General features: G+C 39.1%; 3 protein-coding genes across 5 annotated transcripts in view; 1 reads left to right on the top strand and 2 right to left on the bottom strand.

The window, feature by feature from the left end:
- Positions 1-1,433: 1,433 nt before the first annotated feature.
- chst8 (carbohydrate (N-acetylgalactosamine 4-0) sulfotransferase 8) lies at positions 1,434-151,794 on the bottom strand. Of its 3 annotated transcripts, none has more exons than XM_086072009.1 (5): positions 151,116-151,794; positions 117,541-117,701; positions 15,332-15,369; positions 10,805-11,203; positions 1,434-8,933 (listed from the first exon to the last, which is right to left on the bottom strand). In XM_086072009.1, exons 2-5 carry the CDS (start codon positions 117,695-117,697, stop codon positions 8,247-8,249), a joined length of 1,281 nt encoding a protein of 426 aa, XP_085928135.1. In that variant the 5' UTR covers positions 117,698-117,701; positions 151,116-151,794; the 3' UTR covers positions 1,434-8,246. The 3 variants fall into 3 exon arrangements, with proteins under 3 accessions (XP_085928135.1, XP_085928136.1, XP_085928137.1); XM_086072010.1 differs by lacking the exon at positions 151,116-151,794 and adding an exon at positions 124,525-124,659; XM_086072011.1 differs by lacking the exon at positions 151,116-151,794 and adding an exon at positions 117,797-117,844.
- Positions 151,795-195,601: 43,807 nt separating this feature from the next.
- Positions 195,602-208,663, top strand: pepd (peptidase D). Its single transcript, XM_086071609.1, has 15 exons — positions 195,602-195,672; positions 197,707-197,890; positions 199,104-199,231; positions 199,323-199,386; positions 201,333-201,380; positions 202,568-202,629; positions 202,888-202,932; positions 204,663-204,738; positions 204,817-204,863; positions 206,107-206,175; positions 206,843-206,920; positions 207,088-207,236; positions 207,794-207,978; positions 208,053-208,244; positions 208,324-208,663. The coding sequence occupies exons 1-15, from the start codon at positions 195,656-195,658 to the stop codon at positions 208,465-208,467; spliced, it is 1,488 nt and encodes a 495-aa protein (XP_085927735.1). The 5' UTR covers positions 195,602-195,655; the 3' UTR covers positions 208,468-208,663.
- Positions 208,460-243,793, bottom strand: part of thsd4 (thrombospondin type 1 domain containing 4) — a 39,698-nt gene continuing 4,364 nt past the window's right edge. Inside the window, exons 5-18 of the mRNA XM_086071608.1 lie at positions 243,177-243,492; positions 241,777-241,879; positions 240,818-240,954; positions 233,786-233,990; positions 231,481-231,656; positions 231,352-231,418; positions 231,079-231,255; positions 230,779-230,908; positions 229,660-229,864; positions 229,410-229,583; positions 227,336-227,509; positions 227,087-227,266; positions 210,289-210,433; positions 208,460-210,230 (exon numbers count right to left, since the gene is read on the bottom strand). Coding sequence (XP_085927734.1) covers positions 210,085-210,230; positions 210,289-210,433; positions 227,087-227,266; positions 227,336-227,509; positions 229,410-229,583; positions 229,660-229,864; positions 230,779-230,908; positions 231,079-231,255; positions 231,352-231,418; positions 231,481-231,656; positions 233,786-233,990; positions 240,818-240,954; positions 241,777-241,879; positions 243,177-243,492 — 2,335 coding nt within the window. The 3' untranslated portion in view covers positions 208,460-210,084. The remainder of the gene's footprint in view (positions 210,231-210,288; positions 210,434-227,086; positions 227,267-227,335; positions 227,510-229,409; positions 229,584-229,659; positions 229,865-230,778; positions 230,909-231,078; positions 231,256-231,351; positions 231,419-231,480; positions 231,657-233,785; positions 233,991-240,817; positions 240,955-241,776; positions 241,880-243,176; positions 243,493-243,793) is intronic.

The following is a 243,793-nucleotide window of genomic DNA, read 5'->3' as shown; positions in this document are numbered from 1 at the left end:
CATAATTTCTCCTGAGGTGGCTGTTGTGCAAGTTTTGACTGACTTTATGTCTCTTAAGAAGCAATTAGTGGATGTCAGCATGTAGAACACTAGAGAGACAATTAACAAGTTTGCATTTAAAATACATTCTGTGTTATGTTGACTTTGAGATTCAGTTTAAATGGCATAGAAAGGAAAATGGGAGAATTTCTCTGCCGAGCTGACTGCTTGACAAAATGCAGAGAGCTCAAGGTGAAAAAAGCACTTAGCTCGTGGCAGCTTGTGAGACTTCATTACAGGTCGTTTTTGTTTATACATACAGCTGCTGCATAACTCATGTCAATGGGCCATTGTATTCTTATTACTGTATAACAAGAAACATCTGGTTTTACTTAGGAAAACAATCAACATTTTTGCCTATTTTCTGACATTCCTTCTTCATCCACTCACCTGCCTCGAATCTGCTCAGCGACTGACCCAAACTCAGCAAATGGATCATAAAAAAAATGAAGTGAAAGAATTTTGCCTTCCCAAACAAAAGGCGAGGTTGTTTATCACTTTATCGTTGATCGTTGGTCATTCCCTGAGGCTGATTTAACATTTTCCAAGCAGGACAAGACTCTAGCCACACAATGAGGTAAATTGACAATTTTGCTTCCCCCCGCCCTCTTGACTTCTCTCCCCAAAGTGTTCTCATGACTTGAACAAGAAAGAAGAAAATGAGCCTTGAGCATGTAATCACATTTCAAACTGTGCGCTGTGATCAATATTCATCTGCCGTGCTGACACGCGCAGAGCAACAAAGGAAACAAGGCTGCTATTTGTTTGGGAGGTTCATGAAGTGGCTTGGGCATCTTGTTAGGATACTTGATGAGGTGTTCCGGGGACGTGAAGGAGGCCATGGGGACTGCCCAGTACACACTAGAGAGACAATGTATCCTGAATGGCGGGGGAATGGATCCTCTTGGAAGAGGTGAACGAAGTGGCTGGGGGGGGGGGGGGGGGGGGGGGGAGTCTGGGCTTTCCTGCTAAAGATGCTGCCGCTGCAACTCGACCCCAGATGAGCAGAAGAAGACGATGGATAGATACTCATGTTCGGCATGGTCTTTTTTGGATGCGGAAAATAACAAAAAAATATTTTTAGAATACTACGCGCTCAGTGACTGTTGTGATACGTCATGTGATTTCTTAATTATTTGAATACCTTCATACTATGTCGAGCAAAGAAAGTTGTCGTATGTGCAATATGAATTCCCATGTAAAACGGAAGGTATGGCGTTCCACAGGGTTCAATTCTGGAGCCTCTGCTGTTTTCATTGTATTTGCTGCCTCTATACCGATGTCTTGAATTTGAAAATAAAAAATATATTTTTCAATAAAGCAGTGTTCGGTGAATTATATACACATTAATCTAAACACAAGTCATTAAAAAAATGACAAGAGACCGCTTTAAAATGCTAAAGACCAATTTATTAGTAGACACACTCATTTGCCGGAAAAAAGAGCCACCTGAAAAAGGTCTTCCTGAAAAGTCACCATTTGATTGGCAGTGTAAAATAAGACAAAGGGCTTGAGATCTTTTTTTTTTTTACACTTTTTTTTCTCACACAATTGCACAATGATTAACAATGATACATTCACTTGTTACTTCAGTTACTGAATGCTTTCAGTCCACACGCGCACGCACACACACACACAGATCAATCATGTTTAGCGGAGGGGCACTAAAAGCAGTAATTATGACGCAGGATTATTATTTTTATTTTTTGGCAAGGAGTGGGGTTATAACCAACACTGAATCAGACAAAGACCTAATTAAAGATTAGATATTGGAACTTTGCAAAAGCTGTCACAGTATAGTGAGAAGAAAGAAATACCAAGTCACCATAATGGGTCGCACCACCGAATTTGATTATAGGTAGAAGGTGTAAATAACGTGAATTTCCACTCACTCACAAAAAAACACGTCGTTACAGAGCATTTTGTCACGTAAAACACAAAAGCATGTAGCCAACCCATACAAAGTACCTCGTAAATTGCGACGTACCTTTAAAACATGTGCCTTGGCTCTAGACTTTCTAATAGTGCACATTATAAGGCGAATACACAAGTTTAGTGCCATTTGTGTTGGAGTTTGGCATACACAATTGTCCTTTGTTTGGGAGCTCATTTTAGCATTAGCCAAAACGACTGCATGGTTGTCCAAGGTTGCGCTACACAACGATAGAAAGACAAGAATGCATGTCACATTTAAAATCAGGATTAATAATGAACCTCTGTGCTATTTTTTTGTTGGACTGGACTAATCAGCAACCACCACGTGAACCAATCTACTTTGGATCCAAACCAGAGGGGAAAACCTCCAGCCTACTTCCTGCTAAGCAACCACTTCCAAATATGGGCACGTTTGCTTTGGAGAGCCGTAGCACATAGACAATAAAATGCTAGTGGAGGTTAGCTGTATTATAGTTTACTTCCGTGTTGTCACTGCCATATTGGATGTGTTACTTGAAGTATACGTGGAAATGAACATCGGAATATAGGCGTTAAATTGGAATTGGGCATTTGGACCTCACAAATACAAGAACAGTTATTTGGTGGTTTGGTCACTAGGCGGGATGTAACGTCCGTCATCCTAAGGAGGGAACAAATGTATAATTGTGTTTGAAAATTGTGCAACCACGCACACCAAACACAAAACTCAATAGGAGTCCAAGCTCATCTTGTGGCGACACGTTGGCGTCACAATCAATGACATCAAAACAAAACAAAACTTCACATTAAGCACTGATTATATTATATACTATATGTGTGTAGATAGAGATATATTAGAAATAGATAGAAAAATATAGAGTCATCTGAATGCCCATTATACAATTGTACACAATAAAGAGTGGAAAAAAGCTTATACAATGCTGCAGACTGGGTGTGATAGGTACGGTGTGTGTATGAGTGTAGTGTTGGGTACAGTGTTACTGACTGAGCAGTCAACATGGAACATTTTGTCACGAGAATTTAGTAGGAAATTGAACAAAAAAAACAAAAAAAAAACTTAAAAACTTTATTAGTGGTAAACTGAAACATGTTCAAAATGTTACATTATTCCCAGTGGCAAAATATGGTTTTATTTATAACATATATTCAATGTAGAGCTCAAATTCAGTTGTAAAACTATAAGGCATCAATAAATTTTATAATTACCGTAATACAGAGCAGTAATGCAGTTGCAAAATCCACATGCATCATTTGTTGTGTATCATGATCCATATCAGCTGCAATTGGGCCCGGGGAAAGGAGGGACTACCGTTGCAACATGAATTTTATATTTAATACAGAGAATTTAAAAGGTTTAATTTGCTTGAATAAACTTATCACATAGTTAATTGTTGGATACTTTGAACTGATACTTGTCAGTCAATAGGAGAAGGCCTTAACCGAGTAGCAGATGAAATGAACGGGTTGAGGAGAAAAGTTGAGAAATAATCAAGTTGTATTATTTTAATCCATTTCAGTTTGAATTGAATTTTTCATCATCCGATTACGAAGATTTTGGGTGTCCAGGCAAGTTGGTATCCTGAGATATGTTTTTGGCCAATTGGGCTATTGTTTACTATGAATTATGCCTAGCAACAAGACCAAACTAAATGATGTGGCTTGAAAAAATAAATAAACAAGAAATAAAAATTACAATCATAAAAACATTATTTAAAAACAAATACAATTATTGGAATACAAACTTATAAGTCAGTGTAGAACTTCTAGACAAAATTCTACTAAATTCTCGCAACTTTGCTCACTATTTATTTTTAGATTGTCTAAGAACCAAATCTGTTTTGTTATGTTATATGCAAAATGATTTGCATTGCTACTATCAACACTCTTATTAAAGTCTATACCACGAACAGGCAGCAGCAACACGGTGTACCCTGTAAATACCTGGACGCCCAAGTAAATACCTCCAAGTGACGATTAGTATTTCAAAGCACAAACATAACAGAGCATAAAAGTACAAAAATGCTACCATAAGTGCGCACAGCTGCAGAGTGGACATCACGGGACACGTTTGAGAGGGGGTGGGTTGTTATATAGTCAATTTTGTGACTGTTTATGTTTAGCAAAAACCATGTACATCAAATATGTGTATTAGTACGAACGGATACATAGAGGTATACCAATGCTGGAGCTGCTTTAAAGAGGAAGTCAACCCCAAAAACAATTTCTTGACTTTAATATGTTCTATGCAGCCCCTCTCGCCTAAATACGATATTCTGATTCACATAGCGTTCGTGGAATATGAGTTAGGCAGCAAATTCCAGCAGTTTTTAATCATTATCAAAAGGCGGCCATTTTGCCACTTACATGTCATCAAAGTTGCTCAGGTGTCAGCCAATCACAGCTCAGCTTTAGAAAACAGGTGAGCTGGGATTGGTCATTGCCTGAGCCCTGAGCAACTGTGATGTAATTTTAAGTCAACAGCAAGTGGCAAAATGGCCGCCCCCCTGAGATGGATAAAAATGGCTGGATTTTGCCGCATAATAAAACAAATGTAATATAAATCAGAATGTCATGTTTAGACTAGTGAGGTCACATAGAACATATTAATGTCAAGAAATGTTAAAGGTTGACTTCCTCTTTAAGTTAAGTCAATGCATTTGGTGGAAAGGCATTTGCTTTTACTATTTGACTTACAGCAAGACATAATTGAAAGTCACTTTTATAAACATGTTTTCCTCTAAAAGAAGCATAAACATCTATAATTTCAAAAGTCTTCATTGCCGTGTATTTGTAGTCAATAATATATAGTTTGCATTGAAAGACGGTTGATAGGTTTTAACAACGTCACACAAACAGGCACCATTTTACAATAAGGGGCTACCCATTTAAAAGGCATATGAATAACGCTTATAGCTTCATTTGTTTTGTAAATTCATAAGAACCGACTTGTGTCTACTTACTAGAGCTGTTATTCTCCAAGCCTGACTTATCTTGAAGAAAACAGATTTTGAATTGCTGTGGTAGGATTTTGCAATGCATCAAAAACCGTATTGGAATTTGTTCAGATATAGTGTTCCCTTCACTTTTCACAGGTGATGCGATCAATAATATCTACAAATCTGTGGTAGGTGAATTTTTGCGAAGTAGAGTTGGATTTGTTTTCGGTGCTAAGTAGTGAAGGAACACTGTATGCCAATGCTTGCCTAATTGAATTTAAAGCTACATTAAGGAGTTTGCCATTTTGTTTTTTACTCACGACTGCCACCTCTGGACTAAAGCGTAAATGCAGCCTCCATGATGCTCGTGCATGACCCGCGCAGGGCTGTACGAGCATGAGTGAATAGAAACTCCTCTGGAAGTTAATACTGTCATATCAAACATTCTCAATACAAATTCAATTATGTTGTGTTGTTTGGTTCACGCTTGCAACGGTAGTAATATTTTAGGCGATTATAACTGTAGTTCAAATACACAATAAAGCTCAAATTCATTTGTTTCTTATAATCCCTCAAATCAAGCCACTAAAAATAAAGTCTTTATTTTAAACATATTTTTGAAGGCATTGGGAACGTGTGTCTGTGCTCGTCATATAAATTGTTGACTGGTAACACGCTGAAGTTGCGAATAATATTGATGCATCAGCTATACACGGATCACGTCATGTCGATCACATTTACAACGCTCATAAGCAATATTAGCGTTTAATTTCCTCCTTCATTTGTTATCATATCTTACCTTCTCAGGAGAAACTTAGAAAGGATGCCAACAATGGGTCTTTATACCCAGAGAGTCCTCTGTCTGCACCTATCAGACCCAATTTTGCCGCGCTGGATAAAACTTGGCGTTTTTTTTTTTTTTTTGGGTGGGTCTGTGCCGGAGTTCCAGCTGTCCTCGAAAGCGTTTTTTTTTCTTACTCCCGGCAGACTCCATACTCAACAATGGAAAAGTTTTCAGTCGTGTTGTTTATCTCGCTTGTCTCAGCGTGAGCACTTTTTCTACGCTTTATGGTAGTGATGGCAAAATGAAGCTTCATGAAGCACTTGCGATACTTTTTGACTCCTCAAGATGGCACTCATGATTCAAAGATGCAATGCAAATGTAATCCATTTTCATTGCACTTGCCTTTATCTTTAAACCAAGAGCACCATCTAGAGGAGTCAAAAAGTATCGCAAATGCTTCATGAAGCTTCATTTTGCCATCACTACTTTATGGTGCAGAAGTGGAAACTTTTATTTGTATTAGATTAGATTCTTTTGAGCATTCCAGCAATAAACTCAAATCGCGTAAAACAAGAAATTAAAACAACAAAGCAGAAGTGAAAAAATTAAATAATTGGAAACTCTACCTGGACACAGAGCGCGCATTACGTCACATCCTCTGAAGAAATTTGCGCGAAATTAGAGTATAGTTAAGACTTACAGGCTTATCGACGCAGTTGTTGTCAACACATTAGGGCTTGCTCTACACATCAGGGCTTTACTTCTGCATATAGATGTGTAAAAATCTGTAATTTTAACATTTCAACGTCCTTGATGCAGCTTTAAAACAAATTTATTTCTTGTCAACTTCCACACTTATGATTTTACAGCAACTTTGGCTTTTCAAAGCATTAACAAACATACTCATAACCAATCTGAAAAATCCTTTATAAAGCCAAGGGTATGCTTATTGTCAAGTGGTAGCCGTAAAAACTGAATGCAGCATTATGCACATTTTTGCATCTTGTAATCTGTACAAAGGTTTTAAAAACAAGGGAAGCGTGGAACTGCCAATGCGGAGTCAAGTTTTGACTTGGCCATGTCGTTCCAACATATTTGTAAAGTCATTCGAACACAATGGTAAAGTTGTTCGTTCATATTGGGAAAACATAAGCCATAAGTGACTTATTTGTGCACGTTTTTTTTTTTTAAAGCATTTGGCCCGCATTCTACCAATACGTTCGAACGACTTTGCAGTATGTTGTAAGATATCCCAGTCAAAATCGTTTAGTACACATTTGCAGTTCCACCCTTCTGTAAAATACAAACAAAATTCTTGTAATATGTTCTATGCAGCCCCACTCGTCTAAATGCGGTATTCTGGTTATTATTATTATTAGTGGAATACGAGTTAAGCAGCAAAATCCGGCAGTTTTTATTAATATCAGAAGGTGGCCATTTTGTCACTTGCAGTTGAGTGAAAATTACATCCCAGTTGCGCAGGTCTCAGGTAACAGCCAATCACAGCTCAGCTTCACACTGCAAAACGGACAGTAGAAATTTTAAGAAAAAAATAAAGTGAAATAAGAAAATGATTACTTCAAATAAGCAAAATTATCTGCCAACAGAACAAGAACATTTTACTTAAAATTACCTGTAAGATAAAAAAAATAAAAATAAAATAATACTAGGCTCATATCAACCACAGCGCTCTTGAAAACAGTATTTTTAGACTAAAAACAAGTAATGTTATATTAATAAATATAATTATTTTCTTAAAATACATAAATATATATATATTTTTTTACACTTGAATAACTTAACCCAAATGTCAAGCAGGGAGGTAACAGGCCCCATTTTTATTGTCTTTGGTATGATCCAGCCAGGGATTGAACCGAGAACCACCAAGTCTGAGGGTAGGCACTCTACCACTAGACCACTGAGCTGGTACTGTGACAAGGAAAAGTTAGCTTAGTAAATATAACAAAACAAAAAACAAAATAATTAAAAATTAATTCAGGCTTTTGATGTTGGTTAGTTGTTATCTTAAAATGTGGAAAATGCTTGTTTTAACCCTCACAGTACTTAAAACTAACATAACACTCAATTCCAAGACTGCTTGATCAAATAAGATAATTAAGTAATCTACAAACTAGCACAATGATATTGTCTGACAATTTAATTTGAAGTAAAAATAACTTGTTAAAGCAAAATAAGCAAATTTAGCTTAGATTTAAGAAATTATATTTTACTTAAAATTTCAGTTTTTGCAGTGCAGAAACCAGGTGTGCTGTGATTGGCCGTTGCCTGAGCCCTGAGCAACTCTGATGTCATCTTCAGTCGACATCAAGTGGCAAAATGGCCGCCCCCTGAGATGGATAAAAACTGCAGAATTTTGCTGCATAACTCATATTCCACAAATGTAATATTAATAAGAATGTCATGTTTAAACTAGCGAGGTCACATTTAACATATTAGTGTCAAGAAATGTTTAAGGTTGACTTCCTCTTCAATTCAACGACAGATGTGGAATAGCTGCAGGAGTGGCGGCAAGAAGTATCGACGGGAGTCTGTCAGTATAGAATTTGCAAAGGTTTGGAGTAATTAAACATGAGATAATCCATGTAGTAATGGTCGTACACCCGCTGCCTCTCCAACACGCCAAGCTGCGCAAAATACTTCTGCGTGATCTTCAATGACGTCCTCTCGTCGGCCACGTTGCGGTCCTTGAAGTTGGGCAGCGTGAGGTTGCGCGGTGCTCCGGACAAGCGCAACAGCAGGTCGGACTCCTCCGCCATGTTCTCGAACTTGCCGATGAAGTCGTAGTCAATGAGGCACGGGTTGCACAGCTGGTTGGCCGCCTCCCAATGGATGTCAATGCCCATGGGCCGGTGCACGTCGATGAGGTACTGTACAAATTCCTGGAAGGTGACGCCGCTGCCCGACTCCAAGGCTGACCTCGAGGCGTTGGGCCTGTACTTGGAGATGATGGGCTTCCCGAACAACGTGTGGTAGTAGTCGTTGGGGTTCTCGAATTTGTCTCTGTAGGCCGACACTAACCTTTCAAGAGGTTCTCGCACGAATATGACTTTGGTATAGCTGCCCAGGCGGCGTATGATGCCCTGCCGGTCGAAGCTGTTCAGGGTCTTCAGGGTGCTTCCGAAGTGGGCGGTATCGTGGCTGATGTTCTGAGGGTCCGACGCTACACCCGTCAGCACCATCAGAGTCCGCTTCCAGTTGGAGCAGCCTGTCTTGGGCACCTATGTAGTAGAAAAGTTTACGTATGTTATAGTCCATCTTGTACAGAGGTAGGTAGAGTAGCCAAAAACTGTACTCAAGTAAGAGTAGTGTTACTTCCAAATAATATTACTCAAGTAAAAGTAAAAAGTAGACAAGTAAAAAAGTATTCGCTGAAAAGAATACTCAAGTACTGAGTAACTGCTTGAACATGAAGTCTGATTTACAAAAAACTCATCAGATAGACAAAAAAATAAAATGATGTGCAAATGCCGGCATCTTCGAATCTTAACTCATTCACTGCCATAAATTCATAAAAAAAAAAGAAAAGATTATTAAAAATTAGGGGCGACAATCGTAATTAATCGCATGACTTCACTAGTTAACTCACGATTAATCACAAATTTTATACTCTTGTTAACAAAAGTGGATTTTTTTTTAAACTAATAGAAATAGTTGAAATGAATTTTTGACGTTTATAGCCGTCAATGGCTGTTAACTCACGATTAATCACAAATTTTATATCTGTTCTAAATGTACATTAAACAATTGTAGGTTTTCATACTCTTGTTAACAAAAGTGGAAAAAAAAGTTAAACTAATAGAAATAGTTCAAATTAATTTTTGACGTCGAAAAGTTTAAATACATTTTTGACGTTTATAACCGTCAATGGCAGTGAATGAATTAAAAAAAGAAAACATTATTAAAAATTTGGGGCGTCAGGCGATTCAAATTTTTAATCATAATTAATCGCATGACTTCACTAGTTAACTCACGATTAATCACAAATTGTATATCTGTTCTAAATGTACAATAAAAAAAATTCAAGGTTTTCATACTCTTGTTAACAAAAGTGGAAAAAACTGTTAATCTAATAGAAATAGATAAAATGAATTTTTGACGACTATAGCCGCCAATGGCAGTGAATGAGTTCAAATAAAACAAACAAACAAACTTTTTGAGCTTGTTGTGTTCTAACTTCTGCCTTGGTGCTAAAGCAGGCCCAATGAGCAGTGTCCTCTTTTTTCTTTTTTTTTGCTTGTTACATAGTTTAACGACCCACTTACAAGTTAATAGTTTGATTGACGCTAATTATGCGAAGATGACGCTCCCTCTAAAAGCGAATTGCGCTGGTGAGGGGTGTTAAAATAGTCTCTATAATCATCATTGTCACATATGCAAAGAATGGGCCAATAAAAAATGCACCTCTGGCAACTCTGTTTACATATCCCAGAATTGCCCTTCAGATGATGAGTCTCAAGAGTGAGGAAATTACTTTTGTTTCATTGTTTAAAAATTGATTTTCCGGTTGTCGTTGGAACTATAGTATGCCCACATGTCAGGATTGGTTTAAGTTTTATGAAGGAACATCCATCAATCCATTGACTGAAATGCTTTTTTTTTTTTTTCAATTTAATCTCAAATTTCCAGTTTAAGGGAAGCAAAACAGGCATTTGAGGCTGAGAGCTATGACCTACAGTACATGCCAGCAGTTCCTAAGGATTTTAATCTATTTCATAATATTTTCTGTTAAAGTTTGCTCAGTGACTGGTACATTTTCAAGATAAATGACAAACAATTTCCCTGGCTGTAAAAGCAAACAAAGAAAAAAACAAAACAAAACAGGAGAAAATGGGTCATTTTGTCCTTGCTTTATTAGTTGCAAAATCCAGTGTGACATCTTACCCCATATAGTGTGACAACTTACCCATTGGTGGGGCAACATGTCACATGTTTACTGTATGAAAATGACATGAATACAAAAAAAAAAGACTTTGGTCTTTTATCTGGTATACATTTTGTTTACGATGTATTGATTCCAAGAAATATATAAAAAGTGAAACAACTAGCCCCGGTCTCCCTACTTTATATCAGAACCCCCGCCCCACATTACCTGGCAGTAGAGGAGCTTGTGCTTGTCCTCAACAAAGATGTTCCTCACGTGTTGCTGAGTGATGGTCTTGGAGACTTTGCTCTTGTACTTGGCGCACATCTTCTTGATGAGCTGCTGACGCTGCTGCATAAGGCTGGAGAGCTTCCGCCAGCGCTGGAGGGAAAACAATCCTGACAACACAGAAGAGGAGGACGGGGAGGAGGAGGACGGAGGGCGGTTGGTGCGCTGGTTGGGAGGACTTGTTTTCAGGAGCTTGCGGTGCTTCTTTGAGATGCGCTGCGAGCCCAAGTCTTGTTCCTGGGATCCACCTATGATCAGCTCTTCTCTCTTCCAAAACTGTGGGAACTGTATGGGGGAGATCGGACTCGGCATGACGTTAGATTTTCCTTGGTCTTTGTCCTGAGGAGAAAGAGATTGGGAGTGGGGAAGTGGGGGTGGGGGGGAAATAAATATATGTTATTAAACTGTAAACCGTCACCCAAGTGGAAAAAGAAAAACCTCAATGAATGAACTGTAAGGATATGACTGGTGATATTCAAGTTTGACTGTGTACTTGCTAGTATGTGAAATATTCTTCCTACTGTTACAGTTAATTTAATATATGAATGAATTGAACAAACACGGTGGGAAATTTCTCAGATTCCTAATTTTACCATTTTCATTCACAACATCCATTCATCCATCCACGGTCACGGGATTCACAATATCATACCAAAAAAATTTGTCAACATGATTTTCCAAACAAAAACTAAATAAACGAAATAATTTGTTGCAATTTTTTATGGCATGCGTAACTGGCACACAGACATGAGAGCATAATTCCCATTAGAAATATTGTATTGAAACATTTCCTAGTAAATCATCTGCTTGTGAGAAATGAGAGGGCAATGATAGCATCAATTATTATTATTATATATATATTTTTTGACAGAGTAAATGGCTTTTATCCAATAGAATGCCATTCTGTATTCAAATAGGTCTTGGATAACAATAATGTTTTCAATTTCAGGCCCCATACTTATAATCAGTATACTGGGCACCTCTTTCGATTTTCTTCAGGGTTTTCATTCCAAAGATCATTTTGCTCATATAGCTTTTAAGACTGTGGTGGAAATATGAAAAATAAAAAATACAAAATACAACATTAAATATTTAATACTATGTATGTAATAACTTTAACTGTAACTTTATAACAAATAATTCCTTATATTCCATCAAACCAATAAAAATATATAATAAAATACATAGTAATTATGATTATATAAAAAATTGAATACCAATTATTGCAAAAACAAAAGAACATACAAATACAACAACATACATAAAATAAATCAATAAAAATAGCTGATGCTAACCAGTGCTTTACAATACATCAGCAAAATGTCCTGTCAATCAATAGCTGGCAACTTCAGCACTGTCGCCACGGAGGACGTGAAGCAACAATCCACAGGACACAATCAATACACAATCTCCAACCTGATCAACTCGACTGCAAGGAGACAAGCACTATTCTGGGAGGTATAAACTATGTATAAAGCACATTTGTGAAATACAAAAACATTTTCTTAATACACGTGCAGTCATACATATTTGAATGAATCCAAAGAAAACAGTGAGGCAATTCCAGCATAGGTGAGCTGCTTACAACACACTGCAACACGCAGTTGTTATATATGCCACTAGATGGTGCTGTTGCACCGTAAGAACACGTCTCATGTTGCCGATACACAGAGGCCAAATCCATCCTGGGCCTATGATGAGATGCTGCTATCATATAGGTGTCCCATAAACACTTAATGGTGTGTTTCAATTAGAATCTCCTACTGCCTGATGGCCACCAGGCCCACGGCCACTGCGCATGCTGACATTTGATTTCAATTAAACGATCTGATGGTGTCATCAAGTTACTGGACTCATTTTACGAGTACGATGCGACATTGATGTCATCCTGGATGTGGGATCGTCCCTGCAGATGAATAAAAGGGCAATGAGCTCTGGTAGGTTCACGAGTCCGGATAAAGATCCTGTTGTAAATCAGGTTTGCTACAGTCAAGCTTTTAAAATGACTTTTGGTCAAAATACATGCTCTGAATAAATTCCAGCAAAAAAAGGATTCAAAGTAAACAAACAAGAAGAAAAAAAAACGTGATATTTTTTCCAGTGCAAAATGCTTCCTTGCATAAAAAGTACCATTCAAGGACAGCACGTAACTGTTGAACAAGAAACCAACATTAAGTGCAAGAACTAATTTTGTACCAATTTTCCACAAAAAACATCATCACTCAAAATGTTTATATTATTGAGGTACTACGTTTATTACGTTATATCATTCCAAAGCCGCGCAAAATGACTAAGACTACTCAAGTTATTGGGACAGTATACAAATAAGCAAATAAGACCTGTCTGCCATCTAGAGGTGACTGGTATTACTACAACTTAAAACTACAGTTGACCCCCTGCAGAGTTGCAGTTCGCCCCCCAACCCCCCACCCCCAGATTCTCCAATAAGGTTCTTAAATTTAAGTATAAGTGAAGCATGCGAATGTTTTGATTCTCTCTCTCACGCAACTACACAATTTATGTGAAGTTTGAGTGGCGAGATGGTGACGCTAACCCTTTGTGACAGAATGTGTGTGTGGTCTTGTTTTTGTCACATAGTGGGGCCAACATTTCGGGATTTCACAGAGTTGTGGGGCCCACCCGTCCATGTGGGGCCATTTTGCTGTGGGGCAAGTTTGGACCTCTTTTTGAGGGTCAAGACTTGGTTTTAGAGTTTAGGTTTGAATTGGGTTATGGTTGAGGTTAGGGTAAGGAATAGGGGTAGGCAATCATTTTTGATTGTTGGGGTTAAGGGGAGGGGCTAGGAAATGCATTATGTCAATGAGATGGCCCCGGAAAGATAGTAAAACAAACCTGTGTGTCAGCCTACAACAAACAAGCTCCCCATGTGGAAGCGTTTGACAAACATGCGGGATGTGTTATTTTTCTAACAGCCCAAATTACCCATTTAGTGCATAGGATAGAATAAAAAAACAAAAAACAAATCAACATTTTACATAGAGTGTGAGTAAAGAGTATTAGACGCTAATTGTCATATCAGCGTTAATTCTGAACAAATGACGGGATTGCAATTTCTAAGCGTCATGAGCTGTATAGTTCGTAATTGGTTTTGTTGCTTACCACTTCTCGTTTGGCATATTGATTGAAAAAAAAATCCATATAAGTAGGTAAACAACATATAATTATTATGAATTAACAAATGCATAGAAATTATCATTTAACAATAACAATAAAAGGAATAAATTTATATAATACAACAAAATAACAAAAGTAAACCATTAAATACTCAGCATGAACCTTTTGTACTATCGATGACTTTTTTTTAAATAGATTTTTGGGGAATATATTTAAAAAGAATATAGAATTAAAAAATATTTAATTAATTGAAAAATTAAGAATTTAAATAGTATTCTTATTAATACTAAAACACATTTCATAGTGTTTCAAGGTGTTTTAGTGAGTACATTACCTCATTGAAAAAATATTAACAAAACAAAATGATAGTTCATATTTGTGTTGCATTGATTGTGTTATAGTTATATAGTTTATAGGATATTTTTTTTAGAAAGACATAATTAAAAATATATTTTATAATAAATATATATTTGTATTTGATTTTGACATTTCATAAGAAAAATATATCATACAATTAAATAGCAAGTAAATAGAACATATTTGCGTTGTATTAAATATTTTTTTATTTACAGAATAGATAAAAAAAGTGTATTTTTTAACTTATTTAACTTAAATATTAGTTCTAGCATATTTTAACTCATTCACTGCCATTGACGGCTATAAACGTCAAAAATTCATTTGAACTATTTCTATTAGTTTAACTTTTTTTCCACTTTTGTTAACACGAGTATGAAAACCTAGATTTTTTTAATTGTACATTTAGAACCGACATAAAATGTGTGATTAATCGTGAGTTAACTAGTTAAGTCATGCGATAAATTATGATTACAATTTTTAACCACCTGTTACCCCTAATTTTTTAATAATCTTTTTTAAAATAAATGTATGGAAGTGAATGAGTTAAAATGTATTTATGTACATTATAAAAATACAATCATTTTTTTTATTGTATTAAATATATATATATATATATATATATATATATATATATATATATATATAATTATTTTGTTTTTTATTGTAGGTAACCACCCCTACCCAAATAATCTTTGACACAATAACACAAATCTCTTAGCGTGGACACAATGAAAAACAACGGGAGTTGTGAACCAACCCTGGAAGTAGTCAAGTCCGACTAAGACACAAGCGGTGCTGGATACTGCCCGAGGTCAGATCCTCTTACACTGATGCCATCGGACACGCTGAGAGATACAAGGCCGACATTCGCTCCCATTGCAATAGATAACAGGTGAGCATGTGCCTGACTGTGTGTGTGTGTGTGTGTGTGTGTGTGTGTGTGTGTGTGTATTTGTGTGCATGGAGTAAACATACCTCCCTGGATTGCAGCGCAGTTCCATCGAGCTTCATACCTGTGGGGAGAAAGTAGAACAAAATAAGTCAATTAGTCCATCGAGGACTATGGAGACATTTTTATGGTCACCATAGTGACAGGCGGGAGATTCATTGGCAGATTTAAAGAAGCGGAACCCAGGACGTTTATTACTCTGGACATATTTTTCGGATATAACCTGCAACATATCCTAAAACCAGCTGCCATTTAATCAGGCTGACAGGTCTAAGTGGGCCTACGTGGCTGCTGATGGGTGGCAGTCGAAGGAAAGCAGTGGAGGGCTGGGGGTTGTTGCTAGGCGTAGACACCTTTGCGTAAGTGGCTTGTCACTTCCAATTTGGGGGATGGAAGTGATGGATAAGGGAGAGTGAGAAAGTGGGATGGCAACCGAAACCCTAGCTTAGTGATGCGTTCACCAGCGGCCACGTAGGATTCGGGCAAGGGTGCTAGAATAATATGAACTCTAAAGCTACGGTGTTGGATTCATTGCTTGAGTTTTCTGCATGTCTGCCATTTCCTACGCTTTGAGCGGTCATTGAATGCACCTCGAGTCTCATGCCAAAACGCAAGTGAAGTAGTTGTGTTTTCCTTTGCTTTTCTTTAGCAGCTAGCATTCACTCGTGCCATTACACTTGACAGTCACATATTGCCTGTATTCCCACACATTTCTTATTATGTGGAGGTTACAAAAGTTGAATTGAATCACTTAGAATGCCTGTGTAAAGTGTTCATTGTACACTATAGCATAGGTGTATGATTGTGTGTGTGATGTCACACCAGTTTATGCTAGTCACGAGTGTCGCCTCGTATGCTAACTTGTTTTAGCCATTGGTGTGAGAATGTGTGTGTGAATGGGTGAAGGTGAGGCATTGCAAATATTTTACATTTTAGTTTCTTGTGAATGTGAATTGTGTGGGTGGGATTTAGAAAAAAATCAGCTAAGGAAACAAAATCGTAATTGAGCTGCATTGTGAACATAGCTTAATTACGCTTCAGTAAACATTTGAACTTCAGAATGCTGTGCTTTTTTTTGACATGTCATTGAACCCTGCACGGACATGACACAAACGTGCCAGATGCACCAAAGTAGAACATAACCAAGCCTCCTCCTGTGTATTAATTCAGGTTTCACTAACTTATGTGACAGTAGCTACATTGTTCTTTTTGTTGTGCCAAAAAGCCCCAGAATACGTTGATATTCTTGAAATTTCATTTTTCGCCCACACACACTCTTTTACCCAATTTTGGATTACAACCCAGAAACCTGGGTCAAGTTGACCCAAGCAGCGTGTCGGTCCAATTTGTGACCAAAAATTGGTTATTTTTGACCCAGTAGTATTCAAGAGTGTGCAGAATGCGGCAAAACATCCCCACACTCCTCATTTCACAGTAAAGTGTACATTTCATTGTGTGCTTGATTTTTGTCCCCCTTAACAATACATGGAGCTGATGTGACTTGCCAAGAAAAAAACTCCCAAACCTCCCTTAATAGTCTTGAGATTTAGTTGTACCCTGCACAGATTTAAGATCAACGTTCCGGCTGCAACAAAGAACATATCCGAGACCAACATTTCTGACGCTGGGCCGCTCCAGATTGATATTCTTGAGATTTTATTGTACCCTGCAAAAAACAAGATGAGAAAATAACTTCATTTGCCCGTGCTATTTTTCCCATTTGGGGGGGGGGGTCATGCGATATTTCCCAATCTTGTTTTGGTTCAGCTGTACTATTTGATCTCCTCACTCCTAATGATCGCTCATGTAGGCTGCGCGGATCCATCACATGATGTTGCCGTTTATGAAACGCATGAATATTTAGCACCGCAAACACACGCACACAACAATAAGAGGGGGAGGAGGAGGGGGTGCGTCCACAAAAGCGTCTGCTAACGCGATGAGCCCCTCAGACAACCATCACGTCGACATACAAGGCTGCTTATTGATCTTGAAAGGCCCATCGAGGTGGTAATTGAAATCTCCCAAGGTCTAATTGCGTCTCTCTGGAGGAGGTTTTTTTTTTCCTTCCCCGCTCTTTCGTTTCCATCCGCCGTGTTTTTACACGTTTTGTCTGGGCTGTTGCTTTTGCCGATGTTTTGCTTCACCTTTTGCTGTGTTTAACACTGAAGCAACAAATGAACCTAAGTTATATTTACATTAAGTCCGCAATTTATTTTTCAATCTTTTTCCAATGTGATGTGGTGGAGCGCCGTAAATGCACAAAAAGAAAAACAAAATATTAGGGTCATGGTTTACAGTAAAGTGAATCCTGTTGATTTTATTCGACAAATTTGTTGCAAAAAGAGGCTTCAAATCCTTCGCGAACGCAATATTCTTTCAAGTCGGGATGCCCGAAAGAAGCATTTTCCCTCCTTTAATGTATCATAAGTAAAACATGTAATATCATTTCAAAGGGGGGAGGGATTTGAAAACATCATTTATCTCTGTAGTGTCTATTTGGTTACGGGTAATAGCGCCTGTTTGATTGCAATTTCACAGGCAGTCAATTGCACTCTGCGTAACTACGCTATCGATTTTCACCATGGCGCCTGGCAAAACGGTTAATAAATTGTGAAAACTGACATGTGTAGCACAGGTGGGGGATGTGAGTCACGTTTTAATATGCGTCAAAACTTTGAAAGACTCAACATTGACTTAGATTTGAACTACATGAGTTGACTCGTCCTGCTTTTTTATTTGATTTTATTTTTTAACTTTTGCAGTTTTAAGTTCAAGTGTGCCATTTTTTGGGGGGTGCACACAAACAGGATCCACCCGGAAGCTTTGATGCAGAGTGCACCTGAAGCAAGTATATTATAGAGGGGAGATTATTCCATCGGGATTTAAGGATTATATTTATGATAAAATTGTCAAAAAGAGAATGACAACATGCAAGATTCACAACTCGAAGAAAAGAGATACAAGTACATTATTTAATTTCCACTGTCACTATAAAATCCACAATACAGGTAAGTATAGTATGTTAGCGTCAGGGATTAGCTAACCATTAGCTCAGTTGCCACTAATCTTTTTGAGCTATGTCTTGGGTAGTGATTATGAAGGGCTACCAGTTCTGATCAAGATTATTTTAGTTAACGGAAATTCTAATTCAAATATATATTTTTTTTAACAAAGTTAACGAAATAAAATAAAAATGAAAATGCTTTAAAAAAACGAAAACTAACTGAAACTACATTTGTTTACAAAACTAACTGTAACTGTAGCGAAAATGCCCTTCGTTTTAGTCTTTGGTAATTAATTTAATATATGAACTTTTGGGGATGATTTAAAATGTGATTTGAAGTAGATTTATTTTGATATTAACCGGAATAAGGACGTTTGCAGCAGCCAATAGAAAAGCACATTCAGATGTCGTTGCTCTTAGGCGACAATTTTGCGTGCTTGATTTTTGGCTCCAAGGGCTCAGCTCGCCTCCTTTTTCATTTAACTCAGCCCAAATGCAACACTAGGTAAGAAATGTGTTACCTTTTTCATTTTACAATGGTGTTAATTAAATATTGCGCACAAGTAATACACATCTAAAAAAACACAAAACACAAAACTAAAATTATATACTATATATACTATATAATATATAATACTGAAACTAACTAAAACTAAGCATTTTTTAAATAACTAAAACTAATAAAAACTAACAGAACCACCATGAAAACTAATTAAAACGGACTAAATTTAAACAACTAAACTCAAAACGAAATCAAAACTAACTCAATTTAAAATTCCTAAACTATAATAACCCTGGTTTTGATACACACCATAGACTGCGTTTATACACATTATATATACGTCTATACTTGAGCACACTACATTTATTTTACTGACAGAAGCTTCTGTGACAATCCTAATCACCTCCTAGCTTTGTCCTTTCTTGCCCTCTACATCAAACCTTGAGCGCCTCACCTCTCTGCAGGGCGCCGGGAAAAAAAAATAATTTGAATATTCATGCGGGCGGTGCGACACACAAGTGAGGTCCACATCATTAGCGTTATCATCCTTCCCCCCACTTGAAGCCCTCCGACAGCGATGCACATCATCCAGCATCTATCTCGAGGAGGGACGGACAAAAAGGACAAAAGCAACGTAGAAATAATGAGCTTGTTAAACCAAACAGGGAAAGAGAGTTTTAACTAGCAACAGCGCAGACGGTGAGTGTTCTCCTTTAGCAATCAAGTTGCATCCAAAAAACACGTTATTCAACAACAACAAAGAAAACTAAAATTCAAAAAAACTATTTTGTTAACAAACTAAATAAAGAAAGCTTTTTTTCAAAACGAAAATAATTGAAACTACATTTTATGTTTACAAAACTAACTAAAACTCAAACGCAAAAATGTCCTTCGTTTTAGTTTTTGGTAATTAATGTAATGCATTAGCCTTTGGGGAAGATTTTAAATGTGATTTTAAGTAGATTTATTTAACTTGAATAAGGACGTTTGAAAGTGTCACACAGAAGTGACGTCATCTAGCAGCAGCCAATAGAAATGCACCTTCAGATGACGAAATGCTACGCTAGGTAAGAAATTAGTTTTACCATGGTTTTTATTAAATATTGCACACAAGCAGAGGTGGCAAATCCAGGTCCAGAAAGTAAAAACCCTATCGCAGTTTAGCTTTAAACCCCAGGTGTTAGCTAGCTAGCTCCCTGGCTAGCTCTCATGGTACTCGTTTACCTGCTAAAGCCAAACTGTGGCAGGGTTTTTACTTTCTGGACCTGGATTTGCCACCTCTGCACACAAGTAATACACATTAAAAAAACAAAAACTAAACAAAACGAAAACTAATACTGAAACTAAGCATTTAAAAAAAAAATAACATAAATAATAAAAACTAACAGAACTACTCTGAAAACTAATTAAAACTAACAAAATTTAAAAAAACAAAAACTCAAAACTAAATAAAAACGAACTCAAATGAAAATTCCCAAACTGATGATGAAAATGAAAAGCTGCAGTAAAAGCTTTTGTGACTTTTTGGGAGATCTCTTGACTCCATGGCATTTAAAGTGTTGAGAGATTCTTGTCACTACTACTCACAGAAATGATCACATACAAATGCAAGACTACTGCGGCGTACTTCAACCAAGATTAAGATAACACGTCAGTTGCTGACAGCGTTGGCTCCAATTAGTTACTGATGCCTTGCAAAGAATAACTCATGCGACGACCCGGAAGAGAATACATAAATGAGAACTTTTTCATGATGTCATCCTGCCTTCGTGCACTCCCTTCCTTCAAGCACCTACCAGAATCCATTATTCTTCAGTACACTTTGAGTTCTCCTTGACAAGAACAGAGCGACACCATCACCACCGTTCTGCATTTTTTTTCACCATTTTGTTCACAACTTCTCAAGCCTGGAATTTTTTTTTTTACCACCGCCTCGTGGGGTCTGAGGTATGAGATGACATCTCTTGCACCAAAATAACCTGAATAAAATGATGGAAATAATGAGCCTGGATCAGGGTTATTATAATTTGAGAAATTTCATTATATTCGAGTTTTGTTTTTTAAATTGAGTTAGTTTTAATTCGTTTTCTGGGCGGCTCAGTTTTAGTTATTTCAAAAATGCTTAGTTTTAGTTTAGTTTAGGTTAGTTTTAGTATTAGTTTTTGTTTTTAAAGGTGCATTGTGCCTTTTAAAAAGGTCATGTTAAAGCTTTTTCTACATCATGCATGCTTCACCAGAGCCCTGACTGTTTTGCACCGATCAGCTTTTATCTTCCCTATATAGTATGTATGCGAACCCTGCACACTCCACAGTTTCTTTAGGGAGGGGCGGAGTTTTTCTTACTTCATTTGAAGTCATGTCTTCGTTTGTCAATTGTGGCTGTCGCTTTAAGATCGTGCACGTTGAACGAGCCTGACACAGATGTTGCAGTTACGCTTTGGTCCAGAGGTGGCAGTCGCAAGTAAAAAAGTGACAAACTGCACAAAGATCCTTTAAAAAAAAAGTGTATTACTTGTGCGCAATATTTAATAGACAACATGGTGAAATGACACACTCTTCTTACCTAGCGTTGAGTTTCGGCTAAATTAAACGAAAGGTGAGCCATTGGAGTCAAAAGTTAAACACGCAAAAGGAGCGAGGTCATCCGAAGGTGCTTTTCTATTGGCTGTTGGTAGATGACGTCACTTCCTCGTGACACATTTTCAAACATCCTTATTCCGGTTAAAATACTGTATATTCAAAATCAACCAAAGATGAAAACTGAGGACATTTTCACTGTAATTATAGTTTTGTAAATGTAGTTTCAGTTAGTTTTAGTTTTTTTTTTAAAAGCATTTTTATTTTATTTCTAAAATAAAAACATAATTATTTAATAATTTTATTTAATGATGCTTTTTTGAATTTTGATGATGCAATGCAACCGTTCTGACCTTCCTCAGACCACCACCATTCTTTTTTTTTATTTTTTTTAATGTTTTTAATAATAGCATCTCAGAGGACGTGGTAAATAGAGAAATCCATAAAACGTTCTATGCTTCCAAACGTCACGTACGAGCTAAGCCTTTGAACTCTGACCCGAGTGCAAGGCAACGTGCATAAATCTTTGAGAAGGCGCTTCCATGCACACACACACACACACACACAATTCAAATGAGTCCCTTCATTATTTCTCTTTCAATGCCGTACTTCATGGCCATTTCAGTAGTAAAAGAGGTAATATGTTATACTTATTATACTAGTGGGAACACGCTCCTGTTTAATTTGAATGCATCAGGTGGAACATAAAATCATTCAAATTCAAAAATTAAGTATAGTCATGTTGATATTAAGATATTGTACTGCCAAATTTAACATCTGGCACAAAACCCTGAAGCATAACTTCATTTTAGCTACTAAGAAGGTCAAAGAAATTGCAGTGAAAAAGGCATAACCATAATGTAATGTACTGTAAATAAAAGAAGTAACGCAAAAATTGCAGTCTCACAGGAAGTAATAAAAGGAAATAAAAGTCATGCAGAAAACAACACAAAGGAAGTGAAACAGCTACACTGGAAGTAAGAGTAACAGTCATACAAGGAAGTAACAAATTCAGACAGAAAGGAATGTAGTCGCACAAGTATTAACACAGACCCTCGGGAAACGAGGTGTACAGAAATAACACAATCGCATGGAAAGTAACACAGTCACAAAGAAACGGAATGAACTCTTTCACTCACAGCCATTTGACAGAAGCAATCCCCTTCACTCGCGGCTGTTTTACAGGATTTTGACTGATTTTGCAAGGCCCACAGAACATTGTGTTCTATTGCTATAAAAACATGGACGCTACCAAAAGAAAGATTAAAGTCTATTCTTTCATCAGGAAAAAAAGTATATTTCTATCTGTTTCCGTTTTGCAGCAATTAGCATTAGAATATAGCTAAGCGTCATCATTATTCACAAATCTTTTAGAATTGTGATTAATTGAGGGTTTTTTTTCAACATGGCTCTGGTTCATTTCCTATACTCTGCTGCCACCTGCTGACCGTTTGTGTAATAACTACCATTCCTTCAAACGTTCTTTACGTCTTTGGAACACTTAAAACATATTTATACGTTTTTGTGAGCAAATGAATTGAGTTCACAACTGGTGTGCCCCAAAGGTCTGTGCTTGGCCCTAAAGCGTTTTCCTACTTACTCGTTAATGGTTCAGACTCTGTATTGCAATTTCTTTGTGTTAAGACCTTTGCGGATGATGCTAAATGTTATGGTTATGATGTTAGAGACTTAATCCAATTTGATTTGGACGCAGTTGATCAGTTGCCGGTAACAAGCAGCTGGAAATAGCTGCGGAAAAATAATTGGTTGTGTATTATGGCTACGCTAGTCCAAAATGAGATTAGCAGATAAGCGGCATTACAATCACTGGTAATAATATAGTTTGTGACTTAGGGATAGACCTTTTTGATAGTTTTTTTTTGTGTGTGTGAAAGTTTTGTCACCATTGATCAACTATAGCAATTAAGCAATAAGAGGCTTTTTGAAGGGTAATCTTATTTTTCCTCATTTTCACAATTGTAACGATCTTTTAGTGAAATTATATGAAGTTTTTGTTAAACCTGGATTAGAATATGCAACGGAGTTTTGCTCCCCTTATTTAAAGCGAGACATTGGGTGGGTTTGCATCCACCTATTTTTATTCGAATTTTCAAGAATTGCGAAAAAGAAACTGAATGGAAACGCCAGAAATTCAAAAAAAGGCCCAAAATTTGCAAAAAAAATGTTTACGCTTGGAGGGGGGTGGTTTTTGAAGCGTATCGAAAAAAGGAAATAGGGCATTTTGGCGATGGAAACAGGTTTTGTGAATAAGCGACTACAAGACCGGATATATACGTCGCACGTTTGTAGCCACAATAAATTGCGGATGATAAATTAAGATATGTTTGGGGAAACGAAGAAACACGATTCTTTTTATAATTAATTAAAGAAAAAAAAACATGAATGCAATTTTAGATGGCTTTATTAACATCAGCTCTCAATGTAACGACACACTTCACTTACATGCGGGAGGGAAGCCAACAAGACAAACTACTTCCGTTCAGTCCGTCAAAAGCAACATTCCCACCCGGAACTCCCCATTGTCCCAAAGTTCCGTCACTACGTCATCTCGCGGCGCATATTTGCAAAAGAAGAGTGGATGGAAACGGGCATAAGACACATGTCCGTTTTGCGCATTTTCACAAAATTCGCATAAAAATTTCGAAACATGTGGATGGAAACCTGATTGTTGACAATGTGCCAATTTAGCAACTTTCTCGCTAATCTGGCAACTCTCCAAAGCCTCTTGGCAATTTGTTTTTGTTAAAAGTGACTGGCGACAAATCTACGGACATTTTGTGGTGTTCTTTAGGATGTTTTTAACTAACTTTTTGTCTCTCCCACAACGTTATTCCTCTCTTCTGCAGTGTCCATTACTATTACATGCAAGTTTCCAACAATGACATCATTTAGCGACTTTTAGGATAGCCAATAGCTACTTTCCTTACTGGGGAGTTGGCAACACTGGATATTTAATTAATTGAGAAAGTAAAAAAGAACGGAACACCTCAGTCTCTGCAGGTCAATTTACTTTTGATTTTGTTTGTAACAATCTGTTGACTGGTTAACAAAAAAAAGAAGAAGAAGAAGAAGTAGCGCAACGCCATCGATTCTTTTGAATGACACACAATACAAGCGTATTGAAGTAGGTGGGCTCATATCTGGTAACGCTCAATTCCATCTATTTCACAATGATATCTAAGATGACATGCTACACTTGAAGACTGCTGCTGTGAAGAAGTAACATCAAAAACAGTTTCTATCTTATTTGGCTACCTTGTTCTTTTTCCCAAATGTGTTTTTCATTGCGCTACATATTTATTCAAACATGAGCACAGCAGGAGTAGAAACAACAAACTACACGGCTGGCCAGTGACTTGAAACGCATCAGCGGTCGCCGATTCATTTCGACGGATCCTTCTCCGGGTGCGTTCAAGGATATCGAGGATGCAAACAGTCGTAGGGCGTGTTGCCATGGCAACTAGAAAGTCTTCTGGGATGGGGCGGGGATGCGTAAACAAACCGACTGTCAGCTGCGGGATCGGGGGTTAAGTGAATTTGCTGAGCCTGGGCGAGACACACTGGGCTCTTAATTGGCAGTAATCTTATTCGGACACTGCACGGCTCATGACCTTGTTCGAGCGCACACACACACACGCGGGAAGTAATGCGGTTGCACTGGAAGTAACATAAAGCAACGCAGGAAATAACATTCAGGAAATAACACATTTGTAGAGGAACGTTACGCGTTTAAGAGTCAGTAAGTGTGAATTAGTCACACGTGTGGACAAATACAACAGCAGCCGCACTTGGAGCACCCCAAGGTGCCATGATGGGATGCGGATGTCTTAGTTAAGCCTCCGTGCCCTTCCTGCTCACCTCGATTTGCGGCGCGGGGAGAAGCGGAATTGCCGCCGTCACTCCTTCGCCCAACCTTTGCTCTCATGCACAGCAGCTCTCTATCTATCCAGCCTTCTATCCACCCTCCCATACATCCCAACATCCACCTGCTTGCCTTCATTTGAGTCACACCAGCACACCGATCAACTAAAATCCTCCAATATACCATGATGTTCATTGGGACACTTCATTAGGTACAATCGAATATCTCTCACTACTGTAATGCATCCATTGATCTGTATCCAAAATGGTAATAATGCTCACTTTGGACTAAAACTGTCACTAAGTGAAAACATTCAAATTGAGAACCATGGGAACCATGCTCTGTGGTCTGATGAGACCAAGATAAACGTATTTGGTTAAGATGGTGTCGAGCCTGTGTGGTCGCAACCAGGCGAGGGTGTAATCACTTTTGTTGCCAGGGGGATTTAGCTATCAATGACTATATAAGCTGATGAATTTTCATTGTGTCAAAGTGTTAATTTTTCTTTGTTGTCCCATGAAGATATAATTAAATTTGCAGACACGAGAGGGGTGCTCTCACTTTTGTGAGATACTGCACACAAGGTGATTGTATGAGGTGAACTGGGTTCGACTTGACAAAGATGTTCTAAGCTTGGATTTTAAATTACTTAGTGAGTTTGAATGAGCTTAGATTCCAATATATTTGTTCCATAGTTTTTTTTTTTTTGAAAACTGACAGAGCTTCATCGTCATCATAGTGACTGCATGTCTGTTTTTGTGCATGGAAGAATGTTACACTTGCAAGTTGAGAGGTTGTTTATGTCAATGTCCCCACAAAGGCAACAAAGGCCAGCGTCTTTGGGCTTTTTAAGCAACCGCAATTAGACCATAGAGAGAAAAAACCTGGTTGTTTTCTGCAGGCAACCACGCGTCTCCATTGCCAGCCTTCATCGTCAACATGCCCGCCAGCAAGAAACCATTGCACACATCCATAGCAACTCCTGATTAGCCTCCAGCATGCCCCCCTAAACTGGTCTCAGCCATTACGTCCATTCTCACTCATTATCATTCTTTATCAACAACCTCTTCTCTCTTTTTTTTTTTTTTACACCCTGTGGCCTCATCCAAATGTGTTATCTCGGCCAAAATAAAAGTTTTCTCTCATACTGTGTGTGCTCTTTGCTCTGCCCTCAGGCAATAGTCCCAGAGATAAAATAAACAACACGAACAGCCAGTGGCCAGTTTATAGGGGGGAAAATGGTTGGGTATATAAAACACTTACAATCCCTAGACTGTCCATAGAATGCTATGCTTTGATAATGTATCCCTTTTGGATTATTTTCATTTATTTGATTATCACTATAGTTTCACGTTCAAATTCAATTTAAATATCAAGTTTTGCCCTTATTTTCTTATAATGACCTGTTTACCTATTTATTTTTTATAATAACAACAACAATATATATATAATTTCCACCAAAAAGTGCAATATTTTGGGCATTTTTAAAAACGATCTCAAACCTTTCATTATACAACAATTCTGAACATCTAAATTTTAACGACTAATCTAGATTACCGGTAAAATAATTCAAACATTCATCAGGCACAAACCCCAAATGCTTCATGACAACACAACTAACACACAGACAAAAAAAACACATTACTTCAAAAAGAGCTACAGTATTTTTTTTAAACACACAACAATTCCTAAGTGAACTGCTGCTTGGTATTAAATATAAAATCTGAAAGAACATAAACAGAATCGCTGCCTAGTATGAAAAGTTCTTTCAGTGAAGCATGTCAAGGCTTATCCGAAGCCTGTGTACTAATGAACGTGTGTATGTGTGTGTTCAAAAAGAAAAAAGAAGGTTGTCACGTTGACTGACACTCCCCCTCGAACCCAAAATAAGCGCCACACACATCAGGCGTCGCTGCCCCCGGGGTCCCCAGAGCGCAGGTATCGTTTAAGAACAAGGCTTGTTTGGACTGCAGTTTACACGCCTGCTGTCACGCCGGTGTAAGTGTGTGTATATGTGTGTGTGTGTGTGTGTCAAAAATGTCAAACTTGTGCCAAGAAAAAGTACTAGCAGATAAGGCAAACAACAGCAACAAAAACCTGCAAAACTTTCACACTTAGTATTCGTCATTGTGTTGTTTTTGTCATATGCACTTGCGCTGATCATAAAGTCTGCTTGAATTTGTCTTATTGTCCAAGCAGACACTATAGTATATTTTCTGTCATATAACTGTTAATGGAGGGCATTTATTGATTTTGCTGATTTATTACAATTACGGCTAGACTTCCATATTTTGTAATTGGCTGTGCTACTGATTACATTTTTGGTCAAATATTTCCACATGCTTGCACTGCTGCTAGTTTGCTGTGACGAATGTTTTTAATACCAAAACTTCAAGCTATGACCATTGGAGGGTGGTAGTCAGTGCATCGACTAGTCAGTTTTACCACTGGTAGATAGTTAAACAGAGAGCTGGACGGATAGTTTGATAGATGGACAGATGATTGGAGAGATTTGTTTATGGAGGGACAGATGGATGGACAGAGAGACAAGCAGAAAGATTGGCTGACCAACTAACTTACAAACTGAGAGTCGATCCGACCAACCGACCGATTGAGATTCCACATTAAACCACTTCTGTATTTTGTCCTCTCTGTCTACCTACCTGTCTCTTCCAACATCCAACCAATCATCCAAACATCCATCTATCCATCCATCGTATCCATCTGTCTTGTCCTGTCCCTTTGTTGATCTATCTTGTCCTTGCCATTCCCATTCCCAGTCTTGTAGGGTGGAATAGACAGTATTTGTCAAGCAATAATGAATAATAAAAATAAAATAAAATAATAATAATAATAATTATTGACTGGTTAGCACGTCCGCCTCCCAGTGCTGAGGATGTGAGATCGAGTCCGGGCTTCGGGCTTCGGCCTTCCTGGGTGGAGTTTGCATGTTCTCTCCGTGCTTGCGTGGGTTTCCTCCGGGTGCTCCGGTTTCCTCCCACATTCCAAAGACATGCATGGCAGGCTAATTGAACTCTCGAAATTGTCCATAGGTGTGATTGTGAGTGTGTAAAAGTTGTTCGCCCTGCGATTGGCTGGCAACCAATTCAGGGTGTACCCTTGCCTACTGCCCGAAGCCAGCTGGGATAGGCTCCAGCGCCCCCCCCCCCCCCGCGACCCTTGTGAGGACAAGCGGTTAAGAAAATGGATGGATGGATGTATATATATATCCAAGTTGCGTATTCTGAGATCCACACCTTAGTGCCTGATGTTACATACTCCATTGCCTCGTCAAAATCACTCACTGTTGATTCGGCCAACAACTGACCTGGAATGCACTCTGCGACATTGCCCGTCTGCTGCATGTCAGTTGTAATAGCTAAGCCTCAATTTGCAGACGTTTCCTTACATTTTCTCCGCTCTTGTGCCCATAAAGTAGTCTTGCTTAAAGAATTGAATGGCAAATTTTCCGAGGCAAAGAGCCCGGTGTCAGCGTCTGTCTGATGTACCGGCTTCTGCATTTAAAGTGATCGCAGAGGCCGAGTTTTCCCTGCTTCCGTCGTGTCAGGCTCCCGTTTGCCCGCCTGTCAGGGAGAACGCTGGAAAGGTGAGCAGAGAGGCGCGCTCGCCTCGGATATGCTGCTAATTTGACAGTGCTCGGAGAGGCCGCAAAATAATTGGAGTAGCATTTACGTGCCGGCAGATAGAGCCTACCAATCAAAGCACACCGCTTTTCGCAGACAAGTCGGGATTTTGCAGACGAGACACGTTTGTTTACCTAAAGAGGGAGTAGATTAATTTGACAAACTAGACATGTGGCCTTTTGTCTGGGTTGTTTGTGTCTGAGGACCACCGAAGGGGAGCAGGCGGGCGCATACAAATGATGCCTTTGGGATAAACAGTGAAGAACAAGCCAGTGCTGGCCAATGCTCATGCTTACGGATGTGTCTAATAGGGCAGCCTCTTCCAAGTCAGGAGAAAAAAAGCTAAAAGTTTGTGTGCCTGTCCAACATACAAAGATGAGTGTCAGGCTTGAGCCATCGCCAGTAAACGATTCCGAGCGTCAAGTCAGAGGCAGGAGGATCTTCCATTAGCAAAATGTCTGTCCATAGCTTCAGGAAGGAATTACCTGCACATTTCAAACCAAAACATCACTTACAATACAGCAGCTCAGACTGAAACATCCCACGAAGACAAGTGCAATGGAATATCAATGAAAGTTGGAGTTTCTGACAAAAGAAAGTGCAAAGAATACCAATGAAAGGAAGTTTCGAACTAGGAAAAGTACAAATGACTACCAGCAAAAAATGGACTTTCAGGCTGGAAAAAGTAAAGTAGAAAACCAATGGAAATTTGGTGACTAGTAAAAGTGCAATGGAATACTAATGAAAGTTGCAGTTTATGACTACGAGAAGTGCGACAGGAACACAAAAGAAAGTTGGAGTTCCTGCCTAGGAAAAGTGTAAAGGAATATTAATGAAAATTGGACTTTCTGGCTAAGAGAATTGTAATGGAATACCAACCAAAGTTGGAGTTTCTGATTAGGAGTGCAACAGAATACAGTAACAATGAAAGTAGAGTTTCAAACTGAAATGGAATACCAATGGCAGAGGTGGGCAAAACCGTCATTGACGGATGACCGCCTTTCAGCAAGTGCGTCCGTATTTTCGGTGAGTGTTTTATGACGCAAAGCCTTGAAAAATATACGGATAGAGCACCGACTGAAGGAGGTTCGATCGGGGTCAGTACAGACGATCCTTCTCATGGTCCTAGACTGCAATATTGTTGAATATTATTCCAAAAGCGCATTTATACCATGCAGTGAAAAAGTGGATTCTAAGATGTCAGGGGCATCCGATTCGGAAGTTCCACTACAGATGACAGCATCAAGACACTTTTGAGAACTTCTTCACCGAAAGAAGCCATCAACGTCAGCGGTGGCCGAATGAGGGTTGCGTCTTCCAGATGGCCAGTGAAGATTTGGCCCGCGGTGGTTGACAGAAGGCTTCAAACTCTTTTCGAAACTCTTTGACTGGATCTCATTTGCACACTTTTCTTCTCCCTCGTATCAATCACATCACCCTGCTTCTCCTCTATCCAGCTCCCTCCGTCTTCCCTGGCTGACAGGATATGCATTCTCGCCCTCCCACCACCTAATCTGGATCTCTGGATGTCGCTTTCTGCCCTATCGCCTGTCATCCTTTTGTGAAGAAGAGTGACGCTAACGGAGCCTCGAAGCAACAAAAGGTCTTTTACTAACAACTTTTAATTCATAGAAGCAGCATTTCTTATTTGATAGGTGGGGGCAGAACTCAAAATGTAAATCATTTGTTTTCCATACTATGTCCAATTCAGACAACATGCACTAAACAGTGTGGGGCACGCACATCCGATCAATCATAAAAGCAAGATGTCTAGTAGTAGAAGTCGCGAGATATTACTAATGGAGAATGACAGACTACGACAGGGAGAGAGTGAGCTGAGTCACTGTGGGCGTGCGAGTGATGAATAAAAGAATAGGCCAGCTGTCTGGATATCTCGCGCCGTCTTGCCTCTCCTTTGATACCAACACCATTCCCGCCGCTCTCCCTTGGTATTCCTGCTCATTACGCTGTGCTGTCCCTCTGTTCCTAGGCCACGGCCAAGAAGATGGAGAGGAACAGGAAGGAAGGGAATGTGCCGACAAGGTGTAGGATTGCTTCCATTTCCTGTGGATTCCACGTTCATTTGATGCAGCGTGTGCCAGAGAACGCAAACAGTAGGAAACATCCGACTTGGATCTTAAATATAAGGGTCCAACTTCAATACCATGGAAGGAGGACGTAAACAAATTAGGGGTGTCATGTGATTATTATTTTTTAAATCGTAATTAATCACGTGACTTCAATAATTAACTCGCGATTAATTGCAATTTTTACATCTGTTCTAAATGTACAATAAAATATTTTTCATACTCTTTTCATACTCTCGGTAACATAAAAGTGGAACAAAATTTAACTAATAGAAATATGGCTGCATCTTTTAGTCATTGATACAGTAATTTCAGAATCATTCATAAAATTCCTGTACTGTAAAAAACAACAACACAAAAACGCTTTTTTCAGCCTATTTCTTTAAAAATAAAAACGGATTATTAAAACCTTGTCCTTTTATCTTGTATTCTTTTAACATCATTTTGCTGTGGTCTAATAGTCCTTTTAATAACGCAAAAATTATTCTTCATTCTACTTTATAGAAGTGAACATCTTGTGCCTGTGCAACTATCCCCCTTTCCTTCACTACACACGCAGCTGCTTTTCGTTTGCCTTTATAAAAAATAAAATTATTTTCCTACCTCAAATCTTGAATAGATAGAATTATTTTTTCATGCTTCCACTATTGAAGACTGGTATGAATAAGAGTTGACTTAAAGCGGTTGACGTGGAGGTGAATGGCAGAACATTCCGAGCTCATTCTCGAATGTACGTTTCAACTCCACAGCCAGTCGTTTCAGGTTAAAGCTACGGATTCTCCAACAGTGTTTGTTATTATTATGCTGCTGCTGGCTGTTTGCTGCTGCTGACCTAAAACTTTAAGCTTATTTTATCAGCCTTTTCAACACAGCCAGTTTGGACAGTTTGGAGCGAATGTTCCCTGCCTTGTCGGAATGGATCGTTTGGACTTTAAAGTTACAAAAGAAGCAGCAATTTCAAGAACTAGACTAGTTAAAAAATTGACTTTTTTTCATGAGAAGTTCATTTTAAGTGACCAATAAAATGCTTCCTGCTAGTATTTTAAATAATCACTGATTTTTCTCACTTACAGTAGTCGGCTTGCATTACTTCTCGCTCTGTGATTTGGGTTTCTGTCTAAACCTGGTCTTAGGTCCGACTGAACTTTAATTGTCTGGCATAGACAAAACACAAGTCAGTCATTACAACAGAACCTTAAATTAGAATTCCGCTTTTATTTTGGTGAAAGTAGGTCAAATTGCAGACATTAATATTGTGGCATACTACGACTCTGACTTAAAAGACAGTGATTAGTTCTATATAACATATTACACACATTTTGGAGGTAACTTGCCCATCAATGGCAACCGCTGCAGCAATTCTTCAAGTTGCACAGCTTGACAGCATGTTGGGATGCGCAGAAAAAAAAAGACAAGAATAAAAAGAAGTGCAGACAGTGATGACATGACACCGAGAGACAGAGCTGGAGCAACATGGATCAAAAAGAGATACAAGAAAGTTATCCCAAAATAAAAAAATGTGGGGGTGGAGGTGGGGAGGGGGGGGGTTGAGTAGCAGCGGAGTGTAACAATACGTGACCCAAATACGACAAGGGAGTCAAAGAGAAGGGGAAGATGTGGGTATGGTTGACAGTGTGCTCTCTGCTGCCTCTCACTCGATCATCATCCCTCCATTCAGGTCACTCATTCACATTCTGTCACTCCCAAACCACATTTCTTCTCTGCTTTACTTTTTTCTACTGTGTGCGCCATACCTCAAATACGTTATTTTGCATTTCAATTGAGGTTTTATAGCAATTATTTTCCAATAATCAATATTGACAGAATGACTACCTCTGATCTGACACAAAACAAAATCGTGTCTAAAGGAAGCACAAACGGATCCCACATACTGCACGTCCTGAGCGTCTACAGACGAGGCCTTTATGATTGACAGTCAGATGATTGCCATCATGGGACAAGATTTCAAAGCAAACAGTCAAAGAGTTAGAGTCGGGCTGTCCGGCTGTGGCGCCTGCTAATGACGGCGGCCCACAAACCCACATAGCATGATGGATCAACGTCGTGCATCATGTCAGCGGCAGCGTATGAGGCATTATTAATGACAAACACTTAAAAGGTTATTAAAGCTTCAGCTCCAGGCCAGGGGCTGACAGCCAAGAGCGTCGGCCAGCTGGGGATTGGTCAGATAATGAATAAATAAATGACCCGCTTAGCCGGAAATAATACTGCGCTACGTTAAAAGAGTGGGGAAGTAAAGCAGGATGCGTTATAAAAGTAGACATGTGGCTGCTGGGGATGGCTTTAAATGAGAGGAGACTGAGGGCTAAAGTTAGCAAGTTAGCATGTTTGTTTGTGTCATTTCCAGCCGTGTATCCAAAAGTATTACAATGATGTATACATTTTATTCAAGGGGACAGTTAGGGCAATACAATTCAATGCTGTATTAAGTGGAGACTGTGGAGTATAATACTGTAGAGTCCAGAGCTGACATATAGCAGCATGGTATCCTAGCGCTAAGGAACAACAACGGGGTATGCTAACATTATAGCATGTGCGATTATTAGGGGTTTACCAAAAAAGACAGACAGCCTCACCATTTCCCACATATCCTACAACACTATTGCAGTTGTCAAGGAGACAAGTAGCGTTAAAGCTCATGAGTGCTAGGTCACACTAGCCATGGCGCCTGCTGTGTGGCATTTTTACCACTACCTCTTCCACCCTTTGGAAAATGCCACAACGCTGGGCCTGCTCGGTTTTGAAACTCTAAATGACGTGCAGCGACTCAGAAGGGTGGCCCTCTGGTGTGCACGTGGACCTTATTAAACTAATTAAAAAAACATTTAGCAGGAACGCTGTGGAGAGAGCATGCTAATTGAACCGCAGGGAACAAAAATGCTTGGTGAATAATTTGGACTTTTAATGCTCGGGAGCAGAGTTTGCTTTTCATTTGAATGAGATTAAAGTCACTTACAATATGTGCAATTTACAGGTCCGAAAATGCTGCAGTGATACATTTGCGTAATGATTATTTATTTTGCCACCCCTTAACAAAGCTCAAAGCTAAAATATATTTTTGAAACCCTAAACCTGACTTAACCCTGGTTTGAAGCTCAAAACTATGAGGCCCAAATTCGAATTTGAAACTTGAAAACACTAACCTTGTTTCATAACACTAATTTGAAAATGTTAACCTAGTTGGAAAACCCAACTTCTAATGCTTAACCCTGTCTTAGAACCCTAACCCAGCTATCTTCAATTACAAATTTGAAGGGTCATGTTGCAAGAGATTTCTCGGGGCAAAGGTCCACATATCAAAATGTTTCAATTGGTGTAGCTGACCCATCTGTGTTGGGTATGATGTATTTTATTTATCTATTTTTCAGCTCGTGTGTTGTTCCTTTTAGATTGTGTTATCACTTAGTATTGATGACTTCTATAAATGCGACGTGATAGTGCTGACATGCGATGGATGAAGTCCAACAAGTCCCATGAAAGGCCCTGGTACCAAATTAAAAATCGGCCGCCTACAAAAAGCATGCTGCAACCAAATACGAACGACAACTAATGAAAAAAATGGCGGATATGATAATTCTGCTTAGTCATATGGCAACAGATGGCATCTTCAGTGTGAGCGTGTGCATATTAAACAGCATCCACACTTAGGACCTGCCAAGAAATGCTGAAAAAAAAAATTATAGAAAGAAGCGCCCACACGCGGTGAAGTTGGCTGCCCGGTCACGATGCCTCGCTCTCACTCGCACAAGTTGCTTTTGGAATCCATCCAGGCGGAGGACCATGAACGCCTCGCCTCATATAACCTTGCTGGCTTTTATTATTTATTTTCCTTTTCTTTCTTTTTTGTTTTTTTGCTTCACCTGGGTGATCAAAGGCCTCATCCACATTTGTGAGATATAACAATGACCACAAAAAAAAATAAAAAAATAAATAAAATGCTGCAGGAACAGAAAGAACCTTCTCACTCCCAATAGCAACACATTTTTTCCTCCCACACTGCTTCTGACGTCTCTTCAAACTTTATTGCAGCGTATACACACAGACCACCCTAATGAAAAGTTAACAATGGACCATTTACTAACTCAAAACAGGGTTTTCACTCTGTAGCCTAACTAAGCTAAACAAACCTCTTAAATTGCCCGACTTAAAAATCCCCAGTCGAGTAGTTGAGAGACTGCTATGAGTCCCCCGTTCCTCACTTATAACATTTCCACCATTATCACTATCAGTACACAAAACATTGTTTCATGTAGCTAACATGAAGCTCAAATGTCATATGGCGAGCCAAAGGCTGAATGACGTGCCTTGCTGTGTTAATAAACGGTTAACTTTCCCTGAATTGTTTTGTGGACCTACACCGATATAACACCAAGTGAGGAATGCCTGTCCATGGCATCAGGTCTTTGTGATTGTTAGCTCGCAAGCTAGCTGATGGCTAGCGCTAGCATAAAACGCTCCGCAATGACTCAGTTAAGTATATTTTAGCCACATAAGTCATATATATTTTCGCAGCTGAAACATGTAGGGATGCGTTGGGTACGAAGAAAGATTTTAGACTTGAATGTGACACATTCACAGACATCCTGTATTTTTAAGCTCTTTTAACATTAGCTTGTGATGTTACTACATCAGATTAGATTGGGGGGGAGAAAGGGGGTGGGGGGTTGATCCAAATGCTAACAGGTTATGAGTGATGATCATATCCACAATGTGAGCAGCAGATGGTGCACTGCACTCACACACACACTTGAGATCTGAGATGACGTACACTAGATGATGCCATTCTCGACACACGCTGTCATGGCTAAATATTGAACTTGTGTGTGTCAGTATGTCTTTGTTTATGCTTTTATGCATGAAAGCAATATGTTTGTGTGTGTGTGTGTGGGGGGGGGGGGGTGTGGGTGTGTGTGTGTGTGTGTGTGTGTGTGTGTGTGTGAGCCAGTCCTGCAGAGACACAGCATGAAAGTGAGCGTGTTTGTTCTCATTTGAGAGGTAAAGCCCTGTTATTGGCCGGCTGCCCTCCACCCCACCAGTGTGTGTGCGCATGTATAGTGCGGTGGGACAGGCCAAGATTGCCACCACCTGCGGCTCAGCCGTGGGTTTGCAGCAGAATGAGAACCGGGGGAGAGGAGCCAAGATATTGGAGGGGAGGCAATAGAGGAGTACATAATTACATGGCAGAGCAGAAGCTCATCTCCAGGTACTCCAACCGCACACGCACTCACAAACACGCACACACACACACACATGCACGGCCAGGGACCTTCCTCCATCACCTTTTCCGCCTCCCTCATGTCTTCATTTGGGAGAAAACAATCCATCAGGTAAAGGTCAGTGTACGGTGTGTACCTCCATTCAGCATAGCAGGTACACACACACATTCTTGCGCACACACACGCAAATGGCACACCTATAAATACACGCGCAAATGACAAGAATAAGCAAATCTTCAGGAGTAAAAAATAATAATTCACAGTGCACAACAGGGTAAACATGTTTAAAAACCACCATGGCCGCTCACGTTGCATCACGCTGAACAGAAATTTCCCCGCCGCGGCAGCCGGCCATTGGTCTTGTATGTGAACTTCGTTTATGCTTTTTTAGATTTTCAACACATTTTAATTTCTTTCTTTCGGTTTTTAATCTTGGTTTCTTCATTTTCGGTTTTCGGACAGGATTGTTCATTTCCGTGTATCACTCGTTATAATAAGAATAAGCAATATTTTTGAGGACATTTTTTTGTTTGTTTTTCAGGAAATATCTCAGCCTAAAAAAGTACAAAATAAATGAAATAAAGTCAAAAAATAAAATAAAATTCAAGAAAAAAAGCTGTTTATTTTAGGGGAAAAATTAAAGAAAAAGTTGTAAATAATAAAAAAATAAGTTCTAGTTTTAGTTGTGTATGTCAGAAAAAATATTTTTTAGTCAATCTTATGGGAATACAAGTCATACTGTTTGGAGAAAAAATGTAAGAAAAAAGTTATTTTAAAGAAAAAATAATAGTTTAGAGACAAAAAAGTTGTATAAATTAATGGAAAAAAATAGTTTCAGAGAATAATGTTCAAAAAGCAATGTCATAGTCAACTATGTTACCTGCTGCTGAAACAAAAATAAAAATACAGTAAGAATTCTAAAAACAATAAAAACTAAAATATGAAACAAAAATAACAGCAATGAATCGAAATGCGTTTTTAGGCGGCTTTTAAACATTGACAATGGAGGAGACTTGTCTACAGTAATGTGCACCACTATTTCATTTGAGATACAAAGCCATAATATTCTGATAATTAAACCGATATTTTAAGAATTTAGTGGGCTTATTAAAAGTAGTCTAAATCTGTTTTCTGGCCCTGATGACAGTTTCCATGCGGACCAGTTCTGGACTAATGTTCCCTGTGGAAATTGATGAGGGATTTCCCGAGGTGTTGACTTTATACTCGCTGGTGTACAAAAGGACAAAGTTGAGTTGGCAGTTGCCGCAAACGGCCTAAATGAATTCAAAGGACACACAGTAAGTATCTTTAAGCTGCGTAAAGGGCTTTAACCGTGCATAAAAAGACTTTAAGGGGAGAAGAAGGTGCATTAAAGGGGCATAAAAGTACTTACAGAACACATTGTGCAGACCTCAATTCTGTGAACGTTGAAAGGATTAACTCGGGTGTTTTGCTTTACTTTGGTCTTTTTTTTTTCCAAGTGGGAAGAAGGGCTTACACTGGAAGTCATGTGACATAACGGGGACAATCGCAGTTTTATTGTTACGTTTTAAAAAGCGGTTTATCACGTAGGACTGACTGATGATTAATGGAGATGAACTTTGTCAATTAGGACAGCCCGCCATTGTTTATTTTTGGAAAATGTCTTTTCATTGAGCCAAACTGGGCTTCATGAAGCAATAAACAATCCCCACATATTTTTTTATTATTATGATGAACAGCAAGAGCAATGCTGCATTGTTATTAAAATTCTCCACTTTATAGCCTCCTGTCCCCCAAAGGAGACGTTTTTTAATATCCTTACATTTCAATATCCTCAGTGGGATTCTTCTTTTTCTTTGTCCATTTTTGAAAGGGCTCGTTGCAAAAGGTCCTTTCATTGACAGCAAATGAAGACGTAGCACAGCGTCATTTTTTTCCCCTCACTACAAGAATGGCTCATGATTGCAATCCATTTTTAAATCCCTTTAAGATTTCACTTCATGCATAATTTTGAGCAGAGCAAAAGTCAACAAGCTACCTGATGAAATGAAACCGAAATGAAAATAATTATATGCTCCACTCGCTTTTCAGGAGAAGTTTACATGTCATTGGAGTGGAGATGTTAAATGGGACGATTGGGGGTGGGTTTGGCACAAAATTAACATAAAAAAATAATAATCTTGAGACAAAAAAGAAAATAAGTCATGATCTAATAAGGGGCAAAAAATGAGGGGGAAAAAAGGGCCATCATCTAATGGGAATGACATTTGTATTTTGGTTTTAGAATTAAGTGTAGATTTGTGCATATTTTTGAAGGAAATAGACTAGTATTTTTGAGAACAAAAGTTATATAAAAAAATATATATATATTTAAATATTTTTCAGGCAAAAGTTGTACATTTTTAAGAAAATAAAAGTCACAATCTCGTGAGAATAAGATTACATAGCTAGCAAGACAAAAGGTTACATGTTTACTCAAATTCAACTCTTGAGTAGTCACCAACATTCATACTTCCCAAGTACCACGAGTACTATTGATACATAAAAATTTCCACCAAAAAACCTGACTGATAATTTAAAGACCGATACAGTATATCCAAATATAGCATTTTCCTTAAAATTGCATGAAATTAATGGCAATTTCGTGTTCTTCTAATTTCTAGTTCCTGATCAAAACACGGCCACAAGAGGGCGATCGATACTGGAACGGGCCTCCATCGCGAGCACCGATACCTTGAAATATAGCCTGGTATCGGCCAGATGCAGATCCTAGTATCCGCCTCGCCCAACCATAATGTTAAGCTAAATTAATTTATGTTGTTTTATATTTTAGAACAAATTTGCTAACTTATGATAATTAAGTCTTAGTTGTACTTGTTGGGATAAAAGCTTTATTTTATTTTTGAAAAAACAAGTCAAGTTCAAGAATAGAATACTTTTGCAATAAATAAAGCAAATATTTCTGACCCCTGTGGCTGAATTGGTATAGTATATATATATATATATATATATATATATAACAACAACATATTTGTGTGATTGTTTCAATATATTCAGATTTGTTTTCATTGTAGCAATAATACTCAAAATGAGAGCGAAATGTGGGCGGGATTTTTGATCTGTTGCGCTGCCAGCTTCCAGCAGGTGACAGTGATGGTGCCATTTATCTTTAGAAACAGTTATCTGTGCAATGAACGCCAGCACAGACCTTCTTTCCTTTTTTTTTTTAGTGATCTGACTGCACTCACCTTCATGCTCAGACTTCCCGTGCGTGTGTGTTTGTAGATGTGTCTGTATGATCTACCTATATACAAGGTGCACCAGATTACAAAATTCCCCCATCTACTGTATCTACATTAGGCCTACTTGTGCATCCACCAACCTGTTTATCATCATCAATCCATGAGTCTATCAACCAACCATCATTCATTTACTCTTTATTCATTCATCTGTCCATATATACACTTTAGTCGAATGGTTTCTATCCAAGTGGAACGGCAACATTACAATATAATAGAGTATATATAGTAATAATAAAGATCCACATGGCCAGAGGAAAGAACACTAAACGCTTCTGTAAAGGGGACCATTGTCGTCATGGTTACAACCACAAACGGTTACGTAACACAGCGAGTGCCTCGTAAAATGCTCTATAAATCTCACCGAAACTGCTGTCACTCAAGCAGGCGACGCCACAGCGTTCTGCGAGCATTTATTGCCTCAGCGAGTCAAACAAGAGGAACGAACAAATCTCAAACTGAGCTTTTCCAGCAATGAGGTGTCTCATTATGACTTTTTAGTTTTTTTGTTTTTGCTGCAACTCACCAAGATGGGCTGACGGAGACAAGGCAGCATCCCTCCTTACTATTATCACGTCAGCCACGCTGATACTAAGGAGCCATTAAGGTGCCAAGTCGGGCGAAGTCATTCAAGTCTCATTCTGGACGGCGTCAGTCCATTAAGAGACAGACAGCGGTCTGTAATGTTGATTGACAGCCTGTGTGCTGGTGTGTGACGGTAAGTGGTGCACACAGCCATGCTCTGTGCATGTACGATGAACGTGGTCGTAAATTGTTGTAAATAGTGGAAATATGCTCACACATAAAACACATGATAAGCAAATTACTAAAGCATTAAATGTAGCACAGACCTCAGATAAGGTCAAATAAGGATGTTGACAGCAGATTTGTTCTTCCTCGTTTAGCTGCTAGGCAAGTTGTTGTTGATGTGACTGCAAACTCTAATTTTAAACTCTAAACCAGATTTGAAACTGGATTAAAACAAAAAAAATGTGAATCCCTAAATCCTGTTTTGAAATCTCAATTTCAAACTCTTAATTTGAAAACTTCCCCCAAGGTCAATACCCTCCTTTGAAACTGTTAGAAAACGATCCTTAAGTTTTCCGCGTGTTCGTAATGTTGATTTTCTGAATACAGACTGAAGATCGGTGAACAGGTCCTTCGAAGGATTTATTTTACAGAAATTTCTGGACACAGACACGTTACAGACAAAACTCTTGTCAGTGTGTCGATCCCTCCCACTTGTAGTCGTTCTTATACTTTCAGCATAGCGGATCCCCCAAAACCCCTCCCCTCTCCCCTTCCTCCTCAGTGCTGCCCTTAAGTCCCAAGATAGACAGTACTCAATACACCTTGACAGATGGCCGATTGATGTGGAAATATAGTAGGTCTCAGACAACCTGGCACCTTTGCAGCAAATACAACTTTACAAAGGAATCCTTTTTAACACATTTTCTCCCCCAAAACAGATGGCTAATTACTTTTGAAAAGGAAGGAAGAATCTTCAAACGTCCCGTCACATTATTACACTCATCAAGTTTGACTCAGGAGGTTAAAGGAGTTATGACTAAATCTAAACAGTTATAACTAAAATCAAAACAGTTATAATTAAATCAGAGCAGAAGACTGTCAACAAAACCCAAACTTAAAACTGCATTTAAAACCCCTAACTCTTGTTCAAAACTCTAGTCCAGTTTTGGTACCCTCAACTGGCATCAAAACTTCCTGTAAACTCTTCTACTCTTAACACAGATGGTCTGCTCGAGTGGAAAGCAACTTGACAAGCGCGTAAGCAGAGAGTCCAAATAGAAAGATAATTGTGGCTTTAATGTAATTCCCCCTACTGGCCTTTTCTTTTGAGCCAATTATCATCCCTGCCAACAAGCATGACGACGACCTCCCCCGCCTGTCACTGCAATGCACTCGACTATGTTACTTTATCTAATATTATCATAGAAGAACCCTTAAAGCCGACAGAAAGCACTGACATGCTAAATATAGTGGCGGAGAAAACTGGGCCTCACGCGAGAAGCATAATATTAGCGTGCTGGTTAACAAGATAACAGCAGCAGAACAATATTTGACAGATAATACAAGTAAAAAATCCATCCACTCATCCAATCCATCAGTTACTCATTTCATCCAAACAGCTGGGTCCGACATAAAATTCCCCAAGTTGGGTTGTTTTGTGGCTTATGCATTTGTCCCGACATTTTGGGTTCAATACATAACCCAAATAGTTGGGTTGCTCCCTTTTTGACCCAATTTGGATGAATTTTTGCACTAATGTTTTCAGAGTGCATTATGTCATCAAACCAGCCATCAATCATCCACTAACCATATCCATTTAACACAGCCATTCATCTGTCATCCATCCATCCATTCTTTTAACACACCGAATAATTATTTTTGGTCACCTAATATAACTACATGCACTTCCCAAATGATGGAACATTTGCAGTAAATAAACAAAAGCGAATAATGGATTAGATCAACTTTTTCTACATTCAAGTCAACATATGCACTCTTGTTATATTTATGAACCTAACTAAGGCTTTAAAAATGATTTTCCGGCGATGAGTTAGCTTGTTTGGGTTTATTATTTGCTTATCTTTATTTCCTTCTGTGTAGGTCAACCATTAAATTATATTTTTGTGACAAATTTACTCAGCCTGACCAACAAATCTGCAAGCATACTGCAGGTTTACTGCACATTTTATGGCGATATACAAATATATTCATTTTTTATGACCGTAGCTCTCTTTATGATCATTCCTGCAGTGAATTTGGGGCCTTCTCTCATTATCCGCATGACCCGCTCAACTCTGTGCACTGCGGCAGGCTATAAATAGAACGACTACTCTTCAAGAAGCTCGCACCAAAGAACTGAAGCTTCTTTAAGTCATTGAACGCAACACGGAATTCACACGTTCTCCCCAAAATCGTCCCAGCTGACCTCGTTTCCACGACAAGGGCTTGATGTTGTGGTTCGATTGCACCTCAAGGTTGTGTAGTGGCAGTCAAACTTTACATTATCACCCCTCCTTGTGTTCAACTTTGACCTTTGTATGTCTTAGAAAACTTACATGACTTCATTCTCATAAAGTTGAAAGTTTTCATACAGACAACATACATCTTAGTTGTACTAAAACCATAATTGTTCGATTCTTCTGGCATTTAAAAGTATAGAATAGCCAGTAGTTGTGTTTAACTCATTCACTGCCATTGACGGCTATAAACGTCAAAAATTAATTTGAACTATTTCTATTAGTTTAACATTTTTTTCCCATTTTTGTTAACAAGAGTATGAATTATTTTTTTTTGAAATACAGATATAAAATGTGTGATTAATCGTGAGTTAACTATTGATGTCATGCAATTAATTATAATTAAAGTTTTAATCGCCTGACGCGACTTAAAGATTATTAAAAATTCGGGGCGTCAGGCGATTACATTTTTTAATCGTAATTAATCGCATGACTTCACTAGTTAACACAATTAATCACAAATTTTATATCTGTTCTAAATGTACAATAAAAAAAAAAGGTTTTCATACTCTTGTTAACAAAAGTAGAAAAAATGTTAAACTAATAGAAAAAGTTCAAATGCATTTTTGACGTCTATAGCCGTCAATGGCAGTGAATGAGTTAATTGGCATTTGGATTATGAGTGGGTGCTTAGAAAAATATTTTCCTGTGTCATAGACCCAAAACGTTTGGGATTCCCATACTTGATAAGCGTCCTCCAGCTCACTCAATGACAACAAGTTCTACTGAAAATAACAGTTATCATCATTTTCTTCTTCATTGGTTTGGTCTTTGGCGTGAGACCGTGTGCACTCACTTAACTCTTTTGTCTCGCTAATTAGCCACCCGTTTGTATGCGTTTCCTCCTCTAGAAAAGCATGCAAACATCAGATAATATAGCAGATGTCCGTTCCCCCGTTTTTGTGCGTTCATCGCCATAGATTTGATATTCTCGGTCTGATGCCGTCCAGCCCTTCGAGCCCTCCGCCTCTCCGAGGTCCTGCCTTCTGTTCGCCGCTTCTGTTAGCCTCCCACTCCAGGGCTCAACTGCCAACTGCTCACCCATCCCCGTAACCCGCACTCCCCCCCACCTCCCCCAGCCAACAGTAGCTTTCCTGTGCCTAAATAATGCACATTTCTGCCTTGCATCCTTGCTTCCTGAAAGGGGAGCAAGACTCCTCACCTGGAGACCAAAGAGTTCGCTCTCCTGCTGCTGGCTTGGCTCGCAAGCCATGCAGCTTTCCATCTGCTCTTTTATTCCTGCCTACCTGAATTATTCAACCACAATTTAGTTGCACTTCAGTCAGGCGCAGGCGAGCTATACGATAAGCGCCGATGCACTCACAAAGCACAATGAATTATACAGCGTGAGAGGAATTCATCTCCTTACGCAAACACTCGCGGGATTCATTTGCTGGACGCTGGAATGTTTGGACGCAGAGATTGCGTAGCGAGCGACTTGACCAATTTTGGCTTAATTAACGCAAACTAACCTGTCCTTAATTGCCAGGGGAGGCGGCTCATAATAGCTCACGGTCACCTGTTCGAATGTTCTGAACGTTCAATATTTTGTGTGAAAATGTGTGCCTCAAACAGGCAACAGTTGGCAAGGGCTAACAGGGATGTGAATGTTACAACCAAGCATTTCCGCATCCTTATATAGGTAAGGGGGGGGGGGGGAGTACAGAATATTTCAATTTCCCATCTGGGATGGAAGATGCTGAAGAGGCGGAGCTCCCCATCTGTCAGTAGGCAGCACTTATGAATATGTCATCAGACGTCCATCCCCGCCTCGCCTGCCATTCAATCGACTCGCCTTGTAATTCATTGCCCGCTCTTCCGCACCACGTGAGTTACAAATGTGACAATCCCGTGTTTCACTTTCAATCAAATGTGGCCCGGAAAGAATAGGAGCCAATGCCATTTCCTCACGTTTGCAAATGGAGTTCTGCACCTCTCTCATACCCAGGGAGAGTCTAGTCTGTGCAGAACCTTAGCTACAGTGTAAAGTACGTTCGCTTTCTCACGACGATGCATTAATTTGGCACTTTTGGAGCACTGCTGAGCAATATAGAAGAGATCCAAACAAATGTGTTGAATTTATTTCCATTATTTCCTATGACGACAATTTGAATGTGATGCAGATCACTTCTATTGACTGTATGTTATTTCCCATGGTGAGTGTTTGACACTATAAGATTTTTTTAATTTCCATTTCCTATGGCGGCAGTTTGACCTTGCAAATAATTATTTCTATTATTTCCTATGGTGACAGTTTGGCCTAGGTATTGATTATTTTCCTTAGTTCCTTGGGTGACAGTTTTATTACAGCATGATATTGTTTCCATTGTCATCATTTCTTTCCAGTTTTATTTGGATTATTCCTTTTTCCATGACTTCCTATGGCGGAAATGTGAGCCTGAAGTAAGACTTTTGGTGTGCTGAAAACTCAGCACTGGCATCCCATTATCCGGTAATGCTAACACCCACATCCTCACAATCACACAGGCAGGCTATAAATAGAGCTCTCGTCACTCCCGGTGCTTTGTGAATCAATGACCATCAACCATTGATCTCTGAGAATTACAACGAATGATAATATTTAAAAACAACAAAAGAGCCACAGACGACAGCGAGTACCTGGTGACCTTAAAACAAAAGCACGCAGATGGAACAACAGTGTCATATTTCTTGATTTAAAAGCCTCCTCTTGGTTTGATTTATTCTGCACTAAAAGCATATTCTCCCACCGGCGCTACCCTTCGGCGAGTTCCCGCGAGAGATGACAGCGACCGGCGTCGGCTGAGACAAAATAAAGGCTCAGGGCGGTGAGTTAAGTTGACCTTGACAATATGACCGTGAATAACCATACTGAAAAAGTGATATAAAGTGCTGAGCCGGTGAGAAGCGCAGAACATTGGATGTGTCTGGATCGGTTGCACCGCATCTATCAACGTAATCAGAGTGTGCAGGGAAATACGAGTGATGCAATCCATCTGCAGGCCGGGAGAAAGGCTCAAAAATAGGAGGACGAAGAGGAGGCCCCAGGAGATTTTTGGAAACCACACGGCCTCAAACGCATCACTCGGTCTGACAAAAATAACAACAATGAAGCAGAGTGAGGGCCTTCGTTGTTTACTCCGAGGCCACTGGAAAATACCGCAGCGCCCATAGCTTGCAGACTCCGCTAACATGAGCATATTCCCTGATTTATGTCATTTATTAACTCAAATGCAAGAATGGTGATGCATTTTATTCATTTATTTTTTGAGAAGAGAAAAGGGTCGCTGAATCCAAGTGGATGATTTTGCAATGTCCAGAGCAGGGTTATAATAGTTTTGGTCTGGTATTTGTATTATTTTTTACTTTAGATTTACTGTATACAGATTTTAGTTGTATTTATTTTTTCATTCAGTTTGTTTTAATTATTTTTTAGAGCAGGTTTTATAAGTTTTTACAAACAAAAAGGCTTTTTTATTTGACCATTTATGGCTGAAACCTCTTCAATTAGTAGATTAACACCTTATCTGTTCACAATGGGTACTCACGCAAGCCACTGGCTAATAGTTATCAGACTCGGGTTCGAATTTCCCGCCCTCTGTCTGCGGATGTGATGTCACATGTGCATTGTGTACGTGAAGAAAGGTGTGTGTGCGGTTTCATTTTTCGCCAAGGTGGTTGTAGCTATTCGAAATTGAATATTCTACGTTCAGTAGCTTTAATATTTAGTTTTTAAGAAAATGCTTTATTTTAGTATAGTTTTATTTATTTATTTATTTTTTACATTTTTTGTATTTCTTGTGTGTAAGATTTAGAAAAACAACACGTAAAGAAAATAAAACATGGGATAAAATAAAATAAAATACAGGGAGCCCTCGAGTATGCGACCTACGTCGTTTCGACTTTACGTCGCCCGTGCCTCGTCCGTAGCACCTCCTTTTTTGTTAATTTCCCACAGTAATCACGCCATTTTAAAGTTATCTGAAGTTGTGTTGTTGTAACCTCCAGCAACGGACGTCCATCCGGCGCGTCACATTTCCGTGTTTATAACTCCGCCCTGCCGTCCGTCAGCAATGAATGTCCGTGCGGAAATACAAAATATTGGTTCCGGCTCTCCCGGGTCGTGCAAATATGTTTTTTTTTTAAATTACTGTACAAAGTATTTTGATGTAAATATCAATTTAAACGGGGAAATCCGACTTAAGTCGAAATTCGGGTCACATCGCCAACGTAGGAACGGAACTCCGCCGAAACGGAACTCCGCCGAAACTTCGTGTATACAAAGCCACCTGTGTGAAAAAGCACTTGACCCCCTTGACCTGACCACACCCAAGCCTGATTACCTCCAGACCTGTTCAATCAAGAAATAACTTAAATAGAACCTCTCTGATGGATTTAGTTCCGTTTCCAGAATTTCCCAAGGGAAAAGGGCTTGAAAGTTGGCACAAATTGGAGATTGAACAGCAATCCCTGAACAATAATCTCAAAAAGCCTCTAGGAGATTGGTTGAAAAATGTTACCGAACAACATGTCCTGCTTTGACCTTGGATATCACATTTTGGATAGCTTGAAAAATAAATAGGGAGTGAGATTGGTTGGAAACTGTGGAAGGGCATTTTCAAGAAAACATTTCTGCTTTGTATCCTTGAGGAACGTAACTGGGCTTTTGTCCAGAATGAAATAAGATCATTTATTCCTTCGTTTTTGTAGCAAAACAATTACATAATATTTAGCATGAGACGGTTGGATGTGCCGATTACAAAGCACAAATGAAGAGCCAGCAGCTCTTCAACATTGGCAGCTGCCGTGACTCTTGGCAACAACACAGTTCCATAGCGGGGGCCATTGTTCCCTAATGAGGGATTATTAGCCATAATAGCGGCTCAGCATTTGCAGTGCCTTAAAGGTCGTGAGCCATTTAAAGGCGGGCTGGCTCTCGGGCTGTTTGGGTTAAGCGGCGAGGCGGGGATGTCGATGGAAAACAGAGAGGCGGCGGCTGATGGCGATGAAGAGTAATGCTCCGCACTTGTTCACACTTCACCTTTGAGGGAGAAAATTGAGCCGAAAGCACTACACGGACTCCGGCAGTGGTAAAGAAGGGATGTTATTTTCTTCTTGATTTGTGATAATGATAAAAAATACATTGAAATTGTAATGGTTCACTTTACAGTGACTTTTGAGTGGGAAAAAAAATCCCTTACAGTTGTGTTTATTTTGCTTCCACTGTTATACAAGACTAATTATTCCAACTTTTACACACTGCAAGTAGTGCAGTTCTTGTTTTCATTCTAGCCACAACAATGGCTGCACCTGCCTGCCCTCCTGCCAGCATTTTGCTGAAAGAGCAGGAACACAACTCCCCCAACTGGTCCTTTAGACCCAGAATGGAAATGAGCCTTCCAAGCAAGACGTGCGGCGGCGAGCGGCGCGACACGGGGGAATTGGGAGGAGATTATGAGGGCCGCTCGCCTTATCATTTTATGTTTACAAGGAGTCATTTTCCATGCCGTGGATTGAAGGGCACGTCGAGTGACGGGAGCGAGATATAGACAAGCCGGCAACGAGAGCACCTTGATTTACCAGAAAAGCTTTTCTGCTGCAGACACTTGAATGTTTAAACCTGATAAACTCGCTTCAATAGCGGCTGGAAGTTTCTCATATTCAAGTGCACATATGTAAGAATAAAAACCACAACATTTTTTTTTTTTGCACTGAAGACAGTGGTACCATTCATCTTGCCCCATATGCTCCAGTTTTTCTGTTATGCATGTGCCTTTTGGGGGGGGGGGGGGGGGCTACTAGGAAGCGCACTGGCCCATAATGCAACTTAAAGGGAACACTGCGCAGTACTAACTTTTACTAACTGCCAAGGGATTCATACCATACAACTCTATCTATTAGACCAGTGGTTCTCAACCCCGGTCCTCAAATACTCCTATCCAAACCTGTTTTCCATGTCTCCTTCAGCCAACACAGCTGAGTATTGTTATCAGGCTTCATGCAGAGCCAACACCTGCGTTGGCCTTTGGAGACTTGGAAAACAGGCTGGATAGGGAAACCATAGTACAGTATTAGACCACTTAACAATATTTAACCTCACTTTGCTGCAATTATCACATTTTTAGTTGTTTTTTTTTGTGTGTGTGTGTGTGGGGGGGGGGGGGGGGGTACTTTTAGCTTTTTTTTTTTTTTTACTGTTTCCTGGGTTTGGTCATGTGACGTTCACAAGCTGAGCCGTGATTGGTTGTTATCTGAGCTCTGAACATGTGATGTCATTGTCAGTTGACAGCATGTGGCAAAATGCATTTTTAAAGGTATTAATTGTACATTTAAAATAATGTTAGCTATCAAATTAATTCTAGACAAAATATTAACTTTTTACTGCTGAAAATGGTTAAGTAAGTGATGTACTGTATGTATTTTAGGCATATTTTAGAGTTCAAACATTCTTGGTTTAAATTGCGGCTACTGGGATGTGAACATTTTTTCACCTTTGTATTGACAAAGCAACAATCAGGTATTATATGATTACTTCATTCGTATGTCACAGTAATAATCTCAAATTCGGCTCACACACGAGCAAGTCTCTCTTTCCAGATCGGTTTATGAGGGACCCGCGTACGGTGGCCACTCAGATGATTTTTTTTAATTATTGGGAACAATCACCACGTGTCATGGGTGTAACGAGTTGGCATTCAGTGATTTCCATTCGCAGTTTTTCGTTTCAATGAGAATTTTTATTCGCAAACTGCTATGCGAAACCGTTCATGACAATTCAATTGTGGGTGCGCTTTTGTGGGTGCGCTGCATTACCAGTGGCTAACCAAGCAGGCGACCGGCCGGCCCTGATGTGAGCCGGGAATGGACCAGCTGTTGGAGATTCTCCCGAAATTCCCGATGGCCAGCGCGCCCGTTTTGGAGACGATCAACAGTCGATTGCTGTGCGTTCCACGTTAACATAATCATGGCAGTGAAAAGGGCAGTTTGTGCCTCAGGCTACGTTGGCCTCAAAATAACTCCATTAGATGTGTTTCTAATGGCAGGAAGTCGTACACAATTCTAAAAAGACGAATCAATTCCCATAAGGGACGGGAATAACCATAGAGGGATGTTCAATATTTTAGCTCAGTTCCCTTTGGAGTTTGAAGGGAAAATTTGACTGCTGAATACCCTTCATTTTCATAATAACTAACAGCAAAGTACACGCACGCACGCACGCACTGGCACACACGCACACTGAGGAGAATGCGAATAAGGAGGAAATATCCGACTCACTGCTCAAGAACCTGCAGAGGTGACGCTCGGAAGACATTTCTGCGCTGTATGGCTACAAATTGGCCTCTGAGATGGATAGAGGAAGGAATTTTGCATTTTCAACTGTTGAACGGGGGAATTTGCAATATTTAAAAAAAAAAAAAGTTTTATTTGTCAAAACTGTCTCTATGATCTGACAGTAGAAATGTTTTAAATTATCTTATTACCACTAAGGCCACAATGTATGTCTCTAGTTTTATTTTAATTAATTTAAAACACACCTCGCCTCAATAAGAGTAGAATTTTGGATTTTTACTTTTTACTAGCATGTAAGGTTTTGAAGCACTCCGCCATGAATAAGTCACGCTAGCAGTGTAGCAGCCGTGGCTAAGATTGATTTTTTATTTTTTTTTTACCGTGTATGTCCAAACAACGCGTGCCTCATGCATGATCACTTCAGTGAGGGTCGTGGCGTTGGTAAGAGACTCGAGGGGCAGAGTGAGGAATGGAATGAGGCTACATTCAAATCTTGCTTGCTTACTGCAAACTTCCCTTTTAAGTGGCGAGCTCTTCTACTGTTATTGCATCAGGCTGCCTCATATTACCCGAATACCCACAATTCCAAGCTGCATTCATCAGAGATGGGTTACGGCAGCTGGCCTTGTATTCAACTGCTTTACATCAGCTGTAATATTAGACAGTTTTGGGTTGCTATGATATCTGCACATGTTGCTTAATACGACTGCAAATAAATGGGTAAATGTCACATAACATGAAAAAAAAAGTATGTTCACAAATTATTATGGAGTCACCCATGTGTCACCGGAATGTTAATCATCACACAAAAAAAACGAGCTAAACTTTAACTCATTCACTGCCATTGACGGCTATAAACATAAAAAAATCATTTGAACTATTTCTATTAGTTCAACATTTTTTTCCCACTTTTTTTTAACAAAAGTTTAAAAACCTAATTTGTTTTCTTTTAATGTACATTTAGAACAGATAGAAAAATTTGTGATTAATCGTGAGTTAAGTAGTGAAGTAGTGAGTTAAGTCATGCGATTAATTTTGATTAAATTTTTTTTATAATGAATTTATGGCAGTGAATGAGTTAATATTGTGCAGTATCTTGAAGGTAGGTGCTGCCATTTTGGTTAGCAAATTAATCTCAGACAATGTTGTCAAGCGGCCACACGTCGAAGTCTACCAGAATGCTAATCCACGTAACGTTAGATTGTCAAAAAATATGAACACTTGAATTCATCCTCGAGACTGATTTCAGTGCATCTGTAGGTGCTGCTGTTTTGGTTAGGAACATGAACATGGATCCACAAGATTAAACACATGGAGGTAAGTTTCCACACTTTACTTCATCTTGGCTCATCAGCGACTGTGACTCTTCTTTCACACTTGCAGGGCACTTCAGAAAAAAACTGTAGCTGTAAAATCCCTTAAAAAAACATGATTGCGACAAGCCACACGTTTCCACAGTCTAGCAGGAATATATGTTCAGATGATCCAAAAAAAAAGTGATATACAGTAGATGGCAATTATCACTTACAATAAGGTCTCCTTGCCTGCTTTAGGGTTGCCATGGCGATCCAGCTGGATGATATGACCTCCGTTTGCCACGTGCAGCATCTCCGACGCATTTTTGACTCCGGGGTCTAGATTCTCATCTCCTTCCTCTTCAATAATTCGTTAGCGTCTCATCCTCGGCGGGGGTGGCGAGCGGTATCGGGCCTGGGCGGCCATTTTGCAAAGTCCGCTTCGGCGACCCGTGACTCCCCGCTGAGTCACACGACACGAGCTGTAAAGGCTCATTCAATGGTTCCCGGGCGCCTTTCTCTTCATTAGCACGCGCTGTGCAGGCGAGCGGGAAAACTGACTTTTTTTCTAACATCGGGAGGTCACGTCCGAGAGGTTGCCGTGCGTGGGAGTTGTTTACTTTTTCTTAGGGAAGAAGAAGAAACAACAAAAAAAAAATTGCAGTTGAGCGGCGGCAGGGCTGTAATGATGCAGGTGCAAAAGCATGTCAGCGCTGTCTCCCGGTGGCTAAATATTGACTGTGCTTGCGAGCGGCAGATGGGCTTTGGAAGGAGCGAGCCGGCGAGCTGGCGACATCTGGTGCTCTCCGTGCCCGGTGGACCTCATGGGCTACATGGAGCTGCCTCATTAGGAATATATACAATACGTGCGCTTCTGGAACGTTCCAGCCGCTGCCCCAAGGCTTTCGCCATCCATCCCCTCATTTGCTGTCGGACCAAAACGCAACAAGGCAAAGTTCCCAGGTGTCTTAATAAAAGGTCTCGGAAATGCATCCAGCCATACATTTTTTTATAGCCTATACGGTCGACTTACACCAGAAAATTGCAGGAAACATATAGAACAGGGATGGGCAACTGTTGGGCCACGAGTGGCCCTTTGATTAATTTTCTTCTGCCACCTGCACCAATTTAAAAAAAGAAAAAAAAAAAATTTTTAATTAAAATTTTTTTTTTTTACAAACCCAAACAATTATTCAAAAACACTACCAAACATTCAACACACGTTTTCCAGAAAACATGGGGAAAAGAATCCAGGAAAAAACTGGAAAAATCCAAAATATGAAAAAATATTGGGGGGAAAAATATGCGATTATGCAAATCTGCAGGTGCAAATCTGCAAATATGCAGTGGTGACTGTAGTTTTGAGGTGTGGTATCACTTATCACCACTAGATGGCAGATATTTTTTTGTTACACTGGATCTTACACTGCTCTATACTACAATGTGAATAGGTTTAATAATTTGTTGCGGATTTGGAATGATATGCAAGTCAAACATAGCACCCAAATACCATTAAATGGTAAATCTTTTTTTTTGGGGGGGGGGGACACCCACCATATGTTGTTAATTTGTTGTTGGGTTAGTATAGTGGATCCATTAAAATTAAATATATTAAGAGCACGTACTTAAAATGTATGCACATATTTTGTCCCAATTTTTATTTTTTTTGTCATTCATCTGGTTCAGAAGTGTGTGCTCCTATGTGGCCCCTAATAGCAGTGATGGAAAAAATTGTAGCCTCTTTCAGCATTACCTGTCCCTGATATAGACACAAGCTTTCACACTCACATGCTCACACTATGGACAAATTGGTCTTCAAGGAATGTGGAAGGAAGCAATTTAAACAGGAAGGCTTGACCCTGGATTCGAACCCCTAATTTTGGAAGTGTGAGGCGGATGTCCTAACTAGTGAATAAGTCTTCATCCCACTTGTCGCGTTAATCCCAAAACCCACACAGGATGCATGCTGTGCTACTTTTTCGCATTTACTCTCTTTTGTATTGATGTGACCCTTTGCCAAGTCGGCTTCAGATTGCTTCTCAATTTTTGTGATAAAAGCGTCTTGTCAAGCGAATGCCTGCAAATGGGCGACTCATCCACAGTATACAATTGAAGGTAGTGCCCATTTGCTGTTTACTGCACCATGTAGCTCGCTCAGTGATCACACCAAAGTGACAAGGGCTCGCTGTGTGCTGGGCTTCAATGAGCATTATGGAGACAAAATCACCCCCCCCCCCCCCACACATGCACAAAATGAATTACAACAAACCTGAAATAGAATATTATTACAGAATATTACTTTTAACGATAAAAAATTAAATCACCGTGAGGATTAAAAAGAGAAATTAATGTTGTTTCCAATCAGATTATTATTTTTTTTGACAAAACCCTCTTTGATGCAGGAATTAACAGTATTAACAATATTTTTTAATAACAAAAAAGACAGAACAACTGTTTTTTTTTTTTTATTAATCAGGGGGCCACGCAGGTGTTGGTGTGAGTCACATACCGACAGTTGACCATCCATGCGTATTTGATTCCCAATGTCAATCAAACAGACACGTGACAGTCTGCAAGAGCATGTGAAATTAATTTAAAAATATATATATATATATATGAAAGAGTGAGTTTCTGAGCCTGCTGGCTAAGCCACATTATTGTGCGTTTGTGTGTGTGGGGGCACTTCTTAAATGCATCTCTATTAATAAGGAAAAGGAAAATTGATTATTATTATTATTTTTTTGCCTTTGAGAGTTGACAACACACTGCACTAACTCCTGGAGCACACTTGGGGCGCAACACAGAGTCAATAAGGGGCTTTATTTTTTTATTTTTTTCTATTTGGGAGAATGAAGTACGCTCTGCGGGAGGTCGTCCAGTCAAGCACACAGTCACGGTAAACAGGCCTCTGCTTCACCAGAGCGTGACGTTCTTAAACTGCCAGTCGCAAAGAACCTCACAGTAAAAACAGCACAACAAAAAAGCTTCCGACAAAAAAAAAGGTTGTCCTTCTACCTAAATATAAGTAATACTTATAAATTTATGCAAATAAAGTTATATTATTCCAGGATAATCTGACATTAAAGCCATTACATTGGACTGGGGGGGCGGGGGGGGGGGGGGGGGGGGGTTTGTAGTTTACAATTTTTAAACAAATAACGTCAATTTTATGGGGCTCAGGGAAGTAATATAAAAAACAATACTACTATCAAAAGGGGAAAAAAGTTGCAGATTTACAAAAAACAAAACAAAAAAGGTGGTAATTTTTCACATATATCAATAATACAGCCAGAATTTTACAACAACATCATATCGCAGGAATAAAGTTGCTATTTTGCAAATACAGTCAAAATGTTACAATAATACATAATAAATAATACAACTACTAAAATAGCCTACTTGTCATTTTCTGAAAATAAAGTTTTAACATTGTAAGAGTAAAGTCCTGGTAATATAATGCAGAAGACTGATTTTAAAGGAAAGGTTGTGATTTTATGAAAATAAATACCATATCATAAAAACTCACAATTTTAGCCCCAAAAAAGAAGAAGCCATTTTTTACGGAAATAAATGTGTAATGGTGCAAGGTAGAAAATAGTCATTATTTAACATAAACAAAATTGAAATATTCTGAGACTATTAAGTCAGGACATTAGCAGTTAAATGTGTGGTTTGTTTTGATGCAAAGAACTATCACTCTACAGGACTAGAATACAGGTATTAAAAAAGTAAAGTCGGGTCATAGTAAATAAATAAAAAAATAAATCCATGACATGATACAATTACAATAACACAAGTCATGACAACTACTGCATCAAACTAATTCACTTGTTTTTTTTTAGGTTCATGTTTTTTGTGTGCATCCCAGCCTTGAAAGAGACAGGTGGGCCAAGCGTGCAGGCTTCTGTCAGGTGGAAGCCGTTGTGCCAAGATTTGTTGTATCATTGCATCAACTCACTCTCGCTCTTTAGTTCCCCATCATCAATTATGAAGTACGCCTTGAAATCTTAACTGCGGCGTTTGCACACTTTTTAAGATGTCAGCCGACGCTTGTTATTTCGATATGAAGCAGAAGAACAGAAGGTTTGATGAAACTGAAAAGGGATCTCTGGGGTGTTGCTTTGCATTATTAATGTTGTTGTGGGCTTGGCTAAATGGGCAGGTGTGCAGGTGTTCATTAGTTGTTGTTAAAAAACAAAAAACAAAAAAAAAGCGCTTAAATTATTCAATTATTTTAAGTTGTTTCCAGGGATAAAACTTACTATGTACTCTACATATTTACAAGCAGCAGTGTATGTGGCAAATGCACATGAATAATACAAAGTGAGGAACAGCAGTATCTGTTATAAAATATTATAAAATATTACAGTGGTGGGAAAGTACAAACAATGCATTACTGTACTTATTAAGTAGCTGTTTTAGGTATAGAGTACGTAGAGCGAACATTGTGACCTTGAACGAACCCCTGGTAGAAATTGGGGTTATGGTTGAAATTAATATCCGCTACCTTCGTAAACACTCCCAAACGTTCGTCCCCTCAGTGGGATAAGCTACAAGCCAACAGGATAATTTTGGAAAAACAAATGAGTCACTTGTTCTCATGAACTAATGTAGCATTATTTTCTGAACCGCTTTTTTGTCACTGATTTATGTGGTAATAAACAACAAGTCCTTTTCCTTTTGCTAATAACTGGGCGCTACATTAGCAAAAAAAGAAGCAGAGCAAGGCACTTCAGGAATTAGGAACGTTTCAGCTCGACAGGTAAGCAAGTTGCCTCTTTTTTTAAATTGTAAATTCAAATAAAATAAATTATTAAATAAAAATATTATATTTGGTGCTATAATGTTACACATGGACTTGTTCACAGCGCTAATGTTAGCTTAGTACTGCTAGTTGAACAATGTTCCCTGTGTTAATATAAAAGTCCCTATTTGTGACCTTTAAGTACATTTCAGAGTTCTACTTAAAAGAAAAAGTTACTTTTTTTGTCCAGAATGAATTTGATAACAGCATTAGTTTCATGTACAATGAATACCTTTAAAAACAAATGTTTCCACATGCTGTCAACTGAAGATGACATCACATGTGCTGAGGAAGTAGGGAACTACCAATCATGGCTCATTTTGCTGACCAAGCCCAGAAAACAGGTGAGCCATGATTGGTCAAAATAGTAACTTTTTATTGCTGAAAATGGCTCAATGAGTCACGTATCCCTTTAAGTATAAGTATTCAATCTGTACTGTGTTTACCAGAATCTTGTTTACACAACTACTTGTACTTCTAATTAAGTAACAGAGTAAGTCATTTTGCCATCTATGAAATAGTTCTACAGTGTATATGAGTGGATTATCACTTTACACGAATAAATAACCGATGAACCGAACACCTTACAGTAAAATGCCGATTAGATGTGGACATCAACGGCAGCAGGGGGCTGACGCACGAGAGCGCATATATGTGATGTAATGTTTGAGTACAGCGATCCAGCAACAGCAGCGGAGGATATTGTGGCGCTGATGTGTTTATTTATAAAGCACAAGGAAAGTAATTGGCAAACGGGTGTTGTGATTGATCCGCCATCGAGTGGCGTCTAGACGCCGGCCACGCTGAGCGATGCCGAACGGCAGTGGAGGCGACAGCGGAAGGGGAAGGAAGTCGATCCCTACAGTGCGACGCTTCTCGCATTAAATGAGAGCAATTAAGACGTATTGAGGCCGAAGGGTCAATGGAAGCTTTGTAAGGTGGACGGCCTCCTCTTTCAACACAAACAGGAATTGTTCGTTCATCGATTTAATGTGGACGATTTCAAGTTATTCATAATTTGTTGGAATTTAAGCACATTGTCATTTAATAAACCAAAAATATAGCTTCTTCGAATTGGACCAAGGTTATTATCGTAAACGAAAGCTAACAAAATAATTAAAACTAAAACAAAAAGTTAAAAGAAATAAAATTAAAAAGAGTGCTCAAACATTTTCTTTACAATATCTTCTATGCGTCTCCAATAGTGGACTATTCACATAAAAGTGCCTTGTTTTTTTTAAAATCCACAAATATTCCATTGACATAAATAAAACAAACAAAAAAAACAACTAAAATGAAGCATTCACAAAAATAACAAACTTGCTCTAACAAGTAATTAACTAATTGACCAAACAAAAACAATTAAAATTAAATAAAAAGTAACGATATTATGAAAAATCCAAACCTAGTATAACCCTGAACTGCACTAATGCTTAATAATATCCTATCTTGGATAAATACAAAGCTTTTAAACGTCTCATAAAATATTAAAACAACCTCCTGTTTCTGTCTTCATTGCAAATAGGCAATTTGAAAACTATTATTGACAAGTTTATTATTATTATTATTACTATTATTTTATTCCTTTACAACATGTGCTGCGTGTTTGTCATATGGACCTGAATTCTGATCAATAAATTTAAATTGCATTAAAAAAAACTTTAAAAACACTAACACATTAGTTAAATAATATGTTAAAAATAGATACATGATAGTCAATACAATAATACAATTAGATTAGATAAAATAAATAAAGTTCTCATTCATTAAAAAATTGAGTTTAAACTTATTATGGCTATAAAAAAAAATATTTACGAGAGGTGAATATATAAACAATTATCTAAGTTGTTTCAACTTAAAAATATTTTTTTATATGAAATAAATGGTTTAGAGTAAGTACAACAAAGATCCTGTTTCCCCGTAAAACAGTGACCTTTCCACACCTCGTGGCGCAGGTGGTCTCCAGCAGAATGGAAAGATGCACATAAATCCTGCTGGTCTTGGTGACAGTATTCTTGCTAACATACGGAAAGACGACTGGGCTGAAGCGGTGAGGACGTGCCTTCTGGGCTCAGGTTTGAAATTCAATTAGTCATGGCCTGGGGTAAACTGCTTGCTGGAAGCAGCGCACGGACGGGGTGAGGTGTGCGCTTTAATGGATCTGAAATATGATTTTAGGCCTGGCTGGGCTCCTCGGAGACGGGTCACTGTTACCTCTAACCGCATTAGATGAGGTAATCAGCGCAGAATGTGTTACCTCGCTCTGCAAGTGCATCCCAAAAAAAAAAATGAGTCTCTCTCGCAGGCATAAATCAGACACAAGATGTCACTTTCTGTGCTTCCTTTCTACAAAGCAAAAGCATCATGCAGGGTCACGCCTAGGACCATGAACATTTTCTTAATCAAGCGAATAAATGTCAAAGGAAGATCTCGATTTATTTACAGCGCTGTCCGACTGACTAACCCGTGCTTCACGTAGCTGGGGTCCAAAGTCAAATCTTCGCACAGTCCTTTTACGCATCTTCACATTTTCAAGGTTTAAAGCTCCAGAATGTAATTTTGAAAGGCTATCTGATCCAAGATGCTGCAATTGCCTGGGGAGCAAGGTTCAAGGGTTTGAACACAGGTTTTTTTTTTTACATATAGTTTTTCTTTTTTTATTTCCTTAGCACAGTATTCATGTTCAAAATGTCCATAATGTCACGTTGGCTTAAAATAATGTTAAATACTGTACAGGTATAAAATGTATTTTTTTATGTTGAGTACTAAAATGGAATTAAACTGTGAGGCTTTAATGTATTTTTATCCTCTGTGATGCTTGACTGTTTGATGTTTTAATAAAAATAAATACATAAAAAAAAAGTAGTAGTAGTAGTAGTGCTTGTTGTAGTTTAAGGAGTAGTACTAGTGGCAGTAGTAGTAGGAGGAGGAGTGCTTGTAGCGGTAGTAGTAGGCATACTAGTAATACTTGTAGTAGTAGTAGTAATTGTAGTAGTAGTGCTTGTAGTTTTAGGAGTAGTACTAGTGGTAGTAGAAGGAGGAAGAGTAGTGCTTGTAGTAGTAGTAGTAGTAGTAGTAGTAGTAGTAGTACTTTTAGTACTACTAGTAGTAGTAGCAATAGTAGTAGTTGTTATAGTAGTAGTAGTAGTAGTAGTAGAAATCAAGTCACTTCCTATTGAAATCTGGTCACTTCCTTTTGAAAATCTGGTCACTTCCTTTTGAAATCAGTAGAGATGCATCGAAAATAATTTTTGGGGCCGAAACCGAGAACCGAAAATGAGAAATGCTTGGCCGAAAACCGAAACGCGGGGAAAAAAATAGGCCAATTTTTTATTATCATTGCATTTATTATAATTAATACAAATTATAATATTATAAAATATTTAGGCCTTTTTAGCACGGGCATTTTAACAAAGCACAATATAAATTGAAATGACATCAGAGACATCTTGGCGAATGGTACATTAAACACCAAACGCGGGGTGAGCAACTGAGCATTTTCTGGCGGTACAATTGCACTTAATAGTCAATGTACAGTACTTTGCACCGGCAAACACGGACGCCTGCGGATGACGCATTTGTAGGCTATTTGGAGCGGGACACGGTGCGGCGCACTTAAAATCGGCACATTCACATATTCACCAACGTTTAAAAATATATTTCTTCGCACCAGCCAATCAGCTTTGGGAACGGACTGCAAAGTCACACACGGCGTCCTGTAAAGATGATCTGTAGTCACCCGGACATAGTGGTAAGTGTTTACTTGTTTAAAACTGTTGATAGCAATAGTGCTAACTTTAGCTAAAGTATTTAGCACGGCCACCAGAATGCAAGTGAAAAAGTGGAAGCGCTCGAGGGGTTCACATCAAAGAAAAAAAGGAAGGCGCTGCAGGACAAAGAGTGGCTCACCTGTAGTGCAGTAGGACTCGGCAGCGCTTTCTTTTTCGACATAGTTTACCAAGCGACCCTCTCCTTCTCCGGCGTGCACAATGAAGCTGCCGGTACTCACAAACGCCAGCGAGCAGCAAGGCGGACACTCACTCCCGTGTTTGGTGTTTAATTCAAACAGACACTTGCTTGTAGCGATTGTTTTTTTTTTTTTGCTTGCGTCACCACAGCATCCTCTTTCGCCCATATTCTTTCGGTTTGAATTTTATTCAGGCCGAATGCCGAAAATTCCCCCAAAAATTCGCTGGCCGAATATTCGCTGCATTACTAGAAATCAGGCCACTTCCTGTTGAAATCAGGTCACTTCTTTAATTAATTAATTAATTAATTAAAAATTAATTTAATCATGTTCTCGTATTTTTCAAGATTATGAGTCAAGCTTTTACATTTTGCTTAGCCCGGCGCTAATCTATTGCTATAGCTAACAGACCCACAAACCTGAACACAAAGAGCTCCAATAGTTTCTTTCTTATCATGTCGCATGAAAGTGTACAGTTTGGCCTCTCTCCCGCGGATACCTCTCCACCCTCCCCCGGCCGGCAAATCGTCAGACACCTGTTATTAATTCTCCTGTGTTTAATCAGAGATGCGGGCGGCAGCGGGCAGCGGCGAAGATGACGGATGCGTTGCCATGTGAGACAAATGGCCTGAAATTCATCCTCGACTACAAGAATTTGTGCTCACATCCACAAATTGTTCTCGTGTGGGGGATGGGATGCAGCGTGGAATTCTATGAGTTACGTTTCGCGAGGAGACATATTGCCATTGTGAGGCAGTGTGGCATTTTTTTCCCTTCAAAAAAATACTATCATGAGACTAATACACGTATCTCATTATGCAAAGGTGAAGTTCTTTTTTAGGACATTTAAAGCTTCCTTTTGCATATAAATTGGCTCCTTTATAATCCCCATTTTTTCCCACCGAAATGTCGCTGTCTCCCATATGAATACAGTAAGAGGTGCTAACATTTTTACACTCTGTACTGCACTGCGACATTTCCTCATACAGTTGTGATTGCGTGATTAGGGTTGATGTTAGATTAACAAAAACAAATGCAATCCACAGCAAAACAATTGAAACAACGAAGCCATTTTTCTGCGGCTGCGGAGCGCCATCCCCGTCTATTAGTTTGGTGATTGATAATAAAGCAAAAACAAGCATGTTACAGTAAAAACTGTTAATGTTGGGAGTTTAAGAAAATGCAACACAGATGTGAAACAGTCTAAAATGACAAAATATTAGTTGAGTGGTTCACAGCAAAAGCAAACTATTTTTCAGTTTATACGGTCTAAGTTAGTGTTTGGCAAGACAAATGCAACACAGATGTGAAGCCGGTCCCACAAACAGTGCTTCTGTGACTAAAGAGAACCAAGAAGCAAAACCTTCACTGCTATGATGCTGAACACAAACGTACTCGCCCGCCACAGGCGAGTTGGCGAAAAATTTAATAAATCATTTTCTAAGGTTGACATAGTGTTGCATCATGAAAAATAGAGAGGCAGTCATCTATTAAGTACTTCACACGACCCTTGTTGAGCATTTTCATCCTGCATGTCTCATGTGCCTTTTTAAAAAGGGATGCTGTGGTGGTCTAAAAAGCATGTCTGACTTGGGCTGATTTAGTGGAACATTTCATAAAACTCTTGACTGCTCCTTCAAGTCGTGCATATGCAAATTTTTCCTTTTTTAAACTCTGTAAAAATTAAAATAAAATAAAAATCAATCGAGACGTTCGTGAAAATTCCTGCATGGCGCTGTTGATGAAAAGGTTTCAGTGTGTCACTGCACCGCCAACCCCACACCCACACTCAGAGTCGACAAAAGGTTTTTTGGTGCATAATACTGACAAATATTGCCCTATTTTTCTTCTTCTTCATAGTTTTATTCCAGAATAACGTAGAGTAAATCCTGTATCCCACTCAGGGGCAAACATTTGCAACACTAGTGAATGTTGATTTCACGTCAGGTTCAAAATGTCCTTGCGACAAGAAAAGCTGTTAAAATATTAGGTGGACGTTTAGCTAATATTTTGACCTTGAACGAACACTGAAGTAAAATCAACGTTTGCTAGCCTTGCAAATGTTCGCCCCTCAGCGAGATACGGGCTTAATGTAGAGTTCCAGATAATCTGTACTATTCCAAAATTATTCTTGTAAAATATATATTTTTAAATTATATTACAACTTTATTCTGGTTGATTGTATTATTTGTTGCAATATTTAATTTTTTTTTTGTGTGTAAAATCATGACTCAAAATTGTAAGATTCTGACTTTTGCTTATAATTTAGCTTTCATGGGATATAGTCTTATTTTTTAATAAAAATAGCATTTTCTCAAAATGCTGACTTTATTTTCCTAAAATTCAAATTTTGTCAGGTATCATTTTCACTTTTTTTCTTATCGTACAATTTTGTTGTTCATTAACTTTATATGTATTTATATTAGTGCTGTCAAAGTTAAAACGATAACTAATTAATTCATCACAAAAAATGATCGCATTAATTATGTATTAACACAGATTAATCACACTATTAATTTTGACCGCAGATGATCCTTCAGCTGACAGCGGATGGTTACGTTAAAGGTAGCACAGGTTGTGTTTGAGTAATAAACGTAACTACATGCTTTTAAGTAAAGCATTTGCTTTCGTATGACATTCAGACATTTGTTCATGTCAAACTATTGGGGTCATTTTTTTCCCCCATTTTAAATTATGCAAGTAATTAACTGATTAGAAAAAGAGGAGGATGAGCGTGTGCAGTGGATCAAAAAATGTTGAACACGTCCTCATAACATTAAATGTCGAAACTCGAAAGAATTAACACATAAAAGGAGCTCTTTACATTTGGTGGACAAAACATGTTGATTAAAAATCCTTTTTAATTAAGTGATTAATCAAAATTCTAAGATGTGATTCATATGATTAAAAAATGTAATCGTTTGACAGCTCTAATTTATATTATTCATTTTAACAGTACGTAATATTAACTAATATTTAATGTTGTATGCTAGTGTATCAACAATATATACTTTTCTTTCATTGGATGTCATTGACTTCCTTGATTGGCTAAAATAAATCACATGTCTCTACTGCCTTATACTGAGGCCATTTGGACTTTAATTGAGGCCGTCAAATAGTGTCTACTGTCTTGTCATAGAAAGGAGCTTGACTTTTCTTTCACTTGACTGTTGGCTGGGGACGTTATTTCCAGCAATTCCATCAAAGTGCGTGTGTGCGTGTCTGCTCAAACACCGTAGGAGGAGAAGCCCGCAGCAGAGCAAAAGGAACAAATCAATGCCACCGGGCCATAAACAAATAATTAGTGTACAGAGAAGCGCTGTTGGGAGAGTCAATGGCCAATGACTCGCGTCAAGAATGGAAAACAGAAGCGGTGTGCTGTCGTAACCACGTCATGTGGAATGGTCAAGCAATCGAATGACATCCAATGTAAAATGTGGCAAAGATTGCAACTTTACAATGATAACATAATTCAAATCCTTTTTGTACGGAGATATTATTATAGTATTTTTTTTGCCATTTATAAAAGTTTCATTTCAATGAGGTAAGATGAGTTTTGGGTCACAAAGCAAACAACAAAACAAAAAAGACCATGAGACAGCTGAAAAAACTTGCATGATGTATTTCGTATATTCTTTAAATGTAATTCCATTTTCATACACTTTGGGGCGCCCTGTTATAAACCACAAATAACGATATAAGTCAATTAATGGATAAAACGTGAATTTTATCATATAATATTTGTAGATTTGATGATTGAACACAGGAACCGGAAGTCAGATGGGAGGAAACAAAGCAGACGGCAGAAGATGGAAGTGCAGACGGGTGACAAACAAGCCAAAAGTTGTGATGGCGCACATAACACACAGCAGCGGCTGATGTGTCATGTCGCCGCCCCATGAAAATCTCACATGGGGGCCAGGATGGAATAATCAAGCGACACGTGTCAGGAGAGGGGGTGAGGATGATGGGCGTCTTCCCATTGCACGAACATCCCGCAGCAACAAGAGTGTTTCGGCTCGCTTTCACATTCAACAATAGTGCACCGAATTACTTTTGAGGCCGCTTTGTGCGGGGTAAATAACATTTTCTAATCTCATTTTTTGTTGGTGTTAGATAAAAAAATGACAGCAGAAGCTGTTGAAAATCTGTCATTCATAAACTTCATTTGAAAGTTATTAGAATAATTTATTGGGTTTATATTCTATGCTCTAGCATAAAAAAACATAAAAACATTCTAAATATGTCTTTGGGACACTTAAAACATTTAAAATAGAACGTACTTATACGTTTTTGGGAACACATGAGTTGATACATTCACTTTGGATGAACTTAATTCAATCGTGTGTTACTGATTGAAGCAATTTTATTAAATTGGCAAACAATTCTCTGTTTAATCTTAAATTGGTTCAACAATTATTATTTTTTTAGAGTGTACCACACTTTGAGAATCACTGCCCTAGGACGAGTTCACAGCTTCTTCAAACCAAAATGTCTGACTTTCTGTTCAATTTCCGGCATGGTCCTTCAACCTTTCATGTGTGCTCTTACAACTGACCAATTAGTGTCGCTCAGCGAAACTGGCCTCGGAGGATGATTTTTTTTTTAATATATATATATAACTTTCCGAGGAGCACCTTGGTGAATTTGAAGCATTAGAGCACCCTAAAAATGCATCGACACTATTGCACACATTACTTCACCATTGAGGGTAATGTCACATCACGGCCATCTTACTCTTTTTGCAAAGATTGCTTCAAAGTAACTCAAGACGTTCATTACACCTCGACTGCATGCGAGCCAAATGAAAACAACACGAATCCCCACAAAATGTCCTCCAACGAGTCGAGTGTATCCTAAGGGAGGCAACAATAGCCTTGATCTAACAAACAGATGAAAGTAAAGCAAGCTCCCTCCTCAAATGTTCTCGTCGGCGCACGGGGACGCCTTTTTGCATATCTATCATGCAGTTCCTCGGCGAAACAAACCTTGTGGAACTCACCCGCAACCTGTTTTATCATTTTCTCTTGTTTTTCTTTTTATTTATCCCCCAAATCAGCATCTCATTGTCATTTCAAAGGCGCTTGCCGACAACAGCATGAAACAATCGTATATATATATATATATATATATATATATATATATAGCAACAATGTGGAAGTTTACCAATGCACGGTGGCCTACATCGCCGTGTTGGTGTAGGAACATTTCGAGCTGTGTGATTGCGTTAATGCTTAACCACGGGAGGACGTTGTTGTTAATGTACAAGAAAATACACTTACCTGTCGGGACATGATGGAGTGGCCGTGCGAGCAAAGAGAAAAGGGAGAGAGAGGAAATTAGGCATCATGATCACTCGCATACTTTGAACATTTATTCGTGCGCAAAAAGTAAAATATCGCTTCAAGGGCGACAAGTGTTTCATGATCAGGTGTACTATAGGTGAAAAACATTCATGTAATAAAGTGTCCAAATAAAAAATTGCACTACGCTCAAGTTAAATGTGGCTAATATGTAGTAAGAGGGGCAGGTTGTAAAATGTTTAAAGGGTTTAAAAATAGATAAATCAACAATTGGCCAATTTTAAATATTCTCTAGCCTTGTTTTTTTTCTTCTTCCCCTAGTTACACTTTAACCACCCCCCACTCCCCCCAGGCTTTTTTTTTTAAAGTGAAAATAACTACAATTTCTGTAATGTCCAATAGATTGTAGTCTTCATTTTATTAACATTTATTTTTGAAAGGATATCTAATGAGATATACACTGTAAAAATTTTAAATAAAAAGAAAGTAATTTTATGTTTTTTTTAAATGATTTTTTTGTTTTTTGTTTACAATTTAGTTTAGTTATTTCATTTGTTTTCAGGGCAATTTTTCAGTTAATTATAATTTCCTAACATACATAGCATGAAGATATATACATTTGTTGTGTTTAATGTAATGTGTATTTAGTTTTAAATATTGTCACCCTCTTAAAATAATTGCCTAAGTCTTTTTATTCTTTCTTTTTTTGTTGCAAAAATTATTATTTTTGCCTAAATTATCTCCCCATGATGCAAATGGATAAATTTTTTGTGTTTCCTGAAAAATCTGAAAAAAATACTTAGGCAACATTATTTTAAGAAGGCGTCGATATAATACTTTTTCACTTTTCATAATGCAATTTATGATTCTTCTCATTTTAATTAAACAACTTTTTCAATTTATTAACACATTTTCAACAATATAGCATTTCGACTATTCTGACTGAAATATATATAGATAATCTTTTTGGAGAAAAAAAACCCCAACAGGTCGTGCTCACTTAAAAATGAGAAAAAGCAAGCCAGCACAGCATAGTTATGCTCCACCACATGAAACAAACACCATACAACAATATTCTTACAGTATTGAAGCAACACTAAATTGTGAGAGGTCCAGTTTGAAGCCAGATATGATCATAATAAGTGAGTGTTTCTCTCAAATAATCGTAGAAATTGCACTGCAAGTCAGTGTTGCGCGAACAGCTAACCTAAAAATAAAATAATAAATGTATGGGGAAAAAATGTGTTGCTAAATATAAGGATGTGCCTTACAACGTATTCATTAGCATTAAAGTGAAGGTGAACTATAGACAGAGCGTGTGCGTGTTCGAGTGACGTGAGCATCGGCTTGTCTTGAGGAAGAGAACTTAACCTTGCGCTCGTTCAAAGAGATGAACCCCAAGGGCCGCCACCATCTCAAGACAAGCCTTCCTCCAAAAAGCACATTTCTCTGCTAATGAATGCAACCCGCTGCCCCTGTGTCAGTCTATGGGGGCCCGCCCTTAGCCCCTGGCCCCCTCTGAGGGGCCCGCCCACCCGTTTGCGTCTTTGGAGGTTGGGGGTCGCCTGGCCTCACCTTGCCTGGGGGCGAGACAGAGCCCAATCAATGCGGGAAGTGTGAGGGCGTGTTGGAAGCGGCGGGCCGAGGTGAGAGAGAAAACAAACAGTTGAAGAGTCAACGTTCATTTTGTCAGTTTGCTCACAGAAAAAAAAAAGAAGACAAAGAGATGAATGTAGGCCATTGTTTTGGCTTTCATCTAGCTGTCCTACTTTGTCTCTGCTGTCTTTGTGTTGCTGCCGTGCTTCGTTCTGCCGCCTTTTCAATTAATTATACGTCGAGCGCTAAATAAAACATCAGGGAATTATATTTGATTGAATTAAGCGTTAACCTCGCTAATTCATCTACGGCTAACATGGCCCGTGCTCCAAATGATGGAATGGGCGGACTCATAAGTCATTTGTATTGGATTATTTGTCATCCTATTGATTTCTATTGCACATTATAAATAAATGGCAATATGAGGCATTAATCTCTTTTTTTTTTTGGTTCGTCCACACTGGAATATTTCAGCTCAGTTGATTTCTATTGTGCAAGGTGACGGTTATCATAAGCAACTGGAGAAAGGATCGCATGGATCATCGGACATGAGTGACTTCTTCTAAACATTGTGACTTTTTTAAACTTTGTATTATTACACATTATCTGCAATCCTTCTCTCGATTTCTATTGTGCAAAGAGGCAGGTGTCATTAATAACCAGGGACATAAAGTGATCACGTTAATCAAATACATCTATCATCTACAGTAAGTGGATTATTCATGTGTTTTGTTAATTTCTATTGTGCAAATCGGATCATAAATCATACGATATGAACATTGAGTGTTCCATGGAATTGTTTTTAACTTAATATCAAGCCAGTCTGTTTATTTCTATTGTGCAATGTGACAGTTAAAATTAATAATAGGGATACAGTATTCTATTACAACATTTTTCAGACCGATACTGGTACAAGTGCTCGCTCAACTCTTGAGTAGTCAAAATATGATATCAAGTACTGATACAAGTAGTACTTTTGATGAATGAAAACTAAAAGAAGAAGAAAAAAAGATATACATCCCAAAATAGCATCTTTCTTTTTAATGGAAATTTTTTATTCTTCTGATTTGTAATTTCTTGTTCCTGATCGTAAAATGGCCACAAGTATTGTCAAAATTGGCTTTCCCGCATAGATTTAATAACTTTTGTAAGAAACGTATTGCATGTCTTTGCGATTTGCATATTGCATGGGCCAATATTGCAATATCAATATTATTTTTATATATATTGTGCAGCCCATGTGGCAACTATCATAAATAATAACCGGTGTGAGGAGCAATCCCAATTATACTGTATGGAGACAATATCGACACAATTATACAATAAACTGTTGTCCTATCACATGCATTCGTTTGATAATTACAAATGTTTTGCAGCTCATCAGGCTTCCCAGCTGGTCCTAATAAACAGGCTTCTCATTGCTGCACACATCCCCCGTGCATCACGCGGGACGCCATCGACCAAATCCATTCCCCCTTCCCCAGCCCTTAATAGAAAACAATTCCATTCAATCAAACTCCAAATATGTGACGCACGAAAACAATATGTCGAGTGTGGTGGCCTGCTGGCTGAGGGCGACTCAATTGATATCGGTGCTGGTTGAAGAAAACAAAATGCTTCGTCGCAGCCCACTTATTCTGTGATTGATAAAAAAGATAACAATTGTTTAACATGCAAGTTGAATATTTGTGTTTGTTGACGTGTCCATATGCCCCGCACACCAAGTCTAGAGTATGAAATGCTGCCGCCACAAGTTCTGGAGCTGCTGTGCTCCATCCGGCACAGGTTTCTTGTAATATATGCAGAGTACAATGAAATGCCAACATTTTCAAGTTCACAGGTCATGGATCTTTCCAACATGTCACTCAACATGCCAGGCTCCACCTTTTAAGGCTGCACACATTCAAAATCACAGATACTATAGTGTAGCATGTGAGGATGGTGACCTCAAGTGGACAAAATTAGGTATTAGGTATGTCCAATTTTTACCTGGGGGTATGAACCGTCGATCCCGTGTAAAATTTGGCGGATTGACACCTCCTCTATCTCCAGAATCATAAGTCCTACCGGGATAATACACACATCCCCGCATGGATCGATTGCCCTGACCGGGAGCTTTCCAACGGTGTATGGCCCGTTGCTGTACGATCTACCGCTCCAGAGATAGAGGGAGGAAAAGGGGACATTTGTACCCGGGGTAGGAACTGTCGATCACGGGTAAGATTTGGGGATTTCCCGGGGCCGTATCTCTGGAACCTTAAGTCCTACCGGGGAGATGCACACATTTGCGGACTCATCACGACGAGTCCTAACGGATTCATGGAGGATCTCGGCCCGGGGACTCTTTTTTAGGGTTGGCCAATCAATAGTGGTCCCGGAGCCACTCGAGACCAGGCCAGTCGCTGTACGACCTACCACTCCAGAAATAGAGGGGGGGGGCACATGCCAAATTTCATGCCCGGGAATGCTCCAGCGTCCCCCAACACCTCACATGTCATATTGTCGCTTCAATGTGAAAAACACTTACATACCATTTGTGTCTTTTTTTTTTTTAAACATTTTTATGTTTTGGGAATGTACATAAGTGTGTTTACATAGCATTACATAGCGTATTTTTGAAATGCTATCAAGTATAAAATATTAAAAACAGTGATCAGATAAATATAAGGTTGCTACTTTTCCGATTTTTGTTTGTCGTGCGGGGGTTCTGAAACGTAAACACCTATGACTTATATATAGCTCCTTTAAAAAGGTTTAGACGAAATAAGAAACGTGACTTCAATCAGCAGGACCGCTGCAGCTGCCAGTTACGGCAAATTATCCCTTCATGTGCTAATTAAAGTCAGCATCCATCCATCCATCTATAATTAACTTCAATTAACGGACGTTTACATTACGTATTTCATTTTTATACACGCTGTAATGGATTTTCCATGTTTACACAAATAGATCAGAGCGGACTGAGAATACTATTTGCACACGCTTATTAATGTTTGCTGGGTTTGGATGGTGTCGCATTGGAAAATACACAATGATCATAAGTGTGTGTACATTACATTATTATTAAGTTATGCCACGCAGCAAGTGTCCTCCTGCAGTGCGGACATTTGCATAATAGCCCCGGTTGTGATGTATTCATAACGGAAGGATGTGACTGGTGTTGATGTATGACACGATAAATGCATTAAGGCCCATGTTCCCTGTGATGCTCAGCTCCTCTGATAACATTACTCCACTGCAATATATTTATAATGCATACCGATATAGACATTTTATTATTATTATTTTTTTTACAACCGTACCTACATGACTCCTCACATAATATTCAAAGAAAATCCTCAAACACATTTCCTGGGGGTCAATATTAAGCAATATGAATGGTATTTGACATTACATTTCATGTGAATGTAAAGGCCTTAAACCAAATAACGAATCTATTCACAAATTCACATTTTGATCAGCACAAATTCTCCAGCCCTGAAAATCTCACATATTTGCAGGTTTTGAGCTATTACTTTTACGCATTAGGTTGCCACATACACCCTCTCTAAACAGGAAAGTAGTACAGTACTTACTGTACTAGGGAGAGTACGTAGAGTCAACTATTATGTATTTATTTATCAGATTTGAATCTCAAGATTTCTAATTTTTTGCCTGACGTTTTTTTCCCCTGCCCTATTGTGGTTCGATTAGGGGATGTCGTTGATATTTGTCAACTGAGGGCATGTGAAGCCCTTTGGGACTTTTGTATGATTAGGACTATATAAATAAACTTGACTTGACCATTTATTTATTTAATCAAATCATGTATAAATCAAAAAGATTAGCGTGAGCTAAAAACTTTAGCTACTAAAAGCAGCACTTTCTTGATTGCTCAAGGAAGTTGCCTTTGCGGTGGCGATGAGTCTGCTGAATATGCCACATGTACAGGTCTGCTACATTAATTAACACGAGTTGTTCTGGACTGCTTGGTGAAGAAGTGCGACCTTCCACCTATGAAAATACAATGGTAGTTTGTCTTTATGGGCAGGCAGCTCGCTTTGCTCTTCAAGCTCTGGGCTGCATGAGAACCAGTAGAGGCTTGCCTAGCAACGCGCTAGCTATACGTCCTAGCTAGGAAAGATGTACTCTGTATTAACACATTTGCGATAGACAGCATCCACCAAACGTAAAAAAACAAAAAAAAACGTTGACTATCGACTTTTCTCTTACTTAGAAGTAGTTGAATAAATAATACTAGAGTATCAAGGGGTAGGAGAAAATGTCCCCATAAAGGAATCAGGATACACGTGACACATGTTGAGTGCTTTCTCATGTATCCGCGATAACATGACTCATCTCTGACGCGGGTGCTTGGAGGTGCGAAAGAAAGAAAAAAAAAATCACCCTGGTACAAAGTTAGCCTCCACTGCTGTAAATAACTGAGCCCGCACGTCCTTGTGGGTGTTCAGACAGTTTAAAGGTAGAAGTGGGGCGGACAGTTTGGGAATTATGCCGGATGTTATAAATCATACAAAAACAATTGGAATTGACATTGTTGAATATCACACAGCCTGAGAAGAATCAGATTATTAGAGGAATCAGATTACTACAGCAGTATCATATTATTACTTAGGGTTATAATTACAATACCTCATAGGTAGATCGATCGACAATACCTCATAGATTAATAGATTGACATTACCTCATGGATCGCTAGCTAGCTAGATAGCTAGATAGAACAATCTTCCATATCATTGCTGACGCGTAGCACACCAGTATGCAAACATCATCAGGCGTTACATTAGTGGGGTGTCCATGTCTCGCTAAGAGACGGAACACCATCCGATCAGGATCAATTGCACTTAGAGAGAAAAGTAAGTATTAAACATAATTACGGGTTTTGCAGCTATTTGAATTAGCGGCCGTGCGATGCGAGCGCACACCCGAGCAGAACGTCCTCCCAATTAGCACAAAATCGCAGTCAGTTGCTTTCAATCTCTTTTAATAGGAAGAGCCGGAACATTGTCCTCCCGTGCCGCTGCTTTTGCTGTGCATCACCGAGCACCGACCATTCAACACTCCGTCTCGTGTCACACTCATTAAAATAGAAATTGCTTTCTGATTGCCACCTGCAATCGGACCGGCAGATAATGGGAAGGAAGGAAGGGGATGAGTTAGCTATGAACAACTGTGCTCGCTCAAGGATCATCTTAAATAATACATATTAACGGCGAGGAAACATTACATGTGTTCGTACTCGCACCTTGAACATATGGGGTAACACCCACATGCAACTACAGTGCTGATCAGCCTCTGGCTCGCGGAGGTCCTGGCTAGGGAGTGGGACATGCTTTTCAACTAGCGCTGGGCTAATTTTTGATCTTGCACCTTCCTAGAAAGAACATAAATAGACAGCCTTTTCCCCAACTGGAGAAAAAAAAAAGGTAGTAACCACAAGAACCTCAGATCACTTATTTGTTGCTAACCAAAACAGGGGCACCTACCACAGCAAGTATATAATATCTCCCAAAAAATTAAGTGTGAGGTTTCACCACATGTGGCTGCACAATTGACATGAACGGTTATATACATTCCCCAAAGTAGGAACTCCTGACTTTGAGCAGCATTCCAATCCAAATTTCCTGCTTCACAGTTTTTTGGAGTGCAATCATAAATCACAGTGTTTACATCAGTTGTAGGAGTCACTTTTGGAAACATTAGCTGTTGCCGTGTGAAAGGTTCATAACGCTCCCTGGTGGTGTTAACTATCGAGAAGATTCACAATGGGGCTGGGTAACCCACAACTGGTGTTGCTAAAAGTTTACAAGATGGATACCCCCCCCCCCCCCAGTCTGTTGCCAAAGGTGGATTTTTCAGCAACTCTTTTAATCCACTGATCATCTTGTAACTTTCTAAATTTGTAAATGTCATTATAATTGAATCCATACTGTTGAACTCAAGAATTGTATGAATGCCTTCAGTTGCAACTTTGAGTACCGGTATTGTGAGCACTGAGCAGAAAAAAAAAGTTTAGGAAAGGCTAAAAATGCTCGAGAAATATCACATCTCAACGCTTCAAACATGTACCCTGAGGTCTTGCTATTCTATGCTATTTGATGTCTTGCCTATCAATAACTAAGCAATAAAACTAATATGTGTGAAGCTAGTCTTGATTTTTCAAAATATTTGTAACAGCTCGGCACAAGACATCATCTCAGCTGTTTGCCACCGTGTCACTTTGCATTGGACTTGACAAAACGTTTAAATATTCATATTAGCCACAACAGCCAAGACCGATCCGGTTATCCGGTGATGATTCAGTGCTCTTAAGACTGTTTGTCAATGCTACGCTTTGTCACACACACACACACACACACACACACATGCAAACAAGATTCCTTCGTCGAGGGAGCATACACACGCTGAGAGATTCCGCAGCCCTACCCAACCCTCTTTCCCACCTCCCACACAGCCATGGCGGATTCTGTTATATTAAAGACTGATTGATTTCAATATCCCACCAGGCTGAGAGGTTGACATTTATATAGAATTAAACAGAAGCGAGACTTTCAATTAATTCACAGACAAGCTCGACTTCATCACATACACGTCAATGAGAAAAGACGATTTGGATCATACAAAGGGAACAATACATCTTCCCAATAACCTCAAATGAGAGTGATCGTACATTATGATCCTGACGGGAACTTCATCGGATATAAGGCATATTATGCATCAAGAGTTTTAAACAATCACAGGTGTTTTGCCTTTGACATTTTTTTGGGATGTGTGTGGAGTGTGGGGGATTGGAAGGGGGGGGGGGGGGGGTATTTTGTATCAAAAGTACTAGTAGCATCATTGACTACTCAAGAGTTGAGCACTTAAAAAAAAAAGAAGTGGTATTTATTTAACATCCTGTTGATGATTCTTGCATTTTTATTTGTATTGCTATCTGATAAACAGTAGGCTAAGCTAGCATGTTCGCGAGCTAATGCGCCAATAATCGCTGATCGTATGTCAACATATTTCTAGCGTCTTTCTAACACACATTTACAATTACCAGTCCGACTAATATATAATCACTACATTTCAACACAGAGAATTTACAATACACACGCGTACAAGCTGTGCTTGGCTCAGGACAAAGAGCTGCAGTTGTCATACTTGCTAGCTTCCTCGTAGGACACTAAACAGGAAGTACCTAACGCAAAAAACATCAGTTTTACTTTCATAATAACACGTAACAAAAATGCTATTAATGCCTTACATTACTGCTTTTTAGTTCAAAAACAAACAAAAAAACACTTCTCAAACTTTTCTGGATAAACTGGAGCAAGAACACTCAAGACTTTAACTTTCTTGAGCTCGGTAACTTTCAAAGGTTCTCATACTTGAGCTTAGCTAGGATGACAGTCCTTATTTATTACACGCAACACCCCGAAATACCAACAGCTGGTGAAGAGCATGGGAAAAGCGAGAATTGGAACCGTCGGCAGTTTTCATTGCAATTCAGCAATGGCATAACGGTCAAGATGGCTCTCTATTGACGCGCCCATTAACTCTTTGTTGACACCAGCTATAGCAGGGAAAGTGCTAGAAGAAAAACGCAGTATAAAAATAACTAGGACAAGCAGCTGGTACACCATCTGTTTTCACTTGGGAAGCTTTCAGGCACCCTGCGCATACAGTGAGGGAAGCCATGAAACAACCACTACAATCAGCCATAAATTGTGTTTGTATTATCTAGATATACTGTACATGGTAAAGTAATTTCAATGGCTTATAGAGATGGGTCTTTGGAGTGCCCACCTCACCCATCAACAACCAAGTACATTTTTGTGAGCTGCTATTTCCTCAAATGTGTGAGTATTCCGTGCAAACTTCTAGCCCCACTGTGACATCACAATGAGGCTAATTTGCATAATCCAGTTCCCTCTCTGTCTATGACATGGCAGCTAGGATAGAAAAAAAAAATATATATATATATATATTTAAAAAAAAAAGAAAAAAAAAAAGAGCAATGATGATGACATTACCGAATGAACAATACTGAGCTCTTATAAAAAAGAAGAAAAAAGAAAAAAAGAAAAAAAACAAAAACATATATTCTCCATTCTCATTTCTCTTGAAGAATGGATTTTAAGCACAACTGTAGGACTGTTGGATGTATGTTCATCTTCTGATAACCGGCATATAAGCACCCTATAAAAAAAAATTACAGGGTACAAAATATGCCTTTAAAGTCGCACCAGGATTTACACAGTGCACCTCACTACACCTCAGTTCAGTGAGCATCCACTGATTAACTGTCTTTGTTATTATTTGGATTTTTGTGACAGTAGACTAGTGGTGAGTGACATCCGTCTCATATCTGATTCGACCAAATCTGAGGGGTTTGAGTTTGGGCTCCGGCGTGCCTTTGTGGAGTGTGTGTGTGTGTGTGTGTGTGTGTCGTCCCCCAAACTGCATGCAGGCGTGTGTAGGTAAGTTGATTAAGTGCCTCCGTTGAATTTTAAATTGAATTTGCGTCCCATAATTGAACCTGCTAATAAACTGTGCTATATAATGGCGCGCCGTTGTTCTGTGAGCTGTGTTGGATATTAAGTCTTAATTCAATGTTATCTTATTAGCTACAAAAATAGATTTAATTCATTCGAGGTAGCCTTCTGCCGCATGAGGCCCTTTCATGTAGGTGGTGTATTTAGATAAAGTAAAAAAAATATATATAATAATAATAATAATTTAATAATAATTGAGAACTTATAACGCAATTGTAGTACAAATTAATATCTCATTTGAGAGACTTCAATCAGTGACTCATAAGTTATTTTACTAACAAACTCACAAAAAGTACAACTTGCACATTCACTGAACTAGTAGCCAGTAACTGGATTTTTGTCATGTGTATAATATTCTATACATTTAATCAAAATAGCTAAACAACTTGGCATATCCATCCCTAGCTACCTTTCTATAACTCACTCACTCTGCTCGGCTAAGTAACTAGCTTGCTAGCTGGTTGTCTCGCTCTGATGATGTTCTGTAACATAAACTAGCTAACTAACTTCCTTGCTAATTAGCTATATAACTAAACAGAGGGAATTAAAACACATGCCCATGTCCACAATCCTGATGGCCGAGCCATCTTTCTTGAGGGCTCAGGCTCCATAAAAAAAAAAAAGAAGTCATGGTGTAAACGGGTCCCTAAAGCTAAGCAAGTTCAGGGACGCTTTAGGGAAGTTTGCGGTCACATCAAATTAGTAATGGGGACCCATAAAAGGCAGCACCAACAACATGCCATTGAAGAAGAAGTGACCTCAACAAAAACACGACAACATTTCACAGCCATGCTGTGAAATTTATGACCTCGGCTTGTTTTTTCTTTCCGCACTGTTGCTACTCCTCTGTGTGTTTTATTTTTATTTTGAGAGGTTGGTCGTAGACGGCATAAGCGGGACCTCTGGCCGGGGGCCTCATAAACCCCCCCTGCGGTGACGATGCGGCTTTTGACAGAAAGGCCCAATCAACATCGCAATGGGTCAGCGGCAATGTTGCAGGGATGTGAGTTACTGCTGGCTTCGGAGTGTTATTTTAATGGGGCTCCAAGCGGCGACAGTAAAAATGTTTGCCGGCTCTGCAGGCTGCTCGTGTGCATGCGCGTAAGCCAGGGGCGCAGGTGCTGCCTCTGAATGGGCAAGTCCTTGTTCAGGGGAATTTCTTCTTAACTTGAATTAATTTTTGACTGCAGTTGAACGACCATGAAAGTCTCGGTGCAGCCAAATGAGGCGACATCACTATTGGCCACAACGGATGATAAAGCGTAAAGGCACCATGCTGTCGCTACCTGGTTATTAATGCGCCGCATTCGACTGTGAAGCATTACCGCACTCAAGCCCGGGAAAGAATCACAGGACCTGTGGCAAAGCCTAACAATTACACACATGGCTATGTGACTCTGAAGTCATTGCGTTGTTGTTTGAACGGAAGATGCCCATTTCTTACTCTTTTTATACCAACTCCCCTTTAACTGGACACAATTCTCAATTGGGATCTCACAAAGCTTGTTTATCGCAGCGGTCACAAACTATGATATGGAAATCTACTTCACACTGTTAACTATTTTCCTTCTCTTGTGCTTTCAAAACTCTCAAACGTACCCCATGGCCAACCTCGCAGCAGGCGTACAGTGGTTGTTCTATTCAAACCATTTTGGTACAGTGTTTGTAACTAAAACTCGTCTACCCTCAGCAGTGAACAAAACCCCTTTAGAAAAACAGTAGATTACATCAACTCAATTCAGGGCAATCCAGGGCAAACTCACCTAACAATTGTTTTCTGGAACCCAAAAGTATTCTTCATTTTTTCTGGCAGCGGAAGCATTTTTTGTCCCTTTAATTCACCGCCCGTGAATGGATGAGGAAGTTTACCAGAAAATAATTTATTAATTTAATAATCACAAGAGATGTTGAAAGCACGTCATGGACCTGGTGTCCATTGACCGCATGCTTCCCAAAAGTGACCTTATGCTTAGATTTGCACTAATAATAAAAATGCCTCCCTCCCTCTCTGTGATGCTCCCCATGATGGATTCCGACCTGATGCCTCAGACATGAGACATGGCCAGCATCTTAATAAGACTTACCTAATGTACTTCTTGTGGATGGCGTGGTGTGTGTGTATTTTTTTATCTTTTTTTTGTGAAAGACGTGGCTAATGAATTGCATAAGTGTGTTGGTGAATTCACTTGCCGTCATTAATCAATGACAATCGGAGACTCTATGAAATATGCTTTGATTGACAGGCTCATTTAGTGAGAGTAGCAGATTTCCTCGACAATGACGATACCTCCCAGTCCGGCAGCTAATTAACGATAGTGACTGTGCTTAAGGGAGATTTCGCTAATAGATTAGTGAACTTGTTTGGTATATCTAACCAAATATGTAGTAGTTACAAATTGGTAATGTACGCGCACAAGGCAACTCACTAGCTCCATAAAAAGTAGCTAAAATGTGACGATGTGGCTGAATCCAACTTGAATCATCGCAAAAAAAAAAAAAAAAAAAGACAACTATCTATCTACTAACTATCTCAAATCTCACATAATAATTACTAGTAGCTTGAATTTAATAATGTTGTGCATGCATAATCAAAGTAGCAAGCTAAGTTAGGAAGGCGGAAAGATTTTTCCATTAGCTTTGCGAGGAAGAATCCGCCTTGATCTCAACTTTGAGAGGGAAGTGTTTGTTGATGTGACAAATATCGACATTGTGGGAATTGTTTGGACAGGGCGGAATGACTTAAGCCTGGATTGTCTCCTCGACGGAGCTGCACGACATCAGACATGGTCACGACATCTCTCTCTTCCTCCCGTCCTTCCTTCCTAGGGCGTCGGTTCTTTCCTATTAGCGTCTCATCTGGCCTCACGCGTCGAATCTTCTCACTTTACATTCGTGTGCCAAGCGACGCTTCTGCTTGAGCGGCAGAATAATCTAATCAGTCGCCTTGCACCCTGGACATGTGACCTCTAACTACTGTCAAAGCGCCTCTTAATATCACATAATAGTAATCATTTTATGACTGTTCAGAAATGCTCATTCATGCTTTGCTTGTTGGACAGGATCTATTGAAAAGGTAGGCCTTGGGTACCGTTAAATACAAGTTACCGTAAATAACTAACCAACATAGCTAGCCAACAAATGTACCTAACACGGGTAACTAATTTATATAACTAAAGCAAACGAACTTGACTAATATACTTACTTGGCTAGCAAAAACACACGTGGCTTAATTTGTTGGCTAAGTTACCTTAGCTAACAACTTACTTAGATAACTCAACAAAATCAAACAAAATCACTAGCGTAACAAAGTTTTCTCTCAAATTAACTCAGCTAACTTGGCAAAACACTATGTTATCAATCCAAATTAGCTAACCAATAAGTTTAGTAAGTGAAATAAGATAAATCACTTATTTAATTTAGATTAAGTACAATAACTTAGTCAACAACCTAACTTAGATCACTAACTGATATAATAAGTTTACTTGGTTAATTTGACAAAGTAACTTACATTATTAATTTGGGTAACAAACTACATAGCTTAGTAACTTACATAACCATCCAATGCAGCTAGTTAGGTAGCTAGCTAGCTAGGTAACTAGCTAACAAACTAGCTATCTAACTTAATTAACTAAGGAACTACAGAGCTAACTGACAAACCAACCAACCAACCAACCAATGCCAACTAGAACAGCCACATGACATCAAGTACAGAAAGTTGATCTGCATCAACCGCTCTGGTACGGAAAAGGTATTTATCTATTCTTTAGTAAATACCGGTAGTTTGAACTTCCGTCACAAAGGAAAAGACTGTTTAATTTCGATGATTAAGCCTGATAGAACATAATGCAAGGGCAACATTCTCATGTTCGCATCCATTGACACACATCTTTAAACTGCATAGAAATAATGGCACATCATGATATCCAAGATTGTATGCACGTGAAGTTGACCACTGACCAGTGTCCTAAAGTGACAACCCCCACAATAAAAGTGTCAATTATTTGTAGGCTATTACGAGTCTAATCATTGTGCTTGTTGCAAATGAAAATATTTGCTGAACTGCCCTTTCTCTTAATGAAATTGAAACAATGGTGGGATATTTCAAGGAGGTGCGTTTTATGGCTGCTGTTAAGGCCCGTGGAGGACATAAAGGAAAATGGCTAATTAGAAGAACACGACAGGTTAGGGCGTTTCAGCCCCCACGGTGTTCCTGGTGTAATTCATGTTTACCAGGCTCCTCCACCGCTACGCCTGTCGTGCAACGGCGTGTTTAATCTGCTCTTGTGGCGCATGAAGCCACTCCCCCCCAACATACTTCGGGCCCCGCTGTGTCGAGACATACATGAAAATTGCCGGTTGGCCTCCTTGTGTGTCGTGTATGAAAACAACCGAGCAACCTGAATGGAGGGCCCAGCGTAAAACCTATACTAACTGTACGAGCTGTGTTTTAAATATTGTTTGTTGAGGTTTGATTTTCAGTGATTTTAAATTGGACCGGCAAATTGGTGTTGTTAAATCCAGATTTTTTTGTACCTTGGAAAAAAAAAAAAGTAAAGCCTTTCACGACATCCATGGCTTTGTTACATCTCAACTGGATTACTATAATGCACTTTATTTTAGAGTCATCCATTCCTCCTTTCCAATTGATCCATAATGCTGCTGCTCACCTCCTAACTGGTGCTCCTAGGAGGGAGCACATAACTCAAATTCTGGCCTCTCTTCATTAGCTCCCTGAATGTACACTTTAGAGTACATTTGTACTCTAATTTGTTTGTATATCTTTAAATGGTCTCACACCACCTTACCTCACTGAACTCTAACACCCATTCGCACCTGCCTGGTGCCTCAGATTAAGAGACCAGATGTTACCGGAGTTCCCGAGGACTAAGCGGATTTCAATCTCATCACGTAAGCAGCGAGTGCCAGTATTCCTTCCTCCAATTTAACAACATATTCGCTCACATAATAATAATAATAATAATAATAAAAAAAAAATATATATATATATATATATAATATCAATAATAATAATAATAATTTGTTATTATTATTATTAGTATCATTATTAATAATAATGTGTTATTATTATTCTTATTATTATCATTATTGTCGTGGGCAAGGGTCCAGCAGTCACTGAGCGCACAGCGTTCAGCAGCACCATTTTGCGTTAAAATGCATTTAAGGGCAGTGTCAATCTCTCCCCATCCGCGGGAGGAAAATAAAATCAGCTGCCATGAGCCTGGGCCATCATTGCAAATGAAACATGCTGCCGTGTTGATGTTGTGACTGAGATAACAAACAAAAGCATACAGTACAAACACAAATACAGTGACTGGGAATATAAATTTCCTTATCCATTATTCACGTGCCAGTGTTGAGTTATGTCGGGAATATGTTGATATGAAAGCCCACGCGGGTAAAAACACAACGGGATATGAATGAGGTACGGACAGGCTGACGCATCCCTCATATTACGCACAATAAATAAACCAGTGCAGTGAGGCCAATAAAGATTAAATAATAGGTATCTTTGCTTATTCTGCTATTTGATAATAATATGGAATTTTTTCATAGGTATTATTAAAAGTTATAAACCTTTTTGTTAGCATCGCCCTGTCCAATATAAAACTATTGCTTTGGTAACATCTTGTAGATATTTTTTTTTTTTGTGTGTGCCAAGGAACTAAGAATCCTCTATATTGAAGTAGTAATTTTGAAGATGAGTGACGACCAGCTGATATGCGAGGGAGCTGGCTGCAGCATTGTGGGAGTCGTCACAGTCGACTTCAATAATGGCTAATCAAGGCAGCTCACATTCTCTTTGTCATTCTCAAGGCAAACACGCTAGCGAGCCTTGCGGTGATATGAAATTAAGGATCTGTCGGCATTTGCACCACGGTGCAGATACGCTATCTGCAGAAATAGAGTCCTAAGTATTTTGTTTGCACATCTTATTAACATTGCTTAACTTGAATAATTGATTTAAATGTGTTATTGTGACATTTATTTTGATGATTTGATGTCACATTCTCTTATGAAAGTTACTCTGCAGATAGTTTTCAGTGGCTACTGTGGCTGTTGAACTTGAAAATGCAAAAAATAAAATAAAAATAAAAATAGTGGTTAAACTTATTTTTACATTCATAAGGAGAGATGTAAACATTGAAATGAGATAAAAAGTACATTAAAATTATTTAATTAAAATTTGAATCATTGATCAAGGTTTTATTGTTTTTTTTAGAATTGAGGGTGGTAAAAAAAGCCTAACCAGATACGCAAGGCACACTTTTTTGTTATGAACTCATTTGTTACCGATTTCAAATATTACCATGGTCCCAAAGACGTATTTATACATTTTCGTTTTGTTTGTTTTCTTGTTTTGTTTTTTTATGCTAGAGCATACATAAGGCTCTGAAGATAATGCTCGAAGCAATGGTAGGTATTACAAGAACGGCCAGCAAGTGGCAGCAGAGTATAAGAGATCAACCAGGGCCATGTTGCAAAAAGCTCTATCCCCCTTAGTTTTAAACAGATTTGTGAATATTGAAAATTAGCTATATACTAATGCTAATTGCTGCAAAACGGAAACAGATAGAAATGTATCAGGTAGGTTCCATGTTTTTATAGCAATAGAACACAATATTCTCTGGACTTTGCAAAATCAATCTAAATCCAGTAAAACAGCCGGGAGCAAAGGGGGTTGCTTCAGTTAAAATGGCTTTTGAAATGTTAGTAATACGTTTGCACTTGGATGAAAGATAAGAATGTTACAATCTTCAAACATTTTTCATTGCTTCTTTCACGTGTGCACAAATCCACTGAAGACAGGAGGAAATAGTCAAAGCAACATAATGGCATTAAAAAAAATATATATATATATATATATATATATATATATATATTTAGAGAGGAGATGGTCAGACAGATCAGCGTGACGCTTCAAAGTGGCGGTCATAAAAAGACAGTTTCCTCTTTAGAGATAAGAGAACGCTATCATAAAAAAGGCCCAGCGGTCCCAAAGCAATAACGCGAAAGGTTTACTGGACGTCAGCTTCAAGCAGCATAGTTGCATCAAAAGCCATTCCTTAAAACAACGGTGCGCATTGACATTTGCCAAATGTTTATGTACTGCGTGCACGTTGGCTAAGGTGCCTTCCCTCAATCAGAGTCTGCTGGCAAGAAAGCCTCGGAAATCGCTGATCCACGCGAGCGCCTCTAATTTAATACTCCTCCATACATTACGGCTCCATTTTCATACACTAAATCAAAAGCTACAGCTAACATTGACTTCAAGATCCGCTCGGGATGTTTCAGGAAGCGGCAGTCTATAATCCCTGTCATTATTGTTTTGCCACGATGCTCCCGATTCAGAAGTCTTTAGAAACAGAGCCTATTTATTTGCTAAAATAATGGATTTCATGTCAATTCAACGAGAAACGTCATTATTGTATGAGGTCAAACACAACAATGGAAAAGCTAGTGCTGTGTTGCATTGTGGGAATGATATGTTATTGTGATTCTTTATTCTTACTTATTATATTATTATAGCATTTTATTCTCTTTACTTTTTTGCCGAGAAACAACTCCTTCATAATACTTCCGATTTACACCGTTCAAAGTTCAACTTATTGGAATATATCGCCTGATTCCACATTACTTACAGTATTTGCACAATTTAATGTTAAATATCAACTTTTCTTCATTCATTTTCAATGGGACTGACATTTAACTTTTTATAAGTCCCACTTTCTACGCCCACTTCCATACCTACAACTTCTCATCATTACCAGCTCTCTGATACTGCTCAGTGGCGCAGTTCGTAAAGTGCATTGTCCAGTAACCCGGCGGTCACGGGTTCGAATCCCACCTCGGACTGTACATTGCAAATATATCCATGGCAATTATGCTAAGGGATATACATTTATACCAACTATCATATCAGGAAATGCATTATAATTTCACTGAAATAATTCAATGCATGTTGGCTTTCAGCATCAGATGACACTTTTCAAAAATAAATACACCATTAGCCATGATTTCAACAAGTCAAGTAGCTCAGTGCTTAGAGCAATTGCCTCCCACCATGTAGAACCTGGGTTCAAACCCTGCCTGGACCACATTTTAGTACATTCGATGGTTCGATACCAACTGACTATCATATCAGGAAATTGATGTTGTCTCCTACATTAGACAGATTGCGGTTCAAGCTTTCTTTTTATTCATTTGTCATTAAACTAGAATTAAAAATTTGCAATTTTCACATAATATATCTTTCAATTTCCTTAATTTGCATTTAGCTTAGCATTCAGCTATTAGCATTGTGCTTCCAGCATTCCCACGCACTTTCTGCAGAAATTGCACTTAGTCTAGTTTATTATAAAGGTGTAACAGTACATTTTTCAAATGCCCTTTAGCTTAATTTGAAACCCGTTAAAAATGCTTATCCTGTAAAGAATGTTTTACATGTCACAAATTCTGCCCGAGAAACCAAAGTGCATGAGCACAAATGTGTTTATTAAGTAAAGGTAGGGCTGCATTTCAAAATAAGAACAAGTAAATCAAAAGTGAAAACTATAAAATGTTAAAAAAGCGATAGGATTTCCCCTCAACAAAGTTTCTCCGATACAAAATCCAATTACACTATTTTATTATCACAGTCCATTTAGCGGATGAGCTGCGATTTAATCGGACGGCAGCAGCAATCCCACCAGCTCGTCATTATTCCAATGCATTGCGGACACATTAATGAATCATTTACATTGTTCAGGTGTCACCTGGGTCACCATCGCCGCGTTTCTCAGAGCTCCTCTCATTAAAATGCTAATGTAAAACCACTGACCCGCCCTGCAGCGGAAGAAGACCCTGCGGCTCAATTCTACGTGGCCCCCCCCGAAGACCTCTCGCGTGGGGCACGGTGCCCGAGTCTTTCCCACAGTCCACGAAGTACTTCATAGCTATTCATGTATTCCGCAGTACACACTAGTGGCACTGCAGGGCTCATTAAGCAACCACAATTGCCCCCCACCACCCCCTCTGTATAATAGCAATTTTCCTCATGCTTTGCCGACTTTACGCAATACAGGTGAGTGTCGTTCAGTGGAAGGAAAAGCGTCTGTCACGCAATGTTAACTTTGTATTTTTAAGAGGCTGATCCAGCCTTGGCCATGCTAAACGGGCTTGTTTTTGCCAGATGAAGGGGGGGGGGGGGGGGGGGGAATCAAGCCTCTCCCTTCTTGGATGACTTACTGCTACGTTGCACAAGTAAATGTCAGGATGTATCATATGTAACCATCATATGCACGCTTCAAACATCAGAAGGTAAAGGTAAACATGGCTGAGGTTTGTTGTTCCCTCTAGACATGCTCATTTTTCCAGTCAACAGATACACATAGGCTGAAAAATTCCAGTAAACGTGGCTATTTGTGGGGGACAGCCCTGACATAAATATCAAAAATGAAAAATGAATGAATATAAAAAAAATAAACATTAATGGCATATATTAATAGTTTTAAACAGTTACTATACAACACCATGAAACACACCCCAAATTTTTTTTTACTATAAATGTACGATGCGGCAAAGATTCCATAATTTACCACAAACAACCCAAACTAAATTTAGCTTCTTCAATTGTTGCAGGTGGGTCTCGAAAAGTAACTCCCGTGATGAACTGCAATCTATTTATAAGGGGAATTAGCACTAGCACTTCTTATTTAAAATGCCATTCAATGTGTTCCTGTTCACACAAAAGGACCGTACCCATACTATGAACCATACCGTCACGTTAAGTAAGATGTTTTTTCAGTTTAAAATCTTCATTTTCCTATTTTGAATAACATAGGTCTAGAATTAAAAGATACTAGAGCTGGGACTCGCACCCAAAATCCACATCCGTTTAAGCAAGCGAGTCCTTATCTCTAATGTGTTACTAATATTTAAAAAAACATAAAAAAATAAAGCAACCATCTACTGAACTCACAAAAAGTGAACTATGTAGTGATGGACGACCATATGGTGTAGTTAAAGCAGTCCATTTACCATTTGGGGTGACATGTGATGATGACCAACAAATGTATTACAAACTTTACGGGTGAATTTCAGTTGACCTTTTCTTGTGAATTTTGCTGCTCAGATCCATATGTGAAAATAGTATGTCGCACAAAAAAAATACTGAAACGCTGAACATGGACATGTGCATTCAAAAGATGAGAGAAGGTCAAATTAAGGGCACGTGATTTCACCAGAAAGCCAAATACTACTACTTTGCAATCAAATGTCACCCAAATTAATTCATTAATCTGACGCCCATCCTTATTAAATGCCCTGAAGTGTGTTGGCGCCCAGTAATGAGGATAGTCCGGCTGATGGATACATGAGAGCATTGCGATAATGGAATGGCCTGGGACTCACCGAGCATTGCCAGTAAACAGGCCACATAAGAGCACACGTGAACGGGTGAGTGCGCAGCAAACCAAGCCTGACGGCATCACAAGCCGGAGGAGGGCCCGCGCTGACTGGTGTGGACATAATAACTATATGGACTTCAAAGATGTGCTCACTTACTCACAGTCCAGCGCGCACAACAGTCATGGTCGAGGTGTGATTGGTTACAGGTCCAAAGCAACGTCCATCCATTAGTTGGTATGAATTTGTAAGATTATGTACTGATAAAATGTTCATAGTCATTAATGTATGAATTTTTCATCAATACAAAATTGTAGTATTATGAGAATAGAGTTGTAATTTTATGAGAGCAATGTAGTAATTATATTACATTTAAGTGTTAGCATTTCAGTATTTTATTTTGATATTTGCCTGTTAATAGTAGATCATTTTAAGTAAACATTTGTACTGAAAAAAAAAAAATACAACTATGAGCTCAAATGTATATATGTCCATTCACCACTACTACTACATACTATAACATGTATTTTACACAATCAGACTATAGTAATCTTTGCTGTACTATTTTCAGAAAAAAATGTGTTGAAGTCACATTTTTTTCCATTTTGCAAGTCACAATTCTGGGAAAATAGTCTCAATTTTATGAAAATAAATTGGAAATATTTTAAATGTAAAGTTGTCATTTTACAAGGAAAATGTTCTTATAAAGAAAAAATAATAATTTTACGGTAATAACATAATGTTATAAGCAAATAATTGTTACAGGAAAAATGTGTAGTGTAAAAGGAATGATGCCATAATAGTGCAATAAACATGCATTCATGTTGTTGGAAAGATTGCTTTACATCTGAACGTACAACAAGTGAACAGTAAAGAAGTAAATGAGCTGCTTTGTCGTGGCTGTCATTTTTTGTTATGTTATTGTAACAAATCCTTATGTCTTCAGCATTATGAATATTTCAACTTCACAGTAAATGTGGTGTATTTTGACCCTGCAAAGATGGTGCGAAAACACTTTCTTTCTTTAACATTGCCATCGTCCTACAGAGGTCACACTGTGCGAGACGAGCTTGTCGCACTACCAAAACATTACAAGTCTCAATTTTTAACTGCCACCTTGTGAATAACAAAGCCTTTACTTTTTCTCATTTTGAAGTTGCACAAAGCCAAAAACAATTGCCTTGTACGCAGCAGCATTATGTATAGTTGTGTTGGTGGACCCACTAAAAGTATTTTGAGGTCAATTGAAGAAAAAAAGATTATTGTTTTTAGCGGGCAGGCTCATATGAAGCATTTTGTCATTTAGACCAAGCGCCACCTTCAACAGTGCACTACCTTTTCCTGACTCATCCTCAAGGAAAATGGTTTTTTTTTACCTCAGGAAAATGCAATAATAAGCTTTTTTGTCTACACCAGGTTTTTTGGGGGGTACTTTTTAATCCACTCTCACCTTTCAACAGTGTGAATAGTTCAACTTAAATTCCTATAAAGCCAGTTAAGAAAAAAAAGAAAAGAGATTGCATTTTCATTGAGGAAGGCAGCACTTCAGGCATATCATCAAGACCTTCAATTTGGCTTTGAAAACAATATGTAATGTTATGTGTAGTCTGGCCGTCGCTTCAAAATGCCGGATCTTCATGCAGCCTATCTTCTAGTTCATGCACAGAGAAACGTTGTGTATAGGATTGAATAAAATGCACGTTCTAAAAGCAGATTTATGTGGTAGTAACAGACTAAATGCGGCACGCAAAAGATGGAAAGTAATAAGAATTTGCCGTTTAGAACAGCTTGTATTCACATATGTGTGCTATCAGAACATATGTACAGTAGCAGCAGCCAGAGAAACAAATTATGTGGATGTTTTATGAATGTGGGAAAAGATCGCCAACACAAGGAAAAGGCCTTTGGAATGCAAGCAAACTTCACATGAGAAGGCCAGGATTCAAACCCATGACTTCAGAACTGTGAAGCAGATGCTAAACACTAGTCCACCACACAGCTCAAAGCATCTAAAGAATCCTTTGTTTAAAGAAAAAGAAACAGCTAAGCCTAAAAACGATCCTCTTCAAATCTCATTGTCCTCCACAAAGTCCTGAATGAAGTTTAGTCTAAGCCGAACTTGGGTTAAAAATAGACTTTCATTACCACGGCCCATGAGGATATGAATCACGTCAGAACCTTCACCCGTGCGTCGCATTGGTAAAACGTATTTGGCCGCTCTGCAGCAAACAAATGTTCGCAATAACCGCAGGGCTTTGCTGCACGGCGGAATCAAATAAATGGAGCAAAGTGGCTGGAAGTAACATGTCACTATATGAGACACGCATGTGTGTGTGTGTGTGTGGTCCAACACTGTGGCCTCTGGGCTACATTTAGATGTAGTGATACTGATGGGGATAACCGGGCCTCACTGGAATGCTGACATATTGTTTGGTGAGACAACAACTTGCCGCTTGTCCTAGTGCCACCAATTATTTTCTACAGGGTGAGCGCATCAATCCAAATATCATCAAAGATCCTGCAAAGAAAAGACTGAGAACTATGTAGTACTAAGTAGTGGTGCAACGGATCATCATTGATCCGTGGTCGGTTCGGATTGCGCCCAATCCGCGGAAGCTGAAACATACTGAACGTAACACGCCAAGCCGAACTTCAAAATAAAGTTGACCAAATACAGTAATACATTGACGATAATGCAAATAGCCTTAGTACACTTTTACTTTGACGTTCGCCCACATCGTGGCGTGATGGCCAGCTTGACTTCCCTTTTAGAATCGTAGTTGATTGACATTGTAGTTGCGACCAACATCATCAACACGCTGCTATCCCGAACTCATGTTCAAACGCTAATTTAGGTTTAGGACGCTAAGAAACCACTAATTAATGGCACGGCCATTGTATGATATGGCAGAAGTCTCCGACGTAAGTTGCTAGCGGCTAGCTGTTAGCATGACCATCGAGTGTCTGGCTGCCGTCTGGTAAGTAAGTTTGACAGCTGGTACTTTAATTATTTTTCAATATTCTGGAGACAGGCTACTTTGTAATTCACATTCCATGTTTAAGGAAGGGAATGTGCCTTAAATTGCACGTTGAGGTCTTTTCATTATAAAAAAAAAGAAAAGAAAAAAAAAAGAACAAAGAAATAGAACTTTGTCTTTATTCATTTTATAAAACACTTTTGCTCAAAAAAGACAAACATTCAACTCTAAACTGAACACAACTTTAAGACATTAATACCTTGTTATTTTACACCAGAACCATGTAAAAATAAGAATCAGTCTGCCTCATATTGGACTTAAAATATGTATTCCTAAATCCTTAACGGCTATATTAGACATTTCAAGTTGATTTTTTTTTTTTTTTTATGGAAAAAGCGCTTTGCAAAATAAATGAAGACAAAGTACTATTTATCTTCTTTTTTTTTTTTTTGCTGATCCAAAAAAACTATCCGATCTGTGACTCAAATCCGTGATCCGATCCGCCCACAAACAGTTTGCTGAATACAAGCAGACTAAGGCCTAGGATTATTGGAACCATGTCATGTGGTCTGATGAGACCAAAAATAATTTTGGGTTCAGATGGTGTCATTTTTTCCCAATTTTTAATTAGCTCTGTTGCGCAACTGCATTTTAACGACCATACCAAAAGTGTTTGATTTGTATTTGCATTTGATGCTGGAATTTCTAACTAAACCTATCGATATTTTTGATTGTGGCGGATGCTAACAGCTGCAAGGAAAGTGTGGGAGTCCACTCTATCGATGCAGCCTGATGAGCTTGCACGGAGCAACGACGGAGTGAGTGAGAGGAGTCGTACGCGTTAATGAGGTGAGTAATTAAGGAGGCCGATATCGAGCCTGCTTGACCCCATGGAGAGCCGGAAAGACGCCGAAGCGGCTCATTAGATGAGCTTGACTACACGGGGACGACCCGGGCTCACTCGGCCCAACTGACCCGCACAGATTAAACACTTGTTTTTCCACATGCCTCGTTACATTTCCTGTTTTTATAGCATTTTTTTTAGCGTGAGAAAGTATCCTTGACTAAGATATAACCTTACAGTGTGGCTCCCATTGTGAATCACTTTGTTGAGGGAGGTGACATTGCCACATAAAGCACTTTGAGGAGGTACTGTGTTTCCCAACCTTTATTGAACCAAGGCTCTCATTTTACATGAGACAAATCTCACAGCACACCACCAAACAAAAAAATGCCACAAAAAAAGCATGAATACTGAAATAATAATGATGTCATCACAATTTACTCACAACTCTAACAAGCCATTTTCTGATGACATTCTGTTGTATGAATTATTATAGCTTTCGGCATATGGATGGACATTTAACTGTTCTGTTAAAAGAAACTGACAGATGAACAGAAAGCATGAAATAAAAGTATAACGTAAGTAAATGGTTTTTTTTCTCTCCAACAAATTAAGTGAGAGTGAGGTTATTTCCCTTGGCAAGTCTGATGATCTCAAACGGCACACTTTTGTGCCACGGAAGCTTAGTTGGTAATCACCGCTCCGTAAGTACTAAACAACATATTCATCTTGTCATCGAAATGTCAAATGTTTGAGAAAGTGGAGCACATTTCACTTTGTGACAAAGCTGCATTACCTGCACAGGTCGTGTTTTAAAGGGGAACTACTGTGGGAAAGTGTTTTGTTAATTGCTTGTCTAGCGGTAGTTGCAGGTCTCTGGAGTACCGACCTACACATCAGTGGTGAAATTACATAAATGAGCTGCCTAGTTCTCGTGAGCAATTACAATACAAAATAGGAATCTATAATATATATCAAGGATTACTTCATCTTTACTCAAAAGCAATATATATATATATATATATATTTATATATATATATAGCTTATCCGGGATCGGGTCGCGGAGGCAGCAGCTTTAGCAGGAAGCCCAGACTTCCCTCTCCCCAGCCACTTCAACCAGCTCCTCCGACGGGATCCCAAGGCGTTCCCAGGCCAGCCAAGAGACATAGTCTCTCCAGCGTGTCCTGGGTCGTCCCCGGGGCCTCCCACCGGTGGGACAAACCTCTCCAGGGAGGCGTCCATGAGGCATCTGAACCAGATGCCCGAGCCACCTCAATATATATATATATATATATATATATATATATATATATATATATATATATATATATATATATATATATATATATATATATATATATATATATATATATATATATATATATATACACACATACACACATGAAACAGGTCATTTGAAGATATATTTGCTACAATGTGTGTTTAAAACATAAAAAAAAAAAATAGTAACAACATGATTAATTCTCATTTTCGATGTATTAATAACAAGCAAATTCATTGTTTACACCAATACGTCTGATTGAGTTTCCCTGCCCATGACCTGCAGCTAGGCTGGGTGAACATCTGCCCTTTTCAAGTGAATTGGTGCTGAAGTGCTGCCACCACCATTAAAATTACAATTCAGCTCATGGGGACAGGGTGGGAAGGGATATGTTTGCTAGCAGCGGTGTTGCGGAGGCGCCATCCATTTAAAGTTTGGACGCGGAGGGGTCAAAATATCTCAACTCTTGGGAGTTTTCAATAGAAAATGAGAAGGGGGAGGGATGGTTCGGTTAAAACACCACAGGTCTGGCGGCCAATGGAGATTCACGTTATAAGCACGTCACTATAAAACAAACACCTTCTCATTGGTTACACAGGGTGACCGCTCATTATCTTAAGTTTTCAACATACAGCCACGATATGTTTGCATGCTTTTTTTTCTTGATCGTGCTACATCATTCTGGAATTGGCATCGACGATTTATCACTTGGCACCCATAGAGGTGGCAGACAAAGTGGGAAATTGCCGGTCGGACTTTGATGGGTGATACAAAGTGGAGGACTCACCGCCACTACGAGGGATTCTCCACTCGGATGGCTGAGTGGGGAAATAAATGCCGAGCTGCCGAACTATCGTCAGATAAGCGCACGGGCGAGACAAGGCGAACAACGAGATAGTGGGACTCAAACGGCAGTCTTTTGTGCTGAGGCGGGCTGATTCATCCGCAGAGGTAGCAGAAGATCGCTGTGTTCGTGTTACTAATTGACTAATTGCAATCCCTCGTAGGCGTCTTTGTAAATGCTGTGTAAATGATGCCAACACTCAAGTCTATATCATCGGATCTTGGCTGCATTTGAATGTTTAATAAATTCATATTACATAATAGTCAGTGACAAGATGGAATGCATGGTAATTAGTAGTCTAATTGACTATACAGTTGCAATTTCTGGAGAATGTGAAGGCTAAAAGGCTGATGGAAAAAAACATTGAATGATGTGGAATGATTTGGAATGAAATAAAATGAGCCGAATATGTTGAAGTTGGAATGGTTAGAATCAGTCAAGATATGGAAACTGGAGGTGAAACTGAATTTTGTGAATGGGAATAATGATTAAAAGATGGTTAGAATGATCTAAATAGGTTGAAGTTGGAATGGTTTGAATCGGTCAAGTAGTGTTGAGGGAGGGCTGAATAATGTGGAATATGGATGGAATGGTGTGAATATGGACAAATGCAATATGTCTTAACGTGGGAATTTTTGGGGGTGAAAATGTTTGAATCCTTGGTATGTGCAAAATGTTTGCATGTTGAAACACATCACCAATGTGAATTCAGTTAGCTTGATGAATTAAATTTCAAATGGGTACAATGTGAACATTTAATGTTAAATGCGCTATTGGGAATAACATGTTGCCTCATTGGGAATCAATGGTGACTGTTGAGGGAACTAAACTATAACCATTTAGAATGAGAAAAATACTAGCCCCCATGGCATGAAGATTTGGAATATGTTGAAATTGGAATTGTGTAAATCAAATGAGTCATGTGGAAGGAGATGCATGTCAAAAAGTGGGATAAATAAAAAAATAGGAACAGCATATGTTATTCCTTTAGCCTTCACACAATAAGAAGCTATTTAAATGTAATTGTAATTAATCACATTGTAATGGAATTCTTGTTTTTGTTAGAATTGAAATTAACATTTCATTTGACTGACACAAGCAAAAACTAGAGTTGCTTCTATTCCACTTAACAGCCTGAAGGTTGCTGCTTTAAGGCGTTTTCAAACTTGCCAACAGTCAAAACAACATGAAAAAGGCAAACTTGCCAACATGATCTTATTGCAACATGTTCGTATTAAAGGAAAGTATAGAATTTAAAAAGTGTGGTTATATGCATATAGGGCGGGACTGGCACAAAAACAAACAAACAAATCCCACATAGCTCTGCCACTGATGTTGATAGCTTAAGTTTGCCGTCTATATTGTATATTGATTAATGGGCTGCTCCATCTAAATGGCCCATCTCTTGGGGTAAAATGAAGGTAAATAATTAAATAGCATCGCATCTGCCCCAAAACACGCCAGCCCACCGGGCATCAGCCCTGAATTCCAGAAGGCCAGTCCAGCCTTGTATGTATTACTTCTAAAATTGAAAATACCATGTGAAAATTGACTAACACGAAGAACAATGGAGAAAAGTCCAAGGAACTCAGTGAATATCTAAAATGGAGCTCAACAATTGAGACATCACCGGCCAAAGTGGTGGCTTATGGCATCGCTTAAAAACACAGGCGACTGATTAATTCCCTGTCGAGCAGATAACCGCCTCCCCCAGTGGACAGTGACAAATAGGATGAGCGCAGGCTCAATAAAATGAAAGAAAAAAAAAAAGAAAATGGGTGCAGTGTAGGTGAGGGTGACGAGATGCATGTCCCTGGCTAATTTTTTCAACAACACATTCAGTACGCAACTTTTTGAAACATGGCAGTCGAGAACAAGGTCATTCTGGGTAATGTGACTCACACGCTTAGAAGATCCAAGCTTTATATGCCGCCCAAGCACATTTTTTTTTTTTTTGTGCGATGAGAGCTGCAACATGAATAGAAGTTCATGGCGGGAAAAAAAAAAAAAACCTAAGCAAGCCGTGTGCTGCAGTTAGATAAAAGATTTAACCTTCCTGTAATGTTTTCCCCGTACCTTGTAAATTATTATGAGAGCCAGCCATGCTAACCACAAGTCCACCATGCTGATTCTAACTTAATACTTTCTTCCCATTACAGTATATTATTTGTATTTATTCTGAGAATAAAGACTAATAAATAATCAAGGTCAGCCTCTTGAACACATTAACGTAGAGACGTTCTGCTACGTTCTTGCTGTTACGTTGCATTTCTCCATCGCGCAGCTTTAAATCACTTTCACGCAACATGAATAATAAAACACTGACATCGTTGTTTAATAACGCTCCAAAATTGTGCAAATGAAGGCCTCAAAAAGGCCTCCCTACTAATATACGACAACTTGAACATAATTTGTCCCATTTCCAACGAGGGGGGGAAAAAAAGAATTTTGATAGGCTTGGTGGTCAAAATGAAATAATTAGAAGCGACACGAAGGCAGCGTAGTGAGACAATGCGAACCAAAAATGGAGAGACAGCCAGACCCAAACCCTCCCACCACTTATTTCTATCTCATCCTCCAAAATGGGACCATAATTACCGAACAAGAACAGCAGCAATTAAAAGAAGCCTTTAAACACATGATTGAGACTATGGATTAATTAAGAAACTGTTGACTGGGGTAATCAATCAGATGGAAGAGAAAGTGATTTTCCCCACAGACCACATTTGCTTGTTTGTGTGGGACAAATGGAACGCTGTTTCCTATTTTCACACAATTGCAGTTTGATCTCAAAGCCGACACTCTTGGGGGCGCATGTGAGGAAACCCTGATATGCTCACATTACCCGTACTCATTTTCCATCCTGCGTTAATTGTTGATCAGCGTGTCATCAGCATAATCAATGTTGGCATCTAGTATAATTTGACCCCAAAGGAAGCAAATTGAGTTTGAAAAGAAGTGGACAAACAACTAATCCCTGGGGGACTCCACAATAATTAGCTCATTCTATTACTCTGGCCAATACACATCGGTGAGTTGCGTTTATCGACGTAAATCCAATTAAAAATGTCATTCGCACCCATGACAAACAAAAAAAAAGGTAAAACATTTATAAAATAAATACTTTGGCTTAACCTTACGATTGCACAAAGCTACTAATACGAACCAAGTTGACTCGCCTTGATGTTTAAAAAAAAATAGGAACCTAACAAAATATTTATTTGGTGGATAGACCGATATGGTTTTTTTCAGGGCTGATACTGATGCAGATTATTACTAGTCAAGGAGGCCGATAACCGATATTTGGAGCCGATATTCATTTTTTCAATTATTTGTTGTAATATCTTAAAAGCACGTTTATTGAACAAGTTTTCAGACATTTAAAAATGTATTTTATTTTTTTTTATATCTTAGATAATAGACATCCTTTTAAACTTTTAACAAAATGTTCAGGGTTGTGAGTACGCCTTCAAAAGTTAAATGACAACTTAAACAAGTACATACCATAGCTCTCTATAGTTTTCTACAGTCCAAATTTGTTTTTCCAAAATTTAAAAATACCTGAAATCTGAAACTTGAACACTTCTTTGTTTTAATGTCGAACAAAAACAAAAGGTTCAGAAGGTTCCCAGGTCAGGAACATCTCTTATAGTTAACTGAAAATTTAAATAAAGATTTCCCTGAGATTAAAAGGGTTTTAGATTTACCTTATATCGGCTGTCAGATTTTTTTTTTTAAAGGCCGATACCGATATTCGCCAAAATGCCCAATATCGGCACCGATAATCGGTCTGGACTATCCCTAATTCAGAGAGCCAACTATCTGTATCTAAATAGCCCCTTTGACCTTTAACTGCACCATTCTAAGGCCTTAGAAATACCACATTGTCATATTGGTTACATTTTATGAAGGAGTGGTCTAAAATTTGATCAGTGGTCATCAAAATTTGACTTCTGTCATCCTGCAGGTTTTCTGTACTAAATACAACAACAACAACAAAGACATTGTAATTAGGCGTTAGCTTGTGTGTTGTGATCTGAAGCATGACCAGAAGGATGTACCGTCAGTGATTATTTTTTTTTTTTTTTACCAAGCAAAACCTTTAATGCCTTATTTTATTGGAAAACGTTCCAGGGCATCATCTCAGCAATAGCACTATGACCACACGCCCTCTCGTCCCGCCTCATTTTTTCTGCATATTCGCCGTCACGCGTCTTAGCTAACGCCATTGAGCCGAGAGTAAATAGCGAGGAGGCCCTTCCTAATCTGCTGTTCAAATTTGGCCACCTGCGACGTGCTGATTGGCAGCAAGTCAGCACACAGTCGGCGAGAGAAAAAAAACAAAAACAGTTAATTCACGGCCGCCCATGAAAAGCCCGTCTCGTCATTGACAGATCGTCATTAAGTATCAGGAAATTCAAATGAGGACATTCTTTACGGCCTTCTGTGTCGGCGAGCCATACGATGCACATAATCATAAAATGGATTTCCGCAGCTGCGTACGTGCTCGCAATCCCCTAATCGGAGGTGATTTACTCTTCTGCTATCCAATTATGAGAGGAAAAAAAATCAACAAATTATGCAGTGTGAACCCCGTATCACTCCTGAATGATTATTTGATCATAAATGGATTCACACATTTGTGCTTCACAGCGCACGGATATCAAAGCACAAATTCAGCACTCGTATAATTAATGAGACTCACATAAAACAACACCCTAAAAGAGATGCCGCACCCAAACAGCCACCAGAAAAATATGAAGAACTTTTATTTCAGCAATTTGTTGCTCTTTTTGAAGTCACGCACCACATTTCAGCATCCCAATAACACGCTGAAGGTACAATTGAGCAATCATATACCGACAAGTGCGACTCCAGAGGCAGTTTCTTGCAAACGATATTGTGAAACACACTTAAAAACAAAACAACAACTTTTATCGCTCTAGGTTTTTATCAATCGGGGAAAGTCAACCCTCTCCTGTGAGTGCTTCCTATTGCTTTTGTTTTTACTTTGATTTTGTGTGTGTGTGAACATGGAGTAACAAGCAAGGACATGTCATGTTTTTAGACACTAGATACTGAATTTACACAACAATTTTAGGTGTAAGTAGCGCTTAAATATAAATAATTAAACGGAGGGAGGAAATGTGATGCACAGTGAATAAGGACTGGATATCGATTCAAATTTCCTCAATCGATTCGATTCCGATTCATAAGAGTTCAGTTCGATTTGATTTTTTTCCAATTCGATTAAATTCCCTTCAGTTCAATCCGATATTGATTAATCATGGAACATCAAGTCTTCTTAAATATCAAGGACATGAGAAAATAAAAAAAAACTCCACAAACATTACATTCCTAATTACATTTCGCATAAGCAGTAACTGCCTAAATGATTTATTTCTTAATGAAAATAACACGTGTTATAATCACTTAAGTGTTAGACAAACATTGACATCAGCATGGATGAGATGAAAATGTTTTCATAATTCAAATTCAATAATTGTAAATATAATTTTAAAAGATTCTGAAATGTTAAGTGCAATAAAAGTCAGGTCTTTCATAAGTTTAAGAAAATACTTAAAAATTCATGTGAATAGTAAATTCAAGAAAACAGTAAGATGAAAAAATAATTTCATTTGAATTTATAGCAACAAAAAAATATATTAAAATAATCGATTCATTGTTTTATGAATTGATATCGATTATTCAATTTTTTTAACCCAGCCCTACAGTAAATATTTTCTGGATGCAATATGTCACACAAAGGTCATGCAGGATGGGGGATCTGTATACATTTTTATGCCAGAGCCAGAGGTGTGCAAAGGTTGGGTTTGGGGCCTTTTCCAGGCCATGTAAATAATCACAACTGGACTGTTCTGGTCCAGGAAGGCTTCATCAATTCATGCAACCAGGCTTAGTTAGGACTGCACCAGTTTTTTCCACACCAATTAAAGATTGGTGTACTGAATTGCTCAGATGTTGCATTCGCCATCTCACTTGTCCAGATTTTTTGGGGGGCGGGGCATGGATGAAAAATGGCACTGTTATTCAACGGGACGTTGACCTCGCAGCTTCCCTCAGGACGATGGCGACCATCGAGGTAGAGCAGCTGGCGAGGTCGGAGAGTTCTGACCCCTTTGCGAGCGCTCCTGCATAATACCTCTCTATCATTAAAAAATAAACGCCCACGAGCCCCGCCCACCGGTCGCCGACATCAAGACAGGCCTGCGCCTCCTCATCCCCCGCCGACGTCGCCAAGATAAGAAGCTGAGCTAAGAAGCAGATTCCATGCACATCCCATGCAGAGATGCCCTAAAAGTGACACCGGCAACGGGAGCCTCATTAATCTTTATTGCCAGGCCCCAGTCAGACTCTCCGCCTGTCTGCACGCCGCCATATTCTGCGGAGAGCATTGCGGAGGTGTGTGCTTGTCAAAAGCAGACAAAACACAGCATTTAGGCATGTGATGTCACTGTCTGGATTATTACGCTGTGTATAAAATTGTTCTTTTCATTTTCAATTGGCAAACCTAAAAAGTAACTAATGTTTGGTAACAGCATTAGCATTAGCATAAGCTACTTTTGTCAACTGACACAATTTAGGTCACCATCTAAATAATTCTTGAGCCTTATTATATTGAGTTTTACCTTAAGATGAAATGAATGGCAAAGTTGACGCAACACTTCATGAGTGTGATTGCATATATTTGCCACAAGATGGCAGCAAACTTCCAATTCTGCCAAAATGAAGCTCCTCAACTCACTTAAAATGGTTTATTTTGCATCAAGATGGCAAAAACAGTAAATGGGTCAATTTCTTGACAAAAAAACAGAGGATAACATTTGCAAATGCAGACTGCGAATATGCTGGAACTCGCTGTAATAGAATAGTCTGTCACTTTTTTTTATATATTTGATAACCATTTAAAAATGGACAAAAAGCGCATGATACAAGTGTTGCAATCAAGCGTTGAATTCCTCTGCACGCACGGCCATGACTCCGCATACTGACGCCGAGCTTATTCTGCGGCGTCACATGGCAGCGGTGGCTTATTCTAACATATGCAAACAGCGTGCTTTATGCCTGGCAGCGCGGCGCTGCAAATGTATTAAACGTACACAAAAGAACATCGGAAAAAGATTCGATCAAAGCGATGCCCCCATTCTGTCAAAAAATACTTCTTCCATTTTTTTTTGTATTGTGGTGCTTTGTAGCTTTCTCTTCTGCAACAAATACATAAAGCAACTGTGTGATGGGCCGCGTTATAACCTGTGTGAGTTATTTTTGAGTTATTTGTATTATTACATTGATTGCTGTTGAAAACATTAAAAGGAATAACGACTCTCACGACAAGTTTGCTCTATATTATTTATTTGGTTGTTACTAACATAAGTATGAGATTCATTTTTCAAAAATTATTTCCAGTTGAATACATTTTGTAAAAACTTTATTTGGACGTACGCCGCCATTGTTATTTACGTCCCAACACATTTAAGTGTACTTATACAAGTAATCTACTACCACTACTACAAATAATAACAATAATACTAATGATGATGATAGTAAAGCATGAGAATAATAATTTTATAAGCATAATTTATTTAAATTTTTCATATTACTTCCCAAAATGTATGAGAATATTATCATTATTATTAATATTTTTATTATTATTATTATTATTATTAGTTATATAGCTATTTATTCTGGTATAAAAAGTTGCTTCTGACCTGAATTAAAACAAAATTCTATTTGGGTGGGCTATTATATTTCTAAACAAAAAAGGTATTCAGAGTTGTTACAACTACATTGCTACCACTACTACTAATCATAATGATAATAAATAAAAAATAATGACGTGACATTTACAACGAGTTTATTATGTGGTTGGCAACAGTTGCCAAGTAAGTTTAATTTAGCTTCATGGCGGGGAATATCGATATCAAATATACATGCACATATTTTGGATGCAGTACTTGTATGTACTGTACCTAATTAAGTGACTCATCTCCATATGTTAAGAATTTGACTCCCGCTTTATCGTGAATTAAAGCGATTTTGCTAAATTACTTTTCTCAGAGGTCGTTGGTGCACTTTTTCCGTTCAAGGATGTAGACGCGGTATTACTCCACAGACTAAAACAGCTGGGAGGGGGGGAGGCAGGGGGGGGGGGGTGTTGAAAAGGCCCAACATACTTCTTCCATAAGCGTGAGCAGAATTCTTATGCTTGGTTAGGGGTCAAGAGCTGAGACCCCGGCTCCAATGTGGATGGCGGATCCAAATGTCTCCAGCAGCAAAATGACAAAGATTAACTGTCCCTTGGAGCTTGAAGGTTCATAATGAATGCCTCCTCACTTCCCTCTGTGGTTCCACTGGAAGGGGAGGAATTGACACCGAATTGATGGACTTGCCATTTACGGCGGGCACGTATTTGGCGCGTTGAGAATCTTTTAGGAATTCTTAATGTTCAACGGGTAGACCTGCATTTATTTGCTTCTTTCTTTTCCTTTTTTCTTCCTATTTAATGATATGTTTACTCCTTTCCTTATTCAACTGAGAAAACATACGATGATAATGCAGGGTAAACTCTATGTTTCGAATGCTCCGATATTTTCTGCGCAAGCAAAAGCGTATGACTTGTGCTTACTGTGTGTCACTGTAAATACAAATACAGGAAATGTATTGAAATGGTTTTAAATATGTCTCCAAAAAGAGCTTTAGCGCAATGTGAGCTGGTTGTTTGAGAAAACAACACACGTGTGACAGAGGCAGTCATTGTGTGTGGTAAATAAACAGCCTTTAAAAAAAAATAAAAGGCCGGCTTTGAATGGCTCCCCTCCTACCTCTGAGTGGGATCTGTAAATCCCTCCATTGAAGTCAGCTTATTTCTTAGCAGAGCTTCTACCATTTTGTATGGATCTTCCGGAATCCTCTTTTCACATAAACACCCACAATGGATGAAAAAAAAATCTAAGATATGTTCCATCATGAAATTCAGTCTGATTCATAATCAATAGATGGGAGGCGTGGAGGCGGGGTTCTATTTATGACTGTCTGAAGCCAAGAGGGCCGAAGAGACGCTTCAACTAAAAGATGGAAGCCTGTATATAGCGAGGTTAAGTCCTTTAACATCTTCTGTCATAAAAGCTATGAGTGCTTTGCCGGCTTTACCAAAATGTCGGGAAATAAATAGAACGGGATCGGTGTCTAATTCTCTTTTGTGCCAAATTCTCCAGGAAGCGGAAACGGATGGCGAACGGCTCAATTTGTCTCAATGTAATTTAATGGCCCCGACCTGTTAAGGCTTCACTCTAAAAAAAAATGGACTTAAAGGACTAGTGACTGCAATCTTTTCAAGCGTCTACCCTGAGAGCTTTCCAATTGCCAGGGATTTTTTTTCTTGAAAAAACACATACAGTGTACAGAAGAAAATTATGCTGATTATCGGGCCAATTTGAATTTCAGGGTACTATGAGACACTTCAGGTTCGAGGGAGGAGATTCGCCTTTGTCATTGGAGGTATTGTTAAATCTGAGTACACACATAACACACACCAATAATGCGGCCGGTTTCGGTCCCAAAACCCGACTTTCCATCAAAGTCAGCAAAAGCCCGATTGCCGGCTGTCTTGAAAATATGATCTTGAGTGATTATGCTGCGGTGTTTGGGCGCATACCTTTTGCCACTATGCTACGTCTATTCCTTCTAGTTTAGGGGAGGAGACTGACGACGATCGAATTTTTCTTCCTCTTTGTATTTTCCAGCTGTTTGACTCTCCTGTGGCACCACGCTGCCTCTTACGGGTCAGTCTTGGTACTAAAACAGACATCTGGTCTCAGTGCGGAGAGTTGCGATGGCCGTTGTTGACAGTAAGAGCAATGAGCTCAAGTGGCAGTTTTTGAAAATTGGGTAAGCTGTCAAAAATTGGTAGGTGTGTACCCTGTGCTTAATATTTCACAATCTGGCAATAAGTAGTCATTTAACAGTGTCATCATCCATATTTTATACATTACATATAAATGCAAGGCCGCTTAAACATGTGCAACCTATTATGACAACTGGGGCAAAACATATCTGGTACTACATCTGTAATAATAACAGTTTTAAATTGCTTCATTTCTTTGCTGTTAAATAAATCAACATTTTAAGGCTTTCCCATTTTGGAAGGATAAAAAAGAGGAGGAGGTGAGAGGAGCCATTCATTAATTTGTGTTTAGTCTTTAATCATCTCTTTTTTCTTTTCTTTTTTTTTACTTAGCAAAGCATGTATTTTATTAGAAATACAGGCTTGCTAATGAGGGACATTGTTTTTTTTTTTATACCATAAGTGTCTTATCCTGACAGATGTTCATTAGCGACTATAGCGGCAGAGGTTGAGATAAATGTCTTCTCTGGAGTTGCTATTAGCAACAAGAGCTAGGACGGTCGGATGCAAACTGCGGTAAACAATCCTTTTCAAATTGGCCATTTACTCAAGATTCATCGTCAAGCGCAAACCGCACGCGAGGATCTGCGGACGTGACATTGACATGCTCAATAAAATTATGCATGCTCATGAACCGGCCTTTAATGCCAAGATGTACCAGGGGAGTGAGGTCACATAGTCAATGTCAGACATTTCCCCCCGTGGTCGCACATGAGAGGCTCTCAGGCGGCATTGCTGTATTTGGAATATGAATACAATAGAATTAGGCCAGTTTTAGCTACTGCAGTGAGACTTCTGGTATTTTGCTTTCTCTATGGCGTTCGTGATCGCTAGTGGTGGTAAAAACGGAAGAAAATGGAAGTAATCCTGAAATAAGGAAAGTCACGAGACTTTATCAGACAAGACATGGAAACACGACCGCAACAAATCTCATGAGACTTCACCTTAAAAAGCCATGAAATGATTAACTGTATTTTGCTTGGCTTTTTCTTTTGACTATACTGTATTATTGAGTATTATTATTAAACAGGGGGCTTAATAAGAAATCATTTTTTTTTCACAATTTAGATGTTTACAAGTACCTAGCAGCATCTTCATACGCAATATAACTCAGCACTTGAATCCGGTGCACATTTAATCAGGCCCACCTGCGCACCACTTAAGTGCATCCCTGATTATATTATTCCCATTATTTCCTTCTCATTTCATTATTTTCAATAGGGGAAAAATGCACTTTTCTTGTCCCCACTTTCCAACTTCTTTGTCTTTCCACGCCTGAGCAAGGTGTTGCACTAGACTACCTCTCCTATGTGATGTCAGGTAATCTCCATTTAAAAGAGGCTAATTTAACAAGAGACAGATGGGCGAGCTGTTAGTGCCAAATTACAAACCCTACGAGTATCACACTGGTCACAGTTAAAAGCAAATACTGCAGATTGATTGTTTGTTTGGAGGCAGATGATCCCGCAAAGGTGTGCGCTTTAGGTAAGCTCCGGGGGGGGGGGGGGGGGGGGGGGGGGGTTGCGGTAGATAATTAGATCTCACATTCCACCATTCCGTCATCAGATCAATCAGCTGCAGGAAGAATTGATTCCAACCCGCTTCAATTGTTCACAGGTACATTTGACCACAATCAATCACCTGACAGCAGACGCGATCAAACCTTGCGAGACCGCAAGCGATCCAGAATAGCATCGAGTCAAAGTCACGTCTTTTTCATTCGGCCCGTAATCACCCCAGTGACCCCACTTATCTGTTTCATATCGTGTGGCCGGCGTCCCGGGATCAATAGCGGCTCGGGACGCATGAGGGAAAGCCCAGAGCTATGGTCTTCTGAACTAAAGCTGAAAAAAAGCACAAAATAGCTCCAGTGTGACTAATTGCATCCCGGCGGGATATATTGGATTCATACACACTGGTTCATGACCACCACTGTGAGTTTTTGGCCCCCAAACAATTACATTACCTTTAGCTCTTACATATTTTTGACCAATTGTTTATCAAATGGTTGAAAATATTTGGAATTCAACTTCAAATTCAAAGTTTTAATTATTATACATCTACTTAAAATATGTCTCTAGATCCAGCTGATTTTTTTTTCAACAGTACAACTAGAAATAACTCGCAAAATGGCATTGCGCAATGTGCTTACATTCAAATCCCACAGATTCAATTTTTTGACGATTACCATTTAGCCAATATGATCAGGGCTGGTAGTTTATTCCTATAATCAAGCACCTGTCAGCTGTGGCTCTTCCTTAGTTTGTGTCCAGACAAAGTAGACAGCCGTAAGAGATAAGTTGACAGAGAGGAGCCTACCAACCCTTTTCAGTGATATCAAGGGGTAATACCTTATTACTCAGTCTATTGGCCCTCTATTCATGTCATTTTTAATTCCCCGCACCTCCTCCTTTGCGACTCACACCAGACAAGGAGATGAGCTCTCCAGGGGGATGTTTACGTGCATAAACGTGAAGATTTCCTCCCGTTCGGATTCCTTTACTCGCCCGACCTCTTTTGTTTGGTGGCTTTTGTGTATCTGCTCCCCACTCCGTCAAACTCAGTGCCTTTTTCTCAGCGATAAGCATTAGCCAGCGGTCCACTCCACCGACACCTCCGATTCCTCCCGGAGTCAGCAGATTACATTTTTAGAAGTTGACAGCTTGTTATCACTCTGAATAGCTGCCGGGGCTTTCGTCTTTTGTTCGGTTTTTGGCCAGGATTCAGCATCTTGGGGTCACTTATTCCTTGTGACTTGCACCGTGAATGGGTGCCCACTCTTCTCCCATCTTCCCTCTAAGAGTACCTGCACTTTGTGGAGGGATTACCGTGATGGAAGCCTCGGCCATGCACAATGATATCCATTCAGCGGGTGTCACCGGCAGACAAGGGAAGGAATCTGGTGTGATTTGATGATGACTCCGCTAGTCCTTCGGGAACGGCGCTGCGAAATCCCATTCGGAACTATCAAACTACGTGTCATCCCCATCGAATGGCTCATTGATCAATAGTGATCTAAAATGGTTTTACGCTGCTAAAACAATCAATCATTGGATATCCCTTTGCAACGGCATAAATACAAAGGCATGGTTGTCGATGACCAGCATGAACAAAGCAACGGTCTTTATACCAAACAACTTATTATTAGTATTGTAGCGATAGTGAAGCCATGCACTTCCCAGCATGCTTGTACGACGACAGTGTTACAATGAGTTTACATGCAAGCTAACCCTTTTAAAATCTAAATATTGGCAATAATTGGGTTTTGAAAGGCCATGCAAATGCACAAAAAACGCAAATGTGCTTTTTTTTTTTAAAAAAACCTATAAGACCCCTAGGTACGCAACGGATTGGCCATATAAACACATTTGGAATACATTCGGAATACCTCGATTGAACGGCATTGTTTTGTTTCCATTCACAAGGAATCTTGGGATTTGGAGTACTACACGAATGACGTCACTAAACGTGCCTCACATAAAACCATTGATTTCTCTTTTGTTAATGTGGCCAGTACTAACTATACTGTTGTCCTGTATGATTTGGTTATTTTTTTGTGTTGTAAAGGGAACATGGAAAAAACTGCCTATCAAAACTAGATAATTTCAGTGTTGTTCCAAAAAGAGTCTTATGTTTGTTGCTTTGGTCTTGTTTCTTAATTTAGCCATTTTTCCTAAAATTGGTTAAATTAAATGTACTTATTTTTTTCTTCATTTGTCTCATTTAAAAAATGGACAATTAATTTATTGTAATAATAATCTGAAAAAATGTACTGAGATTAAAAATTTCATTTACGCTTGTATTTGTTTTATTAAAATAATTGGTTGGTTAAGTATAATTAGAATTTTTACACAAAATACAATTTAAAATGCTATTGAATTAGTCTTCATTAAAATAAACTATTTTACACTTTTTAACAATTTTGTTTTACCTTATCGATTAATGATCCAGCTCAATTGTCCATTTAAAATAATAATGGTGGCCTTTTAGCTAAATAAGTATCTTTCGGGTATTCTTACAAAAAGTATGTGACTAACATTTCATGAAGCTAAGTGGGAACGGTTTTAAACTGTAAAACAAATCATCACACCTCCAAAAAACAAATTTTTACCTAGGCTTGAATAAACATTTCTTTGTTAAGGAGTACGTATTGAAAACTCAGCCTTGGCTGCTTTCATGAGAGAATAAAACAAGTATAATTATTGAACCATTTGATGATGATGAAACACAGTTTGCAGTGTGTGTCTGATCTTGCATAATCTGTCTTCGTGAGCAGGTGAAAATGCGAGCAAAACCTTGAACGCGGCGGTTTGCTTCTCCAGTGGCAAGATGTCTCCTTGGTGTGAGCTGTTGTTACGCAACTTTCTCTCTCCTTCTCCCACTCATCCTTCGCACGTCTCCCTGTCGACGCCACAAGGCCGGTTTGCCGGAAAAACATGACTGCAAACCTCAAAACTTCCCGAATCTATTTGAGAATTCTCCAGACTATCTAAAGTCTTCGTTTCACCCCGTCTCACAGCGCGGTCTGCTGCAGCTTCCTGACAGACAGTGAGAGCGACATTAGCAAGAGAATCAAACGCGCTTATGCAACACTCCGACGTTGTCTGATGAAATTAATTCTATGAACAAAGTTTTGTTTGCTAAGGGTGCCAACTTCCAAGAAAGCGGAAATCCCTTCTACCACTTTGCAATTGAAAGTGCTGCAATGTTTTGCCATTTTCTACTACCCAGTACCCGCTCGGTCCAATTCTACTTGCCTCAGTTTGACACAGACAACAAGCAACGGCAATCGAGGAAAATAAAGCGGTCCTGTCCCATCATGCTTCACTGTAGGATAGTATTGTTCAGGCGATGAGCAGTGCCTCGTATCCTCCGACGCTTGATATTCACGCCAAAGAGTTCAATCTTTGTCTCATCAGACCACAGAATTTTCTTTCTCTTGGTCTGAGAGTCCTTCAGGCAAACTCCAAGCAGGCGGACAAGTGCCTTACACTTTTTAGCCACTCTAACACAGTGTCGCAGGGATGGTTGTCCTACAGAAAGCTTCTCTTCTCTCCACAGAGGACTGCTGAAGCTCTGACAGAGTTACCACTGGTTTCTTGGTCACCTCCTTTTGAGGCAAATTTTTTAAAATAAATTATTTGATTTTGGAATGAAATCAAGTAACATAAAATGTGGAAAAAGTGAAGCGCCATGAATACTTTCCGGATGCAATGAAAAGTGCGCAGTGTCCATAGTGTAAGCTATAGGTAGCGTCTGTGCTTTTGTCTTTTTTAGTCATGTATCCCCAAATGTTACTATAACATTAGAATTTATTTAAGAGGTGAGCATTCCGCCAATATTGACGGAAAATCTGTCAATGAGGGACGCCCGTTTTGCTGACAATTGACAAATAACAGGGAACTAAACACTAAAAAACTAAAGCATTACTGGAAGTAGGTTTTCGTCCGTCAATGTAATCGCCAATGCCCATTTTACTGACGAATGGCGGCAACACTAACAGATGTCCACTTCAAATGACGGAAACATTGACGGACGCCCATTTCGCTGAGGAATGACTGACGATTACCATGCGATTCGGCTTAAAATGTTGACAGATTGACTATGACAGAAGAGTATCCGACTGTTGACGACTGACAAATCATTGACGCCCACCTCTGGAACTTATTCGTGTAAACTAAGTATAGACTATGGAGAATAATTCTTCAATGTTTTTAGCATCAGTAGAAAATCTACGTAAGCACAATAAGACCGGTGTTTGTTTGCTTTTGAATGGCAGGGTGAGTTATTAAAAAGCAAGTAGATAAGAAATGTATTTTAAATTATATACTTTAATCTATTTTGACTCTAAATGTCATTGTGGCCTTCATTTTTTTCCTTTATATTTATCTGGCGTGTTAGTCTGTTAGGATGAATGCTCGTCCTTGTGCGTGATGAGCCCACTGAGCCTCGTTGCCTAAAAAAAGACTGACTGGCGGCATTCATGATTACGGTCTTCAAAGACATTTTTCATTTAAAATAAAATCAGCCCCTTGCTGTTGGATCCTCCAGGTGGTACTGCATCACTATGTTTTATTTCCTTTTCATTTCAAATGTTACCCAGTGTGGCATCACGGAAAAGGGCAACATAAAAGCCCACCCCTCTTAATAAAAGCACAAGTGGGATAGTCAGGCTGCTTAGTGGGCTACCAATCCCATTTCGCAATCCTCTTGAACTCCAGTTTTGCTTAGTTCAAATTTTCAGTGTTCTGTTTGTGACATCAAGTGATTTGCTGCTGTCCCGGCGCCTCCCGTTCCCGCCGGACACCCTCCAACAACAATGACGACGGGCTCATTTGTAGAAAGTGTTATTCTTAAAATGGAGGAACAATGAATAAAAGATACAACAGCAATATATAATGTATTCCTTGTTTATCCCTTTTTACTTCCTTACAACTGCCATTCCCATCCCTTGACACCACAAGCTCATCAGTTCCAAGGCACAGTTTTAAACAGAGACTTATAAAACATGTACAACACTTTTAGACTGGTGGATGGCTGCCATGCACAGAACATCTATAGATTATTATATCACACCCTTAGGTAGTAAGAAAGGCTGAATACTTGTACCAAAAATGTGCATACTGAGGGATACAGTTTTACAGTAGAGAGTTGTAACCACACTTACTACGATGATAGCCATAATTACATCTATGCAATTTCATTGTAACAGAACCAAAATGTCTGGTTTTCCCCCCTCGATTGAGCACCGAGAGTCTCGGAAAAATTACAAATATAATTGTATGGCTGGCATATGGGAGTCATTGGTGAGCAGTATAAGATGGTAGCAAGGGAAAATGAGATTACGCCCCGCAAAGCTCCGGTGGCAGAGCTGCGGGCATTAGCGTTAATGGAAAAACCACGAGACCTGGCGGTTGCCTCGGTGCAGACTCCACATTCTAAATCCGATTGACATGACCCGGGTCTGCGAGACGCCGGAGAGACAGCGATGCAGGCACCTGATACCCACAGATGAAAAAAAATAATAGCCCGCTTTTCTTTTTTTCTACATTTCAGGCAATCCCAGAAGCTCTCGGGTTTCCTCTATATGAAGTAAAGGCTGCTGTAATCATTCCTGGCATGCATCCACATCCGCAGATGACGTGAGTGAAAGGCTGAGCAGGATGCTTTAACATACTTGGCGAGTAAGCTCGTAAACTCCTAAGAGACATGATCCCCCCCCCCCCCTCCAGTACCCCCAGTTCTTTGTTTTAGGAGGAAAATTGTATTTAGAGGTTTGTGATGGACTTGGCTGGCCCGGTATTGCTTTCCAATGATCTTCATGCTCAGGAGGGAATAGCGAGGATAGTGCCAGCAGAACACAAACAGGCCTTATTAAAGAAGCTTTGCGCATACTTGAAAGAGTGGGAATTTCTTTAACCTCCCACGAACACCCCCTGAGTGAAAATCCACAGTTGGAACACGTTCTAATACAAGCCAGCTCGGTTGTTCCAAGGGTCATCATCAGCACAATTTAATTACATTAAGAGACGGCTAAATTGGACTATGCAAACAGACCAAGCTTAAGGGATTAGCAGACCTTTGGCAAAGGGATCAAATTTTACCTCGGAGCGGTAAACAATATGCACATGCAGCTCAAGGTGGGCTCGCTGTGAACAGAGATAGATGAGTGCTTTATTGTCCGCCAGCTGCTTTATTATATTATGTTGTTGTTGTTTTTTTTTTACTTTAAATACAGTGGAACCTCCAATCTTGAACACGATCAGTATGCTGTGAAACTCTTTCTTTGGATTTGGAATCAATTTTCAGTGGCACGGTTCAGTTGGCAAAGTATCTAACCACTCAAATGTACAGTTGACGCTCGCTATAATGCGGTTCACTTATTGGAGGTTTATATCAGGATTTTGCTCTGATTATTTTCCCACCAGGATTGTTATTGCAGAATCACGCAGAGTGGTAAATACACAGGCAATGCCCAAAGTTTGGATCATTTCAAACTTGATAAAAAGAGATAATATGCAATGTGTATCTCACAAACCACAACTGAATTAAGATACATGTCGCTCAGGTGGCAAATCCTGTGCCGTTCCATTAAATTCCCCTCTGCACGTGGTCATGTGACCCAGTGCAGCCATTAAGATGCACATATAAAAGAAAGGGAAATTGAATCAGGCTTGTCAGAGAATCAGCTGCAGGTTTGTTCTCTTCTGTTCTACATTGTTTTGTCTTAGCCTTGCTTGGTATTCAATTCTAGCTTCATGTTACCTTGTAGGAGCCTCCATTGCGCCCAAACTGTCACACTATCTTGGTTTGGAGGAGATAAAGAGTGAAATCGGTGAGTGCAGTTTGCTACAATTTGTTTGGCCTCCGTTCATTTCTATGGAGTTAGGCCACACTTTATGTCTGTTTCTGCCTACATGCATGAATGTTAGCCAAAGCGCAGCGTGATGTTAAGTGTATTCATTACTGTACAGTTCATGCAAAGATTTACTTGTTTTGTATATTTTGATTGAATAAGAGTACAGCGACATGCTATTTATTCATGATGTAATTGTTCATTTGATAGATTTACACATATGGTACAGACAGTGCTATATGTATATGAATTGTGTGCGCACTTGAACACTTGAATATTTGATTTATTGAACAAATAAATACTTGAGCTAATGCTATTGCTGTAAATGTGTTAGCATTTGTCTCATTTGAGCTTGGGCCCTGTTCTACAGGGGGAGCTTTCGACTTCGATGGTGAGCTAAAGAACCAGGCCTTAGAGCCTAGCCCAGGGATAGGCAAGTTCGGTCCTAGAGAGCCGCAGCCCTGCATGTTTTTGATGTCTCCCTCCTCGAACACAGCTGAGAAGCTCCTGCAGAACGTAATGATGAGCTGATGATTGGAAACACCTGGGTTTGAAGGCAGGAGACACCGAAAACATGCAGGACTGCGGTTCTCTAGGACCGAACTTGCCTATCCCAGGCCTAGCCCAATGGATTGTGAGAGTCACATAATCGCACCTCCCTTGCTGGGCAGGTAGGAGGCTCCTTGCAGCCCGCAAAAGTTTTTCCTGTTTCCACACAGAGAGCCATTGCAACCCACTCAACACAACCCACGAACACCCTTGCACCACCCCACCTCTGGACAACTGGTCATAACTGGAGTGGTTTGTCAATGAACTGTGGCGGGTTGGTTGATGATCTCTCTCGCTGTACAAAGAATATTGAACAGTATTGAATGAGTATGAATAAGTGCTTTCTATTCTTGACTGTTTTTTTTCAATTTCACTTTTACTTAACTAAAACAACGTAGGTAATGACGCAAATATATAGTCATTTGGCTTTATAATTCTATAGATAATAAGAGATGAGCTGACATACAAATACATTTCCCTTTTGGGATGAATAAAGTGTTCTAGATCCAACTTAATCATAACATTCTTTATTAAATTCACCAAAGCAATGAATAAAATAATTTGAAAAAGTCACATTTTATATACAATTACTGTAACTAAAATTATCATTATACAAACAACAACAATGAAAAGTTCATCAAAAATGAAAATGTAACCTTTATTCAATCACCCTCATGCATATGAAGTGTTAGGAGAGGTTTCTGTATCATCTGAACACCGAGGGGGGCTGACGGTAGTTTTGTGTTAGAAAGATCCAGAAACCTCTCTGAACACTTCAACTACATGAGAGTGAATGGATAAAAGTTTCATTTTTGGCTAATTATGCTTTTAACTACAAAGTGAAACAGATACTAATCACGTGATTACCCATAACAAAAAAAAAAAAACAGTTTTGTGTGTTGTTGTTTTTTTTAAATATAATACAATCTGTGTCAACAATGGAAATTGTACAACCTTAGACACATTGAGATTACAATGGTTCACTGCAGCTGCTTCCTGCTTTGCGTGCATTTGGCTAATAGCATTGTGGTAATGGCTGATGTTAATTGGCTGTATTGCTTGATGTTTTGCAGTGCTAGGGGATTTTTTTTTTTTTATCATTGCAGTGTTTGTCTTTAGCGTCTCCAGCAATTAAGCCTTGCTTCCTCTCCAGAGCGACCTGCCATTAGATCCTGGCTACAGAGGTATGTGCACAATGGAAGTTCTGATTTTTGACTTCATACACCACCACAGTAGAGTTGAAAGAGACAAGATGAATAATGACTGTAAAATATGCTGACATATAAAGCACATAACAATGTAGGCTAGCTACTGTGTATCACAGAGGTTTTGTTGCATCCGGCACACGTTTTGAATCTGTGGCAGGTACGATGACATGCAAAGACTATCTAGCTACATTTTGCTCAATTGTTCAGAGGGTAAACAAACCTTCACTATGTTGTATTCGCTGCATAACAAACCTTCGCTACATTCTACTCACATGATGGGAACATTAACAATGTTAGCTTAGCTACATTTCACTTATTTGTTGGGAGGGTAAACAAACCTTTGCGATGTTAAAGACGTGATGTAACAAAGCTTAACTGTGTTTTACTTAGTTGTGAACAAACCTTAGCTTCAGTATGTTTTAATCACTGGTCAGGTACGTAAAGAAACCTTAGCTGTAACGTACCCACGTTGTGATTGGAAATAAAGTAAAATAGGTACATTTTAATGTCAAGGCATTCTGCAGTCAAAAGTAGTCCTCATTTGTAATTCAGGAGCTAAATGTATGAGGAAGTGCTGAACAGCTCCTCTTTTCTTAAACAACTACTCAAGGAATGGGCGGGTAGGTCTCAGGCAAGCGAGGCGTACAGTTAACCAGTGCTCTTTCGAGGCTCATCACAAGCTGCGGAGCACAGATGAAGAGGTGGACGATGATGATGAGGAGGAGGTTTGTGAGGGGCAGATAAAAGCCAAAACCCTATGTATAACTCGGCTTTATTAGACAGGCGTACAGTTAACCAGTGCTCTTTCGAGGCTCATCACAAGCTGCGGAGCACAGATGAAGAGGTGGACGATGATGATGAGGAGGAGGTTTGTGAGGGGCAGATAAAAGCCAAAACCCTATGTATAACTCGGCTTTATTAGACATGAGCTCCCGTCGGGCGCCGAGCGACATCATGATGGCTCCAGGCGAACGTTCGCTCGTCGCGCTTCAGAGAGAGTGCGGACTTCCTCTCTATACAGGCATACATGCGCTCATGAATCATTCAGACAACTATACCGGTACACTTATTTTCAATAGTCAAGCAAGAGCAGATGAAAGGATGTGCCAATGTTGCAAAAATGAGTCTGTGGTGAAAAAATTAAGAGTGATGCTAACTGGCCTTCATATGAAGACAAACTACCAACCTGACTCAATAAGATTGACACTTTACCCCCCCCTAAACCTTGAGTACTAATTTATAATTAATATGCTTAGCTAAGTTGTTGTTGTTTTTTAAAACTTGCCTAAATGATCGTACAAATGTGATGTTAAACTAAAAGATGAACAAAACAAAGATCATGACAACTTTAAATCAATTGCTGACAGCATAAACAAACCTTAGCTAGGTTTTGCTCACTTGTTGCTAATGTGACTTAACTTAGCTGAACCTAACTTTAACTTAGAACATAAACGAAACTTGGCTAATTATTACATAAACTGTCCATAGCAATGTTTTAATCACTTGTTGCGTGACCTAACCTGAACTGTTTCACTCGTTACCGGGGAAGATAAACACAGCTTAGCTACATTTTGTTTACTCGTTAAGAACATAAACATTTGCTACGTTTTATAGAATAATTTTTTACTCACTTTGTGCCCTGTTTAACTCACTATTCCAGAATGTAACTAAATCCTCGCCGTGTACAACTCACTTATTGCTGAGGCAAGCTAAGTTTCCTCGCTAGTTGGCAGCAACAAACCGTGGCTAAGTTTTACACGGTACACACTTTTGGGAACGTAAACTATCTGTTTACTCACTTAGTAATCAACCTGAACTACATTTTACTTTCTTGTTGGAAGCATAAACAAACCCAGGCTAAATTGTACTCACTTGAGAGTCCCATTAGCTACTGACACGGTTTAGGAGCTAGTCTCCCTGAGGTTACTGTTGTATTTTTTTTTTTTACCTTTACTTAGGAGGAGAACTAATGGAGATTTTAAAACAAGAAGTTACAAGTAAATAGCAGAGAAGTAATTTTTATGCTCTGGTGTCAGCAAAACAGAATGCGTGGAAACTCTTGGAGTCATCATTGTAAAAAAAAAAGTGCACCTGATATAGTGCATTATTTCTGTGAACAAGCTCTCTCGTTTGCCTGTAGTTGTTTGGGTTTTGCCAACACACCACACATACACACATCGCATCAGGCTCATGCATCAAAAAAACGCTGGAAGGGATGACCAAAAAAAAAAAAAGTTTGTCCCCTGCAGTAGGCGTGCAAAGAAAGCTGACTTTGCACTTTCCAGCATTGTCCAACAATCAAAAGTTGCATTCAAACATAAAATGACACACAGAACCTAAAATTGGCTATGTAGCACTTCTTTTTAAAGTCTTCCTCCAAAGGTAGTTTCACTTTGCAACATGAAATTTAGTATGTATGTCTGTTTTGGTCTAAATTTGCCCTTTTTAGGTGACCTTTAAAGACTAACTTGTCCTTCAAAATTATTTCCCATTGCTACCAATTTTGACCTAAAATATGGAAACAAAATGGGGAGTTTTGTTCATTGCATGTGGGTGGAGCTTGTTGGCATTTTTTTTTTTACTTAATATATTTAGGCTACATTTTATTTAGAAACATAACATTTGGCAGAAATGTCTATCATGAGTTGACCCACAGAAAAATCGCAAAAAGCCATGATTAATAACACACAGGAAGTCTGCCATTTTGCTTATAAGGGTTCAACAAAGAGGACCATATTTTGTCCAATTACTACCAATTTTGAAGCTCATATACCAGACAGATGGTGATCACTAATTGCAAATAGTTTGAATAAAAATGAAATGGAGGTGTATTTGTAAGCATGTCTGCCTCGTAGTCTGTGGTTCGAGGTTCAAATCTGGGCTCTGGCCTTTCTGGATGAAGTTTGCATGTTCTCCTCGTGATTGTGGACTTCCTCTGGGAATGCGGCTTCCTCACACATTCCAAAAACAAGCCTGTTAGGTTCACCTAAGGCTAGCCTGAATTACCAATAGGTGTGAATGTAAGTGTGAATGCTTGCTTATCTTAATGTGTGCTACGGTTGGCGTGCGCCCAGTACTGCATGTACTCCGCCTCTGGCCCAAAGTCACCCATAGAAAATGAATGGATGGCTGGAACTCTGTTGGCATGACAAGTGATTTCTCACAGCATCTACCTTGCGCAATTCTTCTACAGAGTCATTCTCTCACAAGCTCAAATGGGCTTCACATTTGCGAAGGTTGTCATATTTCTTACAAAACCTGTGTCTATCTGTGTCCTTGTATGTGTGAGTTTTGTAAAACAACAAGTGGGCTTTTATTGCTTTTTCTGAAACAGTGTGGCAATCAGAAACATATTAGTGGCATGGAGATTCCACTTGGGCTGAGTGGCTCTCATCCAGAGTGGGAGAGTATGACACCGCTCCGATATTCATAATGAGTCGGTGTGCTGTTGACACACGACTGAGCGCCGTTCGATGCAAAGCGACTCGCTGGGGAAGCAGATTTTTGGGGGGCGCTCGGGCATCCTGCCGCGCTACTTCATCAGAATTTTCTTTGCCGACAACAAACCAATCAATGGGAGATGGGAGGACGGATAAGAACGATCAGACAGTGTGTGCGGGCTACATGCAGTACGTCTCGAGGGAAACACATTGGAAAATGTGAACGTGTTCCAGTGAGCATGACTTCAAGCACCAGCTCAAAGGTCTAGTTTGAGAATTGACAGTTTCAAAGTCCTCATGCGAGGTGCACCTGGCATCCCTGCATGAGCACAAAAGCTTGACATGTATGAACTCCCTCCATTGCCATGGTTACTCTCACCTCAGAGACACCCGGATGGAACGTTAAAAAGCGACATATTTGGCAAGCAGGCCACATCACAGCTGAGTGCACCACATGTCGGGGGGGACTATGCAAACACGTGTTGCGTGTGTGTGCATGCATGTGCATGTGTACATCGTCTCACCTGCTAATTAATGCATGACTCCCTCTCAGTATTTATGATACAGTTATGTATCAACATGTATATGTTTGCTTGTCTGTGCCAAGTGGGTTTTTTTGTCTGTTTGCATTCATTTTTTTGAAAGCAACATTAAGGAACTTTCAGTTTATGTTAAATATGGCGGTACCATATGGACTAAAGCGGTATTGTTATGTATGAAGGAAGACCACATTTCCTATGAGAACAAGCGCATAGCGTAGTTTTTTAGCTAACGCCAGTGAGTGAAATCCGGGCCAATGTTGATTATTGACTGCCCTTTTATCCAGGGTAGCTTTTGATGTATGCCATAAAGCAGTCAGTACATATGTAGTTTTTTCTGTGACAAGTGTTCCTACCATGCTCCTCAAAGTTGCTTAGTGCCAGTAAAAATGATACAGACCCCCTAGTTTTAAGTCAATGTTTCATCAGAAGAGTTATGAAAATAAATGAAAATAATTTATTTAGGTTGAAAAGTTCCTTCGTGTTACTTAAAAGTAAGCCAGCTTTATTTCTATAGCACAGAATGTTCTTCAGACAAAAGGAAAACAATTAATAGCATTCACACACACACACACAAAAATAGATACAGTGGTACCTCGGAGTTTCTGTGAAGCGTTCAAAGTCTGAATTGTTCAACCTCCGAAACATTTTTTTCCATAGGAAATAATGTATGTAAAAAACATGTACACCCTGTACAATATGTAAACAATTAAAAATACCTTACCTTTTTTGTTGTGGTGTGATGGCCTCAGTGGATGAAAAATGCTATGTTAATGAATGCATGCTTTAGTTCAGTGCTGAGTTGGTGTATTTTACATTGGGCATATTGTTAGACTACCAAGGGGTCCCTGTGCGCTGTTAAGCGTCAGGCACGTTGTTGAACACCTAAGGGGGTTTCCTTGTGCCAGTATTTACGGAAGTAGTTACAATGGCGTGATGATCTCCTTCCTAAATCCATTATGGTTCGTAGCACTGTACGTTTTTCTTTTCTGCCAGCGGCACTGTTGTCTTTCTTTGGGCCCATGTCGAAGAAAATTGTCGTGGAAAAATCTAAATGCACTCGCGAATGTACGGCGCACCTCCGGGAGTGTTCACCCGCTCTGACTGGAAACGAGCAGCGCTTCCTCTCCACTACCGCAACGTGAGCATTCGGCATCACTCAACTTCACTCAGCTACCCAATCACGGTATGCTCGGCTTTGCTTAGTTTGCTTGGATGTTCAAACTCCGAGAATAAGGTCAAACTCCGAGGCATTTTTTACTCCGATTGTTTGGTCGAAGTCCGATTTGTACGAGTTCCGAGACGTTCGAACTCCGAGGTTCCACTGTACTCAAAAGCCAAGACAAGAAACAAAAAGTAGCTTTCTAACATTCTAACATTACTAAAAGAACGCACGTGAAGTTGATTTTAAAAATACCTTAATCATTAGTATAGGACGGGGCATTTTTACCATGTCGACCTCACTTACCACCACTCTTAGCTTATTCAATTTGAATGCAGCCTAGGAGCTGAATACTGCTTCACCAGGTTTGCTTTAAACTCTGGGCTCAACTAATTGACCTGAGTATGCTGACCTCAAGAGGCCTACTGGGTTTATGTTCAGTTAGCATTTTAATGTAGTTGGGAGCCAAAGCATTCAGTGATTTATAGATTTTTTTAAAATCTTTTTTTCTCTGCCCAAGAAAATGGTGAATGAAGCAGTGATTGGTCGTCATAGGCTTTTAATAGCAGAACTAACAATCCAAGACATTTGTCATCAAACAGCCTTCCACTCAGTTGTATTTATTTTGTATTTCTTTTTTTTGCATTAATTAGAGAAAACTTACCAGCGAGTTGGGGCACCTTCGCAGAGTGGTTCAGCTGCTGGAGGAAGAGAAGCAGTCCTCCGGCAGAGAAGAGCAGGAGGAACAAGAAGAACCAGTAAAGGTTCCCCCTTCGTCCGCACTGGGGGTCCAGTGTCATCCTCCATTTCATCCCCAGCATGATTCTGTAGAAAGGTTATACAGAATTAGAAAAACAGAGGGAGCTACTTTTTCACTTAAAAAATGAAAATACATTGGCCCGTCATTGACGGATGCCCACCTTTCAATGAGTGCTTCCGCATTTTCAGCAAGTGCTTTATGAAGCGAAGCCTCGTAAAATACACAGGCTGAGAAGGACCGTCTTTACTGACCTGAAAAGACGGACGTAAATCTGCTTAAGTTGGTGCTCTCGCCGAAAGGTGGGCATCCGTCGATGACGGGGCAATGTGACGACAGTTCTGCCCACCTCTGGACTTGCGCATATGCATACCACGTGGCATCGAATGTATTTACCAGTATGTTCAAACCTAGTTGCAAACACGTTTGAATATATTTAAATACATGTATGCGAATACGCTCAAACATATTTGTTAGTCATAAACGCTCCACAGTAGTAGTTCCACATCTTCCTATACTACGTGCTACAATGAACTATTTGTTGCTGTAGCTTAATATCTCCTGCAGGTGCGTCGCAATTTGAGCATTAAAAAACAACCAATTACGCTTGGGGAAAATATTTTGCTCCTCCAAGCTGAATTTGAGCTGCATCTCTTCGCTCCAACTGGCATACACTGTATTTGTCTAAACTGGCATAATAAAAACCTCTTAGTCTATTTAATTTGTGAGCAATAATCCATGAACTGGGACAAATTTGAGCTGCTTAAACCTCCCTTCCAAAAAAAAATCTAAAATCTCCCACACCCTCCAAAAATAAATTAAAGTCGAGGCGTTGAAATGTTATTCCAGCTGGACCGACATTAGTACACACACTGGCTGTCTTCCTGCTATGAATATGCAAATGAGCGTGACTACTCAAGCGCGACATCAAATGCACCGTTTCCGTGACGTGTAAAGAACACGACTGTCACGCAGCATCCTGTGCTAAAAAATAAACAAGAAAAAGGAAACGCTTTAAATATTCAATGAGTGTCCGATGACAGCTGTGACATTTTTCAGGCCTTAAATATGCAACGGTTTTCTCATCAAATGGTGTCTGTAAAGCCAACAAGTTCATATGGATGACATCATAAACATAATCATATAAACCGGAATTGGAACAGCTACCGTAGATGGACGGCATAGAAACAAATATGATAAGACCCAAAACATTTACTGTAACCCACAAAATCAAAAGTGCATGTTTGACATCTGATTTGATTTTCTAAGCCTCCCCCTCCGGCCAGTCCCGCTTTCAGCAATCACATTTAACCTATTTGTAAGTTCTTGACATGGAGTACATGGGAGGAAAATTGACAATGGCACAAGTTGGTTTAAGTAGGGATGTTCGATGCGACTTTCTTTCAGACCGATACCAATAATCAACTCTTGAGTAGTCACCGATACCGATACCAGATACTGATACCACTAGTACATACCCCCAAATGGCAGATAATTTTAAAGCAAGACCTATATATATCGCATTAGTGATGCTTGATTATGAAGAAAATATTGATCATGATTATTTTGGTAATAATTTAAATTACAATTAGGGCGATAATTATTATTTTTTTGTACAAATCAAGAAAATGTTTCAATGTAAAATATTAAGACAAATAAAATTATTTGAGACACTATAATATGAAAGTTCCTTTTTGATTAAGCAACATTTATTAAATTAGTTATTTTTACATTTAAATCAGGTGCAAATGTCTACATTTAAACAACTCAAAATTTAGTATTAATTACATTTTATGATTATGCTGATTTTGTATTTGTGGAGTGTCATAATTAAAATTGTAATTCGATTTCAATTAATTGCACAGCCCTAAATCGCAATATTTTTCCTTAAATTTTCATGGCATCAATGGCAATTTTCTATTCCACAAATTTGGAATTTCCAGTTCCTATTTGCAAAATAGCCACGAGAGAACGGCCGTTACTGGTATTAGCCACTGTTGTGAGTACCAATACCTTAAAATAAGGCTAGTATTGGTACCAATACCTGGTATCAGTACTCGCCCATAAATGATAAATTGCAGCTTTTTATTGTACTTTTGTTTGGGCAAAGTCTTGATTCGTGGAGATAAGTTAGTTGTAAGTTAATAGAAATTATATAGTAGCATTAGTCATAAATTAATTAATTTTCAAATAAAAAATATTTTCTTCCCATTTGCATTGTTAAATGATTCAAAACTCAGGACTAAATCTGGGCTAAATTTATGTTAATAGACAATGCTCCAAGTTTTGGGAAAAATCGAGCAGTAACAAAACAAGCTATTCCCCCATGCGTTGTCATCTCTGCATTCTATCGGTCTTGAGCCACCTGAGAAAAGCAAACTCAACATGTTGGGGCACTGCACCCCCCATGACGCAGCATGTCGCGATTATTTCCATTACCGCCCCATTCCCAGTGTCGGTGGAAGCAACGGCGCCAGGCTAATAAAAGAGATGAAAGCCACTTCAGGCATGATTTATTAATTAATGACGACATGCTGGTGAATAGGACAAGCGGGGCGCGGGCTCATGTTCAAAGCGCCGTTGATGTGTCTTGAACGGTGGCGGTGAGTCGCTTCTGCTGCTGCTGCCTTGATCAAAGGCCTAACCTGACAGTTTGGAACCTATAAAAAAAATGGAGCGTCATACTTTGGATGGTTCTAGAAATCTAATAAGTTTAGCCCCAAGGTATCTCAGATTGGACATCATTTGGTAGCACGTTTTTGTTGGACATCTGACTAGATGGTCATGATTGATGGAAGGATTTTCTCTGTCACTTTGGAGCTTATGTTGTTTAATTGCTGCGTTTCAAAACAAAGGCATAGTGGATTTCTCTAAAGAAAATCTGACAATAATTTATGCAGTTTGAATTATTTTTGCACATGCACAAGTAATGCAGCATCCTCTCGCCATTTCCTCATGTGGGCAACATACATCCATGTCAGTTGTTGGCATCCTTCAAACATTGCAAAAGTCTTTATTACAACGATTCAAATTAAGTCCAATGCGTTTCACGTGACTTTCTCTGAAAAGCAGCAGGAAATTATTGCCGCATCGTTAAACTTTCCGCTCAAGAACATTGACAGGCACTTTGATGAGAAGGACATGATATACATGCGCAAGGTGGACAGGTTGGATTGTTGATAAGTTGTCAGGAGTGCTTTTTTCACCTCGGCGACGCTGCTATGTGAAATTAGCTCCACTGTTGCCGGCGAGTGGTTTCAAATCTGATTATACGAAGGCTTGACAAGTTTGTACAATCCGGATTCATTTCCCTTTTATGTGTGGTCAAAATGCCATCGGAGTTGACAGTTTCATCCAAGTCTTAGCAGCTACTAAATCTGCCTTTTGAGTTCATGAATGTGGTAGCTAGCTTTAACGGCTCTCTCGTTGACCTTTGTGGTTTTTGTCATGAGAGTTTCCTTTTTCTCTGTTTGTTTACGCAGGTGAACAAACTAGTCTGCATTGTTTTGAAGCGAAGTGTGTTTTGTTTGGAGATGGCATTTAAGCTAACATGAGACCATAGCACTGGATAGCTAGCTTTTCACCACACACCAAGCACAGGATATCATTGCATCCCCGGTGACCTGAACTTGTACTTGGGCCTTCATTTGGATCCAAATTTTGTACAGGGTCCAGTTCGGACTTGGCATCTTTTCCTTTTCAAAAACTTCATCACAGTCTGTCACCGTAGTCTTGCTAGCCACCATGCCACAGTCACCCGTGTCTCTCGTTTAAAAGTGCAACGCAATTAGGCTATTTGCTAATTAGCTATCTGCTGCCGCCTACTTACTGATATGAAAGAACATTATCTGCTCATCACTAGAAGAAAGCACAGATACTCGTCAACAGCACACTGTTTGCGGATAATTTGTTGTCACCAATTAGGCGAAATTGGACAATATCTCACACACACACACACACAGTGTTTGAGAAACACTATTCGATTGGGATGATAGCATACCCCACAATTGCAGTTGACGCAATAAAAAGATAAACTGAATTCAGCATTTAGTGCTTCCCTCTTTGTAGTCCATGGTCACTAATAAAAATAACAGATTAGCAAAGCCTATTTTGAAGTGTTGGTTGTTAAACCTTGCGCCATTAAATTGAAAATAATAATAATAAAGCAAAATGCAGTTGCTCAGCTCGGCACTATTGATTTTTTCAGCGTCCAGGCGGTGAATTGTAAACAGGTCAAGGTTTTGAGCAGAAGCTTGAATAATCCACAGGATGTGTTTCGCAAAAAGATGAACATTTAATGAGTGGCTAAGTGCGCAGTAGTGGAGAAACTAGGACGAGGTGACAATACTCAAGAGTAAGCAAGCTCATCACAAGCCTTTTGAGATTGTGGCATATACTTTCATTACCTACAGTATGTACAGCTATGTACACACTTGGGATACAACGCTACATGCATTTGGATTCAGATTTTGTGGTGCGGAACAGAGACATACCCAACATGGGACTAATTGGATTGATGGTACATCTGTATACATTATTTTACTTAAGTATATTTTTCTTTACAGTTTGTTTTTGTATTTTTTCACATTTGACTATGATTATCAAAAAATGTTTCTGTTTACACAAAACAAAGAAGCACTTTTTTTGTATTTCATTTTTTATGTATATTACCATTACAAACGTACACTAAATGTGCGGCTTTTAGTGTACTCCAAATCAGCAATATATGTAGTATATGTACAGTTTGTATAACCATGTAAATATTGACCCCACCAACTGTTATTTCGCATCTTAAGTCTGCATGTATCATTCCACTGAACTCAAGCTTGAGTTTCTACACTCTAAAAAGAGCGTTGTTGAACCAATTCAAGATTACAAATTGAATTGTTGACCAACTTAAAAAAAAAAACGCTTCAATTGGTAACACACGATTAACTTCAGTTAGTCCAAAGTTAATGTTATAAATTTAATGAAATACGAGTTCATTAAACTTAATATATTCACCTGAATTAAGATAATCAACAACAACAAAAAGATAATCCAAAGTGACCCCAATCCAAAGTATTACATTTAATGAACTCATAATTAATTAAACTTAATATATTCACTTTGGAGTAACTTTATTCAATCGTGTGGTACCAATTGAAGTGGGTTTTTTTTAAGTTGGTCAAAAATTTTATTCATAATCTTAAATTGGTTCAACATTTCTCTTTTTAAAGTGTACATAGTCCGACTGTAATGTCATTGGCCAGCTTTTCTGCCACCGTTCATTGGAATTTATTGAATTTATTTGACCATCTCACATCATTCATCAAACCTTATAACAGCACCAATGATTGTTCTTGATGTTCGGCTTTATTCACATTTCATGTCTGTTGCGTTAGCATGTTTGTTTTCCTTTATGTTAAGAATTATAGACATTTAAATCTTAAAGATGTTGAGTCTTTAGGTATGTCTTTGGAATGTGCAAACCTATGCAGAGATTCAAACCCGAGACCTGAGAACTAGCTCACTGTGCCACCCTTGCTTTAAACAACAGTATATTTGTTGAATAATTGTAATTGCTTCTGCCTTGATGATGTGATTCCTGCTCAACGAAGCGTTTCCTCCGTAAGCCGCATCCTGAGCAAAAGCACCGAATACCATCAAAGTGATTATAATTTAATTAAATTGAACGCCGATTCTCCCTGTGCAGATGTATTCAGTGTGCAATTAAAACCGGCGCATCACACCTGAGTGACAGAGTGTAAAATAGCAGACGCGCGCGATTTTAAGCGGTGACGACTTGCGTGTTGACCTGAACACAATGTTACGTGATTAACGCCAAATCCTGCTGGTCCTGCCACTGTTCAAGTGTGGTGATGCACATCCCATTTGTTTCTCGTCATGTCCACACTCTTTCTGTTCTTGTTAAATCGTAAGTGGCAGTAACACGATTGTGTCACAAGGATATCAGTTTGGCTCAACGATTGCCGCTGAAGTATGTCATTTGTACAAAATGGTACAGGTAATGATAAGAGTGTATGGCTGCATACAGCACAACATAGAATTAATAGAAGAGGGTTCTTGCTGACTTGATAATGATATTACTCTTTTCCCCTCAGAGCTCCGGCTGCTCTTGCTAAAACAAACAAAAAAAAAAAAAACCTTGTTTAATCATTAATTACGGTGCATTACTCATGGGAATCATCTAAATGTGGCCATAAAACAAGTGTTGCGTATCTTATGTGAGAGTTTTAGACATCCAATTGTGGATCATTCAGAATTCCCTGTAACATTACAGACATGGATTTTGCCCCACATGTCTTCTTCAAACCAAAAATGACCGACCTTTAAATTTTTCTTGAAAGGAGCATTTAATAACCCCCCCCCCCCCCCCCCATTTTTTTTTTTTTTTATCAGACTACAGTGCTCATGACTGGACGCATGTTTGTAGCCAGTGCATAGAAAAGCAAGTGAACCGGCCTTTGATTTTAATGTCAGTATTGCGGTGTTGCACCACTTTAATGGATTTCACAACCATCACGTTATAGATAAAAACTAATGATTCAAACTATTATGAAATTAATGCATCAATGACTAAATAATGCAGCCATATTTCTATCAGTTTAACATTTGTTCACTTTTATGTTTACAAGATGATGAAAACTCTTGTACTATTTAGAAGAGATATAAAATATGTGATTAATTGTGAGTTAACTATTAAAGTCATGCGATTAATTACAATCAAAAATCGCCTGAAACCCAGAATTCAAAGTCTTAATCCGCATTTGTGAGAAGCGCCAGAACGAGTGAGTGGCCACATTGCCACCGGGCGTCACCAGTGGAGCATGGAAAAAGGTAACTGAATCAAAGTGTGCAATATGTTTCACCCAAATGCGCTAGACTTACACTCTGGAGTGTGGAGAAGTCTATCTGGGACTGGGACGGGATTTTTTGCAGTGGGAGTGGGATGGGACGAGACAATCTATCCCGTGTCACACACTAGTCCAAATCTCCAAATCCGAAATTGACAGCGGCGACAAGACAACGCAGTTGTTTTTCAAATCACCGTAATTTCTGAACCGCTAGCACTAGCAACGTAATTCTAACAGCTTCTGAAAGCAGAGAAGCGGAGCTTTACGTCGCTATCACATACATTACGGTAGCTATCAGATTGTCACGTGTGGAGGAGGGGGAAGAGAGGAGTAACTTCAAAGTACCGTAACTCTGGAACTATATGTGCTAGCAACGTAATTCCAACGGTTTCTGAGAGCGGAGAAGCAGAGCTTTTTATCGATTCCACATACATTACGGTAGCTAACAGATTTTCATGTGTGGAGGAGGGGGAAGCGCTTGATCATAGAGGAGAGTGACGCAGGAGACAGGACATGACGCATGTCTTACAAATCAATATATCCCGGGACCATTTGCCCTCTCAATGTATCTGAAAGCGTAGGAGCTGGAAAAAAAACTAAAAACAATAAAAACAGGCGGACTGCTATGATAATAGTACTAAAAGGGTTTAATCACAGTAACCAGCCATTCTCACTATGCTTGTCTTCATGACTGCATGGTAAATTATTTTCCTGAATTTTTTGTTGCAAATCTGCTGACAAACATAACAAAAAGTGACTTGCTTGTGTCACTCGATCCTCTCTGAACTCCAGCTTTGACGTTGTACACTACATTAAAACAGTTCCTAGCTTGTACCGTTTAGTGCCGGCGGGCCCTATAGATCGCAATCAACATGAAAAGAACGAATGGACTATTTACCCCCGGCAAGACAGTCAAGAAGCGTAAAATCCCTCGAGGTTTGAGAGTGCATTAAGAGCTGCTTCCTCTGCAATAATTCATGAAGTCAGCAGCGATAAGTCCTGCACCATTTTGTCTATAATACAAATTACAAACACATTCAGCTGACCTCCATTCATTTCTCAATGTTTCAGTCAACACAAGTCCCTCAAGAAATGAGGTTTATTATAGCCACTCGAATGATGCCGTCATTTATACACTGTACAGTAGTCGATAGATGGATGGCCACATCCCGGCAAAAATGTAAGTCCAGCAGTCAGTGTGCAATTTCGCTGAACAGAATTTCCGAGAATTAATCGAAAATTGTGTTGACAAGCGTGGATGTGTTTTTTTGTCTCCCTAAACAAAACTTTTTTTTTTGCCCATGCTGCATTTCAAATATGCGTCCCTATAAAACTCAAAGATAACCCACAACAGGGGAACGCACATTGCAGCATTCAGAAACGATGAGTGGAACCAAACACTTTGAGTCAACACAACTATAAAGAAAAAGTGTATGGCTTATGACTTTTGCCGTATTCAGTGAATCCTTAAAATGTGGTTCATTTCCACCCACTTTAGCATAAGCCACCATTACCGTCCTCCTTAAGAAGGATAAAAAGCGGACTTTCTTATTGACCGTTATCTCTGCTCAATGCTGATGTGAAGGTGTTTGCTAAAGTAATTGGATCTCGGCCGGAGACGTTTGGAGTTCTCCCTTGCGTTATATCCCAAGGGGCAAAATGCTTCATAAAGGGATGTCCATATGCCTTTTAATATAATTTGCTTGAAACACTAAGTTAAACTGCCGGAGACTGTGATTTTGTCGGACGAAGAAATGTATTCAACCAATGGGAACGATGGGGGAAAAAGAAGCTAGGTAGGTCTATAAATAATAATAATAATAATAATAATAATAATAATATTTTGCCCACGGTGCATTCATGTGCCTTGTAAAATGCTCTCACTCTTGAGTCAGCTGTGGTATCTGCAATCATATGCTGAAATATAAATGATAAAAAAAATCAATATAGTATAAAAAAATTACTATTTTCCACAGCACTATCATACACCATATTACAACCCGTATTACGTTAGATAGCAGCTATAAGTGCTGGCAAAGAAGGTTCTCACAGAACTTAAACGCACCACAGTATGCAAAGTCCTTTCACCCCCTACCACAATTTAATCCTACGATTTATTCAATCATCAGGCCATAAAGAGTTTCCAAAATTCGCGTTTATGAAGTTCCCATAGAACTTAAACGCACCACATCACAACCACTAGAAAGATTACTCGTATGGGAATGGATCATCATGACAAAAGTTATGTATCCCTGTAAGTTCACACAGAGTTCAAAAGCATCACATCACAACTAGCTCACAACACAATTTTAGGAAAATAAAAAAAGTCTAATAATGAGCTCAGTGTTGCCAATGGTAGATTTATGTACCTTTGAACGTCCACAGCATTGAGCCATTTACTAGTCCAGAGAAAAAAATGTAAAGCACCTAAACGCACCATTTGAAAGCAATCCAGACACAAAAAAATGCATCAAACCACTTGGGGATAAAGCGACTATAAAACAATAAAATAAAAATAAATAAATAAAACTGCAGTTTGAACTATGCTGTGCAGCAGAGCACAGAGGGTGGGATTGGAAAATAAACAAGAATGCTTTCCCCAACAACAAATATTGATTTGTATAGTCAGGTACTTTTACTTTAAGCCGGGAGCTCCTCAGGATGTTTTTTGTTACCTTTTTTTTGGCTATGATTTCCAGTTATCTTGTACCTTGAGCCATTCCAAGTTGATAGGGACCACCCCGAACTCGGGGCCGTTTGGTCACAGGGGTAAAAAATAAGAAAATAATAAAAAAAAATTAAAACTTTGGGAAAGGCTTCGGGCGAAATTGTGTAATTGCAAATGTACAGCAACTGCATAAATGGTCGGAAAAAACTCTAAAATTTTGCATAATGTATCCTGACACATGGGGGAACTTGCAGGAAAATAATCATGGGCTTCCTGTATTTCAATTCTCAAATATCACCCTCAACATACACACAACAGACAAAATACCACCAAAAGTGTGTGTGGGGTGGTGGGGGGTGGTGGGGGGCTGATTCCTAAAAAAGGTGCAACCAAAGTAAACTTGAAGCTGTCCTTGAACCATTTGGACTATCAGCATAAATTTGCTCTCTTTTTAAAGGTAACACTTAGATTTTTTTCTCCTCAACAGTCAAAATATGTTTAAGTGCTACTGGCACTGAGTAATAGAAGTTTGAATACAAAAAACAGAGACACATTTTATGTTTGTCTAATTATCTTTTCACAAAATCTGCCTTGAAAATGAATGTAGAATGTTGTGCTCGACTGAAAAACACTACGATATGAAAGCTTGAAGTCTTCCCTAATTCCAGTTCAAGTTTGACAATAATACTACAGAAAATATGCATTTTACACAGGATTTTCCAAAACGGGTCCATGCAAACAAAACTGTGCCATTTGGGTGAACATTGAAAGCTAAGGTCAAGTCTGATAAAAATTAATTTAAATTTGTCACTTTTCTATTTTATTCTATTTTTAGACATAGTCGAGAGACTTTCTACACATTTAGACATAATTTAGACATGAATTCAAAACAAGGGATCAAAGAGATCCCTTGTTTTGTGCCTTTATGACACACCGTTGAGGCTCTCTGATGTTTTCTCATGACTGACTTTCAGAAAAAAAAAAAAAAAGAGCAAGCAAGAATTCGACACATTCAGAATCACATTGGCTAATTGGTTATTCTGGGACCCCCCCCCCCCCCCAATTTAGGGTACAATGGAGTATTTTGGTCATAGCTCCTCTAATACTTCAGATAGAAAGCTCATCTTAGACTTAAATTGAAAGGTACAAATGTGGGATGTTTTTAATTCATTCACTGCCATTGACAGCTATAAACATCAAAAATGCATTTAAACTACTTCTATTAGTTTAATTTTTTTTCCCACTTTTGTTAACAAGAGTATGAAAACCTAGAATTGTTTTTATTGTACATTTAGAACAGATATAACATTTGTGAGTTAACTAGTGAAGTCATGCGATTAATTATGATTACAAATTTTAATAAGATTTGTGATTAATTGTGAGTTAACTAGTGAAGTCGTGCGATTAATTACGATTACAAATTTGAATTGCCTGATGCCCCTAATTTTTTATAATCTGTTATTTTTAATATATATATATATATATATATATATTAATTTTTTTAATTTTTAATAATCTTTTTTAAGAAAAGATTATTAAAAATTAGGGGCGTCAGGCGATTACAATTTTTTATCGCAATTAATCGCATGACTTCACTAGTTAACTCACGATTCATCACAAATTTGATATCTGTTCTAATACAATAAAAAAAATCTAGGTTTTCATTCTCTTGTTAAAAAAGTGGGAAAAAATGTTAAACTAATGTTAAAATTAATTTTTGACGTCTATAGCCGTCAATGGCATTGAATGAGTTAATATACAATTGAGGCAGTGAGATGTACAATAACATTTTTGAAATGGATCACTTTTGATGGTAATTTGTCAGGCGGAGAGAAATTATTTTTAGTGAGTTTTCTGACCATTTATGTAGTTGCTGTACCTTGACATTTGCAATTACACAATTTAGCCTGAAACTTTTCCCAATAGGAGTGTTTTTTGGCCCCTGTGACCAAACGGCCCCGAGTTGGGGGTTGTCCCTATCAACTTGTGATGGCTCAAGGTATGAGATAACAGGAAATCATAGTAAAAAAAAAAGGTAACAAAAATCATCCTGAGGAGTGGACCTGGCTCTAGGCCTACTTGCAGTGTTTGCATCTGGCCCCGAACACACAACACAACGCAGCGTTTGGACTCCAATGGAAGGAATACTTTGAGACCAAACTCCCTCTGATGTGCTAAACTGCACGTCTGAATCATCCGGTGCGAGCACCATCTGTCACATCAACACGTCAGCCTCCGCGGGCTCCTCTGCTTCTGTGTAAACAATGCCAACAGTGACCTTTCGTACCATCGGCAAGAGAGTGTGGAGGAAGCGGCATTGATGCGGATTAACGTTAGCGCCCGGATTGCAAAATCAATACTCCTCTAAAGTTTGGAATGAAGGGAAACAAACAAAATACGGACGGCAAATACAAACACTGTGAGAGTAAGCTGATGAAATAGAACGTGGTGTCAACAACTTGGAGACCTGTGTTTGAGCATTTCCATCGAACAGGAAATGGTTCCAACATTTTTCTAAATGGCCTCAAAATCCAATAAAAAAAAAATATATATATTAAGGATTGTTTAGAGGTAACATTTCTTCACCAAAACACCAAATGGCTAGTCGTGAAACTAGTAATGTTCAAAAACAGAATCACAGGGAGGAGCTGTAAGAGGTGGTGACCAGGATGTGGAGGATCTAATAGAATTTTGCCAGCCCTTATCTTCGTTCTTGAAGCATGCAAGATCACAAGAGGGATGACGGATCGTTGCAGTCGGACCAGTTGGGATGGAGTAGTAGTGATGTGTCGTACTTGTAGAATAATAGTAGTACAATCTTATTAGTAATAGCACTAGCAGTAGTAAATATAGTAGTAGTAATTGAGCTAATAGTATATTTGGGGATCACATTAGTGCAGGTGTAGCTAATGTTGCGGCCATTTGATCATTCTCATTTTTGCCGCAGAGGTTGACCAACAGGTGGGCGGCAGTCTGTAACCATGGCAACAAAACCCTCCCAGCTTTAAACTAGAGCCAACGGCTAATCCAGCTAGCACGTGGTTTTGCATCAAATGTTTCATCGAAAACCTCATCCACTAAGTCAATCAATTTAAACTATTTTTCTGCAATTTTTAAAATGCAAATGAATTATATTGCGATATTAAATCAAATGAAAAATAGTCATTACTTTATTTATTCTTCTTCAGATTGAGGGAATGCTGAAGCATCCATACATACAACTTATCATCATTATTTGTATATTAAATATTGCGTAATAATCACTATAAACATTCCGAAGTTTGTTGTTGTTATTACCATTATAATTAAAAGTGTTCAAATGGATTGTTTACAGCGGGTACTTGTGTATTCTGCGGGGAAGCGCAGGTGCCCTTTCTCCGTCCTGGTTGCCCTTTTCCGCCATGCACATCAAATATCAAGTTTCTATTTCCACACCTCACAGCTCTGATGCTTTTGATGCACGCACATGAAAACCAGTGTGAAGAACATTTGCGCCGTGGCGTTGTTGCACGTTACCATCCTGCCTTAAACACAGCTATAACTCACGCTAACCTCATAAACTGGAAGACGCTGGTCACACGAAGCCTTCAGGGGAGAAGATAAACACTACATACAATAACATCCTGGTGCTTTTTGAGAAATAATAGTGTTAGCATTTCAGTTTTTGTTGTTGTTGTTTTTTATTAAATAAATTAACTCTTGGTGACAGTAGATCTACTTTAACATTGCACATTTAATCAGCATTATTATTTGATTTTCCTCACAGAAATGAGCATCAATTTTAGTGTAGTTCCTACGCACATATCAAATACAGTTGAATAAAATTGGACAAATGAATGTAATAAAGGGGGTTTAAATCTGCATAAATAACTATAATATTATATGCTGTTTTATGTAAATAAATACACGAAAGAGGAAAGATCACTGCACTGATTTTTGCTGTTACTTGTTGCTGGCAATGTTTTTTTTTTTTTATTATAATTGCTTTTATCTAATACTTATACTTATAATTGTTTTTATCTAATACTTTGTATGGTAATGTTCATACGCACGCTTGATAAATGAGGCCCCAGGTGAGGACCTGTCTTGTGAGCTTTTGTAAGAGCTGAGTGAATAGAGACTAAAAACCTTCCCGTTCTCCAACCTTGAATCAGCAAAACGGCTTCCGGAGAGATTTTTTTGACAAGCCGGGAAGAAAATGACTTAAAAACTCAAAAACGGACTATCAAACTTCTCATGCTGAATCAATTTGCGCTCGCGGCATTGCAAGGTCGAACTTGAACCGCGAGAAGAAGAAGAAGCTCGGCCAAATTAAACTCCTCAAGGTCAGGCGGCTCCTGCCTTGAAGAGCTGCTCGCAGCCGCTTCCTGGTAAAACAACAAGAATCTCGCAACGAGAGTGAAGGAGAAGATCATGTCCAAACACAAAAGGCAGTGTTGAACAGTAACAAGATCACCAAATCAAGATGATTTTTTTCGACTTGAATAAGTCGCAGATTCAACTCTCTTATCTTTTGAATGGTCTGATGAAATCCAGTAATTGTACTTTCCACATACTCCCATTGTATCAGTCACCAATGTTACTTAAATTAGACACATTTTTTACCTTTGTCATAGAATTTGCTACTTGTAATCAGATCTTTATGGTGGAACAGCACATAGCTAACACTAGCACTCAAATGGATTATGCGCGCTCTTTTTGAATGTGAATGTGAATGTTTATATATATGTGCCCTGTGATTGGTTTATCAATCCAGGGTGGGTAGCTAAGACTTGCTGCAAATAAGAAAAAATTGACAAATTTACTCCAGTAAATCAGTTTCACTTTTCGCCATGTCAAAAGACTGTTCCTCTCCAGAGGTGGCAAATCCAGGCCCAGAACAGTAAAACCCTGCCACAGTTTGGCTTTAGCCCCTGATGCTAGCTAGCCTCCTAGCAGGTAAACGAGCACCATGGGAGCTAGCTAGGGAGTTAGCTAGCACCTGAAAGTAAAAACCCCGCCACAGTTTGGCTTTAGCCCCCGATGCTAGCTAGTTCCCTAGCAGGTAAACGAGCACCATGGGAGCTAGCTAGCTAGCACGTGGGGCTAAAGCAAAACTGTGGCAGGTTTTTTTTCCTTTCTGGACTTGGATTTGCCACCTGCTGATTTTAAATGGAATGCAAGAATGCTTCTACTGGCATTGAATGAGGTCGGCTGTCTTCATGCACACATGGCACAAAACATTTTATACAGTATCAAGTTGCGCGCAAACCAAAACGAAAATACGAAATTCCAAAACAAAGTCTAGCCCGCCCCTGCGCAGATCATGCCAGACTTGCCCCGGTACGAAAATTTAACGATTCAGTATATGCAATATGACACAGTTTTATAATATTAATTTACAACTTCATTCTCACATGTAATTGTTTTCCACTCATAATGCGTTCCCGCCACTGTACCCCACTTAATATAGGCTAGTGTAACATGTAGGTTTCTCAATCCGCTTGTACTGGATGTCATTCAAATTCAACACAAACCACATAAAGCACAAGCAACATACAAGTAATCCCTAAAAATATTAAACATGATCAAACCAACTAAAAACTGCTCACTTTACTGTCCCATCCAACGGACTGAAATCACCCGTCAACCATTAAATGGCTCCATCTGACATTTTTACTGCCATTCGTGCTCTGCCTAACAACTTTGGCTGGACTGTTTCTACCTCTAGCGCCACCCGCAGGTGCGCACGTGGCCTGCCGCATTCAAGGTCTCCACTCTTAAATGCCATGACATTTGGGGGAGAGGCCATGGTAGGACGACTAATAACTTTGATAATCTGTAAAGGTGCGCTGCAGGGGGGCTTCAACATGGTCACAACATCACTTTTTTTGCGTCACGCCATTAGCCCTTGCTGCACTTTGCGCCTGCTTAGCTCGTAAAGCATAAAATGGAACACTGATTTTCGCCTGACTTGGAAAAACATGCAATAGTAAATAGTAAACTGTATTTAAAGCGCTTTCAGGATACTCAAGGTCGCTGTACAAAACACAGACAAATAAAAATTAGCAAGACAAAGTAAAAATAAATTGATCATGTGAATGGGATGGTTTAGTTACAGGTAAGTGGGACAGTCTGAACCATTTGTGAAGTTTTGAGTCTAGTTTTGAAGAGTGAGACGGAGCCAATGGAACATGGAGTTGAAGGGTCGATGAGTAGTGGAGTGGCCGAACAGGAGTAGCAAAGTGAAGGAGGTCTGATATGTAAGGAAGGAAAAGTACATTCTCTGCTTGAGTAAAAGTACAATTACTTGTGTAAAAAAAAAAAAAACACAGACCGTGAATGATAAAACACAGTTTACTCGAGTATAAAACCAGAAAACTATCTTCATTCATAAATATTCAACATAACTTCACGTAACACAACGTACGTGTTAGTATGCCGCTATCTTCCTGCATGGAATTATAAGGAATTATAATTATATGTTTTGGTTTTGTAGGGGTTGGATGTTGTTTATTATGGATGTGTTTGCTGTTTTTGTCTGTGGTTGGTGTTTGTCATGTGTTCCTGATTTCTCCCCTTGTCTCGTTATGTCTGATCACTTCCACCTGTGTTTCTTCCCTTCCCAGTGTGTCTAATCAATCGGTGCTCTCAGCCTATTGTGTTCCCCAGGTGTGTCTCATTAGTGTTGGTGTATTTAGTCTGTGTTTGTCCATTTTGGGGTCGGTCCATTGTCGTTTCCAAGTTTTGTCGTTTCGCTCATGTCTTGCTATGTCCTCGTCATGCCACTTGAGTTTGCTTTGATTTAGGACTTTGCTGTTTTTTGTCAGCACGTCGTGCACCACCTTGTTTTTGTTAAATTAATAAAACCCTTTTGTTTTGGGCTTTACCTCGGCCTCCTCGCTCTGCCCAACACACACACTTGGGTCCGAAACCACAGCCAACCGTGACAACGGTAAGTACTGAACTGTATGATGTGCTAATAAGATAAGGGAAGGATGGAACTGAATAGAAGCAAACTAACGAGACAATGACAAATACCCGGACATGAGACAAGTGCCCGAATGAGCTGATCGAAAGACACAATTAAGGGACCGGGATGACGAGCACAATGACAACATTGACACATAACTAAAATAAACCAAAACTAAACAAAGATCTTGACAACATTTGGAGTATCCAACATTGAACATTAAATAATATTAAATTAACTCATTCACTGCCACTGACGGCTACAGATCTATTAGTTTAACATTTTTCCCACTTTTGTTAACAAGAGTGTGAAAACCTAGATTTTATTATAATTGTACATTTAGAACAGACATAAAATTTGTGATTAATCGTGAGTTAACTAGTGAAGTCATGCTATTAATTATGATTACAAATTTTAATCGCCTGCCGCCCCTAATTTTTCATAATCTTTTCTTTAAAAAAAATAACAATAATTAAAATTACAAAAAATATATATATTAAAAATTAGGATTTTTCATAATTAATCCCGTGACTTCACTAGTTAACTCACGATTAATCACAAATTTTATATCTGTTCTAAATGTATAAAAAAAATGTTTTTGCCGTCAATGGCAATTAATGAGTTAAGATCAATTTTAATCAATTTGATTACATTTCAACATTCTTAACGATCACAAAAGTGAAACGAACACCACATAACCACTGTTATCGCTGTCATTTAGACAGTATGAAGATAATTCATGTCATAAATGTTTCCCACATTGGTTATTTTATAAACATTTTTAAATGGTCACACAAGTTTGAAAACAAATGAACCACATATGGAACCTGCTAAACAAGGTCTTGATAATGAATAAATGATCTCATCCATCATTCAAATCTGCATTCTGGGCTAACATCAGTAACAATCGTCCAGCTATTAGTGCAATGTGTCACCCCCACACTTAACTGTGTTACTTTACGCAGAACCCACCATTGTGATTCATAAGATAATTATCTCACAATGGATTACTTTGGTTATAATAATAATAATGTATTTTCAGTCATCAGTCATTTAGTATCCTCCATTGCAAGTCAATATAAACACCTTAATTGTTATTTAATATTTGCTGTCAGGTGATCAATGAGGACGCTGTCATAATTACGCTCCCGGCGCGAAAGGGGGAAAAAAAGACGTCTTTTTGTTATCCGCGGCTCTGCGTGATTAAACAGCCTACAGAGGCAGGGAGCGGCACTCATTCAATTAATCTGTCATTGAGCACATTTAATTACATGCAACCGATGCCCTATTTGATCCTGCAGGCGGAGCAGGGCATCTTACCTGGGAAATAGCACAGCGGGGGCGTCCCATCACCGAGCATAATCTTATTAAAAATGTATACCGATATATGCTGCAGACAAAAATGAAAGGATATTCACCCTTCCCCTGAGACGAGTGCATAATGAACAGGAGGCGGAGCTCGGAGAATGTCCCCACCCCTTGAAGCTTTTTGATGTGGTCAAGGTCTTTGTGTGCCAAGTAGTTTGTGCAGTTGATCTGCGCAAGGACGATGGTATGTACATTTTTAACTCATTCACTGCCATTGACGGCTATAGACGTAAAAAAAATCATTTGAAGCATTTCTTTTTTTTTTTTTTTTTTTTCTTTTTCTTTTTCTTCTTTTTTTTTCTTCTTTAAGAGCTCAGTATTGTTCATTCGGAAATGTCATCATCATTGCTCTTTTTTTTTTTTTTTTTTTTTTTTTTTTTTTTTTTAAATATATATATATATATATATATATATATATATACACATATATACATACATATATACATATATATATACATACATACATACATATTTTTTTTTTTTTTTTTGTGTGTGTGGGTGAGTATGTGTGTGTGCGTGCGTGCGTGCGTGTGTTTGTTAGCTCACCAGAAAACCTATTAGAAAAAAAAATCTTATACCGTTCACCTAAATCGAACACCAGGAGACCCGAGGGGACCGAAGAAAACCAAGGAAGGTGAAATCCAGCACCGACCAGACACCCCCCACCAGAACTCCTCCCCAGCCCAAGAAACATCCAGACCCCAACAAATCCAAAAAACATAAAGTCAGGGAGGCCTCAAGAGACCAACGGAGAGACCGAGAAAAGGAAGGAAGGACAGACGAAGCCGCGTGAGATCCGAGACACCAGCCTCCACCGATTCAATAACCTGAGGAGGAAACAGATTGTGTCTGAGTTTCGGTAGATGCTGGTGTGGTGGATCTGGCATGCATGAAAATCTCCACCAAAGAGGGGAGCCGTCGACCCCCGCCGGAACAGAGCAAGCGCAACACCTCAGGGCCCCCCAGGCCGCGGCAGCGCCAAAGGACGACCCCCGGGCCCCACCAGGGCCACCGGCCGGAGAGCAAACCCAGGAGCAGGAGCGCCCCCCGCCCCAACACGGCCCGCGCCCCCGGCCCAACGCAGCAGGACGGGGCACTGCAGGCCCACCAGGCACCCCACCGGCCCCCAACCCCCGCCCCCCACCACCCCCGCCCCCCATCCACCCCCCGCCACCCACCCCAACCCAGCCCCAGCCGCCCCCATGCCCCCAATCCCCCAGACACCCCCCACCCCCAGCACCCCCCCACCCCGCAACCCCCACCACCGCCCCCCCCCCCAACAAAGCCGCCCCCCCCCGACCCCACCCCGACCAACCGGCAGCCCCCCAACCCCCGACCCCCAGCCCCCGGGGACCACCCGCACCCAGGCACCGGCGCCGAAGAGGGGCCGGACAGGGGAGCGGAGAGGGCAGCCGCGCCCACCCCACCCCCCGCCGTGTGGAAGGACGGAACACCGGGGGCAGAAGGGGGAGATGGGGGCACCGGAGGGCGGCCGACACCCCCGAACCCCAGGCCCAGCGGGGGAAGGCCCCGGTCGTCACCCCAGCGTTCTTTGTGAAAATTAACCCCTGTTACTGAGTCCGCCAGCTCGCGGACTGGCGAACTCTACCCCTAAACCGTGAATGTGACCCCACCCAGTGTATATACAAGTGTGTGTGTGTGGTGCATTAAAATTAGGAGCAGGTGAACCGGAGCCGATGGAAATGATATTCCCACGCTCCGATCCACCCGCCACCCAAGCATGTTGCTGAGTGTATGTGGTGCATTAAAAAAAATAGATAGGGCGGGGGGGGGGGGGGGGTGGCGACACGGACAGGGGACCGCAGCACTGCTCTATACTGCGGCCCCCAACCGATGGCACCCCCACAAGCCCCCAAGCCCCCCCCCCCCCACCCACAAGTTGTGTGGTGTATTAAAATTGGAGGGGAGTTGTAGGGTGAAGACGGTGTTTCCACCCTACCCCACCCCCCAAAGTGTGTTATGTGCCCTATATGTCTATAAAAGTGTATTGTGCAAACCTAGTGTAGTGAGTTAAGAGGTGTGACCAGCGGGGCCCCCCCCAACCGGGCGGGGGCAGGAGGCGCACCGGCCCACCAAGCCCCCACCCACCCCACCAGGACCCCGGCGGGCATATGGGACCCGTCCGGCGGGGCGATAGGGCTCGCCCCCCGGATACTGGGTCCCGCCCGAGGTGTCAGGACGCCCACCGGAGCGGGGCGGGCACGACACCAAACCCCAGCCACCCCCGCCGGCCCCCATAGCACCGAGACCCGGGCCATGGATGGAGCCCCCGGCCCAGGGGAGGGGAAGGAAGGCGTACCGGGGAAGGGGAAGGGAGGAGGGAAGGGGACGACAAGAAGGGCAGGGGGCAGCGGCAGGGACGCAAGGAGAGGGGGAGAGGAGGAGGAAGGGCGACGAGGGAGAGGGGACAGGGAGGCGGAGGACGGGCGGGGAGAGGCGAGGAGGGAGAGGCAGCAAGGGGGAGGAAGGGGGAGGGGAGAGGGAACCACCGGGCACCCCGGCGGCCCACAGGCCCCGAACCGCGTCGCCGGGCCCAGAGCGACGGACCGCGCCGGAACGGCGCCGCCCCCGACACCAGGGAAAGCCCCGCAACGCAGCACCCCCCAAGAGACCCAGGGAACGGCCAAGACGCAGCCGCCACCCAGCAGCCAACAGAGGGGCAGACCCGCCCACTCCCCGCCAGGGGGGACAGCACCCACAGAATTAACCCACTGGCATGCCGTGAATCCGAATATCAACCCCTGGTGCCCATCGGAGGTGAATCCGCTCGATCCCGCTGGCAGCAGCCGGGTTCCTGACTATGGAAACACAACCATTAGTTACAAATTGCCTAATACAGAAACATCAATGCCAGTTATAACGCTGCTGTGGCTCTCGCTAACAGGCAGAAGCATTTGAAGCATTTCTATTAGCTTAACATATTTTTCTACTTTTGCTAACAAGAGTATGAAAACCTAGATTTTTTTATTGTACATTTAGAACAGATATAAAATGAGTGACTAATCGTGAGTTAACTATTTAAGTCATGCGATTAATTACCTGCCGCCCTTAATTTTTAATAGTCTTTTTTTTTTTTTTTTCGCGTCAGGCGTCTTAATGAATCGCATGACTTCAATAGTTAACTCTAATTGTATTATTTTTTGAATATTTTTTATTTTTTTAAAGAAAAGATTATTAAAAATTAGGGGTGGCAGGGTATTAACATTTTTAATCATAATTAATAGCATGACTTCACGAGTTAACTCACGATTAATCACAAATTGTATATCTGTTCTAAATGTACAATAAAAAAATCCTAGATTTTCATACTCTTGTTAACAAAAGTGGAAAAAATGTTAAACTAATAGAAATAGTTCAAATAAATTTTTGACGTCTATAGCAGTCAATGGCAGTGAATGAGTTAATTTAAACTAAAGACATGGTCAGTTCCATCCATCTGTTTCTCATTCTACTCAAACTTACAGAAGCAAATTTTGATATCTCTGATCACACTCAATGTACACTATTTGGCTTAGGTCTCGAAAAATCTAATGTTCTGCCTGTCACAGTTGGGGTGCCCCAGGGGTCTGTCCTGGGCAGAGATGGGAAGAAACGAATTGCAAATACTTTCATCCATTACTGTCAGGTTTCATGGAGGGTAGACCCAAAGTGCAGGGAAGCCAGGCAGGGGTGCAGTAAGAATCTTTAGTTTTAATCAAACAAAGACAGGGGAGCTAGGTTGCTAACAATCATTCATTGGGCTGTGGAGGCAAGCAGATGAATCGTCCGACAAACGGAATGTGTCTTCCGCTGTTCCCTTTTATAGGTTGCGGACGACTCTCAAAGGCTGTTGATTACATCAGGCAGTTGCATCACAAAGGAGCACAGTCTGAGAGCACAAATGTGACATGAATGTGTTCAAGGCGAAAGTGACCAACCAAAATGGCGGATAGTGATAAATTGTTTTTTTATTTTTACCTCCAGCAAACTTGCCTTCTCATAATTTTGCTTCATTTATTGTTTTTATCTTATTTCATAAGATATTTTTAAAGATCCTACTTTTCTTTTTACGTTTCGGTGATGAACCATTTTTGTGAGCAGACATGACTGCTTCCTGCATTTGGGTCCCGAACCCCCTCACACCGTGACAAATGTAGCAAAAAACAAAAACAAAAGTCACTTTTCTTGCCAGGCCAGTCCGAAGCTTGCATTTCTCACTTGGACTTAAAAAAAAAAAAAAAAACTAATTTGCTTTGCTCCTCTGCCTTTTCGCTGTGATATGCGCTCACTCGTAGATGACAACGGGGCACTCTTAAAATTAAAAAAAAAAAATTAAAAATTAAAAAAAACTCCCCTCATTCTCCCATCTCTCTCTGCGTGACGTGCACACACAGCTGACAATGACTCGCTTTAAATATTTTCAGGATTTAGGCATAGCTAACTGCACGTTACAATTGTAAGCAAAGATCTGGAATAGTTGGGGAAGGTCAACTCATGCAAGGTGCAACACCGGGCCCTGTTTTAGCCACGCCCATCTCAATTCAGCACTGGATAGTTCTCAGTCTTTAAAAAATTTGATTAATTATCTTTAAACATGTATAATGTACAATATAGAGAATAAAATCTGTATTAATTCTCTTTAAAAAAAAAACCTGTATATATTTGTCTCACATAAAAAAAAAAATACATTCTGATTGTACTCATTTTAAGGGGACATTTATTATACAGTGCAATCATATTTTTGTTAGGCGGAGTTGAAAATGTCGAGAACCTGTAGTGTTTTTCTGCATGATTTCCTGAGTAAGCGCCGAGTAATAAGTCTGACGGTTGTTGGGGGGCGGGCGCGTCACCGTCATGACAAACATGCTTCTGGGCTGCCTGCCATCCCTCGCATGACACATTTTGTACTGTATCTCGAGTGTATGTGTGCATGTATTTATTATTCAGGCATGATGGAGTTAGTCTGTCTCTCTTCCTGTCACTCGGTGGGTGTCGCACACTTTGTCTGCGCTCCATCATCCGTCCGTCTCTTCTTCTGCTGCCTCCCGGGGAACAAGACAGCGCTCTCCCTCCCTCTAATCCTCACGGGGGAAAGTGACTCACAAGTTACAGCGCTCCTCGCTTTAATGCACTTTAATAGCATTAATGTCTGATTTGGCCTCTTCAGCGCCAATAAACTCTGCTCGCATCTTCCGAAAAGCCGGTTAGGAGTCTTTGTTGGTGGATAGTGTACCGAAACACAAAGACTACTAATCTCCTTTTTTATTTATTTTTTATTTTCAAAACAAACTCTAGCACCTGCCTGATGTAGTATTATGGCACGTTGAAAACAAACTTTTTGGATCTGGGGGTGTTACCAACCATAGTTTGTGTTTGTATTTTCACAGTTTTGTGTGTGTTAACACAAAAGGGTCATAAACATAATTGGAAGCTTTTTCGTCTGGTTGAATCATTTTTATATTTGTAATATATTTAGAGAAAAAAAAATAAGAATGACAGTTGGACCGTGCCTTTAGAGTTAACTAAGTGTTTTATATGTATCTAAACGATCAGAGATTTTATGCTGATCACTATAGCATTCGATTTGGTAGACAAACCATTAAAATCACAACTTAAAGGGCAAGTCAACCCAAAAATTTATTTTTTGACAATGTCAAAAAATGTTCTATGCAGCTTCACTAGTCTAAAGCCTAATCCCATTACTTCCGCTTCACCCTTCCACCCTCTCCCTTCTACTTATTTGGGGAGGCAAAGGGGGGAAAAAAATCCCTCTAGGAATTAGGAATGTACGCTATTATGGGTGGGAATCTTTGAATGTCTCACGATTCAATTCCCATTTTTGCGTGTGCGATTCGATTCAGAATCGATTTTTGATTAAGAAAGATTTGTTTTATTCACAAGGATTTTTGCTGTTCAAGGAATCGTAATGATCTACTCCAGTCTGACTCGCTAATGCTAATTAGTGCGCTACTCGCTTCACTTTTATCACTCAAAAGAATGGCTCCACGCTGCAAAAAAACAACTTTTTTTGGAATAACTTGATTGTGACTTTTTACTTCTACTCTCTAATGTGGGTACAACTTAACGGTGTATCAGACCGCCTGGAACCACACTGCCCCTAAGTGGCCAAATCGAGTACAACATGAACAGCACTCCCAATAAAGGCACACACAAACAAAGGGAAGACAGTATAACATAATTTAAATAAAATTGATTATGGCAATTTAAAATCAATTCTGAATCGTACTAAATGAGAATCTCAATTTTTTTTGGGGGCACACCCCTAATCGCTATCCAATCCGCTACGTGGTTACCTCGAGCCGCCGCAGCTGCGTGGTGGTTGTGACGTAACTGACGCGACAATAGCGAGCGTTTACCAAAACACACGGTTGCGCCAATTTCTGCCAAAGTATAGAACATTCGATAAAACCACTATCATTACGATGACATTCAATAAATATTAGCATACTTATGAGTTAAGCAGCAAAATCCAGCCATTTTTAACCATCTCAGTGGGTGGCCATTTTGTCACTTGCTGACTAAAGATGTGCATCAATGTTGCTCGGGTAACGACCAATCAGTGCAGCTTCAGAAAATAGGTGAGCTCTGATTGGTTGTTGCCTGATCCATGAGCAACATTGATGTCATCTTCAGTCGACAGCAAGTGGCACAATGGATAAAAACGGCTGGATTTTGCTGCTTAACTCATATTCCAAAAATTTTATATTAATCAGAATGTCATGTTTAGACGAGTGATGTCACATATAACATATTATTGGCAAGAAATGTTTAAGGTTGACTACCACTTTTAAAACTTCGGTCATAGATATGTTGGTGGAACATGGCGTCATATGCTAAGTCTGCTGAGTTTGAAGATGCCAGCCTGCCAGGTTGGACAACCATGATATAAATATTATTAATAAAATGGTAAGAATACATAAAACGGTCACATACCAGACTGATTTGCTGATTGAGTGTTTCCTCGTTTGTTATTGTTGTTGTGGGTTCTTATTGGAAATCCCGGAATGCCTGGGCAATAAAGGATGGCTTTTAAGTTCAACAGCTGGTTTATAATTGATTTTTAGTTGCTTAGTAAGAAAGTCAGTTGGTGTTTAGTTGATTGAATTTTAACTCATTCACTGCCATTGACGGCTGTAGACGTCAAAAATTCATTTGAACTATTTCTATTAGTTTAACATTTTTTCCCACTTTTGTTAACAAGAGTATGAAAACCTAGGATTTTTTTTTTAATTTTACATTTAGAACAGATATAAAATTTGTGATTAATCGTGAGTTAACTATTGAATTCATGAGATTAATTACAATTTAAAATCACCTGACACCCCAAATTTTTTATATATTTTTTTTCAACAACAAAAAAAAGATTGTGTCTAGGTTTTCAAACTCATGTAAACAAAAGTGGGAACAATTTTTAAACTAATAGGAATAGTTCAAATGATTTTTTTACCTTTTTTATAGACGTCAATGGCAGTGAATGAGTTAATTGACCAGTTGGGTTAGTTGCTTTTCGCTTGGTTGGTTGGTTTTTGGCCGCTTAGCTTTATTTGTTAGTTGGTTGATATTTGGTTTCAGTTGGTTGTTTTCTTATCTTTTTTGTTTGGTTGTTTACAGTCCCCAATATTTTCATTTTTGACTTTACGTTAGTTGGTTAATTGGATAATGACTTCTTATGTGGAGTTTGAATGTTCTCCCTTGCTTGCTTGGGTTTTCTCCAAGTACAGGTGGGTTGGGTGTTGGTTTTGGTTTTGAGTTTTAGACTCATTTTCCCCAGTCGGAATCTGTGATTCTGAGGGTGGTTGGATTTTAGCTGGTCAGATGATTGGTTGTTTATTTTCATGTTTAATGGTTGTTTTCGAAGCATTCTTTTTTTTTTTTTTTTTTTTTTTTTTTTTTTTTATTTGGTAAGTTTTTTGTCTTGTGTTGAAATTCAGTTTGAGGACTATGAAGTGGATTTCCAAGTATACCCCACATTTGCAGGTATTGAAATTAGACTCGTACCATCCCCGTATGGCTGCTTCAAGGTCAGCTGAGTCACAACAGGGGCGTTGGTGAGACTCTCCCAAACCGCGGGAGGAAAGAGAATCCTCCTGGTGAATTATTCAGCGGGTCTCCCGCACCCTAAATAACAGGCGGCTGGCTTTGTTTGACATCCTGAATGAATAATTAAGGTGTGACCTTTTGTTCCCATTAGAGGTGATAGGTTGACAGCGTCGTACTTTCCGGGTGGGGTGAGGTTGTCGAGCCCATATGAAATGGGAGTTTGTTAGATTTGAACGATTACAAGCCGCGGAGAAATGCAACGGTGCATGTCCTTGAGTGATGCTCTGGCACGCATGCATCCTATTGTTTACTCTTCCTAAAGCTCACATCCCACAGCAACTCTTGTGCACCACTTCCATCTACAGAAATACTTTTTCCCTGCTCATCACATTCCTTCCAATCATGCAGATACTACTGAGACATATTGATCACAAACCATATAACTGATTCTCTGTGGGTTGGTTGGGTTTTGGCTTTTTGGTTGGTTGGCTGGCGATTTTAGCTGGTTGGTTACTTGGTAAATTATTGTAGGTTAGTTGGTTTCAGGTTGTTGCTTTTTTGTTTACAGTTGGTTACTTTGTTTTTAATTGGTTGGTTTCGTTGATTGGTCGGGATTCTTTAGTTAGTTGGTTTCAGTTTGTTTTTTGGGGGGGTTGGCCGGCAATTTTAGCTGGTTGCTTACTTTTTGCCTACTTAGTGTAGTACTTAGTGTTAGTTGTATGATTTGTTCTTGATTTGTTGTTGTTTTTTAGCTTGTCGGTTACTTGGTTAATTATTTTGCTTCTTGTTTTTTGGTTGTTGGCTCTTCTTTTTTGTTTTGATTTTAGTTGTTTCATCGGGATTTTTTTGGTTGGTTGCTTACTTAATTTTTTTAAATTGTTTTGTGTTGGTTAGTTGATTGGGTCTTTATGTGTGTGTTTTTTAGCTTGTTAGTTGGTTTGTTTTGGGGGGAGGTTGGTTGGCTTTTTAGCTGAATGATTACTTTGTGAATTGTTAATTGGTTAGTTGACTGATTCTGGTTAGTTGTTTTTTGTTTTTGTTTTTTTAGTTAGTTAGTAGTGTGGTTGTTTTATTTGTTCAGTTGTTGTTTGGCCATTAGTTTTGGGAGCTTGGTTGTTTTGTTATTGATTGATTGACTGATTTTGGTAATTTTTTTGGGTGCTTTTATAGTAGGTTAGTCTTTTTGTAGCTGGTTGTATCCCCTGAGTTTCCACAATGATCTACAGCACACTGAATTCAATTATATGAAAATAAACTTGTTGTAATTAAAGGGAAGATGATCTCAAACGATCTCATCTCACAGGCAGAGGATCTTTCATTCCAATAGTTTTGCGGCAAGGTCTGACCTGCGTTCAACGTCTCGTGCTAGGGACGAAATCAGAACTGCAACACAACTGTGGCGTCTTGCCGAGCACAGATTCAGTCGCAGAAAAGCAAGAGCGAAGCTGCTGAAAACAGACCGTATTTATAGCCGAGGATAGGAATAATTCATTGTGATCAAAGTGCAGATCATGCTCCGTTCCATCAGCGGGATGAAAAGAGCACTCCTCCTTTCTTCCTGCTCTCCCCCGGCTACCCACATAGAAACAAGGAGACAAAGTTTCTCTACAGGCACCGAGTTTGTCATCATGCCTTCTGCTATAAATATATATAACATAAAAGCTCTCCAGCATGGATCATCCTTATCAGAGCCGATGTCAAATTCTAAGTGGGATGTCGTGTGCCTGAAGTCATAGGACGTAAAGCGCATAGACGGCAACATGATCTCAGGAGAATTGAGTTGGAAATTGTTCAAAAAGTGCAGCACTGAAAACTAATTGAGCAACTAGATTTCAAAACTCAAAACGAAGTGAAAATTAATAAGGAAATTTCCCAAACTATTACTGTATAACCTTGAGACACACACATACACACTTGCATCTTGAGTTTCATACACCCCCTCCACACACACCCACACATCGGTGTCTCTCCATCTTTCATTTGGACACAGACACACAAGCGCCTTCATCTTCTCTTTCATTCCTTCTCCCTCCCACACTTTTTGCTGCTCCCAACATTTGCACGCACGCGCACACACACAAACACACACTGGCGCCTGTTATTCATCCTCTCCCTCCCTCCCGCTGCAAGCCCAGTTGTTGCCACGGTGAGGTGGGCAGCATTCCTAATTATTCAAAATACATATTTAATTGCATTCGCTGGCTTTTATTTAATTATATTTAACTTGCCGGGAAATGAGTTTAAAAAAAAAAAAAAGGATTAATGCATGATGAGGGTTAGACCTTCACCAAGGGCAAAAAACATAAAACATGCCATTTTTGCGCAATGTTAAACAGCTCTGCTCCATCCTTCCACTGTGAAAGCATAATTCTCAACTTTATTTATAGGGCACTTTAAAAACAACCATCGCTGCATATAAGGTACTGTACATCCGATATACGTTACAATCACACTACTATGTCAAAATAATGTAATGGCTGTCTTGTATCTTAGTTTTTATTGTTGAGTTATAGTTTTACTGCTTTTGTAGCTGTAATTCAATTTCAATTCAGTTTCAGTTTTTAGAGCGCCAAGTGACAACAGAAGTTGTCTCAGGGCACTTTACACATGGAGCAGGTCTCAGACCACACTTATTAAAAACTCAATGCCACCCACACAACGGGGGCAAGCAAAAACTCCTGCTTGGGAAGAAACCTTGAGCAGACCCAAGACTCTGTGTGATACTGACATTTCTCATTGTGCAGCTTGGGGCAAGCATCAAATAATCTATAGCCGCTCTATCACGAGAAACTTTTCGTGTGAGGTCTTGGCAGCAAGGAGAATTACTTTAGTTTTAGCAGACTTTAACAGTAGGAAGTTATCAGTCATCCAAGTCTTGATTTATTTAAGGCATTCCTGAAGATTTGTTAATTGATTAGTTTCATAGGTGGAGATTTGTGTGTCATCATCATAGCATTGGAGATCTACAGAATATTTTCTGGTAATACTACCAAAGGGAACTATACAGACACGAAAGAGTGCTAGTCCTAGTACGGACCCCTGCGGGATGCGATGCCAAGTTTTATACTGTATGTATTGAGTCTTGGCTGCTGATATTTACAAAGTGAAAGCAATCTGACAAGTGTGATTTAAAACATCTGTAGCACTTTGAGATTTACAATAACAATAGGGATTAACAATAATTCCTGTCCCTGTCCTTTTTTTCTCCAGGTGGATATGAGGTTTCTATTTCAGTGTTCATGATACAGTATGTACAACTTTTAGTAGATTGCAGAAAGATGAAGAAGTTAGTTTTCTCTCTATATATATCTATATATATCTATCTATCTATCTATATATATATATATATATATATATATATATAGATATATATATATATATATATATATAGATATATATATATATATATATAGAGATATATATAGAGATATATATATATATATATATATATATATATATAGATATATATATATAGATATATATATATATAGATATATCTCTATAGATATATATATATATCTATATATATATAGATATATCTATATATATATAGATATATATATATATATATATATCTATATATATATATATATATATATATATATCTATATATATATATATATATATATATCTCGCTATATATATATATATATATATATATATATATATATATCTCTCTATATATATATATATATCTCTATATATATATATATATATATCTCTATATATATATATATATATATCTATATATATATATATATCTCTATATATATATATATATATATAGAGATATATATATATATATATATAGAGATATATATATATATATATATAGAGATATATATATATATATATATATATATCTCTCTATATATATATATATCTCTATATATATATATATATATATATATAGAGATATATATATATATAGAGATATATATATATAGAGATATATATATAGAGATATATATATAGAGATATATATATATATATATAGAGATATATATATAGAGATATATATATAGAGATATATATATATATATATATATATATATATATCTATATCTATCTATATATATCTATCTATATCTATCTATCTATATCTATCTATATATATATATCTATATATATCTATCTATATATATCTATATATATATATCTATATATATATATCTATATATATATCTATATATATCTATATATATCTATATAAATTACTGTTATGAGATTTTTTTTCTCCACATCTATTCTGATTTGCACCGAAACGCTTAACACTTGTTTTTATACTTTCAAACAATTAATAAAAAATTTAAATTAAATTACATGACAGATTACAGTGATACTTTTTTACGGCTTATTAACAGTGGCTTATGTTAAAGGCGGTTCAAAATGTCAAAATATTACTTAAACTGAAGTGTAATTTTTACAACAAATATCGTCGCTGTCCTGCGGAAAACAATTTTTTTTTACGTTTATGGGATGAAACTGAATGCTGACATCCCAATTTTGTACGACAGTATGTAAATAAAGTAATAAACACGTTACATGTTTTTATGTATTATACAGAATCAAATATGTAAAGAATTTCAAATCTATGTTTATATGAATAAAGTTCTGTATAAATAATCAAAACAATGAACAAATTCGAGTTTCGCCTTAAACAAATCATTTGTATTCAAGGTATTTATTCTTTCTCTTTTGAAGAGATAACAGTAACGTTTATCCGTGTTTCGCTGACCATAAATCACATGACACAAGCCAGCCAATAGCACATCTTCCAACATGACCGCACCTCTTTATCACTCCCATTTCCTTCCACGTTTTTTTCTTTGTCAAGATATCAGATGACCTCAAATGCCAAAAACAATGTAAGCGGTCTCACACAGTTTTCTTTCTTCTCGTTATCCCAGATTTAAAAGCCATCAATCAGGATTGTTTTGCAGCTCTTTGCAACAGGAAGCTGTTTATTTCCTGCGGGGCAACAAGTCGCTCACTCATCCGAAGCCTTATGCCGTCTTGTATGCTGACCAAAACAAAGGCGCCATTAAGTTTGAATTGTTATATGCGTCTTTCGTAAACCAACCGAGTCCGCTTCTCATCCTCCTCCATCCTGCCCGCCTTCCCGCAGTCCCACCTCGGCCTGGGCCGCTCCCTTTATTCGGGCATCGAAGGGGCCATCTGGAGTGCAGCAAGTGAGTGGAGCCATTGAGTGTCATGGCAGTGGAGGGGTGGGTGTGGTGTGGGGGGGTCTGGCAACACCTGCACGCTGCCCCCCGCTGCATGCGGGATGATGCTCATCTCGATTCCTGCCTCACGCAGGGCAAATATTAACGTATTTAAGCATTGGCAGAGGGTCTGAACGTGAATAGAAAATTGTTTCCGGGATATTTTGTAATGGAGCAGTCTGACTAAATCCAGTACACGGCAGCTTTGTGAAAAAAGCGCTCATTCTATAGCAGATATTAAGGGCTCTTTTTTCGGGGGCATTTTCTTGAGGGCACATTACATTGTGACCCACATGGTTTGCCTGGCAACAGCTGACATACCCAGAAAAAAAGGATCCGTAATTATAATGAATTCTGTACACAATTGTTACAGAATACTACCGTTTTAAAGCTTAACACTCGTCTTTTAAATTCATCTCCAGGTCCCAATAAAGAGTTTCTGCAGAAGACTTGGATTTCAGCCAAAAACTTTACTGCAACACTTCTCTACAAAGCCTCCCCAAGTAGAAAGAAAAATCCAATAGGAGCCAACATAATGGACAACTAAATCAATACAGTATTGCTTTTTGTTTCTCTTCCTTGCCCTAGTTTGAATGTCGCTCATACACAACTTTTGGCACCTGAAAGAATCAGAATCTATCTCTCTTCCACATTTATTGTTCAAAATGTTTTATGGGCGGGTGTTTGCAAACTCTGAAGTCGAAAAAAAAGTAGAGACAGCTACTGCAAGACTGCAAATCCAGAGCATTCAAAGGCATAATTTAAAAAAATAATGAATTCAAGATGCTAGTTATGTAACGGGAGCAAAGAGTGGAGGGCTCGCCGTGTTTTTCTTTTCTAAACGAGCACGGTCATTGTTTGTGACATCCGCACACAAATAGCACAAACGCCACTAAGATCTTCTAAGTGATTGGGTAAGTCTGGTTTCCAGTTGGACATGCAAGAAAGCAGCACAAGTCATTCAGAGAGTACAATATGTAATACAAAATGAATATTTTGTCTATATTACAATCTATTGCTATGTATGTTTAAAATGTGTGTGAGACTTTGCTCAGTCCATTTTTTACTGCGTCCTCAAACAAAAAAATCTAATAAAAGAAGAAAGAAAACTTGACAATAAAGCTGTAATATTATAAGAGGAAGTCATTCTTTTAAGAATACAATTAGAAATATTCAGAATAAAAGTAAAACATTTCTAACAAAAAGGGTAAAAAATGACATTTTCCAATGAAAATGGAATTGAATCCTCTAAAAAGGAAACCTTAAGTCAATACTCACGAGCCTGTGGGAAAATGTTCCGATTTCAAAAGTGAAAAAAACGTATTTTTGCTTTATTCATAGTAAGCTATGTGGAATGTGTGTAATGTACAAGAATGACTGAATATACTGGAAACTTTTGTATAGTCATTAATAGTAGTTGTGTATAAGAATAATTAATTTATATAATGTGGAAGGATTCCAAGAAAGTTGTCAATTTTATAAGAAAAGTCAAAATATTAAGAAAACAATGTCAAAATGTTCCAACGTTGACATCTTTATGTGAAAAAAGTCAAAATATGAGGAAAAAATATGATTAAGTCAAATATTACAAATATGAGAAAAACATATGAAGTCAAATGATACACCTCAAAAACTGAACATTTGAATTGTCACTTTCTTGTAACTGTTCTGCTTGCATGTACTGACAATCTAATAATATATAGTTGTTAGTAATTACCAAAATAGAAATACTACGAGAGGGAAGTATGGATAAAGTTGTCATATTACAGGACTTAACTTGTAATTTCCCAAGAATGAGGTAAAGGGAAATGTACATTATTTTTTTAAAGTGTAATTTAACTAAAGTGCAAGGTCAAAATATTTCAAGAAAAAGTCAAAATCACACAAATATACAAATATAAAACTATGATACGTCAAAAGAGCTAATATAACTTTCTTCATATATTCCGGCTTTTGTTCTTATTTTATCTGGTGGAGCCCTTACTCTTCTAATTCCTGAAGCAATTTTAAAACACGCCTTCAAAGTAACTGCAATAAGAATCAACAATACGCTTTACGACTTTACACTGAAGCCCAATCTGAAACTCTCACCAGCTCCAAGACTTCAACAGGCTGCCCCTGACATATGGCCAGAGAGGTAGTGGGTCAACACCCTTGCACACATGCAAATACTTATTACATTAGAATACACCCACAACCACTCATAAGAGTGGAATACCCCCCCCCCCCCCCAATATACAGAAACAGTGTATAACCCCTCACAGGGAAAATGGAGAGCAAGCTGAAAGTGTAACAAGAGCCTGCAACATGAGCCAACGCGGAACCCCTATCGCTTTGAGCTCAGCTTTTACCTTTGCACTACTCCTGACGACCGCACAGCCGGCGAGAAGCCGGCGGGGTGTGCTCGGCGCGCGCGACGCCTCCTCTCGAGTTGATCTGCACGGCTACTTTCCACGTTCAGCACCACGGAGAGCGCGCTCGCACGCTGGAAAACGCTGCCAACCCGGGGGTGCGGGCGGGACTCAAGTTTGACGCCGCCTCGGAGCCGCTGTGGCCGGGGCGAGCATGCCTGCCTCCTCGGAAAAGGAGAGGCGCAGGAGGGGGGGGAGGATGCGAGGGATGGAGGGAGGGAGCCAATCGCGATGCAACCCGCGAGCTGCGTCCGGCGTGAAGCGCGTGTGTGCGCTGGCGTCTATGCGTGCGCGCGCGAATAAGGCGTGCACGTCTTCACAAATTCCCAACGCTTTTCTTATTTTCTCCTCAATTTCTGTCCGACTTCACTCCCCTTCTTCCGGTACTCATCGTTGCCCGCCTTGCCTCTTTTGTCTTCAAGATCGTGTTACTGTAGTCCGGTAAGGAGAGAGAAAACAAGTGGAGCAGTCTGGAGGGAGCGATTTGAAGCCGATTAAAGTCCCCCTCCGAAGTGTAAACAGGCACGCAGAATAAATTCAGTTTTTCATGAGTGGGGAGAAAAGAAAGGGGGGGGTGGAAGCGAAGAGGAAGATGCGAGAGATGAGAGGACAGGGTCGTGATGCTTGCAGCCTGCACACAAGCCTCAGTCTTAACAAAGCAGAGGCGGCGTGAGTTGAAAGCACACGCGCGCGCGCGCACACACACATGACATGAGATGCGTGTGTGGTGCAACTTCTGGGAAACACTTTCAATCATCTCAACTACACAAAAAGTGAAACGATTTGCTTGAAAGTGAAAAATCAATTGTGTGAATTACTACAGCCAACCTCTGCTCTGATCATCAATCAAAAGCACACACGCACAAGCACACACATCCAATAAAGTCGTTTAATCTTGTACTGATTTGAACTAAGAATTATTATTATTTTGCCTCTTAATTTCTTTGAAGAGACGTAGTGCTGTGCTGTAGTATTTTTATTTTCTTATTGAAAAATATTAGTGGTGTTTTCACACAATTTTTGTTTATTTTTAGCACCTAGTATCAACTATTGGCTTTAATTTAATTGTGTATATAATAATTTAGGGTTATGTGCTTATTTGCATTTGTTGTCTTCGCTGCAATTTCTTGTACCTGAAATGAGTAAGGGCGTTAAAGAAAGACAAACAAATGTAATTATTCAATTTTCTTTTATTAATGTATTTATTTATTTACTTACTCACTCACTCACTTACTTACGTACTTACTTATTTATTTTTAAGAAAAACATGTAAGTATTACAGATGCTTGAATACAATTCATCACATTATAGCTGGCACGGTAGACAATGGCTGCGTTGTGGGTGTTTCAGCATCAGGGTGTGGCTGCTGTCTGGCGCCGCCGCATCCTTGCCGACCTGAGCGCAGCAGCGCCCTCTGCAGCACAAGAGGCAACAGACAAGCAAGGACGCTAATTCAGTGGCCACATGGGAGACCGCTGCTTTCGCGCTGTGCTTTGTTTTGCAGTGTAAGTGACATGCGGGATTTATGGTTGGACTTCACAAAGCTGCAGCCTGTAAGTGGGCCGCCACGCACGCAAAACAAGTGCTGGTGATCCAAGGATATATAGAGCTGTGTGTGTGTGTGTGTGTGTGTGTGTGTGTGTGTGTGTGTGTGTGTGTGTGTGTGTGTGTGTGGTGTGTGTGTGTGTGTGTGTGTGTGTGTGTGTGTGTGTGTGTGTGTGTGTGTGTGTGTGTGCGTGCGTGCGTGCGTATGTGGGGGTGTGTGGGGGTGTGTGTTGGGGCGGGGGGGGGGGGGGCGCTTGTTTTTGTTGCATAGTGGGGCCAACATTCTGGGATTTCACAGAGTTGTGGGGCCCACCAGTCCATGTGGAGCCATTTTGCTGGAACCCACAAGTTTAGACCTCATTTTGAGAGTCAAGACTTGGTTTTAGAGTTTAGGTTTGAATTGGGTTATGGTTGAGGTCAGGGTAAGGAATAGGGGTAGACAACCATTTTTTATGGTTGCGGTTAGGGGAAGGGGCTAGGAAATGTATTATGTCAATGAGATGGCCCCACAAAGATAGTAAAGCAAACATGTGTGTGTTTGTGTGTGTAAGTGCGTGCGTGGGTGGGTGCGTGCGTAGGTGAGAGATAGAGTGAATGTAGGAGAGTGTGAAACTGAATGTGTGAGAGTGAGAGAGAATTTGAGTGAGAAAATGTGAGAGGGAGCTTGAGAGAAAAAGAGAGAATGTGTGTGAGAGAAAATGTGTGAGTGAGAACGAATGCGTGAGTTCAAGTGTGCATGAATGTGAGAGTGAGAGAATATTTGTGAAAGAGAGAGAAAGTGTGAGAGAGAAAATGTATGAGAGTGAGAATGATTGCATGAGTTAATGTGTGTGTGAATGTGAGAGTAGTTTGTGTGAGAGCGAGATTGGGTCTTGCTCGAAGGTCTCAGCCTTCCCACTTGTTGTGTCACTGTGCTATTGAGTGTGCAGATTTCATTATTTAAAATCCTTTATGAAGACGTTGTTACAACTGAAAGAGATGCAAGTTAAGATATGCTTTATTAAAAAAAAAACAGTTGTTGAATTTGTTTTTCCTGGTTGCGTCACATGTTGAGTTGATGGTGCTTTGTGATAACGGCTCCCTTAAGGCTTACAAAAACAACAAACAATCCTCTATCTCGCTCCTCTTTCATGACACTGCAAGACCAGAGGAGTGTACCATGATAATAACCGTAGAACAGGAAGTGGAAAGTTTGTTGGAATGACTGCGGCAAAAAAAAGTGGTAACACGTATGGATCCTGGCTGTTCAGTCCAAGTTTAGTTGGCAACAATTGTGGCTTTGAAAAACAACTTTCGGAACACAGCGATACTTTTTTGGGGCAGCTGAAAAAGGTACAGTAGTATATATCGCTAATTAGCTCTGTGGGGCCCCAAGATTGAACCTGGAAGGACCCCACATGGACTCTGACTGTACTTTGTACATTTCACCGTGTCTAATAAGGCTGCTGGAGTCAGCAAGTTCACATTGTGAAAAAGCTGATGTGTCTTAATGAACTCGTCCAACTCAGTGACAGACAGACTTAAGATAGAGTTTGAAAAGCTTCGCTGGGCCTTGACACCGTCCCCCGTATAAAAGACAAACAGCGTCAACCCCTCATGGCGCGCTCATCAATTCCATTCCCGTCATTACTCATCACTCATCCTGGGGGACCAGGGGGGGCTTGCAATCAATAAGAGATGCCCATAGAGCAAGGGGACTGCAGCCGGCTAAAAAAAACACAACAACAATCAGACAGCAGAGCAAGACCTCCGCCAAGGCTGAGACGTTTGTCACTTGAGAAATCGATGCGTGAACGGCAACCATGTTGGATCTTGATAGGTGAAAGGAGGTCAGGTTGCGTTCGCTGGCAGAATTCCGGCACAATCAATAGGAGCAGACTGTAATAAGAGCACAACAATTAGATTCGGGATACAGTTGATATACTGGAAGTATGAGATTTACCATATCAGGTTTACGTTTTTTGTTTTGTTTTGTTTTTGGCACTACTTGTTATATATGTGCAGAAGCATGGGGACTTAACAGTTTTGACTGGGCTATGTCATTCGAACGTACTTCAAAGTCGTTCGAACGTCTTGAAAAAGTCGTTCTAACATACTGCAAAGTCATTCGAACAGTTCTTCAACAGTTCATATTTGTAAAGTCATTTAAACATTGGCATTAAGGGAAAATACAATACAAATATATGGGATAAACATGTTGTTTTTAGCATTTTGCTTACATTTTACCAATATTGCTGTACGTTATTATATTGAGACATTTAAATGTATCTATTTTTTTAACCACCCTTTTACTTTTAAAAATGATGTTATTCATGGCAGAATTAGTATTTATTTAATAACAAATTATTTTTCATGTATTCATCTATTTTCGCCATGGCGAAATGCTTTCAAATCACCCAGTAACGAAAACCCTCTACTGTGTTTTTTTTTTTTCTTAAAGACATTCCCCCTGAGTCACACCTGCGCATTAACCCCTGGCCAGAGCCATTCCATACATATGGATCTCAAGTAATGAATGATTCATTTCATTATGACAGAAAAAAATGCACCCCCGCGGCCCAATAGCGCCACGTATAATCAGACTCAAAAGTTATTACGGACTCAGCAGCGAAATAACGGCTACGCGGCCGCGACCAAATTGCTCCGCTGGCCTCAGCAGCTCTTTGGATTGATTGTGATGAATGGGGCGGCAATTTAATGTATGGTGCGGGCCGGAATGAAGTCGAGATTCTTTGGAGTACGCCAATTTATCTATCACTATTTACTGGCAGCGAGCGCAAAAACGTCTCAGCATAAGGGGAGTGAGATTTTTATGTGGGGAAATGATAGTTTTGACACCGAGCAAAGTCTAAAACGCAAGTAAAAAAAAAAAAAACACACCTTTATGTAGCAGCAGAAATGGTTCATACAAGGTCACAATGCCATATCACCTCAGACGAAGTCTTACTCAAAAGCTGAGTATTACAAACTTTTTATGACTACCGAATTTTTCAGATTATAAATCGCACCGGGATAAAAGTCGTACCAGTAAAACAATAATGCATCATGAAGAAGAAGGGGGAAAAAAGTCACTCCGGAGTATAAGTCACATTTTGTGTGTGTGTGAAATGTACTTTACAAAACAAAACAAAGAAAAAGTAGACCTTGGATTGGAACCCAAAATCCCCGTTCATGAATCATGTTGACGACAACGAACGAGTTCTAGATGGATTGAAAATGAGTGAAATGTTTTTCTTCTTAGTTTAAAACGTCTTATCGTAAATAGAATCATGGCCAAAATGTGCATGCCACATGCTACAGAAAAATGCAACAGGACGATCCAATAACCGAGCTTTGGCTACAATGCGTGACGGGATTCTAGTTAAGGTAAGCCTTTTTATTCATTTGCACCCAAAAGACGTATTTATACGTTTTTAAAATGTTTTTTTTTATGCTACAGCATACAGAAAGAAGGCTTTGATGCAGCCTCTGAACTGAAGAGAGCAGTTAAATCAATGGTAGTTATTACAAAAACTGCCAACAGGTGGCAGCAGAGTATAAGATAACCAGGGCCATGTTGAAAAAAGCTCTTTCCCCACTGTTTTAAACAGATTCGTGAATAATGATGAAATTTAGCTGTATTCTAATGATAATTGCCACAAAACAGAAACAGATAGAAATATACTCATCTTTTTTTTGATAGGTTCCATGTTATTATAGCAATAGAACACAATATTCTGTGGGCCTTGCAAAATCCAGTAAAATAGCCGGGAGCGAAGGGGGTTGCTTCAGTGAAAATGGATGGGAGTTTTAAACATACAAAAAGAAAAACGTTTCCGTAGTTAGAAGCGTAAGTTTCAAATCCAACCAGAACTTGTTCACTGCATTCAACACCATTAGGGAGCGGAGATTTTGGGTGCCAGTCCGAGCTCTAATTTTAATATATACAAGTCACATTTGAGTTTAAGTTCCAGTACCAGCCAAACTATGAAAAAAGTGCAACTTTCATTCTGAAAAATACAGTAGTATAGATTTTTAACAGTCATTTTAATTTGAAATCAGAAGTCATGGAAAATTGTTCCAAAAAATATTTAATATTGTTTTATCTTATTTATGAAAGACAGAAACATATGGTTTTCTTAAACCGATGTTTTCATGAAGCACCTCACATGTGTAGATTTCAGTGATAATCAGGTAATAGCCTGAAACAAATTCAACACATTTAATTATGATATCTAAGGGATAAAAAAAAAAAAAGGCTTCCCTCAATATCCCTGTAAGCCCACCCATCCCCAACAGACATCTCAACCCATCTGCAGTTGAGTAACAAAACGCCTGCGGCCACTACTGTATATTAAGAAAATACTGTACATTGGCTTTGGCAGCCTATGTGCGCCCGCATCACGTTATTTATGTTTGGAAGATTCATGTACGCGTCAGGATCACCCACAGTGATGACTTGTGACTCGACGTGTCCAGCGGTCATATATCCGTCCCTGCTACACTGCCGGCCTCGGCTCGGCACCAGCCGACCAATTTGCTCCACTTCAGGAGGAGACAAGGTGAAAATAAACATTAAATATTGATTTTGGGCGCAGGGTTCCAGTCTGGAGCACACTAACTCACTCGCTTGCTGCATTTTGCTACTCGCTGATGTTTTGTGGGATCAATTTTGTATGGAGTTACATGCATGTCGTGTTCAAGTGCACTCGATGTGAAAAGTGTTTACTGTTTGCGCAGTTAAAGTATGTACAGTAAACTCGTTGCTTTTCACCTCTCGACTCGTGACAATTTTCAACCAGTCGTAAAAACGTTCCCATTTGATTTTTTTATGGGCTAGACAGGAACCCTGTTGGTTCATAATCGGTGTGGAATTTAGGACCCAAACATAGACAAGACACGGGACTTGGGGAAACAGAGTCCTTTATATACAAAACTACAAAGTATAAGAACAGGGCTGGATTCAGATGGCCGTGAAGAAAACGCATGACGGAGAAACCTTGACTAAGAACCTCGAGTGAGCTGGATGCAGAACTCTGGCTTATATTAATATCTCTTTTCCCCATGAATTCATAAGAAAATATAATTTTAAAGGCAGATTTTTTTTTGTCTTACTATTTTCTTAAAATTTACTGTTCACATGAGTTTACAAGTATGTTCTTATATTTATGAAAGACCTGACTTATTGTACTTTAAGACAATCCAGAATCTTTTAAATTTATATGTACAATTATTGAAATGGAATTCTGAAAATATTTTCATCTCATCCTTGCTGATTTCAATGTTTGTGTATCACTTAACACGTGTTACTTTCATTAACTATTTGCTCCCAAAAACGTATAAATATGTTCTAGTTTAAACATTACCAGTGTCCCAAAAACATATTTATATGTTTTTTATGGGGTTTTTTTTATGCTAGAGCATACAGGAGGCTTTGATGCAGCCTCTGAACTGAAGAGAACAGTTAAAGCAATGGTAGTAATTACAAAAACGGCCAGCAGATAGCAGTAGAGTATAAGAGATCAACCAGGCTCATGTTGCAAAAAGCTGTTTTCTCCACAGTTTTAAACAGATTTGTGAATAATGAAGAAACTTAGCTATATTCTAATGCTAATTGCTGCAAAACGGAAACAGACACAAATGTACTTTTTTCCTGATTAAAAAAAGAGACTCTAATCTTTCTTTTGTTAGGTTCCATGTTATAGCAATAGAACACAATATTCTGTAGGCCTTGCACAATCAGTCAAAATCCCGTAAACAGCCGGGAGCGAAGGGGGTTGCTTCAGTGAAAATGGCTGGGAGTGAATGAGTTAATAAACGAAATAATTTGACCAGTTACTGTCAAAATGTAATTTGGAAATTAATGTTTGTGGAGTTCATATCATGTTCTTGATATTTAACTCATTCACTCCCAGCCATTTTCACTGAAGCAACCCCCTTCACTCCCAGCTTCACTAGCTGTTTTAATGGATTTTAACTGATTTCGCAAGGCCCGCAGTACATTTCCAGTGCGTCAATGTAACAGACCAACAATACCATTCAGCTTTGTGCCTGGTTGCTTGCAGAGGACAACCTCGCTGACCATGCCAGCCTTTTTCCGCTTTGCAGATGGCATCGGGCTAAAGTGGCCTGTCAGGCTTGCTTCGGGTGTGTTTGTCACAGCAGGTTGTGCCGAGGCTTCCGACACAAACCCCAAACTACATTACCAGGCCCACAGGGTCCGCGGGGGTGCGCTAAAAGCATCGCTGGCCACTCAATTCCGCTCCTTTCCCCGCCCCCTTGTCTCAGAGTGTTATTTCAGCTCTTTCTAATGTACTCCGGGGCGCCAAGCTGCACCAGTGACCTGGTCCAAATGAAGATATTGCATCTTTTCAACGCCTCCCCATGGAGAGGCGCCACTGCAAAAACACACAAGTAGCCCAACTTGCAGCCTCTCCAAGCCTTTTCAGAGGCAGCAAATTGCATAAGTGCATCTAGTTCTAATTGTGTCTAAAGCTAAAAAAAAAAAAAAAATTATGTTGCGTATCTTCGGGAAATATCAATGATGTACTATCTCAGCTCTCAAGATGTAGCAGGCCACGCCTAGTCAAGTGTCTGCTAGTCTCATGTGGGTGAGGGGAAAGGGAGGATTAAACAAAGCTCGCTGCAGTGTGAAGATTTATTCATGCATTGAATAGATGCTGTAATATGACTGCAGCAACCATATAGGTGACTAACCAAGATGGCAAATTGGTATAAGTCCACACACCTTCTAAATATTGTTGCTTAAAACATTTTTTTTGACCAAAGTCATTGCTAACAATAAAAGGCATGTTTTAAGGTCCTCACGTTAACATATGAGTATATTTTAGCAAACTAGTAACAGAACTGAACAGCCGTCATCAAGACCTTTAATTTGATATGTGACTTGTTGTGTGTTGTGACAAAATTGTTTTGGGACGTAACCATGGCTAACAGCAATTAGTGACCAGACATTTCTGTTGTTGGTTATTACAAGTTAACATCAAGAGCGTTTCCATAAAGCAAACCGATGTCAGAGGAGGATATTCACAGCGTAACAGCTTCACTATTATGATACTGCATTACGTGTGTGATACAGATAAGCTACTAAGAGAACGTGACAGTATTCAGAAGCGACATTACTAGCGACGCTACATTAACCAACATAGCTTCTGAATGTCTAATAATTCTTTCAAATTGTGAAAATGCAGTACATTATAACAAAGTCCGTTTGTTGTCAATTCTGACATCGGTATAGCAATTAGCAAGCTAGTTGCAACGACTCATTTACCGACAATTTAAAACATGGTTAATATTTACGTTGTGTGGAAAGAATTAAATAGCTACTTAAAAAAATAAAATCGCTAACAACCCATGACTGTCATTAGTATAAAAAATGTACATACATTCTTCTTTATACATTCCGTCATCTTGTTAGCAAGCATGTTTATGTTTTTTTTTTCATAGCTCTTCGTCACACATTAAGCATTGCAAACATGGTGGGCATTGGGTAAATTCAACTTTTGGGTTACTTCTCCCAAACGGCAGCTAAATCAGAACGTTTATATATGTGTGTCTGTAGTCTGAGAACACAAGACCTGGAGGTGCCAAATGTTTGACCAAAGTAACAGTAAAGTTACCCCCCCCCCCCTCACATACACAGATTTCGTGGATCTAAAAAAAAATTTTTTCTTTATTTTGGGGTGTAATTCCACTTTGATGCACTATGCGGCGGTGCAGTATCGTGTAGAATACTGTAAATTTGAAAGAAGAAGAGAAAACAGGAAATCAGCCATTTTGCTAAAGAGATTAGAAAGACATTGAATGTACGGGTTTTGTTTACTGTAAAAATAGAGTTTCGTACACTGTACGATTTTTTTGGTGGATTCAAACAGATTCATATATACTGTATAACAAATTTAGCTCAAATAAAATATAAAGTTTAGCATAAAAATCTGTGTCACTCATTTGGGGGGGGGGGGGCAAATGTCATACCTAATTATAATATATATTAAAATTGAAAGACCAACTATACTTTCAGAATCCAGTTCCAAGTCTCTTCATGGTATCTCTCTTCTTCATAACACTCGAGAGTCTCACATAGAACATCGTTTGGCAAAATGCCTCGCCAGCAGTTTGCAGGCAATTAAGAGAATAACAGCCCCTAGTTTTCCGGCGGCTCCCATATCAGCCACATCAGCGGTGACGTCGAGGGAAAAACAAGACGCTTACTGCGTGAGAAACGGTGCGTCCCAGCAGGCCAGCCTCCATAACTACCACCGCGTTCAGGCGGGATAAACCAGCGCGTCGCTAATTAGTCCTACCGAGGAACTTTTAAAGCGGCTGTGTGAACACGAGCTGCAATAAAGAGCTCTTCCGCTGGATTGTGATCAGTCCATTAGCTCGCCCAGAGAAGAACGCTTACATTTATTTCTTCCTTCTAATGTGTATGGAATGATCCTTAAAACACCCCACAAGAGATGAACACTATACTCATCACATTTTAACATGATAAATGATCACAGGGAGCTGGAGCCACTCCCAGCTGACTTTGGGGGAAAGGTGGACTACACTCTGCAGTGGTTGCCAGAAAATCGCGTTGTCACTGAGTGGGAAGTGAACACATCCTGCCTGCACCGGTCAGGCAAACGTAAGAAGCAGTTAGCATAACAGTACACTGTATGTCTACAGTAGTGTTCATTTGAGACAGTACTTAGTAGAAACAGCATAAATTATGATGTCTTTGTTAAACATAAACAAGAGGACTTCAGACATTTTACAACTTGCCTTAAATACATGTATAAATTATATGCTTAATGATGTTTACAGGAGGAGACTTGTGTATGTCTGCTCGCGAGATGGGAGGAGTAAGATGGCCGCCCTGTGGCTTCAACGGCTTGCATGGCTATCCATTGATATCTACAGATCAGTGTGGCTAACTTACTAGCTCGTAGCATGGGGCCATAGTAGCCACTTGATATACTGTCATTGTGGGTGTTTTCATCAAAAAGATGAGAGAAAAATGTATGTGAAATAGTTTTAGACCCGAAATGTTCAACTTTATCTGCTGACACAAAAAAAAAGAGTAAAAGGACTGTCCTGACTAAAACTAGACTAAAACGTTGACCGTTTTTGTTGACGAAAACTAGATGAATACAATTATGTTTTCTTGGGCTAAAATAAAGACTAAAATGCTAGATTTATTGTCTTCTAAAATTTAACTAAATAAAAAGGAGATAAGGACTAATTATGATAAAAACTAACAAGCGTGATCGAAACTACTAAAACTGAATTTTAAAACGTCTGATAAAATTAACACTAATGTACAGCGTATAAGGCATGAGGTTGTTTAGAAATGTATGTAAACATGAACTACATGAAAGCACTTTTACTTCATCATAGCCAAAAGCGAACAGTATGTCCCATTTAAGTGACTACCATGCTGTGGCCAAGAGTTACTAGCCGATGCATCCGACAGAGACGTTTGCTGCCTGCCCGTGTCCTTCTCACGGTGACACGGCAGCTGGTCCACGAGGGCTCGGTGGCATCATGTCAAGGCGGATAACGGCGTGATGAATAGAGGGTGGGCGGCTCCCGCTAACCCCCACCCCACTGGCTGTGAGCCGTCCCACCTGACTAATTTGCTCGACCTTGGACGGCGTAGGAGCGCTCAACTCCTCCGCTGCTCACTCCCCGCAGGCGTGCTCATTTGAGTAGCTTTGCGTTTGCTGACATGTTCAGCAGCATTGTACGAGAATGGACCTCTTTTTGGCCCATTAATGTGCTCTCAATGTTATTTTAAAAGAGCTCGGTCTTGCTCCTTGAGTTTTTATACCCTACAAATATTGAGTAGTTTGAGTCCTCTAAATGTGTTCTTCCTCTTGGACACTCTTGAGGACGGAGCGGCTGTGCCGCTTCTTCCCTTCAGACCTTCATGCTAATTAGCTGGACGTTAACGGCTGTCTCGGACATATGGCACATTACGATTAAATACTCATGTGCCACTTTGGTTCGCACTTGGACACGAAATGCCAAAACAAAAGACTTCTTTGTGGATACTGTACAATGGAACTGATGATGTAATATATTACATTAATTTCCACAGGTATGCTTAAATATTACAAATACAGTGTGATACACACAAAAAAAAACATTTGGAAAGCCACCAATTGTGCAAGTTGTCTCACTTAAAGGAAGTGAACGCCAGCTGATTGACAGGCGAGGATGAAAAACGTGGAGAAAAATGGAGTGAAATATGATAGTTGTCAGAGTTGACACAACAAACCATGACACAAATAGTTCATTGATGAGCTAATACACTCTTTGTCTCATTGCCTCGTTGTCTTGTCACTAAGCAACAACAGGCTGATGCGTATATTTTGGCACTTGCTTCTGTTGTTTACATTATTTAAAGGTCTTTTTTTAAATAACAGAATCTACATATAAAAGACTCCAGAGGGAATCTGTGCTGGTGGTTGAAAAATGGGGCTTAGGGACTGTTTAAAAATATAGGATGCATAATGTAAAGCCACACTGATGTCTCTCAAAATCCCACCACACGTGCAAGGGCTGCTTTACTCCTTGAGTGCTGCTTTACACAAGATTTGCTAGCATGCAACCATTGGACGGTCACATGTCAATCATTACAACAATGCTACTGACCGTCAAATAGAAAGCATGTCTGCAAAAGGTAGCAATTTTATATATCTGACTAGTATGTTTTAAATCTCGCTGACAAAGAAATATAATTTAGCTTTTTAATGCCCAAGCGTTGCATAGAAAGAACTTATATTTTTACCAAAATTGCTCTTTCTTCTGGGAGATTGCTTACATAATTTAATTGATTAATCTAATCATAATTAACAAGTTAAATAATGTAAATACTTAATGAATCATTTTGTTATGATTATTTATATTAATAAATGTTAAATTCCTATTCATATTTTAATATTTGTTGAGAATGTGAAAAGGTCCAATTTAATTCATTAGATTATTAATTATTTCCGTACCATTTCATCTTGTCATATTTTCATGATTATTATTACTACTGTATTTCAGGTGTTTGACTTTGTGGTAATGTAGAGACCGTTAAATTGTTTGAACACTGTTTAATTAATTCGTATACTACCATTGTAAGGGGGAAGTCAAGTCAAATATTGACTTTACAGTAATAGGTTCTATGCATCACCACTAGTCTAAACATGCTATCCTGATTAATATTGAATTTGTGGAATATGAATTAAATCCACTCATTTGTATCCATTTCAGGGGGCGGCCATTTTGCACTGACATGGGAAAAAAACGGGTGGATTTTGCTGCTTAATTCATATTCCACAAACTTATTATGTTTCAGAATATCATGTTTAGACAAGTGGGGGCGGATAGAACAATATTTCGACTTGAATTCCCCTTTAATAATAGTTTAAGTAATTATTTGATTGCGTAAAAAAGTAATAAACACACAATTGACAGGCGCGTGAAATGTTTTCATTTCATTGTGTTGCTAGGCAGCTAATGGCAGATGCTAACTAGCGTTTTGTTCAAGGCTAGCATCACAGCCGAAAAGGCATCATTTGTCTTCCACTTCAAGATGAAGCGACCCCCAAATGTTTTCCTAAAGGTTATCTAGAGCGTGACTCGGGTCCATTTGGATGTTTGCGTGTTCTTATTTGTCATTCCAGTTCACCTCTTTGGCATTTTCATGTTCTCCTCCTCCCAGAGTGCTTGTTTATCTTCTTTTCCTCTGTTGATAAGGAGGTGGCCAAAGACAAGTGCACTTGAAGATGAAAAATATTCAAGACTGTAAGCAGATAAACATTGGTTAAAAAATACATTATTGATAATAATAATAATAATAATAATGATAATAATAATAATAATAATAATAATTTCACTACATTATTTTAATGAGAATGTACCTGTATAGCCAGATCAGATGTAATAATAGATTAGATCGATCAGATAAATAAGACTATAATATATTACAGTACAGGTTAGGGGTATAATAAAAAACTGAATTTGACCCCACAACCCTTGAACTGTGAGGCTACTGTGCTAACCAGTCAACCACCATGTGCTGAAGAGAAAACTTGTAAAGGAATCGGTCACACCATACAGGACCAGTTAGTATAATATTAAACTCAAGAGACTATAATTCTTTGGCGGCAGAATACCTTTCTTAAGTAAATTTATTATGTTTCAGTAACAAGATCTACTTATGTGTTTTAAGGACAATGTGCATGAAAAGCTCTTGAATTGATTGCAACAGGAGGCGAAACACTCACACTTGATTAACTTCTTGTTGGTCCAAAGCCGCTCAGACTGAGAGAATAAGAGAGCCGTGTGCTTGACTATCAGCAGCAGCGAGGTTAAGCGGCTCTGCGCAAATTAAAATAAACGTATTGTTTGGGGGGAAAGTAGGTCACACACTACAGATAAACTTCACTGTATCTCCGATTGTATTTTTTTTAGCACTTTTATATATGTATATATATATATATATATATATACAGTATATATATTGGAAAATAGTAAATAACAGTATGCTGATCAAATTTCTCGTGACTGAACAAACGCCCTGGGACAAAGATTGAGTTGATCGTGAACTCTGGGAAATCATATTGATAACTAAACTGCAAATGAAAAATGATTTTAATCTGGAATTTAGTTGATCCAAAATTACACACACACACATGACTGTAAAGCCAGATTAATGCAGGGACGGGTATTACGGCACACAAACACGCACACACCTCCCATAATGGTGTACACAGATGAAAACAAGTCTATTGGCCTATTTTTGTCTTCTTTGAGAAGTTGAACAAAGATCTGTGGAAAATCTTCTGTCCAAAGAGAAATAATGTGACACATAAAGTATCACGTAATTGTGTTAGCACAGTGACAGGAGATGGAAGAAAATAAAAATTATATTTGGTGAGATGCCTAATTGAACGTCAGCTTTGATGTTCGAACCGTCGGGAAGTGGAATTTCACGCTTCAAATTTTCATGCGGCGCCGTCACCCTGCCACGCTCCCTTTTCACGCTATTAAATGGTTTTCATTAAAAAGTTTTTTTTTTTAGTGGGAGGAAAACAGGCCGTGGTCATCTCGACACATTTTTTTTAATGGCAGCTCAATGTTTACTAGCAAGAACATAAAACAAAATGATTGAAATATAGTGTAGGACACCAAAGGATGTTTTCATACTTGATAAATACAATTGAGAATCAAAGATTTTTTAAGTTTAAGAAATGTCCTTCATATACAATATATATGATATATATATTTCACCCATAAATATTACCAAATTTTTCATAATCTATACATCATTGGATAGTATTTTTAAAGCCCTTTCAGAAAACAATAAATCAATTAAATTACATTGACCCAAGTGATGTTTTGTGCTGATGAATCACATTTTTTGCAGTACTGCCAGCACAAGCAATTCGAAGAACATCAAAAATAATAAACACAAATAACTGTGAGTTGAGCTGACATGGAGCACATTGGCGAGTTAGCAGGCAAACATTTTTGAATCATCTTTAAGTGGAGTACAACAACATCCGCACAGCAAATCAAAGGGAGAGTTAATGGAACTCTTCAACCCTCAGCGGCGCTCAGAATGAAATGAAAATGATTTGCTTCACTGCAAGTTTTCATTGAGTCCAGCTCTGCATTGCGTCCCTCAGCTAAAAAGACACAGGGGGGAGTGGGAGGGAAATAAATAAGTTCCAGCAATTACAAGTTGGTTTGCGTTTCCATTTTCTTCCTATTTGTCAGCTTAGCCCGAAGGATTTAATTAAGTAAATGCTATAAAGTTAAATGACATTAGTTCCTGTAGCACTTTTAGAGCGACTTAGGAGAGCAATTTTTTACTTAGCTCTATTTCACACCCGTGGAGGGAAAAAAAAAAACACTAGGCTGGTGCACCAGGGAATAACACTCAATCCATTTACTAACTGAGTGTAATGTGGAATTTCATACATCCAGATGATTGACGAATCATTGGCGTGGAAAGGACTGTTGATTAATAATGTCTAGAAGCAAAATGGAGTGCACTACTTGACTGTAACCTGCAGAGGTGTTGTTGATTCAGTTTGCCATAAAAGAACTGTGTACATTGTTTTTATGATATACAACGTAAATTAAAATATACCGCTTAACAGTTCGGGGGTCTCTGTTGTCATATTTGGCCAAAAATTATTTGAAATGTGGACTCGTCAGACCACAGCACACTCTTCCACTTTGCGTCAGTCTATCCCAAATGTGCTCAGACCCAAAGAAGCCTGCGGCATTTTAAAAATAACTAAAAGGCAGTAGTGAGATTTTCATGGTGGTAATTTGTGCAGCCTCAATATTAGTCATATGCTTTAGATAATAAGTTAATACAGTAATATTAAAAACAATATATGTCTAATACTCTAATACTAATTTTGAAAAAATAAATCTAATAAAATGTGTACCCCGCCTACTGCCCGAAGCCAGCTGGGATAGGCTCCAGCAACCCCCGCGCCCCTTGTGAGGACAAGCGGTACAGAAAATGGATGGATGGATGGATGGATGGATGGATGGAAATCTTGGGCAGTTATTTAAACAAATGTCAATGAATATATTCACAATTCAGACCCTGATAACATATTGTTTGTCTTTTATCTGTAAACAGTGATATTACACTTAATTTCTTGACACGTAATAATTGTGCAGACGGTTCCGTTTTTTGGAGTCGAAAACGCTTTCGCCGCTCCCCTTTAATGGCCTCCGTGCTCGCCCGGCTGCCCTCGGCATCAGACGCGGACCTTTCATTACCCGGCGAGAAGCCGCTTCATTATCGGCCACCTCCAATCTGCTTATTACCAAAGAATGGCCAACGAGGAGTTGAACGCCTCGACGGGTCTGATGATGTCACATTTCACAAATGAGCTGGGACGCTAGCCAGGCACATCCTAGATACTTATTCATACTTTCCGGCAGCGATGGGGGAATTAAATTAAATAAAAGTGAAACTTGAGAAACTGTTCATGCGGTTTAATTTGGAGTTTGGAGGTGGCGAGTGGGCGGAAAAGGGTTCAGTAACACAGGGAGGGGTGACATCATTTCTCCTCACCTCGCCCTCTTGTCACCACGGGTTACTGCTGCCGCTATTGCTATTTTGGTAAAAGCATTAATAATCTCCAGTGTGTGTTGCTTGGTGAGTCATGAGAAGAGGAAGAATTACAGGCGAGGCTAAAGATAGAGTGAGAGGAGAGCATCTCGCTAACAAGATAACATCCTGACACGTTCAACGTAAAGCAAAGAAGTTTTTCCGATTGACTGATGCGCTGACATTAAACAAACGTTTGCAAAAAGGCCGGTTGTCACTACGTCTCATTAGGCTCAACGGGACGGCCATCCAGCAAATATGTAGCCTAATCACTGTTTGTGTTGTTATTGTGCGCTTCTATTTTTCTGGATGACATTATGTATCCTGTTGTGCACATTCAGCATCAGTAAGGTCCACTTACCACAATCATCCTTCAGAGAGATCAGGAAAGCCACTGAGATTAAACTTTTCACAAGAGTCTCTCCTGTTTTGGAGGGCGGAAGGAAATATTAACTGGACAATGTGAAATGTTTTCAAAAAAATTCCAATACAGTTTAATGTACAGTAAAAATGTTCTGATGACAAAGTGAAGAAAATTTGCTTTCTGTGAGGGAAAAAAAAAACGTCAAGCAGAACTGTGACTTTCTCGCTTGTCGGTGGCAGGAAATGGTTCGATTCCAATCGACAAATTTAAGCGTCCACGACTTTGAATGAGTTCATATGAATTAAAACTTCAAAAATCTGCATGAATTATTCTTTTGCTTTTAAAATAGACTTTCACCCACCGCATCTACAATTTTAAGAGCAATCGAGTGCTGCTCAGTTAATGCTGTTAGCTAATGCTAACGTGTGCATCAATAAAAACTCCTGCAGCTCTGCTTACCATTTGGCTTTGTCATGTTTTATAAGTCAGCATACAAACAGCAAATGAATAGCTCTTTCACAAACCCCGCACGTTACCATACCTACCCACCTGAAATTTTGTCCAAAATCCTCAAAAGACCTATTAACTCATTCACTGCCATTGACGGCTATAGACGTAAAAAAATCTTTAGTTTAACATTTTTCCCGCTTTTATTAACAAGAGTTTTAAAACCTAAAACAAAAATGTTTATTGTACATTTAGAACAATTGTGATTAATCATGAGTTACCTAGTGAAGTCATGCGATTTATTATGATTAAAAAATGTCATCGCCTGACGCCCCTAATTTCTTATAATCTTTTCTTTTTATTTTTTAATAAAAGATTATTAAAAATTAGGGGCGTACATTTTTTCGTAATTAATCGCATGACTTCACTACTAACTCACAATTAATCAAAAAAAATTATATCTGTTCTAAATAATTCTAATCTTGTTAACAAAAGTGGGAAAAAATGTTAAACTAAGAAAAATTGTTCAAATTAATTTTTGACATCTATAGCCGTCAATGGCAGTGAATGAGTTAACAGTGTAACCCACTCAAGTTGTACACTTCACTTGTCTTTTATCACCTGCAGTAGCAGGTTTTGTCCAGAAGAGAGCAGAAGCAACTAATGTCTAAGAAGTCAGAGAGGGAGAAAGAGAGAGGAAGTGACGCAACTATTGCAGTCAGTATTGGAGTGCGCAATTGAGAGAGTTACAAAGTGAGAAGCTACGTGATACCAGAAGAGAGAAATAACTGTGAAAGTTAAGTTAAAAGTCTTCCCAGCAGGTTAAACGCAAAGTTCGGCCAGACCTGTTTGCCTGGAGTTTTGCGGAAGACTGTACATTGAATTTGCATTCTCCGGTGAGTTCATCATTTACCGCGCTAAGCTGCGCTAATGTTGCTAAGCTAAGCTATTGTCTTGTAGGAGCCATTTTGTCGGCATCGTTGTAATCATCCTTGATATGTCAATTGCTATATGTATTAAAATATGGTAAATTTATGATGTTTATAAGAAAAAACTATCTGAGGATTTATGAACATTTGCACTGACAAAATGAAGTGTATCCTGAATATGTGTTACAGAAAACTTACATACTACTGTGTGGTTTTATGTATTAGTATTGCACGCTATAATTTAACTGTTAATTCCCAAATAGTTTGAGGTTAGATCTGTGAATGTAAAAGGCCTATTCATTTGATAAAGAGTGATAATTCGCTCTGCTTATGCAGGTTGCTTTTTTTGAATACCTGTTCATGAAAGCGGATGAAACCATTTGATGGACAACTCTTCTGGAGTCAGACAGTGGATTTACGACCGACCTACGTTGGAGTGACAGTGGAATATCTCGCCAATCTTGAGGATATCGTCTGTTCAAATCTTCTCATCGAAACAGATAAGAAATTGAAATATCGTTCGCTCCATAAAAACACACTACCCGGGTAGATGGACAATATTTAGTTTATTTTCTCAGAGCTCTGAATGTTATTTTTATTTCATTTTTGTGAGGTGATAGTTTCAACCAAAGGCGACAACAGAACAAAATACATTTTGGGGGAAGTAAAGTGTGATTGAAATTAGTTGTGGGTTGAATAAATGTTGGCGGTTGTTATTTCAAAAAAAAAAGTTTAACCAGTCTATTTGGTTTCATTTAATCTATATCCTCCTTGAAGAAGTTCCTAGAAGATCACCTGTGTAGATAGTCATTGTTACAAAAGGAACAAAAACAAAAGAAAACATCTTGGTTATTCAATTTCACACTCCAGAAACCAGACACTGGACACTAGCTGAGCAACATCATTCCTATAGTCTTTCTTTTCTCCGCCTGTGATCGAGCCAATGACTTTGTGGTGTCATCAGGAAACTTGATGATGTTGGTGTCATCCTGGGAGGAGGTGCAGTCAGGGGTGGAAAGTGTCAATAGGAATGGGCTGAGCACACAGCCTTGGGGGGTCCCGCTGTCATTGTGCTTGATTTTCTGGGGCCTGTCTGTGAGGAAATCCAGCACCCAGTTGCAGAAAGGGGGGTGTTGATGTGACTAGATTTACCTTAATTTATGTGATTTAATAATAATATTTAATATATTATTGTTTTACAGTGGTATTGGGCTTTTTTTTTTTTTTTACTTTCATGCTCTGATTAAAAATGAATCAGAAGTTACTCATCAATTACTCAGTACTTGAGTAGTTTTTTCACTAAGTACTTATTTACTCTTATGAAATTACTTGGAGGATTACTTTTTACTTTCACTTTAGTCATATAGTAATTTTACTCTAGTATACCTTTTGGTTACTCTACCTATCTCTGAATATATCAATAGTACTGTACTTTTTATATGCAGTATTCAGTATATAGTTATTAGACAAAATAGCACAAATGTTAGTTATGGTTTCTGAGTGGTTTGAAGGTGGACGCATATAGTAGCACTTAATGTGGCAAAGTTGACAAGGCCAGACAAGGGTGATGAAGATTGCCTCCTGCGCTTTGTCATGTGCTGTGTCGACAAAATGCGGCTCTGCCGACTCCCTTGTAAATCTGACAAGAGGCTAACGGCGCGGGCATTTGACTGTTGACCTTTTACTCCTTGCAGGGTACAACTAACACACACACATACACAGAAGAGGAAGTTGTTGTCTCACTTGCACAAGTCAATAAAGATGCCGTCAGGGATGTTATATGTGACATCTTGGCTGCCGTGTCCTTCACCATTGTTTTCATGGCGCCTGGAAGGAATGATGGACGGATAGAATGAACGATGGAGACAAGCGATAAAGGCGGAGGAATTGAAGGAAAGAAGCGAAGTAAGGAAGAAAACATGCATGATATGAAAGGTCGGAAACTACAATCAAAACTTTAGAAACTTTAGCTTGAACCCCTTTCTTGAAACTGTGATTTGGAACTCTGAATTGGACTGAAACGATGCTTTGGAACCTTAATCATAGCCTGTAAACCCACAACTGAAACCTCACCCCTTGTTTAAAACCCGAACCCTGACATGAAACCATGATCTGAAACATTAACTTCAAACGTCATCGCAGACTTGAAATCCGAACCATGGTTTGACAACCTATTTTTATTAACCCAAATAGTGGTATTGAACATCCCTAATTCCTACTTTTGGCATGCTCTGTATGATACAACTCCATGACACTCACACTTCATCTCACTGCGTTGATCCACATTCAAATGGGCCCAAAGTTAGCCAAATGAGGCCTTTGATAACATATGTGAATGAAGTAGAGGAGAAAAGGTAAGCGCTAAACGTTCATGTCCGGCAAGGGCAAAGTATCCTCCTTGACTGCGACAAGTCAGGGTCATCCTGCTCTGTCTTCTCCCGAGATGTCATTAAATGGCACTTTGCAGCCCCTAACGGACATGTGGTTTGTCCCCAGCAACCATAGTGTTCTGCTATCCCACTTCTTGTCCTAATTTAAGACAACACGAAGGACCAAGATTAAGTGGTTTGCTCCACAAAGCCAACTAAAGGATAAAAAAAGCATAGAATAGAATTAGAGCCTGATTAATGCCTCCAATTAAATAAAGTTGTATTTAGCCCTCTATTGGTTGAAGACATTTTTCTGTCATTAAAGCCACATTAAAAACAAGTTAAAATGACAGTTTCAAAACCCTGAATATCTCTATTCTACTCAGCATGAAAAAAAGAAGAAAAAAGCTCAGAGGTGAATGGATGAAGCTGTTAACCACAGCCTGCCATGCGGCTACGTGCTATGCTAAAGTCTAAAGCTAGTACACAACTACTAGCTAACTAGCCTGTTGCAAGCCAACCTCAAGTAGGTCTCTCGACAAAAAGATGAGCTGAGAGCCAGGATAAAATCTCAGCTCTATTTTTCACACATACTTGGACCACAAAAAAAAACAAAAAACATGCCAACGAGCCAATCTTCTACAGACCTACACAACTGCTTCTTCGCGGCAGAGTGTGTGACTGAGTTAACAACAGTAATTGAGAAATAAGCCTCCCGCTTGCCTGCCATTGAAATGTTGAGGTAAAGTGCAGATTATTTCATCCAAAAACGTAATTAAGTGCTGTTTTCATGATTACTTTCCAACGTGAGCTGCTATGACTGCGCTGTAAGTGCTTGCATACAACGAAACAAATTATTTTTTTACTTTAAGGTTATAATGGTAACAAAAAAGCAGGCTAACTATTAAAAATGTATTTCCCAATGATGGCCACCACTGTGTGTATATCTAAGTAGGCCAACGTTACACGGATACACACACATTTTGTAACCTCTGCTGGCTCAGAATCACACAAAAAGTCTCCAATCGCTGTTTGGCAGATGATACCTCAGAATAAAAAGTGGGCTTCTCTTTTAATGTTTGCTCTCAAATATTTGACCAGTATTTTTTTGTTTGTTTCTTTGATCACCCTGACTATTAATTCTCCAATGTCTTGCATTGCATTAATTCTTCAATCAAAGTTGAGTGAAAGGGATTTTGGGGGGGTGGGATGAGATTTGTCCCAAATTCATGAGTAGGAATTATTTATGCATGTGAGTTTTGAATGCACTTTTCCTTGTCACAGGTTCAAAATTGTATTTGCATGCAACATTTACTTTTTGGGATGGAACCGTGAGACAAAATTCACATCTGGGCGGATAACTCGAGTTTAAGGTGACAGTGTGGTTCACATCCGGTACAGTAAGGGAAGAAAAACAGTTTTCCTCTAGTACATGGGTGGCCAAGTTCGCTCCTCGAAAACCACTATTTAGCCTGTTTTCCATGTCTCCTTCCTTCAGCGCAGCTGAATCTAATGATCAGCTCATCAGCAAGCTTTGCAGAAGCCTGATAACGATCCTGATCATGAACCAGGTGTGTTAGTGGAGATACACATGGAAACCAGGCTGGATACTGGCTCTCAAAGACCGAACTTGACCACCCCTGCTCTAGTATAAACGCGATTCGATTATATAGTCACCCGTGTGACATAAGCGAGAACAAGACATATTGTCATGACAGAATGACGGTGAAGTGATTATCACGCCTGCCGAACAATTATGAAATTCTGGGTTCAAATCTCTTTGTAGAGTTAGCAAATTTTCCGTGTGTATTATGGCTTCGGATGCATGAAGCAGCATGTGGTTTGTCCGACGTGACTGTCCGATTGATAGCTTCCGTATGGCTTCTACCTAACGTTGTGGCCAGTGAGTCTCTGTCCCATGTCTGATCTGACCGACCTCTTTACACAGATAGTCACATGCTCCAACATGTGTTCAGAGCTTGATGCGCGGGGATAGCTCCCGAGATCCGATCGCTCTTGAAGCCACCGGAGGGCCGATGACTGCAAAAAAGAACAGTCACGTCGCCGGCAGACTCGTTGAGATATGATTACATTGGAGGCTAATTAAAAAACAGACAGGATGTGGCAGGGAAGTAGCGGGGATGCGGCGAGAGAAGGTCGCTCTGAAGGATGATACGAGGGGACGTGTGGCCGCTGACCCAACAATGATGTTGTGTGTGTACCTTCTAATGTGGCGCACCTGCTTGTTGGCCTGCTCTAGCCCCAAGGACGCTCAGTATGTACTGTATATGGTATCTGTAAGTTACTTGGTTAGTCGGTCTCTCAGATAGTTAGAAGTTACTTAAAAGTTCGTTTTTGGTTGGCCGGTCAGTTCATGTCTTAGTCAGTCAGTCCCTCAGTCAGTTAGTCTGTCAGTCAGCCTTTTGACGGTCAATCATTGAGCCTGTCTGTTAAGCCCGTATCCCGCTGAGGGGCGAACGTTAGCGATGCCGACGAATGTTGATTTCACGTCAGGGTTCATCAGGGTTCGCTCAAGGTCACAACGTTTTCTAAATGTTCTCCAAACAGTTTTAATTGTCTATCTTGTCTCAAGGAAAGTTTGAACAAGTCAGTTTGCTAGTTAGTAAACTCTCTCAATACATATGACACATCAATACGTCATAAGTGATTTTTATGCAAGAGTGAACAGGAGGGGAGAGTCGGGCGCAGCTTCTGACTGAAGGATTAGGCTTGACTGCAATGTTATTTGAAAGAAGCGGCCAGCAGGTGGCAGCAAGTACAAGATCAGCCAGTATCACGCAAGGATCTTGTTGTAGAAGAAGTGAAGCAGGTGGAGATTGGGACTGGGAGTGTCGTCTGTCACTACTAGCGTCTTGTAGAGCAGCAGGAAGCAGCGAGGAGCAGCAAAATGAGCGGAGAGGAAGAAGAAAATAAGTGATCGGCAGAATAAAACAGTTAAACCTGCAGGATTGCTTTTTGGAATAAAAAAGCATCCTCATCGGCTCATCAAAGCAGGACGGCGGCGATCGAGTTGCTGCACGTCAAGGAATGACGCGACAAGCAACCGCCGAGCGATGACCCGCGGGGTTAACGGCTCGTTTTGCCGGTCACGTCGACCCCTGGACCACTGGATGCTGCGGCAGAGCTGCAGTTAGACCAGTCAATTGTTTATTTTGATGTGCAATAAACTGTTATTTTGTTATCAAAAGCAGTTTTTGGAATGTTATCTTGCACAAAAACGTTATTTAGATGTTTGAGCTGTCACGAAAGAAAAAATAGTCGCGTTAAAGTCGAAGTTTTGCTTGAAATGTTTGTTTTACAAAAAGCAAAAAAAAAAATAGCAGGAAAACGCTGATAACTAAAGAACGGGGAAAAATAGAAATACACTTCTTTTTTTGATGAAAGAAGAGAATCTAATCTCTCTTTTGGTATGGTCCATGTTTATATAGCAACAGAACAAAATATTATGTGGGCCTTGCAAAATCAGTCAAAATCCTGCAAAACGGCTGGTATTGAAGAGGGTTGCTCCAATGAAAATGTCTGGTATTCAATGAGTTAATTATAAGCATCTAAAAACAACACATTGTTCAAAATGAACACTTAATTTAATTGAATTAAATTATAGCATTCTTCTCTTGTGCGGCACGGTGGCTGACTGGTTAGCACGTCCGTCTCCCAGTGCAGAGGACGTGAGATCGAGTCCGGGCTTGGGTTTTCTCCAGGTACTCCGGTTTCCTCCCACATTCCAAAGACATGCATGGCAGGTTAATTGAACACTCCAAATTGTCCATAGGTGTGATTGTGAGTGTGGATGGTTGTTCGTCTCTGTGTGCCCTGTGATTGGCTGGCAACCAGTTCAGAATGTACCCCGCCTACTGCCCGAAGCCAGCTGGGATAAGCTCCAGCTCCCCCCGCGACCCTTGTGAGGACAAGCAGTTAAGAAAATGGATGGGCATTCTTCTCTTCTACTCGAGTACTCTTACCTCCCTGGTCAAGCTCGACTGTTTTCTGCCAGCACAGGGTCTCTATTAATTAAAAAACTAAAAAGCTAGCTCAGGTCTGATCTTACCTCTCTACTTGTGACATCTGAAGAAGAAAACCTCAGCTGCTGTGAATCAACTATCTAACTGGTAAGCTACAGAAGATATGGTGACCAAATGTGTCCTTTTGAGAGGACAATCCATTTTCTTACATCCTGTTCGGGCATTCCGGAGGTTTTATAAATTCATGAAAATGTCCGGTTGGTATTGCGTGACTAATAGGAGGTGAAGTACACTGTGTAACTGCGACTGGTACCACAATTTCAAGGCCAGGGCAAGTGTCCTCTTTTTGGGGAAATAAGAATATGGTCACCCTACGAGGGTCTTGAGCTTGTGTTGTGAGGATTGGAGACGCCCCCGTGTGGGGGCTCGGTTTCATCCATGGGGAACCATTCTGCCAGCATCAGAGAACGTTTGGTGATTCCGTGAGTGATTTTGATAACACACTCAGCTATGATAGCAGATGTAATTACTCTGAAAGTAATTATCTCTGTCTTTGAGACGATGGCTGCCTGGCTGCTTGATGCGTTTGAATCCCATTTGTGGTGTTATTAAACACTACAGACTCAATAAGGGGTGATTTGAAGAAGCTTCTTGAGGTGTTGTACTGTCATTGGCATATGACCAGTAAGTTGATATTTACTTGCATCAACTCAAGGGGATAGTGTCAGTTTTTTTTTTAGCCAATGATACTAGCTAGACATACACTTGGCATATGAATTGGCAATTTGCATTAATGCGTATTTTCACTGTCTTCTGTAAGACTATTAAAGTCACTTTCAAAAAATGTTCAGCAAAACTTCTTATTCACTTGCATTTCTGAGTCCCACGCAGCAGTAATTCTTGCCGCATCAAGGAAAATGAATCAAATGCGGAAGGAGAAAAGAAGATTTTCGGGAGCTTCTCCATTCTCGCTGCAGCATACAAAAAAAAAGAAGAAGTGGAGAATGTTTGTAGGAAGCCAACAAAGAGTTCTTATGTAACAGTGAAGAAAGCCAGTTCAGGAATAAGAAAAGCTTAATTAGATTACTTCTCTTTCAGGTCTCATTAGAGCCTGTGAATGTCTGCTTTTATTTCACCTGTCCTTTTATATGTTTCTTTCTTGCTTCTTCTGCAAATGTAAACAAGTGAGTTCACATCACGCTCTCCCAGGGGCTCTCACATCAAAACGAGAAACAAGAGGTTTACACTTTGTACTTTTTTTCTTTTGTTCCCCCTCAAATCAGCAAGAGAGTTGTTTCAATGTTTTTCATTGGTGACATACATGTTAGCACTGTTCCCTGTGAACATGAATACAAGTCTCCGTTGCTTGTTTTAATAAAAGGATCAGGGAAAGAAATAAAATAAATTGTGTCATAGTATTGTTTTAGTTTTTTTAACCAAATGTTTATTTACAATGTCACTCAATAGAGATGTAAACAGCACTGAACGCCCTAGTTTAACTAGTTATATAAAAAAAAAGATCTGAACTTTACCATCAGCCCTTCAATTTCCATTGCAAAATATTTCACCATCACCTGAATGTCCGCACACCATCTATTGTTAACGTAGACACAGACTCCATGGTTGTTTTAATTCTAGACAGACGTGCGGTCTCCATGGTAGACTGTGTGGGTCTGCAGTTGGATGGCTTAGTCTGACGTGTTAATAATCCAAATTTCGGTAAAACTCAGTTATCCTGGATCTCAGCTCATCAGTCTTTTTGTCAATACACCTGATGTTGGTTAGCAATAAGCTAGGTAGCAGTGTTCACGTAGCTTTAGCCTTTAGCTTAGCTGCTTCATCCACTCGTGCTGCTTGGTTCTTTAGTGGCATGCCAGTTGGGGTTGGTGGGGTCCAAAAGCTACAAGTCCAAGAGGCACTAAGGAAGCTCGTGGTGAACTTTTCAGATGTCCAGCAGTACTTCTCTATCATACTGCATGTTGTCTTTGAGTGTGTGGTGCACTAGCAAGCTAAGTTGTTTAGTGTTATGAGGGTCAATTCCCTGATCTTTTTTTTTCATCCTGGTCATGGAACAGTGGACCAGCTCTTCACCCTCAACAGGGTCCAGGAGGGTGCGCGGGAGTTCTAAATGTGTTTTATGGCGAGGGCTATGGGAACATCCGAATACGGACTGTGTTTGGTCCCTGTACAACCAGTGTGAGTGTTTGATCCGCTTAATCAAGCTGAGATCTGCAACTCTCAGTTTGTGGCGAAATATGAAGTGGTTCGGATGGGAATCAGCACCTCCAAATTTGAGGCCACGGTCCTCAGTCAGAAGTGGATCGAGTGCCTTCTTCAGATCAGGGATGAGATCCTGCCCCCAAGTGGAGGAGTTCAAGTGTCTTGGGTTCTTGTTTATGAGTAAGGGAAGAATGGAGTGGGAGACCCACAGGCAGATTGGTGCGGCATCTGCAGTGATGCCAACTCTGCATTGAAGAAGGAGCTGAGACAAAAGAAGAAAAATCGTGATTTACGGGCTGATCTACGTTGTGCAACTATAGGTTATGGGCCACTTGTTTAAATATGTATCACATGACAATGCCTTTCTTTTGGAGAGTGCTTTTGTTGTCATGGCAACAATAACCAGCTCTTGTTATTAAACAGCCAGCTAACAATATGCCTTTGTTTGGGGGGAATTTTTTTTTACTGTTAAGCTACATTTATTGTTTCTGATATAATGTTGCGTGAATAAACTTTGTCACACTATGAGGGAGGTGATACTATTATTTCACAAAATTATACAATGCATGTGGGGGAAAATATAGCCATATATAATTTCCTATGGACAACATTCCTTGGATAGAACAAATGTGAATTTATATCAAGTTTTGTTTGCCGGTTGTGCAAGACATGCTTTCATTAAAAAAAATTGTAGGTGGCTTTTGGACTTATGCTTTCCTGCACCCCTAGTAAACATATTGTTGCACATTGTTGACATAAGTCTTAACTTTTAGCTGCTACATATGCCATTAATTAACTGCTGAAGCCCCAGAGAGGGAAAACAAGCGGAAAATAAATCCGCTTGAATTTATTAATGCATCTAAACCGGTTTGTGATGTCTTAATGAGCCGAGCGTGACAGATAGGGCCTTCAGCTCCTCAACCTTGCTCTGGCATTGAAAAACATTGTTATTTTGCATCCACGCTGTGGCCTTGCTTTTGTGACTCATCCCTTATGAATCCTTTGAGGGGTTCCAAGAAACATCAAATACAAGGTTAGATCACATTGAGAAAAAGAAACCCATTAAAGGATACATGTTATGCATTTTAAAAAACATTTTAGAGAGACAGAGTATGCATTTTGTGATTTTCCCGTGACCAGTGCAGGGTGTACTCCGCGTCTTGCCCAAAGTCAGCTGGGACAGGCTCCAGCACACCTGCGGCTCTAATGATTTGAAAAATGGATGGAAAGATAGCATGCTTTTTTTTTTTTCACAATTCAAAGGACACATTGTGATTTATTTTTTTCTTCACATTTTGAAGGGCACTTTATATATTTTTTCCACAGGAAAATATCCTTTTATTTCTTGCTTGCAAAAATCAAGAATTATAGCAAACTTTTCACTCTTTCTTTAAACCCCCCTGAACTTAGTCTTTTTTCTCAAGTACGTTTTTTGTTACTATGACAACCAAGGGCGGAGCTAGGCAGCTGAACATGGTAAGAGGTTTCTACTGCAGGATGCAGAGCCCAAAAAGTCGCTAGCCATGCAAGTGTGCTGGCTAACGACGTTAAACACATTTTCTCTGGTGGAGGCAGCACTTCCTACACTACCCTTTATAAACTACAGCAGGCAGTCCAAAGTCCTTTAGGGATACTATCCTGCATGTTTCTTTCCTCCAGCACAGCTAATTCAAATAATAAGGTTCCTTATCAGGCTTCTGCAGAGCTTGCTGATGAGTTGATCATCTGAATCAGGTGTGTTGGAGGAGGGAAACATCTAAAATATGCAGGATACTGGACCGGATTTGGACACCACTGTACCACAGTGTTGCAACAAAATAGTCAGCTACTTATTCTCAAGCAACCCAGAGTCTGAAGAGAGGAAGTAATAGCATTGGTTGTATTTTCACTGGCAGCAGCGGCACTTCATTACCCAGCCATTGATTTGTACTACCAGCCCCCAGTCTCTCCTTCCCACATCCTGCCAAAGATTTTTGCGAGACTGTGACTCTAAACATTTGGCTTCGAAAACCCACAAACGTACTTCAGCCAGCCAGGCCCGTTTAGGCGGAACAGTGGGATTGGTCCCTGCGGGAGCAATTAGTACGTGCCAAAGGATCCGGATGATGGGAGAAAGGGAAAATGTCAAACAACGGCATCTCCCTTCGCAGGCTAAATGGTTTTTACCCTCAGCTACCGCAGGAGTCGAGATACTGTGTTTGGTGGTTTGTGTGAGAACTCTTCAACTTATTGCTGTTAATCAGCATAAGTTTATAAGCAAGATTCACTCGAGAGCTCCCCCTGTTGGAATAACATACACTTTATTTTAACCAACAAATGTGTCTTTGTTGTGAGGATGTGAACATATAAATTCAAAAAGAAACATATTATGCATACCAGCCTTAGTTGGTGTGGAAAACCCAAATATTTATACTCTAAATTGAAGGCACGCCCCACCACCGGGAATGGTATCATTCTTTTGGGACGCAAACGACCATTGTCAAGATGCCTCGGCTGGTCCATTATTGATCTCCGGTCATCATGTCAATGAAAGATGGGATTTTTTATATTGATATCTTGGTCTCGTTTTAATATGCGACTGAACTGCAACTTTGTCAAATAATTTCAGTTTTTTGCTTCAAATTACAGCTCCTAAAACTTCTACTGCGTTTAATATTAACTCTACAATCTCCAGACATCAATTTGCAAGCCAAACTCTCTTTTTCTCTCTCCGCTTTCCTCCTTTCAAAGGTGATCAAAAAGTAAAACCTGACAGCTCTGTGCCGATGAGAAAAATGTAATTTCACCATGATTATATTCACGGTGGTATTCTTTTGAGCCCTCTGCAGAGAGATGTCCAATGACAGGATGTACAGTACTTCTGTCTCCCCACTTCGGCAATGAGAGGATGCTCAGATCGTTATGGTTACAACTTATAAATAGAAGCCAGGACTGTAGGCAACAGAAACAAAGCTCAGATCTTCCATATAATACATTTCTTTGGTGCAGTTGGAAACAAAAAAAAGCCACGAATTAAATCTTGCAAAGTGAGATTTATTCTTTATTTTTTTATTGGTCTTTTACTAAGTTGACAGGTTTTGAACACACACCCTGGACAGATAATGTAAATAAGCACGAAAGAAACACATACATTAGGTTCATTACAAATATGAAATTGTCATCAATGTTTACTGAGGACTGAATGAACATTTAAGTGGTTATAGGCCTAAGTTGTCACCAATGTTTAAGAAATAATTACATATTGCTTCACCAAAGCCTAAACTGTCATCAGTATTCTGGAAAACAAGACAATAGACTCATTAACGTTAATTTCAAATGATCACTTGTACAACTTTCCTTGAAAATCTCAATGTCCCATCACTGGTATTTTTAGAACAATTGCTGTTGACTGAAATTGATGTCGCAGTGCCTACGGGCTCATCTTGCGAACATCACGTGACCAAACCCAGAAAACAAATGAGCCGTGACTTGCAATGGGCGTACATTGATCGGCTTCAGCTTCTCTGTGACCCTGAACAGGATCATCTTGACAATTGATTGATTAGATCACTTTTGGTGCAATTGAAGTTCATCCTGATCCTGTTGTCTGCATTGGTTGTCTTCTCAGCCTCTGTGATGGCGGTTATGTTCGTAATTATAGACAGCTCAAGGTTTCTAAAGAGGCTTGAGACATCACCAGCGGCTGTGACTTCAAAGCTGCCGATTCGGCTCATGTGCACAGAAGGAGGGGGAGAAAAAAGCTGCAATGAGATAACAAGCCGTGACTTCCTTTCTATTCTTGCGGCAGCGCGTCGTAGCCAGGGAGTGTGAGGAGCTCTTGGTGTGTCTGTGTGTGGCCATCCGCTGCTGGCCAGGGTCTATCAGTCACCAAAGAGCCCCTGTTGCCTGAGGGGTGTGTGCTTGGGTGTTGACAAAAACACATTTTGTTCGCTTAAGATGATTTATAGTCTCACTATCGCAAAAACTCATAGGCTTACTGTGTGTTAAATTCACCGAAGACATAAAATGATCAGTGTTTACAAAAATATGTACGTAACATTTGGCCAAAGCTTCAAATCACTCTTTAGCTCTTTTTCTCGTTTACAAGATCAGCTCAGGTAACGAAGAGTGTGTCCACCTGATACACGTCCGACGGTGCCATTAGCTACAGGGTCATCAGCCGGGCGCCACCCTAAATTGAAGTTTGGTGCCATTATTTACGCAGCTCAGTGTGGTGAGGTCAACAGTAAGGGCATTTCTCAGCCCCCCCTTCCTGGAACTAACTCGAAGCACTTGCTGTCCCCATGCTCTATCGTGCCAAAGCCAATAGTTCGCTCCTTCCGCCACCTCTGCCAAATTCTTGGAAGTCTTCTTCATCTTTGGCCTGCTCACTCCCCTGTTCCTCAGGAGGCCCTGGATTGAATCTTGGAAGAAACGTCTGGAGCCGATCTCCACAAGGCAGATATTGGTTAACAATCCCATTCGCCCGGTTTTGTCCTTCTTCTTTTCATTAGCTGACGTGAATTTTGCTATGATCATGGGGCTGGCTAGAGGAGACAAAAGGATGATGTCTGGTCTCAGAAAGATTTCAGGTATCTTTGATGGGATATTGAGCTCCCTATCTTAGCAGTTTTCATCTGTCCCTCTGGGCAATGCCTTGAGCACCTGCCTCTTGTCCAACACAATGCATCAACTTTTGTAATGTTCAAAGATGGTCTTTGGCTGCTTCAAGCCTGCAGACCTCAAGGACTTCTGGAGGATTTGGTCGTGTTGCCACCTATACCAACCTTGAGCCAGAGCTTTTTTTTTCCAGCTGGGCAAGATGTGCTGCAGGATTGGGTTTGAGGCATTGCGTTGTTGACAGTTTTTCTCAGAGAATGAAGAAGCCTTATCTTGCTTGGGGTGTCTTCCAGATGCCGGGCCCACTTGATGGTCTTGTCGACTGTTCGTCCCCAGGTTTCTCAACACGTTTGCTGGTACTGGCTGACAGATTGATTTTGAAGGCTGTTTTAAATAAGATGGCAGAAACTGAGAAAAGGGTAGCAGACTTGGAAACTGCTTAAGTAGTAGCACCAAGCTCTGGATGCCGAAAAAGATGAACAATCGATTCACCAAAGACTGTAAATTGGCTCCGGTGTTTATGAAAACCTACACACACGGGACAACCACAGACTTAAAAGTATCTGTACATTAGATTGACTAAAGACACAAGTAGCTTCTTTTCTTTCTTTTTTTTACCAATACACGTAGGTTAGCTTCACCGTATACTCAAATTTGTGACAAAATAGTTCAGTATTTTACAACATATATCGAGCCCCCCCAAAAAATCTTACAGAGCAACACCAAACAAAAACTTCATAGAAAATATCAATACTGAAATGATGATGATTTTATCTCGGTTGCCTTACAAATTTAAAAGCTGAATATTCACAAGGACCAATGACAGATAAACAGGTTGATTGCACCTTCTGCCATCTAATGAAAAGTTGTCTGCCGCTATAAATCACTGACATAGATAGATGAACAGACATCTTGTTGTAATTAATAAATAATAATTTTCAGACAAATTAAGGGAAACTGACTAATCGAGCTCTCACGGCACACTAGTGTGCTACGGAAACAATCGACCCTATTTCCGAAAAACGGATGCTCGTCTTCCCTAAGGACTTAAATTGTTAGTTTTGTTTACAAAAACACTGACCCTTGCTTCACTGAAGACTCAAAACTGAAGAAGCATATGTTATCTCGCTGAAGGCGCACTTGATGCATGTGGCCTGGAACTCCAATCTACAGTTGCTCCAGCACGGAACTTTTGATGAGAATTTTGAAGCCGGGATAAGTGCACAAATTCCCCATCTGGAATCTTCCTTGGAGCGCAGACACAACGCACAAAGTGGAGTTGATTTCAAAGTCATCTTTAAGTCTCTGCGCCCGCAGCGGGGAAATGAAATCTACGATGAATATTAACGACGCAGCCGAGGCGACGCCCCCGTCTGTCGCTATTCGCAGCTAAAGGTGCTGCGCGCGCGCGTGTACGTGAGCGTGTTCACAACGTTGTTTTGCAGCCGGATGTGGAGGATTAATGATGTTTCTCACTGGCAGCAATACTCGCCCCCGCGTTCCTTTCATATTAGCTGTAGAGCATCTCAGTGACAGATAAGATGACTTCCTCTTCCACTTACATGCCCTCCAATTGAATGATAGCTGCTTTAAAATTCTCTTTCTTAGCTGTTATGTAACATTGCTGCGCTCGGTGATTATTGCACTGGAAAGGGGGTATTTGAAAAACAAGATTCCTCCCCCAAAAATGACATGATTTTATCAATCAATTGACAGCACTCAGTGGAGGAGAGTGCAGACCTATAATCAAGCTGAACTCTACTTTTTTATGCTGCCAATTCCAACAAAGCTGAGACAGATTTCATAACGATCATATGGATTAGCTGCCCATTTTTCAGAAAATAATGCTCAAATATTACAACAAAGATTACAAAAATATTATCTAAAATGTTTCAAAAGAAAAACACAAAAATGTTTTTGGGGGAGGAGCCAAAATATTAGAAAAATTTGGAAATTAACAACAAAAATATATTTTTTTTAACTACTCGGAGCATGTTTTCGTAATATAAAAACAAACAAGTATTACAAAATGTGTTGTCTAACTTGGAAAAAAAGGAAAACATTTTTGATTTGATCAATCTCAAGCGACAGCACTCAGACAGAAAAAGAAAAACACAGATATGGGGGGGAAATGCTAAATATTAAAAAAAGGAAAAAGAAAAAAAGACTAATATTTTTAAATGATAAATATAAAATGACAATTATTTTTAAAAAGGGGGAAATATAAAATATTACCTAAAAAATGTAAACATGTTCGATAAAAAATACAATAAAAAAATGCCATCACAAAAGTGACTTGAAAAACAGGAAAGTCCACATTTTCTTTGCAATAATATGTTCCATGTTCCCCCACTAGTGTAAATTCAGTATTCTGATTAATATTGTGTTTGTGGAATAAGAATTAAGAACAATAATCCTACCGATGTTATCCATGTTACGGTGCTGCCATTCTTGTCCTGTACTGCCACCTGTTGTCAACTGAAATTGACGTCCAAGTGCCCATGGGTTCGCTGTAAACGCCTCGTGCCCAAACCCAGAAAACAGGTGAGCTGTATATTTGACATTGTCACTGTCTGAGGCATGTAATCTTTGTCAACATCGTCCTCTTAATCTTTCGTCGCCTTTTTCCAACATTTGTTTGCTACTGCAGGAGAAGTCGCAAGATAACTACTAATCTACTACAGTGGATTTGGTAACAATGATAATTATAATCCAAAATAGGAAACAAAACCATGTGACATTTTAGAACAGTTTTATCCATGCCTACTACGGAGCCCTTCATTTATTTAATATGATATATTAGCCGAGAAAAACACTTTGCTTTTCAATAACACGGCCCGTTGCCAGGACAACCCAGGTCTTTAGTGCATAAAAAAAACATCCTGTCCTTGGTTCTGGAGACAATGTCACTTATGATGAGACTGACGTGTCCTGTCCATTTAGCTGTGCGGAACTTGAACGAGTGTATCAAGTGGTCCACTCAAGGTCAAGTTGTTGACACTCACATACGTGGCGGCCCTCAGTTAGAATCTTATTTGAAATGGCCGACTCTTTAAATCTGTGTGAGGCTGCTAAAAATACATTGCGCTTCATTATGTTAGAAGATTTTTTTATTTAATTTTGGCGTGTACTGTGTGTGCTAAATGATATTAATATTTTTAATCATGGCTGGCAGGAGAGGCAATTATTTCCTGGTGATGGAGATTGGGTGGTTAAAAAAAGAAGGAGAGGGCTCCTGTCATAGCACATTACTGCATATAAAGTGTGAACATACGCAGAAGGAGGAGTAGAGACACAAATAACTACTGCCCTTACTTCCTCTCACATCTTTAAAAGCAAACACACCTTTACTTATGTTACAAGTGATGAATGCTCACATATTCATGGTTAACTAAAAACTAGCCTGTTCACTTTTTACCACTTTTTTTTTGTGCTCTTGCCAAAGTAATAAAAGTACAATTGTGCCTTGTAGGACAATCACTATCAAATAAAAGTCGATTATCCTAACGACCCTTCCGTCGAATAATCAAACAGCTTTGGCTGAGAAATGTCATTGCTAGTTTTGTGCTAACACATAATGGAAAACGCCATAGACTTGCTAATGATTGGTATGGATAATAGCTTAATAGTACCTGTTGGTTGAAGCAACACATGTAGACAGATAACATGAGTATACTCACAAGCATATATTCTTAATCTTTTGAGAAAAACGACCAATATTATTGCAGCTTATTCAGTCACCGACAGTAACGGACTGCTCTTAGTTTGTCTGTAGTTTGTTGTGATAGGTCACGCTGTGATTGGTCAACTGCTGGTCACATGACATATGGACGCCATCTTGTTACCCTGCCGAAACAGAGTTAGCCAAACTCTCTCTATATACGGCTCTGGTCTGTAGGACTGTACTGCGCCCCCGGTGGCCAAGGCAGGAACACCAAAAGGAGCAACATTGAAATGAATTAGGGTGTTAAATCATAATACACAATATTTATTTTTCAAAATATATATATTTATTTTATTTATTTTAATTTTGATTTTTCTAACTTAAAATCTGAAAAGGAATGGAAATTAATTAATTATTTAAGTAAGTTATTTATTTATTTATTTATTAACTCATTTACTGCCATTGGCGGTTATAAACGTCAAAAAATAATTTTAACTATTTCTATTTGTTTAACATTTTTTTCTACTTTTGTTAACAAGAGTATGAAAACCTAGAATTTTTTTATTGTTCATTTAGAACAGATATAAAATGTGTGAAAATCGTGAGTTAACTATTGAAGTCATGCGATTAATTACGATAAAAAATGTAAATTCAAAATTTTTATTGTAATTAATTGCATGACTTCGCTAGCTAACTCATGATTAATCACAAATTTTATATCTGTTCTAATTGTACAATAAATAAAAAATTCTAGGTTTTCATACTACAAAAGTGGGGAAACAATTTTAAACTAATATAAATAGTTCAAATGAATTTTTGACGTTTATAGCCGTCAATGGCAGTGAATAAGTTAATATTAATAATTGAGTGGCCCCTCAGTGTGTGGTGCCCGGCCTGCGGGCTGCCAGTTGCCCATCTCTGAATTACAAGATACGCCATGATTTTTTAAATGTATTTTTTAAATTAAACTCATGGTCAGACTTTTTCAAAAGAGACACTTTTATTTCCTGAATGGGCACCGCTGAGTTGGTCCACTCTCCAGTACATATAGGCAGCCTGAAGGACGACTGACTGAAGGTCACACACAGCAAATGGCACAAGTACCATCATTTGGAAATTATTTATGAGAGGCTTAAGAGCAATCCACTTTGAGATAAATCCTGGTGAAATACAGAATGTGTGCTGCCCCCCTAATCCTCCACCACGGTAAACAGCTTGCCCGAGGGTTATAGATGATATTTTTTTATATTGTTTTGCCTTAACCTGCTGAGAGAGCACTGACCTGACCAACCCAAAACATGCACCATCTGTCTTATATTACCTCTACCAAGAAGGTTATATTTTCATCATCCTCATGTGCTTGTCAGAAGGATTACGCAAAAACAACTGGACCAATTCTTATGAAACCTTGTAGAGGAGTAGGGCATTTTATTTTATGTTACAGAAATACATAAAAAGTACTTTTCCTGCCAATTTATTTGAGTTATTCTAGATAATTATGTTTAAAAGTTTTATTGTTAAAGAGCACCAACTGCACCACAACTTAGACCTGCTTTTAGCTAGTCTACTTTTAGTCACCACATTGTCAGGTGCGCCAGAGTGGGAGCGTAAAAGGAAACCCTTAGTCCACTGGAGATTTAGATTAGATTAGACTTAGATTTGCCCTGGCACGAAATAAAGATGCACCAGTTTTTACTTTTTCTGTTTTTTTGAGAGAGCTCAGTATTGTTCATTCTGTAATTTTGCCGATTCAACATGTCATCATCATTGGCCTCAATAAAGATGCACCAGTTTTTACGGCGAGCGCACGTGCACATGTCTCCAAAAATACAGACCATAGTGTGCATCGATACATTTTAAATGACAAACTGATCTAATGAGACTTCATCTCTTCAGACTCACGTCTGAATCCAGCATGCTCTTCCACAGTCAGCGAATGATCACTTCTATTTTCAACTCTGACATCATAGATCCCCTTAGCACCTCTCAGGTGTGAAATTAGCTTTACACGTTAACACATCATGTTGAGCGCAATGCGGTAGCTGCTGTACTTTAATCACTTTCAAAGTAGGCCTCTCTGTGGATTTTGCCAGTTTCCTGTTGTTTTATGCATACTGCAGTTTCTCATTACTGGGAAACTAATCTGTTTGCAGGATTGAAGACAAGACTACTCAGAGGGAGCTGACCTGGCCAGAATACTAGAAATATGCATGTGGTGGTAATAAAAGTCTCGTGTTGAAACTTTTTTTTTTTTTTGCATACATTGATTTTAATTCACTGTTACTGTTCTACTCTAGTCCTTTAAATGGGTTTGATGTACAATGAAGAGGGGAGGCTAACTGCCCCACACACACACACACACACCACCGCAGCTCCCTCTGCTGGATCGCTGGATCTGTTGGGTCATTGCCCATTTTGGCCCCAATGCAAGCGGACCCGAGTAAAAGTGAAAATGAAGTGCTCCCCATTGTAAAAATCTAAATACTTCGACTATATTTTATTTATACATTTATTTAGATAAGATTTCAAACCTAAAAAAAAGCAATACCATTATTTCAAAATGTAAATTTGATTGAAAGCTAATTAAATATAAAATAACTAGTTGGGGAAAAAGTAAAATATTTCAAAAAGAGAATAAAATTAGAAAATCTACTTTACAATTTTCAATTTCCAAAGATTTGAAATAAAACTTTCCAATATATTTTAAATGTGAATTTAAGCCATTTTGACATATATTTTTATTTTAAATGTTTCCAATAGAATTTGAAAAAAAATTGTTGTTTTTTTTTTGTTTTTTTTCATCCAATAGAATTTGAAAATTATTTTCTTTTTCTGGGCGGCACGGTGGCTGACTGGTTAGCACGTACGCCTCCCAGTGCAAAGGTTGTGAGATCAAGTCCGGGCTTCGACCTTCCTGGGTGGAGTTTGCATGTTCTCCCCGTGCTTGCGTGGGTTTTCTCCGGGTACTCCGGTTTCCTCCCGCATTCCAAAAACATGCATGGCAGGTGAATTGGACACTCCAAATTGTCCATAGGTGTGATTGTGAGTATGGTTGTTGGTCTCTGTGTGCCCTGCGATTGGCTGGCAACCAGTTCAGGGTGTACCCCGCCTCCTGCCCGAAGCCAGCTGGGATAGGCTCCAGCAACCCCCGCGACCCTTGTGAGGACAAGCGGTACAGAAAATGGATGGATGGATGGATGGATGGATGGATTTTCTTTTTCTTTTTCTTTTTTTTCTTTTTTAAAGAGCTCAGTATTGTTCATTCGGTAATGTCATCATCATTGCTCTCTTTATTTTTTATTATTTTTATTATTTTGTATGTAGGTGAGTATGTGTATGTGCGTGCGTGCGTGCGTGTGAGTGAGTGTGTGTGTATTCGTTAGTTCACCAAAAAACTATTTTAAAAATCCCATACCGTTCACCTAAACCAAACACCGCCGTCAGGAGACCCGAGGACGGACCAAAGAAAAGAAAGGAAAGTGAAATCCAGCACCGACCAGACACCACCCACCGGGCCACCAACCAGAGTTCTTCACCAGCCCCAGAAACATCTAAATTCCAACAAATCAGGGAGACCTCAAGAGACCAAAGGAGAGACTGAGGAAAGGAAGGAAGGACAGACGAAGCAGAGTGAGATCCACAGACACCAGCCTCCACCGATTCAATGACCTGAGGAAGAAGCAATATATTTTAAATGTCAATTTAAGCCATTTTGAAATATATTTTTATTTTAAATGTTTCCAATAGAATTTGAAAATTCTAATTGATATGAGACATGAATAAATCTAAAATGGGAATACAAAAACGCAAATAAATACGTTTACTCTATTTTGTTTTATTTTTTATTTTTTATTAACAGCAACAACAAGAAGACACTCAGAGAAAAAACCCACAATAAACAAACAAAACAAAACATTGAGTTAAAAGAAAGAGAGATAGTAAAACAGTAATCATGACAAAGCAGATCACAACAACATTAACGTAAAAGAGGAAATAAATAAATAAATAAATTTACATTAGATATATTAACACACGGCTGAGCTTTAGGAGCATTAAGGTGGTGTGATGCTATTTTATTATACGCTTGTGCATTTTTTTAGTCACATCCCTCAAACGAGCTTGGCCTTTTTCTCTATCTAAAAGCTGAAATAGATAAATAGATAACCTAACAACAATACATTTTGTATAAGAAGCCGGCATGAGCTTTTAGGCTGAGGTCGTCTGAATGCAGTTTGAATATTTGGTGTTTTAAGTGTCTGAGTTTTGGAGCAAGTGCGGGGGTGGGAGGTTATTAAAAAGCGGTTGGTGTGCCTCGCAAGCACACACACACACGCACACACAGAGCGTCTCACAGCAGCCAGCCAATTAAGGAGAAAGGATATTGCCAGGATCAGCACATAAAAATTAATCCCACATATTAGAATAGGAGAAAATGTAATTAAATGCTGCTATGATAGAAAAAGACAAATGGACACGGAAACAAAATGTGTATGAAAGATTCCATCCATGGTGTTGATGAGGATATGTCAACCACTTGTAACCAGCACCTTGGAACTCCTCAATCATTTTTGGTATTTTTTTTTCAGTTGGGTACTTCCTGTTAGGCTCTTATTATGAAGGGGCCAACCAGAACTGTTACGGCAACATGACTGCTGATTTCTTCTGCTCAAGGCTTCGCACACGGCCGAACATGACTTTGGTGTGATTGCGCATGTGCCGCATTATGCCGTTATTTCATTAGTATTTATTACACTTAAATATATATATATATATATATATATATATATATATATATATCAGCATAGAGACATATTCTAATCGCTTAGTTAATTTAGTCATTATTTTTCTCATGTTTCTTGTTCTTCCAGTCTTATTTTTCTATGTCCCCCAGTTTCCTCGATAATCGATTGCGTCGCACCTGTTGGTCATGACAATCAGCTAAGTATTAGGTGCCGCATGAGGTATACATCATCAGGTGGTTCTTCATTGCTCACCCCTGCAAAAGTCAAAAGCATCGCTTTACTCACGCGACATCCGTGCTTAGTAATCGCCCATTTAACAAGGCGGTGTTGTGTCATTTGGGCTCTTTAACTGATTCTCTATATGCAAACACGGCCCCAGTCTTGATTACAGGTAATGATCATCATTTTCCACTTAACTCGCAATTGTTTTCTCAGATGCCTCTCATCTTGCATTGGATTGCAGGGCTCTCCTGATTGCACTCGCAACATAATCACAATTCAGTTCAATTTGAAGAGGCTATAGTAGCTCCAAACAACTATTGTCATATAGTGGGGCGGCTTAGCTCAATATATTACAACGACTGGTATTTATTTAGTTTTTTGAGTCATTAAAATCACATTGCTATGTGCTTTATGTGTTGGTAGTTAACCTATGTTTCAAACAAAGTCAAGATTAGATTTGTATTCTAATACAGGTACGTGTGTAGTTAGTAATGTAATAATAAAGTAATCTAAAAAAAATTAATCAATATGATATATATTTTATGTATTTTTTTGGTCTTTTCTGTCTTATGGATGTTTAATGTTTAATATGCTTGGTTTGGGAATGCTGGAGGAAGCTTGAGTACTCGCAATTCAAATCCAAAGCGCAAGAACTGTGAGACAGACATGCTACCACTTGTGTAGATAGATAGATAGATAGATAGATAGATAGATAGATAGATAGATAGATAGATAGATAGATAGATAGATAGATAGATAGATAGATAGATAGATAGATAGATAGATAGATAGATAGATAGATAGATAGATAGATAGATAGCTCAACAGCTAGCTAGCTAACTAAATAGATAGCTCAACAGCTAGCTAGCTAACTAGAAAGATAGATAGATAGATAGATAGATAGATAGATAGATAGATAGATAGATAGATAGATAGATAGATAGATAGATAGATAGATAGATAGATAGATAGATAGATAGATAGATAGATAGATAGATAGATAGATAGATAGATAGATAGATAGATAGATAGATAGATATTTCCATTGGCCTTCTCTCGCCATTCTTTCTTCTAGCATATATAGCATTTCTTTTAATGTTTGCTCTTCTCAGCGACTTGGAACAATTTTGTTGCAGATGTCCAACGCCCGCAAGCAATAAAGTTTGAAGTTGCAGAAAGCTGGAATGTAGCAGCCCAAATTGCGTCTGGCGTTAAAGATAAAACAAAAGGATGCAGGGGAACTGGCGCTCAATCTGCAGTTGATGCTCAGCGGCCTCCACTTCCTCCCCCTGTGGCCTGCGGGGGTCATTGGGGAAGGAAGGAAGCGTGACGAGGATTTACAGAGCTCAACAGGGAACTTTATGTGTTGACCAGACCATTGAATGCTCTGCAAACTCATCCCACTTTAACACATTTCATCCATGGGACAATATACAATTTTACAAAATTACATAATTGGATAGACTCTAAACATGACATAATCTCATACATGGTCATGTAATTATTGGTACAACTTTAATGTCTTCTACTTTTATTCAAAGTCTTAAAAGACCCCAAACGCCTCATTTATTGCCATGAATTTGACTTTCAACTTCTCATTATAAAGTAAAAAAAAAAAAACGGCAATTGAAGAAAAAAACTATTAAAAATTAAAATGAAAAAAAGCATTTCTGTTACGATGAAATCACAACATTGGCGTGGTCCAACCCTCACTGGAAATGAATCTGACTTACTACAATAAGGTGGCATCCCAGGGAACACTCTAAAACTGTTGGGTCAAAAGTAACCCAATTATGGATAAAAACATGGACCGATCCCCTTTAAGGGTCAATTTGACCCAACTTTCTGGGTTGTTTTATTCAAAATGACTCAATTTTTTTGACCCAACTAAGGGTCTGACCAATATTTATGAGTTGTTTTACACTAAAAGACCCATTTCTGGACTAAAAGTTGGGTCAAAATGACCCAAGTAGAGGATCGGTCCATTTTTAACTTATAGTTGGGTTATTTGCTACCCAACTGTTTCGAGAGTGAATAATGACACAAAATGTTCCTTTTGATTTATTTTTATGTTTATCTAATCTTGTATTTGCCTTACCATAATGCAGAGAACTGTCACATGACACTAACTTAGGCTTAAGCTTTTAGGTTTAGGTTTCCTGAATGCAGTTTCACGACTCCATTTTCTGCGTCTCAAGTGTGTGACTTGCTTTTTGAGCAATTGCGGGGCGTTATTAAAAAGGGGTTAGTGTGCATCACACACACTCACACACAAGCACACACAGCATCTCACAGCAGCCAGCCAATTATGGAGAAAGGATATTGCCAGTATCAGCACATAAAAGTGCATTCCGCATATTAGAATAGAAAATATATGTAATTATGCGGTAGTATGGTGGAATAAACAAATGTAAAAAAAAACCTAGTAAAATACAGAAACAAAATGTGTATTAAAGATTCCATCCATGGTGCTGATGAGAATATTTTAACCACTTGTAACCTCAATGTGAAGTATGTAATAATGATCTCATATGTCTTAACGAGGAATGACCTTTAATTATCCAGGCTGCTGCGCTTTCCCACAAATCTTTGGTATCCATGCGGCTGCTATGCTAATATGCTCACATTCATTTATCCTTCGGCTTAAGCAACAGCGTATCATTTTCTGCATTTGCATGCAAACGTGATAAAAAAAAATGTTTGTGTGCTTGTAAGACTGGTGAAACTGAATTAGTCCCAAGGAGGTACATTTCCTTGCAACAAGAAGAATCAGACACTATCGATCCAAATATCAATTATATTCATCCCAAAGTTGGTACTGATATTGATTAAGAGAAAATCACAAACAATGGCTTAAAGGTCATGAAAATGTGTAAAGTGCCCAAGGCTAACATTAATCAGAAACCCTTGCCGTACTGTGGCCAAAGGTAAAACCTGGGTTCGTTTTTTGGCATAAATCCATACTCTTGCCTAGGACCAGCTGCTAGGCAGCTGGGGAAACGATGACTTTGAGGCTAACTCTGTTGCTGTGATGGAGTGAGACGCCAATGACAAAGTTATAGATACACTGCTGAGATTGCCTTTATTGACTATACATGCTTAACAGCTCCATTTAATGCTTAAATCCACAAATACTCACACACACTCCTATGAAGTGCGCCTCCGCACTCTATACGTCACACATAGCCTCCACATGCAGAAAAAAATATGAACAGATGATTTCTTTTTTTTATATACTGAACCACAAATTGAGTAGAATTTGCAGTATCACCTATTGAAAATTCCGAGCTTCTACTTCACGAGTCAAAATGACGGTCAACTCGGTGAAAGGAATTCCTCCACTCATTGAAAAACATTGTATCATTGTAGTTTGATTTGTGATGATTATTTGGATTTCAAAATGTGATGAAATGTCTACTTTTTTTTAAAATTGTATCTCACGATACTGTGCATCTAAGTCTAATGGTGTTTGTTTGTAATTGCATTGAAACAAATGTGCACTAGTTAAGTTATACAGCCCTCTTGGGCAAGCATTAGCAAATGAATTATCTCAAAGCAGAACAAACAAGTTGCCTGTTGCCTTTAAATTACACAGACCAACGGCTTTCAATTCTGGCCGCGCGTTCGGCTTATTTACATTCATGGCAGCAGGTTATTTCAATTCCGTGTGGCACATGACGGACGCCCCCCCCCCCCCCCCCCCCCCAAAAAAAAAGAGCTGAAAGCGTGATGGCGGTGTGACTGCGTAAGGGAAGGCGTCTTAATTGCGCTGTTGGTCTTTTTAATTAAAAAGTGTCGCGCGAATAACAACAGGTGTGCGGCTCCTTGTGAATAAACACACAAGGAGATTAAGGCTGATAACTGCATTCTAAACCCCCGCATGGTCTATTAAATTGAGTTTATGCTAATACATGTAAAGAAAAGGACAACATTTGTGCCAAACCTTTTGGGGGGGGGGGGGGTCAAACTCCAGCTCAGCTGTGACCTTTGTGTGGATGAATGTCTAAAAACAATTAATACATTTTAATTATTAAATTTGAGGAGAAAATTGCTAAATTAATGCAGAAAAAATGTGACAGGACTCTTGAACACAATTTAAAAATGAATATTTATTATCTAAACATACAACCACCACGTTGTGGTATGTCGTCATGCTACAGTTTTTAAAAATAGCCAACGTCCGATTATCATGAACGCAGCACAATGTCGCGTCAACGTGGAAAAAGTCATGTGATTTCCGCCTGCACGTGACAGTTCGGTGGGAGCAAGAACGTCGTCATGGCTGCAGCACCGCGGTGAGTTTATATTTATTACTTTGTCACAACACTACCGAATGTTACTATTTACTAAACCTTGAATCATGCATGAGAATGTGTTTTAAAATATTTACTGCTGTGCCACGTCGATAGCGTCGTCTCGCTCTCAGAGGCGTTTGTTTGTTAGGTCGATTCGCTGTCAAAACCATATGAGACAGAACACTTGAGAGTTTAGACAACAGAGCTCAGAGTAGACATTTCAAATTAGTAACGATTGGACCTGTGTTTAATGTGTAATTCGCAAAATTAGTAATAAACATAATGTCCCCCTAATTCACTAACTTATAATTGCGTGCGTTCTTGAGCTATATCCACTGATTTCTCTGACTCCAAAAAAGAGAGAAGAAAAATCAGTGGGGGAACCCGTAGAAGAATAATTAAAAAACATAAAAAATAAAGGTCACCCATTGGGTTTACAATTGTAGGTTTTTTTTGGTCAATGTATATTAGTTTCGAGGTTATGAGGTTAAAATTCCCATCTATTCATTTTAATAAAAACAAATTTGCATTATTATTATTATTATAGTTACTGTTATTGTTGTCTTTGTCTATTTTATTACATATGAAAATATTAAGTGACATTTTCTAATATCCCCACATATGTAAAATGTTTATACTAAGTATATAATAATAATAATAATAATCATCATCATAATAATCATAATAATAATATTAATAAACAAAACAAAGGCTGCTCATTAGTTATTGCTTAAAAAAGTCAAACTATCCATGTCAGTGGGAAAAATCTAAAATATAGCTTTGGGGAAGTTTTTTTTTTTTTAATATAATTTTTATTTATTTATTTATTTATATTTTTACTCTAAGCCCTCTCATTCTATATGTTAATGTGTTTAAATATTATCTGATTTAATCATTGATCTTATTGGCTTAGTATTGGTAAATGACTGACCAAGAAATGTATTTGCTACATGTTATTGGATGACACTGAAGACAACTTTTAAAGTATTTTCTGTTATAACATTCCTCAAATGGGAATGTTCTCAATCTTTCTTTCTTTCTTTCTTTCTTTCTTTCTTTCTTTTTTTAAATAAACTTAATCATCTTGTGATTTTCTTGCACCATTCCAAGTTATGCAATGGAAATGCGCATCAAACTTTGCCCTTTAAAATTAAAGCTGAGGTAGCATGTACGAATCCTTTGGACTGACCGTTCAACTACAAAGTACAAATCCTTTGGACAGACAGTTGAAGTGAAAGTATGTTACATTATAAGGCAAGGCAAGGCACATTGTAGTTTGTTATTGTGTTGAGTATAAAACTCAGGACATGGCAAATCTTCCAGATGAGATGATACCGTAAAGAAATGAGAGCTGCTAGTAGGAATATATAGAAACTAACGCCATCATACTAAGCGGTTCGTAAAATGAATGGTGCTACTGTTTCGTGTCATGCCACCGACCAAACTCAACTTCCATCAGAATGAATTAACAGAAAATACGTATGTTTTCTTTCAACTGTTCTTTCATCTCTAAATTTGAAGGTTACACTCATCCCCCCCCCCCCTCTCCTCACGGGGAGGCCACTGTGTTGCCAGGACGTGTAGATAATCCTTCAGATACGACATAATAAGATTTGAAGTGGTGTGCGGAGTCAACCCGACTGTGCAAAGATTAAGGCAGTACTTCGACAAGCTTGTAACACGGCGGGTCAGATAGCAAGTCTCTTTGCTGATAAGACACAGTCTATCTGATCCCACACACTGGACTGTACTCAAGGTCGATCCATAAACCTCGTAAACACTGTTATTGGGCCTTGAGCATGCCGTGCCAAGGCCCTGTCGAAATTGCTGGGTTTCTTCGTTGCTGTTATTCTCGGGTTGAATAAATCACATTTTCAGGACTTTTGCAGGGATCCTTCAAAAATCCGTTGGAGAATTTCCTCAAATAGTTTCAGGCTCCAAATAGCTGTCATCTTGTAAACAAATTGCGAAAACAAGTTTTTTCAAATCCCATTTTAGCGCCCCTTAACATGTTCCCTCTTTTTTTGCTTTCAGACCCGTCTTCTGGCTGGGTAATGACACCCTCCGAGTGTCCGCCGAGCTTTTCGCGGAGAACCGCCGGCGTCTGTGCAGCGGGCTGAGGGCCGTAGAGCGTGTGGAGTCCTGCTCGGTTGTGCTGCTGCAGGGCGGCGAGCAGCAGCAGAGGCACTGTACCGACACGGACCTCCTTTTCAGGCAGGTCAGTGGTTGATACGCGGAGTCGCGCGTGCAAGTCTTCCAAAGATCAAGATTCATGACGAGTAGGGCATGTGCAGAACGCAAAACAATGCCACGTTCAATGGAGGTATTCCAAATGTGTTTATATGACCAATCCCTTCAGGTTCGGGCTCTTATTTGAGTTATTTGGGTTTTTGCATGTTTACACGTGTTATTGACTGCATGTAAACATACTCATTGTCTAGTTTCAGTTGATTGCATTTTTGAATTGTAATTGAACGGATGACTTTAACTCATTCACTCCCAGCCATTTTCACTGGAGCAACTCCCTTCGCTCCCGGATGGTTTACTGGATTTTGACTGATTTTGCAAAGCCCTCAGAATATTGTGTTCTTTAGCTATAAAAACATGGAACCTACCCCCCAAAAAAAGATTTGTCTCTTCTTTCATCCATCATCATCATATATTTGTATCTGTTTCCGTTTTGCGGCAATTAACATTAGAATATAGCTAAGTTTCATCACTATTCACAAACCTGTTGAAAACACTGGGAAAAAGAGCTTGTTGCAAAATGGCCCTTGGCTGATCTCGTATACTCTGCTGCCACCTGCTGATGTTTTTTTGTAATAACTACCATTGCTTTAGCTTTAAGTGACCTCTTCATGTCAGAAGCTGTATCAAAGCCTTCTGCATGCTCCAGCATAAGAAAACATAAAACACAACGCTTTTGGGAGTGATATTAAAAAAACTTACTTATATGTTTTTGGGTTTGAATGAGTTAATAATTAACTCATGATTAATTGCCTATTTTATATTTGTTCTAAATGTGAAATAATATCAAATGTACAATAAAAATATATTTTTCCCAGTTTTTAATACTCATTAACGTGAAAGTGGAAAAACACGTTAACCTTATACTTAACCTTGTATATTTTAGCTCATTGATACAGTAATTCCATAGTAATTCATAAAATTATTTGAAGTTAAAGTTAAAAAGATGTACTGTACTGTAAAAAGAAAAGAGCGTGAGACATTGATTTGTGTTGAGGTCATTTTTCTACCAATAGATGGCATAAGCATTTAATGTTAGACATTGATGACAACACAGTGCATTAATCGAGTGTTAAAAATATGAGTGGCGTTAAAGTAACTTTAAATTAACTCGATATTAATGCATATATATTTAAAACACTAATTTGGGAAGTGGTTCATTTGTTTCCGTCCTGTATGCACAGGAGTCTTTCTTCCATTGGGCCTTCGGGGTGACTGAGGCTGACTGCTATGGGGCCATTGAAGTGGACTCGGGCAAATCCATCCTGTTTGTTCCAAAACTGCCTGAAAGCTACGGCACTTGGATGGGAGAGTGAGTCTTTGTGTTTTCTAGGAGCCTAAGGTGTTTGGAGTAACATAAATGTTGTGTGCTTTTCCCTAAAAGTCGTCTTATGTGTCGACAGGATCTATACCAAAGACCACTTTAGGAAGAAGTATGCTGTTGATGAGGTGCACCATACCTGTGATGTAAGTCTACCTCCTTGAGCAGAGTTACCTTGGATATCTGAAGTCTTAAAAGGCTTTGAGCCGTGAATCTAAAAGCAAGCATTAATTGGCATCAGAATGTCTTAAATCAAATGTTATCTTTGTTAAATTGACGCTATGACCTTCTTGCTGCTGTTAAGAACGGAGCTTTCTTTGCAGCTTCCCTGAGGCGTGTGATTCCCACCTGGGGAGGGGGGACGGGGGGTGAGGCTTCCACGTCAATCTGCCGCCACTTCTTCTGCAAAAGTCGCAGTGGGAGCCTTCAAAACACTCAAATGCCAGAAGAGCGGCTTTCGCCCGCATAAAGTGTCGCCAGCAGGGACTCTCACTATAAGCACAATAGAAAACCACAATGTGTCAATATTGTGACCTTCTTAAGTGCTGCTTGCATAGTTGAGACCGACCAAGTTTTTTTTTTTTTGAATCTACCCAAGCAAGATGCTTACCAATTGGGCGCATGTCAAAATGTTTCGACTGGTTCAAAAATCAGACCTTGACACAGCAGAAAGTAGGAAAAACTATTAGAAACGCTTTACAGTATAGTAACCAATTTATTATTAGTAGTGGCTATTTTTGACCCTCTCCCTTTTCACTTCCCACCTCCACTTTAAAAAAAAAATTTTTTTACTGGCCTTGCAGCCGTGTCAAATTAAATTTTTAGTGAATGCTGCGGGCCGCTGAAAAATGGATGGTGGTCCGCAAAAGCCCCCCAGTCTGTAATTTGGATACCACTGCACTAAGGTGTAAAACACATTTTTGAAACCTCAAAAATGTCTTGTTGATCAAGATTGTATTTTTTTTTTTGCTTTGGGGGATGGAGGAAAGTGCTCAGTGCTTCATTAGATCCAGCAGATGGCAGTCTCATAATTGATTGATAAGCTATCCCAAAAAAAATGACAATCTGTCCAAATGCTTGGTCTGCTTGGAATGGTCATTTCAACCTGGTTACAAAACGAGAAATTTGAAACTCTAATAATGAATGAATTCCTGTCACTTTAATTTTTTTGTGAAAAAAAAAGAAGAAGCCTTTTTGGGGAACTTTTTGTGCACCAATCGGAAATGTGGGTACAAGTTGAATCAGATTAGGGTAAAATGGTATAACTTGATTATTCCTCAATTTGTCTCCTCAACACTTTCATTTCGTGCAGGAACCGCTTTTCTGATTTCAATTTCAAATGGTGTCATCTGCCTTAAAAACTTGATTGAATTTGCAAAAAAAATTGACATTATTTGTTAGAAGAGCATTGTGGGCTGTCAAATAAGTCATGTTTTTTTATTTTTTTTTATTAATTTGTTATGGAGGATTATAGATGGTTTTGAAATGCCCATTCCATTCGTTTTAGAAAATTTCACAAATATGGCAGCTACTTCTCATTTTACTAGCCAATGACCAAACAGTAAATCCGTCTGTAACTCTCTTTTATGGCCCTGCAGAGAGAGAGATCACTTGAAAAAACATTCTGGAAGAGAGAGCCCCCCCCAATTGAAATTAAATGAGAAAACCCCAATGGTCATGATAAATGTGTTTTTAGTGGCACTTGACAGATGTCAGTTTCATCGGGCATCTCATGCATTTGTTCACTTGTGGAGTCAATTGACTTCGCCTCCGCAATACAGGCCGGTTTTTCCGTATTGTGCTGTGAAACGAGACGACCTTCATCGGTACTAATGTGTGTAAAATTGAAGCTATGTGATAGTTGCGGCGCTCCCCAGGCGGTCACGTGCGTGTCAGGAAAATGTCACCTGGCATTTCGGTCTGCCGGATGAGCAATAAAGTCATTTGAGGTTCCGTGTTACATTGGTGCTGCGGAGCCACGGCGACACCTGGCAGCCAGAGTGTCACTCTGCAATGTGTGTGTGTGTGTGTGTATACACAGAAGCTCATATTTGTCCATTCCTTATTTTATTTATTTTTTCTTGCTTTGCAGATTGCTGAAGTCCTGAGCAACCTGAAACCAGCCGTCCTCCTCACACTGGTGTGTTGCTTTCTTTCTTCCGACACTAACTTCATTTAAAAAGAGGGAGGTAAAAGGGAGAAGTTAAAATGGATGCCAGCCACCTGTCAATGTGGCAGTATTTATGTAATTCTGGCAAATAAATATATTGCATTGATATATAACATTTATACTGTGACGATATAGTACAGTACAACAATATAAATGTATGTAATTTAAAAAGTAAGACGTTTCAATACAAGTATTTTAATTTTAAAGTATTGGCCACACTGAATAGTGCTGTATTGCTACTACGAAAATTAAGAATGACTAAAGTTATTATTTAAAATATATATATATATATATTTAGATAAAAATACTTTTAGTATCACAATTTGAAGTCATTTTATGAGACTAGAAAAGAAGAAAAAATTATATATATATATATATATATAATAGAAATAGAAAAGAAGAAAAAATTATATATATATATATATATATATATATATATATATATATATATATATATATAATAGTGAAAATGGAAGTCAAATTCTACAAGTTAAAAATCCTTATGCACAAATAAGTAAAATTGCAATTTTAGGAGGATTTAGATGCAATTTAATACTTTTTTTTTATTGCAGCAGAAAAAAAGTAATACTTGTAAGATGAAGAAATATTATAGTTTTTAAGAGGAAATAAATTACTTTTACGAGGATAATGTTAGAACAAATTTTATGACAAGCCAGGAATATAAATTAAGTGAATAATGGTGAAACATTAGGTAGTTTTTATTTATTTTTCATACTATGCTATTATATCAGAGTATAATATTCAACTACCGTATACTGTATTTTTTTCATCACTGACTGACTGGCTGAGAGAAATAATGTTCCATTTCCCAGTGATAATATGTTTATGGATGGCAAGATGATATACAGTATGATATAAACATTTTTATATTTCTATCATTTATACAGCTAACGAGTAAGAAATGTTATGGTTGTGTATTTGATCAAATGGTTAGTGCTTATTGCTGACTCGTCAGCTCAGAAAACAAAAGCTTTTAATGTTGTTGACACAAAGAAACTCAGACTTGATTGATAAAAGTCCAAGATGGTAATCAATTTTAACTATGGGTAGGTGTATGGATGCATTTAACATTTAATGTTATTTGTTTGTGTGTGTGTGTGTGTGTGTGTGTGTGCGTGTGCGTGTGTTCATTGTAGCGCGGACAGAACACAGACAGCGGGAGCGTCAGCCATGAAGCCTCGTTTGAAGGAATTAGCCAGTAGGTTTCCTTTAATTACATTTTGCTTTATGGGTTCTCATGCATAGTGATAATTTAGTTGCGTAAACAATGTTGTCCTTCTCGCTGCTCTCTGGTCTTTTTATTTATTTTTAATTTTTTAATACTCCCCACCCTCTGGCTGCCCCGCCTCCTTTTCTCCACCTGCCGCGGCTCAACGGTGACCAGCTTTTGCGATTGTGGAAGTCTTATATTGTCTAACTGAACTATTTTTCTTTTTCTTTTTTTCTTTTGATTCAGGTTCCAAGTGAACAACACATTGTTGCACCCAGTCATTGTGGAATGGTAAGATGTCACATGACACATGCGTGAGCTTCAGCGACAACAAGCTAAGTACAATAGTTATTGTACTGTAGGATGGGTAGGACATTTCTGAACATTTATTAGCCTCACACCTCTTTAGCATCTGACCATGTCCACGCTAACCATCAAATGCTTGCTAATGTTTAGGTTTGTTAGCATTTAACATACACATTAATTAGCCTGCGTTATTTAGCTCCTGACATCATTCGTTTGGCTTCTTTATCTTCTAACCATGTTTTTCTCAATTAAATGCATTCTAGCGCTAAGCTCTGTTAGCGTTTATCACATAAATTCATTAGCTTGACTTCTTAAGCTCTGCATGTGTCTTGGTGAATTAGCAAATGCATTCAATTAGCGTTTTAGCATGCACGTTCTTTGATTTGACTTCATTAAAGCTCCTGACACTTTTTGTCAATTAACAAATGGATGCTCATGCTAAGTTTTTGGGCGTTATGTAAGTTCGCAGATGTAAAGTTACAGAGAAATTGTATTAGTGACTAGCCTAGCACAAACATGTTTTAGCTTGACTTCTTTCATTTCTGATATCTTTATAAAACAACAAATGCATGCAAATTATTTTCTTTCTTTTTTTTTTATCCTTTAGCATGCACGTTCATTAGCTGGACTTTTTTCCCCGCTTTAGACCATGTCTTTGTCTTTGTTTGTTTAAATGCTAGGCTTTGTTAGCGTTTTAGTATGTAGCTTCATTCTTCGTTAGCATTTATTAAACTTTAACATAAGCATGTTTTGCACTTTACCTTTGTATTTCCCACAGTGACTTATGACACTTGGCAACTAAAATAAGTCCCTATTTATTCTTTAATGTTCTAAAAGTTTAGTCGAAATCGATGACCAGCTTCTACAAAGTCATGCAAATCTTTATGAAGCAGGTTTGTTTAGCCCCCCCCCCCCCCCCCCCCCTCCATCCATCCACAGGGAGGGTAGACGTAATGGTCTACGTGCACGTCTGCTTGTTCCCTTCGTTAGACTTTGCAGCGGTCTGATAAATGGACATTTTTGGCCAAAATGAGGCGGAATGCTCTCGAGTCACACCGCCTGTTGAGAGAGGCAGCGTTTCAACCGCATTGCAAAACAACAAACCCCATCACCATTTATCACATGGCTCTTGCCCTTTCATTTGCTGCTTTTTGTTTGTTTGTTTTTCCTATTAAGTTTGGTGGTAGAATTATTTTTCCTACATGTGTTAAAAACAATGTAACCAACTTTAAAAGGGACCTTACCTTTGGTAACAAGTTTTACTGCTTTAAATGTGAGCGGGCTTATGTGATTGATTTAACTCGTACCTTGAGTGGCTTTTTCTTTGGATTACTTCTTTGATAGGCTTTGAACTGCAGTCTAGTAATCTCACATTCAGCGTGATAGAATGAATTGCTTAATGCTAGTGTTTGTTTAGCAATGTACATGAAGTGGCCTATTATAGAAGACTTGATGCATTTTGTTCCTAAGGACTCCAAGTTGAACAATTCAAGTTCACCTTTAGCAGAGCTTGCAAGCAGAAGTTTTGATCTGTGCAGCAAAAAAAAAGTTTTCTCTATGACATTTGAAGAGAATGTCTCGGGTCACGTTGTTCCCCCAGGATGCTTATTAGTAGAGCACATCATTGTACACCTTCACGGTGGTGCTCTGACTTCTTCTAATTCATTTGTTAATATGAGTATAGTTCCAGTGCTTGTCTCTCTCTGTCCCCGCAGCCGCCTGACTAAGACGGACATGGAGCTTGAGGTCCTGAGGTACACCAACAGGGTGTCCAGTGAAGCCCATAAGATGGTAAGTAGCACTTTTAGCACACAACATGATTTATTTAGCATATCAATCACTAGCATGTGCCACTGTTTGACTTATTAGATCATGAAGAATGTGAAACCTGGACAGAAAGAATATGAAATGGAAAGGTAAAGTTTTTATTCTTTTTTTTTTCTTTTTTTTTTAAAGGAGTAGCTCTGTGGGTATCTAAAATCTAACCACCACAATAGTAGTATATTTTGAAACGATATCTCTGACAGGTGTTAGTAATCGCAAATAGCGAGTTATTAAGTTTCTTAGGTAGTAGAATATGTCATTATAGTAAATTGGCCAGTAACCTTGTCAGTTGGTCATTAAAAAGTAGGAGTATATTACTAATTTATTCAGTCAAATAGCTAGCTAGCTAGTAAGCTAGCTTCACTGAGCAATCCCTTAGTGAATGCTTGCAAATGTAGTCAGTTTGCTCGAGTTAGTCAGTAGTAGACATATTTAAAGTAAGGTGATAGTAAACTAGCAAGCTAGTTAAACTGTCGGTCAACGAAGCAGTTATTGTAAATTATTCAAATCGTTACATCAAATGAAATAATGTGCTAGCCAGCAAACTGGGAACTTATTTTCTCAGTCAAATAGTTAGGACGTAGGTTACTTCCTCTAACTTAGCTAACTAAAGAGGGTGTCAAATAGTTTATTTAGTTAGTCATCCAGTCAGGTAGGCGGTTAGTTTCCGAAGTGGCCAGTAAAATAAGTTAATATCAGTGTACTTACTGATATCTCTGACATATGTTAGTAATCGCAAATAGCTAGTTATTAAGTTTCTTAGGTAGTAGAATATGTCATTATAGTACATTGGCCAGTAACCTTGTCAGTTGGTTATTAAAAAGTATGAGTATATTACTAATTTATTCGGTCAAATAGCTAGCTAGTAAGCTAGCTTAACTGAGCATTCACTGAGGGAATACTTGCAAATGTAGTCAGTTTGCTCGAGTTAGTCAGTAGTAGACATATTTAAAGTAAGTTGATAGTAAACTAGCAAGCGTCAGTCAACAAAACCGTTATAGGAAGTTATTTATTTAAATCGTACATCAAATGACATAATGTGCTAGCCAACAAACTGGGAATTTATTTTCTCAGTCAAATAGTTAGGACGTAGGTTACTTCCTCTAACTTAGATAACTAAAGAGTGTCAAATACTTTATTTATTAGTCATCCAGTCAGGTAGGTGGTTAGCTACCCAAGTGGCCAGTAAAATAAGTAAATATCAGTGTACTTACTCTTAGCCAACTATGAATCTTTTTAGAACTCGGTTAGCCATATGCAGACCATCAGTCATGCTGATTAGTGTTCATTAATGTTATTTATCTATGATATATCATGTGTTTTCTTTCTTTTCAGCCTGTTCCAGCACTACTGCTACACTAAAGGAGGAATGCGGCACACCTCGTACACGTGCATCTGCGGAACGTGAGTGGGCCTTACTGGCAATATTAACACAAAAATCAAATGGTTAACGCTTGTGCTTTAAAACTTCATTAGTGGCATGGTTATGCATGAACAGTTGCTAATCACACGTTGCTCTTCTGTGTATCCAAGGCCACGCGTAATGAGTTTTGCTTAGGGATTACTGCTTATTAGCTCAGTTTTGTGTTTACACACAAAGCCTTTTCTTGATTACCAACTAGAGCCATGTCCAAACTTTATAGTGAAATAATGTCGTCAAAGGCTATGAAGTTTGACACTGATTGACAAAAGCTCATTAGTTCCCTTCACTGACTTTGTGTACCAAAGTCGAAACCTAAACTTGCCTTTGCTAATTAACGTTGGAGCCGTTAAAGCCCAGCTCTGCCGATTCGTAATTTGAGCCATATTTTTGCAAAAAATATGATTGCACACTTCAGTTTGAACATCAGATACAGAATAGTAAAGAAAGTTTAGATGTTGTAATATAAACAGTGATTTACTTTTTTCTTTTTCTTTTTACCATTAGCTAACTTGCTAGCTTGTTAGCAGAATACTTGAAATACTTAACTTCACAAAAGTCAAATTCTGTACCTCACCTTTTTATTTCTAAATCAATGTTGGTGTTTTTACATGTATAATGTATCGTGATGTTTGACTGTGTGACCCACAGGGGCAACAATGCTTCTGTTCTGCACTACGGTCACGCCGGGGCTCCCAACGACAAAACTATCGTGGACGGGGACATGTGGTAAGTGTTGGCAATTTTTAGACTTTCAGAACTGAAAATCGGAATTGTCCAAAACTACCTGTGCACTATTTAAGTATTATGATGGTCGTGATTGGACACTGGAAGGCAAACAAATTAAAATTCCTAACAACCTGAAAGACATTTTGTTTTGGTGTTTCCTCCTCTAGTTTGTTCGACATGGGCGGCGAGTACTATTGCTACTCGTCAGATATCACATGCTCCTTCCCCGCCAACGGCAAGTTCACCGCTGACCAGAGGGCCGTTTACGAGGCGGTTCTAAAGGCTTCTAGAACAGTCATGGCCGCCATCAGACCAGGTGATACTACTACTGCTGCTACCAAGAGTGGTGTCACTGGTTTCACGAGTAAACGTTAACTCATTCACTGCCATTGATGGCTATTGACGTCAAAAATTCATTTGAGCTATTTTTATTAGTTTAACATTTTTTCCACTTTTGTTAACAAGAGTATGAAAACCTAGAATATATTTTTTATTGTATGTTTAAAACAGATATAAAATTTATAATTAATCGTGGGTTAACTATTGAAGTCATGCGATTAATTGCAATTTAAAAAAAAAAATCGCCTGACGCGATTAAAAACAAAGAAAAGAAAGAAAAAAACAAAAACAAAGATTATAAAAAATTAGGAGCATCAGGCGATATTTTTTTAAAATTATAATTAATTGCATGACTTCACAAGTTAACTCACAATTACTCACACATTTTATATCTGTTCTAAATGTACAATAAAAAGATTGTAGGTTTTCATACTCTTGTTAACAAAAGTGGAAAAAAAATGTAAACTAATAGAAATAGTTCAAATGAATATATATCAATAGCAGTGAACGAGTTAATTTTTTGGTCGCGTCCAGGCGTGAAGTGGACCGACATGCACCGTTTGGCTGACCGGGTCCACCTGGAGGAGCTGGTGAAAGTGGGCATTCTTAAGGGCAGCGTGGAAGACATGATGAAAGCCCACCTCGGCGCTATTTTTATGCCCCACGGTCTGGGCCACCTTCTGGGCATCGACGTGCACGACGTGGGCGGTTATCCCGAGGTGAGAGCGGCGCAGTCCTCTGTGGGGGCCGAGAGAAGCCGTTGGATCGTGCGGCTAACGCGGGTGTCCCGCAGGGAGTGGAGCGCATCAACGAGCCCGGGCTGAAGAGTCTGCGGATGGGCCGCCTGGTCCGGGAGCGCATGGTGCTCACCGTGGAGCCTGGCATCTACTTCATCAACCACCTGCTGGATCAGGCCCTGAACGACCCCGCGCAAAGCTGCTTCATCAACAACCAAGTGCTCAGTCGCTTCCGAGGCTTTGGCGGGGTCAGTAAACCCTGCATTCATGACCTCTCAAACATGGAGTATTTCTATTGATCGTCTCGCATTTAAATCATCCTGTCAGGTTCGCATTGAGGATGACATCGCCGTCACCGCCGACGGCATTGAGCTGCTTACCTGCGTCCCGAGGACCGTGGACGAGATTGAGGCCTTTATGAGCACCCCGGACAAACCTTTCAGCCCGCTCGTTTCCAGCCAAAAATGTTGATCCACCATAAATCTTTATACATTTTCAAAACGAAGCAATCAATCAATCAATAAGATGAACACATACAAGCTTGATCATGATGCAGTTTAACAATAAAACAAAAAAGTAACAAATCATTTTACCACCTCAGGAAGTATTTTTAAATTGACACAAAACAAATGCTGCTTAAGTGAATAAAATGAGATTTTTGCAAATATGTATGGATGACGATGTGCATTATTCTCAGGGTGCACTTGCTGATAACGGCCACTAGACGCCGCTATTGTCACACCAGGAGCCTTTCCCTTACACCTGCATATACTGTAAAGAGCAGTACAAAACAAAACGTATTTGAAAAAGAACACGATGCCAACACAAATGTGTTCAAATGCTGATAACCCGTTTTTTAAGAAGAAGATGGATGTGTTGTTGGGATGAAGACTAGTCTACATTGCAAACTATAGTGGATAGGAAGTGATTCTGAACACTAGTAACTCAAATACTTATTTAGTTAGCTAACTAGTCCGATTTCCTACAGAGCCTGAAGCTCTCAGAATATTTCATATACAGTATGTACTCTGTAAATGTGTGTACGGTGGGTGTGTTCTGATGGGAGGGTTGTTGAATAAGTTACAGCATGAGCAAATGTGTGTGGTAATCCATGAAGCAGCAGTTACATCTAGGAATGTGACCTTCCGCCGAGAATTCAACTTTAGGATTCGGGAGCACATAAGTGAATGTAAAAAGAAAAAGAAAAAAAGAGACAATTAACAACACCTCTTGATGGAGAGATACATAAATAAATCATGTTCTTGAACAGCCACTTTAACAAACAAACAATATTTACATCTAAGATTATGTTATGCTTTTCAGTTGAAAGATTAAGATGTTGCATTTAAGAAAACTGGGAACTCATACTTTTAATTTCACGCATTATAAATCGCCTCAGAGTTCCAACCAAGTACAGATACCAATTAATGGGACAAACATACAGATGTCACACAAAGGCTCATTAAACAAAATGTATATTTATGTATTGGTGGATTTAAATATTTAGAGAGATAGCTAGTCAGTCAATCAGTCAGACAAACATTTAAAATAGTAAGATAGAAAGTTTGTCGAATAGTTCTTTATCTCGAGAGACGTAAATACATAAATAAATCTAATAGTAATTGTTTAGCTACTTAACTAATTTATCAATCGTTAAATATTCTATTAGCAGGCTAGTTTCTCATCCCTCTAGTTAGTTAAGTAGTAGCCTAAGTGAGACACAGACAGCTAACTAATCTGTCAAATGGTCTGATAGTTAGCTTGTCAATCAACTATTAGTGAAGTATCAAAGTAAATACTGTAATTAGTGAAGCGGTCAAATAATTAGACAAATTGTTCAAGTAAGTAAAATAGCTAGGTAGCAAACCAGTTCGTTGTTACTTAAAATCAAGTAGAAGTTTGTCAAATATTTAGGATATGGTCAAATTCCCAGTGTTCTTGAATGTGTCATCAGTAATGCTCCAACCAATATATGAATTGATGAACAGGTGCCATGTTGCAATTTCCTCAACTTGTTCCGTCCATCCGGTGAGCAGATTCCCGTTCTTTCCTGCATGAGATTGTTTCTACTTCCGGTCTCGATGAGTGTTAGCTGCGCCCCCTGTGGACCACGGAGTGTCTGTGGGGGTGTCGAGAGCAGGATGCGCAGCAGGTCTTCTTGTAGTAGTCGTAGACGCACAGGCGAGCCTGGACCACCACGTTGCAATTGTAGTACTCGTCTTTGCAGTGCTCGTCTGCAACGGAAACGTCATATAGTTCAAGGACGAAACGAAGCTAACAAATTGGACCAACCTATTTGAGGGACGCAAGGCTCGGGGTTGCAGTCTTCCCGTTCGGACGGTTTGAGCCGCTCCTCGCAGATAGTGCTGGATTGCATGTCTTCGGACAGACAACGCACTTCACGTACACGGAATCCTCCCTCACATGTTTTAGAGCACTACACAAATCAGAAAGGAAAATGTAATAAACCACACAGTTTAAGTGATTTTAACCAAGTATTATTCAAGACTAGGGTTTCAAAGTTGTTGTTTTATTATTAGGGTTAAGCTTTCAAAGTAGGGTTTTAAACTAGGGTTAGGGTTTCAAAATATGGGTTTTAACTAAGGCTAGGGTTTAAAATTAGGACTTAAAAGTAGGGTTAGGGTTTCAAAGTAAATTAGGCTTAGGAGTTCAAAGTAGGGTTTTAAACTAGGGTGAGGGTTTTAAATTAGGACTTAAAACTAGGGTTAGGGTTTCAAAGTAAATTAGGCTTAGGAGTTCAAAGTAGGGTTTTAAACGTGGGTTAGGGTTTCATAGTTAAGTTTTAAACTAGGGTTAGGGTTTCAAATTAGGATTTTAAACTAGGGTTAGGGTTTAAAAGTAGGGTTAGGGTTTCAAAGTAGGGGTTTAAATTAGGGTTACGGTTTCAAAGTAGGGGTTTAAACTAAGGGTTAGGGTTTCAAAGTAGGGTTTAAAACTAGGGTTAGGGTCTCAAAGTAGGGGTTCAAACTAGGGTTAGGGTTTCAAAGTAGGGTTTAAAACTAGGGATAAGGTTTCAAAGTAGGGTTATAAACTAGGGTTAGGGTTTCAAAGTAGGGGTTTAAATTAGGGTTAGGGTTTCAAAGTAGGGGTTTAAACTAGGTTTAAGGTTTCAAAGTAGGGTTTAAAACTAGGGTTAGGGTTTCAAAGTAGGGCTTTAAACTAGGGTTAGGGTTTCAAAGTAGGGGTTTAAACTAGGGTTAGGGTTTCAAATAGGGTTAGGGTTTCAAAGTAGGGTTATAAACTAGGGTTAGGGTTTCAAAGTAGGGGTTTAAACTAGGGTTAGGGTTTCAAAGTAGGGGTTTAAACTAGGGTTAGGGTTTCAAAGTAGGGCTTTGAACTGGGGTTAGGGTTTCAAAGTAGGGGTTTAAACTAGGGTTAGGGTTTTAAAGTAGGGTTTCAAACTAGGGTTAGGGTTTCAAAGTAGGGTTTAAAACTAGGGTTAGGGTTTCAAAGTAGGGGTTTAAACTAGGGTTAGGGTTTCAAAGTAGGGTTAGGGTTTCAAAGTAGGGGTTTAAACTAGGGTTAGGGTTTCAAAGTAGGGTTTAAATATAGGGTTAAGGTTTTAAAGTAGGGTTTTAAACTAGGGTTAGGGTTTCAAAGTAAGGGTTTAAACTAGGGTGAGGGTTTCAAAGTAGGGTGAGGGTTTCAAAGTAGGGGTTCAAACTAGGGTTAGGGTTTCAAAGTAGGGGTTTAAACTAGGGTTAGGGTTTCAAAGTAGGGTATAAAACTAGGGTTAGGGTTTCAAAGTAGGGGTTTAAACTAGGGTTAGGGTTTCAAAGTAGGGGTTTAAACTAGGGTTAGGGTTTCAAAGTAGGGCTTTGAACTGGGGTTAGGGTTTCAAAGTAGGGGTTTAAACTAGGGTTAGGGTTTCAAAGTAGGGGTTTAAACTAGGGTTAGGGTTTCAAAGTAGGGCTTTAAACTAGGGTTAGGGTTTTAAAGTAGGGGTTTAAACTAGGGTTAGGGTTTCAAATAGGGTTAGGGTTTCAAAGTAGGGTTATAAACTAGGGTTAGGGTTTCAAAGTAGGGGTTTAAACTAGGGTTAGGGTTTCAAAGTAGGGGTTTAAACTAGGGTTAGGGTTTCAAAGTAGGGCTTTGAACTGGGGTTAGGGTTTCAAAGTAGGGGTTTAAACTAGGGTTAGGGTTTTAAAGTAGGGTTTCAAACTAGGGTTAGGGTTTCAAAGTAGGGTTTAAAACTAGGGTTAGGGTTTCAAAGTAGGGGTTTAAACTAGGGTTAGGGTTTCAAAGTAGGGTTAGGGTTTCAAAGTAGGGGTTTAAACTAGGGTTAGGGTTTCAAAGTAGGGTTTAAATATAGGGTTAAGGTTTTAAAGTAGGGTTTTAAACTAGGGTTAGGGTTTCAAAGTAAGGGTTTAAACTAGGGTGAGGGTTTCAAAGTAGGGGTTCAAACTAGGGTTAGGGTTTCAAAGTAGGGGTTTAAACTAGGGTTAGGGTTTCAAAGTAGGGTATAAAACTAGGGTTAGGGTTTCAAAGTAGGGGTTTAAACTAGGGTTAGGGTTTCAAAGTAGGGGTTTAAACTAGGGTTAGGGTTTCAAAGTAGGGCTTTGAACTGGGGTTAGGGTTTCAAAGTAGGGGTTTAAACTAGGGTTAGGGTTTTAAAGTAGGGGTTTAAACTAGGGTTAGGAATTCAAAGTAGGGTTTAAAACTAGGGTTAGGGTTTCAAAGTAGGGTTTAAATATAGGGTTAGGGTTTTAAAGTAGGGTTTTAAACTAGGGTGAGGGTTTCAAAGTAGGGTTAGGGTTTCAAAGTAGGGGTTCAAACTAGGGTTAGGGTTTCAAAGTAGGGGTTTAAACTATGGTTAGGGTTTCAAAGCAGGGTATAAAACTAGGGTTAGGGTTTCAAAGTAGGGTTAGGGTTTCAAAGTAGGGGTTTAAACTAGGGTTAGGGTTTCAAAGTAGGGGTTTAAACTAGGGTTAGGGTTTCAAAGTAGGGGTTTAAACTAGGGTTAGGGTTTCAAAGTAGGGCTTTAAACTAGGGTTAGGGTTTCAAAGCAGGGTTTCAAACTAGGGTTAGGGTTTCAAAATAGGGGTTTAAACTAGGTTTAGGGTTTCAAAGTAGGGTTAGGGTTTCAAAGTAGGGGTTTAAACTAGGGTTAGGGTTTCAAAGTAGGGGTTTAAACTAGGGTTAGGGTTTCAAAGTAGGGTTAGGGTTTCAAAGTAGGGGTTTAAACTAGGGTTAGGGTTTCAAAGTAGGGCTTTGAACTAGGGTTAGGGTTTCAAAGTAGGGGTTTAAATTAGGGTTAGGGTTTCAAAGTAGGGTTTCAAACTAGGGTTAGGGTTTCAAAGTAGGGTTTAAAACTAGGGTTAGGGTTTCAAAGTAGGGCTTTAAACTAGGGTTAGGGTTTCAAAGTAGGGGTTTAAACCAGGGTTAGGGTTTCAAAGTAGGGGTTTAAACTAGGGTTAGGGTTTCAAAATAGGGGTTTAAACTAGGGTTAGTGTTTCAAAGTAGTGGTTTAAACTTGGGTTAGGGTTTCAAAGTAGGGTTTAAAACTAGGGTTAGGGTTTCAAAGTAGTTGTTTAAACTAGGGTTAGGGTTTCAAAGTAGGGGTTTAAACTAGGGTTAGGGTTTCAAAGTAGGGTTTTAAACTAGGGTTAGGGTTTCAAAGTAGGGGTTTAAATTAGGGTTAGGGTTTCAAACTAGGGTTAGGGTTTTAAAATAGGGTTTTAAACTAGGGTTAGGGTTTCTAAGTAGGGTTTCAAACTAGGGTTAGGGTTTTAAAATAGGGTTTTAAACTAGGGTTAGGGTTTCAAAGTAGGGTTTCAAACTAGGGTTAGGGTTTCAAAGTAGGGGTTTAAACTAGGTTTAAGGTTTCAAAGTAGGGTTAGGGTTTCAAAGTAGGGGTTTAAACTAGGGTTAGGGTTTTAAAGTAGGGGTTTAAACTAGGGTTAGGGTTTCAAAGTAGGATTAGGGTTTCAAAGTAGGGGTTTAAACTAGGGTTAGGTTTTCAAAGTAGGGGTTTAAACTAGGGTTAGGGTTTCAAAGTAGGGTTAGGGTTTCAAAGTAGGGTTAGGGTTTCAAAGTAGGGGTTTAAACTAGGGTTAGGGTTTCAAAGTAGGGTTTTAAACTAGGGTTAGGGTTTCAAAGTAGGGGTTTAAACTAGGGTTAGGGTTTCAAACTAGGGTTAGGGTTTTAAAATAGGGTTTTAAACTAGGGTTAGGGTTTCTAAGTAGGGTTTCAAACTAGGGTTAGGGTTTTAAAATAGGGTTTTAAACTAGGGTTAGGGTTTCAAAGTAGGGTTTCAAACTAGGGTTAGGGTTTCAAAGTAGGGGTTTAAACTAGGTTTAAGGTTTCAAAGTAGGGTTAGGGTTTCAAAGTAGGGGTTTAAACTAGGGTTAGGGTTTTAAAGTAGGGGTTTAAACTAGGGTTAGGGTTTCAAAGTAGGATTAGGGTTTCAAAGTAGGGGTTTAAACTAGGGTTAGGTTTTCAAAGTAGGGGTTTAAACTAGGGTTAGGGTTTCAAAGTAGGGTTAGGGTTTCAAAGTAGGGTTAGGGTTTCAAAGTAGGGTTAGGGTTTCAAAGTAGGGGTTTAAACTAGGGTTAGGGTTTCAAAGTAGAGTTTTAAACTAGGGTTAGGGTTTCAAAGTAGGGCTTTAAACTAGGGTTAGGGTTTCAAAGTAGGGGTTTAAACTAGGGTTAGGGTTTCAAAGTAGGGCTTTAAACTAGGGTTAGGGTTTAAAAGTAGGGGTTTAAACTAGGGTTAGGGTTTCAAAGTAGGGGTTTAAACTAGGGTTAGGGTTTTAAAGTAGGATTAGGGTTTCAAAGTAGGGGTTTAAACTAGGGTTAGGTTTTCAAAGTAGGGGTTTAAACTAGGGTTAGGGTTTTAAAGTAGGGTTAGGGTTTCAAAGTAGGGTTAGGGTTTCAAAGTAGGGTTAGGGTTTCAAAGTAGGGTTAGGGTTTCAAAGTAGGGGTTTAAACTAGGGTTAGGGTTTCAAAGTAGGGTTTTAAACTAGGGTTAGGGTTTCAAAGTAGGGCTTTAAACTAGGGTTAGGGTTTCAAAGTAGGGGTTTAAACTAGGGTTAGGGTTTCAAAGTAGGGCTTTAAACTAGGGTTAGGGTTTAAAAGTAGGGGTTTAAACTAGGGTTACGGTTTCAAAGTAGGGGTTTAAACTAGGGTTAGGGTTTCAAAGTAGTGGTTTAAACTTGGGTTAGGGTTTCAAAGTAGGGTTTAAAACTAGGGTTAGGGTTTTAAAGTAGGGTTTAAAACTAGGGTTAGGGTTTCAAAGTAGGGGTTTAAACTAGGGTTAGGGTTTCAAAGTAGGGTTAGGGTTTCAAAGTAGGGTTAGGGTTTCAAAGTAGAGGTTTAAACTAGGGTTAGGGTTTCAAAGTAGGGCTTTGAACTAGGGTTAGGGTTTCAAAGTAGTGGTTAAAATTAGGGTTAGGGTTTCAAAGTAGGGTTTCAAACTAGGGTTAGGGTTTCAAAGTAGGGGTTTAAACTAGGGTTAGGGTTTCAAAGTAGGGCTTTGAACTAGGGTTAGGGTTTCAAAGTAGGGGTTTAAACTAGGGTTAGGGTTTCAAAGTAGGGCTTTAAACTAGGGTTAGGGTTTCAAAGTAGGGCTTTTAACTAGGGATAGGGTTTCAAAGTAGGGGTTTAAACTAGGGTTAGGGTTTCAAAGTAGGGCTTTAAACTAGGGTTAGGGTTTCAAAGAAGGGTTAGGGTTTCAAAGTAGGGGTTTAAACTAGGGTTAGGGTTTCAAAGTAGGGGTATAAACTAGGGTTAGGGTTTCAAAGTAGGGTTTTAAACTAGGGTTAGGGTTTCAAAGTAGGGTTTAAAACTAGGGTTAGGGTTTCAAAGTAGGGGTTTAAACTAGGGTTAGGGTTTCAAAGTAGGGTTAGGGTTTAACAGTAGGGGTTTAAACTAGGGTTAGGGTTTCAAAGTAGGGCTTTGAATTGGGGTTAGGGTTTCAAAGTAGGGGTTTAAACTAGGGTTAGGGTTTTAAAGTAGGGTTTAAAACTAGGGTTAGGGTTTCAAAGTAGGGGTTTAAACTAGGGTTAGGGTTTCAAAGTAGGGTTGAAAACTAGGGTTAAGGTTTCAAAGTAGGGTTTAAATATAGGGTTAGGGTTTTAAAGTAGGGTTTTAAACTAGGGTTAGGGTTTCAAAGTAGGGGTTTAAACTAGGGTGAGGGTTTCAAAGTAGGGTTAGGGTTTCAAAGTAGGGGTTCAAACTAGGGTTAGGGTTTCAAAGTAGGGGTTTAAACTAGGGTTAGGGTTTCAAAGTAGGGTATAAAACTAGGGTTAGGTTTTCAAAGTAGGGGTTTAAACTAGGGTTAGGGTTTCAAAGTAGGGTTAGGGTTTCACAGTAGGGGTTTAAACTAGGGTTAGGGTTTCAAAGTAGGGCTTTGAACTGGGGTTAGGGTTTCAAAGTAGGGTATACAACTAGGGTTAGGGTTTCAAAGTAGGGGTTTAAACTAGGGTTAGGGTTTTAAAATAGGGTTTCAAACTAGGGTTAGGGTTTCAAAGTAGGGTTTAAAACTAGGGTTAGGGTTTCAAAGTAGGGGTTTAAACTAGGGTTAGGGTTTCAAAGTAGGGTTTAAAACTAGGGTTAGGGTTTCAAAGTAGGGTTTAAATATAGGGTTAGGGTTTTAAAGTAGGGTTTTAAACTAGGGTTAGGGTTTCAAAGTAGGGGTTTAAACTAGGGTTAGGGTTTCAAAGTAGGGGTTTAAACTAGGGTTAGGGTTTCAAAGAAGGGTTAGGGTTTCAAAGTAGGGGTTTAAACTAGAGTTAGGGTTTCAAAGTAGAGCTTTGAACTAGGGTTAGGGTTTCAAAGTAGGGTTAGGGTTTTAAAATATGGTTTTAAACTAGGGTTAGGGTTTCTAAGTAGGGCTTTAAACTAGGGTTAGGGTTTCAAAGTAGGGTTTCAAACTAGGGTTAGGGTTTCAAAGTAGGGGTTTAAACTAGGTTTAAGGTTTCAAAGTAGGGTTAGGGTTTCAAAGTAGGGGTTTAAACTAGGGTTAGGGTTTCAAAGTAGGGGTTTAAACTAGGGTTAGGGTTTCAAAGTAGGGTTAGGGTTTCAAAGTAGGGGTTTAAACTAGGGTAAGGGTTTCAAAGTAGGGGTTTAAACTAGGGTTAGGGTTTCAAAGTAGGGTTAGGGTTTCAAAGTAGGGTTAGGGTTTCAAAGTAGGGTTAGGGTTTCAAAGTAGGGTTAGGGTTTCAAACTAGTGTTAGGGTTTCAAAGTAGGGTTTTAAACTAGGGTTAGGGTTTCAAAGTAGGGCTTTAAACTAGGGTTAGGGTTTCAAAGAAGGGGTTTAAACTAGGGTTAGGGTTTCAAAGTAGGGTTAGGGTTTCAAAGTAGGGTTTTAAACTAGGGTTAGGGTTTCAAAGTAGGGCTTTAAACTAGGGTTAGGGTTTCAAAGAAGGGGTTTAAACTAGGGTTAGGGTTTCAAAGTAGGGTTAGGGTTTCAAAGTAGGGTTAGGGTTTCAAAGTAGGGGTTTAAACTAGGGTTAGGGTTTCAAAGTAGGGGTTTAAACTAGGGTTAGGGTTTCAAAGTAGGGCTTTAAACTAGGGTTAGGGTTTTAAAGTAGGGGTTTAAACTAGGGTTAGGGTTTCAAAGTAGGGCTTTAAACTAGGGTTAGGGTTTAAAAGTAGGGGTTTAAACTAGGGTTAGGGTTTCAAAGTAGGGGTTTAAACTAGGGTTAGGGTTTCAAAGTAGTGGTTTAAACTTGGGTTAGGGTTTCAAAGTAGGGTTTAAAACTAGGGTTAGGGTTTTAAAGTAGGGTTTAAAACTAGGGTTAGGGTATCAAAGTAGGGGTTTAAACTAGGGTTAGGGTTTCAAAGTAGGGTTAGGGTTTCAAAGTAGAGGTTTAAACTAGGGTTAGGGTTTCAAAGTAGGGCTTTGAACTAGGGTTAGGGTTTCAAAGTAGGGTTTAAAACTAGGGTTAGGGTTTCAAAGTAGGGTTTAAATATAGGGTTAGGGTTTTAAAGTAGGGTTTTAAACTAGGGTTAGGGTTTCAAAGTAGGGGTTTAAACTAGGGTGAGAGTTTCAAAGTAGGGTTAGGGTTTCAAAGTAGGGGTTCAAACTAGGGTTAGGGTTTCAAAGTAGGGGTTTAAACTAGGGTTAGGGTTTCAAAGTAGGGTATAAAACTAGGGTTAGGGTTTCAAAGTAGGGGTTTAAACTAGGGTTAGGGTTTCAAAGTAGGGTTAGGGTTTCACAGTAGGGGTTTAAACTAGGGTTAGGGTTTCAAAGTAGGGCTTTGAACTGGGGTTAGGGTTTCAAAGTAGGGGTTTAAACTAGGGTTAGGGTTTTAAAGTAGGGTTTCAAACTAGGGTTAGGGTTTCAAAGTAGGGTTTAACACTAGGGATAGGGTTTCAAAGTAGGGGTTTAAACTAGGGTTAGGGTTTCAAAGTAGGGTTTAAAACTAGGGTTAGGGTTTCAAAGTAGGGTTTAAATATAGGGTTAGGGTTTTAAAGTAGGGTTTTAAACTAGGGTTAGGGTTTCAAAGTAGGGGTTTAAACTAGGGTGAGGGTTTCAAAGTAGGGTTAGGGTTTCAAAGTAGGGGTTCAAACTAGGGTTAGGGTTTCAAAGTAGGGGTTTAAACTAGGGTTAGGGTTTCAAAGAAGGGTTAGGGTTTCAAAGTAGGGGTTTAAACTAGAGTTAGGGTTTCAAAGTAGAGCTTTGAACTAGGGTTAGGGTTTCAAAGTAGGGGTTTAAACTAGGGTTAGGGTTTCAAACTAGGGTTAGGGTTTTAAAATAGGGTTTTAAACTAGGGTTAGGGTTTCTAAGTAAGGCTTTAAACTAGGGTTAGGGTTTCAAAGTAGGGTTTCAAACTAGGGTTAGGGTTTCAAAGTAGGGGTTTAAACTAGGTTTAAGGTTTCAAAGTAGGGTTAGGGTTTCAAAGTAGGGGTTTAAACTAGGGTTAGGGTTTCAAAGTAGGGGTTTAAACTAGGGTTAGGGTTTCAAAGTAGGGTTAGGGTTTCAAAGTAGGGTTAGGGTTTCAAAGTAGGGGTTTAAACTAGGGTTAGGGTTTCAAAGTAGGGGTTTAAACTAGGGTTAGGGTTTCAAAGTAGGGTTAGGGTTTCAAAGTAGGGTTAGGGTTTCAAAGTAGGGGTTTAAACTAGGGTTAGGGTTTCAAAGTAGGGGTTTAAACTAGGGTTAGGGTTTCAAAGTAGGGTTAGGGTTTCAAAGTAGGGTTAGGGTTTCAAACTATTGTTAGGGTTTCAAAGTAGGGTTTTAAACTAGGGTTAGGGTTTCAAAGTAGGGCTTTAAACTAGGGTTAGGGTTTCAAAGTAGGGGTTTAAACTAGGGTTAGGGTTTCAAAGTAGGGCTTTAAACTAGGGTTAGGGTTTCAAAGTAGGGTTTAAAACTAGGGTTAGGGTTTCAAAGTAGGGGTTTAAACTAGGGTTAGGGTTTCAAAGTAGGGTTTAAAACTAGGGTTAGGGTTTCAAAGTAGGGTTTAAATATAGGGTTAGGGTTTTAAAGTAGGGTTTTAAACTAGGGTTAGGGTTTCAAAGTAGGGGTTTAAACTAGGGTGAGGGTTTCAAAGTAGGGTTAGGGTTTCAAAGTAGGGGTTCAAACTAGGGTTAAGGTTTCAAAGTAGGGGTTTAAACTAGGGTTAGGGTTTCAAAGTAGGGTATAAAACTAGGGTTAGGGTTTCAAAGTAGGGGTTTAAACTAGGGTTAGGGTTTCAAAGTAGGGTTAGGGTTTCAAAGAAGGGTTAGGGTTTCAAAGTAGGGGTTTAAACTAGAGTTAGGGTTTCAAAGTAGAGCTTTGAACTAGGGTTAGGGTTTCAAAGTAGGGTTAGGGTTTTAAAATATGGTTTTAAACTAGGGTTAGGGTTTCTAAGTAGGGCTTTAAACTAGGGTTAGGGTTTCAAAGTAGGGTTTCAAACTAGGGTTAGGGTTTCAAAGTAGGGGTTTAAACTAGGTTTAAGGTTTCAAAGTAGGGTTAGGGTTTCAAAGTAGGGGTTTAAACTAGGGTTAGGGTTTCAAAGTAGGGGTTTAAACTAGGGTTAGGGTTTCAAAGTAGGGTTAGGGTTTCAAAGTAGGGGTTTAAACTAGGGTAAGGGTTTCAAAGTAGGGGTTTAAACTAGGGTTAGGGTTTCAAAGTAGGGTTAGGGTTTCAAAGTAGGGTTAGGGTTTCAAAGTAGGGTTAGGGTTTCAAAGTAGGGTTAGGGTTTCAAACTAGTGTTAGGGTTTCAAAGTAGGGTTTTAAACTAGGGTTAGGGTTTCAAAGTAGGGCTTTAAACTAGGGTTAGGGTTTCAAAGAAGGGGTTTAAACTAGGGTTAGGGTTTCAAAGTAGGGTTAGGGTTTCAAAGTAGGGTTAGGGTTTCAAAGTAGGGGTTTAAACTAGGGTTAGGGTTTCAAAGTAGGGGTTTAAACTAGGGTTAGGGTTTCAAAGTAGGGCTTTAAACTAGGGTTAGGGTTTTAAAGTAGGGGTTTAAACTAGGGTTAGGGTTTCAAAGTAGGGCTTTAAACTAGGGTTAGGGTTTAAAAGTAGGGGTTTAAACTAGGGTTAGGGTTTCAAAGTAGGGGTTTAAACTAGGGTTAGGGTTTCAAAGTAGTGGTTTAAACTTGGGTTAGGGTTTCAAAGTAGGGTTTAAAACTAGGGTTAGGGTTTTAAAGTAGGGTTTAAAACTAGGGTTAGGGTATCAAAGTAGGGGTTTAAACTAGGGTTAGGGTTTCAAAGTAGGGTTAGGGTTTCAAAGTAGAGGTTTAAACTAGGGTTAGGGTTTCAAAGTAGGGCTTTGAACTAGGGTTAGGGTTTCAAAGTAGGGTTTAAAACTAGGGTTAGGGTTTCAAAGTAGGGTTTAAATATAGGGTTAGGGTTTTAAAGTAGGGTTTTAAACTAGGGTTAGGGTTTCAAAGTAGGGGTTTAAACTAGGGTGAGAGTTTCAAAGTAGGGTTAGGGTTTCAAAGTAGGGGTTCAAACTAGGGTTAGGGTTTCAAAGTAGGGGTTTAAACTAGGGTTAGGGTTTCAAAGTAGGGTATAAAACTAGGGTTAGGGTTTCAAAGTAGGGGTTTAAACTAGGGTTAGGGTTTCAAAGTAGGGTTAGGGTTTCACAGTAGGGGTTTAAACTAGGGTTAGGGTTTCAAAGTAGGGCTTTGAACTGGGGTTAGGGTTTCAAAGTAGGGGTTTAAACTAGGGTTAGGGTTTTAAAGTAGGGTTTCAAACTAGGGTTAGGGTTTCAAAGTAGGGTTTAAAACTAGGGTTAGGGTTTCAAAGTAGGGGTTTAAACTAGGATTAGGGTTTCAAAGTAGGGTTTAAAACTAGGGTTAGGGTTTCAAAGTAGGGTTTAAATATAGGGTTAGGGTTTTAAAGTAGGGTTTTAAACTAGGGTTAGGGTTTCAAAGTAGGGGTTTAAACTAGGGTGAGGGTTTCAAAGTAGGGTTAGGGTTTCAAAGTAGGGGTTCAAACTAGGGTTAGGGTTTCAAAGTAGGGGTTTAAACTAGGGTTAGGGTTTCAAAGAAGGGTTAGGGTTTCAAAGTAGGGGTTTAAACTAGAGTTAGGGTTTCAAAGTAGAGCTTTGAACTAGGGTTAGGGTTTCAAAGTAGGGGTTTAAACGAGGGTTAGGGTTTCAAACTAGGGTTAGGGTTTTAAAATAGGGTTTTAAACTAGGGTTAGGGTTTCTAAGTAAGGCTTTAAACTAGGGTTAGGGTTTCAAAGTAGGGTTTCAAACTAGGGTTAGGGTTTCAAAGTAGGGGTTTAAACTAGGTTTAAGGTTTCAAAGTAGGGTTAGGGTTTCAAAGTAGGGGTTTAAACTAGGGTTAGGGTTTCAAAGTAGGGGTTTAAACTAGGGTTAGGGTTTCAAAGTAGGGTTAGGGTTTCAAAGTAGGGTTAGGGTTTCAAAGTAGGGGTTTAAACTAGGGTTAGGGTTTCAAAGTAGGGGTTTAAACTAGGGTTAGGGTTTCAAAGTAGGGTTAGGGTTTCAAAGTAGGGTTAGGGTTTCAAAGTAGGGGTTTAAACTAGGGTTAGGGTTTCAAAGTAGGGGTTTAAACTAGGGTTAGGGTTTCAAAGTAGGGTTAGGGTTTCAAAGTAGGGTTAGGGTTTCAAACTATTGTTAGGGTTTCAAAGTAGGGGTTTAAACTAGGGTTAGGGTTTCAAAGTAGGGGTTTAAACTAGGGTTAGGGTTTCAAAGTAGGGCTTTAAACTAGGGTTAGGGTTTCAAAGTAGGGTTTAAAACTAGGGTTAGGGTTTCAAAGTAGGGGTTTAAACTAGGGTTAGGGTTTCAAAGTAGGGTTTAAAACTAGGGTTAGGGTTTCAAAGTAGGGTTTAAATATAGGGTTAGGGTTTTAAAGTAGGGTTTTAAACTAGGGTTAGGGTTTCAAAGTAGGGGTTTAAACTAGGGTGAGGGTTTCAAAATAGGGTTAGGGTTTCAAAGTAGGGGTTCAAACTAGGGTTAAGGTTTCAAAGTAGGGGTTTAAACTAGGGTTAGGGTTTCAAAGTAGGGTATAAAACTAGGGTTAGGGTTTCAAAGTAGGGGTTTAAACTAGGGTTAGGGTTTCAAAGTAGGGTTAGGGTTTCAAAGTAGGGGTTTAAACTAGGGTTAGGGTTTCAAAGTAGGGCTTTAAACTAGGGTTAGGGTTTAAAAGTAGGGGTTTAAACTAGGGTTAGGGTTTCAAAGTAGGGGTTTAAACTAGGGTTAGTGTTTCAAAGTAGTGGTTTAAACTTGGGTTAGGGTTTCAAAGTAGGGTTTAAAACTAGGGTTAGGGTTTTAAAGTAGGGTTTAAAACTAGGGTTAGGGTATCAAAGTAGGGGTTTAAACTAGGGTTAGGGTTTCAAAGTAGGGTTAGGGTTTCAAAGTAGAGGTTTAAACTAGGGTTAGGGTTTCAAAGTAGGGCTTTGAACTAGGGTTAGGGTTTCAAAGTAGGGTTTAAAACTAGGGTTAAGGTTTCAAAGTAGGGTTTAAATATAGGGTTAGGGTTTTAAAGTAGGGTTTTAAACTAGGGTTAGGGTTTCAAAGTAGGGGTTTAAACTAGGGTGAGGGTTTCAAAGTAGGGTTAGGGTTTCAAAGTAGGGGTTCAAACTAGGGTTAGGGTTTCAAAGTAGGGGTTTAAACTAGGGTTAGGGTTTCAAAGTAGGGTATAAAACTAGGGTTAGGGTTTCAAAGTAGGGGTTTAAACTAGGGTTAGGGTTTCAAAGAAGGGTTAGGGTTTCACAGTAGGGGTTTAAACTAGGGTTAGGGTTTCAAAGTAGGGCTTTGAACTGGGGTTAGGGTTTCAAAGTAGGGGTTTAAACTAGGGTTAGGGTTTTAAAGTAGGGTTTCAAACTAGGGTTAGGGTTTCAAAGTAGGGTTTAAAACTAGGGTTAGGGTTTCAAAGTAGGGGTTTAAACTAGGGTTAGGGTTTCAAAGTAGGGTTTAAAACTAGGGTTAGGGTTTCAAAGTAGGGTTTAAATATAGGGTTAGGGTTTTAAAGTAGGGTTTTAAACTAGGGTTAGGGTTTCAAAGTAGGGGTTTAAACTAGGGTGAGGGTTTCAAAGTAGGGTTAGGGTTTCAAAGTAGGGGTTCAAACTACGGTTAGGGTTTCAAAGTAGGGTTAGGGTTTCAAAGTAGGGTTAGGGTTTCAAAGTAGGGGTTTAAACTAGGGTTAGGGTTTCAAAGTAGGGGTTTAAACTAGGGTTAGGGTTTCAAAGTAGGGTTAGGGTTTCAAAGTAGGGGTTTAAACTAGGGTTAGGGTTTCAAAGTAGGGGTTTAAACTAGGGTTAGGGTTTCAAAGTAGGGTTAGGGTTTCAAACTATTGTTAGGGTTTCAAAGTAGGGTTTTAAACTAGGGTTAGGGTTTCAAAGTAGGGCTTTAAACTAGGGTTAGGGTTTCAAAGTAGGGGTTTAAACTAGGGTTAGGGTTTCAAAGTAGGGCTTTAAACTAGGGTTAGGGTTTCAAAGTAGGGTTTAAAACTAGGGTTAGGGTTTCAAAGTAGGGGTTTAAACTAGGGTTAGGGTTTCAAACTAGGGTTTCAAACTAGGGTTAGGGTTTTAAAATAGGGTTTTAAACTAGGGTTAGGGTTTCAAATAGGGGTTTAAATTAGGGTTAGGGTTTCAAAGTAGGGGTTTAAACTAGGGTTAGGGTTTCAAAGTAGGGTTTAAAACTAGGGTTAGGGTTTCCAAGTAGGGGTTTAAACTAGGGTTAGGGTTTCAAAGTAGGGGTTTGAACTAGGGTTAGGGTTTCAAAGTAGGGCTTTAAACTAGGGTTAGGGTTTCAAAGTAGGGGTTTAAACTTGGGTTAGGGTTTCAAAGTAGGGCTTTGAACTGGGGTTAGGGTTTCAAAGTAGGGGTTTAAACTAGGGTTAGGGTTTTAAAGTAGGGTTTAAAACTAGGGTTAGGGTTTCAAAGTAGGGTTTAAATATAGGGTTAGGGTTTTAAAGTAGGGGTTTAAACTAGGGTTAGGGTTTCAAAGTAGGGGTTTAAACTAGGGTGAGGGTTTCAAAGTAGGGTTAGGGTTTCAAAGTAGGGGTTCAAACTAGGGTTAGGGTTTCAAAGTAGGGGTTTAAACTAGGGTTTGGGTTTCAAAGTAGGGTATACAACTAGGGTTAGGGTTTCAAAGTAGGGGTTTAAACTAGGGTTAGGGTTTCAAAGTAGGGTTAGGGTTTCAAAGTAGGGGTTTAAACTATGTTTAGGGTTTCAAAGTAGGGTTTAAAACTAGGGTTAGGGATTCAAAGTAGGGGTTTAAACTAGGGTTAGGGTTTCAAACTAGGGTTAGGGTTTTAAAATAGGGTTTTAAACTAGGGTTAGGGTTTCAAAGTAGGGGTTTAAATTAGGGTTAGGATTTCAAAGTAGGGGTTTAAACTAGGGTTAGGGTTTCAAAGTAGGGCTTTAAACTAGGGTTAGGGTTTCAAAGTAGGGGTTTAAACTAGGGTTAGGGTTTCAAAGTAGGGTTTTAAACTAGGGTTAACATTTCAAGATAGGCTTTCAAACTAGGGTTAAGGTTTCAAAGTAGGGTTTCAAACTAGGGTTAGGGTTTCAAAGTAGGGGTTTAAACTAGGGTTAGGGTTTCAAAGTAGGGGTTTAAGCTAGGGTTAGGGTTTCAAAGTAGGGGTTTAAACTAGGGTTAGGGTTTCAAAGTAGGGTTTTAAACTATGGTTAGGGTTTCAAAGTAGGGTTTAAAACTAGGGTTAGGATTTCAAAGTAGGGTTTAAAACTAGGGCTAGGGTTTCAAATTAGGACTTTAAACTAGGGCTAGGGTTTCACAGTAGGGTTTTAAATTAGGGCTAGGGTTTCACAGTAGGGTTTTAAATTAGGCTGAGGAGTTCAAAGCAGGGTTTTAAACTAGGGTTTTGGTTTCAAATTAGGGTTTTAAACTAGGGTTAGGGTTTCAAAGTAGGGTTTAAAACTTGGGTTAGGGTTTCATAGTTAAGTTTTAAAATAGGGTTAGGGTTTCAAAGTAGGGGTTTAAAGTAGGGCTAGGGTTTCAAATTAGGACTTTAAACTAGGATTAGGGTTTAAAATTAGGGGTTTAAACTAGGGTTAGGGTTTCAAAGTAGAGGTTTAAATTAGGGTTAGGGTTTAAAATAAGGATTTTAAACTAGGGTTAGGGTTTCAAAGTAGGGTTTAAAGCTTGGGTTAGGGTTTCAAAGCAGGGTTTTAAACTAGAGCTAGGGTTTCAAATTATGACTTTAAACTAGGATTAGGGTATAAAATTAGGGGTTTAAACTAGGGATAGGGTTTCAAATAAGGATTTTACTTTTGGGTTAGGGTTACAAAGTACGGTTTTAAACTAGGGCTAGGGTTTTAAAATAGGATTTTAAACTAGGGCTAGGGTTTTAAAGTAGGGTTCAAAACTAGGCTTTAGGGTTTCAAAATAGGGTTTTAAACTAGGGTTAGGGTTTCACAGTAGGGTTTTAAATTGGGTATAGGAGTTCAAAGCAGGGTTTTAAACTAGGGTTTTGGGTTCAAATTAGGGTTTTAAACTAGGGATAGGGTTTCAAATTAGGACTTTAAACTAGAGTTAGGGTTTCAAAGTAGGGTTTTAAACTAGGGCTAGGGTTTTCAATTAGAACTCTAAACTAGGGTTAGGGTTTCAAAATAGGGGTTTAAACTAAGGTTAGGGTTTAAAATTAGTTTTTTAAACTAGGGTTAGGGTTTCAAAGTAGGGTTTAAAACTAGGGATAGGGTTTCACAGTAAGGTTTTAAATTAGGCTTAGGAGTTCAAAGCAGGGTTTTAAACTAGGGTTATGGTTTCAAATTAGGATTTTAAACTAGGGTTAGGGTTTTAAAGTTGGGTTTAAAACTAGGGCTAGGGTTTCAAATTAGTACTTTAAACAAGAGTTAGGGTTTCAAAGTAGGGTTTTAAACTAGGGCTACGGTTTTAAATTAAGACTCTAAACTAGGGTTAGGGTTTCAAGGTAGGGTTTTAAATTAGGGTTAGGGTTTAAAATTAGGGTTTTAAACTAGGGCTAGGGTTTCAAAGTAGGGTTTAAAACTAGGGTTAGGGTTTCAAAGTAGGGTTTTAAACTAGGGTTAGGGTTTCAAAGTAGGGGTTTAAACTAGGGTTAGGGTTTCAAAGTAGGGTTTTAAATTAGGCTAAGGAGTTCAAAGTAGGGTTTTAAACTAGGTCTAATGTTTCAAATTAGGATTTTAAACTAGGGTTAGGATTTCAAAGTATGGTTTTCCACAAAGATAATGTTTTTAAAATAGAGCTTTAAACTTGTATTATCATTTTTTTTATTTACTAAGGAGAACTTAAACATTACAAGCGGCCCAATGCAGAAAATTAAAATTTAGACTCGCTACTGCCACATGTGGACGAAAAACACATGTTACACGTACACAATGTTCACATGACGTCACGTCTGCAGACAGAGGGCAGGAAATTTGAACTTGATTCCAGTCTGAAAACTATTGACTGGAGGCTTGCAGGAGTACCGACTGTAAACAGCTATGGTGCTAATCTACTAATTAGAAGATTGAGTCATAACTGCTCAAATAAAAAGGCTGTTGTAAAGTTATTTGGGGGCAAATACTTCCATAGGGCAGCTTTAAAGAAAACATCATTTTAATTTCTATGGCTATTTGTTTTGTTTTGGTTTGACAGCTATTAAAAGAGGTTGTTACTTTCTGGCAAAACGTTAACCATCATAATGTTGCGTATGATGATGTCGTGAGATGGTACGCAGGGCGTCACTCACAGCGCTCCAGTCGGTGTAGTACCACTTTGCCCCGCAGGCTTTCACATTGCAGCTCTGCTGACTGGGCGGTCTCTCCAGCGACGAGCACTCGTACTGGGGCGCCACGACCAGCACGTCTTGTGACCTCGTCAGACACACCACCGCCCGCTGCTGCCTGCCCTCGTCGCACTCTGCGGAACACTGGCAAACACGCACATGCAACTTTAAAGCTTGGAAAGTCACGTGTACGTCAGAAACGCGTCTTCATACCTGACTCCAGGGGCCGGTGAACCACTCCATGGCGTTGTCGCAAGGGCCCGAGTCGCACACCTGAGAGTTGAGGGGCCGCTCGCTGCCGCAAGCCTCCAGTGGGAGGTTGCTGATGCGATTGGTCAGGCACAAGACACCTCGCGTGCGGACGCCCATCCCGCACTCAGCAGAACACTGCGAGGGAAATAATGACTCTTTATGCTTCACTGTAAACTTCAGCTTTATACTCGCAGTTAGGCACATGCGTGATCTCATAGGCATTTTTATTTTTCAAATTACTTATTATTATTATTATTTTATTATTATTTTGGGTTTATTTTCCTATCACACATGTTTGTAGAAAATGTATATTGAATCTTTATCAACTTTTTTTTAAAGATACATATATGTAAAAAACAAAAACAAAAACAAAAACAAAAAAAAGATTCCCCCCTTCCTGACGATCCCCCGCCGTCAATTTCATTCGGATTTTTGCTATTTGTGGGCCAGTCCGTTCGTTATGCCCCACGAATAGCAGGGGTCGACTGTAGAAGTCTACGTGAAAGTAATTACAATCAATTAGTGGAGGAAATACACTTATATTGCTTTAAAAAAAAAAATTTTTACCCATAAGTGATTACATGATGGCAGCAGTAAATTTTTCCCATTGTACTGTAGATTTATTCAAAAATTAAAAACAAAAGTATTTACAGATGAAAACATTACAAGCAATCAATACCAGTCTGTATTTTTTTGTTTGTTGTTGCCTTCATTTAAAATAAAATGCACTTACATTATTATAAAGAAATTACTAACACTAAAGTAACTTTTTAAATTTTTACAAATATTTTGAAAATGGAAAATTTATCATAACATTTCCCCCAGTTGACTGATTAGCAAACATATTTTATAAGTCAATTACTTGGCTTTTAATTATGCTCTTGTTGAATATTAATTTAAGAATTCTAATCAATTGATTATGTGGTCAGCAATTTTCCCTAGATCGATCAATTAATGCACTGTTAAAAAAGAAAAAAGAAAAAGTTGTGTCAACTAAAAAAAATTGTAGGCAAGAAACGTTGATAAAATTTTAAGTTGGGAAATTAAAAAAATTGATTTTCAGTTTTGCCTTTGTGAAAATTGGCTTTCAATTAGAACTCTAAACTAGGGTTAGGGTTTCAAAATAGGGGTTTAAATTAGGGTTAGGGTTTAAAATTAGGGTTTTAAACTTTGAAAGCAGGGTTTTAAACTCGGGTTATGGTTTCAAATTAGGATTTTAAACTAGGGTTAGGGTTTCAAAGTAGGGGTTTAAACTAGGGTTAGGGTTTAAAATTAGGGTTTTAAACTAGGGCTAGGATTTCAAAGTAGGGTTTAAAATTTGGGTTAGGGTTTCATAGTTAAGTTTTAAACTAGGGTTAGGGTTTCAAAGTAGGGTTTAAAGCTTGGGTTAGGGTTTCAAAGCAGGGTTTTAAACTAGGGCTAGGGTTTCAAATTAGGATTTTAAACTAGGATTAGGCTTTGTGAAAATTGGCTTTCCCGCATTTCAAAGAAATAAGAGTTCACTGAAGTATTAGTTCCTTGTATTGTCACTCAAAGATCTAAGTAAAAACAACTGAGCAAATTGTTTTGGAGCAAACAACTTGGTTGCTATGTTGTTGCCATAAATGTCAATAATTTGTATATTTTTAAAGTTGTTCCAACTTAAATCGCTGTTGTAGCCCCAAGAAATACAAGTTATGTTTTTTTACAGTGCGGGAATAAATGGGAATTTACAACATTGGAGCTTGACTCATAATAGGAAACATTAATATAGTTGGGGAAAATAATCCTGACTCAGTCGGATTCCATGCAAGTACAGTTGAATGCATAAAATATGTACTGTACATACACTGTGTGCATTCATCAATCACATGCACAGATGTTTTCCAGAATCTGGACTTTTCTCAAGGGAGGGGGGCTCTTTCCATTTAACGTTTTGAAAGGGACTTTGTTGTATTTTTGGACAGTGTGGAGGCTGCATTTTTGTTATTTTAAAAACGAACAAAACTTACAGTACAAATCTGCCTAATGTCCGTTACAAGTGTGTGATTGATACCTTGGTGCCCCAGTCTGTGTAGAACCAGCTTTTGGTGCAGGCGCCCATGTCACAGTTCTCCACGTGAACCGGCCTCAGGTTCATGTTACACTCCGCGTCGGGGACAACGTCACCTAAATTGCTGATGCAGCGGACCTCCCGCCACTTCTGGCCCAGCCCGCACGGCACCGAGCACTGCGGAGACACAAATTGCCACCACGAATGAAGCACACTATCAATCATCCTCGCCATGATGGACATTAGAACTCACGGCGCTCCATTCTGAACGGATGTGCCACTCGCTGCAGATCTTAGTCTGGCAGGTGCCGGAGGTCTCGGGCCGCTGCAGGTGCCCGCAGCGGCTGGCGTGCACATTGTGGGTGCGGTTGGCGTAGGTTTGGCGACAGAGGACCTGACGCTGCTGCGTGCCCAGACCGCACATCTTGCTACATTCCGACCACTCGCCGATGTCCCAGCTAGCAAAAGGCAAGAAACAATTACAATTACCCAACAACAGAAAAAGGACCAATCATTTATTTGGGGGATAGCCATTATTTTTTCCAGATGCATTTTTACCTTGATAGTGTATTTTATCATCTTTTTCCGCCACAATACAGTAATTATAAATTAAATCAATATACATTGTAATATAAAAAATAATAAAATAAAATAAATGTTAAATAAAATACACAAAAAGAAGATGTGCATGTTTATGAATATATAGAATTAAAAGTCTTAAAATAATGAAAGATATAACATTGTATTATTAAAAAATATATATTATAGAAATTGAAATTGGGGGGGAAACTAAAAAAAATATGTCTATCTTAAAAAAGTGAAGTTATTGTAATTTTTATCGTTTATCGTCACTGCTATGTGGAAAAACATTTATGTCCTTTTTTTATTTTTAGGTTTTGGGGATGTCTGCATTCAGTTTCATCACAAAAACATAATTTAAAAAAAAATGGACATAAGTGTTTTTCACATAGCAGCGACGTTATTATACTTTTCACCAAAACAAATAAAACTGAATGAAAATGCAGTTATTAATAAATAATAATAATAAAAATATAACAAACAATTATTATAGTAAATATAAAATACAATAATTATAATTGAGTAAAATTAATAATAAATAAAAATTAAATAAAACAATATATAGGCATATTACAAGATAATTGTTATACAGTATGTACACAAATTTTTTATTCATAACCAAATTAAATACAGTATATTTAACAATATGGATTTATTACAGTAAATGTAATATTGCATGTACAGTAAAATTATATTTATAACACCAAATACAATATGTGAAGAAATACAATATTTTACAGCAAGGGGAAAAAAAGGTCTGAAATGGAGACAGCGGGGCAGTGTGTTGACTCACAATGCCGGGCAGGTCTGCACATTACAAGCTTCCTCCTGCGTTGTTGGTTTACTGCTGCCATCACACAAAACGTCCTGCACCCGGACCTGGTTCAGTCGGTGGACGCAGTGGACGATGGGATGCCTGAAACCTACACGCAAGGAAAACATACAGTTGGCACAAAAAAATTCAAGATACTGGGCTTTCAGGTGAAATTTCAGTATGAGTACTTCTCTGAAACATTAAACAGTTGGAAATTCTACACAGGAAGTCCATCCTGAAAATACACTTGAAAGCTTAATATGAAAAGTGTCATCTCACCTTTACCGCAGGAGGCGCTGCACTCGCTGGTGCCAGCCATTTTCCAGATGTATTCTCGTTGGCGGCGCGGCGCCTGGTTGTCATGACGATGAGGCGGGTACCTCCCCCCACCGGCCGGGTCGTAGTTCCCCCGTTGGGAATCGTCGTGCCCCGATTGCTTCTCGTTCACGGCGTTCCCTTAGACGCGTGATTGATTCGAGTAAGTATCGTGCATGATGGGTAATAATGGGTATGTTACGTCATGTGACCTCTGACCCTGGGGGTCTCGTTTACCTTGTGGTGTCTCCGAGGCGACCACGTATTCGTAGTGAACCCCTGGGTTGGCTTGCTGGAAGATCATCTGAGGGAAGTAGAGAATTATAAATGTACGGTCATGCGAATACATGTATGTTCTCAACTCACATAAAGTTCCAGGATCTCGTTGGTGGGCCCCTCGGCGAGGAGAGACTCCCCGGCGGTGCTGCTGATCTCATTGGGCCGGCGGTAAGTGAACATCGTGCCACCGCCCTGATACCTGCCCGGCCGGTCAATCGCCCAATTTCCATTGATGATGGACCGGCCGGTGCGACTTCGCAATGCTGCGGGACACAGAGATAAGAGTTCACTGCGCCTTCTCTTTAAGGCCAAATGAAGGTAAAAGACACAATACATTCTCATTTTGAAACGTCTTTTCCACTTGGGAAATTATGGGAAAAGAAATGTTAGGGTGTCGAAAAAAAGTTAAAGAATTGTAAAAATTTGATTGCGAATTTTTAATAAGTGTAGAGCAGCTTTTTAAATGTATTTTTAAGAAAGAAAGCATGTCATAAATGTAAGCATAAAAATGCATTATTTTTTATTTTTACTATTTTATTATCAAGTTACGTTTTTAAAAATACAAGAGTAAATATTGAGTTCAATACCTGTTTCGTGTATTTTTATTGTATTTTATTTTATTTTTGAATGTATTTAATTCTAAATATATTTTTATAATACGGGGGAAAAAATTATAAAAAGAAACTAACCACCATTTTTATTTTTGTTTTAAATAAACACATTTTTGATGACTATAGAAATGAAAATTATGCAAAATTTACCAAATCCAACTCTTAAAAAATATTTTTAAATTTGACTAATACAAGTGTATGATTTTCTATTTTTAAAATTTGAAAAAAAAATACAAACTATATTTGTAAAAAGAAATGAATCTTCTTTTTTTAGATACAGTGTATATAGATGTACAGGATAGTAAAACATAAAAATAAGAGAAAGGAATGCAAAATGCAATAATAAACCTTTTAACAAATGTAAAAAGAAGCTAAGCACAGTTTCAAAATTAATTTTAACCAAAGAAACATCTTTTTATAAAATGTGAAAGAAAAAAAAGTCCAGTGATGTCCGCTTACTTTACACAACTTTTTACACCCCCTCCCCCCCCCCCCTCCATCCCTCTTTTTTGTTCCTTCTTTTAGAACAAGTGTCACAAAAAAAGTCAAACAATAAGTCAAATGTGTAGTGTTCAGGACTTTTGAAGCATATATTCCCAGGAAAATGTTGGTCAAAAGCATTGCTTCAGGGGGCGTGTAACTAACTTTGAAAACCTAACGTAATCCCTTGTTGCTGGCAGACCTTTTGGTAAAAAAAATAAAATAAAATCCCCCAAAAATCAGTGGATTAAGAAAAGGAGACCATTAGAAATGCATTAGGAGGGTAACTTTAGACTTGTAAAAGACTGCTTGGATCAAGTGAAAGCACATTAGAGCCCAGAAAAGAGATCCACAGAGGGAATATGTGGGACGTGTTTGCTCATGAAAAATCCATTATAAACGCTGTTGTTCTGTATTACTTGAGTGGGAATACGGACACGGTAAACCAAAACCTCTCTTCATAACGTTTGCACGGAAATGCAGTATGCAAGGTTGCAAACGTCATCATCGCAAACATATTCTGTAACTGTTTACTGAATGAGCCACATGCTGCTTCGCCTAGATTTTATAATGGGATCACATATAACACAGCCTGTTCTGGTGAACTTCAACGACAGAAGCCTTTTAGGTTCAGATTCACAAACAACTTAAAACTTAAAGAGCGGTTACGGCTTGTGGTAGAAAGTTTTTTATTTAAATTGTGCACTTTCATTGAGGGAGGGGTCTTGGTGGGGGCTATGCAGTATAGGATTTAAACACTTAACTGTGTTCTGGCTCTCATTAAACAACATTCCAACAGTTGCTTCAGAAAATCATCAACAACAACTAAAAACACTCCAAGGAATATTGTTTAGTATAAATAAATAAATGGACGTGTTAACATTATCATTTTTTGGGGTAATGTGAATGAGTACATGAAAAGATCGGATTAACAAAAAAATCGAAATTGGGCATTACACAATGCAGTGTGGAGTGTGAACGTAGCCTAGCAATCCTGATATTTTTCTTTGTCCACTTGATATTAATTTTAAATTACATAATAAATGTGGTTGACTTATTTTTGTACTTGTACAACAGTTAAAAATGCAAAAATGCTACTTAAAAAACTTTACACTTTTTTTAAATAAATTTTTTACAAAAACTGTTGCACTTTTTCTTCATATTTTTGTCCTTTATCAAAAAACATATTCATCTCTATAAATTAACAGCAACAAACATATTTTAACACTTATATGACAGTCAGGAATGTTAAACTGTGTCTTCAAACATGGCCTGCAAAATGAAGAATATTTTTTTCTCACCAAGGTAGTTGCTGCTCTTGGCCATCTCTGTGACGTTGATCTTGGTGGCTCCCGGCGGGATCTCGGCGATCTTGTGGTAGCCGATCTTGGTGAGGGAGTGGCGGAAGATTCCGGACACGAGCCGGCAGGTGGCGTTGTCGCCGCCGCACACGCCGCACACGTCCATCACCTTCCCGGAGCCCAGGAAGCCATCGCAGCCTGGAGTCTGTGAGGGGCACAGAGAGGGGACTGATAGAAAAGCATATCGTTCAAAGCAAACATGGTGAAGCAGCATTTAGCTGTTATGCTGCATGGAAATGCAATAAGCATTTTAGTAATTTCATTGTGTTAAAAGCATTTGTCAATATCCAAAAAGATTTTCATACATCACATTACTGTGTGAAAGGATCTCACGTCATATTGTGGCCCTTATGTCATCAATTGATCCGATTGATCTAACTTGCGGGATACCGTGTTTTTGTGTGAAAGTGCACATCGCTATAGAAATATCCTGCCTTTGCTGAGTTCTGTGAAAAAAAAGGCACCAGCAGAGAAATGTGGGACTTTCTGTTATGGCTTTAATACACCTACTGTGCGTCATACTATTATCCAATTGTGATCTCTGTGTGGAAAAAAAAAGGCTTGTAAGGGAATTACGTAATGCCAGGAAAGGGGTGTTAAAAGTTAACACTAGCAGGATACCGTGTAAAAGCACACAATCTTAAAAATATTCGATTCCACCGTAAAAGGCAAAGGAAGATGAATTCCCAATCTTCTTTTAAGGCTTCAATAAGCCGATTTTCCAGGATCTTTTGTGTGAAAGAGAACGTCAGAACAAAGACGTCATCTAATTATCTGATCGTGTGATGCCGTGTCACTGTGTGAAAGCGTGAAACCGTTGAGGCAATGTCCCGTTTCGCTGCGCTCCACATAAAAGACCTGTCATTCCATTTGTATTCAATGTTTCCAATGAGCATGTCATCCAGCAACAAATAAAAAGTTCCCAGTGGAAAAAATAATAAAAACGCAACAATGAAGAGCTGTTAGTGACATGACGAGCATTAAACGGCTCTACCGTGTCAGCGTAAAATCCATCACACCTCACACGACACCATCACGGCAGTCAAGCACTCCCCTTGTAAAACAAACGCCAACACGAGGTTATGCATGGCCACTCGGACGAAGATGGAAACATACGGCGTGATTTATGGATCCAGAATCGCACTCGAAATCTCATACAACCGAGGGCGCTAAAACGTGAAGTGCCTTTCGGGAAGACTCGAGAAGTTAAGAAATGATGACAAAACGGACGCCTCAACTTTTCAACTTTGGGATGACGATCATGACAGCAGCTGAACTTTTTTATTTTTCACTTTCTCTCAGTGGGTGGCTCCTAGCTGCCATCTGCATGCTTTCTCCAGTGAAACCACGATGAAACCATGTTTCTTTTCAATTTAATCATTTAAAGCGGCACTGAAGCCCACCTTCATCTGGAAGTGGTTAGCAGCCGAGTCGAGTCTGAAAACAAGAGGGTCTTAAAAAGAAATCCTGGCGGTATTTTTCCCACACGGTACTGCAGAAGTTTGATCCAAATATCGATACCAACATTGGTATTGATATTCATTGAAGACAGATTCAATTAGATGGTGAAAACATCATGGAAAAAATGATTGGAATCACTGGTAAGTGGCATTAATGGCAATAACTTGGTATCATATTGATTGATCTTACAGCATGTCGTACTGCGCTGATATACTCTTCACATAATAATAACAAGGTTAAGCATTCTGACATTCAGGCTGACATTCCTTTTTCCTATTTAACGGGAACATAAATTCCACAACCATGCAAGCCTTGTGGTCTATATATAGTCAAGTGCTTCAAACAAACATATTATACCAGCCTTCAATGTAAAAATTCTGCCACAAGTGCTTAAAATTAACATCCAAACTTGGTAGGAAAACTCACTAGATTTTGCAAGTATGTGCCTCCTTGTGGAAAACAAATTAATTCCCAAAACTAGTAGCTTTTATTCTAACTCATTGACAAAAAAAATTTTTTTTTAACAATTTTTATTAATTTACATTTTTTTCTCCACTTTTTTAACAAGAGTATGAAAAAAATATTGTACATTTACAACAGATATAACATTTGTGATTAATCGTGAGTTAACTATTGAAATCAAGCGATTAAATCAAATAAAATAAAAAAATCGCCTAATTAGGGGCATCAGGCGGTTAAATTTGTTTATTGTAATTAATCGCATGACTTTATTAGTTAACTCACGATTAATCACAAATGTTATATCTGTTCTAAATGTACAATATAAATTCTAGGTTTTCATACTCTAGTTAACAAAAGTGGGAAAAAATGTTAAACTAGTAAAAATATTTCAAATGAATTTTTGACGTCTATAGCCGTCAATGGCAGTGAATTAGTTAAGTTGGACCAGGACATTAATTGCATTAATTTCAATTAAAAAGTAAGGCATTTAATTTAACTTTCATACTAATTTGGCGCTCAGTCACAAGAGAACCAGAATAGAAAACAGCCAGCACGGACGCCAGAATTAGCGTGCTCTGCATTTGTTCTCCATTGTTTGCTAGCATTAGCATTCCCAGTCATCGCGACATTTATTCATTGTGGTTCAAGCAAGTGTAAAAGTTTGGAATTACGCTCCAGTTAACTGCAGAATTTGATTGACTTTAAAATTAAAAGCTTTTAATTCTGCTGTGGTTAATCAAAGACTGACAAGTGTGGGAACATAAAAGCAAAATGGGGGAATGTGTTTTATTGCATTAACCACCAAGCACATGATGAAGTGCCGCTTTCTTGGAGTTATTGGAAAGAGAAAAACATTTGCATTTTCTTCCTGTGGCTTGTGAGATTACATTCGGTATTTAAGGGTTAAGGCTGATAATTTCCTGTTTGCTGGGACTGTAATGGCTGCTTCAAAACAAAATGGCCGACTTCCTGTTTAAAGTCAGAGATTAGTCTTTTTATTGCATCATAATTGTTTATTTAGTATCGATTGATTTGATTTAATTTTTTTAACCTATTTTTTTTTTTTAGCTGGACTTAATTTTATTTCTGAATGACTGTTTTAAAATGAATTCACCATTTGGTGGTATTAATTAATTACTTAATTTACGTATTTATTTATTTTTAATGAACTTATGGCAAAATTAATTCACCAAATTAGAATTACCTTCCCATCCACATCGACTCTTTTGGTTTCAATTGGGTTTATTCGGTTCCAACATTGCCCTGGCCTTTTCGCTCTTTGCTGCCCCTAAAATGTATACAATTTCACAAGGATACGCTGCAAGCAAGTCTTAACCATGAACATTAAATTTGCCCTATCATAGGGGAATAAAGGTAAACTGATGCTGTGAAGACATAACAGGATGGAGCCACAGTGCCATATTTTAACACTTATTTACGAGCAAGAAGTGAAAGGCGAACGTTGCACTGGGATTCGAGGAGCTCTTCATACGCACAAACACAAATAAGATCAAATGTTTTCTTGCGAGTTTTGCCATACCGTAGCATCTGGAAATGCCATGAACTTTCCCTTTAGAGAAAATGCAGTCAACATCGAGGAATGTATAGTGACGGGATGCTGAATCTGGAAGTCGACTTAAGTGGAAGGTTGCGTTCAACGTGCATGTGACGCCCACATGCCAGGATGGTAAGATGTCTTGAACTTTTTCTATGCGGGGTCAGCACTCCAAAGTGACAATGACATCACCGTCTCTTTTTTTGTGTGCTGCTATCATCATCATACAGTGAATAAGCCCCCGTTGTTATTGGGTGATACGTAAATCTTTATTATTTTAGCATTTTGACCTCATTTTCACAATGCCAAAATCGTGCTAATTGACAACTAAATTGTCATCAACATACATTTCTGTCCTCAAAATATTACAACATCTCTGACATGAAGTCAAGCAGTGCTGAGCTAAAACAGCTGTGACATGCTCATTCTAGCTAATAGAGCCACCTCCACTTTGACACCGTCATAGCTATGACCTTGTGGTAGAGTCCAAGTTTTGGACCAAACCAGGAAAGCTTCACTGGAGCTACTCTGACATGAAGTTACAGTAACCCAAAGCAACTGGAACATCACAATGAGGTGGTCGAGTTCTTCCAACGCTCTGACAGGTAACCCAACAAGCAGGTCCTACCTGAGACCGGGGCGTCCCCTGTACGTGGAGGCAGACCAGCAGCAGCAGCAGGCTCAGAACTGGCAGCATTCTCCCCAAAATGTGCAGAGCGCTCGCTCTCAAGTCCAAAAAACGGCACCGACCATCCCTTACGTACTCCCACTTGTAAAAAAGAGCCGGGGGGAGGTGCAGGGGAGGGGTGACGGATATGTGGGTTTGCGGGGGCTTTTTTTTTTTGGGAGCGAGAGTGAGTAGACGGGTTGGGTTGGATGGATAAACTTAGAAGTTGGGTTGGTTCCTTTTTTACTCAATTTGGGCTTAATAACACTAAAAACAGTTGGGTCAAATTAACCTCATTCTGGGTCCAAAAGCCCTTTAAGACCCAATTTGGTTTATTAACTCTAAAAACAATTGGGTCAAAAATAACACAATTCTGGGTCAAAAAGTTGGGCCGGTCCCTTTTCGACCCAATTCTGGGTAAAAAAAAAAACTAGGCCGGACCTTTTAAGACCCAATTGGGGTTTATTAACTCTAAAAACAGTTGGGTCAAAATAACCTCATTCTGGGTCAAAAAGCCCTTTAAGACCCAATTTGGGTTTAATAACTCTAAAAACAGTTGGGTCAAAAATAACACAATTCTGGCTTAAAATTTTGGGCCGGTCCCTTTTTGACCCAATTTGGTTTATTAACTCTAAAAACAGTCGGGTCAAAAATAACCCAATTCTGGGTCAAAATGTTGGGCCAGTCCCTTTTTGACCCAATTTGGGTAACTATAAAACAGTCAAGTTAACACAATTATGGGTCAAAATAGGACTTACCACAACTTTGGGGGGTTGTTTTGACCCCAATAGTTGGACTGTTATACATTTTTTTAGTGTACACACTCAAACGTAAAAGCAAAAGATTAGGTTGGTTCCTTTTTTGACTCAATTTGGGTTATTAACTCTAAAAACAGTTGGGTTAACAATGACACAACTACGCATCAAAAGAGAACTGACTGTCACAAGGGTCAATTTGACCAAACGTTTTGTGTTATTCTTTTAACTCAATACGTTGGGGTCAAATGAATAACCCACAAAATGACCCAATTTTTTTGATTTATTGACCAGAAAAGTTGGGCTATTCTTTTTGTGTGCGTGTGTTTGCACTGTAATGTTAAATAATAATCAGAAGATGAAAGAATAAAATAAGAACAATAACCCAAATTGTGGTCAGTCCCTTTGACCCATCATTGGGTTATTTTTTACCCTGCTGTTATTATAGTTAAATTTTTTACTGTCCCAATGGAATGATACATGATTGCTGCTTTTTTTTCCCCCATGTCTGACTACTGTACATTGAAATAAAATGTCCTAAGCAGTGCATTTTATTTTCCTCCCACCCGACAGTGGGTTTCTTCATAACGTTGTGGTGGGACCCGATCCTGGGTAAAGATGCTAGCATGCGGAAGATGGGCGTGAGAGCTTCAAAAAAATTCCTCTTTTCACAGCCATAGGCCGACAGGATGTTCTGCTGCAGGAAGCACGGGATAAAACTTGACCTCTTCTGGGACTACATTAGAGTGTGTCCTGTTCATGCAGGACGTGTTGTATTACTGCCGGAAACAGAAGTGTAAAACGTCTTCTGGCGCCACCAAATTTTGAACATGTTCAAAATTTCTTTGCGGTAAGAAAACTGCTTGGAACCGTTAAAACAGTTTGTGAATGTCTTTGCAACCTTTTGCAAGTTCGAATGAAGCCTGATGGAAAAAAACGACATTGAAAACAGTTACCTGGTTAAACAAAGCTTAAATAAAAGAATAAATAAATACATTCTGGAGCAACGGCAATTCTGTTAGCGAGCTTCGCCGATCTGAAACATGTTCTGGATGTGCGCATCAGAAGCAGACATGTGCAAAGATCATACTGGCGAGTGGCTTTTAAAAGTCTCCGTTTGACGTTCAGCTGGAGTGATGCTTGGCACGTTCCCGTCCACCCTCAGGAAGTTTTTTTCTGTGCATGTTTGGCTTGGGAAAAGCTCGACATTCCCAGAAGCTCTTTCGGGAGGCATTCCTCCAAACAAGTTCAATAGCTGCTGTCTTTGAGCAAAAGTATTGGGACGTTTGTCCATTAATTGTGATGTAATACCTCACGGTGACGTTGGTCAAATCTTACGCAGATCAACATAGAATGACTTGTGGTCTTTTGTTTCTTGGTTGCATCCCTTGTTGCTAGGCAGACTTCATAGGACTCATTACATTTTACAAACAGTATCGAGATGTACTATCCTCTCCATTCTCCCCCTTTTATTTAGCTGCCCCTAAGAAATTAACTAAAGTTAGCGTAGCTTGTAGCTGGAGCTCTGGAGACTGCAGCAGTACAGGCTCCGGCACTTTTTTTTTTTCAAGCTGCTTATCAGCGTTGGATTTCAAACGAGCCAAACAGTTGCGCTTCACATTATAACAGATGCTTTGGCGTTATCGCAAGCCGATAGGGGGGAATTTTCGAGCGGAATGGCTCGAGCAGCTGAGAGGATCCAAAGGAGTGATGAGGAGGGGGAAAAATCCTCTGAATGAGAAGAAGTGTGAAGAAAGTGCAGGAAGTGAACGCACCACTGTGGATCCAACATTCATTTTGTGCGTTCGCTCCCACGCACCGACGCGTCGGTCCAATTCTGACAGGTGTGTTTTAGCCACTTGGATTGAAACGCTGTACAAATATCCCACAGCTCTACTTCCTGTGGACTTCAGCTTCACTCCAGCAGATCCTTCTTAAACTATCCTGCCCCCTTGTGGCCACAATCACCGCCCCCATTCTAATCACCTTCATTTTTAATGCAGCGGCCAGCCCTTTTTCAGATCAAGACCAGAAACAAAAAAATGAAATAACATGAAGTCACGTGAGCTTACCGTGCACGTTCCCGCTACACACACAGAAGAATTGTTGGGTCCGCACGGCGTTCCATCAATCACCTTGTCGGAGAGTCGCACATAGAACCTGAAGCCGGCGGCTCGACAGTTGAGCTCACAGTGCTGATCCCCCGCAGCTAAAGGCACATGGACAATTTACATTTGAACTCTAATCTGGACAGTAAACACCCCACAGAAATCATTAATATTTTTAGACATTTATTAATTATACAAGCATATTTACATATCATTATTGCATTTTAGATACAGTAAGCCCCCACATATTCATGGTTCAGTACTTTTATATGTTTTATTCCTTTTGTGCTTTAGCCAATACAGTATTACTTTGGCGCCATCTGGTGGAATTTTTGATGCTGTTCTAAGGTTTAATTCATCGCTGGTGTTCTTTTTTTGTTGGTACTCAATCAAAGGTGAAAATGTAGCATGTCAATGCGTCTGTCCTCTGTAATCGTTTACATTTTTGTTTTCTGTTTTTTTTTGTGTATAGTCGTTGCTAACATTTATTATTGTGCATAAAAGGTGAGTTTTTTTTATGACAACTGTTTGTGTAAGGAGCTAGCACGCATATTTGTTTGCCCGTGTGTGATGTCACGTCAGTTAGCGCTAGTGTGTTAGCAAATACTTTTTAGGAGTCGCATATGAAGGTGGTTTGTTTGTTTAGGTTGAGAAATTAAACTACTGAATAAATCGTTTATGTAACATGATTTCAGGATTGTTTACAAGCTCGAAGTATGGTGTTGATGCTTTATGGTCCCCTCCATTGTAAATGTTTTGCCACCATCTTGTGGCATGTTTTTGCAATTACAGGGAGTGTTAATCATTTGCGAATGTAAATGGTGTGGATTTCACTAGAATTCTGACACAAGACTTCCAGATTAGCACATTGCTGTTTTGTTTTTGTTTTTTTATGTTGTACTTTTACATGCACACTATGGTACCTTCGTTGAAAGGCTCCCACTCGTACAGTCGACCCATGAAAGGCTTCTTGTCGTGCGTGGCACACTGAGCAGCTCTGATGGGTTTGCTGGATGCAGGACAAGCCTGAAAACAGATCATATTATTATACGGCTAATAATGTGTTTATGCGATACAACAGCTTGACTAAAACATTTCCAATTATTTGCTAAGGGAAATTTCATTATTAAAAAAAAAAGAGAGAGATCCATGAATTTGACTTATTTTAAAAAAAAAAAAGGAAAAAATGGACTGGAAAACTGGAAAGGATAACACTAACATTTCTTCTTCACCCTATCATGACCTTAAATACACACAGATTCACATGGACCTGCTGTTTACTTCCAAAGGGGTACGCCAAGGTTACGTATACACTCACAAAAAAAACATAATTAGTCAAGCGGGAAGAAGTGGAAGCAAACGTTGACGTTACTCATCGATCAGGTTGCTGTTAAAAGAAGACCCGCCGACGCCTCAATTTAAACAAGCCTCTGCTCTGATTTACTTAACGCTCGTGATATTATACAGAACCGAAGGGGTGTGTTCCATTCCAAATAGGCAGGTTGGTGTTCACTGAGTCACTTTAGCTGGGAAGCTCCAGGCTAAAAATGCAGGAAGTCAACACTTACTGGTCACATCATTAGGTACACCAGGAATATACAATGACAGTGAATACAAGAGCTAAAAACACTCTAATAAGAGTTGGGTACAAAATAAACCAAGCTGGGACAAAAATGGACCGATCCACTACTTGGGTTAGTTTAACCCATTTTTTCTGGGTCGTTTAACAACTCAAAAAGTTAGGTTGTTTAGTTGTTAAATTGGAATAAATTGATGAATCAGATTAGTCCATTTTTTTTACCAAACTGGGTTATTTTTGACTCAACTGTTTTTATAGTGAAAGACTGTAGACAATATTTTCAATTTGACCCAATATTCTGGGCTGCTTTAAACTAAACCAAACAAAATAAAGTCGTTTTTTTGTTCGCAACAAGTTGGGTTAAATTGATGTATTGGATCAGTCCATTTTTTACCCAAATTGGGTTGTTGTTTTTTTTACCCATGTGTAAAGTGAAGAATTAAGATATTTTCAATGTGACTCAACTTTCTGGGTTGTTTTAAGTAACAAAACCCCCCAAATTGGGTTATTGTGTACAAAACAAGTTGGGAAAGTTGGGTTAAATTAACATATCGGATCAGTCCATTTTTGACCCAGATTGGGTTATTTTTGAGCCAACTCGAGGAAGCAAACTTTCGGACTTTTCCAGACTTATATTTAAGAACTGTTAGGAACTAAATTTATAAATTGTAAGACCTACTTTCAAGGCTATAATACATAATGGATTAAAGGATTACATTTGTTTATTCATTTAGGCATTCGTACCGGATGGTCACAGAGTCTGTGGTGATTGCGCTCTCCCAGACAAGAAGAAGCCGGGGCATGGTGGTAGGGTCGTTCCAGTTGTCGCTGCGGCTGCTGGGATCGGGAGCCCTGGCCCATCTGGCCCGGCTGATAGAGCGGCGCCCACAGTGTCTCCGTGTGAGGTCCGCTGCGGTCGCGGTGGTGCGACTTGAGGCCACCGTGGTGGGGGACGGCAGAACGTCTGTGTCTGTCAAGTTGGGACTGCTGGAGACTTCCGGAAGCCTGCAACGGAGCTCTTCCGTAGCCGTACCTGCCCGGGACGATGGCGCTGATCCTCCTGAAGACATTTAGGCAATGACAGACTGACCTCCATTTACAATCTAATTTGTAATATGTAAGTTGTGAAATGTAGTTGCGGGGTAATGTACACTTTTAGCAAAACCCCAGACAACTGCAAAATAGTCCCTAATTTCGGAGGAAAGTCCAGACTCCTCTTCAACAGCACCCCCGTTGCTCAGCTGTCAGCGTGATTTGTTTAAACAGGAAGGACTGCAGATCCCAAAGCTGCCAAGCACCGGCTGAGTCCTGGACTCTCTTTAAAGAAGAGCTTTACAAAGGACCAAAAAACGTGGGTGGGG

The sequence above is a fragment of the Leptonotus elevatus genome, chromosome 3 (genome assembly GCF_054856555.1).
Source record: "Leptonotus elevatus isolate MCC_2025b chromosome 3, RoL_Lele_1.0, whole genome shotgun sequence".
NCBI lineage: Eukaryota > Metazoa > Chordata > Actinopteri > Syngnathiformes > Syngnathidae > Leptonotus > Leptonotus elevatus.
The sequence above is the reverse complement of the archived record's forward strand: the minus strand, read 5'-3'. Positions and strand labels throughout refer to the sequence as shown.

Bases quoted from the DNA above. Each gene is read 5' to 3' on its own strand.
- chst8 (XM_086072009.1), bottom strand. From the start codon at position 117,697: ATGCTGGGGATGAAATGGAGGATGACACTGGACCCCCAGTGCGGACGA. The intron at 15,370-117,540 runs GTAAGTTTTCTC...TTCTCCCCACAG, and splicing joins GAAGGTGCCCCAACTCGCTG to GTATGAAGCTCGATGGAACT. The intron at 8,934-10,804 runs GTAATGTGGGGC...TCTACTACATAG, and splicing joins ACAAGCTCCTCTACTGCCAG to GTGCCCAAGACAGGCTGCTC.
- pepd (XM_086071609.1), top strand. The intron at 199,387-201,332 runs GTAAGTCTACCT...CTTGCTTTGCAG, and splicing joins AGGTGCACCATACCTGTGAT to ATTGCTGAAGTCCTGAGCAA. The intron at 202,933-204,662 runs GTAAGATGTCAC...CTGTCCCCGCAG, and splicing joins CACCCAGTCATTGTGGAATG to CCGCCTGACTAAGACGGACA.